Consider the following 288,358-nt stretch of genomic DNA (forward strand, 5'->3'; position numbering starts at 1 on the left):
GGTATAACTGGTATCTCGAGGCTTCGTTTGTTTTTCCTCCACTACGCGTTTAAGTAGCATCACGCCCTGCGGTGGCGACGCTCTACACCCCTTTCCTGTTTGACTGTACCAGTCTGCACAAATATTTTGCACATTCAGTAATGATGCCAGTATGGTTCTCGTGTGATTCTCAGCAGTCGCAGGTAATTCGTCGAACAGGAAACTGGTGGCAACCGCAGCAGCACAGTCATCACTCGCTACAGATCGTCTCTTATCAAAAGCTCAGTTAAAAGTTCTTCATTTGTAATCAGTGTGATTATTTATGTATTTAAAGCATGGTAATAGTTGCTACGAATTACGCAAACAGCATCCATATGTGCTTGGCACGAGGTGGACTCCATTTACAATGAAAGCTTTTAACTTTAAATTCTATAATTCATTTTCTGTGCTGAATGATCATTTTTGCATAATCATTTTTAGTGATACACAATCGACTGTGTTATGTTGTGCTTATATTATACAACATGGTATTATAATTTACGAAGTTAAATGGATCCGTCGGGCAAACGGCTTGTAGCACATTACAAATACTGATAATTTAAACTGAATCAAAAACGAGGGGCTTTCAAATCCACAGTAAGTACAAAGCCTGTACGAAGACACAGTATAGCCCAGTCAGCAGAAGTGGGAGAGAGGCCATGTGACTGCCTTTTTCATCTTCCTGCACAGAGGAATTTGTGAAACTAGTTGTCCTGTAATTTGCATCTGCTACGGGACAGACTCTTTTAGGCAGTCCGCCTGTCTTCTGTCGTAGTTGAGTATTGCCTAAAGGCAGAAGCCATAGGTCATCTGCCTCAACCTGTGCTGAACTTCACCTCCATTCCAGGACAGATGGCTTAGGCCTGCTGCTCTCTCTCTCTCTCTCTCTCTTTCTCTCTCTCTTTTCTACGTAGCTCGGCTACTCAGCAGACTGCCTTAGGCCGTCTGCCTCTGTCTGTCCATTAGTCCGCATTCGCCTCCGAAATTTCACTGCCCCTTTCCCTTATCTTACGTAGCTTCTGCCATCCACCCCTGTTCACCGTCAGATTAGCACTCGATATAAATGGAAATGGAAATGTCGTGTAGCTAGGGCCTCCCGTCGGGTAGACCGTTCGCCTGGTGCAGGTCTTTCGATTTGACGCCACTTCGGCGACCTGCGCGTCGATGGGGATGAAATGATGATGATTAGGACAACACAACACCCAGTCCCTGAGCGGAGAAAATTTCCGACCCAGCCGGGAATCGAACCCGGGCCCTTACGATTGACAGTCTGTCACGCTGACCACTCAGCTACCAGGGCGGACAGCACTCGATATAATTGCGTCACACCTCGAGAGTTCCACCGTAAAACGAACGACTGCTATGAACAAATACTTCCTTTAGTGCATTTATGCCTCTCATTCACCCCTGACATAGCCAGCACTTCTGTTCTTCCCACAACCATCTCAGCGTAGTTTCCGAAAAATTCCCGTAAGACTAGGCCAAAACAGTAAACTGTGTGTGCTACATTAGAGCACTTCCGCTTAAAGCAATAAACCCAGCGAATCTGTACGTGCACCATGATATTTTATAGAGCTCTGTGTTTCTCCATGAACTTTGTGACATCTTGCCGAGAATCTCGAAATTGCGCTTCGAATGTCATCCTCAGCACTTTTGAACAATTCTTCATTAGACTTCCAGCCACATGGCACCTGACCGCGGGGCCGCTACGGTCGCAGGTTCGAATCCTGCCTCGGGCATGGATGTGTGTGATGTTCTTAGGTTAGTTAGGTTTAAGTAGTTCTAAGTTCTAGGAGACTGATGACCTCATATGTTAAGTCCCATAGTGCTCAGAGCCATTTGAACCACATGGCACCTCATTATTTCCCGTAGAGAGTTGTCTGATGTGGTAAGGTCTGGGCTACGTGGTGGCCGTTTCAACGGGGCTGGAGATGTTGCTGGACCAAGCCCAACACGGCGACCTCGAAATTTTTCATCAAGAAACTCACGTATCTGTCTGCTGGAGCTCCGTCTGCTGTCACAACACATGCTCCCTGATCCCCTTGTTTTCCAGGTGAGGAATTCACCACGTTTTCGGCTTGTGTAAATGATATCTAATCATGTACATTTGTAAAAACAAGGTGGTTGATATCATCGCATAAAGAGGTTTCTTTCTAGCACTTTTGATGGGGATGTTTGCTACACACGGAGGTGCCAAAAGTCATGGGCTAGCGTTATGCATATATAGACATAGCGGGAATATAGCGTACACAATGTGTAAAAGGGCAGTGCATTGGCGGAGCCGTCATATCTACTCATAAATGGTAGTAGGAGCTAGACGCATCGGTCTGTACAAATCGAGTGAATGATTTGGTCACCCAGGTCGCCCGACATGAATGCCATTGAACATTTATGGGACATAATCGAGAGGTCAGTTCGTGTACAAAGTCCTGTATAGGAAACGCCTTCGACATTATGGACGCCTATTGAGTCAGCGTGGCTCAATATTTCTGGAGGGGACTTGCGAGGTCTTGTTGAGTCCATGCCGCGTCGAGTTGCTGCACTACGTCGGGCCAAAGCAAGTTCGATATGATATTAGGAGGTACCCCAAGGCTTTTGTGTCCTTCGTGTATATCACATAGTCAGAAGAAAATAAGGCTCTTGAGTGAGATAATGGATTTGTAAACTGTGCGAATGGAGCACAAAGGCTGTATCTCGGTCCTTCCACATCGGTGATGTCGTTCTTACATAATTCACTTACAAACGTCGGCCATTTTCAATTTTTTTAATATAGTCATGCATTGGTGATTTTTCTGGTAATAAATATGTAACCAATCGCTTCTTTTTTAGCTTTTTGATACGATGTATTCGTCCATATCCCTTGAAAAGACACTCTCACAATAATACAAACGAATCTCATCAAATACAAAAAGTCAAGCAATGTAGAAATTTATGAACTCTTGATGTTGCTTGATTTAATCCTCTCACATAACTATTTTTCACTCAACGGTAAATTTTACATGCAAAACAATGGTCTGGCGATGCGTAGCAGCCTTGCAGGCTTGCTTACTGACAGATTTATACATAACCTGGAACAAGAATTCTTCTTACCCCACCCTTTATTTACCGACGAAATTATATATTATTAAAGGTATTTGAGTGACAGAATAATACTTTTCAATAGTCCAAAAGAAGAACCAAATAGCCTAGCAGATGAAATGAATAAAATGTTCCCAAATATCAAATTCACAGCTGAATATCAGACCAATGAAGGAATTAATTTCCTTGACAGAACTATCTCCATTCAGAGTAACAAAAACACCTTCAAAATATACAGAAAACCCACAACCATTGATGTTGCCATTAACAGTACCTCATGCCACCTGAACCAACATAAAACCGCTTTCTTCAGGTCATCTGTAAACTGTATGCTCCGCACACCCATCAGTTCAGAAGATCCATGTAAAAATATGAACATACTTACATCTATACCCCAAAATAATGGTTACAACACCTCTTTAATGCACAGTCTAGTTGAAAAAATCCAACCACCGTCACCATTACAAGCTAAGAAAGCAATCCCAACATTTGTCTTCCATTCCTTTCAGTGAGATATTGCGCCAACTTGGTAGTCGTGTAATCTAACTGGCTGCCGGGACAGGGGATAAAGTGATTTTCCTCCTGACAGTGCGCCAAACCCAACATTTTCATTTATTAATGTTTGTTAAAGTATAATTCAGATTTCTGGGATAATAATAGGGGAAAAACAAGTTAGTCTCCACTAAGTTCACATTTTATTGTAATATTTATTTTTAATGACATTTCGATAACGAAATACAGACGAGTCGTTCGTGGGTCTTCTGCTTTCCGCCGAATGTACGCCCAGTGAAGTGGTTCGTGCTGCCCATTGCAGTTCCAGACGATGCGCCGTACTTGATAGGTCAAATGGATTCAGGTGCTCGCAAAAACTCGCGACTCGGCGCGCAAAGCAGAGAAGAATAGCACTAGGATGCGTATTTTGATGTGTGACCACAATTTCAACTATGTTTCACATCTACAAGAATAATGCTAATGAAATTTGTGGATGACTAGTTAGGTCACACGTGACTTTTGTACGCTTGTACAATTTCTGTGATTAGTTTAAGGCTCTTTCTCATGAAAATGTAATATAGAAAAATCCCATGGCATTCTGATAAGCCGGCCGCTGTGGCCGAGCTGCTCTAGGCGCTTGAGTCAGGAATCTCGCTGCTACTACGATCGCAGGTTCGAATTCCTCCCTCGGGCATGGATGTGTGTGATGTTCTCAGTTTAGTTAGGTTTATGTAGTTCTAAGGGACTGATGACCTCAGATGTTATGTCCCATAGTGCTTAGAGCCATTTGAACCATTTGAACCATCCTGATAAACTCTGGATTCTGATCTAGCCCTTAACCTACGATTTAAGTTCCAGCGGCCCGGTCCTAAAATGTATACATGATAGCCCGGCCTTTGAGCCATTCCACTATTCAGCGAATCAGTCCAACGTTCCAGTAATAGCACACAACTTATGAAATGTAAGTGGATTGGTTCAAATGGTTCAAATGGCTCTGAGCACTATGCGACTTAACATCTGAGGTCATCAGTCCCCTAAAACTTAGAACCACTTAAACCTAACTAACCTAAGGACATCACACACATCCATGCCCAAGGCAGGATTCGAACCTGCGACCGTTGTGGTCACGCGGTTCCAGACAGAAGCACCTAGAGCCGCTAGGCCACACCGGCCGGCTAAGTGGATTGAATTGTTTGTAAGACAGGCGTTCCTTGAATTTCATGCGAGGTTCATAGATAGTAACACCACGTTTCATTATGTACATTTCTTTAAATTTTTGATTCAGATACTAGGTCACAGGTCTTATTTTGTTCATTTTGTGTGTACTGGGAACCAGATCATTATTTGCAAAGTGCAAACATCTTTCAATTTACAGAGCTCTTTCTAGCGGCATCGTTTTTTTATATATATGTTTCTATATATTTTTCTATATCAGCCCTCTTCAAACAATTCAGCTGAACTCTTGGCCTTTTTCATCTGCGACATTATTATGGACAACGCAACAATATAAGAAAGTGTATTTTAACCCACAGGAAAGGAATTGTTATCGAGTCTTCTTCTTTTGTTAGGATTGATTCGTATTTGTCCTGCGTACTGTTTAGCCTCGCTTACAACATCCTCCCAGAACATGTTATCAAATATAGTTTTAAACACATATAGTTCTCTTTTGTTTACTCCTACTTCACTTAAGGTTCCCCTTACATGCCAACAGTCATTGTATAGTTCCAAAATATTGTCCAATTTCGTATTTCTTTCAAAATCCGGAGCTCTGGTAGTTGGTTGATCGTCAGCGGTTTCACCCTTCCTCAATAACTACTCGCCTGCATTTTTGTAGCACAGTAAGTACGATGTCACTGTTACCACTTTCGGTAGGAGAAGTATCGACATAATGCTCACTGTTCTTTTTGTAAACCCTCGTCGCCAGTTTTGTAAAGGCCTCGTCGCTAGTGCTGTGGAGGACGAGTTGCCACTGTCGTTACGGTAGGCGGAATTTGTTTAGTTCGTGAAGCGGCTTTTGGAGCAGCACACCGATAAGACATTTCTCCCTGCCACTGCTACACAGCTAGGCCCCAGGATCAGGGTACAGGATAGGAGAAGGAAGATTCCACAACACTCGAACAAACTGACTGCAATATTTCGCTTCTTATTCTACTTAAGGTTGATTGATTATATCAATACTTTTTGAATACACCAAAAATGTCACACAAACGAGTTAGAAAAGTTAGGTAAACTTCACGGTACATAGCAAATGCAGTTTACAACTGCCTGTTCAAAGAGCTCACTAAACGACGCCTCCTGTCTGTTATCCCTTGACGATGGTTTATAACTAAGTTGGCGGGAGATACTCTTCTATCTTCCGAGTCGGTTTCTGTCCGTTGTCTTCCGGTCATTGGCGGATTGCACTCGGCCGGCAACTGGCCGAAGCGAAGTCGCTATCTTCATCCTCAGCGTCGCCCGTGACGTTGGTGGAACTCGTGCAAGTTCAAAAAATGGTTCAAATGGCTCTGAGCACTATGGGACTAAACATCTGAGGTCATCAGAACTAGACTTAGAACTACTTAAACCTAACTAAACTAAGGACATCACACACATCCATGCCCGAGGCAGGATTCGAACCTGCGACCGTAGCAGCTGCGTGGTTCCAGACTGAAGCGCCTAGAACCGCTCGGCCACAGCCGCCGACCTCGTGCAAGTGACGAATCTCTATGACATTGGCACCAGCTCGCATCTTTGCGCCTGTGGTCCTTTTTTGCTGGCTCTAATCCATCAGTTTTAGAAGAGGAAGAATCTTAGTTGCTTCACATACCCGTCCCTTCGTGTAACACCACATTTCTAAGGCTCTTTTCACCTTTGTTCGTACTGCAGTTTGCACGTTTCACATACAAATAGTATTCTACTCGAAGCAGATTTTTTTTCCGAGTAGAAGTTTATCTGTCCATAAGAAAGCATTTTTACGAAATTCTTCCTCTGCAGTTTTCAGACATGGCTGACACAAAATACTGCGTAAGTGGTTTTGACTTCTTGGTATGTTAGCATCAAATGGTCTCTTTAAAAATATAGAAAAAGTGGGACACTGAAAACTGGAAATCTAAATTACGATTTGCCCTCCTTCTTACACAGAACTATACGCGGTATAACAAGTTAAACAGTTCTCATCAGAACGTTTATCGTCCGCAGCTCGTGGTCGTGCGGTAGCGTTCTCGCTTCACGCGCCGGGGTTCGATTCCCGGCGGGGTCAGGGATTTTCTCTGCCTCGTGATGACTGGGTGTTGTGTGATGTCCTTAGGTTAGTTAGGTTTAAGTAGTTCTACGTTCTAGGGGACTGATGACCATACATGTTAAGTCCCATAGTGCTCATAGCCGGAACGTTTATGTATTGAAAACATTTTGTGGGGATACGTGCCGGCCGGAGTGGCCGTGCGGTTCTAGGCGCTGCAGTCTGGAACCGGGCAGCCGCTACGGTCGCAGGTTCGAATCCTGCTTCGGGCATGGATGTGTGTGATGTCCTTAGGTTAGTTAGGTTTAATTAGTTCTAAGTTCTAGGCGACTGATGACCTCAGAAGTTAAGTCGCATAGTGCTCAGAGCCATTTGAACCATTTCCTTGGGGATACGTCCCTAATTATTACGAACATATAAGTCGATGTGCGAACGTGGCCAAGAATAACATATAAGTGAGTGTGATACAAAGAGATAAGTCCGCAGCTCGTGGTTTCGCAGTCGCATTCTCGCTTCCCGAGCACGGGGTCCGGGGTTCGATTCCCGGCGGGGTCAGGGATTTTTCACCTGCCTCAAGATATTTGGGTGTTTGTGCTGTCCTCATCCTTTCATCATCATTCATGAAAGTGGCGAGATTGGACTGATCAAAGGTTGGGAATTTGTACAGACGCTGATAACTGCGCAGTTGAGCGCCCCACAAACCAAACATCCTCCTCATCATCAAAGATATAATACGAATTTATCACGATTATGGCCTGTGCCTTGTGTGTGTTTGGAGGGGGGGGGGGGAGGGGGAGTGGTACATCAAAAGTCGCGACCGGCATACAGCGGGCTAGGCCCGTGTTTTTGCATTTCGCTTAGCATACGTACGACGGTCCACCATCGTGATAGTAATTTGGCTCGAATACTGGGCCAAGAATCTCATAGGTGGTTATTGGTTAAGGAGTTAATAGCGTAGTGAGCCTTGGCCAGTTGACTGGTAATCCATTCACAGTGTCACGGCAAGAAAAGAGGTCTCACGACTTCAGTGCTACTTCTGTGTACGAACGGGAACATTGTTTGGAGAAGCCAGAATTTCATTGTTTTGCTTTGCTCATCTTTAAGCTACATTTTATGTAGATCGTTTGTGCCTTAATGACTTGCTGATCGAAGCCAAATAAATTGGTGAAAGAGAGAGCTGTCACGAGATGGCGTACGGTTCGTCGCCCTGTGTGCCGTTAGGGAAGCCAGGAAAAGCCGCGGCGGCAGCAGAAGCGGGGGCGGCGGCGCTGGCCATCCGGCAGCGGCGCGTCCTTGGCGCTGTCCGTCGTATATAAAACGTAGCAGGCGGCGGCGGCGCGGAGTCCCGCTGCAACGCCTCACCTCGCCACGCCTCGCCATGGCAACGCCTGCGCTACCTGCTACTGCCGCCGCCGCCGCAGCCTACGTGCTTGCAGGTGAGATACCGCCTGCGTGCAGCCTGTGGCGATTCTGGCGTGTGACGCTGCAGCTGTAGTTACATTACTGCTAGCGTTTTCCAGCCGTCAGCTACCATTCAGTTGTGGTATTTGCCATATATTTTCACAGTGATACCAGCTGAGAGATCAGTTCTTCACTCGGAGACTTAACCTTCGACTTTGAGATAGACACTCTCCAGCCCTAGTGAACAGCAACGTGGTCGCCAATTAGCAACTCGTCGCAGGCATTTAATACGTGTGTCCGTGCTCTACGTGACGAAGCGCGCTTTCTCGCTGCGTAGCTCTTGCGTAATGCTGAGCACTCGATAGTGGATGCTGCTCCGTGCCAGTGTGTCAAGTGGTTTACAAATCGTGTGAGCTGTCGGTGGAGAAAGGACAACTGCCGCAAACGACTCGCAGTGCTGTAACACTGCAACTGGCCGCCGTCATTCCAGACTGCAGCGTTTAATTACAAGTTTTAGGCCTAATCGTGTTGTCTGTGTTTGAAAGTAAAGGCGGCAGCTTCGGTTTAATGTGCTGCTGTAGTCTTCTTCAGGAAAACTTTTTATTTGCCAATATTCGAATGAAGGGTATACCGATTGCTAGTTTCGCCCTGTTAAATGGCCATCTTCAGATCATATGACAGAAAGCAGTGTCTACAGCGACTACTGAAGCAAGAAACTTTGTGATAATCATGTTTACAGTTCCAAACTCAAAATACGTGTATATTGTAAATACGTAATGCTGTTAACACAATTGCCGGCCTTTGTGGCCGAGTGGTTGTAGGTTGTAGGCGCTGCAGTCTGGAACTGCGCGACCGCAACGGTCGCAGGTTCGAATCCTGCCTCGGGCATGGATGTGTGTGATGTCCTTAGGTTAGTTAGGTTTAAGTAGTTCTACGTTCTAGGGGACTGATGACCGCAAATGTTAAGTCCCATAGTGCTCAGAGCCATTTGAACCATTTGGGAAACACAATTTTGAGTTTGTAATTGTAAACATGATTGTGACAATGCGTCCTGCTTCAGTAGTCTATGTAGACACTGCTTTATATAACACGGTCTGAAGATGGTCATGTAAGTGACAAATATTGTAAGTGGAGTGCCATTCCTTGCGACCTTGGCAAAGAAAAAGTTTTCCTAAAGACGACTATATTTAAAGATCGTCTCCTACAACACTCACGATGTCAGATTAGCAGAATCGATTTAACGTCTCCAGCACCGAGCGTTGGAACAACAGTTCAGCTGGACGTGGGAAGGAAGCATCCATCCCGGCATTTGTCTGAATTAGGTTAGAGGAGCTACAGACATACCAACATCAGCATGGCTAGACGTGAACTTGAACCTCACTCAGCCTAATACAACAATGGCAAAATAAACATACAAAAGGGAAGTGCTTTGGATAATATCCGCTACTTTACGTAGATAGAAACAGGAAACTTGTAGTAAAGTTGTTTGTGTAACAAATCAACTCTAAGGGAAAAAAGACAGGTAAGTTGGCAAAGTTCTTACGTAAGAGCCCTTATTTGTGAGTCAAGAAGCAACATTATGTGAGGAATCCAGTAATTTACTACAACCCCATGCTGATCGCTCCCGTAGGGATCGCGAAGATGAGTTTAGACATTACAGTGCGCACAGATGCACTCAAACAACCAATCTCCCCACGCTCCACACGTGAATGGAATGGGAACAAGTCCTATCAAGTGGCACAATGGGGAGTACCCCCTCTGCCATGTACTTCAAACTGTTTTGCGGAATATTGTTGTAGATTTAGATGTAGAATTTCATAAGAACGTCTATCCTTTTCTTGTCGACGCTATTTTTTTTTTTAGAAAAAGAAAATCGCTGATTACAGACACACTAATGCAACATAATTATTATAACAGAATACGCTAGAAATTACTTATAATAGATGCTTAGAAGATGACTACTCCTCGTCACCATCAGACGTATCAAAAGTTCACAGTAATTGATCAGTGTGGCTCCCCTACAAGAATGAGGATGTGAAACTAAACACTGCATCTGACTGAACTACTGTGCGACCAGATACGTCGAAGGAAGAAACCAAAGTTTATAAACACGGCAGTGGTTCATGAAACGTGACTACAGTATGGACTACACACAAAGTTGTCATAACAATGATGGATTAGAAGGCTTTTCATATTTTTGGAGTACGGCTAAAGGCGTGGGATTGTCCCTACCTGCAGTTTATATGCGTGATCTGTGCCAAGGACTGGGCATGCGTAATTCATTAGTGTAAAGTATCCCTGACGCCAAAGATGCTTTCGAACACGCTTTCACATTTGAGTACTGTGACTGCTGGCTACGCGGGAGACGCTAAGAGGCGAACGAGATTTTCCATGTCTATGCCGCACGGGCACGATATACCGTACGTTTAGGTAAGCAATTTTCTGTGAATGAGGGGTAGTGTACAAATTGTAACGATTTAGAGGTTCAAATGGTTCAAATGGCTCTGAGCACTATGGGACTCAGCTGCTGAGGTCATTAGTCCCCTAGAACGTAGAACTAGTTAAACCTAACTAACCTAAGGACATCACAAACATCCATGCCCGAGGCAGGATTCGAACCTGCGACCGTAGCGGTCTTGCGGTTCCAGACTGCAGCGTCTTTAACCGCACGGCCACTTCGGCCGGCCGATTTAGAGGAAGAAGAATATTTAGATACGCATTACGAAGTGAAAGGAATGTTAAAGGACCATCCAAGCAGAAGTAAGAAGCTTGAGAAAGAAAGCGAAGAAAATACTGGTAGCATCACACCAGTCGAAAGAATGTTGGACGAAAAACCGTAGACAAATTTAGCACTGAACACTCGACCAATACAAACTATTTATGAGAAACGTATGTATAAATACACTTATAACCGAGTAATTTCGCTTCCCATTACGTTATCTACGCATATGTAAGAACTAGTGACAATATCCGATACGTTCATAGCACCCGTCGAAAGAATGTTGGACGAAAAACCGTAGACAAATTTAGCACTGAACACTCGACCAATACAAACTATTTATGAGAAACGTATGTATAAATACACTTATAACCGAGTAATTTCGCTTCCCATTACGTTATCTACGCATATGTAAGAACTAGTGACAATATCCGATACGTTCATAGCACCCGCCGAGGAGACTGTGTGTCTTGTAAATAAATTCCGTATCTCAGTTACTTCAGGAAGAATTACAATGCTTTATAATAACATCGCCAGTTCTGTTGCATCAGAAGTGCGGCGAAAAAGTAGCGGAGTCAGCTGCCTCAAATCCACGAGGCATTTAGCGTTTACTTGTCTCATGCCGCCACTGATCTCAACTCTCCCGTATTTTCTTTTCGTGTGTGTCGTCGCTTTGCAGTCAGAACTGCCAGAGAAATCGGCATCCTTTAATAGGAAAACTTTGGCCACCGTTGAATGTGAACCCTCAGAAATTTCAAAGATTCATTGATGGTTTGTTGCATTTACAAAAAAATTATTTCCCAATTTAGTGCTTTATCCTCCTTCGTAACTGAGTGGTCAGCACAGATGGCTGTCATGCGGATGATCCGAGTTCGATTCCCGGTATTGCCTAGTATTTTCCCTTGTTGGGGGGGACTGTTACAGAGTGCATTCGGCTCGTGATGTTAACTGAGGAGCTATTTCACGGAACAGTAGCGGCTTGACGGTCTGGGAAGTCTGCAAAACGACGTGTAGAGCTATGTGGTGACCACATGCCCCTCCACACAGCAGCTACATGATGCCGTAAGGCGCAGGAAGGCACGACTGGCAATAGACTTCACTAAAGCCGTCACGACCTGGCGAGCTGCTCGTTATTTATTGCTCTGCGTAATGGAAAATACATTCTAATTGTTGGTGTCATTCAAGTTTGTTACATTAGTGTGCAAATGCGCTACCTCCGTACGACATATCCTGTTCATGTAATTTACTGACCACACGTTCTGTTCTGGTGTTACAGTACATAAATTTTATTCTCTCTCACGTTAATTTAAATTTCTTTCTTTTAAGATTCATCAAACGTACATCGACTTAGTGGTCCAGAGGGTCTGGAACCACGCGACCGCTACGGTCGCAGGTTCGAATCCTGCCTCGGGCATGGATGTGTGCGGTGTCCTTAGGTTAGTTAGGTTTAAGTAGTTCTAAGTTCTAGGGGACTGATGACCTCAGAAGTTACGTCCCATAGCGCTCAGAGCCATTTGAACCGTTTTGGTCCAGAGGACAAGTACAATGAAATACATAAATGAGAATTTGTATAGCTTCAATTACGGCCGAGAATGGATTATGTCCTCAGATACGGCAGTGGTAGACCGAATATCTAGTATGGGACAGCCTTTAGTCGGCGACAGAAGCTTGTCGTTCGGCCGTGGTAACTAATGGACATTGTAAACAAGCTTTAAACACGAAGTATCTCTTATTTCCCGCAACTATTAATGTATCCTATATTGTCGAGGTACCTATTTCTTCCTGTAACTGCGATGTCTAATCCTTTCTGTCATTTGCCCTAGTGACATACCTGTCAAACATAGCATTTACAAAAAATGGAAAGAATATATCTACTAGATCCCATAGCAGCACTGAAATGAAATTACTGGTTTACTTAGAGCAAGAAAATGACATAAAAGAATACAGTTCCCTCAATTTGCATTCGTAAGTAAATGGATCTGAGTTTCCGAGGCTATGACCACGTTGTACGAAAAAATTACTCGTACTTGGTGTTGTTTCCTCCCACCAAAACAAGGAAAAATATCGTGTAGGCACATGCTACACGACGATGTTATTATTGCACTTGGCCCCCAGTGGCCGCTATCGGAAACACCCGCTGACTTTACGGTAAACAGTTACAGTGGTGGCTAAGAAAACCCTTCGCATTGTGAATGATTGTGCATATACTACCAAGTGGCTCAGCGTATTCTCGCGAAACATCACGATAAAAACTCCCAATACGCCGACCGAAGCGCCCACACTTCCAAATGCAGTAATATCGCCGTCCACTAATATACTAAAATGCTTTGCTTCTTCATTATTATTGTTTTCTGTTTTCAGTTCATACGAGCTGTGCACCTTGTCATTAACGCGTTTAAAATGTTGAAAAGTCTTCTTCCATCCACACAGGCGTGGACTTGTGTAATCATGATCTTTAAAACTATTCCGAGCGATGCCTCACCGTTTCGCGGGTTTTCACGTCACACTCATAAGCTGTCTCTGCTTTTGGAATAAACGTTGTACATTTATTCACACGCCTGCTCCCATAGAGGTCAAACGGTCTGAGGTCATGTTAGTGCGCAGATCATCCAACTGCTTCTTTCCCTCTTATGACACTGGGCTGTGCATGTCACTGTGACTAAAATATGGAGTCCCAGTACGCATGCCGGCCGGTGTGGCCGTGCGGTTCTAGGCGCTTCAGTTTGGAACCGCGTGACCGCTACGGTCGCAGGTTCGAATCCGGCCTCGGCCATGGATGTGTGTCATGTCCTTAGGTTAGTTAGGTTTATGTAGTTCTAAGTTCTAGGGGACTGATGACACAGATGTTAAGTCCCATAGTGCTCAGAGCCATTTTTTGAACCCAGTATGCATAAAACATACTATTCTTAGTTCAAGGGACACATGCTAAACGGCGTCTGTAAAAGTTAACTAGGTGATCAATTGTCATCAGCAACATCACATCAGTAACATCACGCTCCCCCCAAGGTTTCAAAAAAATTTCTACTATTTTTAGCTGTCGGAAAGGCGGTGTATTACAGCAGAGTACATGTGGGAAGTTAATTACAAAAGAAAGGCTATGATAAAACATCCCTTCGACGACAGGCTGGGGAAGAACACAAGTTAGTGTCGCACAATAACAGGGAAACAAAAGGTTCGCGGTCTTTTCAAAGACACCGTTCCAGATTTGTCTTTAAATTATTTAGGAAAACCACAGAAGAGCTAAAGCTGCTCTCCCGTACTCGGCCCTATTCTGTAAAATGCAAGTCCAGTGTTATAGACAATACGCCACCTCACAGATTAACTAATTAAAATACTGAATGATAGAACAAGCGATAAATAACAGTATTGTTTACATGATAGAAGAATTTCGTTGTCTGTTTGCGTGACGCAATACCGTGTTCTGTATAAAGGACGTCGACGGAGGAATGTACAGTTATTTGGAAGATTATTTCTACCTTCGAATCTACGTCTAATTCAGTAGATAAACATAGTAGTCTATGTTGCAGTCGTTGTTGTTGTTGTGGTCTTTCAGTCCAGAGACTGGTTTGATGCAGCTCTCCATGCTACTCTATCCTGTGCAAGCTTCTTCATCTCCCAGTAACTACTGCAGCCTACTTCCTTCTGAATCTGCTTAGTGTATTCATCTCTTGGTCTCCCTCTACGATTTTTACCCTCCACGCTGCCCTCCAATACTAAATTGGTGATCCCTTGATTCTCAGAACATGTCCTACCAACCGATCCCTTCTTCTAGTCACGTTGTGCCACAAGCTCCTCCCCAATTCAATTCAATACCTCCTCATTAGTTATGTGATCTACCCATCTAATCTTCAGCATTCTTCTGTAGCACCACATTTTGAAAGCTTCTATTCTCTTCTTGCCTAAACTATTTATCGTCCACGTTTCACTTCCATACATGGCTACACTCCATACAAATACTTTCAGAAACGACTTCCTGACATTTAAATCTATACTCGATGTTAACAAATTTTTCTTCTTGAGAAACACTTTCCTTGCCATTGCCATTCTACATTTTATATCCTCTCTACTTCAACCATCATCAGTTATTTTGCTACCCAAATAGCAAAACTCCTTTACTACTTTAAGTGTCTCATTTCCTAATCTAATTCCCTCAGCATCACCCGACTTAATTCGACTACATTCCATTATCCTCGTTTTGCTTTTGTTGATGTTCATCTTATACCCTCCCTTCAAGACACTGTCCATTCCGTTCAACTGCTCTTCCAAGTCTTTTGCTGTCTCTGATAGAATTACAATGTCATCGGCGAACCTCAAAGTTTTTACTTCTTCTCCATGTATTTTAATACCTACTCCGGATTTTTCTTTCGTTTCCTTTACTGCTTGCTCAATATACAGATTGAATAGTATCGGGGATAGGCTACAACCCTGTCTCACTCCCTTCCCAACCACTGCTTCCCTTTCATACCCCTCGACTCTTAAAACTGCCATCTGCTTTCTGTACAAATTGTAAATAGCCTTTCGCTCCCTGTATTTTACCCCTGCCACCTTCAGAATTTGAAGTCGTTTCTGAAAGTATTTGTGTGGAGTGTAGCCATGTATGGAAGTGAAACGTGGACGATAAATAGTTTAGACAAGAAGAGAATTGGCCTCTCAACAGATACGCCTCCGTTGCGGTTGCACCTACGGTACGGCTATCTGTATCGTTGAGGCACGCAAGCCTCCCCACCAACGGCAAGGTCCATGGTTCATGGGGGAAGTAAGTTCCAAAAATTTCGGCACCGAGATCTGTTGTTGTCTACACTCCAAAAACTGGTTTGATGCAGCTCTCCACGCTACTTCATCTTGTGCAAACGTCGTATCTGAATAACGGTTGCACCCTACGTCCTTCTGAATCTGCTTGCTGTATTCATCTCTTTGTCTCCCTGTATGTTTTTTACCCCCAGCATTTTTCTCCAATACTGAATTGGTGATCCCTTGATGTCTCATAATGTGTCCTATAAACCGATCCCTCCCTTGTAGTAGAGTTATGCCACACTTTTCTTTTCTTGCCAATTTTTATAAGTGCTTCCTCATTGGTTACATGATGTACCCATCCAATGTTCAGCATTCTTCTTTAGCGCCTCATTTCAAAAGCTTCGAGTTTCTTCTTGTCTGAAATGTGCATCATTCACATTTCACTTTCATACCAGGCTACACTCCAGACAAATCAAGGCTACACTCCAGACAAATACCTTCAGAAAGACTTCCTAACACTGAAATCAATGCCAACAAATGCCTCTTCTTCAGAAACGCCATTATTACCATTGCCAGTCTACATTTTAAATTCTCTTTACCTTTGACATCATCAGCTATTTTAGTTTCCAAATAGAAAAACTCATGTACTACTTTTGATGTCTCGTTTCCTAATCTTATTCTGTCAGTATCGTCTTCATTGCATACACTTGCTTTGCTTTTGTTGATGTTCATCTTTTATCCTTCTTTCAGGACGCTCTCCATTCCGTTCAACTACTCTTCCAAGTCATTTGCGATCTCTGACAGAATTACAATGTCAATGTCAACTTCAGAGTTTTTATTTCTTCTCCCTAGCTTTTAATTCGCTCTCCAATTTTTTTCTTTTGTTTCCTTTCCTGCTTGCTCAATGTACAGTTTGAATAACATCGGTGATAGGCTACAGCTATGATTCAAATGGCTCTGAGCACTTTGGGACTTAACTTCTGAGGTCATCAGTCCCCTAGAACTTAGGACTACTTAAACCTAACGAACCTAAGGACATCACACACATCCATGCCCGAGGCAGGATTCGAACCTGCGACCGTAGCTGCCGCGCGGCTACAGACTGTAGCGCCTAAAACCGCTCGGCCACTTCGGCCGGCTACAACTATGTCTCACTCGCTTCTCAATCAGTGCTTCCTTTTCATTTCCTTCGTCTCTCATAACTACCGTCTGCTTTCTGTACGAGGTTTATATAACCTTTTTCTCCCTGTAGTTTACCCCTGGTATCTTCAGTATTTCAAAGAGAGTATTCCAGTCGACACTGCGTAAAGCCTCCTCCAAATCTACAAAAGCTATAAAAGTAAGTTTGCGTTTACTTAACCTGTCTTCTAAGATAAGTCGTAGGGTCAGCATCTACGACACTCAGTTGAGAAAGTAAACCATCGCCTCAGTGCGCAGATGTGATAACGAACATCAACCAGATCTGTTTGCTATCTAAGCAGTGTCCGGCAGTAGTAGCCCATGAGCGATCTGGTAATTTTTTACACAATAAAACTGTCCGAACCATATAAAAGTTTTTTATTTGCTAATGGTGACTGGTTTCGACCACTGGTCTTCATCAGACCACTTACTCTAGGACGACAGTAACATGAATGTACTTAGAGGACTGTACACTGGAATCACAAAAATAAATATAGCACATCAGCAAACCCGTAAAAGAAAGATAGCTAAGGCTGCTGAACCTCGCGAGGAGCAGGCGCCACTATAAGAGGCATACACCCACTGCTGCATGACATGCAGTTTACATCGTTTAAATAGCGGAAGCTCCACCCACCGGATCCAGCCTTAAATCACTGTCAGCCACTGGGTGTAAAAAAAGTTAAATAAATGCTACCTCAAGATCACGGGGTCCCGGGTTCGATAAAACTTACAATTGAATAAGAATAAAGAAAATAAGCTATTAACTTGTAAGGATACGCATGTTGTCGTCTGTAGAGCCCTGTGTGTAACAACCATGAGGCAAAGATAATTAGCAGGGAAGTCACCAGTATCCGTGGTAATGTTCTGAAAATCGATATATTACGACTGATGCATCAATATTGACCTACACTCTTTGGCGCGCCAGCAACCAAGGTACCACCATCAAGTTGGATATGTTACTACTACCGGTCAGAAAAAGAAATGGTTATCATTCGTTGGAAATTATTCTAGTCACAATTGTCTTCAAAATTAACGTGGCCTTTAACTACTAAAATGTGTTGCGATGAAAGAATACTAAGATATAAAACGTTTGTGCCCGTATATAGGGAGAAGTGCATAAGATATGTCTGGTATAGATGGCGAGAAAATATCCATAACCATGGTGATTAGATTAGATTAGATTAGATTAGATTAGATTAATACTAGTTCCATGGATCATGAATACGATATTTCGTAATGATGTGGAACGAGTCAAATTTTCCAATATATGACATAATTAGGTTAATTTAACAACATACTTAAGTTGATATAACAACTTTATTTTTTTGTGTTTTTTATTTTTATTTATTTTTTTATTTTTTTAAATATTTTTTTCTTAATTTATATCTAAAAATTCCTCTATGGAGTAGAAGGAGTTGTCACTCAGAAATTCTTTTAATTTCTTCTTAAATACTTGTTGGTCATCTGTCAGACTTTTGATACTATTTGGTAAGTGACCAAAGACTTTAGTGCCAGTATAATTCACCCCTTTCTGTGCCAAAGTTAGATTTAATCTTGAATAGTGAAGATCGTCCTTTCTCCTAGTATTGTAGTTATGCACACTGCTATTACTTTTGAATTGGGTTTGGTTGTTAATAACAAATTTCATAAGACAGTATATATACTGAGAAGCTACTGTGAATATCCCTAGATCCTTAAATAAATGTCTGCAGGATGATCTTGGGTGGACTCCAGCTATTATTCTGATTACACACTTCTGTGCAATAAATACTTTATTCCTCAGTGATGAATTACCCCAAAATATGATGCCATATGAAAGCAATGAGTGAAAATAGGCGTAGTAAGCTAATTTACTAAGATGTTTATCACCAAAATTTGCAATGACCCTTATTGCATAAGTAGCTGAACTCAAACGTTTCAGCAGATCATCAATGTGTTTCTTCCAATTTAATCTCTCATCAATGGACATACCTAAAAATTTGGAATATTCTACCTTAGCTATATGCTTCTGATTAAGGTCTATATTTATTAATGGCGTCATACCATTCACTGTACGGAACTGTATGTACTGTGTCTTATCAAAATTCAGTGAGAGTCCGTTTACAAGGAACCACTTAGTAATTTTCTGAAAGACAGTATTGACAATTTCATCAGTTAATTCTTGTTTCTCAGGTGTGATTACTATACTTGTATCATCAGCAAAGAGAACTAACTTTGCCTCTTCATGAATATAGAATGGCAAGTCATTAATATATATTAAGAACAACAAAGGACCCAAGACTGACCCTTGTGGAACCCCATTCTTGATAGTTCCCCAGTTTCAGGAATGTGCTGATCTTTGCATTTTACGAGAACTACTTATTTCAACTTTCTGCACTCTTCCAGTTAGGTACGAATTAAACCATTTGTGCACTGTCCCACTCATGCCACAATACTTGAGCTTGTCTAGCAGAATTTCATGATTTACACAATCAAAAGCCTTTGAGAGATCACAAAAAATCCCAATGGGAGGTGTTCGGTTATTCAGATCATTCAAAATTTGACTGGTGAAAGCATATATGGCATTTTCTGTTGAAAAACCTTTCTGGAAACCAAACTGACATTTTGTTAGTACTTCATTTTTGCAGATATGTGAAGCTACTCTTGAATACATTACTTTCTCAAAAATTTTGGATAAAGCTGTTAGAAGGGAGATTGGACGGTAATTGTTGACATCAGATCTATCCCCCTTTTTATGCAGAGGTATAACAATAGCATATTTCAGTCTATCAGGAAAATGCCCTGTTCCAGAGAGCTATTACACAGGTGGCTGAGAATCTTACTTATCTGTTGAGAACAAGCTTTTAGTATTTTGCTGGAAATGCCATCAATTCCATGTGAGTTTTTGCTTTTAAGCAAGTTTATTATTTTCCTAATTTCAGAGGAGAAGTGGGTGAGATTTCAATTGTATCAAATTGCATAGGTATGGCCTCTTCCATTAACAGCCTAGCATCTTCTAATGAACACCTGGATCCTACTATATCCACAACATTTAGAAAATGATTATTAAAAATATTTTCAACTTCTGACTTTTTGTTTGTAAAGTTTTCATCCAATTTGATGGTAATACTGTCTTCCTCTGCTCTTGGTTGACCTGTTTCTCTTTTAATAATATTCCAAATTGTTTTAATTTTATTATCAGAGTTGCTGATTTCAGACATGATACACATACTCCTGGATTTTTTGATAACTTTCCTTAATATAACACAGTAGTTTTTATAATTTTTGATAGTTTCTGGGTCACTACTCTTTCTTGCTGTCAGATACATTTCCCTTTTCCGGTTACAAGATATTTTTGTACCCTTAGTAAGCCATGGTTTGTTACAAGGTTTCTTACGAGTGTATTTAACTATTTTCTTGGGGAAGCAGTTTTCAAATGCATTTACAAAAATGTCATGAAATAAATTATATTTTTAATTGGCATCAGGTTCACGGTACACCTCATCCCAGTCTAACTGCTGTAGGCTTTCCCTGAAATTTGCAATTGTTAAATCGTTGACTGAACGTACTACTTTGGAGGACTGTTTAGTATTGCTGAATGGAGCTATGTCATATATTGTAACTAGCTGTGCACCATGATCAGAAAGACCATTCTCAACAGGCTGAGCATTTATCTGGTTAAACTTATCTTGGTCTATAAAGAAGTTATCTATCAGTGAGCTGCTATCCTTTACCACCCAAGTAGGAAAATCAATAACGGGTGTCAAATTGAAAGAACCGAGTAATACTTCAAGGTCATTTTTCCTATTACCCTCTTTCAGAGAATCTACATTGAAGTCCCCAAAAATAATAATTTGCTTCCCCCTGTCTGACAGATAGCACAACAAGGAGTCCAAATTTTTCAGAAATAGATGAAAATTTCCTGATGGGGACCTATATACAGTTACAATTATAGATGTGCCTTTATTTAATTTAAGCTCACAGGCACATGCTTCTATATGTTTCTCTACACAAAACTTTTTTGTTTCTATACTTTTTGCACAATGATAACTTTTGACATATATGGCAACTCCTCCTTTCTCCATATTTTCTCTCATTACATGTGCAGAGAGCTTATAACCACTTACATTTACCTTATCCATATCAGTAACAATGTGATGCTCAGACAGGCATAGTATATCTATTTCATTCTCAGCTTCTAAATCTTCTAAACAAACCAGAAGCTCATCTACTTTATTCTTTAAACTCCCAATATTTTGATGAAATATACTTACATTATTTTTAATTATACTTTTATGAGAACCTTTCCTTATTCTAACATTTGCAGAGTTTCTCATTGTGCTTAGGCCTAGTTCCTATACCAGTGGTCACATGGTGTTCAGAGAGGCAGATTATGTCAACTGGGTTGGGTGACTTTAATTCCATTGATGATCGTATGAAGATCGATGTGTTTCTATTCTTAAAATTGTATGCTACATGAGGTCCGAGGCATTGCAGTTTACAGTTGTGTTTAAAACACTAGAAACATTAAAAAAACCTCAATGGAACAATACAAAAATAGATTGAAATAAATCTTTGACAACAACATTAAATGCCACAAGGGCGCTGAAACGTACGTGAGATAACGATGATTAGGGAAATGAGTCACCAGTACTCTGGTAACAACAAAGTACTAGAACAGTAGTCGAAACCGGTCACCAGTAAATAAATAAACATATTTATGCGGTTGAGACCGTTTTATTATATAAAAAATTTTAACATAACCGCTGACTATCCAGTATAAACAAGCCGAAATGTTTCAAAAAAATCTTAGACCCGGTAATTGAGATCAGGCATTGCCTGCATAGCAGCACGGGAAATTGTCATAGTTTCTGTGTCTCAGTAAACATTATAAAATGATTCTGATCAAGAAACAGCAGGTTGGAATTAAATTTCTTTGATGATACGGCTGTGTTGGTTCGTTTTCTTTGTTTCCAAATAATAACTGGCCGCAGCAAGCCGCAGACATTTAGCCACAGAGCAACGTGCGGAAGGTGAGAGAACAGACTAGGAGGAAGGGGAGAATCAAATTTTCTCGTCCACGTAAGTCCAAAAATTGTTTGGCATAAAATATCGGCAGGTAGCTAGCTATCAGGAACGGCAGTGCATGACACACGGATCGCTGGCAATGGCCGCTACTGGCAGGCTGACTGCTCACGTCCCCGCGCGGGCCGCGCCCACGGTCAAGGTCGACGGACAAACCCACTCCCAGCAGCGCAGAGATCCGCGCTTCGTCGTACTTCCAGCTCACTACGGTGCGTCGAGGTAAAACCTAGCTTCATTACTACTGAGGTACTATTACGTAAATCAAACATTTGAATCTTCTAATGACGATGTCATAAACTTATATGGGGAAAACGACGATAATATGAACGTTGAAGACGTTTATTTCATTAACCTCGTTGCATGAATCCAGGTAAGCTACGAATGGCGAGGGGCATAGACACCGTAGCATATGGAGGTTTGGGTCGGACTTGGAAGCGTGTACGGATAGCCGAATGGTTAAGGTGACCATTGGCAAATATCTTCGAGTCCCAGTCCGGCACAAATTTTCGTGTTCATCAATAGGTATGATTTCCATACCTAATACAGCTGCTGTCAAAAATATTGGCAACTGCTAAAAAACGCCGGCCGGAGTGGCCGAGCGGTTCTAGGCGCTACAGTTTGCAGCCGCGCGACCGCTACGGTCGCAGGTTCGAATCCTGCCTCGTGCATGGATGTTTGTGATGTCCATAGGTTAGTTAGGTTTAAGTAGTTCTAAGTTCTAGGGGACTGATGAACTCAGAAGTTAAGTCCCACAGTGCTCAGAGCCATTTGAACCATTTTTTTTTGTTGTTGCTAAAAAGCTTCGTAATTTGAATCTTCGTCTACTAAGAACATTGTCAGTGGTCCATGGGTGAAATGTTTCATCGGAAGAAATAAATTTTTGGAAGCCCTGGCGCCTCTAGCGTTTTACTCATTAGAATTTTTCACTTCTAATGGGTACAGAACACCTAGGTTGAGATCCTTCTTTCGGAAAACACGATTATTTATACGGTGTCTCTATAATTAAAGTCCCAATTTAGAAACGCTGAGGAGAAAGATCCTTGCTCATAATGACGACAAATTTGAATAGAATATTGTGGCGCAGGGTAAAACGTCGTGGAACAAAAAAACGTAGCAATAGACAGTGTTGTAAGCGTTTAATGTAAATTATGTCGGCTACAAATGACAGATGAATTATAATACCGCGGCTGCGATTTGATCTGCGTATTACACCATCCGTACTGTTCAGTGCATATGACTGCACAAGCTCGGCAGTCAACGGTTGTGACACCGTTAGTTAGGTAAGCAAATCCACAACGGCAAGTTCGTACATATCGGATGGAAAAAATCGGTGTTTACTTTCCTGAGGCCAAAAACCGCATATAAAGTACAATGACATCGGTTTTTAATTGACCTGGAGCCAAAAACCACATAAAAAGCGAAATGACATCGGTGACTAGTTGTCGCGAGAGTGGCACGAGACATGGTCAATATGGTGTCCACTGTTTTCTGCCTCAAGCTGATATCGAGAAACAGCGTGTTCCACAACAGATCTGAGCGTCGTACTGGTCACTCTCAGAATGCGTTGCGCAATGCGTGCCTTTAATTTACCTACGTTCGTAACTGCAGCGCGGAACATAACATCTTTCAGATGACTTCAGATACACAATCTGGATGGCCAGGTTGTAGGGAAATGACGACTGATAGTTCTAGCCTTTCCGAATTGTCTCTGCAAAAGTCGCTTCGCTGGCTGCGCAATGTGCGGAGGAGCGCCACCTACTCACACAATCCGCGCTGTTGAAGGATTGGAGTGTTGTTGGTGCGCAAAAGACTCTCGTAGCGTTTACCAGTGACAGAATAGGAAACAGGACCTGCAGGACTCATCTCCTCGAAAAAATACGGCACTACTATAAACGTTGCTGTCAACCAGCACCACACGGTCACCTCTACACAATCAAGTGGTACCAACTGATGTGCATGCAGATTTTCCGTTGCCCGTATTCTGCAATTGTGCGTATTGACATGTTCTTCGAGACGGAAATGGACTTCGTCTACCCACACAAAGCTCCATAGTCATTCATTATCCACTTCCATGCGAGCAACGAATTCCAGAGCTGGCAGGATAGCAGCAAGAAGCTCCCGTAAATGGGTGATTTTGTATGGATAGCAATGCGGGATGTTTCGTATGATTTTATGCATCGTGCATGCGGGCATGTTCAACGTTCGGGCGGTTCCCCGTGAACTACATGTTTGCACACCACCACTCGATCCCTCCTGCAATGCTGTGGCCACATCTCCGACAGAAGTCTGACCAACTGCTTTCCTCCCTCTGGCACATTACACTTCAAAAGAACTTGTCTTTTCGAAATTTGTAATCATTTTCTTCAGACCTTTAGCAGACATCGGATCAATGCCTTTTTTCGTACCCTTGAGTGTCTCGAACTTCTGCACAGCTACTGACACGAAGTTATCTTTCTAGTAAAAGAGCTTTACCACCACCGTGCGATCCTTCATGGAAACAGTCATGCTGGGCGTCGGACGCAAACTTTAGGAACGGCTATGTGCTAAGCGTCTTTTGGTGTGCATATTCTGACACTATTGGTTCCTCCTGTGTGAAGAATGGTTCAAACGGCTCTGAGCACTATGGGACTTAACATCCTTGGTCATCAGTCCCCTAGAACTTCGAACTTCTTAAACCTAACTAACCTAAGGACATCACACACATCCATGCCCGAGACAGGATTGGAACCTGCGACCGTAGCCGTCATGCGGTTCCAGACTGAAGCGCCTAGAACCGCACGGCCCCTGTGTGAAGAAGACGCTGTTCAAATATGACGTCGTTCTGAGCACTGGTTCTCTTACTACAGTGATATGAAACTGGAACGTTAATTATGGACACCCTGTACTTTTGTTTATATCGAGTATATATTTCGACGGAATTGAGTCAATCTCACTGCTTCGCCGCTATTATGGTGTGATGATTCACATGTAGCCGACGTTGCCTTAGCGACATTCCCTCACAATCACTGAGATCTTTAGGAAAGCCAGTCGTGACAAAAGAATTCCACCTTGATAGTAGATGTAAAATGAAGGCGACATACATCCTGACCTGAAGAATAATGTAATAATACCAATTTCCGGTGTCAATATTATCGAACTAACGGTTTAATAAGTCAGTGTTCAGAAATACTGACACGAATTATTTACAGTGCTATGGAAAAACTCTAGAAAAGGACCACGAGGAAGATAATTTTGAGAATTTGAGAAATGTAAGAACACACGAGGCAATAATGACTCTGCAACGTATCTCAGAAGATTAGTCAAGGCAAACATACGTTTGTACTATGTGAACAATTAGACTGCAGGGCTGTCCTACGTGGCTCGGCGCCATGGTGCCTATGAAATTTTCATGAGCAACTTTCTATTTCCACGATTTCTAATATGAAATCAAATTTCAGTACAAGCAGTTTTTTTGTACACTCAAGTCTGTATTCATTATTTTCCTAAAAAAAAAATATTAAGACCCCAATTCTGGGGAATTGCAAAGAGTCACTTTAATCCTCATAAAGTTTTGCTGCAAGCGATGAGTTCGTCTTTTATATATTGTTGTTTGTACCAATAGCTTCTTCCTGTGCAGTGCTTTTGGCGCTATCCAGTATAGCTCGAGAGCTTGTGAATCTACGTTCATTTCCGTGTCGTGTGTGTGATCGATTATTCTTAATACAATGTCCCTAAAAGCCAAAGAACATATAGTCCTAACAGTGATCGGAAGGAGCAATATTGTTTTCTTGAAACCAGTATTGTTTTTTCGTATTCACAGGAAAACCTGTGTTCTTAATGTGTGACATTCTGTGTGTGTGTGTGTGTGTGTGTGTGTGTGTGTTGCCAAATTATACAGTTTCGAACCCTTACAGGTTCATTTTCAAGCCTGGTCCACTGAGGCTGTAGCCACAGTGCCTGATCTTAATAATAGACGCTGAGTGGCAACACATGCTCTAAAAATGTTTGCAGGGTGAATGCCAAAATCCACACTTGCCTGCAAACAAGTCAAAATACAGTTGGTAACAGGAATGTGTGAATTGTGGCATTCACCCTGAAAACATTTATAGGGCATATGTTGTCACTCAGCGTTTATTTTTAAGATAAGGCACTGTGGCTGCAGCTTCACTGGTCCAGGCAAGAAAATGAGCCTGTAAGGGTTCGAAATTAGTTGCCTAATAAATACTGCAACTGTTGGCAGAACCATTAATAAACATTTTATGGAATAATGATTATGTTATATTCCAAAATAAAAAACGACCAACAGTCTGGAACTGCGCGACCGCTGCGGTCACAGGTTCGAATCCTGCCTCGGGCATGGATGTGTGTGATGTCCTTAGGTTAGTTAGGTTTAAGTAGTTCTAACTTCTAGGGGACTGATGACCTCAATGTTGAGTCCCATGGTGCTAAGAGCCATTTGAACCATTTTGAACCAACAGTCTTGTTACCACCCTTCTGTTCTGTTACAAGGGGTAGGATGAGAGTTGTTTCATGCTACCTGACATGATTGGGAAATAATGGTGACGTTGCAGAAAAACTAGCACGACATATATGTGTGCGTGGATCTCTCACTAATCTTCGATCTGCATCTTCTGGAGCTTTTTCTCTTTTTTTTTAACAGCACGGGCTTGGTTTTTTCATCCGCGTCTTGTAATTAGGCTCATAGTGCAGAGGGCTAATGACTTTTGTAATATTTTCACGATGAAGATTTGTTAAACGCTAAGCAAAAAACAAGCATGTGAACGGTAAGCAAAAAGAAGCATCTGGTGCCTCAAGCTTCATTACTGCGTTATTTGAGCAAAGACTGCCCCAATGCTGGAAGCAGCGGAGTCGCAGCCTTGCTGGGAAATACCGGACGCCGTCCAGGAAACACATACCGTATGCAGATCGGCGATAAGTGGTCAGCTGGCCGCGGCCGTGAATAATTAATTAGCTGCGTGTCTTTGAGCCACTCCACCGGCAGGCGGCAATGAGACGCGAATGTAGAAAGGCGAGTTTCATACAGAATGTCCGACCACCCAAGTGGTGGCGATAATCCAACCAAGGTTCGGCCACGAAGCACTCCGCTTTCTCTGGAGAAGTTTCATTTTCCTCTGGATGATTACACGGGTATCAGCGGCTCGCTCGAAAGGATACAACTATGCACTTCACTGACTGGCTTCAACGAACTCTGCGCTGTCATTCTTTTTTTCAGTGTCTTCTAGGGAGGTCCACAGTCGGTGTTAGCATTACTGACCACACTGGAGATATCTAGGGTGACATACCTCATTTGGTAATTAATCACTGCACATTTTAATTTTCAGGAGATTCTGCCCCTCAGCTCTCATATATTTGAAAAACGTCGTATTACCGTTATCAGGTAAAATACGTTATTTTCACAACCGGTTTCAGTCGTCTGACCATCATCAGTTCCCTGTATACCAAATAAAATAATATATTAGCAACATTAAAGGCCTAAGCCATCACTAATCTGTTAACTGATGTAACTGTTAACGACTAGCTGCATCATGTTATATTATGTACTCACATAAAAGTATTTACAGTAGCATATTAGGGGAAATATAAAATCGCTATCGTCTGGTGATAAATCTTGTGCAGAGTTGCCTGTTACCATATCGTAATATAAATTACGTCGTCAGTGTATGAAAACGGTGCTCGGTAGTGTACTCATTCATTTTGAAATTATAATCGGCGTTATCACGTTGAAAAGATTTATGCCACACAGAGGCGACTGGACAGCTGATAAAAATGTGTACTGGTGGAGGCAAAGAAGTCTCAATACATCGATAGTGACTAGAATCTTGCAATTACTAAGCTGTCTGTCGTCTGCTACGATAATTGCTTGCCACAGTCATAACAGGTGTACTGCAGATTGCATGTAATAGCAATTTGCGCGTGTTGCACTGACAGCTGTAGTGACAGAAAACAAAATGCAAAGAAGTAATAGGCCCTACTGTGTAATGTATAATGCTTCCATCGTACAGTAACTTTTATGGTACGGATCGTACAGATACATACAATGTATTCCTATCCGATTTGTCTAAATATATGTAGTACAACATATGTAATACGCTCAGTTTTATGGACAAACAGTTGTATCAGCACCTCAAGTAACACATTTTCATTGGACATTTTCTAGCTTATGAAATTGCTACTCTAAGTGTCGGGACATGGACGTAGAAACTACGATTCTAGCAAGCTTTTATAATTGTAGGGTGCATTTTATTCCTGTATTCACTGAATATGTTTCCTTTTAATATATGCTGATATTTATACAGAATTTTTATGTTACTGTTAGCGAAAATAAAATGGAACTAAAAGAAGTGTGCCAAGCGCTTGAATAAAATTACTCGTACGTTGAATTTTTAGAGCCAATTGTTTCATGCACGGAGATAGATTGACTATTAGGATTTCTGCGTATATTCAGTATCTGTGGATAGAAAATCTCGTCGCACTATTGTTTTATGTAGTATATACCTGGTTTCTGGAATTTCTCATTGTAAAACAGTTTTCATTAAGGTTCGTTATAAAATCTCACAGAGGTACATTTTATTCGTTATGAGAATGAAAGTTTCCAGCTCTATTGTGTTGATTACGACTACACGTGGCATCTAGCTCAATATTCAGTTCGTTTGGTTTACGTTTCTGTTTGTTCCTAGTTAATTGTTTCGAGAATAACATACCGAAGTACAGTTGTATGGTTGCGGAGGAGTTACTGCGTTTCCACAACACAAGTTAAGTATTCCGACATTATTGGTCGGTATATCACGTTGGAATTTACCCGCCTAATCGGAGTCTGTTTTATACACCCTCCTTATAGTACCTTACCTTAAGAAAATGTGATTCTTCTTCATACTGTGTTTCTGGTGTTCACATCAATTTGGAGACCATTACCGCTGAGCATAATCGGGTATTAGCTATTCTGCACCTATCTCTCGCTCCGCAGTCATCGAAATGAGCCCCTTACTAACGTTTATAATGAAAAGGAATTTTCTTTGGACACATTTATTGTTAAGATGACGAAAGAGCAAAGATATGTCATTAAACCACGAACTAATGAGTTAATGAGATATTTGGTCCTGCTTATTTCTAACAAACTTTTTTCGTAGGACGATGATGGAATGCTCAGTGCATCCAAAGTGCTACTAACAACACCATCTCAGATTCTCAGAAACGAAAGCTAACTCTCCATATTGAGGGCAGACACTTGTTACAAAGCATGCCTCCTCTGCACTACTACTGTGCGTAAAGTAGTGCAGACACTTGCTTCACCAATACCCTACACCCACTTAAACTCAACCAAGTTTAACTGTGTGCACTACACTTCCCGTTTGAAAATCACTTGATTGCTGGATCACTTAAGTCTTAATTGACAGCAGTTGGAAGCCTTCAAGGTGTCAGTGTTTTGTGTTTGACCACTACCACTATTAATAACTATACGTTGGTGCAGAAGTTCGTTCTGTTTCTGTTTTGCTTGTTGATATTTCGTTTGCTATGGGTTTATTTGTCGCTTGTCATTTTTTATTTGTAGTTCACTATCGCTGTTTCAGTTTACATGTTGTCATTTGGCATTTAGAGATAGTGAGTCGAGCTGTGGACTCTAGAAACTGGAGTGCCAAATGAAATAATCGGAACATTTACGACATATCCTTCTGTTTGAGTTCAATATAGAGGTGAAAGCAGTGGAGGCAGCCACAAACATTTACACAGTGTGTGGGGATAATGGACAGAGTACAGGAAAAAATGGTTTTCTCGTTCGTTTCGACGTTAGTGGTTCTCAACGTTCAGGAACACCTTTGGGGATCGATGAAGATCGTTTAAATGCATTAATCCATAATAGTCCACGTCAGAGTACTCGTCAAATGGCAAATATGAAGAAATATGATCATTTCATGCGACATTTGCACGCACTGGGGAGGGTTCAAAAATTGGTAGGTATCGCATTCACTAAGCGAAAAATCACAAAAATTGCTGGGTGGCTATATGTGTATCCCTACTTGCTCGTAATCAATTGGCTAGTAAACAGCACTGACCATTCGTATCCCGTATCGTTACTGGTGAAGAGAAATGGTGTCTTTAGTATAAGGAAAAAAAGGAAGGGTTGAGCCCAAACAAAAGAGCGACTCCCAGTACAAAGACCTAGGGGTATCCACAGAAGGTAACCGTATGCGTCTGGTGGAATAGCGACGGTGTGGTGTACTACTAATTGCTTCACCAAGGTGTAATCATCACTGCCGACATATGTTGTCAACAACTGAGACATCTCGCAGACGCATTCCAAAACCAACAACCTGGAGGACTGCATGACATGATGCTATTCCACGATAACACTCGCCCACAATCTGGCAGACCGACAAAGAAGAGATGTTGGGTTGGCAAGTCATTCTGCATCCAACTTTTTCATCCGATCTTGCGCCCTCAGATTTCTTCCTTTTTCGCTCTCTATCGAACGATCTTGAAGAAACTTTCTTTCCGGATGAAAATGCGCTCGGACCATGACTCGACGAGTTCTTCGCCTCAAAACCATTTGATTTCTACAGTCACGAAATCTGCTCCAGCGTTGACTGATTGTTGCAAAATAGTGAAGGAGAATATATTACTGATAACTTTAGTCTGTGTTATGCGTATCTGTTGTGTTTATTAAACTTATTGAGAAACCCTTCGAAATTGTGCACTAACCTGATAATAATACAACATTGTAGTTGCCGTTACATAATTATTGTTATGTTGTGCTGTTAACTAGCTTGTTTATCTGTTGCGAACTAAATAATGAAGAAATTTCTGGTCCATCGTAGGAATTGCCTGCAATTTGGAGAAGCAGTTTTCGTGAGATACTAAGCATACTCGTAAATGAGGCACATGTCTCAAATTTGTATCATAGACGCATGGTACAAAGAATAAATTATGTGTGTAGCGGGTGGACTATGTCAGGAAGCCGTTATTCGTACATTCATTTCACAAGCTGTAATCTTCACAACACTGCGCACGCATTAATGTTAGTACCTGAAAAAATGTAATTATTGGTAACTTACGCGGCCAGTAATAGTCTTATGAAATTGTGATAACAGTAATGACCTCTTTAAAATGATTAGTTTTGTTACGGAAACGTAACTGAACGCTTTCGTTTTAACCCCTCAGATGATTTTATTTTCCACTCAGGGGGTAATTAACCCCAGTTGGGAACCAATGGCCGTCCGTTGTGGCCGAGCGGTTCTAGGCGCTTCAGTCCGGAACCGCGCTGCTGCTACTGTCGCAGGTTTGAATCCTGCCTCGGGTATGGATGTGTGTGATGTCCTTAGGCTAGTTAGGTTTAAGTAGTTCTAAGTATAGGGGACTGATGACCTCAGATGTTAAGTCCCATAGTGTTCAGAGCCATTTTGGGAACAAATGGTGTAAGTGCATTGAGTAAGTGTTGGCGATGAGCGAGTGTAGGATTTGTGTTTGTTTCCTGAAGGAGAAATGGAGTGATCGGAAATGGGTGACAAAACATAACTCACTTCTGAGTAATACCACCATAGGTACCTCCGAGTCTGCCTCTCCGGAAAACACGTGGATCACCGTCAACAATACCGCATGCCGTTACTCCTTAAGACACTTAGGAGAAGTTTGGAATTTAATCTAGGTTGTCAGCAAGTAGTCTGGTGATTAGCTTTCCCGGCCATTTCAGCTGAAAATTTATTTTAACTACAGGATTCATTCTGGTTTCCTTGGGATAAGCATTGCCACACTAGCATGCACTAGTAACCACAATACAAAAATAGATGCGGTATGCAGCTGTATAACATTGCAGAAATTGAACACTAGAGCTGAGATCTTGTACAAGTATTTACTTTCCGACTCGCATCGCTATCCCTACCACCCTTTCTTCAGCCTTCCGAGAAACGGGGACTTGAAACACTACAGGAATTTTGCAGTTACGTTTATGGCTATTTTTATACCTATGTTTTTTTCCTGAGTTTCTTCTGGCGTATACAACGTTAAAATAACTTCCGGGAATTCAGGCCGGTAACACTTTTAGCGACCGTCGATATTTCGGCGGGAGAACACCCCGCCATTTTCAAGGCAGTTTGTCTTGGCTGAATTCCCGGAAGTTATTTGAAAATACCTTAAGGTTTTCCGTACCACTTCGCAGGCAGTCATTGGCTCGTGTGAAGTGGTTCCTGATCAACGCTTCCTCATGCGTGTCCGTTCCTGCAACAGGCAGATACTATTGCGATATGTGCCTGCACTGTGAACAAATATTTACTCTCTGTTAAGAGAAACTGCCGATTGGTCGTTGTTATGCTTCAGAAGTCCTTCAAGAACGATACCTACAGGATGCACAATCGCGTGTGCCGACGATCTACCGCGGCCGACCGTTGTGTCCGAGCGGTTCTAGGTGCTTCAGTCCGGAACCGCGCTGCTGCTACTGTCGCAGGTTCGAATCCTGCCTCGGGCATGGATGTGTGTGATATCTTTAGGGTAGTTGGGATTAAGTAGTTTTAAGTCTAGGGGACTGATGACCTCAGATGTTAAGTCCCATAGTGCTTAGAGCCGTATGAACCATTTGATCTACCGCGATACACCTATAGGTGAATCAGTATGACTGACGAATAACTTGGAAACGCTCGTCAAGCTCTTTATGAAGCCCTTAGAATGATCACTTACCACGCAGCTCTGATCAATTTTATGATACAGAACAGTAAAAAATCTACAGAGTTTTTACTTCAAGTAATTTCAGGAGAAAGAAAAACATCATCCTATTTATAGCAGCTGTGTAAGTGCCTTCTTTAAAATGAGAAGGAAGAAAAGTAAGATACGCTAGAGTTTAACGTCCATTGACGTCGGGGTCATTAGAGACGGAGCACAAGCTCGGAATAGAGAAGGAAACCACTCGTGCCCTTCCAAAGGCATTACACCTGCATTTGCCTTAAGTGATTTAGGGAAATGATGGAAAACCTAAATCTCGATGGCCAGACGGATTTCTAACCGGCATTCTCCAACTCCAACTCACTCGGTTTTTAAAGTAGAGTGTACCTTGTTTCCGCTACACGACACAAGAATCATCAACTAGTACAAATACTCTGATTCATACGATGAAAGAATCGATTAGGAAACGTGAAATGATTTTGACATTACTTTCCCCGTGTAAAAGAACTGGGTGTAAAGTACTCATCTTCAGAGAAAAACGGTTGACTGGTTTCTTTACATCCTTATTTTGAAAATGTCGTGAGTGATTGACGTCAGCAGATACGTGCATGCGCGGAAGAGGTGACTTTGCGTCTCCGTGTATGTGCACGTATATTTGTGTATGGGATGGCATGGTTTTCATGACGGTATTACCTCAGCTCTCACTGCCTGACAATTGGATAGCTACTGGCAAAGAAGTTAAGAATATTGGTGTCCCACACTGATTATTTGGAATTAGTGAAGCTGTTCACAACCTGCAGGTTGATTTCAACACCAAACAGTTTGACAAGGCATTTTCCTATTGAAATACCGAGCGAGAATGCGCTGTGATCAGCACATTGGACTCGCATTCGGAAGGATGACGGTTCAAACCTGCGCCCGGCCATCATGATTTGAGTTTTCCGAGATTTCTATAAATAGCTTCAGGTAAATTGCGGGTTAGTTCCAGTGAAAAGACACTGCCGAATTCCTTCCTCATCCGATGGGACCGATGACTTCTCTGCTTTGTTCTCTCCCTCGAAACAGTCAACCAATCTATTCAAGTGGTATGTCTTTGCCTTCCACCAACCTTCGAACTGACTTTCGCAGCGACTTACCTACAGCTTAACGTGCCTCTTAACCAGAGCGCAATTTATAATTTTTCCCGTAAACAAATCTTTACCGGAGATGAAAGAAGCTACAAGTGACACAAAATTACTCGTACCGAGGGAGAAATGAAGCTGGGATATTCTTCTTTGCAATCTGATGTTTATCCTCTTGAGATCATTTCACTAACACGTAACTGTTGTTTCCTCTGGAATGTCTGCTGTTAGTTCCTTGCTCTCTAAAATCAACTGTGATTTTTTGTTACGTCACATCCGTCTCTGTGCCTTATTGTAAGAATTTAAATTGTAGCCATATGCTTTTCGCTTTTTTAACACTTTTTGTTAGCTCACCTTATCTGTTTGTGTATTCGGTTCAAATTTTATAACTGATTTTAAACTATCGTCCCGATGAGTTAGAGACTTGAAGCTTTCAACATAGCTCAGAAATAGATAACAACGAAATATTATCTCGCTTTGTGTGGTCTCTGGCAGAGGGTACTTTGTGTACCACTGCTATTTCCCCCTTTCCTTGTTCCAGCCTCGAATGAATCGCACTCAGAACGAACCCTGGTAAATCTCCGTGTGAGCTCTACGCTCTCTAATTTTTATCTTAACGGTCGTTTCGCAAGGTAGATGTAGGAGGAAGCAAAATATTGAAGAGAAACTGAAATGAACGTGAGATTTACCACATGTGTCTGTTGCAATCTCATAAAGAAGTATGAAATCGACTGCAAAATTTACCACACGGGAGATTAAACAGCAGAAAGTAATTATTTAAATAAGAAACTTTTTAATATACTCGTTCTTATAAGTACTAAAAATTATAAAATAATATCTCCAAGTCCTATACTGATTTCTTACCCAGTCCTAAAAATTTGTGTTTGAGAATTTCCAACAGCTACGCCAATACTTGTAAAATTTAAAACGAAAAATGTGAGGTGCATGCAGTAAACAGCAATAACGGGTGTAGGGGGTAGCTGCCGCTGCGAGAAGTCACGTAGCAGTTCATATCATTTGCAGTGCAATAAAATTGCTAGCACGTCAGGTGAATTATTAACGCATCAGTTACCCGTTGAGAGCGTCCCACGCTTTTCGTTTTAAATTTTAAAAGTATTGTCACAGCTATTAAAAATTCGCAAGTACAATTGTCCAGGGCTATTCGTAAGGCATTAGGAATCTGCAAGGGGTAGGAGAAATTATCTTGTGGTTTTTAGTCCATTTTAAAGATGTTACATTAAAAAGATTTTATTTAAATAATTTTTAACCCTAAAACTATCTCAGTGGCCTGTAACAGATTAGTATAATTTAATAATTACACCAGATATTTGAAAATATGATTTTGAAGTGTTTCTTACACAACGCTAACATTTTTAAGTTCAATATTTAGTCACGGAGACTGATATCCGAAGAGAATCACAACTTAGTTTCGTGTTTGCAGGATTGATTATTGTACCCGCTAATCGTTATTTCTGTGGTTACATTTAAGTTACATACACTTTAAAAGTGAAATAGTCTTTCTATGCAGAAAATTATATGCTTCTGTTTACAAAACAGCTTTCACTACTTTATAAAACCTATCATATTCATTCTAACATCATTTCACCTGTTTATTACAACATTTTGGTTCTAAAGTGACATTAAACTTGAAATTTTCTTTCAGTTTTAACGAAATTCCCTCTTTTTGTTGCTTCTACAGTGGTTTTCTGCTTTCCCAATCGAAAACGTGCTCTGTCAGGTTCACGACACCCTACTTTCAGCCTATCGATTTTCGTTATTTGTGTCCTGTCTTATTCTTTATCTTGAATCTCAGTTTATTCCATTTCATGTTGCAGCAGCGATGCTACTGCCCCTGGTGTCGTCGTTACCGCAGCTGAGAGCAGACTCGCAAATCGTGTTCAGCGCAGACGATGACAGCATCGGCCCCAGGTAACCTCTCCTAGTACGTATAATACACATATCAAAAAAAGTTTTGATCACCTCGGTTCCGCGAGTTCCGGAACCTGTACAGAAAATTGGAATAGAGATCAACATAAACATTAGTTCCCACACATTGCATGTTGTACCACCATACAGCGAGACCTTCAGAGGTGGTGGTCCAGATCGCTGTACACACCGATACCTCCAATTTCCAGTAGTACGTCCTCTTGCATTGATGCATGCCTGTATTCGTCGTGGCATACTATCCACAAGTTTATCAAGGCAATGTTGGGCAAAATTGTCCCACTCTTCAACGGCGATTCGGCGCGGATCCCTCAGGGTGGTTGGTGAGTCACGTCGTCCATAAACAACCCTTTTCAGTCTATCCCAGGCATGTTCGATAGGGTTCATGTCTGGAGAACATGCTGCCCACTCTGGTCGAGCGATGTCTTTATCCTGAAGGAAGTCATTCACAAAATGTGCACGATGGGGGCGCGAAGCGAATTGTCGTCCATGAAGACGAATGCCTCTCCAAAATGCTGCCGTTATGGTTGCACTATCGGTCGGAGGATGACGTTCACGTATTTTACAGCCGTTACGGCGCCTTCCATGACCACCAGCGGCGTACGTCGGTCCCTTATAATGTCACCCTGAAATAGCAGGGAACCTGCACCTTGCTGCACTCGCTGGACAGTGTGTCTAAGGCGTTCAGACTGACCGGGTTGCCTCCAAACACGTCTCCGACTATTGTCTGGTTGAAGTCTTATGCGACACTCTCTGGTGAAGAGAACGTGATGCCATTCCCGAGCGGTCCATTCGGCATGTTGCTGGGCCCATCTGTACCACGCTGCATGGTGTCGCGATTGCAAAGATGTATCTCACCATGGACGTCGGGAGTGATGTTGCGCATCATGCAGCCTACTGCGCACAGTTTGAGTCGTAACACGACGTCCTGTGGCTGCACGAAAAGCATTATTCAACATGGTGGCGTTGCTGTCAGGGTTCCTCCGAGCCACAATCCGTAGGTAGCGGTCATCCACTAAAGTAGTAGCCCTTGGGCGGGCTGAGCGGGCCTTGTCATCGACAGTTCCTGTCTCTCTCTATCTCCTCCAACAACATTGCTTTAGTTGTCTCCGAGACTCCTGGACACTTCCCTCGTTGACAGCCCTTCCCGGCACATAGTAACAATGCGGACGTGATTGAACAGCGGTATTGACCGTCTAGGCATGGTTGAACTACAGACAACACGAGCCGTATACCTCGTTCCTGGTGGAATGACTGGAACTGATCGGCTATCAGACCCCCCTCCGTCTAATAGGCGCTACTCATGCATGGTTGTTTACGTCTTTGGGCGGGTTTAGTGACATTTCTGGACAGTCAAAGGGACCGTGTCTGTGATACAATATCCACAATCAACGTCTATCATCAGAAGTTCTTGGAACCGGAGTGATGCAAAACTTTCTTTGATGTATGTATTTTGATCAGTCTTGTGACTGGTTCGCTGCTTCGATGAGGCCCACGACGAATTCCTCTCTCGCGCCAACTTCATCTCAGAGTAGCACTTGCACCCTATAGCCCTAATAATTCTTTTTATGTCTTGAAATCTGTCTCCACCTACAGTTTTTACCCTCTACTGCTCCCTCTAGTACCATGGAAGTTATTTCCTGATGTCTTAACACATTTCTTATCATCGTATCCCACCTTATAGTCAGAAGTATGTTCCTTTCCTCTGTGGAGAAGCTCTTCTTTCTTTATCTTAACAGGCTGTCTAATTTTCAACAACCTTCTGTACTAGGGAAGACCAGATTTGGTCAGACTTATCGTGTTTAATAGGGTTTAGTTCAATTAAATGTTTATTATAGTATAACTTAGTACATATACTTGCAACTCAACATTACATTTAAGAGTGTAAAATTAGTGCATATAGGCTCAACTCGGGTGCATTAGCGTATCACGGGTATGGGCAGGCTCAAGCACTTATGGGAGCACAATTTCGCATGTCGTAGAACACAATAACGAGTGAACAAAACACACTACTAAAATTATCAAAATATTTTTATTCGCAGTAAACAGGCTTGCTTATGCCATTTGAGTAGTAGTAAAAATATTTGATGAACTTCCACCTGTTCTCATAACATTCGTCGCAAGCTTACCTTTTACATCTAAGGCGCTGGATCCATTCTTGATTTATTTTTGATTGGTTGCATCGTTTTAACCAGTAAATATAAAGGCAATTTTCAGCCTCTTCAACAGACTGCTATAGGTTAGAACAGAAATGAATGAATGGGACACTACTTTCTTTGTTAAGCTTAAGCGGTAACTTTCTGTAAGCTTGCTTTGTACATCCTTATATACTACATATATACGCTTTTATAATACAGGGGCCTGTACTTGGCATAAATAAGTTCCGAAACTGGAAAAAAAGAGGCGAGGCGCGTCTAGAGCGTACACGTTGGTACCCGAAAGATGGTGAACTATGACTGGCCAGGACAAAGTCAGTGTAAACCCTGATGGAGGTCCGTAGTGATTCTGACGTACAAATAGATCGTCGGAGCTGGGTACAGGGGTGAAAGACTAATCGAACCATCTAGTAGCTGGTTCCATCCGAAGTTTCCCTCAGGATAGCCGGTGTCGCGCGGGTCTCATCTGCTAAAGCGCTTTCACAATAAAATAAAATAATATCTTAAAGTGCACGGCTGTTGGTTAATTTTACTGACATTGACAATTACTTAACCAATCGATGTCCCCTGGCCGTGATCGACCAACAGAGATTGAATGGGATATTCCTTGAGAAGAGGGCCGCTTGCTAACAGACGCTTTGCAAATGTTATTTTGTAAGAGGACTTTGAGAGGAAGGAGGAGAAACAACATGATAGAAGAGATAAAGAGACGAGGAAATTACGCAGCCCTGAAGAGGATACCAGAAGACAGGAGAGCATGGAGAGCTACCAGATGAAAACCTGCATTTGGGCTGAACGTGAAGGATGACATCAGAAGTGTGGGCTATCAAGTTTTTCCTTGTTTTTGCTTTTAGAAATTTCTTACCCTTATCAGGTCTTGCGCTCAAAGAATGAATTCTTTCTGCTTGCATTTCATTAGGTTCAAATAGCTTTCATAGCAATTTCTGCCTTTTATTCTCTTGCCCCTTCACTTTTTTAGACTGCATTTCCAAGTACTGTTGTCTTAAAGTTTCTTTGACTGGAGTACCAGAATGGCAATGTAAGGTAGTGTGTAAAGGTGCCCCAATAGAACTGCGTAAACGTGTCCCGTCTCCATGTTTGAATTATCTTAAAATCTACAGCAGTAACTTTCAGGCTTTCACATCTCTTAAAGCAGAATAATCTCCTGTAAACTAACATTCATTCTAACACAAAGAAAAGACGAAGCACTACGAAGGAATTATCTGAATGGGATGGAAATCGAGAGATGTGATTTACACGCATAGACAAAAAATTGATTAAAATTTCAGAAAAATTGTAAAGAGCTTGACAAACTGAGCAAATTGATAATGCGTTGGCCCACTTGTGGTCCTTGTGCAAGCAGTTACTCGGCTTGTTGTCGACGGAGTTGCTGGATGTCCTCCTGGGGGATATCGTGCCAAATTCTGTCGAATTGGCGGATTAGATCGTCAGATCTCGAGATGTTTGCAGGGCCGTGCCCATAACGCTCCAAAAGTTCTTAATTGGAGACAAATCCGGCGACCTTGCTGGCCAAGTAAGGCGTTGGCAAGCACGAAGACTAAGCAGTAGAAACTCTCGCCGTGTGTTGCTAGGCGTTATCTTCGTGAAGTGTGAGTCCGGTAAGACGTGCCATGAACGGTGCGTAGAATATCGTCGACGTACCTCTGTGCTGTGAGGGTACCGCGGATGAAAAGCAAAGGGAACCTGCTACCAAAAGAATTCGCACCCAGACCATCTCTCCTCGTTGTAGGACCGAATGGCATGCGACAGTCAGGCAGGTATCGCACTGCTGTCTGGGGCGTCTTCAGACACGGCTTCAGCCTGGAAACGCATTGACTGGAGTAGAATCGTCTTAAGTTATAGTCTCGCTTCGAACTGAGCCCCGAAGATCAGCAAAGACGTGTCTGGAGACACTCCTGACAGCTACGGGATACCAATCTGACGGTCCCCTGCCATACGGTTCAACAATCGGGCGTGACGGTCTGGGAAGCCATTTCTTTTTCACTGGTTGTCATCGATGGCGTCTTTACAGCGCAGCCGAACGATATGCTACGCCCCGTTTTGTTGCCCTTCAGTGCAAGCGAACATGGGGTGACATTTCAGCAAGACAATGCCCTCCTGCACACAGTGAGAATTGCTTGTCTTCATGCTTGCCAAGCCCTACCTTGGCCAGCAAGGTCACCGGATCTGTCTGCAATTGTGAACGTTCGGATTATTATGGTTCAAGTGCCTCTGAGCACTATGGGACTTAATTTCTAAGGTCATCAGTCCCCTAGAACTTAAAACTACTTAAACCTAACTAACCTAAGGACATCATACATATCCATGCCCGACGCAGGATTCGAACCTGCGACCGTAGCGGTTCGGATTATTATGGGCAGGGCACTCCAATCATCTCGGTATTTTGAAGATCTAGTGGGCTGAATGGATTCGATGAACTTCGCCGTTTTCGGGATAATCGTTCACAGTTTCTGTATAAAATAATCTACTCTTTTTGAAAGTTGCTTATCTGAATGGATTTCGCCATTGACAGCCCATATCTTCGCTACGGCGATCCCTTGTGCTTGCCTGCACCGCCACCAGGCGGCATCCAACGTAGCCGTGGGCAGTGGTTATAATGTTTTGGCTCATCAGTGTGCATGAAATTTTTTTCCTACACGTTTACATATTAAGTTTGTTCTTTTCTCAATCGATTTGGTTATCTTTCCTATGAAATGACGGAAGTTTGCAGCGTAATCAGTAACAAAAACATTAGTATGTGGAAAGAATTTGCTTCCAAAGATTGTGATACGGGGTATGCAGCCTCTCACTTTAATACTCGACATACCTATTTCGTCAGCGTCTCTTTATAATGTAATTACACAAAATAGAAAGAACATGGTGGCGTAAGTGATTTCATTTAACAATAAATACAGACTGCTGCGAGCGACAAAATTATGAAGACAACAGATAATTCAAGTGCGTATAATGAGGTGAGGAATCAATAGTTTGGAATATTTCGGGAATTTGCTAAATAGTGAATGTTGTGAACGTTTTTGTAAATTCCTTGTTTCGGCATCGACAATAGCAACATTCTTTTCAAAATCAATACACCATCGTCTGTCATGTTTCTGAGGTGGATTATTTCATTGTTTTGGTACACTACATAAACGATGTAGTAAATGGTAGGATTACTGGTAGTATTGGTAACACTTGTAGGAAAGAAACGTGAATGAATGTGTAAGAGAGAAACATGGAGCTGATGGCTTCTCTTTATTATTTTCTTTGTTTGGTTGTCTATTTTGCACATAATTAGAACCACACATCATTCATTGTTAGTTCATTGTGTATTTTCTTTCCTTACGCAATATAAATTGCATTTTATAAATAATAGAAATTAGTTGATCGTTTAGCTTTTACGCTTTTATGTAACCAAAGCAATTACTTTTGATTCACGTACAGCTTACATGCACAAACGTCAAAACATATATATATAATTACTGTTGTTATTCGTACTCAATAGAACGTTCTTCAGGATGATCAAAAGCAAGACTTTCCTGTTATTACTGATAAATGCGAAAGTTGTTTATAAATAGCAGAAACAACTTTACGTAAGTTCGCCAAAGTATTGAAGGGATGTTTTTTTTTTTTTTTTTTTTTTTTTAGCTTTCTGTTTGAGGAAATTGCGTTTTCCGGCGCTGTATGATAAATCCGTATTTTCATACAACGTAGGCTTTCACGGCCGGCATCTTCTTCAGTTAAAACTTCCGGGCTGAGAGGGCGTGTTCAGTACCGCGGAAGATGCCTCATGCAGTTGGAGATGCAATATCAGGGAGGTCTGCTATACACGGACCATTGCCTCTCAGCCTGGAAGTTTTAACTGGAGAATCGGGTTTTATTTTCTTTACTACAACATCCCTCTGTTTAACATTACAAATAAACAATTTTCGAATACTCCCTTAATTAAAGATTGGCAGATTCACGTTTTAAGTGACAGACAGGAGGATAAAGATGTAGAGAGAAAATATTCCATAGGTTATCAAGCGCTTTATACATCCTCACTCAGGTTCTAGACGGTTCACAACTGCCGGTTTTTAGGATAATGTAGTAATACATTGATCACATCCGTAAGGAAAGTGATGCAGTTCCCCACAGTCGTTTAATGAACAAAGTAAGAGCATATGGACTATCAGACCAATTGTGTGATTGGATTGAAGAGTTCCTACATAACAGAACGCAGCATGTCATTCTCAATGGAGGAAAGTCTTCCAAAGTAAGAGTGATTTCAGGTGTGCCGCAGGGGAGTGTCTTAGGACCGTTGCTATTCACAATATACATTAATGACCTTGTGGATAACATCGGAAGTTCACTGAGGATTTTTGCGGATGATGCTGTGGTATATCGAGAGGTTGTAACAATGGAAAATTGTACTGAAATACAGGAGGATCTGCAGCGAATTGACGCATGGTGCAGGGAATGGCAATTGAATCTCAATGTAGACAAGTGTAATGTGCTGCGAGTACATAGTAAGAAAGATCCCTTATCATTTAGCTACAATATAGCGGGTCAGAAACTGGAAGCAGTTAATTCCATAAATTATCTGAGAGTAGGCATTAGGAGTGATTTAAAATGGAATGATCATATAAAGTTGATCGTCGGTAAAGCAGTTGCCAGACTGAGATACATTGGAAGAATCCTAGGGAAATGCAATCCGAAAACAAAGGAAGTTGGTTACAGTACACTTGTTCGCCCACTACTTGAATACTGCTCACCAGTGTGGGATCCGTACCAGATGGGGTTGATAGAAGAGATAGAGAAGATCCAACGGAGAGCAGCGCGCTTCGTTACAGGATCATTTAGTAATCGCGAAATCGTTACGGAGATGATAGATAAACTCCAGTGGAAGACTCTGCAGGAGAGACGCTCAGTAGATCGTTACGGGCTTTTGTTGAAGTTTCGAGAACATATCTTCACCGAGGAGTTTAGCAGTATATTGCTCCCTCCTACGTATATCTCGCGAACAGACCATGAGGATAAAATCAGAGAGATTAGAGCCCACACAGAGGCATACCGACAATCCTTCTTTCCACGGACGATACGAGACTGGAATAGAAGGGAGAACCGATAGACGTACTCAAGGTACCCTCCGCCACACACCGTCAGGTGGCTTGTGGAGTATGGATGTAGATGTAGATGTAGTAATGAGGTAACACCCAATGGATATGCAACACACCCAACATACAAGTAACACAGGCCCGACGTTAACTGACGGAAACTGCTGGGAAAATTACCATAATCGACGTTTACTTATATGGTAGTCTAAGGCAGCCTCAAGTAGTTTTGCGACTCTATTGATGACGCAGCAACTGGTCCGCAGGTTCCTGGCTGGGGGCACGTCAGCTAACGAGGTGGGTCGCAGCACGCGCTACCCAGGCGGCTGGGGCAGGCCCCTTTTCATCACGACAACGCCCAAGCCTGAGCAGCCGCGCCGCCAGACGCGGCCGCCCTACGTCGACTACGACGAGCTGTTCATCTTCGATCGGCCCTCCATGCCCATCGAGTACGTGCCGCGCACCACCAGCCCCGCCACCACCACCGACAGTGGCTCCACGCGCGAGAACTGCAACTGCCCCACCACCAACGAGTACAACCCCGTCTGTGGCACAGACCACGTTACCTACTCCAACCCGGGGCACGTCTACTGTGCCAAGTACTGTGGCAAGAGTAAGTCTGTCATTATACGGAAACATAGTTAAATTAACTGATTTAAGTGTCAGGAAGCCGTTTCTGAAAGTATTTGTGTGGAGTGTAGCCATGTATGGAAGTGAAACGCGAACGATAAATAGTTTAGACAAGAAGAGAATAGAAGCTTTCGAAATGTGGTGCTACAGAAGAATGCTGAAGATTAGATGGGTAGATCATATAAATAATGAGGAGTTATTGAACAGAATGGGAGAGAAGAGAAATTTGTGGCACAACTTGACTAGAAGAAGGGACCGGTTGGTAGGGCATATTCTGAGGCATCAAGGGATCACAAATTTAGTACTGGAGGGCAGCGTGGAGGGTAAAAATCGTAGAGGGAGACCAAGAGGTGAATACACTAAGCAGATTCAGAAGGATGTAGGTTGCAGTAGGTACTGGGAGATGAAGAATCTTGCACAGGATAGAGTAGCATGGAGAGCAGCATCATACCAGTCTCTGGACTGAAGACCACAACAACAACAATTTTCATTTACGTGTTAAGAATCGTCAGTCTTCTGAGCATTCTGACATGACGAATGACAAATTCCTCTGTGGTGCCAACCTCCATTCCGCAGTAACATTTTACCTAATACCCTCAATTATTTATTACATATATTTCAGTCTCTGTATTTTCTCTACAGTTTTACCATATATAGCTCCCTCAAGTACGATAGAGGTTATTCTTTAATGCATTAGCACGTGTCCTATCATCCTCTTCTTCTTCTTCTCAGTCTTTTCTACATGTTCCTCTGCTCATCGATTCTGCAGAGAACCTCCTCATCCATCATTAACCCATCCTATTTCGAATATCCTTTTATGGCACCAAAACCGAAACGCTTCGATTCTCTTCTTATTCAGGTTTCCACAATCATGATTCTCTACCATTCTCCAAAAGTTCCTTCTCAGATATTTGTTCCTGAAATTAAGGCCAATGTTTGATACTAGTTGTCTTCTTTCATCCTGGAATGCCTCTTTCCCAGAGCTGACGTGCTTTTCATCTCCTCCTTACTTCGCCTGTCATGCGTTACTTCCAGCTTAGCGGAATTTCTTCGTCTACTTCGTTGTCCTCAGTTTTGACACGGAATTAACTGCTAATCTCATTTGCGCTACTTCCATCCTCCTTCAGTTATTCTCAAATCATGTTCTGTATCCAGTGGAATGCTGATTCCATTCAACAGATCCTGTAACGCTTCTCCAATTTCACTGAGGATAGCAATGTTACCAGAAAACATCATCATTGACATTCTTCCACAACGAATTTAAAACTGCTGTTGCATTCCCTCTCTCGTCATCAGAAGTAAGTCCGTATGGCATCTCGGGTTGATAAGGCACATCGACACTGTAACCTTTAGGCTGTACAAAAAAATAAATAAATTAATAAATAAAATAATATAAAATACAAAATTAAAAAATTAAAAAATTTAAAAAAATAAAAAATTCGGATTCCCATGCCCGGTAATTTGGAGATTAGCCTCATCTGATGGGAAAAGATTGCCAACAAATCTGGTATCGTTATTTATTCCTCCTTATGGTCTGATGGTTTCAGTTCCTGTACAACTTCACTTTAGTGAATCTTACAGTCTCAGTGGAGAAACCGAGGGGTGGTTGTGAGATTTAGATCTGATGCTGTAGTGAGCTTCCTTTTCTGATTGACGTCCATAGTGATTAAATGTCTGGTGCTTACTGATTGCATTCAGTTTTGATGGTTTCTTGTTGACAGCTGGACATATGTTCGAAATTCTCGGTCATGCCATGATGGCGAAAAAGATGGAACGGGATGATTTCTTCAAATGTAAAGATCGAGCAGCAGCCATCATTGTTATAAGAAGCAAGTGAACTGGTGAAGAGAATAATTGCTCCACGATTATTAAGAAGTTGCGCACAGAGAGATGCCACTACCACCCTTTGCAGGTTGCTGGAGTTGAGTATCGATGAGCTAGCAGTAGCTGATACCATTTAGGCCTTCTGACAGTCAGAACCCCCCCCCCCCCCATCCATTTCTTCAGATACTTAAGGTTAGCACAACAGACTGATAGGAAAACGACCCTCATAAATGTACAATGAATGCCAAGCTTGCAAAATTACTGAACAGCAATACTTTCACGGACTCCCTGGCTATCCATTTAATGGAAAAGTCCAGTCATTAAAAGACTCACACACACTGACTTACACTGATATTACAGGAATAACTGAATTGACTACACTGTGAGTGGCGGTAGTAGGTAGGCATACAAAGGAGTTAGTAAGAGGCACTGCAATGAAGAATGTCGAAGCACATGCACAAGATTCACTGAGGTGAAATGCACTCGCGAATAACCAAACAGTGTGTAGATAATTATTACTCCAATGAATAAGTCGAATATCACAGAGGGGACCCTAATATCTAATGATACCTGATTGGAAATCATCCTGTCCACTCTTGGTTCAATTCAACCATCGATGCGAAGCAGCATTTACACAGTAAGCATCCCGAAACCACATTCATGTCTCGCATCCAACAGAGAAGTCTCGCCCTAGAGATCACAGGAGTGTCTTACACCAGCGTCTGCAGAAGGCTAGAAAAATTTCCATCTCTTGTCTCCTGGCGTTCTCATGAAAAAAAAATTGACATACACAAATACTACTTTCGGCCAGTTTAAGCCAACACAAACGAAAAGAAACGCCTTTCAAAGGTTTTAAACGAATACTGGACTTGTTTGGTGCCAAGGTGTCATGTGATAATGTGGGCAGTGCTTTCTCTCACAGAGATTCTCTGTCCAACATACCCCACACAAATGACTGTGCACTCCTCCCACAGTGTCACAAAGCCACTCTGCCCAGCATATACCACCCCAGATGACTGCACAGCCATCCCACAGTGTCACAAGGCCACTCTGACCAGCATATACCACCCCAGATGACTGCACAGCCCTCCCACAGTGTCACAAAGCCACTCTGTCCAGCACATACCACCCCAGATGACTGCACAGCCCTCCCACAGTGTCACAAAGCCACTCTGTCCAGCACATACCACCCCAGATGACTGCACAGCCCTCCCACAGTGTCACAAAGCCACCCTGCCCAGCATATACCATACCAGATGACTGCACAGCCATCCCACAGTGTCACAAAGCCACTCTGCCCAGCATATACCACCCCAGATGACTGCACAGCCATCCCATAGTGTCACAAGGCCACTCTGCCCAGCATATACCACCCCAGATGACTGCACAGCCCTCCCACAGTGTCACAAAGCCACTCTGTCCAGCACATACCACCCCAGATGACTGCACAGCCCTCCCACAGTGTCACAAAGCCACCCTGCCCAGCATATACCATACCAGGTGACTGCACAGCCCTCCCACAGTGTCACAAAGCCACTCTGTCCAGCACATACCACCCCAGATGACTGCACAGCCATCCCACAGTGTCACAAAGCCACCCTGCCCAGTATATACCATACCAGATGACTGCACAGCCCTCCCACAGTGTCACAAAGCCACTCTGCCCAGCATATACCACCCCAGATGACTGCACAGTCCTAACACAGTGTCACAAAGCCACTCTATCCAGCACATACCATCCCAGATTACTGCACAGCCCTCCCAAAGTGTCACAAAGCCACTCTGTCCAGCACATACCACCCCAGATGACTGCACAGCCCTCCCACAGTGTCACAAAGCCTCTCTGTCCAGCACATACCAACCCAGATGACTGCACAGCCCTCCCACAGTGTCACAAAGCCACTATGTCCAGCACATACCACCCCAGATGACTGCACAGCCCTCCCACAGTGTCACAAAGCCACTCTGTCCAGCATATACCATCCCAGATGGCTGCACAGCCCTCCCACAGTGTCACAAAGCCACTCTGTCCAGCACATACCACCCCAGATGACTTCACAGCTCTCCCACAGTGTCACAAAGCCACTCTGCCCAGCATATACCATACCAGATGACTGCACAGCCATCCCACAGTGTCACAAAGCCACCCTGCCCCACGTATACCACCCCAGATGACTGCACAGCCCTCCCACAGTGTCACAAAGCCACTCTGTCCAGGACATACCACCCCAGATGACTGCACAGCCCTCCCACAGTATCACAAAGCCACTCTGTCCAGCACATACCACCCCAGATGACTGCACAGCCCTCCCACAGTGTCACAAAGCCACCCTGCCCAGCATATACCATCCCAGATGACTGCACAGCCCTCCCACAGTGTCACAAAGCCACTCTGTCGAGCACATACCACCCCAGATGACTTCACAGCCCTCCCACAGTGTCACAAAGCCTCTCTGTCCAGCACATACCAACCCAGATGACTGCTCAGCCCTCCCACAGTGTCACAAAGCCACCCTGCCCAGCATATACCATACCAGATGGCTGCACAGTCAGCCCTCCCACAGTGTCACAAAGCCACTCTGTCCAGCACATACCACCCCAGATGACTGCACAGCCCTCCCACAGTGTCACAAAGCCACTCCGTCCAGCACATACCACACCAGATGACTGCACAGCCCTCCCACAGTATCACAAAGCCACTCTGTCCAGCATATACCATTCCAGATGGCTGCACAGCCCTCCCACAGTGTCACAAAGCCACTCTGTCCACCACATACCACCCCAGATGACTGCACAGCCCTCCCACAGTGTCACAAAGCCACTCTGTCCAGCACATACCACCCCAGATGACTGCATAGCCCTCCCACAGTGCCACAAAGCCACTCTGTCCAGCACGTACCGCCCCTGATGACTGCACAGCTCTCCCACAGTGTCACAAAGCCACTCTGTCCAGCATATACCATCCCAGATGACTGCACAACCGTCCCACAGTGTCACAAAGCCACTCTGTCCAGCACATACCACCCCAGATGACTGCACATTCCCTCCCACAGTATCACAAAGCCACTCAGTCCAGCATATACCATCCCAGATGGCTGCACAGCCCTCCCACAGTGTCACAAAGCCACTCTGTCCAGCACATACCACCACAGATGACTGCACAGCCCTCCCACAGTGTCACAAAGTCACTCTGTCCAGAATATACCATCCCAGATGACTGCACAGCCCGGCCACAGAGTCACAAAGCCACTCAGTCCAGCATATACCATCCCAGATGACTGCACATCCCTCCCACAGAGTCACAAAGCCACTCTGTCTAGCATATACCATCTCAGATGGTTGCACAGCCCTCCCACAGAGTCACAAAGCCACTCTGCTATGCATATACCATCCCAAATGACTGTCCAGCTCTCCCACAGAGCCTGAAAGCAGCCTAAAAGTGCCGAGATGTCAGCTGCATTGTCGTTTAAGATACATATTCAATGTTTGTTGGGGGAAAACAAATCTATGCTAAGAGCACTCGGCCCAGAGGAACTAAACTTTAACTGATTAGGCTGGAAACACACAAGGCGGGAATATTGTCACTTTACTAAAATCCAAACCACTCATGTTGACATAGGAAGAGATGCATCTAACTCTGCATGAAGGCTTGGGATCAAGGCGCCAGTTATTTTTCAGATCGTAGTTATCTATGATATTACTTTAAACATTTCATATTTCCCTGTGCCACCTTGTACTAACGATAGTAGGTATAGACAGACCCAAAGTCCCTTAACTATCCTCTCAATATAACACTTTCATATGATACCTTGCAGCTATTGTGAATGGTTTACTCAGTAATTTTTTTGCGTGTTATAGTTTCTTGGAATTAAGGCTTACTACATGACAACAAAAAATTTTGCTTATGATTGGCTATACACCTACTATAGCTCGGATAGTCTACACACACTGTTTAATGCTAATATATCACAGAGGAACAGCAGAATGTTTTGATGTCTTATTTTATGTTATGCCACTCACAAAAACAGCAAAACGGAATTAACTTATACCAGCTGTTTATTACTAGTAGCCGGCCGAAGTGGCCAAGCGGTTCTAGGCGCTACAGTCTGGAACCGCGCGACCGCTACGGTCGCACGTTCGAATACTGCCTCGGGCATGGATGTGTGTGATGTCCTTAGGTTGGTTAGGTTTAAGTAGTTCTATGTTCTAGGGGACTGGTGACCTGAGAAGTTAAGTCCCATAGTGCTCAGAGCCATTTGAACCATTTATTACTAGCTAGGGTGGAAAAATAATATTACAGCATGGATACAATTACATAAATTGCTCACATTTAGCTCTGAACCAAGACTATTCGGCAACTCGATGTACCTCCAAGCACAGATCACTTGTATGACATAGACATCATGAAATATTATTCATGTTTATGAATAGGTCACAACGGAAATTAGAAAACCGTCACTGAAGGCTTAATGAAGCATTTTGGTTCACGCAAACTGGCAAGATGCTTGATTATAACTACTTATGATGTCAAATAATCCGATTTCTGTTGTTTTTATGGAGTGAAAGAGATGGTATACCACAAGGGTTGACTTTATCTTTATTATACGTTTAACTGTGTGGAGTCTTCTTTCTTTTCGTACTGAACTGTCAAACCTTTCTCAACCATTTGTCCATCAAAGTGGCGTCTAGCTTTCATATGTCATATGTTCTTTGTATACTGCATGAGTTTATAAACTGTAGATACTAATTCTTTATCGATACACCTTGTCTGGATGTTAATGCTGCTGAGAAGTCAGCCATTCTTCTGGCGGAGCTTATTCAACTGATATACTTTGCAGACATGTGCCTAATTTCATGCAATGATGAGTAACAGATTACGTTTGGAGGGAAACTCGACTACTAGATACATCCTTACATCTACCTAGAATTCGAGCTAAATTTTCATGAAATTAACTCACTAAAAAGCGTGTCATTGCAACAATTGTTACACAATACCTCTTTTATTGATATCCTTTCCAATTACTAACATTTAACTTTGCATTAAAGTAGTAGGAAGACATATTATAGAACTAAAAGTCAAAATAATATCGCGAAAGACTTAAAGGGCTTATCGCTAACGTTCAAAGGATTCATCTACTTGGTTACATACGTATTCAATTTACCAGAGCGCGTTAAATACATTGAGATAAAAACAGTGGCGTTTATGAGTGAATAAAAAAAATCATTTTTGGTCAACTCTTTCTACTCTGTATAATAGTATATTCACAAGGATGTATAAATCATGTTATTGGTTGTAAGTCAATTTTCTGTAACGTGCTTATACAAAGTATGTGTCATTAACTTCTTTCCACATCCCAGAGATTCATCTCGTAGGGATTTATAGGAAATGATTCATGTAAAGTAATGGAATTCAACGATAGCAGATGATTAATGCAGCATATTATTAGTTATTACATTTTTTCTGTTGTATTACATTTAATTTGACAAATATTTCTTTGAAAACATTCCAAAAAGCTGAAAGTTTCCTTCTCTTTACAGATGTTGGGATATACCATGTAGGTATCTGCATGATGACGACTACAGAGCCACAAAGGGTTGTCCTCACGTAGCCACACATCAGATGGTGACCACACTCCTGTCATCACCACAAGTCATAATCTCCATATTATTCCAAGGAACGCTTCCAGCATCTCATCATTATTTATTTAAATATTACAATGCCAAAGATTAATTTATTACGTGTGTCTGAGAGAGAGCTTTAAATACTGCACTGTGTAGTAGACTGACATTTTGATATGTGTTCAAAAGAAAGTAAAGAAATCCATGATGTTTTGCTGTTGTGTAAATAATATATTTATTGTGTCGATGTAACTATATTTAACAAATAATTAATAATAAAAAGATGGATCACAAAATGGGGATATCGGTGAAATGATTGCTAGAATGTACAATAGCTTAACTGGTGACATTCCCTGTCTGTAAGAAAAGTCTGCTATCATGAATTGTGCGCAAACCACGTGGATTTAAAATAACGTCTATGGAAATTCACAGCATGTGAATAACTTTCCGTCAAACAGCTAACACAAGTGGAACACATTTATTTATTTCAGTGTGACAGTTCTTACAAAGAAATGCATAATAGGAAGTACTTGACAATGGAATCCTTAACACAGATCTCTGGACGTCTTTCCAAAATTAGATTCGGTTAGCAAGTAGCAGAAATATTCTGGTGGCTTTCAAAATACAGGAAGGAAAACTGAATCTTAGAACTTGAAGTACATAACTCTCAGGAGTAAAAACGATTTGAAAAGGTCAGAGTATATGGACTCATAAGATGAAAATGATGAATACGAATTTACAAATGAAGTGTCACACAAAACACTATACATAAAATATTCCTTTAAAGCACTTTCATAAATTACTTTTTACTAACTTCCTAATAGTTGCACTTGGCTCACAGATATACAAGAAGATAAATATTTTATGAAAGGCGGTGTATCGATTATATTTTAGTGCAGATTACAAATCACAGGTGTAACTACTTCAAATGAATAAAATGAAAGGCTCTGTTGACTTCTGAAAAAAAAAAACAGAGATGGAGATTGTGCTCTGAAATAAGTTTAAGTAAATGAAAATAACAACAGTCATTTGATGGGCTGTTATTTATAGAGTATACACATGCAATATATTTCCTCCAGGGAGGTGCAGATATCACACATTTTTGGTTAACTTGGAATCATATTCCGTTTCACTAAGAATTTTATGAAAAGTAGCCACATCATGTGTTGAATATGTACTGTGGAACAAACAACTTAGTCGAAGTACGTCTTTTTATATACAGGGTGAAAAAATGATATTTTCCTGGTAAATATTTCATGCATCTTAAGACAGGCTACCCAGCTTACATCTTCCCCACACAGGACAGATGGTAGAATTTGGGCTGCCTATCTTAAGGTGAATGAAAAATTTGTGAGAACAATTTCATTCTGCCAACCCTGTATCTAAGAAGACGTATTTCGACTATATTGCCTGCTCAACAATACAGTACAGTATTTCTTGCACCTTAAGACATGCTACTCGGCTTACATCTTCCTCACATGGGTCAAATAATAGAAACTGTGCTGTCTATCTTAAGGTGCATGAAATATTTTCAGGGTCAGTTTTATTTTGCCCATCCTGTACCTTCCCCACTCTTAGAAACTCTGCATTTACTCCAATGAGCAGAGTAGACTACAACGAATTTCTAGGTATCTTCTGCTTTGTTCTCTGTGTGGTACTTGCATTTATGTAAACCAGTCTTCATGACCATCACTCAAAAGCTGGAAGTATCTCTGCATAAAATTTTCATATTCTTGTATATATATATATATATATATATATATATATATATATATATATATATATATGTGTGTGTGTGTGTGTGTGTGTGTGTGTGTGGTATGCCTTTGCATTCCTCACACATCAAGGTGACAAACAGCATCTCTCAAAATAGCTGAATCCAAACTCAGAAGAAAAAAACTGAAGATAAAAGGCTTCAAAAACTAGTGTAACTATGCTTTTCTAGCAGTTGAACCTCAATGTATCTAAATATACTCTGTAAATTGTCCTCTTCAAACATTTTCAGCAGATGCAGTTACATTTGAAGAACTAAAAATCATCAAATAATTTCTTATTTAGAAAATTACATAAACATATAACAGACAAGTCCACCCCAAATATCGCAAATCTCATATTATGCAACATTTTGCATATTAACATGTTAAAAACCGCTGTACAGGAATTACATAATACAAAAATTGAAGACATGTGGGCACTAGTTTTACTGAGATCTTTCAACATTTTTGACTGAATGCGTCGGTGATAACACATATCAGTTTATAAATTCAAAACTACAAAATGCAGTTACCAAAGAAATGGAGAAACGAGGAGGTGCCACATTTTTCAGGAATAGTCATAAACTGAAGAACATGGACATTAAAAAATGTTGGTAGGAGTAGCAAACAAAGTAGGTATTGTGTTGGCAGAAGAGCCAACACCGTATTACTAGAGGAGGCCGAAATGCACGCGTTTTAGCTCACGCAGGCTGGCGTGAGGAGGGAAGGACTATACTGACGTGAGGTCAGGAACATGACAAGGAATTAGAATTCAGAAAGCGGACGTAGCTAGTTTGATACTCAACTTTAATCCATTAATGATGAACGTCGCTCTTGACGGTACATGATTCAGAATGTTATCTGTTAGTAACTGAATATGGCGCCTTGCTAGGTCGTAGCAAATGACGTAGCTGAAGGCTATGCTAAACTGTCGTCTCAGCAAATGAGAGCGTATGTAGACAGTGTACCATCGCTAGCAAAGTCGGCTGTACAACTGGGGCGAGTGCTAGGGAGTCTCTCTAGACAATACCTGCCGTGTAGCGGCGCTTGGTCTGCAATCACTGATAGTGGCGACACGCGTGTTCGACGTATACTAACGGACCGCGGCCGATTTAAAGGCTACCACCTAGCAAGTGTGGTGTCTGGCGGTAACACCACCAGTAGGATCAGATTCTAAATCCTTACAACTATAAGTACATACCTAGCATCTGCAAATAATTTTAATCATACACCACCTTGAAAATTTGTTGGCCTATTTAACAGCGAAAAACGTAAATCTGCATCTTTCTCCCTCGCATATTTCGTTAGTTTATATCTGCCCTTTTACTAAGAAAGGATGACACAAAAAGAGGGTAGTGGTTATACATTATTTTCATCATGGCAGCGACAACAGCAACCGTTACGAAATTGTCTCGAATGAAAAACAGCCCACAGTTGCACTGAATTATGTTTCTTTTAAACCTTGACCATGGTTTCTGCTATAATAATACAGCCTTCTTCAGAAGTCATTCACACTAATGAATGAAAAATGTCTTAGCCCAGCGGCTGTGTCAAGACCAATAAAACAACTTCAACAGACCTAAGCATGTTTCGAACATAACTAAAATTACATGTGGCACCGTATGTATTTTAGTTATGTTCGAAACAGTCTTTCAGTGCTTTTTCAAATTCTTCAGGCAGCATCATATTTCCCTGCTCATTCTCAATCTTCATCTACGTCCTCTTCCATTTCCATAATATTGCCCTCAAGTACATCTCCCGTGACAGATCCTCTATATACTCCTTCCACCTTTCTGCTTTCCCTTCATTTCTGATCTCTTGATATTCATACAAGTGGTTCTCTTTCCTTCAAAGGTCTCTTTAACTTTTCTGTAGGCAGCATCTATCTTACCCCTAGTGATACATGCTTCTGTATCATTTGTCCTCCAGGCATTCCTGCTTAGCTATTTTGCACTTCCTTTTGATCTCATTTTGTAGACGCTTGTATTCCCTTTCAGCGGCTTCATTTACGGCATTATTATATTTTCTCCTTTCATCGATTAAATTCAATATCTCTTGTGTTACCCAAGGATTTCTACTAGCTGTTGTCTTTTTACCTACATGATTCTCTGCTGCCTTCACTACTGCATCTCTCAAAACTATCCATTCTTCTGCTGTATTCCTTTTCCCTGTTCTTGTCAGTCCTTTCTTAATGCTCCCTCTGAAATTCTCTGTAACCTCGGTTCATAATCAATACATTGTGGTCAGAGTCCACATCTGCCACTTGAAATACCTTACAGCTTAAAACCTGGTTCCGAAATCTCTGTCTTACCATTATATAATCAATCTGAAACCTTCCGGTGTCCCTAGGTCTCTTCCATGTATAGTCTTGTTTCATGATTCTTAAACCAAGTGTTAGTTAGGATTAAATTAAGCCCTATGCAAAATTCTACCAGGCGGCTTCCTCTTTCATTCCTTTGCCACAGTACATATTCATCTACTACTTTTCCTTCTTTTCCAGGCCGCGCAGGGTAATGTGTGTGTGTGTGTGTGTGTGTGTGTGTGTGTGTGTGTGTGTGTTTGTTCCCCTTAGAGCAAGTTTAAGTTAGATTAAGTAGTGTTTAAGTCTAGTGACAGATTACTTGAGCAGTTTGGTCCCATAGGAACTTATCACGAATTTCCTTCTCTTCCTTTTCCTACTATCGAATTCCAGTCTCCCACGTCTCGTCTCCCTTAACTATCTGAACAATTTCTTTTATCCCCATGACTATTAAATTTTCGTCTCCCTTAACTATCTGATAATTTCTTTTATCTCATCATGTATTTCCTCAGTTTCCCCCGCTCATCTGCGGAGCTAGTTGCCATATAAACTCGTATTACTGTGGCGCGTGTGGGCTTTGTGTCTATCTTGGCTATAATAACGCGTTCACTAGGATGTTCATAGTAGCTTATCCGCGTTTCTATTTTTTTATTCGTTATTAAACCTACTCAAACATTACCCCTATTTGATTTTGTTCCTCCTGCCACAAATTCCACTATTTATAACTTTAACCTATCCAGTTCCCTTTTTAAATTTTCTACCCTACTTGTCCGATTAAGGGATATGACATTCCACGCTCCGATCCGTAGAATGTCAGATTTGTTTCACCCGATAACGACATCCTATGGAATATTTTACGCAAGAGTATGCCTTCATCATTTAACAAATAGTAGACCTGCATGGAATCGGGAAAAAATTATGGCTGTAGTTTCCCTTGTTTTTAGCCATTCGCTGTACCAGTACAGCTAGGCCGTTTTGGTTTATGCTACAAGGCAAGATCAGTCAATCATCCAGATTGTTGCCCTTGCAACTACTGAAAAGGCTGCTGCCCCTCTTCAGGAACCACACGTTTGTGTGGTCTCTCAATCGATACTCCTCCGTTGTGGTTGCACCTGGGGGTCTGCTTATTTGCCTTTAAGGGAGGATAATCTCACTTTTAATTTTGCTAAGACTAGATTTTGTTTCGATTAGCGGTGCACATAAAACACAGTACGTACGGTCACTTAAAACATTTTTAAATAAAATAAATGTCGTGTGGCTAGGGCCTCCCGTCGAGTAGACCGCTCGCCGGGTGCAAGTCATTCGATGTGACGCCACTTTGACAACTTGCTCGTCAATGGGGATGAAATAATAATGATTAGGGCAATACAACACCCACTCCTTGAGCGGAGAAAATCTCAGACCCAGCCAGGAATCGAACCCGGGCCCTTAGGATTTACATTCTGTCGCATTGACCACTCAGCTACCGGGGGCGGACATTTTTAAATTAGCGTCGCAGTAAAACTTCGCCGGCTGCAGTGGCCGAGCGGTTCTAGGCGCCTCTATCTGGAACCGCGTGACTGCTACGGTTGCAGGTTCGAATCCTGCCTCGGCATGGATGTGTAAACACCGTCTGTGTCTTTGTAAAAATTTCGGCAGAATTTATCTCTGGCTTCAGCCAGCTTTCTGTACCTATAACGATTTCAGCTTCGGTGCTTTCTATCAGCGCTTGAAGTTCCGGTACTTTACCAACGCAGCTTCGACAGTTTACAATTACAATACCGATTGCTGCTTGGTCCCCGCATGTCCTGACTTTGCCCCGCACCCTTTGAGGCTGTTGCCCTTTCTGTACTTGCCCGAGGCCATCTAACCTAAAAAACCGCGCAGTCCACGTCACACAACCACTGCTACCCGTGTAGCCGCTTGCTGCGTGTAGTGGACTCCTGACCTATCCAGCGGAACCCGAAACCCCACCACCCTATGGCGCGAGTCGAGGAATCTGCAGCCCACACGGTCGCAGAACCGTCTCAGCCTCTGATTCAGACCCTCCACTCGGCTCTGTACCAAAGGTCCGCAGTCAGTCCTGTCGACGATGCTACAGGTGGTGAGCTCTGCTTTCATCCCGCTAGCGAGACTGGCAGTCTTCACCAAATCAGATAGCCGCCGGAAGCCAGACAGGATTTCCTCCGATCCATAGCGACACACATCATTGGTACCGACATGAGCGACCACCTGCAGATGGATGCAACCTGTACCCTTCATGGCATCCGGAAGGACCCTTTCCACATCTGGAATGACTCCCCCGGTATACACACGGAGTGCGCATTGGTTTTCTTCCCCTCTCTTGCTGCCATATCCCTAAGGGGCCCCATTACGTGCCTGACGTTGGAGCTCCCACCTACCAGTAAGCCCACCCTCTGCGACCGCCCGGATCTTGCAGACTGAGGCGCAACCTCTGGAGCAGGACAAGCAGCCATGTCTGGCCGAAGATCAGTATCAGCCTGAGACAGAGCCTGAAACCGGTTCGTCAGACAAACTGGAGAGGCCTTCCGTTCAGCCCTCCAGAATGTCTTTCGCCCCCTGCCACACCTTGAGACGACCTCCCACTCTACCACAGGTGAGGAATCAGCCTCAATGTGGGCCATATCCTGGGCAGCCACAGTCGTAGTCCGATCGGGGGATGCGTGGGACGAGCTGGCCGTCCCCGACAAACCCCCATCCGGACCCCCACAGTGATGCCCATTGGCAACAGCCTCAAGCTGTGTGACCGAAGCCAACACTGCCTGAAGCTGGGAGCGAAAGGATGCCAACTCAGCCTGCATCCGAACACAGCAGTTGCAGTCCCTATCCATGCTAAAAACTGTTGTGCAAAGAACGTCTGAACTAATCTACAGAGAGCACAAACAAATCGACACAAAATTTAAACGGTTATTAAAATACAAGATTGACTAGTAAATGCAGTAATGCTGCTACTTGCGCACTGCTGACACACTGCTCGACGGCGGAAGGAGACTACGCGATTTTACACTATTCAGCTATTAAAACGCGATGCTACAACTCTCAAATACTATAATACACCCGAAATTTATGAATTAAACAATGCAAGTACCAAATACACGCAAAGAAATTAAGAATTAAACTTGAAACGTCCCCTTTTGAACAATTATACACGAGACTGTGCTTAACCTGACACACAATACTTTGTTAGCGCAACGCAATCTGACTTTCAAAATTCCCTACAAAAGAATGGCCCTGACTAACATTAAACTATACCTTTCACAAATCACTTACCTCACAAAAATCTTCGCTGCTCAAGCTACTGCAATACAGCAAGCGCCACTACTGCCAGCTAAATAAAAGATTCAAACTACTAAAGGCACTAACTACTGATAGGGATAGTTAGCAAATGAAAGATATTAATAGAGAACAAACAATGTATTTACCTTAATATCATCACAAGTCATAATATATATATCAGTTCATGACAAATTGCAAAGTTCCGCCATCTCTCTCCCCACATCCACCACTGCTGGCGGCTCACCTCCAACTGCGCAACGCTACACGCTGTTCACAGCCAGCTGCCTAACACTACAATGGCGAGTATTACAACAATGCAAAGCAGCCACAGACTGCCCACAGCACAGCCTAGAGGTGGCGTTATTAATAAAAAACCTAAACAGCCTACTTACATAGAGAAAACATAAACAGCCTACTTACATAGCCCCCATGCTCCCCACAAAAAATTTTTACAAATGGTGTTGGGCACTGGCCAATACAGATTTGACAAAAATTTTTCACAATTACAGTAACAAAGATATAAAATGCACACACTTATTAATATTATGTTGGTCAAAAGATCAAAATTTCTCACAGTCCATAAAGACAGTCCACATTGTTCATCACAGTAAAAATGCAGAGCTTTTCTCAAAGTCCAAGCAGTAAAAGAAAATGCACATAGAAGTAGTGGATTTCCATGCAGTCTTGAAGAAGTAGTGTTGACCTTCCAACGGAAAGACAGTGCTGACTCTCGACATGCTGACAGGTAATGGGCCACAACAGAGCAAACCCACTGCAGAGTCAGTCGAAGTTTTGATGAAAATTGGTAGGTAGGTCACAGAGCAGACCCACTGTAGTCCTGGTAGAGATTACGGTATTGGTGGGCCACCAGAGGTGCAGACCCACTGCAGTCCTTGTAGAAATAATGGCATGGTGGGTCATCATAGATGCAGACCCACTGTAGTCCTTGTAGAGATAATGGTACTGGTGGGTCATCAAAGATGCAGACCCACTGTAGTCCTTGGAGAGATAGCCAGCAGCCATCTGTTGTGACTGTGCAGGTGCACAATCACCGTTGAAGAGTCTTGCGGATAATATAGCAAGTCCATAAACCACCACTTGTGCACTCACAAAGTTTTTGAAATTGTCCTTAGAACCAGCAATGCTGTTATCCAGTCCCTTGCTGAATCATTAACACACGTGCAAACACTAACAGTCCCAACTTCTCACATATTGTCCATATACTATGACCAACTGAAACGTATGCAGTGAAATGTAACTTACAAGTTACTTAATTTGATGAACTGGTGACAATTACAATTTTATAAATTTACAACATGAAAATACAATTACAAAGGTACAAAATACATCATTAAAAACATAATAATACAGATAACATTTGTAGTAATATGGGCTTTACAAAAGAATCTAAATAACATATACATCAGTGTTACAGGAATTATGACATAAGTACATACATAAAGGATCACAATAACTTTTGAAACATCAACTTCACACATGAGCATTAAAACAAAACAGAATAAATAATGTCTAAACATCTTTACAAAGTAAATAACACATTATTAATGTCAATTGTATTTGAGGATAACAGTATTCCTCATCATAGTGAATGTAACTTAGTATTAGAAGAGAAAAAAGTTCTATGAAACAGTACACAGAGACAGGAAGAAAACAAATACACAAGGGTACACAAACATATAGTGGGATAACACAAAAGGGAAAGGACAGGGTTTGTTTTACTGCAGTATTTTGCATGGAGATCTCCCTTTGTTCATCATTATTCCCAAAAGTACTATCTAAGCCTGCTTTCTGTACTTTTCTCGTATAGCCTCTCAGTGCATTTCTTCAAATTCATTGCAACTCATTCTCTTATAGGCTACCCCCTCTTAAGCTAACTTAAATCTACTGAGCTCAGATATATATACCAAGGGACGAGGCAATGCAGCAGCACATAACAAATTACACAAACAGCAATTACAAAAAAATGGAAATTGGCAAAGCAAGCTGCAGTAAATCTAAATTACCAAGCAATTGCAAGATTACAACTAATACAAGGCACTGTGCAGGAAACAATAAAAATAAATCAGTAGTAAAACTGGCTTAACAGAGTAATACAAAATGAAAATCAGGGCTTAACAGAGTAATACAAAGTGAAATTTAGTAGCACTATGCCTGGCAAACAGCAGCAGCAAATGCAGTAACTTATACCTAAACATTACAAAGCTCAAGCAGAAAAAATAGTACACTAAAGATAACAATGCAGATAAGGGAAATGTATAATCACATCTTAATGTCTAAGTAATTAAAGTGGTGCACCACAACAACTTATTGTAAAAGAAATATTACCATGTACTTGAAAAGAATATCATGTATGCAGTTACTAGTCCCTTCTTATTGTTCTTTCCATTCCAAGTGCTCCTTTTTTGAAGAATGTGGATCACAAAATTATTATTTAATAGATCTGTTGACAGAAAGTGTTCACATTAGCAAATGCATTTTATTTTATAAAAGCAATGCTGCAACACAGCTGGAAAACAGATGTCAAATGAAATAAGCAATTACGCAAACCAAAGCATAAAAATATCATTCAATAGTCATGTGGCATTTCGTAAGTCAGTAGCTCTCAACTCTCGTAGAAAGACGCTTGTCATTATTAGGTTTGCAGATGTAAGAATATTTCTTGTCATTTTATTAGGCATTTCAGTAAATATCAGAAAGTACGATATGTTTCCAAGTAATCAGCGTGTCGGATTTGCGATGCTTTCTCTAAAGGAATGACAATGGCCAGGATAATGGCCTCCTTTTTTTTTTCTTCCTGTGCTCTGAAAGGCACGCGCCAATGGCCCTCTCTCCAGGCGTCCGACACAGCTGGGTGCCCACGACGCATTACGTGCAGGTGGTCACTTAACTTTCTTACGGAAATATTTACGACAGCAGTTTCCACTACAGTGACAGTCTCACATAAAAATATTTCACAGGTCAAGAATTAGCGTTGCAAATCTGTAGAAAGAAAATCCTATAAATATAAGTGTCCAAATAAAATATTCGTCAGCATTGTGATACAGTCACGAATTTACGCACATTTCATAAGTCTTAAAGTACGATTCTTGGTTTCCAACATACTTCTTATTCCTCATATACGGTAGCATCATCTTATTGATCATAAACATATCTCAACAGCATAGTACACATCGTCGTCGTAATAATAACATCATAACACTTCAGTCAAATCTCAAAAACGTCGTAGCTTTCTGCAATAATTTCAAAACCTAAAAAAAATTCTCTGCTCATTTCAATAGTGTCATCTACCTCAAACGTACTTTAAAATCATGCTCCCTTACCAAATACATCATTCAAAGCTCTCATAGTATCACAATGATTCCGAAAAAAAAATATGAACAGTTTACAAAGTACAGACAAAATACAGTGTCATAAGTGTGAAGTTACCCAACTGTGTATTGCGTAAACATGTGTCACTGATGTAGTAAAATAAATGTTTGTCTCTCTCAGTTAAATGATCAGATAGCTGTGTAATTTGTGTGTTAGAGAAATATGGTACCGATGTGTAAAGTTGTATAAGCAAATACCATATTAGCTAGGGTTCCTTGTGGTTGCCACACACATGGTACACAAAGTAGGCGTGTACCCCCTGAGGATTAATGTAATTATACCCTCAGGTGTTACAGATTACAGCAATGGAATGAAATGTATCACGGAAAACTTTCTTTGTGATTAAAAAAATATTTAAAAATAAGTGTTTTAAGTATAAGATTAATCACTCAAATGCGTGTACTGTAGCGCTAAACTGTGCATCTTGTCGCAACATAATCTCTGTGGAGTGTCGTAGTTATCGTCCTCCGAAAGCTAAGTTCTGCAGAAGTCAATGTACTTACCTCATAATACACAAAAGTGAAATGCTTTGCGTATAAATGTCTTAGTTATTACGCTTATTGCCGTGATGAAGAAAGTACTGTACTGTAACGTAATGTTGTGCCACGAAAAAGGCTGTCTCATTGTTGCTATACCACAAAAGTTACTACTAAAACATGTTTTTCTTTCCAGAAGAATTCAGAAAACTGTGCAGATATAAAACAGATACACCGAAAAAGCAACATTGTAAATTGTCACTCATTAGTAGCGTCGTGATAAAATTATGTAGCTGTCACATAAACTAACCTCTGTGTCATCTGGTATCTCTCAGAAAGCACTTTAAATTCAGAATGTATTTTCAAATAAACCAAAATGTTGCATTAAAATCTCATTAGCAGTACTGGTAAATGTTCTAAGTATGTGAGCCTTATAGTCGTTACGTAATCGTGCAACAAACAAGCAAGAATGTACACACACAATAACACTGTGACGTCTGTTTACTATAACAATGCATTCGTCATTTCTGTTTAAATAAGTTCTCTTGGTTCTTGATTGGATATTTCACTTCAAACATTGTTACATGTTAACAGATTCTAAATCTGACAAAGCATACTAGAAATGTGAAGTGAAAAGTTTTATGGCAAAGACAAAGTTAAAAAGCAAATTATCTTTCAATAAACGGTTTTGCATGTGAAATGTGGTGTAAACCTTTACTCTTCCTAGTGCATAGAGTTTCAACTTCAACGCAATTATCATGTTGTATACATCGGTAAAGCATGCTAAAATTTTTCTCAAGGCTAGCGTCTTATGTTATTTTTCTCGGAGCCAGCGGGCGCACGCGGCTGCCTGCTGTGCGAGTCATTGTCTGTCTCTGTGTTGGAGCGCGCCGTTATTGGGATTAGGAAACCTAACTTCTACAAATTCACCGTGACGAGAGGGCCCAGCTCTGTTTGAATCCCGCCAGTTCTGATGCAATTCAGGTCTGTCGTTACGATCACATCGTCTGTCGTCATGTCGGTAGTTCCTGTAGTTTCATTCTTGTCGGTTAAGTGGTGGAGAATTTCTCCTTGAATCGTAACTGCGCGCTGGACCGTTGCGTCTAGAGTTATTCTGTCTCCCTTGATAGTATTTATTTTGGTTCCCATATTGTCTGTTTCTCTTATTGTCTCTGTGATAGTCATTACCATGGAGAGGTGATCTTTCCCTGTAGTTATTACTACTCTGCCAATGGTTGTCATAGAGGTGGTGTCTGTTTTGGTCACGATTTGTGTTGTGAGAATAGCCTTGTCGTGTCCAGTTATTATTTCTGTCATCGCGGAATTGTGACCTGTAATTGTTGTGCTCCTGTTTTCGCGTTCCGCGATTGTCAGTGTCAATTTCTAGTTCTTGTAAAAGTCCCTGAAAAGCTTCAATGTCGTCTTTGCAACGTCCTGCCAAAATAATATGTCGTAAATGTTCAGGTAATTTGATTAAGCAAATGCGGATGAGTTCTGAGGGGCTGTATGGGTTTGACAGGTACTGATTCTTGTGCAACATGTCTTCAAAATATTTCACAAGACTGGAGAATTCAGATTGTTCGAAATGTTTCATCATTATGATGCCATGTTTTACGCGGTCTTGTGTGGCTTGAGACCAATATGCTGAGAGGAAGGCATGGTAAAATTCTCCTTCACTGTGGCAATCGTGAATTACCGATCGCATTCTTACAGCTGGTTCATTCTCTAAGTAGCCACACATAAATTCTAATCTGTGTTCCAACGACCAGTTGGGAGGAAAACAATGAGAGAATTGATGGAGCCATGCTTGTGGATGAATGTCGTTGGCAGAATTCTTAAACGTTTTGAATTTACGTGTAGTAATGAACAGCTTATAGTCAAAATCATCGTGTCGGCGAGTAGCATCTCGGTCATAGTTACGTCGTGTCGGCGGTTCCATCTCAAAATTCGGTTTACCTTGCCAATTTCTTTCATAATTACCGAAATGCCCTGTGTTATTATTTTGTGGCTTTTGCGTATTTCTAAGTTCCTCTTCCCGTGTTGGAGCGCGAGTGTCTTCTGAAATACGTAATTCTTGTATTACCTGTGTCAGCTGATCTTGTACTTCCCGGATTTCTCTTTGGTGTTGCGTATCAATTTGATTCAGATTTTGTTTCAGTTTCCTAATTTGTTCGCTCTGTTCTGTGTCATTAAAGACTACCGGTTTTGCGTCATTCAGATTATCATCTACCTTCGTAGATAAATTATTTAGCTGATCCGAAAGTTCAACTACTTTCTCTGATAATGAACACATTTCCTCAGTGTGTTTTTCTGAACCAAGTTTCAGAGTGTCCATTTGTGTTGAAATCGAATCTACTGTGTCCTTTAAGTTTTCTTGACTTTTTGCAAGTTGCGTAACCGAATCGGTAGATGCAACTGCGTCAATTTTAGCTTGCAAGGTGTTGTGATTTTCATGAACAATAGTTTGCAGTTCTTTTATGGCTGCTTCGTGATTCTGCAATGCATTTTCATGCCGCGAAAAAATAGGTTGGAAATGCTCACAAATTTGTGTTTTTACGTCATTACAGACTTTTTGACATTTCGATTCAATGTGATGTAACTCAGCAGTTAAATCCTCACGTGTTCGTTCAAGAGTTTGCTCCAATGAGTCTAACTTTTTAAGATTTTGTTCCACTGTGTCTAACTGTTGCTGTGTTTGTCTCTGGTATTGTTCCATTGTGTCTAACTTTTGAAGCTTTTGCTGTGTCTGTCCCATTTGTTGTATTAATTGTAATAACAATGCATTGGTGTCTGAAACATGTTCCTCAGTGCTTTTCGGCAGTGAATTTACACCGGAAACATTCACATTTTGACAAGCAGAAAATGTGTCTTGACTTATTCGAGAAAACGGTGAGGATCCAAAACCTGAATCTACAGTATTTGCGAGATCGTGTCGTGTCATTTCGGCTTCCTGAGGCGAGCTATTGCCGACCGGTCGATCGATAATGCTTCCCTCTTCACTAATTGTTTCACTGTCCACGCCATTGTTTGACGCCCGCTCCATTTCCCTGTGCACAGTTACCAAATTACTACTTTGAACATTAGTAAATTCATTACTCGGCGGCGCTGATAAGCTACGCTCGTCATCACTATTATTTCTCAGTTTAGTTTGGAGCCTAGTGTTACGTTTTTCACACGCCATTATTGTCACAGTATTTCACACGACAACACAGAAAAACACAATTTGAAGATCAAAAATAAGAGAACACATTAACATAGCACTGAAAATAATATCTAGTTAATTGCAAGCGCAGCTGCGAAATACTTGGTGCAAATCTACATGCATGCCACAACTGTTTTACTATACAACAATGAAAGACTGCAACTACAAAGGAAATTCTCTCTACAATTACGCGCTAGCAATAAACAAAAGCTACACTAAATACACAAACTACAAGAAAAAAATCAGAAGATTCCAGTGAGGTATCCTAGGCTAAGGGTCGACATATGAAACGTCCCCTTTTGAACAATTATACACGAGACTGTGCTTAACCTGACACACAATACTTTGTTAGCGCAACGCAATCTGACTTTCAAAATTCCCTACAAAAGAATGGCCCTGACTAACATTAAACTATACCTTTCACAAATCACTTACCTCACAAAAATCTTCGCTGCTCAAGCTACTGCAATACAGCAAGCGCCACTACTGCCAGCTAAATAAAAGATTCAAACTACTAAAGGCACTAACTACTGATAGGGATAGTTAGCAAATGAAAGATATTAATAGAGAACAAACAATGTATTTACCTTAATATCATCACAAGTCATAATATATATATCAGTTCATGACAAATTGCAAAGTTCCGCCATCTCTCTCCCCACATCCACCACTGCTGGCGGCTCACCTCCAACTGCGCAACGCTACACGCTGTTCACAGCCAGCTGCCTAACACTACAATGGCGAGTATTACAACAATGCAAAGCAGCCACAGACTGCCCACAGCACAGCCTAGAGGTGGCGTTATTAATAAAAAACCTAAACAGCCTACTTACATAGAGAAAACATAAACAGCCTACTTACAAACTATGTAACAAATAAATGAGCTAGGAGTATTCTGTTCTACAAGATTATGGAATGGGAGGCAAACTTTTGCAAGCAACTAAAGGTCTTTACATGGATAGTCAGGCAGCAGTTAGAGTTGACAGTAAATTGAGTTCATGGTTTAGAGTAGTTTCAGGGGTAAGACAAGGCTGGAACCTGTCTCCACTGTTGTTCATATTATTTATGGATCATACGTTGAAAACAATAGACTGGCTGGGTGAGATTAAGATATGTGAACACAAAATAAGCAGTCTTGCATATGCGGATGACTTAGTTGTGATGGCAGATTCGATTGAAAGTTTGCAAAGTAATATTTCAGAGCTAGATCAGAAATGTAAGGACTATGGTATGAAGATTAGCATCTCCAAAACGAAAGTAATGTCGGTGGGAAAGAAATACACTCCTGGAAATGGAAAAAAGAACACATTGACACCGGTGTGTCAAACCCACCATACTTGCTCCGGACACTGCGAGAGGGCTGTACAAGCAATGATCACACGCACGGCACAGCGGACACACCAGGAACCGCGGTGTTGGCCGTCGAATGGCGCTAGCTGCGCAGCATTTGTGCACCGCCGCCGTCAGTGTCAGCCAGTTTGCCGTGGCATACGGAGCTCCATCGCAGTCTTTAACACTGCTAGCATGCCGCGACAGCGTGGACGTGAACCGTATGTGCAGTTGACGGACTTTGAGCGAGGGCGTATAGTGGGCATGCGGGAGGCCGGGTGGACGTACCGCCGAATTGCTCAACACGTGGGGCGTGAGGTCTCCACAGTACATCGATGTTGTCGCCAGTGGTCGGCGGAAGGTGCGCGTGCCCGTCGACCTGGGACCGGACCGCAGCGACGCACGGATGCACGCCAAGACCGTAGGATCCTACGCAGTGCGGTAGGGGACCGCACCGCCACTTCCCAGCAAATTAGGGACACTGTTGCTCCTGGGGTATCGGCGAGGACCATTCGCAACCGTCTCCATGAAGCTGGGCTACGGTCCCGCACACCGTTAGGCCGTCTTACGCTCACGCCCCAACATCGTGCAGCCCGCCTCCAGTGGTGTCGCGACAGGCGTGAATGGAGGGACGAATGGAGACGTGTCGTCTTCAGCGATGAGAGTCGCTTCTGCCTTGGTGCCAATGATGGTCGTATGCGTGTTTGGCGCCGTGCAGGTGAGCGCCACAATCAGGACTGCATACGACCGAGGCACACAGGGCCAACACCCGGCATCATGGTGTGGGGAGCGGTCTCCTACACTGGCCGTACACCACTGGTGATCGTCGAGGGGACACTGAATAGTGCACGGTACGTCCAAACCGTCATCGAACCCATCGTTCTACCATTCCTAGACTGGCAAGGGAACTTGCTGTTCCAACAGGACAATGCACGTCCGCATGTATCCCGTGCCACCCAACGTGCTCTAGAAGGTGTAAGTCAACTACCCTGGCCAGCAAGATCTCCGGATCTGTCCCCCATTGAGCATGTTTGGGACTGGATGAAGCGTCGTCTCACGCGGTCTGCACGTCCAGCACGAACGCTGGTCCAACTGAGGCGCCAGGTGGAAATGGCATGGCAAGCCGTTCCACAGGACTACATCCAGCATCTCTACGATCGTCTCCATGGGAGAATAGCAGCCTGCATTGCTGCGAAAGGTGGATATACACTGTACTAGTGCCGACATTGTGCATGCTCTGTTGCCTGTGTCTATGTGCCTGTGGTTCTGTCAGTGTGATCATGTGATGTATCTGACCCCAGGAATGTGTCAATAAAGTTTCCCCTTCCTGGGACAATGAATTCACGGTGTTCTTATTTCAATTTCCAGGAGTGTATAAACGGATTGAGTGCCGAATAGGAGGAACAAAGTTAAAAAAAAAAAATGGCTCTGAGCACTATGGGACTCAACTGCTGTGGTCATAAGTCCCCTAGAACTTAGAACTACTTAAACCTAACTAACCTAAGGACAGCACACAACACCCAGCCATCACGAGGTAGAGAAAATCCCTGACCACGCCGGGACTCGAACCCGGGAACCCGGACTTGGGAAGCGGAACAAAGTTAGAACAGGTGGACAGTTCCAAGTACTTAGGATGCATATTCTCACAGGATGGCAACATAGTGAAAGAACTGGAAGCGAGGTGTAGCAAAGCTAATGCAGTGAGCGCTCAGCTACGATCTACTCTCTTCTGCAAGAAGGATGTCAGTACCAAGACTAAGTTATCTGTGCACCGTACACTCTTTCGACCAACTTTGTTGTATGGGAGCGAAAGCTGGGTGGATTCAGGTTACCTTATCAACAAGGTTGAGGTTACGGATATGAAAGTAGCTAGGATGATTGCAGGTACTAGTAGATGGGAACAATGGCAGGAGGGTGTCCACAATGAGGAAATCAAAGAAAAACTTCGAATGAACTCTATAGATGTAGCAGTCAGGGCAAACAGGCTTAGATGGTGGGGTCATGTTACACGCATGGGAGAAGCAAGGTTACCCAAGAGACTCATGGATTCAGCAGTAGAGGGTAGGAGGAGTCGGGGCAGACCGAGGAGAAGGTACCTGGATTCGGTTAAGAATGATTTTGAAGTAATAGGTTTAACATCAGAAGAGGCACCAATGTTAGCACTGAATAGGGGATCATGGAGGAACTGTATAAGGGGGGCTATGCTCCAGACTGAACGCTGAAAGGCATAATCAGTCTTAAATGATGATGATGATGAGGAGGATGAGTATACGACTTTCTGCTGGCAGCTGCTTATTCAACGGCGGCAGGGAGCACACTCAAGTGTATTTTGAGAGAAAGCAGTTTTAAGGTAACGACCCACTGAAGGAAGTTTCATGAAAACGAATCATTCTTCTTAGGATTTGTTATAATTAAATATCGATAACATTTCGGCAATTGAAGCTTTTAGAGCACTGTAATGTGAGATCCAAGAAAACCTATGCTGGATCATCAGAATAGCAGAAGTTGCTGAAACGCCACGACATGGAACCCAGGTGTGGATTGGTAGGGAGTTTGGATCCCGCTGTAGCCCAAATTTTTTTTCGCACCTTCGCTTGGAAGAGTTTTGGGGGGTTTCCTATGAAGTTAACAGAGTTAATTTTACTTAAATACAGGGCTATTACAAATGATTGAAGCGATTTCATAAATTCACTGTAGCTCCATTCATTGACATATGGTCACGACACACTACAGATACGTAGAAAAACTCATAAAGTTTTGTTCGGCTGAAGCCGCACTTCAGGTTTCAGCCGCCAGAGCGCTCGAGAGCGCAGTGAGACAAAATGGCGACAGGAGCCGAGAAAGCGTATGTCGTGCTTGAAATGCACTCACATCAGTCAGTCATAACAGTGCAACGACACTTCAGGACGAAGTTCAACAAAGATCCACCAACTGCTAACTCCATTCGGCGATGGTATGCGCAGTTTAAAGCTTCTGGAGGCCTCTGTAAGGGGAAATCAACGGGTCGGCCTGCAGTGAGCGAAGAAACGGTTGAACGCGTGCGGGCAAGTTTCACGCGTAGCCCGCGGAAGTCGACGAATAAAGCGAGCAGGGAGCTAAACGTACCACAGCCGACGGTTTGGAAAATCTTATGGAAAAGGCTAAAGCAGAAGCCTTACCGTTTACAATTGCTACAAGCCCTGACACCCGATGACAAAGTCAAACGCTTTGAATTTTCGGCGCGGTTGCAAGAGCTCGTGGAAGAGGATGCGTTCAGTACGAAACTTGTTTTCAGTGATGAAGCAACATTTTTTCTTAATGGTGAAGTGAACAGACGCAATGTGCGAATCTGGGCGGTAGAGAATCCTCACGCATTCGTGCAGCAAATTCGCAATTCACCAAAAGTTGTGTTTTTTGCAATCTCACGGTTTAAAGTTTACGGCCCCTTTTTCTTCTGCGAAAAAATCGTTACAGGACACGTGTATCTGGACATGCTGGAAAATTGGCTCATGCCACAACTGGAGACCGACAGCGCCGACTTCATCTTTCAACAGGATGGTGCTCCACCGCACTTCCATCATGAAGTTCGGCATTTCTTAAACAGGAGATTGGAAAACCGATGCATCGGTCGTGGTGGAGATCATGATCAGCAATTCATGTCATGGCCTCCACGCTCTCCCGACTTAACCCCATGCGATTTCTTTCTGTGGGGTTATGTGAGAGATTCAGTGTTTAAACCTCCTCTACCAAGAAACGTGCCAGAACTGCGAGCTCGCATCAACGATGCTTTCGAACTCATTCATGGGGACACGCTGCGCCGAGTGTGGGAGGAACTTGATTATCGGCTTGATGTCTGCCGAATCACTAATGGGGCACATATCGAACATTTGTGAATGCCTAAAAAAACTTTTTGAGTTTTTGTATGTGTGTGCAAAGCATTGTGAAAATATCTCAAATAATAAAGTTATTGTAGAGCTTGAAATCGCTTCAATCATTTGTAATAACCCTGTATAAGTGCGCTTTCTGTTAGGGGTAAGTCTGTCAGATCTGGTGAACCTTATTAAAGTGATGCTCTTCCTGAGTGGTCATGTTTCTTTCACTCTTGTCTTATTACACGTGCCGGGATGCTGAAGTTTTTATTTATGTATACCACACACAGAACAACACGACTAACATATTTTCAAGAAAGGTTGGTTGGTTGGTTGGTTTGGGGAAGGAGACCAGACAGCGTGGTCATCGGTCTCATCGGGTTAGGGAATGATTGGGAAGGAAGTCGGCCGTGCTCTTTCAGAGGAACCATCCCGGCATTTGCCTGGAGTGATTTAGGGAAATCACGGAAAACCTAAATCAGGATAGCCGGACGCGGGATTGAACCGTCGTCCTCCCGAATGCGAGTCCAGTGTCTAACCACTGCGCCACCCCGCTCGGTTCCAAGAAAGGAAATGTGCGTTTCAATAGAGCTAACGTATAAACTCTACGCGCGTCAATTTTCGTGAACAATCGTTATGAATTGCGAGCCAAATAAAGCCAGCATCTACCGCTGGATAGCGCTTTTACTATGTGTTCGCGTTTGATGCACTGCCCCGCTCTTGGTTTCATATTCATGGTCACATTTCACACGCTGCTCTTTCAAGAGTCTATACTTGGTACACGTGTTTCCTGTCTGGGAAGGCCAACGTGCAGGTTTAAAACTAACAATACACACAACATTTTTCACTCTTTACAATATCAATTACATCCCTGTGAACCCACGGGTTTAAGCTTACGGTTTTCACTAATCTTATTACTTTCATATTTAAATATTTATTCACATTAGTTTTTAAATAGTGTTTATACATCTTACTCACATGTCAGCTTTCCACATAGTGATTGGGGCTTTTCGAGCATAGCGCGTCATTTTGTTTGTATGAGGTTACAGGTCATTCACACATTTCATTATTTAACGATAAGACAACAAACCTAACGCTTGTTTATTTAATTGATACGCCCCTCCGTCAAATGCAGAACCTTCGTTTTAGCATTCGGATAAACGTGCTCATAAAGATTGTGTTTGTGCTTCAGAGAGTCATGTAATGTTTTGGATTCGAAATTTACGTCCTCACTAAGTCATTAATAACTATTCAAACTTAACTAACGGACGAAACATCACCTCACACTGGGCTAAATTAAAATTGTGTTCATAAACACAAAGTTTTCCACACATATGCACGCAAAATATTCCTTCAAATGAGAAATTCTAGTTTCTGTGCTAGTCATTCCACCAAGCTACACTTATTAAAGGTTTTCGAAGCGATCTACTTCGTGTGAGTTCTGCCACTTACATACTAATATATACATAAAATCATAATTTCAAATTACTCAAAAAAACCTCTTCCAATAATTTGAAATTACAGTTCCAGTTTGGTCTTAGGCCAGAGATATTACCTTCTCTTTAAGCTACGTAACAAATCTACTTCATAGAATAACATTTTGGCATTATAGGCCAGTTCTATCAGTAAATTCATCACACATTTTGCCAGTAAAATGTTCTTATAAATCACATCATTCAGCAAAATTGAATACAGACATCAGCATTCCTTAGGCAAACATTAAAAAAGAAATTATAATAGGTAGTATTTATCCTTTCCTTATGTCCCGTCTGAAAAATATTAATAAATATTACACGACAGCAAAAAAGAAACATATTGGGTCTTGGTAAATGACTCATCTCAAGTCATACGGATACTGATTCGCCAACAAACAGCAGTTCAGTTTGAGAAGGAAGCTTAGAGAGGCTATAGAAATAGCCAAGCGACCGGACAACATGAATAGAGAAAACGCGTTCTGAGTTTCAGCGCAGTAGCTGCCAGCAGTTACAGCTTTGCGGAAGGACAGCTGTCGCAAAGCAACAGGCTCGCGGTGGGCCACAGCGGTGGAGGGTAAGCAGAGGGCTGAAGCGCTCTAGTCGATACTGGGCAGTTAGCAAACAACGCTACGCTCCAGTCGCCGCTCAGTTTCCTATTCGCCGATTTCCACCAGTGGCAAGCGATAAAGGAAACTCCAATCCAAAACGCCTACTTCCGCCAATGACAACACGCAATGCAAAGACCAATAAAAGAACACGTGATACACTTCCTCCTCACCCTCATATCCAATGACAGCACTCCGCCAAATAAGTAATCAAACTAGTGCTCATTCAGCAGTTAGCAATACACCCGAGGAAGGCGTTTTGCAATAGTCGCCGAAACGTCGAAATTTTATAGTTGACAATGCGGCCTCAAACCAAAAGAATTGTATTGACCGTTTTACACGTATCTTTTTTTTGTTTAGATCGTGGTGACAGTAATGTCCTTTGATGTTTAACGATCTCCCACAGAGTACTGCTGGGTTTTACATAGTCTTTTCTCATATACCCTTTTTCGTAGCGTTGCTTAGTTTGTAAGCCCAATTAGTGTGTCTCTTACCTTATCTTGGAGCGACGATTTTTCTTGCGGCAGTTGACGCAGAGGCTGTAGCCATTCATTCTTCTGTTAAACATTAGTTCAGCAGGTGTATATGGTGTGTTGTATGTGGGTATATTATTTACTATCTCTTCGAAGGCCTCGATGTAGGTTATCCATTTAGAACGATGCGAACTAGCATAAGTACATGTAAATTTGTTAAGATCCCTTAGAATCCTTATTGTGGAATTACTTTCTGGAAGCAATTTTGAGATAGGAATGTGGTCCTTTTGAAAATTTCTCCCCGTTTGACCTGTGAAATTTGTAACATTTTCTGTAAGTTTCGTCAGGTTTTCTTATCATTGGTCGATAGTGCTGTGAGAACCTTCGCATTACGGCAAATGTCGTTGCTGACTTCAATGCATATAACATTTTTTGTGAACACATCATGAAATACAACTAGATATTGTCACGTACAAGAAGGTGTAAGTAGCTGAATGACGAACACTAACTTCGCATAACGAAGGTTTATACAGCACTTCCGCATACAAGAGCGTGGAGCGAACTGCCTCCCGCCAGAACACATGCAGTATATATACAGCTACAGAACATTCCAGTACAATGATTCTTGACATTTATGGGTACTTCTAGAATGTACTCAAACCGAATACAGAAAATAAAATCCTACAATCAATGTGACTTTTCAACTCACGACCGTCTGTGCAACAGTTTTGTGTCATAACCACTACACCACACCTTTATTCAGCTTGTTCTGCGACATTGCTCCCTCCATAAGCGAACAGCGTCTCGGTGTTACGGCCACCTAGTTCGGGAAAGAGTCATCGGTCCTGCTTACTCCGATGACTGATGCTCGCTCTGGCGGTGATCTTCTTAGAACTTCTTTTGCCGCTACACTCTTCGTCACCTTTGCGCTTGTTGCCTGTCTCTGGAGCTTCGAATTTACCCTGGGTTGCAGGATCTTTATAGGGCTTCATTCGAAGGACGTGGACCGTATCTCTGATCTTTCGTCGTCTTGTGTCGGGGTCGAAATCTTCAACTTCATAAGTAACATCAGACAAGTGTCTTACAACCTTATAAGGTCCAAAGTAACGCCTGAGGAGCTTCTCAGAGAGACCAACCTTCCGAACAGGAGTGAAGATCCAGACGAGGTCACCAGGCTCGTAGACAACAGGGCGTTGGCTGGCGTCATACCTTCGGCATCGTTTTCTTGAGCCTGCAGCGTGCGGAGTCGAGCTAACTGCCGAGCTTCCTCAGCTCTGGTTAACACCTGGCCGATGTAGTCGTCATCCACGTCATTAGGATGTTACGGAAGCAGTGATCGTAGTAGCCACCACACGCCCATGCACCTGGAAAAATGGCGTAAATCCTGTGGTGTCTCGTTTGGCGGTGTTGCAGGCAAACGTCACGAAAGTTGCTCTGTTCAACGTTGACAAACATTGATAGCGTGTCGGCCAAGATCTTATTAAGGCGTTCAGTAAACTCTGTAGTTTGCGGATGGTAGGCAGTCGTCATGTGATGAGTAATGTTGCACCGACGGTTTATCTCTGTCACAAGATTTGATTGAAAAACTTTCCCTCGATCTGTAATTAAGGACCTTGGGGCATCGTGTTTTCCACGATGAATTTGGCTACCTCGGATGCTTTGGCGGTTTCCACGGCTTTTGTAATGGCATAGCGTGTCAGATAATCGGTGCAAACAACAATCCATCTATTGCCACTAGCAGACGTTGGAGATCATCCGAGGAGGTCAATCCCAACACGCTGGAAAGGTTTTTTGGCTGGTGGAATTGGTATGAGTCGTCCAGGTGGTTTCTGACGAACTGCCTTTCTCCTCTGGAACTCTCGACAGTGCGACACATAGTAACGGACACTCCTAAAAAAACCTTGCCAGAAAAATCTCTTGCGGATTCTATCGTATGTCTTAATAAACCCTAAGTGTCCGGCCTCAGATGTGTCATGGAATTTCTGTAGAACATGTAAGCGCATGTGTTTAGGAATCACTGGTAGCCATCTCTTTCCAAACGAATCAAAGTTTTTCTTGCAAAGCAATCCATTAACTACCTTAATTTGTCCTTTCACATCCTCTGACCGATTTAAGGCAAGCATAATTTGAGATATCTTACCGTCCTTCTTCCGCTCAGCAGAGAGATCCTGGAGCGCTGCGAGACAGTCACTATCTTCATCAAAGTCTTGATGGTCTTGCAGAGGGTTTCTTGAGAGACAATCGGCATCTTGGTGTTTTCTTCCTCTTTTGTACGCTATGGTAATGTCATACTCTTGAAGATGTAGTGCCCACCTGGGGAGTCATCCTGTTGGATTCTTAAGACCTGTCAACCAACAAAGTGAATGATGGTCTGTAACAACTGTGAATGGCCTTACATAGAGATACTGTCGAAATTTGGACATGGTCCAGATCACAGCAAGACATTCTCTTTCTATAATCGAGTAGTTTCTCTTGGCTTTTGTAAGTTACCTAGAAACATAGGCTATAACCTTCACTTTTCCATCCGAAATTTGCACCAGAACAGCACCGATCCTGTACCCACTGGCATCTGTGTGTAGTTCTGTAGGTGTTCTCTCATCAAACTGACCAAGTACAGGAACAGTCGTCAGAGCTTTTCGCAGCACATCGAAAGAATCTTGTTGAGCACCACTCCAGATAAATTTAACATCAGCTTTTAACAACTCTTGGAATGGCCTGTCTTTGATACAAAAGTCTTTGATAAAACGACGGTAACAAGAACATAATCCGAGGAAGCTTCTCACATCTCTAATACTTTTAGGAATAGGAAATTCCGTTATAGCTGTCACCTTTTCTGGGTCTGGCCGCACACCTTCGTTTGACACAAGGTGTCCAAGTATTTTGATTTCTTTTGCTCCGAAGAGACACTTTCTTGGATTAAGTTTCAGACCACCTTGTTAGAGACACTTAAGAACGGCCCTCAGTCTTTTTATGTGTTCATCGAATGTCTCTGAGAACACTATAATGTCATCTAAATAACAAAGACACATCGTCCACTTCAGGTGCCTTAGAACATTATCCATCATCCGTTCAAGCTTCATCTACTTCGATTTGCCGGTATCCCAAGTACAAGTCCATGGTTGAGAAACACTTAGCCCCCTTCAGACATCTAGTGTATCGCCAATTCATAGAAGAGAGTAAACGTCCTTTTTAGTTATCTTACTAAGCTTCCAGTAATCAACACAAAAGCGCCAACTACCATCCTTCTTCCTGACGAGGACCACTGGTGACGACCATGGGCTCTGCGAAGGCTGAATGATGTCATTCTTCATCATTTTCTCTACCTCGTCGCGAATTATTCGACGTTCCGTTGCTGACACGCGGTACGCTCTCTGGCTTATTGGCTTATTGGTTGATCGTCTTCAATTCTAATCCGGTGTTTCACCGTCGATTTGCCTAATTTGCTCTTCACCTGTGGATTGAAGTAGTGAGAGAACTCTTGAAGAATGGAACGTAGCTTCTTCTGTTGCTCTTTAGTGAGATTTGGTGATAGTCGAGGTAGACGATCTTGTCTCGTAGTGGTAGCGCTAATTTCGCTCATAGACTCTATAACGCTCAGCTGTTCTGCAATTAACGGCTCAGCGTTTCCTACGCACATGCGTCTTGGAAGGATCTGCGGTTCACGGCGACAGTTAACTATCCACAATTCACCGAATCAGTTCTTAAACGAGACGACAGAGGCTGGGATGACCAAGTTATTCCCCAGTAATATGCTTCTCTTACATTACACTACAAGATCCTTGGGTTGATGCATGACATGACATATGACAGTTACCTTTCTAGCGCTGACCGCAGGTATGATCACTTCATCCAGCACACACTGTCTCCACAGTGCATCTTCCTGTCCACAATATCTCATCTCGATTAGCATAATTTTCGAGCGACCACAATCTATAATTGCCTTAGAAGCTTTCAAAAAGTCCCATCCGAGAATGACGTCATGATTACACTCTTGTAAGACGATGAATTCTAAGGGCTGTGTATGGCCACTTATACCCACACGAATGGTACATCTTCCTGTAAGTCTTACATATTTCCTATTAGCTTCAGCGAAGATGTTTTGCTGTCGACGAATACGGTTTTCTGCAACTGGCGACGGCACTTCTCCGAAATGACTGAATATGAAGCTTGAGCTTGGGCTGGTCGGCCATCCATGAGGATACGACGTAGTTTCCTATCATTTTTGTAGTGATCGACGGCGGAGGATTTTTCTCTTCGGCAGCCTCACCTCCAAGGAAGGTCGCACGTTTTAGTTTTCCGGGTTGCGGCGGCTAGGTGATCGGTTGGAGCTACTAAACGGCGATGGAGGCCTTGTTCGGCGTGTTGGGGAGCGCCCTCTCCAGCGGCCCAGCTTGCAGCGATGGCGACCTACGACGTCCTACATCCACATCTTCTCGTTCATCGTCGTCGTCCTGGAGTTGGCGGCGGCTAAGATCGGTCTGCTGTCTTCTGGCGCGGGCGTCATAAAATATCCGCCGCCTTTCTCGACAATAGCGCACCACGTGTCCCGGTCGTCCGCAGTGGGAACATACTGGTTGGTTATCCTGGGTCCTCCAGACGTCAGTCTTCCTTGGTGCCCAAACAGGTCCCTCATGCGGCAGTGTAGGAACGTAACTCCGCACGGGTCTCGAATTTTTCGCCGTTTCAAAAGGAAATGAAGGACGATAAATTGGATTTAATGTGTGTTCCACTTGCTCCCTTATGACCCCTTGAAGCGTCTTGGTTTTTTGCTCACCGTGCAATCTAAGTGCCTTCTGAACTTCGTCTCTCGCTGTCTGACGAAGAACACTTGTGAAATCAATTTCTTCCTCCATCACGGACATCGATACGACGTTTGGAAGCCGTTCAAACTTCTTTCATATTGCCTCGATGTACTGGCACCATTTTATGAAGTCATCTGAGGTTGAAACCTCCTTCAGGAGTAGGGCTTGATACATGTCCTCAGCAACACCATTCATGAGATGTGCAACCTTATCTTCCTCCTTCATTCTAGGATCCACTATTTTAAACAGCTCCAAGACGTCTTGAATGTAGGATGCTTTAGTTTCTCCTGGATGCTGGGCCCTGCACTTTAACTTCAGCCTTGCGATTCTGTCGTTGTGTGTCACCGGAATACTTGCGCAGTTCCGCCTGGAATACTTCCGAGGTTGCGAACTTCTCTTTGTTCCCATATCACTGCTTGGCAGTGCCCTCCAAGTAGAAAAATACGCTTGACAAACACACGGTGTCATCCCATTTGTTAAATTTGGATATACGCTCATATACCTTCAGCCACTTGTTTGGATTTTAGCTATCGTCACCAGAGAACCCGGAAGGATATCTCATGTGGTGGCACACAGTTGCTGTCATCGTAACGTCCTCTTCTTCTTCTTCTGTCTCCGGTAGATTGCGATCTGTTGAATATGGCTCGAACTCGGGTTTCTCGCCACGTAAACGGCGGCTCTGTCGTGGCCTGATAGAAGCCACTGTGTCGTCGGTAATGTGCGCTATCACAAGTGCTAATACCCAGCGTCTCCACCAGAATAATGTCACGTAGAAGAAAGTGCAAGTAGCTGAGTGACTAACACTAGCATCACTAACGAAGGTTTATTCAGCTCTTGCACATACAAGGGCGCAGAGCGAACTGCCTTCGGCCAGAACACGTACAGTATATATACAGCTACAGAACATTCCAGTACAATGATTCTTGACTTTTCTGGATATTTCGAGAATGTACTCGAACCGAATATAGAAATTAAAATTCTACAACCCAACTGAATTTTGAACTTACAACCCTCCGTGCAACGGTCCAGTAACACAACCACTGCCCCACGGCTCTACTCGGCTTCTTCTGAGACAATATTTTGTACCACCGCATTCAACTGAGACTGGACCCACGATATCGGCACAGACTAATTCTCTGGGTTTGGTTGGTATGATTGGATGTAACTCAATGTCACTACACCTCCTTGCTGGCTTAGCTTTCTGACAAATCAAACAATTTTTTATTGGTTGTGTACGTGTCTATGCATGTTTAAAATGTAATAATACCACTTCAGTTTCCTTAGGCATTTATATATTTCACAGTGGCCCCACAAATAATGAGTGTGCTATACTAAAGCATGTTTACAAGAATCAGGAATAAACACACACACACCAGTTGTTTTGCTTAGGTTTCCTTGAATTAAAATAATGATTCATCATAAATTTTGTAGTGCGCTTTTACGTTTCCAGGAGGGTTCCGAACAAACTGTGTTTTTGCAGTGTGCTATCTGTCATCTAGATCTTGTAGTAGTGCTTTGTCTTAGCACATGTCTAAATACTGACCTTAGTGTGTGCCTTCCATTCACAAGATTCTATGATCTGTAATCTATTCTTAAATGTCATTTAAATCTCAGTCCTTGGTGTAATCAAGGGAGTGTATCCCATACGATTTTGTCCTTTCTTCGCATGTGTACAGTTTCAAATGAGTATTCTTGGAGCGTAGCAGTCCACATAGTAATTCTTGCATTTAGTAATTTGCATGTCAGTAGGAAACTTAGAGCCTCGTGGTCAGAGTACACACGTATATGCTTACCATAAATGTAATAGTTAAACATTTTAAAGGCCCATAGGGCAGCCAAGCTTCTACTTCAGAGGATGAATGTGAATGTTCACACTCTGAAAGTGTTCTACTACCAAAATTAACTATATTGATCTCTTGGTTTGAGTCTGTTGTGTTTGCTTGGAACAGACAACCTCCAAGGCCGTGTAATGAAGCATTAACTGCTATACAAATATCTAAATTCATATTTGGATGGTATAAAATATTTCAATTTAATAAGACATGCTTTATACATCTACACATCTACATCTACATCTATACTCCGCGAGCCACCTTACGGTGTGTGGCGGAGGGTACTTATTGTACCACTATCTGATCCCCCCTTCCCTGTTCCATTCACGAATTGTGCGTGGGAAGAACGACTGCTTGTAAGTCTCCGTATTTGCTCTAATTTCTCGGATCTTTTCGTTGTGATCATTACGCGAGATATATGTGGGCGGTAGTAATATGTTGCCCATCTCTTCCCGGAATGTGCTCTCTCGTAATTTCGATAATAAACCTCTCCGTATTGCGTAACGCCTTTCTTGAAGTGTCCGCCACTGGAGCTTGTTCAGCATCTCCGTAACGCTCTCGCGCTGACTAAATGTCCCCATGACGAATCGCGCTGCTTTTCGCTGGATCATGTCTATCTCTTCTATTAATCCAACCTGGTAAGGGTCCCATACTGATGAGCAATACTCAAGAATCGGACGAACAAGCGTTTTGTAAGCTACTTCTTTCGTCGATGAGTCACATTTTCTTAGAATTCTTCCTATGAATCTCAACCTGGCGCCTGCTTTTCCCACTATTTGTTTTATGTGATCATTCCACTTCAGATCGCTCCGGATAGTAACTCCTAAGTATTTTACGGTCGTTACCGCTTCCAATGATTTACCACCTATGGCATAATCGTACTGGAATGGATTTCTGCCCCTATGTATGCGCATTATATTACATTTATCTACGTTTAGGGAAAGCTGCCAGCTGTCGCACCATGCATTAATCCTCTGCAGGTCCTCCTGGAGTACGTACGAGTCTTCTGATGTTGCTACTTTCTTGTAGACAACCGTGTCATCTGCAAATAGCCTCACGGAGCTACCGATGTTGTCAACTAAGTCATTTATGTATATTGTAAACAATAAAGGTCCTATCACGCTTCCCTGCGGTACTCCCGAAATTACCTCTACATCTGCAGATTTTGAACCGTTAAGAATGACATGTTGTGTTCTTTCTTCTAGGAAATCCTGAATCCAATCACAAACCTGGTCCGATATTCCGTAAGCTCGTATTTTTTTCACTAAACGTAAGTGCGGAACCGTATCAAATGCCTTCCTGAAGTCCAGGAATACGGCATCAATCTGCTCGCCAGTGTCTACGGCACTGTGAATTTCTTGGGCAAATAGGGCGAGCTGAGTTTCACATGATCTCTGTTTGCGGAATCCATGTTGGTTATGATGAAGGAGATTTGTATTATCTAAGAACGTCATAATACGAGAACACAAAACATGTTCCATTATTCTACAACAGATTGACGTAAGCGACATAGGCCTATAATTATTCGCATCTGATTTATGACCCTTCTTGAAAATGGGAACGACCTGCGCTTTCTTCCAGTCGCTAGGTACTTTACGTTCTTCCAGCGATCTACGATAAATTGCTGATAGAAAGGGGGCAAGTTCTTTAGCATAATCACTGTAGAATCTTAAGGGTATCTCGTCTGGTCCGGATGCTTTTCCGCTACTAAGTGATAGCAGTTGTTTTTCAATTCCGATATCGTTTATTTCAATATTTTCCATTTTGGCGTCCGTGCGACGGCTGAAGTCAGGGACCGTGTTACGATTTTCCGCAGTGAAACAGTTTCGGAACACTGAATTCAGTATATCTGCCTTTCTTCGGTCGTCCTCTGTTTCGGTGCCATCGTGGTCAACGAGTGACTGAATAGGGGATTTAGATCCGCTTACCGATTTTACATATGACCAAAACTTTTTAGGGTTCTTGTTTAGATTGTTTGCCAATGTTTTATGTTCGAATTCGTTGAATGCTTCTCTCATTGCTCTCTTTACGCTCTTTTTCGCTTCGTTCAGCTTTTCCTTATCAGCTATGATTCGACTACTCTTAAACCTATGATGAAGCTTTCTTTGTTTCCGTAGTACCTTTCGTACATGATTGTTATACCACGGTGGATCTTTCCCCTCGCTTTGGACCTTAGTCGGTACGAACTTATCTAAGGCGTACTGGACGATGTTTCTGAATTTTTTCCATTTTTGTTCCACATCCTCTTCCTCAGAAATGAACGTTTGATGGTGGTCACCCAGATATTCTGCGATTTGTGCCCTATCACTCTTGTTAAGCAAATATATTTTCCTTCCTTTCTTGGCATTTCTTATTACACTTGTAGTCATTGATGCAACCACTGACTTATGATCACTGATACCCTCTTCTACATTCACGGAGTCGAAAAGTTCCGGTCTATTTGTTGCTATGAGGTCTAAAACGTTAGCTTCACGAGTTGGTTCTCTAACTATCTGCTCGAAGTAATTCTCGGACAAGGCAGTCAGGATAATGTCACAAGAGTCTCTGTCCCTGGCTCCAGTTCTGATTGTGTGACTATCCCATTCTACACCTGGTAGATTGAAGTCTCCCACTATTACAATAGTATGATCACGAAACTTCTTCACGACGTTCTGCAGGTTCTCTCTGAGGCGCTCAACTACTACGGTTGCTGATGCAGGTGGTCTATAGAAGCATCCGACTATCATACCTGACCCACCTTTGATACTTAACTTAACCCAGATTATTTCACATTCGCATTCGCTAATAACTTCACTGGATATTATTGAATTCTTTACTGCTATAAATACTCCTCCACCATTGGCGTTTATCCTATCCTTGCGGTATGTATTCCATTCTGTGTCTAGGATTTCGTTACTGTTCACTTCCGGTTTTAACCAACTTTCCGTTCCTAATACTATATGCGCACTATTTCCTTCAATAAGAGATACTAATTCAGGAACCTTGCCCTGGATACTCCTGCAGTTTACCAATATTACGTTAACTTTTCCTGTTTTTGGTCTCTGAGGACGGACGTTCTTTATCAACGACGATAATGTCCTCTCTGGTAAGCCGTCAGGTATTTTATCGTTTCGCCCAAAATCTTTTTTCCAGGCGTCCGTCCAACACCAGATGGCTTTCTTTTTCAGTAATTTCAAAAGTGACGTACTGTTTAGTAACTCTTTAGAAATGAAACGACAGAAAAATGAAGTTAATCCGGAAAATGCTTTTAATTTGTAGGATGAAGAAAGTTTACTATAGGATCCAACATACTGAGATCAGGTTTGATGCTTGCTGACGAAGTAATATGCCCTACAACTTTTATATGTTCTCTATCAAATGTGCTTTTTGTAAGTTAGCTGTAGCACTGGTTTTAAAAAATCTATTGTAAAATTGGTCAACTAGTTCAAGACGTTCTTACCATGTTTCAGAAGCAATAAGAATGCCATCAACATATGCTGTTGCTTTATCTAAAAGATCAGAACTAGTACAGTTTCAAGTGCTGCAATGAAAATTCCTGCACTTACAATTAAACCGAAAGGTGGTACATAAGACTGGTAACTCCTTCCAGAGTGAACAAAAGCAGTGTATTTTTTTTCACGCTTCATAAAGTTCCTCCAGCCAATAAGAACACCTGAGGTCTAGGCTAGTGAGCTATTTTACACCATAGAATATTTGCAATTATTCTAAGTTCTCCGACTGAGTACGAACTGGTACAATAATTTTGTTAATCGCTCTTGCGTCTAAAATGAGTCTTACGTTGCTTTACTTCCTGGAAGCAGTAGGCTAAAGTGTGGAGATAAAGACGGTTCTATAACCTTCCACATAATTTTCTTAATTTCATGATCTCTCCCTTCGTCCCCGGAATGGGGTATGATTTCCCGCAGTATGTTTCATGTGGCTTGACATTCATTTGATAGATAAACGTATTAATTACGCCTTGTTTTTTGTCAAACGTGTGTAAATGTTTTATCAGCACAACATTCAATTCGTGTTGTTGTGTTTCACTTAAATACGTGGATTCTGTGATCTTAGTATTAATGTGTTCATCATTGTTTACACTACTCTAATTTTGAGTCGTAGTATATTCACATGGCGCACTTTTGTGTTTTAGAAACCGTACCTTTAACTTTGGACAAAACTTACCTTGTCTGTCTGGGGTGCACAATAAATCAACTTTTGTCTACTCTCGTGCATCAAAATGAATTTTCCTTTGGAAAAGTCGGACAATGTGTACCATTCTCTAAAACGGTCAATGCCGAGGAGGCATTCCACAGCGAGACCTCTTATTACTAGGCACTGGCACAATATAGCTCCATTTTCTATTATTATTTCGACCTGTGTCTGCCATTTCACTAATATAGCTTTTGCACCAACAGCACCTGAGGCTCTGCATCCTTGTACTGGGAGTATAGGGTTTTTTGTGGCTCCTATTATTCGTTTGAAAAATGTTTGTGAGACACTATTTGCCGTCGCGCCCCTGTCGACAAGTATAGTGACTGGTATTTTGTCTACGGTTCCTTTTATTTTAGCTTGTACTGCCATTGGCCACACGATGCCTCTGAGGGCAGGGGCGCACGAAAGATAATTTACAGAAATACCTAAACTCCAGATATCAATCATAATTCAACAAGGACACGGAGCTACCAGAATCCAACACCGCGCACAAGATTTCTTGTCGTAGGCGGGCACAGATAAAATGGAGGGCAGATCCTGAGGAAGCTTGAACACACGCGTACGATGGCGCACGCCTCCGACGGAAACAATCGCCCTCACCCTTCGTCACCTGACATCATTTGCCGGGTCTAGGAGCTCTCTTTATCAGAGCCTCGCGCACTGGACTCGCATCCTGATTTAGGTTTTCCGTGATTTCCCTAAATCACTCCAGGCAAATGCCGGGATGGTTCCTCTGAAAGGGCACGACCGACTTCCTTCCCCATCCTTTCCTATTCCGATGAGACCGATGACCACGCTGTCTGGTCTCCTTCCCCAAACCAACCAACCAACCAGACCCTCGCGCAGCAAGTGATCGCGGGGGCCGCACCGAAAACTACCTTTCACAGAAAATGTGTTGGACGCTTGAGGAGACCTATTAATTCTCGAGCTGGGCGGAGGTGTCTCCAAGTGCTCCCCACGCCTCCGCTCCTCGTCGGCAAATGACAAAGGGTTCAATGGAATTAATGTTTGCAATTCTCGAAAGCTAGTGGGGTCGGAAGGAAAGGCCAAGCGCAACCTATCCTTGGGATGCATGTCATCCAAAATGTTTGATACAGTATTGAGTTCCGAAACCGTTGTGCAATAGGCAAGGTGGCTTGGCGCACTCACTCGACGTACTGGCTCAGCAGTTCAATGACGCCAGCAGCTGCCGGTACTGTCTGCGTTCAAACTTGCTACACATCCGTGGCGAGAACTTGCTATCGACAATCGGTTCCCTTAGTTGGCCTATTGAGCCCTCCCGTTTCAGGACCTCAGATATAAAATCACTCGGAGTAGCTTTCGCCAAGGGGTAAAGTAATGATAGTATCACATGGTGAGGCGACCCCAGGGCATCTGCACGAAATTCAAATTGCACCAACATCCACAAAAACTACTGGACACGGCCCAAGGTATCTAGCGAAAGCTCTGAAATACCACTGATTAGGAACGTAATTGGGTTGAGTAGTGTAGCGAAATGATTAGCCGGAGGGCTACCTAAACCTTTGGTCCCGGATGCCTCATCAAACAATTGATTCGTGAAGGTAGCTGGTGGAAGTGCTCCTGCTTCCTGACTTTCCAAGCTTAAGGACGCTTCCTTACTGTAAATCCCTCGCTTGATCGATCAACTGCACCATCCTGGAAACTTCAGGTTGGCTAAGTTGCAAAAAGGTTCTGCCCTCAAACGATTCCCGATATGTGTTACATGGACCTGAATGCTACCAACTTGCCTAACACTAGGCGGAATGTCCTGCAGAAAAGACAGGTTCCTCTGTACATCATCCAACGCCGCGGAAATATTATGGAGAGAAACACCTACCTAACCAATGTCACTCGCCGAAATGCAAAGCGGTGGGCTCAACGCCGTGCGCGACCTAGCCGCCAGCTCTGGAACACTACCCTCGGTGGTAAGCACCCGAATTCTAAGTTCATACTGCAAGTGCTCCTTATTCAGATGCCCAATTCCCCCACCCTGCTAACAAGTGAATAAATTAATGTAAGGGATGTAAGGCGAAAGGTTAGGGCCCATGCACCAACTTGTGTCATTTCCTGTTACTACCTTATTGACATAAATACCTCTATAACAGGTAGCCATTTGGCAAATACAATTTCACTTCTTTACAGCACGGACTGGGTAAGATATCAGATCACAATAATAGGGCAATAAAAACAGGTAGGCTGTGATAAATAAGAGTTTCAGCTAACACAAACTATGAAACAGCTCTCAGATTAATTAAAAGGGAACTGGCAGACCTTCAGTAATAACAGCGCTGATTAAGTAAAATTACCCAATAGAAAATAGGCAGGTCTTCAACGATAACAGCTTCAGTGAAGTAAGATTACCGGATAGATAGCAGGCAGGCCTCCAATGATAACAGCTTCATTTAAGTAAAATTAGAGAACAGAAAACAGGTAGGCCTTCAATGAGAAATTAACAGTTAAAACCACAAAACTCAAAGCTTGACTGAAGTTCACGAACCAAGGCTGAAGCTTGATAGTTCCAGAGGGGCCCAGAATTCAGTACAGCGAAACTGGCTTCAACTTCCTCATCAGTGTGCCACGTCCCTGGACTGGCTGGCCAGGATACGCACGAGATGAAACTCTGAGTCAGCCACGGATTCAAATCGGCCCACAGACATGCCCAGCAACCATTCGCCGGACACCGTGCACAAGACGCTTGCCCGAGTGCTCTCCATATCCGCCCGGCGGACCTCCCACACAGTCCTGCTCGTTCCGTTACTACTTGTAACGTCGGAAATGCATATCCTCCTATTTCCATCTATTGTACTATTATTTTTTTTCCTTGTTTTGTTACCTCAAGATATGACATTTCTGTCTCTTTATATATTGTAATTGTTTTACTGTTTGTATATATATATTTATACACTCATATCGATGTATAATTGGTTTGTTTCGTAAATATTATTTGTATTTTTACGCTGGGTCTTGCCTAGGGAAAACTGCTATCGAACGATTACATCGATGGGTCGTGTGAAGAATCAAAGTGTGTAGGATCTTTGGTAGTGTTAACTCTGCCGCGTGGAGCGAGGGCAGAGAGAGTCTGGCTGGAGTAGCGAGTGGAGCAGGTGTGTTGTGTGACGCTCCCGCGAGTTGCCGCGCTTTCGGGGTTTGGCAGCATGTAATTGCGCTCGACTCGCGATGATAGTTTCTGACATGGTGTCGCGAACGGGAAGCATTAGCTGGCGCACATCAAGAGCCCGTTTCGCCTGGTGACCGTGTCGAGAAGAAGGCGCGCCAACATCCAGCTTCTGCAACAGCGACGGCCGACAATGAGTGACTGTCGCCACCTCCTCGATCGACGGCTTCAAACCTTCAATCAACCAACAAGGAAGACTAAAAGCACGTAAAGTTTCAGAACTGTATGGCAGACCTCAGCTTTTCAAATTGTTCCATTTGCCTCGCAAAATTACAGCAACTTAGCATGAACCTTTGTTGCTCATTGTCCCAATTGCATTGCCAAGCAGGGTCCCTTCCTTTTCCGAAATGAGCCCGAGGGTCGTTGAAATTCAAACGCCAGCATCATTCGATTTCACTGCTTTAATTTCAGAGTTCAGCTGGCTACAATATTTAGATTGCACAAGCACAAATTAAGAGTGCGAGTTTTGTTACCGTATTTTAGTTACCTGTGACTGCAGCTCAGCTTGGTACGTACTAAATTTTACTATTGTTAATTGTTCAGAATCATTTAATTCAAGTTCAAAGTTAATTCTCTTATTTCTAAATTGCGTAGATTCAAGTAGCTTTTGAAATGATTGTTGAGGTAGTCCAAGACTAACCTTATTTTACTGAATGTCGATGTGCTTCAGAAAGAAAGCTCACTATTAACTTCAGTCACTAAATTAACTTTCGATTTTCCGGTTTCATTAATTCTTCTGCTAAATTAAGTGTAGCGAAATTTATTACTTCTGACAAACTTTCAGTTTTCTCGCTACACGTGTCAACCTTCAGTTGCCACGCTTCTAGTGCTAATTATATGTGTAATAACCTTTCTTTTTCAGTTACTATAGTAATTGTCCTTAGGACTGGCGACCGTAATTTCCCCCAAATCTCAAATATCTAATTACCGCTAGTTAATTGTTAACGTAACGGCCGCACATTTACTTTCTTCATTAACTTAACCCCTTTTCAAAATTAATTTCCACCAGTTTCATTTGCATTTTTTCCTTTCATTTAGATGTAACCCTTTCCTCCCTCTTTACCGACAGATTAACTTCGGTGACGATTGCTTTTCCCAAATTTCCATTAGGTACACGCGGTTTAATTTTTCACTGTCATTAAGGTCGATAAGTGAGGGGGAGTTTACACGTGGCGACCTGGTGACAGGGCAATCTTCAAATTTTAGGTTGTTCTGGACACGAATTTTGCATTGTACAAATCTCGTAACAAAGTACTGGTTATGTACAGGCCGTTACGTCAGCGAGAATAAGTAGTGGGAGTAATCCTAATTATATTTGAGATTTGGCATTTATATTGAAAATTATTAAAATGAGTGAAGGCAACAATTACCAAAATTTGGTAGACTTGGATACGGAACAATCGGTCGAACAGTGGGAAACGCGCACCGCGGTACCCATTGTTCAGGGGCAGGCGGCGAACATGAAAGACGCGACCGCCGAAACGCAACAAAGAGTAGAAATGGAATTCCAAACTTTAGAAAATGTTTCGGAATCGGAAGTGAAAATCAAATCTGAATCCCTTGATGACGAATACGGGGGAAAAATTAAAGAGGAAGCCGCTGCGGAAGTAAAACCGGTAGTTTCCGGGAATTTAACTGATTTATTGAATGTTTTGATTAACGAAATCAAGAGTCAATCGGCCAAGCAAGAAGATCAGGCTGCCAAGCAAGAAGCTCAGTCTGAAAAATTTGAACGGATGCTAGACAATCAGAACAAAGCTATTAACGTTGTTATCAACAATGTTGGAGTTGTTAACACAAAAGTTGATAAAATCAAAGAAGATATTGTTGTAATTAATACCGAAATCGGTAATCTTAAACAGGAAATGATAGGCGTTCAGGCGGAAATTGCGAGCATAAATACTCGTTTTAATTCTGAAATTAGCAGAATCGAGAAAAGTGTAGGAGAATCAGTTGCTCCGATCATCGAGAATAAGGTGACGGAACAAATTCAATTAGTGAAAAAAGAGGATCAAAAGAAGGTGGAAACTTTAAAGGCTTTAGTATCCGAAGTAGATACCAAAGTGACGAAGCAGGCTAATACCTGCGAAGAGAAAGAAAGGGAAGTAGAAACGCTTGCGACAACCACTTGTCAAGTAATTACGAGAGTGTCGGAATTAGAAAAGAAGCTTGACGAAAAACAGAGCTATGTGCCAATCTATGCACATAGTTCGGAATTGTTGACGAAAGAGGAGCGGTTCGACCCCTTGAAAAAAGGCGGTATACACGCGACGGATTTCATTAAGAATTGTGAAAGAGTTTTACCCAGATCATGAACTAATGAGAGAAAAATTAATGCGATTATTGATGTGTTGGCTGGTGATGCCAAGCGTTGGGGCTTAAACCTCAACATTACGAACCTGACTTTTGACGAATTTAAAAATTTGTTTCTGGCTGAATACTGGTCAGAGCAAAAACAGCAAAGTGTCTGGTGCGAATTTGTCGTATCGAGGCCTTTCGATGCGAATTCGTGCGGTTCGATGAAGGAGTTTTGTGAGGGCTGGATCCGCAAGTTGGAATATTTGCGTGACCGCCGCTCGGAATCCGAAATAGTCTGGGAACTCTACAAGAAGCTTCCAGATGATACAAAACGATACGTAGGAAGCAATTACAGGACAGTCAATGATTTCCTGGAAAGAGTGGAGGACGAGGACAATTGGCGCAATAATCGCGACAGTGGTAGAGGCCGTGGTAACAACAATGGGTACCACAACTACGATAACCATGGGAATAATGCATACCGCAACCATGGCAGCAATAACAATAATGGTTCGGACCGTAATAACAATCGGTACAATGCAAATAACAACAGGAATAACGGAAACCAGTATCATACTAGCGTGATACGGGCTTCGCGCAATAGTAATAACGTCAGAGGGTGTGATAAGCCGCCTCAGCAGCATCCGGAGAGCGTATCTGCTGGGACGAGACAGGGAAACCATTAGCCGCGCCGGTGAGGGGCCGACCGGCCGTGGAGAAATTTTGGCGGCCCAATAACAGGAGAAAACCCAGGTGTCGTCGATATGAAAATTCCGTGTGGAATAATCAACGGCGGGAGAGTGTGCCAGTTATAGGAGAAAGGAGTGCGCCCACAAATAGTAGATCAGCTGTAGACACGGCAGTAGAAAATACATTCACTGTCAGTGAGAACAATTTAAGTAGTGTTCCGGAAATCGATTATAAAGTGGCAGCTGTAATACCCACAGCGGAACTGGAGATTGAGTTTAAGAATGATTCGCAAGTGTTGAAAGAAGATCAGATGACGGATAAAACGTCCGTCATCGAGCGAGGGGATGCAGAGAGGGATGAGGTCTGGTTAAGGCAGTTCGGTCGCTTATACGACGAACTAAGAGATCATAGGGGCCTGTACGGGAGAAGTGTTTATGGGGAGCGCGGGCAGGATTTGCCGCGTCTCGTCCCGCAGGAAGATAGTGATTGTGAAGTGATAGAAAGTTCTGGCCCTAACCGGCAGACTTTACTAGAAATAGTTGATGTTAAGGGGGAGCACGAGCAAGATGCGTCGTGTTTCGTCCCGCAAAAGTTGGATGTTGAAGTAGTAACGGAAAGTTCTGGCCCTAACCGGCAGACCTTACCGAAAGTTTCAGTGGTAGAAGTAGCCGACCCATCCGACGCAAACCTCCAGTTTAAACATTGCGAAAGTATTAAGGAGTAAGATTGCGAAAATTTTAGTGATAGCCGGACACGATTGGTAGAAAAGCACATAGATTACAGCGTGTATGAGGTTAGAGCTGACATTATACAGTCAGACGATAGCAGTGTGGGTTGCGCAGATCTAGAGGAAGTAATTGCAGATACTACTGGGCACATTCCTCCAGGTAGATTGGCAAATGAGATCAATCTGACTAAAGAGGAATCAATGAAGGTGACAATTAGTGAATTGATAGCAATGCAACACTCACTAGTTGACGAGTTACAGGAAAAGGTTTCGGTATTGGAGGCGAAGCGACAGACTAAGCCTCAGGACAAACGTGTTGAAATTAAAACTGTATGTGAACAGAGGCTGAAAAAGCCGCCAGATAAGCCGAATTTAGGATCAAAGCCGGGTGGTTTTTTCTGGAATGACCTGGATATAGACGAAGATTTACTGTGGGAAAATAATGAAACAGTCGAGGACAAGTGTAGACAGATAGTAGTGTCTGTTAATATGCACGACCTACAACTAAACGTGTTGATTGACACCGGTGCAGAATTGAGTGCTGTATCTGGGAAAATATTTGAGTTACTGAAAGACAGACCTGGCATCGTAGTTATGCCAGTAACAGGAGTGAAAATTATCGGTGTTACTGGGAAGGCCAGTAAACCGGTCACAAAACAGATTTTTGTCAACTTCGAGATATGTGGGGCACGATTTGAACAAGAGTTTGTCGTCGTGCCAGACTTAACTACGAAAGTAATTATCGGGTTAGATTGGCTATTAAAGTACCGTGCAGTGGTTAACTGCGAAAGCAAAACTTTGACATGTATGTCACTAGATAAAACAATGGTAGTTGGTTTTGACGAGGCAGGAGACGGTGTGCATAGGCAATACCAGCCTATACACATTGTTAACTGGCCGGATGACATTGACGTAGGAATGAGTTTGAACTGCCGTAACATGAGGAATCTCGGCATTGACAATAATGTAGAAAGTGAATTGGAAAGTATTGTAGACGGTGTGTCAAATGTAACACACGAACAAAGACGAGGCCGACTGTGCCGTACCTATTGCCATCACAACCATAGGGCATGGGGCAAATATGTAGCAGTATTTGAGAGAATTATGAACACCTTGAGACATGAATCGACGGGATTTTCTCCAGAGGAAATCCTGTTGGATGACAGAAGTAAAAGTTTAGTGGAAGAGATAATCAAATTCCCTCCACGGATTGACATTAGTATTGGTGTGAAAAAAGATCGTTTGCGAGAAGTAATGAAGCTTAAAGCCGATGCTCGCATACGTCGTCATGACGCTAAAGCGCGTTTTCCTAAGTTTGCGATCGGAGACTTAGTACTTGTAAAAGCTCATGAGAAATCGAGCGAGATAGACAATGAAATCTCTAAATTTAAGTTTGTTTGTAATGGACCATATAAAGTCATTGGTATACCTCACACAAATGCTTATTGCTTAGAGTATCCAAGCTCTGGAAAGCTATTAGGTATACGAAACATTGTAGACCTGAAATTGTACCAACCAAGGATTGATTAGTACCACAGATAGGGTAATTTGTACAGTATGTAGATATAGAGTGTAAGATTTAAGGATGTGCCATGTGGCGATGCTTTTGCCTGACCTAGAGGTCATTAAAGAAGTTGTAATTAATAAGTAATTTATGTTGATTAAATGATTTAAGAGTTACTGAATATTAATCAATTTAAAAATCCAAGCTGCTAGTTTAAGTTTTCAGCTGAGTCACAGTAGATTAAGCAATGTAAATATGATTTTGTAACTAGCTGTAAGATTCCATGAATATGTATTTTACTAGTCATTGCCGATGTACTTAGACGCTGTTTTAAGTTTCAGGCTTGTACATGTGTGATGATGGACAGTGTTGAGTTATCCACTGTGATAGTGTTAATGGACTCCTTGAGATTACTCGGGAGTGAGTTTTTCCGAAAGAATTCAGTGAAACGGACGTTCTGGAAATGGCGTTACACAGGCGAGTGAGATCAAGCGTGCCGCACAGGCGGGCGCAACAATACTGGCGAGGCGGTGCCGCTGTCGGCTCTTGTGCCGCTGTCGGCATTCTTTGTACTTGCGAGTACGGAAGGCGGAATTGTTTTTCTTCCCGGACAGATGATGTGAAAGAATTCTGCTGTCAATACTTATGTTTTTTTCGATCTACTGAATATTATTTTCTTGTTTAGCATTAAGTGGACTCTCATGCCAAGCGTATTAATTACGAAAAGGTTATATAAAATGTGTATTCTATGTAATTAATAATTAATTTGCGTATTTTGATCTACCTGTTTTTATGACCATGTACTCTGATTAATTTTGCAAACAGTATTCCATTTCATGACAGTGTTACGGATTTTGACGATTTTGGAATAGCTAAACCATTTTCTATATCTTCTATGAATTTTAATATGTTGTCAACCTCTTTTATTTTGTGCAAGATGACAGAGTGGAATAAGATTAGGAGTGTCTCCACTCAATTATTATGGTCTAAAAATTGATTTATGATTAATTAGACGAATGCTAAATTTTGTTGATGTTTTGAGCATATGCATTTCCGCTGTTTCTTTTTTGGGACATTTTCTGAGTCTGTTTACGTTACACGAACATCCTCAGACAATGTGGGGCACGTGTAACGCCGGAAATGCATATCCTCCTATTTCCATCTATTGTACTATTATTTTTTTTCCTTGTTTTGTTACCTCAAGATATGACATTTCTGTCTCTTTATATATTGTAATTGTTTTACTGTTTGTATATATATATTTATGCACTCATGTCGATGTATAATTGGTTTGTTTCGTAAATATTATTTGTATTTTTACGCTGGGTCTTGCCTAGGGAAAACTGCTATCGAACGATTACATCGATGGGTCGTGTGAAGAATCAAAGTGTGTAGGATCTTTGGTAGTGTTAACACTGCCGCGTGGAGCGAGGGCAGAGAGAGTCTGGCTGGAGTAGCGAGTGGAGCAGGTGTGTTGTGTGACGCTCCCGCGAGTTGCCGCGCTTTCGGGGTTTGGCAGCATGTAATTGCGCTCGACTCGCGATGATAGTTTCTGACATGGTGTCGCGAACGGGAAGCATTAGCTGGCGCACATCAAGAGCCCGTTTCGCCTGGTGACCGTGTCGAGAAGAAGGCGCGCCAACATCCAGCTTCTGCAACAGCGACGGCCGACAATGAGTGACTGTCGCCACCTCCTCGATCGACGGCTTCAAACCTTCAATCAACCAACAAGGAAGACTAAAAGCACGTAAAGTTTCAGAACTGTATGGCAGACCTCAGCTTTTCAAATTGTTCCATTTGCCTCGCAAAATTACAGCAACTTAGCATGAACCTTTGTTGCTCATTGTCCCAATTGCATTGCCAAGCAGGGTCCCTTCCTTTTCCGAAATGAGCCCGAGGGTCGTTGAAATTCAAACGCCAGCATCATTCGATTTCACTGCTTTAATTTCAGAGTTCAGCTGGCTACAATATTTAGATTGCACAAGCATAAATTAAGAGTGCGAGTTTTGTTACCGTATTTTAGTTACCTGTGACTGCAGCTCAGCTTGGTACGTACTAAATTTTACTATTGTTAATTGTTCAGAATCATTTAATTCAAGTTCAAAGTTAATTCTCTTATTTCTAAATTGCGTAGATTCAAGTAGCTTTTGAAATGATTGTTGAGGTAGTCCAAGACTAACCTTATTTTACTGAATGTCGATGTGCTTCAGAAAGAAAGCTCACTATTAACTTCAGTCACTAAATTAACTTTCGATTTTCCGGTTTCATTAATTCTTCTGCTAAATTAAGTGTAGCGAAATTTATTACTTCTGACAAACTTTCAGTTTTCACGCTACACGTGTCAACCTTCAGTTGCCACGCTTCTAGTGCTAATTATATGGTCCGCCCCCCCACCATCTGCCCTTGGCTAGGGTGTGTCATCTTTGTGCCAACATTTTAGTACAGTGTTTACAGTGAGTGTTCAGTGTTGTGTGTCTTTTCCGAAGTGTAGCGAATGGACATCATATTGTCGCTGGATGTGATTTTTATATCTCTTGCGAACAGAAACCAGACTGTCGCCATGTTGTTTTAATTGTCTGTCTACTATGTTACCTGTCTGCTTCCTGTGTATTTTATTAGCTTTGCCAACCTTTTGCTTTATGTTTTAACTTTCCACAATTTTCCGCCGTTTTACAATTTAAGTCACTGTTTTATCGCCTGCTTTTATTGTTTCTTATCTTCTTACGTTTTACAAAGTCTGTCGGCTGGAGAGCAGTGTAATTAGCTGCTGCCAGCCCTTCGGGGGGAACCGAAATTCAATAAAGGAAAAAAAAAAAAAAGGCCCAGCCTGCCAGTATAACCTTGCGTCCGTCTCAGGACATATCGCCTCGCCTTAGACAGCGTATTTACAAAAAAATGGTTCAAATGGCTCTGAGCACTATGGGACTTAACATCTGCAGTCATCAGTCCCCTAGAACTTAAAACTACTTAAACCTAACTAACCTAAGGATATCACACACATCCATGCCCGAGGCAGGATTCGAACCTGCGACCGTAGCAGTCGCGCGGTTCCGGACTGAGCGCCTAGAACCGCTCGGCCACCGCGGCCGGCAGCGTATTTACTTTCGTGTTTTGTTTACGTGTGGAAGTGGTTGTCTAGTTAGGTTTTCTTGGCTCTGTTGTTTCGTTATTGTTGTCGTAAGGTCCTTCGTTGGGCATGTCCATCTTCTTCCGTTGTGTTGTTGTTTGCGGTCCGCGCCGCGGATCCCACTGCGTTTTCCGTCACTTCAACCCCGCGTCTGTTCCGGTCGCCGTTACAACACTTAAAATGGGTCAGCCACTGCCACAGATCGTGTTAACGTGAGGAGTGTTTGCATTTCTTAAAATATTGGCACATTCTGCCAATCTACAATAATGCAGAATTTGTCATCTGTGAATAATTAGACGTCTTGATCGATATGAGTTTGGAGTTTTGTGGTAAAGTCTTATTGAACCAAACTGCTAAGATCATCGGTCCCTAAGCTTACGCACTACTTAATCTAACTTAAACTATCTTACGCTAAGGACAACAACACACACACCCATGCTCGAGGGAGGACTCGAATCTCCGACGGCGGCAGCCGTGCAGACCGTGACAAGACGTCCAAGACCGCGCGGATTATCGACGTGAGACCCGCTATAAAGAGTGTGGTAAAAGGTACTTTCTTAACCATAATTATATTAGCACGTCTTCCCAATATATTAAGGAGGGCATTGGAAGAATCAATGTTTATACACCTCCGTGCGAGCTGTCATTAGTCTAGTATTACTTTAATGGTATCTAAGTATGAGATATATAAGAAGGGGAAGAATATTGGTTGATTCATGAATGAACTCACCTTCTTGGAACCTTATGACTAGGTTTTCGTTAGATAATATACCTATAGCTCAGAACGTCTGCTTCTTGGCAAAGCTTGTGACCATTCACGGCGCTCTTATTTTTAAATTCATCAATAAATCTTGGAAAGTTACTTGCAGAAGTCTTCAAATGATTCAAGATGAGTTCGAAACGTTTTACTTTAAGAAAACGCTAAACACAGCAGTAAACATGGTTAACGTATCACAAAAGGAAATAATAGTTATGAAGTAAGTTTGTCTGTGCATCTATGAGAAGACGGGCTAGTAGCAGCATCGAGAAGGTATTTCCAATGTAAGAGATAAAATTCATCAATGGGTCATTCTAAGAGTAATATACTATCTGACCGTACGTATCTGGACACCTCTACGTAAAGCGGAATAGAGCACTAGACGTCACAAGAGACGGACACGCCAGTACAAAAGGAGACGCGGAGTATTGTGTTGTCAGTAGAGAAACAGTAACATCAGAGTGGATCGCTCAAGAGAGCTCACCGACTTTGAACGTGGACTAGTCATTGGATACCACCTAAGTGACACACCCGTCAGGGACATTTCAACTCCTCTACAGCTGTCCAAGTCGATTGTTAGTGAAGTGATTGTGAAATGGATACGCAAATGAACAACTACAGTTAAAACAAGACCAGGCAGGCATCTTGTGTTGATGGACAGGAACCGTCAAGATTTGCGGAGGAATTGCATAATGTCGGTAGACGAAATCACTTGTTAGTTCCAAATTGCTACATTCAAGTTAACACGATGGCTGTACGTATGGACTTAAAAAATGCGGTGCAATGATCGAGCGGCGCCTCATAAGACATGTATCTCTGTAGTCAATGCTAAGCGGCGCTTGAGGTAGAGTAAAAAGCGACGCCAATGGACAGTGGATGACTGGAAACGAGTGATTTTGAGGACGAACCACGCTATACGCTGTGGCAAGCCGATGGCAGGGTTTGGGTTCGATGAGTGACTTGAGAACATTACCTGCCAATAGCGTAGCGCCAACCGTACAATACGGAGGAGGTGGGGTTACAGTACAGACATGTATTTCGTTGTTACGGTCTGGTCCCCTTGCAGCGATTAAGAAAACGCTAAATGCGGAAGGATATGAATACATTTTACAACATTGTGAACAGCTTGGGAACTAGCCATTACCCGGATTAAGGAGAAGATAGAAATATCCCAGAGTGTACTGACTTCGAGGGCAGAGGGAGGAACCTCCGAAATGCCGCCGGCAAACCTCCCTGGGAGCGGACCTATGAGGGAACACCCAGACGCTGGGCGACAAGCCGGGCATCGAACCCCGGCGCGGACGATCGAGAGAGCACCCGCGGTCCGGACGGCGGAGAGAGCGCCCGAGGCACGGGGAGGGTGAATCTGATATATACTTCTTGCCTGCCGTCCCCTGGCAGTATATCAGCACACCCGATGATGGTAACAAGGTCGAGTGCCGAAATATTGTGTCCTTTGTACACTCACACCAGGCTGTTCACCCGAGATTTATTTCGTCGTTTTACAACATTGTTTTCTGCGTAAGGTAGAGTGACAGTTCAGAGGCGATAATTTCTTGTGACAGTGTGACAATGCATCCTCCCATTAAGCAGCAACTGTGCGGACAATAACATGTCTAAAATGGACTGGGCAGGCCAGAGTCCCGGCCTGAATCTAAACGTACACCAAGAAAGTCGACCACAATCTGGACCCCAGCGTCCAACAACACTACCTCCTCTGGATCCGGCTCTTGAGAAAGAATGGGCAGCCATTCCTCCATATGCATTCAGACACTTCATTGAAAGTGTCCCCAGCACCCAGCAGAGTTAGAGCGTCAAAACGGCGAAAGGTGGATAAAATCCATATAAACGTCCGCCAGTAGATATCGTCCTACTGTTGATCAGATAGTGTATTTTCCATTTCGGTCTTCCCTTGAAACTGGTATCTCACTAAAATTTCGCCACGTCTTCGTGTTTCAAGTGCCACGAGCTTTGCCATTTAAAGCAGAAGGTGATTACAGAAAGAAGGAGTGTCATTGTGGTAAATTGGCTGACATGTTATAATCGTAAGAGAAGTAACGTACAAAGGACACTCCGAAAAATTTTGAGACTTAACTTTTCTATATACTGTCTCTGAAGTTCTAGGCGTCACTGCAGCCATTCAGATTATTTGGTAAAGACTCAGCTGCAGAGGTCTTTTCAGAGGTTCTTTAAGTTACATTGTATTAACGGAAATGTTAAATTACAATTATTTTTGCATTTGGTCGCAAAATTCCACACGAGGCCTTTTCTGCTCAGGGATTAATAGGTATAGTCCTCAACGAACGACTACAGGTGCTTATAACCGAAGGTTATTGTGCAGCATCTATGAAATCGCTACGGTTGCAATTTCAACGGTGTACTCACCTTGTCGATGGCTGCTGTGAGGAGTCGAAGTAGCGGTCAGCTTTCGACTACTCTGCAGTCTGAATTCATGAAACTAGCGTTTAATATTCGTTTCGAAGATGAAGAGTAACCAAAATAAATCGTAAAACATGCTAAACACTGATTTTAATTCAGTACTACATTAAAAGCTTAAAAAAACAATCGTGCGGAAATGCTTCAGTCTCAGCTCCATGGCTGCATAAATCTGTCAAGCTTGGCGGCAGAAATGAAGGTCTCGCAGCCAATACAGTGCGACGAGTAAGTTGATACTTGTACGACTTACTTAGCAATGACTGCTTCTACCGACAGCCTTTCTTGGTACTGACACAGTCATAGAAACCCACGATGATTCAAAAACTTTGCTGATGACCCTTGTATAAATATCATGACTAGATACCTGCTTTGATACTTCCGGAAACGTAGCCTTATTACAAGAGGATGTTAATTACATTAAACCACCACAATAGTGAATAATTTTTAGGATGTTTCCACTCATACTCGGTGTCAACGGGGGCTAAGAAGAGCAGGGAAATCCGCCAATGAGCACAGACGCACCGGAGCGCCCGGTTGGTCATCCGGCCACCGGCACCGCGACCTTGTCGGGAACTGCCGCCGCCGCAGCCCACAGCTCACTATAAAACCTGTCGGTCGCAGACGCTGCACTCACAGAGAGGATCGCCATGGCAACGCAAGTGTCTGTCACCGCCGCCGCCGCCGTCATAGTGCTCGTAGGTGAGTTTTGTGCTGTGTTGTTACAGTTATCGTTAACTGAAGAGTTGCCGTTAATCGAAAAATTAAAAATTCGCACCTGGTTTTTGGGCTCGTCAATGAAGTACGTAAGAACGACGAGAAAATTTTCAAGTTCGAGAAACGTTTGTTTGGTTGGACACCATTACCATCTGCATTAATCACTCAGCGTGTTCGCAGTGGCGTGTGAAGATCCGGCGTGCACCGGTAGCAATTGTTGTTCGTGTTTTTGTTGGTTCTCTTTGTGATAAAAACGACTGCGAAAATAAATCATCCCGCTGCGATAAAACGATGATACAGAGTAGATTTTTGTGCGAAAGGAGACATTCGCATGAAAATTCATCAGGTTCTGCATGACGTTTATGAACTTATGGCAATTATTAAAGGGAAAGAGCAACAATAAAATTTATGGAACGACTGTGCTTAGTGAGGAGAGAAGTGGAAGGCTCAGAATTGTAAGAACCAATATTAATCGTGCGAATAGAAAAGCTGTGGAAAATTGTAACTTCACAAATAATCTTCCGAAAAATATCCATCGGTGTCACGGGTAACGTTATGCAGAGGAACCGAATTATCGGAGACTACGTGCAGATCCAAATATTACTGACTTTGTTGCCCAGGCGTCCCTGCAGTTTGTTGGAACTATTTTATAACTTCGTCTTGCACCCCATATCTCGCATACAGATGAAGGAGTCCTAAATACTTCTCTGTGCAGTGAAAACAGTTTTCCACAAAAGAATTATCAAGCTATCGTTTGTAAAAGTACTACTCCTTGATTTCGATAAAAATTGATACAATCAGTTATGTATACTTAAAAAAAATTAGCTAACCGAGACAGTGAACTAGATAGGATGTTACGTATTTTTTACGTTCCTGAAAATATGAATACTTATGTTCGAGTCGGGTAAGTTCGGTAACGTTTTCTCTTCGCGTCTAAAGTTGGAAAATACGTTAGCTAAAAATGTTTTCATAAGCCCCTACGTTTATTTAACTACGTACTGTGGATGATAGACTAGCAGACGTCCCACACATATTCCCATGTTGACCCAACATCATCGTCAGTTGCGACAGCAGTGCGCACGGAATCATCGAAATTGGACAGTGGATGAATGGAAACATGTTTTCTGATTGGATGAAACACTTTTCTCACTACACTAGGTCATTGGCCGTGTCCGGATATGGCGTCATCAAGGGCACACATGTACGACCCCAAAGATGATGACCGCTGGGGCAGTATAAAGAAATGGCGGACATTCACTTGGGGTTCCACGGGAAATGTGGTAGTAATCAGATGTACCATGACATCGTGGACTACATGAACATTATTGCGGACCACCTGCATTCCTTCATGCTTGATGTCCTTACCAAATGTCCATCTCACAAGAACAGAATCATGCTTCGCTCGTCTGAAGAGCATGATAGTGACACGTAAAGCAGACAACCTTGTATGTACAGCAGCCACAACTATGAATAGTCATTTTGGGTATTAATAAACTTCTTCAGCTGTATTCTCTGCTTTATTATTAGACCACAACCGGTTTCATGGCACTAAAAGCCACATCTTCAGGTGAATATATAACTAAAACATTCAAGCTAGAAAGCACAGATCTTTGTATCAAACATTCGTTGTCCATCAGAGCAAAACACCGCTAAAAGGCGGTATGTCACAGAATAAAATAGCCGGATTCCAATACGGTGCACGGGTCCGCTTCTCCGGTCTATAAACAATCGCTATCAGCGGTCGTGGCCGTGTGCTGTGTCACACTAATGCTGCGGCCGCGTCCCCTGTTAGCGAATTTGTAGAGGATGCGAGAAAAAAAAGAAAAAGAAACACCCAATCAGTTGCCAATAGATATACTGGAACCTTTGACCTACGTTTTCAAAGATTTAAAATTGGCTTCTTCAGAAGATGTAATGAACCTAGTTGCATCAAATTCTGATGAAGTACATTGAATAAAGCCAATCAGAACGTGATGTAACAAGGTCCATTACACTTTCTGAAGAAGAAAATTTAAAAATTGTCGAAACCTAGACCAAGACTTCCGGGAAACCTTTATTTTCAACAAGCTGGCTGATTTTTTTCAACCTCTCGAAGTTTGCTGACGTACAGCTGACGTATCAGCCTTGTTTAAGATTTTGAAATATTTGTGCGAGTTTGGAGTCCAATAGACTTATTGTTCAATAGTGTTCTTGCTACTGCTCTCTGCCTAACATGGTAGACATGTCTATATTGACACAAAAATAGGTAAACATGACCCGAGAAGTTGTGTGTCACTAATTTTGCGAAGCTTTAACGTCTGAGGGAACTGCTATTCTCATGACTACTGTTACAGGGAAGAATCATTGGGTGTCAGTTTTCTGGAAACCATCCCGCACTCTCCTGGAAATAAAACAAAACAGCCGATGGACAGTAATGGTCAGCGTCTATACAGGTGCAGCAAGCAGTAGGCAACGTGTGACCCATCCCGCCGGACAGGTTTTCCCAGGACTCTCCGGCCGCGATAAGCACTTACGTAATTTTTATAAGGCTCGGACACTCGACAGTCCAGTTTTTTGGTGAACATCTAAGCTCAGTGCCTTTCATTTCTTCTTCCTCCCACAAAAGGTCAGCAGTGGTTAAACACAATTAATTTTGGATATTACCTTCAGATTGTTCACGCGAGTATAAAAATTTCAAAAAATTAAAAGCGAGGGAAGAAACTGAGAATAATATATTGTCTTGTCGTAGAAGAAAGTATGCTAATAAAAGCTTAGATTAGCAACGCCGTTTTTCAGGGACATGGGTATACTTTGACCGTGAGATACAACCACATAAACTGTGTATATGAAGGCAAATCACGATAAGGGAAATTCTACTTCGTCTTAAGGCAAAATACAGGAGCTCTTAGTCTGTGTCTTATATGAAGAAAACAACTGTAAGCTACATTTTGTAAAAGTAGCTTACAGAGTCAAGAGACATCCGGTACGGCCGGCCGGTGTGGCCGAGTGGTCCTAGGTGCTTCAGTCCGGAACCGGGCGACTGCTACGGTCTCAGGTTCGAATCCCGCCTCAGGCATGAATGTCTGTGATGTCCTTAGGTAAGTTAGGTTTAAGTAGTTATAAGTTCTAGGGGACTGATGACCTCAGATGTTAAGTCCCATAGTGCTCAGAGCCATTTGAACCATTTGAACATCCGGTACACGCAGACGTGTTAGGGCATAGTCGCTTTCAGAACAACTTAAAACATAGCGAGTCGTCGCAGTGGTTAGCATACTGAACTTGCATTCGGGAGAACGACAATTCAAACCCGCGTCCAGCCGTCCCGATTAAGGTTTTCCGTGATTTCCTTAAATCGCTTCAGGCAAATACCGGACTGGTTCCTTTGAAAGGGGACTGCCGACTTCCTACCCCATCCTTTCTTAATCTCATGGGACCGATATCTCGCTGTTTGGTCCCCTCCCCAAAGTCAGTCATTCATTAAAATAAAATGTACCAGTGGTTTTCAGAGGCCACCAATGACTTGGGTATCTGTTGTGTATAAGCCTTATAAGATAACCTGCACATCTTTCGTGTGAATATTTTGTGCCATCTAAAATGGATACCACACCAAGGCTGACATGTCGGCAGTAACAACATAGCATCCAGTAGTCAAAAATAAAATAGAAAGTGTAGAGAGAAAGCGCTACCTGCTCTGGTTATTAAAAAGAAAAGAACTCGTTAACTGATGGACGACGAAGAATGTCAGAGGCAGAAACAACTGGAAAGATTGACATTGCCTTCGATCCTCGGTGGTGGTGTTTGTGGCATTGTCTAATTTGCTGCATCACGTACAGACACGGTCCAGCCACTTTAATGTGACTACTCACAGAAGACAGGTGGCGACACAAACAGTGGAGGGTGCATACAGGGTGTCAGGGGGACGCGGAAAACAATGCAGTCGTTGTCGTAATGTAGAAATTCAGCGAGTTATCTGACATCCAAAGGAGCATGATCTTTCGGCCTAAGAGTGGAAGCATTTCCGGAAACGGTGAAGTTTGTAAACAGTTCGCTTGCCGCCGTGGTTAAAGTATGCCGGGAATGGCAAAATGGCGCTATCCAAAACCGGCGCCGAGGCAACTGAGACGCACAACAGGCCGTAGTTGACAGGGTTCAACGACGGCTGCAGAGATGTCTAAGGGCTTAAAGACTAGAAGTGCAGCTATCGAGCAAGTGACCGCCCAGATGAACAGTGGGGCTACCAACAGTGTCTCCTCAACAACCGTTCAGCGAACGTTGCTGCGTATGGGCCTTCGCTGCAGGGGTTTGGTTCATGCATCCATGCTGATTGCTGTTAATCGACAACGAAGTTCAGAATTTGCACGCCAGTAGCGCAATTGGACGTCCACTGAGTTGCGACAGGCAACCTTTTTAGGTGAAAGATGGCGTTGGCGTGTACGGCTTGGAATTCCTGAAAGTGAAAACCCTACAACAATCGTCAGAAAGGTCCAGGCCGGAGTAGGAAGCATTATAGCATTCTCTGGGTGATCTCGTGATTCTGGATGGCACAATGGATCAACACAAGTACACAGATGAGCCGAAACATTACGACCACCTGTTTAATAGCGTGTTGTTCCATTTTTCAGACAAATAGAGATTATGCTTGGCATGGATACTACAAGTCCTTGACAGGATTCCAGAAGTACATGGCACCACATGTCTATGCACAGGTAAACCAATTCCCGCAGTTTATGGGATGGTGGTTAACGGGAACACAGTTGGAGCCCGATATGTGTTTCAGTGGGTACAGATCAGGTACTGGCAGTTTATGGGATAGTGGTTAACAGGCACACAGCTGGAGCCCGATATGTGCTTCAGTGGGTACAGATCAGGTACCCGGAACTTATGGGGTAGTGGTTAATGGGTGCGCAGCTGGAGCCCAGTATGTGTTTCAGTGGATACAGATCAGGTACTCGCAGTTGATGGGATAGTGGCTAACGGGCACACAGCTGGAGCCCGATATGTGTTTCTGTGGGTACAGATCAGGCAGTTTTGCTGGCTAAGAAATCAGTGTGAGTTCACTGTAATGCTCCCCAAACCAATGTAGCACGATTCTGAGATTGCAACACGGACAGTTATCCTGCTGAAAGATGTCATCAGCGTAGGGGGAGACTTCAGGCATGAAGAGATGCAGATGGTCCGCAATAATGTTCACATAGTTCACTGCTGCATCTTTGGCACGCTGCATGTTTCGTGCAGCCATTCGCCTGGATGACGGCATGTAAGGACCAGATCAACGAACTGGTGCAACAAGTAATGCGATTCATTCGAGAGGCGATACGTTTCTATTGATCCACTGTGAGAACTCAGTGATCCTGTGTCCACTACAGTCATAACTGACGATGTCGTTGGGTCAACACAGGAACACATGGGGGTCGTGTGATATGGAGCTCCATGTTCAACAACATTGCATTCTATCGTCAGATTTGCCACAGATCGCTGCCTATCCAGGATTCCATAGCGGGAGATCCTCCGACCTCTGCGTTTTGTAATGAGACGTGGTCGTCCAATACCATACGGGTCACTCGTTGTTTCAACATCGTTCAACCACTTTCCACAGATGCTCATGACAGTAGTACGCCAACAGGCGACCAGCTTCGCCATTTCAGAGACTCTCGTTTCCAGCCGCAGGGCCATAACAATGTTCCAGTTGTCACGACCGCTTATATAAATGGATTTCCGCATTTCCGGCACGCATCCTCACTATAATGACTGCCCATTCGTCTCTCTTCCACTTACATTCTTTCCTTCCTGCGTCACGTGCCCCTATCACCATCAGGAGGCATTAAACCTCGCGGTGGACAGTGGTCATAAAGTTTGCTCATCAGCATATGTATATATCCAACTGTTTGGGGACGATGCCCACCCGTACGTGCAGTTTATTTCTCCTTGGCATGATGGTATCTACCACCAGGACACTGCAACGTGTCACACAGTTCGCAGTATACGTGTGTGGTGCTAAGAGCACCAGGGTGAGTTTACCGTACTCTCCTGGCCACCACCCTCTTCGGATCTAAACCCAGTCGAGAAGGTCGGAATGGTTCCACGACCCTGTCGTAAAAGGATTTTTTTTTCCGCAAGCCTCTGCAGTAATGTACAAGGGACCTATGGAATAGTTTGTTTTTGCTTTCTAACCATCAAGATTTCGGAATCTACCTAGAGACATTGGCTGGCGACGTCTGTTTCGCTTCGGCAAAATGAGTGACTGACAAATTAATGAATCAAATGGCCGTAGGCCGAAGGATCTGAAACAGACGCCATCAGGCCGTATATCATCTCTGTTGTACTGTCTCTGTTGCGTAATTACTGAAACAGATAACAAAGTATTATTCGCTTTCCACACTACAGTAATCAGTCACACATTCTGTCATTGCTCTCAAATATCAATTCCTATACAATGGAGTGTGCACTAAACTGATTTTGCTGATAAACTGAAACGGTACATAGCATCTAGAAATCAGATCAGGCATTCTCCCACCCGAACGGTAGTCTACCTGAATACGAAGTTCAAGCTGTAGTTTATGTCCACATTTGGAAAATAATTTATATAAATTTTCTTTATTAATTCTGAAATAATTGCAATTGAGTGTGGTTCTTACTGCAGGATTCTAATTAGAGCGCGTTAAAATTACTTTTACTCCCATAAAACTTACTTAAAGCCGGACTACGACTAAATTGATTGCAGTTATACAAACTTCTGTGAAAAAATGCAGGAATCCTGCACCGCCGTTGTAGGCAAGATCCTAGTGGAGGTGGTTTGCCGCTGCCTTCCTCCGACCTGTTACGATGCGTCAAGTGTATACCTGTGTCGTGTGGATATCCGTGCTGAGTGCTTAACGTCCCCGTCCGACGGACGGATCACCGTCAACAGTATCACATGCGCTCACTTTATGAGACACTGCTGAGTGGTTTGGAAAAAATGGTTCAAATGGTTCTGAACACTATGGGAGTTAACATCTGAGGTCATCAGTCCCCTAGACTTAGAACTACTTAAACCTAAGCAACCTAAGGACATCACACACATCCATGCCCGAGGCAGGATTCAAACCTGCGACAGTAGCAACAGCACGGTTCCAGACTGAGCGCCTAGAACCGCTAGACCACCGCGGCCGGCTTTGTTGATGATTACTTCCAGACAAACAGAGCACTTGAAGCTAGTTTCTGACGTCGGTGATCAGCGTCATGGCGACAAGAAGTCATGACGTTTGCAAGACAGCATCTCCTGGGGCGCTGGATACAGCCATAGGAGTGGCCGAACCGAATGTGGCCGAGCATGTGCCGATAACGACTAACTGACGGTCACCCATTGTGTGTACAACCAAACTTGTTTGACCTAATGTAGCTGTTGATGTGCCTTACATCAGACCTAACTGGGAAGCACTCCACACTGGAATATCATCCCTGGCATTCTGCAAAATATTCTCTGTGCATGTTCTAACATCTGATTGATCTAACTGACACGTTTAGTTTCATCTCGTCAGTACAATGTTTTGTGGGGTCAAGGGAAGAGAATACAAATTCACCAATAATTTTTCTTTTGGGTATAAGAAGTGCAACATTCTACAACGAGTCCATTTGGTTTCTCTACCTCATCTCTTCATCATACCCCTCCCACAACTCCAGCACCATGGATGACATTAGTGATCGAAATAAGTTGCATAAGAGAGGAACCACCTCCATGTTCGCCAGTCATAATTTGTAAAATCCATAGACACCTAAATCAGGTGTCGCATTAGACTTTCAACTCTGCTTTTCCTCTCTACAGGTCTAGTTCTCTGAACACTGAAGCATCTTAAAAACTGACGATCTCAGTGACAACCAAAATAGCCAGCCGCTGTGGCCGAGCGGTTCTAGGCGCTTCAGTCCAGAACCGTGCTGCTGCTACGGTTGCAGGTTAGAATCCTTCCTCGGGCATGGATAAGTGTGATGTCCTTAGGTTGGTTAGGTTTCAGTAGTTCTAAGTCTAGGGGACTGATGACCTCAGCAGTCCCATAGTGCTCAGAGCCATTTGAACAACCAAAATCCTCCATTTATCGGTTCCCTATAGGATGTTCCGTGTGAAAACAATGAAACAATTCTGTCTTGGATGGCTTCAACAGACCTAGTTAAAACAGGTAACTGCAACAATTAAATGTTCGCCAGACAGTGACGGTGAGGTTTTATCATACAATTTCGCCCTGGACAGTGGTACAGACCGGATGGCCTCAAGCTGGAAAAGGCTATCACCAAAGGTGACTGCAATAGCCAGAGCCTCTCTTCCTCTAGACACAATAAACAGGTCGCAGTCAGGTCCGTGTTAATAAAGGCTTTGGTAATGCGTTGTATAGAGTGTGTCTTAAGTTTTCTCTTGCTTTACGACTCGAATTGGTTCGGTGACTCACTATTAGCTTGGAATCAGTTTCTGGCTGTGTGTTGACAGGCAAAGTGTTCGTAATATTTGTTCACTATTGACAAATTTGCCGGGACTGAAGTTGTGAGTGTTCGCAGCACAGCTGTTTCTGAGTCACTTAGTTAACCTGCTAGTGAAGCATCGACTTTGATAGTAAAGTAGAGCATTTGGCTGTTTATTAGCACTGTAGTGGCACATAGTGCAAGAATTAACTTCCCTATTCAGCACAATATCTGTACCTGAAGTATCTGGCAAACATTTCATATATCGATCTTGAATGATTCCAGTGGTACCGTAATACACCCCTGGCGTTTGGTCAGTAACAGAACGGAAAAGAAGCTCACTTGCTTCCTTCCCCGTACAATCGGGAAGTATTTCATGAACGTTTTGGGTCATGAGCTACCAGTGATCATATTTAGGCTTTTGTGGGAGATAATACGAACTAATTGTGCAACATACAGTTGTTTGACTAGAAATTCGTTATGAGTATTGCACGTACAAATTAAATATACAGTGTATGCAACATAAAACGTACGCAAGTGATGACAGCCACCGGATTTAGTAAATGCAAATAGTCCACAAATACCAAACTGGATGAGCTGATCTTCAATTGAGCTGTGTCTCAGAATTATGCTGAAGCTTATGTTGTTGTGTAACTTCCTGTGCAATTGGTCTGTTTCAGGTCTACTTGTGCCCCAGATTTTCGCATTGCCACAGTTCGAAAGAGAACCTGAATTTCCACCAGATGCAGGTGAAGACGACATTGAACCATGGTAATTTTCTCTGATTATTTTTTCTTAAGACTTGCTAAGCAGGTGCGAAGTGCCGCGATTCGGCTAGAAGGCGCTCCAGTTCGTGTCCGCGTATTATACAAAGCGAGGGACTCGGCGTGGTTACCTGGAATATTTTTAATGAGTAAACTGACTGCAATTCGTTTGGACCATTCTTGACATCGAGAGCCGTAATATATATTACTCAATGTTGCTGCAATAACAAGACTAATATTGTTAAACTGTAATAGCCTCATCAAATATTTCATGAACCAGTGCATGCTGTATAGTTGAAGTGTACTTTTTTACGAGGTACAGGGTCCGGCAAGGAATTGTTACGCTTTCCACAACATTTTAACACATATTTTAAAATAAATTTCAAGTTTTATATTTCTCGAAGATTACAAATACATTGCCATTTAATAAACATAAAGCACAAATACGAAACATTGCAATTCAAGTGCAATGGCATCAATGTTGCGGCCGTTCTTGTCCAGGCATTGTTGCAGGTGAGAGGAAAAATTGTCCATACACCGTTCAAGCAGAGCAAGAGTTAATTAGGGGAATTCCTCGAATTTTTTGAGTAATGACTTCTGAAAGAGCTTCAAAAGCCCGTGCTTTTTCAATGCAAACCCTAGTTGACAGTCACAGTGCGTCCATTTTTTCGAAAATAGTAGGCTCCAGTGATGCCAAATCGGGCTAATCTACACCACACAGTTACTTTCTCACTTATTAGAGGCCTCTCCTAGAATTCCCGTGAATTATTTTCCGACCAGCACCGGTCATTTAGTTTGTTCACAGCACCCGATTAATGAAAATGAGTCTCAAAACTCATTATCAGAATACTGTCAATTTTCAAGGTTACCAGCATCCTTTCTGCAGACATATGCTGCCGTAAATAGTCATTTTGCTTCAGTTGTTGAATCACCATGACTTTAAAACGATGACAGTGTAGGCAAAAACTGCAAAATGCGGCGAACTGACCCGTCTGAAAAGTGCGAAGAGCGAGTATGTCCTACCACTGAACGCCAAAGGCTGGCCTCCACACCTTGTCGAACTTTCGCGATCTTTTCTACTGTTCTAACTGTCCGATCACCTCCCCGAGCCGTTCCAGGTCTCAACGTTCCTCTCTTTCTTAAGTTGTAGAGCAACTTTCTTACTCTTGGGCGAGATGGGAGAGCACCATGTCGACCAATATTGAACTACTTACATGATCTTCGCTGCTTTTGCACTACCGAATGATCAGTTGCAATGAAGGTGTCGGAAAAACAAAGATGCGTTGTGAAACTGGCCAAGGCTCCGTGGATACCGAAACGGCAACTAAAAAAACGTAAAACTAATTGTAGAAAGATCAGACGTCAGATTGAGTTCCATTCAAAGAATTCTGCGAAAATAAAATTGTTCATCAATCTGATTTACGTAGGAGATAGGATTAACAAAAGGAGACAGAGCGGATTCAAAGAAAAGCAGCGCTTTTCGTCATGGGTTCAGTTAGTAAGCAGGATGACCTCTTGAGATGTTCATCCAACTTCAGTGGCAAACGCAACAATAGAGGCGTTGTATGGCACGGAGACTTTCACCGTTAAAAAATCGAGAACGAACATTCTGTAGCGAAACAAGTAACATACACTATGTGATCAAAAGTATCCGGACACCCCCAAAAACAAAATTTTTCAGATTAGGTGCATTGAGCTGCCACCTACTGCCAGGTACTCCATATCAGCGACCTCAGTAGTAATTACATATCGTGAGAGAGCAGAATGGGTCGTCCGCAGAACTAACGGACTTCGAGCGTGCTCAGGTGCTTGGGTGTCACTTGTGCCATAGGCCTTACGCGATATTTCCACACTCCTAAACATCCCTAGGTCCATTGTTTCCGATGTGATAGTGAAGTGGAAACGTGAAAGGACACTTACAGGACAAAAAGGTACAGGCCGACCTCGTCTGTTGACTGATAGAGACCACCCACACTTGAAGTTGGTCGTAACGTGTAGTAGGTCCACGTCTATCCAGACCATCACATAGGAATTTCAAAAAGCATCAGGATCTACTGCAAGTACTATGACAGCTCGGCTGGAGGCGAGAAAACTTCGATTTCATGGTCGAGCTGCTGCTCGTAAGTTACACATCACACCGGTAAATGCCAAACGATGCCTCGCTTGGTGTAACGAGAGTAAACATTGGACGATTGAACAGTGGAAAAACGTTGTGTGGAGGGACGAATCACGGTACACAATGTGGCGATCCGATGGTAGGGTGTGGTATGGCGAATGGCCGGTGATCGTCATCTGCCAGTTTGTGTAGTGGCAACAGTAAAATTCGGAGGCATTGGTGCTATCGTGTGGTCGTGTTTTTCATATACCCCCTGTTGTTTTGCGTGGTACTATCACAGCACAGGCCTACACTGATGTTTTAAGCACCTTCTTGCTTCCTATTGTTGAAGAGCAATTTGGGGATGGCGATTGCATCTTTCAACACGATCGAGCACCTGTTCATAATGCACGGCCTGTGGCGGAGTGGTTACACGAAAATCATATCCCTGTAAAGAACTGGCCTGCAGAGTCCTGACCCGAACCATATAGAAAACCTTTGGGATGCTTTGGAACGCCAACTTCATGCCAGACCTCACCGCCCGACGTCGATACCTCTTCTCAGTGCAGCACTCCATGAAGAATGGGCTGCCATTCCCCAAGAAACCTTCCAGCACCTGACTGAAAGTATTCCTGCGTGAATGGAAGCTGTGATCAAGGCTAAGGGTGGGCCAACACTATACTGAACTCCAGCATTACCGTTGGAGGGCACCATCAAATTGTAAGTCATTATTTTCAGCCAGGATACTTTTGATCACATAGTGTATTGCAGAAAGGCTTTGGCAGGAATTTAGCCACTGTACATGATTGCTGACAGCGGTGGTCATGAGTACTTACAGTCGTAAGAAGACTGGGCTCTTGACGCTCACATGGCGCCACCGAGAGGGAAGACGTTGGATTCGGCGTGTGGATCTGGCTCGTCGTACTGCATCTGCAGCAGGAATTTGAGCTGCAGTTGGCACCATAGTACACAACGATCAGTTACAAATCATTTACTTCAAGGACAGCTCCGAGCCAGACACTCTGTAGCGTTCATTACACTGACCCCAATTCACTGCCATTTGGAACTTCTATGGTGTCAAGCAAGAACTCATTAGAGAGCAGGATGAGGTCTGTTGTATTTCCAGATAAAAGCTGTTTCTGCTTCGGTGCCGGCTGAGTGCCTGCAACCAATCTGTTTGCCTGCCAGACATACTGGACCTATACCCGGAGTTACGGTCTGGGGTGCGATTTCGTATGACTGCAGGACTGCAACATTATATGTCAGTCTGTTGACCCGACCTGTTGTGTTGCCATTCATTAACAGCATTCCACGAGATGTTTTCCATCAGGATAACGCTCGCCACATACCGCTGTTGTAACTCTACTCAATCTCAATATGTTGACTTGGCCTACTGGACCACTGGATATGTCTCCAATCGAACAACTCCAGTGTCATCCATGAAAAGCATTAACCGTGCCTGTAATGGCCGACTAAGTGCTACACGCAAGGAACTCCAGCCCAAAAAGTGACGCCAGGCACCTGTACAACTCAATGCATCCACGCTTGCATTTTTGCTTTCTACATTCTGGCGGTTACACCAGTTACTAATGTACCTGAATTTCACATTTTCAGTGGCGTATCTCGTCCTTACATTAACCTATGATCTTGCAATAATAATTACTTATATATGTTACCTAGACAAATATATTCCCGAAATTTAATTACTCTACATTAATTAATTTTTGGTGCTGCGATTTTTTTCATCGGTGTATGCTAATTCTGATGTGATAAAATAATTTCTAAAATGTCTACTTGCCCTGTCAAAAATTACATGAAATGCATATTCTAAAATTAAAAAAAAAATAATTACTAGCATTTAAAAAAACGGCTGGGGTGTCCCTTGTGCCAGAATACAAGAAGTGTACAAGACGAATTTAGTCATATAACTCCTTTGCAGACCAGACAAGAAAGTACGGGGCAAATATCGAATATGGGAATTTATGTGCTGGTGTCGCTGGCGCTTGAATGGTACACTTAACGCCACGTCCTCAGAAAATAAAAACTCCGCCGAAACTCGACGGAGAGTGGAGAGGGTGTTCGTTCGTGCAATTCGAAAAGTCGCAACGACAGAACAAGAAACTCCACATTCGTTGTACTTTCACTCGGAAGTTTCTTGTCAGATCTACAAAAGCGTTATTTCACAGAATTTGTTTCATCAAATCGCTTCCATTTTAAGATTTTTTTTTTTACTTATGCACCCGCGTTAACTCTCCCTAACCGTTCAGTGAATGGCAGATGATACTTTGTAGCAGTGTTTTCTTTCTCCTTCTTCCTTAGATTCACAACACGAGAGTAAAACAATAATGTTGTCTGTACCCCACCTGACACTCACTGACAACTCTCGGTTGTTCGTAATAGCCCCAGCACCGAAATCTGGGATCAAACTGGTTTTGGAGCGTGCCTCATGCACTGACTCTTTAAACTGAACAGTAGTGTGATCGAAGAATAATCCAACTGAATAACGACTTTAAATTGTTTTTGTGTAATTTATCGATGACTTTAAGCCCAATAATATCACGTAAGCTGCACAACCGAAAGAAATAGGGGAATGTCGGGTAACATCGGACAAGAGCCGCAGTAGCGACAGCGTCTGTCGCGTCGCTGCTGTGTATAGTATATAGGAATAAGACCAATGACGCAGTTCTGAATCAAAACAGCAGTGTTTTTCGCACTGGCAACAAATACCTGTTCCTAGTGAGTTTCTCGTTACACTAAATGAAGACAAGACTTTAATGCTTTGCAAGCTGGCAATATTTTATTGTATCTTTAGATACGCTACTGATGTTACTCTCTATATTGCAGACTATGAGAACGTCTGTCCCAAATAATAACAATGGGAATGTCTACCTATCATAACGGTACGTTCGGGTTGTTTAGGACACGGGAATTTCAGGTTGTACCAGACAAAACGGAGAGCAACAAAACTTAAGTTTTACAGGGTTTTATGTAAAAGGTGAAGAAGATTGCATAAAACACTATCAGGGATTGCGGGTAGAAAGTAATGATAAAACTGATCTAACGAAAACAGACCAGGCCAAAGGACAAGATGACGAAATATACCAAGGAGATAAAATTATATTCGAGGAGATGAAAGAAGCGTTAAAGCTGCCGAGGAATAGAAAAACAGCAGGAGCTGATAACACGAATACAGAACTTATTAAACATGGAGGTTTAATGTTGGAACCGAGACTGCTACATTTAATAAATGAATATTGGAAACTGAAGACGACACCCGACTCTTGGAGAGTGATGGAAGTAATATCACTCTGTAAAAAGGGAATTGGAAATGCCTGTCAAAACTACAGAGGAATACGTCTGCTGAACACTGGCTGTAAACTATATGGACGAACAATTAATAACAGACTGGAAATAATAGCTGATGCCCTCTTACAGGAGGAAAAAGATGGTTTTAGAATAGGACGACCCTGCCATTGCAGCATTAAAATAGCTCGGTACCTAACTGAAAAGAGACGAAAACGTAATATGGAGATTCATATTGCATTTGCAGAGTATAAAGAAGTCTTCGACAGAGTGAACTGGTATATGCTATGGAATGCAATGGAAAGACGAGGTTATCCTAGACATTTAACGCAAATGATTAACAGCTTGTATTTAAATAGCGAAATTATAATTAATATAGGCAAAGAGGGAACAGAGCCAATAGTAATTAACAGGAGTGCGACAAGGTCGCAGTCTCTCGCCCACTTAATTTAATGTATATATGGTTCAAATGGTTCTGAGCACTATGGGATTCAACTTCTGAGGTCATTAGTCCCCTAGAACTTAGAACTAGTTAAACCAAACTAACCTAAGTACATCACAAACATCCATGCCCGAGGCCGGATTCGAACCTGCGACCGTAGCGGTCTTGCGGTTCCAGACTGCAGCGTCTTTAACCGCACGGCCACGTCGGCCGGCAATGTATATACTGACTACATTGTTAGACAATGGAAACAAGATGTTAACTCAGGAATTAACTTAATTCCTAAAAATACATATTTGAATACTCTTTGATGTTGACCAAATAATTTTAGAAAAGAAGGACGATGATTTACAATTTGCTCTACAACGCTTGGGCTCAGTAGGTAAACTCTATAACTTGAAAACAGCAGAAAGTAGAACCAAAGTTATGGCTTTTAAAGGAAAATGCCAAGTACGCTATAAAATAATGCTAAATGGAAAATCAGTTGAACAGGTAACTCAGTTTCAGCTTTGAGGATGTGGTGTAAGTTATGAATATGATAATGACATCTCCAATAAATTAAAATCAAAGACGTAAAGCTTTGTACGAAAACAGATAGATGGCTATGAAACCCATTTTAGGAAACAATAAGTTCTTTTCCCAGAAAATTAACTTAGATGGGCAGCTTATTCCTTTGAGTAAATTTGAGTACAAATATTCACAGCAACTGAAAATAAAGTATCCGTTCAATAAGACGGAAATGAAAGTGAGTAAACAGTTTCACTACGATTTGATGGAAAGCCATGAAGACATAAGATAAAAAACCGCTTAAGATACGATTTTGCAGTGGGTATTAGGTTCCAGATTACAGTGTAATGTCTGGAAAGACCCTTCAAAAAGTTAAGCAACCAAAACCCGAAGGGTGGAAAAAATACTAAAAAAAGAACAACGAACGTATATTCTCATGACACTGAGTTTACTTTAAGTAGAAGTATGTTCCAATACATCCCTCAGAAAATATTATAATTCGGAGAAAGCTTACTTGTTCCATACTGCCCGACCATCCCTAGTAGTGTTAGTCGTCTTGTCTCGTGTTTTAAAGCTTGTACACATTATCACTGTTGGACTGAAACAGCGAACTGTTACCAGGTTCCCGATGAGAGGCTGGCCTGGGAATGACGTACATCCTGACAGGTGGCAGCCTGACGACTGGCCCCCTCCCTTCTTCCCGCACACGACCAGCCGGCGCCAGCGTTTCTTCACGACCACGACCAGCCGGCCGCCGCGCCGCCAGCAGCAGACCAAACGCCCAGAGCTGGACTGGTCACCCCCACCTCCTCAGGATTTGGACTGGCGTCCCAGACCTCCTCAGGGTCCTCGGCGAACCCTGAGGCCTCCCACGTCTACCGTTGGTGTCAGGCGTACCACGAGCCGTCCGACCACGAGCCGTCCAATCACGAGCCGTCCAATCACGAGCCGTCCAATCACAAGCCGTCCAACCACGCCCATCGCTGGCACCACACCCCAGGACTGCAACTGCCCGTCCACCAACGAGTTCAATCCCGTCTGCGGCACCGATGGCGTGTCATACCCCAACCCCGGCCGTCTCCGCTGTGCCAAAGACTGCGGAAAACGTAAGTCAGACTCTCTGTACACGAAAAGTACAATACATTATCATTAGTCTCCTCCTGAGGGATATCGTGCCAAATTCTGTCCAATTGACACCTTAGGGCGTCAAAATTCCGGGTTGGTTGGAGGGCTCTGCTCATAATGCTGCAGGCGTTCTCAGTTTGGAGACCCATAGTTCTTGCTTGCCAAGGTACGGATTGGAAAGCACTTCGAATTGAGCCCCAATCACCAGCAAAGGCGTTTTTATGCGTCCTCTGAATTTGGCGTCATTCAGGTAATTCTTTCAGGCTGTTGTAGTGTTATGCAGTTTTATTTTGAGACCAGTTATTTGTAATCCCCGGTAGGTTCTCTTACTGAGCAGCCAGAAAGGCCAAATTTTTGTATTTTCTGAAATGTGAAGATGTTACTTGTTTCCTCAGTGGAACCGCAACCATCTGGCTGCGTGGTAGACTATACTGTTTTATTTTTGTCGAAAATGAAAAGAATTCTCGTGTACAGTTGAACAACCATTCTTAAAGAATACTGTAACACATGTTATTCTTTTTTGTAGCTTAATTAGTTTTCTATAATATCTATGTTTACAGCCTGACAAAAACAGCGAACTATCAAGAACACTTGTTGGATGTCAATTTCATTTCGTACACATACACACAATCGGCTGGTATGCAAGTAAATAGAGTTTCAGTTGTCTGTCACAAAAAGAAATGCCACCAAAGTGCATTAGTGTAGTCTATATCCTCTCACTGAAGCGAGAAGCCATGTGCCAGAGGACTGGCCTATGCAAAGATGAGTAAGCAGGAACTCATCCCATCTTCATGGCTGAAAGTAGGTACTCTATGGCCACATAGTGGGCTTTACTACATGCAGCTTATTATCAGTCACTTCCAGCCAGTCATTTTCCCATCGGCGCATGACTTTGGAGCTCAACAGGAGTGATAGCATTCAGGGGGGATAGCACAATAAAATACTGAGGATTGCTACACATCTCCTTGGCTCCTACATTCACCCTTTTCGTTACCAGCAATACCTATATGTCCAGGTACCCAGTGGAAAGATACCTCCTTCCTCAGCCGTTGTAGTTGAAGGAGGGCGTCTTGGATACTAAACTACTACTTTATCTGCTGGGTACAAGCGTTGTATAGAGTGAAGGCCACTCAGAAAATCGGAGGAAACAAGCAATTTAGCACTTGAAACCCACCTCGTCTCTCCTCTAGTGCCTGCAAGATGGCATACGGTTCCACATAAAAGACAGTAGACTCTCAAGGCAGTCGGATCTTGAGGACATGATAAGAGAAAACCGCAGAGCAACCAATGGAATCCCACCGTTTCGACACATCCATAAAGAAGTCATACAATTGTGGTGCTCAGTTAGAATGGCAAAAAATAAAGTATTAAAGGATATGCAGGACTGCAATCTCTTCTGTGCTGCACTTGATCCACAATAACTCTGGGCCTCTGCAGTAAACGGGGTGGCAGACAGTTAATACCCTGGATGTGGGATTGTGCTTGCTCCACACCAAGTGACACCAGTATATGCCGCATGCCCATCCCAAATGGCCTGTTTGTCCATGGATGATTGGAGAAAAGGCTTTCCAGAGTGGACAAGCAACAGAATGGTATACAGGTGAAGTTGGAGCTGTGAGGCATTTACATGCCTGTCATACCATGAGGACCTCCCACCAGATGGCGACTGGAGATTCCCCAGCCTCAGCACAGGACTGTGTAAGACTGGGTATGGGTCTGGTCCTGTAAGCACCTGCGGCCAGCCTAATCCCCTCATGGGTGTCAATTATCTTCAGGTAAGAAGGCCCCGACAACCTTTACACTGTCCATCCATAGCCTACCCGTGAATGCACAAAAGCCCTATAAAACTGTAGCAGACACTTCCTATCTGGTCCCCAAGGCATTTGGGAAAGACACTTTATGATATTCAGTACCTTCTGGGCTCTGGCTTTCAGGTCTCTCAGGTGTGGTAGCCATGATAGTTTGGAGCCAAAAATGAGGTCCAGAAACCTCTCTGAGTCTCGAAAATGTAGAATGGCGTCCCTCACATACAAGACATGTAAATTAAAAATATGATGAGAACGATTAAAAGGAACACACCCCCACTTATCCGCGGAAAACTGAAAACCCGTCTTTGCAGCCCACTTCTCTAATCTCCATACTGCAAGTTGTAACTGAGCAGTCGCCGTTGCAACACTGGAAGAGGTACAGAAAACACCAAAATCGTCCAGAAATGAGGAGCGCTTAACAGGACTCCATAGGTAGATGCGATACTGTTTGTGGCTATGGCAAAGAGGGTGACACCTAAAACACTGCCCTGAGATGCACATTCTCCAGCTCAAATCGATCTGACGGTGTCTCACCAACTAGGGATCCAAAAAGCACTTAGACAGGAAAGACCATCTAAAGATGGGGAGGTGGCCACGAAAGAACCTCTGATGCAGTTGCACGAGAGCACTGTGTGTCTAAGTAGTATCATATGCCTTACCAATATCAAAAAAATGGTGAAATAGTGACTGCCTGCTGAACAGTTCTCTGGAGCAGTGTCAGGTTGTCAACAGTGGACCAAACTCTCTGGGCTCCATACTAAGAGCGCCTAAGGAGTTGCCCAGTCTCTAACAATGACAAAAGGTGATGGTTAACCATTGCTCCAATCTCTTTCCTGCACAGCTCACTAAGGCAATACTCTGGTAACTACTGGGACACGTGTGGTACTTTCGTGATTTGAGAAGAGGTATCAAAATTGTCTATCCATGAGTTCAGGAAGTGACCTGTCTGCCATATCAAATTCAAACATTCGAAGACACTGCTGGCAAATGTCAAAGCATTCACTACCAGATTTAGTACTGATTGGTTGCAATACCACGAGTCTCAAACAGTGCCAGTTCTAGCTCCAACTTGGAGGAAGGGTTTTTGTAAGACTCACAGTTGTTGGATCTGAAGTCCAATTTGCCTGTCTCTTAAGTCACATGGTAGCAGTGAAGAGCCAGATCCTATCTGGCATTGGCAATAGCTTTTACAAAATGCTCTGCCTCCATCTGAGTGATGTCTCTAGGTGTTTCAGGACTGCTGCTATTGGTAAACGATTGTGTTTACCAGAAATCCTCACGATCGGTTCCCTTACTTTTGTATAACGAGTGGAACAGTTTATGGAGTCCAGGAAAGCTTGCCACGACCTTTTATTGCTCTCCTTAATTATGCGTCGAGCTTTGGCTCTTGCAGTCCAAAGTTCTGTGAGGTTCTCTGCTGTTAGGCGGTGCTTAATCTATCGTAGAGCTGCATGCCTGTACCGGATTGCTGAGTAGCACTCACTAGTCCACCAAGGTATAGGCTGCCTCTTAAGATGAGCTGAGGAATTTGTAATGGATAAGTCAGCAGCATGATGAATCACTCGTGTAATATGGTACGCCCATTCCTGGATACTGTTGCGGTGTTCAAATACAGCCAGCTAGTTGAATGGCGTCCAGTTAGTCCTGCTGACCTTTGGTTTTGGTGGCTGCTCTTCAAGTAATGCTCCATACAGTAGGTGAATGTGGAGTGGGTAGTTGTCACTAGAATGAAGATCGTAAATGGCTTCCACTTAACAGAGTCTATAAGGTAAAGTAGAAAGAGAGTTTTATGGCAGAGAAAGACCCAGTAGCAGCACAGAAATTGGTGGGAGTACTGTGATGAGGGTACACAGCTCGTAAGATGTCATAAGGCTCTCCAAAACCAGACCCTGAGAGCACGTAGAGGTCGAGCCCTACAAAACATGATGGACAATGAATCTCCCATTAGGAGAAATGCTCAGGGGAGTTGTTCCATAAGATCTTGAGGAGGTAGAAACAATGAACAAACAGTGATGCTCCAACACACATGAATTTCAGCAGCAACTGATTGCAGGACAGTAACTGGGAGGAGAACAGAGAAGAGGTGTGCATTAGTGAAGATAACAACGACACCTATCTTTGCCCTCTCCCCAGTCAGATCATCCTTGTACTATAGTGTGCAGCCTCGCACTACAGGGGCGTCAGATGCTTTAAAAAAGTTCCCTGCAAACTCAAGAAAGGGGGCGTTCCTATGCTAGAGTTTCAGTTCCTCCACATGTGTCCTGAGCCCATTAATGTTCCACTGTAGGATGGGAGCCATCTATCACTGGGGTAGTACTTTCATCATGACTTTCTGCTGGGGAGGGAAACCCACAATGAGTGGAGGCTTTGTCTTGGGATGTGATGATTGCCCTAGTCCAAAATCAACATCCATTACCTCTGAAGAAGTTTTGGGAGAGTCATGAGACAGGATGACGTCGACATTGTTGGACGGTGTACTTCCCACTTGAGTGGGTGATTACTCGCCTTCGTCTCCGATTTTTTTTGTGTGAGAGGGTTTTGGAGCGACAACCACGGAAATGGTATGGTAGCTCTGGACCGTGGACAAGACGATCTTTGGAAGGGCAGGAAGTTCCTCGATGTTAGCAACCACAGCCTTTTCTCAACTTATGGAGTAGAGGCAGGCTTTGAAGTAACTGCAGCAGCACAAGTTCATTGACAAATGCAGGTACTAATGTTGGCCTCCAATTTTCTGGACTGGCTGTCTGAGAATGAGAGCAGAAGAGGCACTGAACATGGGCAGTTGCATGGGCTGTGTATATCTTTTTGGATTCACCATATGAAATGTCCTTTGTTGTTTCTATCTCCTGGATCTTCTGTTCTTCAAGGAAGAACTACGCCAAACAGGGTAATACCCAGAGTAATTGACACACTTTGGAGAAGAGGAACGACGAACTCCGTGTGGTTGGCTTTACCACATTTGCCACAAGTGGCCTCTGCCTTAGAACCAAGAGTAGTGTGGCCAAAGGGATGGCATTTAAAACAACGAATTTGGTTCAGGAAATATGGTCAAACGCTGAGGCTTAGGAAATCTGCCTTGACATGCTCTGGAAGTTCGATTGTGTTAAATGCAAAGATAGAAGAGTCTAATTTGACACCCATTTCATAATGTTTTGCACATCGACAGTGCTATCGTGGGAACACTCAGCTTTCAGTTCTTCTTGGTGAATGTTTTCTAGATCCATAAAAGTCACAACACCTTTGCTGTAGTTCAAGGCAATATGCAGTTCAGTTTCAATTGCATACTCCCCGAGGCACTGAGCTTTCTGAATGTTTTTAACTTGTTGGAAACTAGACGTTTCAGCAACAGGGGCCCACAGTGCAAGCGCATAACAGACTTTTAGGTCCTAGCAGTGTCCTCTAAACCCACATGTATGTAAAGTGGAGAACCTTTATCGAAATGCCGCGCGGGTAGCCGCGTTGTCTTAGGTGCCATGCCACGGTTAGCGCTGCTCCCCTCGTCGGAGGTTCGAGTCCTCTCTCGGCATCGGTGTGTGTGTTTTTCTTAGCGTAAGCTAGTTTAAGCTAGATTAAGTAGTGTATAAGCCTAGGGACCGATGACCTCCCAATTTGTTTATCGTAACTGTGCTCTTCTCTTTTAATTTTTATAAATACACACTGACTGGCTGTTGGTAGCTGATGCAGTGGTAAGCGCTCACGGTGGCATAGGACTGGCGGCGCTTTCGAGTCCCCAGCTCAGGAATCCATCCAGGAGTCACTAAGCCTATTCCCAGCAAACGGTTTCTGAGCCCCTGAGGGCTCTTTGTAGGATATACAAGGGGCGAAAACACTGTCAGATGTCGAAAGAATACGGAGATGCTGCATTTGGCCGGTTGGTCGAATCATGCAGTATCCAGATTTGTGAGGCATTGGACCACATGGAAATGTGAAGGCAGGTGTACTCGTCATCGGAGTAACAGTCGACCATGCCTGACACCAAATGGGAAGGTATTGTGCGCCAAATGCACAGTAACCCCTTCACATCTGCTCCGGCCAACCGAGAACAACTAATGGGCTCCCTGCAACATTCTGTCTCATCCCACGTCATAGGTCGGAGTCTAGCAGTAGCCGTACTAGGGCATTAATGTTCAATTCTTAGGCTGCCGTCAACACCAAACCACAAACGGCTGTGTTTGTAGCGGTGCAGTGGTAGGAAAGCATGGACTGCTGATGTGTTCAGCAACGAATCACGGATTTGTAAAAATCTCGATGACCGCCGTCGGCCATTATGGCGGCGAATGGGAAGAAATTCCACTCTTCCAATGTTTGGGAGAGGTATAGCGCTGTTACAAGTGGTGCCATTGCTTGGGGTTGGCTGGTAGAGAATGAGCGAATTCTGATGGCACAACGGAACGACACAAACAATCTGCGTTCTATTGAAACAGTAATCTGGTGACATTTTCCAAAAGGACAGTACTCGTCCACATGTAGCGCATCTCTCTATGAATTATCTGCGAGATGTTGAGGTACCCCTACAATCAGTTAGATCCCCTGACCTGTCCCCAGTACAACATGTGGCCTCGACCTGTTCAGACGTCTGACCGTCCCAGTGTCAGTGTCCAGCATACCAAGGACCATTGACAACAGCTGTGGGCCAGCTTGCGCCAGGAAAGGATACAACTGTTTTACGACACCCTTACCATTCTAATCAGTGCATGAATCCAGGACAACGGGGGTGCAACGTCATACTGATAAATGGTCTCTTACTGTCAAGTTCTTTGTAAATTTGTCTCGATTTCTTAATCAATGAAATAACACCAACCACTCTGTCAATTGTAGAAGTTTCATTTCGTTTCATTCGCCCATTCTGGGTGCGTCACCTTTTTGTCAGGCAGTGTAGACTGTTTACTAAGTTAACTGCGAAATGCTTGCAGAGAATACTGGGCGGAATTCTGATAGAAGAAATTTCGGACAAGTTGTTTCAACAAGATAATGCACTTTTTCTGCAACATCAAAGACCAAAAATGGGAAGAAAGACCGAGATATAATGCCGCATCAACTACGAAATCGTTAAGAGATGGATAAAAGAAAATAAAATAAGAAAGTATTAAACTCATAAGTAAAACTTGACAACATGAGATTGTGTATGCAGTGGCAAACTATGGAAAGTTACTGAATAACATGGCATATCAAATCACTGCGCTTTTCGATATTTTAAAATTCAGAGGATTCTAATAAGTCAGAATTGACAGAAGCAGTAACGTACCGAAAAACACAAAAGGGTATTCGTTATTAGAGACATTTACAAGTCGACTCCCATACAAACGGTTGATATACGAGAACAAATTAAAGGTAACTTCACTGATATGGTCATTTAATTAGACTATGACTTACATCTCATGGACAAAATGGAACTCAAAATATCATATACATGCGTTATCTCGCAGTTCAGTCATTTTATCGTCCTCTTGTCGATAATAAGTACATAACAAAGAGAGCAGAAAATATATCTTGTTAATTACATGTTACTTGCAAATTCTTCTTTAAGGAAAAAGCAGATAGAACTACTTTTTCCCTGGACTGAAGTGTTGGTACCTTAATACCATGATTAAATGTTATGTTTTGTGATACTTTAGAAAAGAGCTGATCCAAAGGACGAAATTGCTTATTCAATTTATTGCGATGTAAAAGCAGCCTTGTGACGATTTCCAGTAATCAGACATTAAGGTTTTTTTTATGTTCATCCTAAAATTTCAGAAGTTCTGCTTGATGTAGGGTAGGAAGAACCAGAGACTCACTTCAATCGACGGTTCCGTTTTTCCAGTTCAGTGTCAGGCAGAGGTGTTTCCATATTCAGGCTATCACCAACAACACCTCATTTTTCTTCGCTTTTACGTTCCACGCAGTTTCCCCCTTCAGTGTTGTTGAAGGCTAGCATGCAAATTGCTATAAGACTCTAAGTAATGTCTTTGTGTGTGCAGGTGTGTCTGTGTATCACATAGGCAACTGCGTGACGACATCGACAAGCCCACCGAGCAGAGTCGTCTCCGGCCTTCCACCGTGACGCCGGCAGCGACGCTCTACTTGCGGACCGAAATTTTTAATTACTCGCTATGAAGACTTTGTGGCACCAAAGATGACACTGTTACGTTTTTTAACCCAAGTGTGAACTGGCACTTCCATTATGTATTTATACTTCTTCTTCGTAAACATCACCCAAAATGTAATAAAACTTCCATATTTAATTATACGACTTGTGTTACTAGTCAGCAACAGCTTCCTACAAAGGGAAAAGGACTCTTGAAGACAGTAATAATAATATTAGCCTTAAATGACGTGTCTCTGACGAGAGAGGTTACTGTGGTGGAGAATATAACAGGAAAGTCTATGGAAAAATGATTATATCGATTACTCAAGTAGCATCTGGTCTGTGACAACACGCACCGTATACTCATTCTTAAGTGATACACTCTGCTAATGTTGTGCACACGCACACACTCACACACACACACACACACACACACACACACACACACACATTCCTGCACACACATCTCACGCTATAAGCATACACAAGCACACATACAACACAGTCTCAAACGTCAGAACATAACTAAGTCAAAAGCTTTCTTACAGTCTATGAATGTCACTCATTGCTCTTGTCTATGTTTTTCTCTTATTTATTCCGCAGTTTATCTAGGTAGCTACTTATAAAAATATTTTTATTTGTGGTTCTTAAATAAATTTTAGTACTGTAGTTAATGTGTAAACTGTATTATGTCAGTTGTCCGTTTGAGTGAGTGTGCGCTGCAGTAATTAACCAAATATTAAATATATTTGACGAGTGTAGTTTTGGTGGCAAAGAAACCAAGCTACTGACAGGACGTCAGTGCATAATTAGTTTCTTATATTCCATACGCTCAACAAATAACTTTTTACCTAAAATAACTCTTAACGAAGAGCCTTGCCCTTCAGTTATCACAGATAACACAATTCATCTACATCCAGCGTGCACCTCCTTAGTTCATAAAACGCAAGTCAATGGCGATTGTACTGTGTCATCGTTTTACTGCGTGCATACAAATGCGATTTTAATGAACTCGAACAGGAAAGATTTTAATGGGCATCCTGTTTGAATGTGTAGTAAACAGTTTACTGTGGTGTATGTACCGCTTAAAAATAATGTGGAAGTAATATAAAGATCAAAGTTTGAGCTGACAAAAATATTAATGCAATCAATCGAATACACAATTGACGGTCGTTAGAAAAAGCAGTTATTAACTGGAAGAGTGGAGTTCCATTATTATCCAAATGGAAGAAAGAACGAAGACAAATTGAGAACTCCTGATCCAAAATGATATGTAAATTTACTTTGCATTATGACGTCCACCTTTTAACAGGGATAATTTATTTTCCTTTTTAAATATGGGTTTTGCCGGCCGGGGTGGCCGAGCGGTTTAAGGCGCTACAGTCTGGAACCCCGCAACCGCTTCGCTTAGTTAGGTTTAAGTAGTTCTGAGTTCTAGGAGACTGATGACCTCGGAAGTTAAGTACCATAGTGCTCAGAGCCATTTTTGAAATATAGGTTTTCAGATAACAAATTCAAGACGATGCGAACTAAGATTTGGTTTTGTACCATGAACAGATGTTGTGTACGTCTAAAAGAGCTGGAGACACCGGGAGACATAAGATAAATTATATAATCATAAGACAGAGATTTATAAACCAGATTTTAAACTGCAAAACGTTTTCTGAGGAAGAGGAGGACTCCGACCAGGATTCATTAGTTATGAATCGCAGATTAAAACGGAAAAAAATGAAGCGTGGTAGGTGTGTGTAGTGTGTATTGAACCGGGGACCTAGAAACGACGGAGAGGCTTCGTCCTGCCATAGCCCTCACTGGTTCACAACCCCACAGCAGGACAGCAGTCCACCCACCCCACCGCCGTTATTGTGCGGTTCAAAGGGAGTATGTTGTAGTAATGCAGAAATGAAAATGCTTGCGTACGACAGACAAGCTTGGAAAGTGCATCAAAGCAGTCTTTAGACTGAAGGCTGCAACAACAATAATTATTTTTAAGACTTGAAAGAAAGGTTAAAATACACTCTAAAACACAAAAAAACAACGCACCACGAAGGAATCATACGAATGGGACAGGATTCGACAAGTTTGGTGTACATGTACAGACAAACAAATGATTTCAATTTCAGGAAAATTCGACGATTTATTTAGGAGAAAGAGCTTGACAAATCGAGCACGTCACTAACGCGTTGGTCCACCTCTGTCCCTTATGCTAGTGGTTATTCCGTTTGGCGTTGATTCACAGAGTTCTTCGATGTCCTCTAAATTCTGTGTAACTGGCTGGTTAGATCGTCAAAATACCGAGATGGTTGGACGGCCCTTCCCGTAATACTCTGAATGTTCTCAATTGCGGAGAGGTAGGGTTTGGCAAGCACGAAGACAAGCCACGTGCGGCGGGCGTTATCTTACTGAAATGCAAGCCCAGGATGGCCTAGTACGAAAGGCAACAGAACGGGGAGTAGAAAATCGTCCACATACGATTGTGGTGTAAGGGTGCCGCAGATGACAATCAGAGGCGTTCTGCTATGAAATGAAATGGCATCCCTGGCTATCCCTGTATGTCGGGCCACATGGCGGAAGACTGTCACATAGGTATCCCATTGCTGTCCGGGGCGTCTCCAGAAACGTCATCGTCTTGGAATCTTATTGACTGGAACGGAGTTGTCTTTAGTGACGAGTCCCGCTTCGAAATGAGCCCGAATGACCAGTGAAGACATGTATACAGATCCCGCAGGCCGGGATAGGATACCAGCCTGACGTCATTGGTCTGGTTTTAATCATTGGTATGGTTTTAACAACCGATTGGTCACGTGACTAATTTTTGGTTCAATTGGTTTTTTCGGTCGAATGAAACAATTGAATGAGGTCCTGCGGTCACGTCCCTTCATGAACTTTTTACTCACTGTTAAGAGGAAAACTAATGGATACAACATTTTTTAATTGATTGTTGACTTAATCACTTGATTTTTAAGCAGATACTTCCCTTTCTGGAAATATTTCTTTTAGCAAAAATATTCATCACAATTTGTTAATTTTCTTCAAATTTCTTTAATTACTATTGATTCAGAGCATACATCATCCTTGCAGATAACTGTATACCGAATATCGCGTTGAGTTTATCTTGAGGAAAACGTTTTATGTATTTACATGAATTTACCCATTCTCACACTACTGAGCATTTCGGATTTTGATCTAGACACCAAGTTCACTGTTACGTAAACGCTCTACCCATAGACATATGGAAAAAAACTGAGCTAAAAACTACTTAATGGCACAAAATGAATAGCAAATTAGGAACGACAAGATCAGTGGCGACGGCGATAACAGAGTGCTTTCAACAAAACAATCGATTGTTTCCGCTCAGAATTGATTATGACGGGAATCGGGCTGCTCTTTGTTTTGCTCCCAGACGTCCAGCAGAATGAGAATGTGGTTACAGACTGTTTACAGTGTAGGCTAGACGTAAGATTAACTGTGAAATCCAAGTATCAACGTGTGAATGTGATCAGCACTGTTTCAAACATGTGAAATACTATACATCATACTTTCCTGAAGGAATGGTGTGGAATGTTACCAGGTTCTTGTACATGTGTGCGATTTGTACATACGTAGCCGGTGACTTAATTTTGTGTTTAATACCGTGTTTACCCTCCACACAAATAAATGGCTGAATAAGAGTTTAAGGTCTGTTATTTTTAAAATGATTTTTAAGCTATGGAGATCATCACACCTTTTCAGGAAAATGGAATGAAAACTGTCGATAAAATTTGGCAATGTTTTTTTTTTCTTATTAAGTGAACTTCTACAGTCAACATTAAACACCCACGATGGTCCAGCTTAATTAGTTATGGGTTAGTTGCATCTGGCCCAAGTTAATGCCCAATAATATATTAATCGGTTGTTAATTATAAAAACGAAGTATTATTCCATCCAGATTATAATTAAATGAACTTGTATTATGCCCATTTTAACTTCGCCTTAGCCCATCAGTTGTCTTCACTTAGGGAATCCTCTATGGGTGCGTACCACTGCTTTAGTTCACTCGGAAGAATGAATCAATAGCTCAGTCAACTAACATACTAAAAAGTGGTTACAGTTGAAAGAACGAATCTGTGTTCAACGACAGCAAAAACTACATCCTGATTTCACTTGAAAAGAAAGGACTCATAATTCACTCGATACGCAAAACTAATATGGATTCTAACGACTGTTTTTACTAGGTTGCTCTAGCAGATTGGTTTCACTCGAAAGAAATAAATGAATAATACTCCAACTAATATGTAAAACTACAACCGAATGAGTCGATTGTTCTGTAACAACCAATTTAATCGACTATTTTCACTCGGTTTTTCCCGTCACTGCTGCCTTCGACGTATTTCTTCACCAGTAGTAGACGACTGGCAAAAAGAAACGAAAGCATTTTTGTGCACTAAGGTCCCTACAAAATTACTTTAAACTAACTTTTTCATGGTTGACACCTTCAGTTGTTTACAGTTTCTACTAAATAAGGTGACCACATTTCTGGGTGTCAATGCTGGGACCAGTTTTATAACTGCTCACTTCTCGGAATGCAACAAGGCACTGTAATTGTTGTACATTATTAAAGCTCGCCAAGAACTGAATAGTAGGCACTAAATGATAATATAACAAACAAATCTAAAACATAGGCACATTAATAATTAATTGTATAACTATAATTCACTTTAACTGCAATGCATTCTCAAGTAGGCCGTGTGAAAGCATTTCATAGTACGGCGTGTCAAGGTATGTTCGGTAGAGATATGATATTGAAATAAAGTGTAGATACTATTCTTTAACACAGAATACGCACCAAAATATCCAAATAGCTCACCAACTTTGAAAAACATCATTTTCCTATTGTCGTTGCGGTCTACACATTCCAGCTCAAATCTTCCTCTCTTACAACCTTCTGACTACTACTACAACAATGCGTAAGTGCGGAAGACGCGGGAAGTCAAAGCTACTCCCCAACTTATCGACTGACCACAGGGATTTTGCAAAAACACGTCATGGTAGCCATACCAAACTATCGGTATTGGGGGCCACCTGCCTTCAATGATACATTTTTACAATACTAAAAATATAAAAGGTTATACCCTGAAACCTTAGGTGACAAAGAATTTGATTTGATTTCTAAAAACTAGATCGTTTAGGCGTCCCAGCAAAACACGATGGGTACGAGGAGACTGGGCTCAAAAAATTGGAACAGGTCCGGTCAAATCTTGATGTCTGGTCACTTCATATTAAAATTTTAGGTAAATTGTTGGAGGGGCGTAAAAACTGCGTTCCTTCAAATTCACTTACAATGAACAGCTGAATTTCTTCGTATGAAACTGCTTGACCTTTAAAGTTAGCTGCAGTAAATGTTTTGATTAACAAAGGTAAGTTTGCTAAGAGCAACTGTTGGATGCAATGTGTTATTTATTTTATTGCTGTGTCAGCTGGTATATTTTGTATAATTTACGTTGTTATAAAGAGAAACAGTGCTACTGTACCGGTGTATTCAACATTCCTGCCCTACAACGTGCTTCTGCTGTTACCTATGATTTACTATTGCGACCAGATAGAGTGGTTTATTAACGATCTGTAGCGTCTATCAGTGGATTGTCGTCCTGTCTACGATCTTAAATACTCAGGTTGTGCGGCAAGCACACTGCCTGTGTCACAGAGCCATTTTTCCGTGATCCAGTTGTAGTGTACACTTCAGACCTTTTATTAAAACTTAGAACGGATTTGTTTTACGTCGCAAATACTGAACGCAGATTTAATGGCAACTTTGCGTTGCTACTCCGCTACGATCCAGCTTAATAGACTGGTGACCTTAATATGTTTACTGGACCTGTGTTGGCAAGTTGTAAGTTCTTCCTCCTTGCAATGTTATTGTACTTGAAGCTTAGGTGCGACCCGTCGATTGGGTTGGAGTTGTATATGCATCTGGCATGTGGTATTTAAATTCGGCTGCACAAGCCACAAGAAAAATACAGGGTGTATCAAAAAGAATCATCCGATTTGGCACGTCTATATTCCTGAAACTAATAAAAATATACAACGAATTTTGTTTTTTGATGAATGGGAAAATCAAAAAGTTTTCTTTCATACCTTTTCATAGGCGTATGACCCCCTTGAGATGCACGGATGTCAGTGCGGTATTCAAACTGTTCCCACACTGCGGCGAGCATGTCTTGAGTAACAGCTTCCATAGCTGCTGTTACGCGATGTCTCAGTTCATGCATTGATGTTGGTAACGGAGGCACATAAACAGAGACTTTTATAAACCCCCACAAGAAATAATCACATACAGGCAGTTCCGGTGACCTTGGAGGCCAGTAATGAAAGGCTGAACCATTTGGTCCGATGCGACCGGTCAATCGTTCAGTAATCCTGTGATTTAAATATTCCCGCACTTCCAGATGACAGTGTGGTGCTGCCCCGTCCTGCTGGTAAATCGAGTAGTTCAAATCAGTCTCCAACTGAGGGAAAAGAAAGTCATCAAGCATGTCGAGAAATGTGCTTCCTATAATAATGTTCTCGCCAAAGAAAAATATGGACCATACATCTTTTCCTGTGAAACTGCACAAAACACATTAACTTTTGGAGAGTCCCTCTTGTAGAACATCATATGGTTGTTCCGTATCCCATATTCTCACATTTCCAATTAAATGTTATGTTGACTCGTCACTAAGCGCTAAGCGTGGAAGAAAACTGTCATCCTCCATCTTGCCAAGAACAAGATTACAGGACTCCACACGTTGTTGTTTGCTACCTTCACGAAGAACTTGTAGTAACTGAATTTTGTACGATTTCATGTGTAAACATCGACGCAACACACGCCACACGGACAGCGGGGACAGGCTGAGCTGTCGAGCTGCACGGCGGATGGATTTCTGAGTACTCCTAGTGAAACTAAGGCAGGCGCTTTAGGCATCTGTGTCAGACGGTAGAGGATGGACCGACGATTTGCCTTTACACAAACAACCTGTTTCTCGGACTTGTTCATGGCATCGTCTAATGCTCTATGCTGTAGGAGGATCCACAGCTTATCTAGTTCGAAAGTTACGCTGAACAATTATTACTGACCCGCACTGCGCAAAACGTAGAACACAAAACGCTTGCGGTTGTTCCGATACCGTTTTTACTAGAACTGAAGTTGGCGCACACTGCTGCTACCTAGGGGGAACTATGTAAAATTCGAGACTTTGCTCTTGCCAACAGTAGGTTATTCACGCACATGTCTCAAATAACATAATAGTTGTTGTTGTTGTTGTTGTGGTCTTCAGTCCTGAGACTGGTTTGAGGCAGCTCTCCATGCTGCTCTATCCTGTGCAAGCTTCATCTCCCAGTACCTACTGCAGCCTACATGCTTCTGAATCTGCTTAGTGTATTCATCTCTTGGTCTCCCTCTACGATTTTTACCCTCCACGCTGCCCTTCAATACTAAACTGGTGATCCCTTGATGCCTCAGAACATGTCCTACCAACCGATCCCTTCTTCTAGTCAAGTTGTGCCACAAACTCCTCCCCAGTTCTATTCAATACCTCCTCATTAGTTATGTGATCTACCCATCTAATTTTCAGCATTCTCCTGTAGCACCACATTTCGAAAGCTTCTATTCTCTTCTTGTCTAAACTATTTATCGTCCATGTTTCACTTCCATACATGGCTGCACTCCATACAAATACTTTCAGAAACGACTTCCTGACACTTAAATCAATACTCGATGTTAAAAAATTTTTCTTCTTCAGAAACGCTTTCCTTGCCATTGCCAGTCTACATTTTATATCCTCTCTACTTCGATCATCATCAGTTACTTTGCTCCACTAATAGCAAAACTCCTTTACTACTTTAAGTGTCTCATTTCCTAATCTAATTACCTCAGCATCACCTGACTTAATTCGACTACATTCCATTATCCTCGTTTTGCTTTAGTTGATGTTCATCTTATAACCTCCTATCAGGACACTGTCCATTTCGTTCAACTGCTCCTCCAAGTCCTTTGCTGTCTCTGACAGAATTACAATGTCATCGCCGAACTTCAAAGATTTTATTTCTTCTCCATGGATTTTAATGCCTACTCCGAACTTTCTTTTGTTTCCTTTACTGCTTGCTCAAGATACAGATTGAATAGCATCGGGGAGAGGCTACAACCCTGTCTCACTCCCTTCCCAACAACTGCTTCCCTTTCATGTCCCTCGACTCTTATAACTGCCATCTGCTTTCTGTGCAGATTTTCTTTCTGTACAAATTCTTTTTGATACACCATGTATAATACCCCATCGCAAGATGACTCGGGTCAATGGAAAAAAAAACACAAGAAATTTTGGGACGGGTATCTGGACATTCAACTTGGATAAAAAAAATTCAAATCATGACGTGAACCTCATTGGTATCTATGGTTCGCTGAACCATGGAAAAATTGTCACAGAACTTACGAACTTAACACTGACGGGAGAGGTCACTTCGTGATGTAACGTTAACATATCTAGGGGAGTTAATAGGCCGCCCAGAACAGCTACGAGGTGAGGTGAGTTTGGTGTATGGATGAACGCTAGCAGGCCCAGAGCTCAGAGAGCGCCGTGGCCAGGGACAGGGCAATTTATTTCCGGTCAGCCAGGTGTAGAGAGACAAAGAGCGCGTTGCCGGAAATGCGTAAATCCCAGAGCTGGGAATCTGGACGGCTCTTGATTTCATAGCCGTTATGTTGATTATGCTCCAGAAAATGGCAGAGTATCAGATCTATTAAAGATGGCCAAGTGACATCTCTTTGAGTTTCGACAATATCTCACACCATATATTACTGCAAATCTGAATACGTTTTCGATCTCAGAAAAATGAGACGCAACTAGTGACGCGCAATCTGAGGCATAATAAAATGTCAATATCTTTAAAACCACAGAAGTTAATATCTCACTGTGAATAAACATTTTTATAATTACCCTCTGAATTGACAACTTTTAAGTGCTTCGTGTGATTTCAAGATGCGATGTCTCAGATTATAGAACTGCACTATAGCTATCATCCCTGAAAGCTACGTATCTTTATCTATTTTATTTCTTGATTTACAGCGTCTTATACATATTATTCATTATGCAAATGTTTGTCAGAACATCGTATTTTCCACATTTACACAGCACACAAATGCTGCATGAATACCTTATATTTTGTCATACTCGTGTTTTTGTTTAATGAATAGTTCACTACTTTGTCAGTAACTTTATCTAAATGTTGACTGAATGGGCTATTAAAAAGGTGTGATAATTTAAAAGTGGTCAGTCGCATGTGTTAGCTGACGCCACCTCTGCAAAAGAATGCCAAAAGACACTTCTGACAGCCAGGCCTAAGTAGTTGTTTAAATTATATTTGACAACAATTCTTGTCATTTAATGGGAGCACACCTGTGCAAGAATGCTGACTTATTTATTTATGAACCAGTTATTATATTTATTGTAAATGATCTGAATGTAATCGAATGGTGATAACTACCTTTTATTTAAATATTGCTATACTATATTAGTTTAGAAAGTGGTCGTGTGAATCAAATCACATCTGTTGAGCTTGAGAACGATGTGTTTTTGTGGGGATGGCCCTCAGCCAAGCCGGCCGGAGTGACCGAGCGGTTCTAGGCGCTTCAGTATGGAACCGCGCGACCGCTACAGTCGCAGGTTTGAATCCTGCCTCAGGCATGGATGTGTGTCCTGTCCTTAGGTCAGTTAGGTTTAAGTAGTTCTAAGTTCTAGGGGACTGATGGCCTCATGAGTTAAGTCCCATAGTGCTCAGAGCCATTTGAACCCTCAGCCAACGAGAGTTGGACAGTGACAGAACATTCAAATGGCTCTAAGCACTATGGGACTTAACATCTGAGGTCATCAGTCCCCTAGACTTAGAACTACTTACACCTAGCTAACCTAAGGACAGGACACACATCCATGCCCGAGGCAGGATTCGAACCTGTGACCGCAGCAGCAGCGCGGTTCCAGACTGAAGTGCCTAGAACCGCTCGGTCACAGCGGCCGGCTGGCGGAACATTCCTGGAGTCAAGTGAAGACTGGGCCTTCCCTATGATGAGCTCAAGGGAGCGATTCTGCGTATTTGGTGGTGTGTTCTGGAAGAAGGAATACATGTCTATAGTAACGTGCGCCATTCGTTCATGTGAATGATTGTTTCTGGGAGATAAACGGCCGCTACTACTGAAGGGACTTTATACTTCGAGAGGTCTGAATGTGCTCCAGATTAGGACTCTTAACTACTTCCGCTTGATTTATATAACTGAGAATAAACAGCGTATGAGTTGCTATTCTATGTATCGCGTGTGTTAACTTGTGAACCATCATGTTGAATTCTGAACTGATTTGAGCTAGAGAATCTCTTGTGTATTGTGATCACGAACTGAACTTAGTTCTCGTGTATATTTTACGGCTATTTAGTTCGGGTATTTTGCTACCATTCTCGTAAAGCTCTCGACGTAACTTTACTGCATTTGATAAGCATAATTTCTGTCCGTATTTAAACTGAATATCGTAGGACCACTTCCCCTTTATTTGAGATGTACTTTCTTGAATAAACATTATTCAACATAAATCTCTGTCGCCTAAACCAATCAGGACGATAGAATAGATCTCTTTTACTAAATTAATCATTTATGTTTCATTTTGTGTGTCTGTATAATTCATTAATTCGCAATTCTAGGCAATGTACTGACTATTTGACCGTAGGATCACAGCTACAGGTTCTTATTTGCAGCGAACGAGCTGCGGAACATGAAAGCAGACGTGCGCAGCTCGACCCTGTGATGGAGCAATCCGATCTTGCTCGCAATGGCAGAACTCGTTTTGCAGAAGACTTTATTTATGACCAGTTTATAATGCAGATGAATTTGGGATTTTATAACGCGTGTTCCAGAGCAAAACTTTGGCATCATAGTTTGACATTTCAGCTAAAAGATTATTAAACATCCACTGCTTTGATTTTTGTTAGTGTGTCTGGTCAACTTAAGTTTCCCTTTATCATATTAGAGGAATGAAAAGGGCACTGAAAATGATTAATCATGCTTCATTGTTGGTCATTGGCAGAGGACAAATAAGTGGATGGTAGACACTATTTTTATTAGAAAACTGATTTACAGAGAATTTCTTCTCCTAGTCCGAAATTTTGCCAAAAAAGTAGTTTGCCAGGAAATCAACTTCCTTAGTAACAGTTTGCTGGGAGACGCAGAACTCTCGAGAGAAATCGAAGGGAATCAGATACATGTCACCTCATATACAAGGGTCGTTCATAAAATAATGCCTCCTATTTTTATTCATGTAAACAACAGCACAGCTAAACAGAGCAATGTTTCAGCTACAGACTGTCATTTTCCCATAATCACCACCATTTTTTATGCACTTTTGCCATCGATGAACCAGACACATATGCCGCACTTGTAAAAATCAGAACCAGCTGAGACTAACCACTTCCTTAGAGCTTTGACAACAGAGTCCCGAAAATTTTCTCCACATTGTTCGTTTTTCAGAAGCCCAAAGTGACCGAAGTCTGAAGGCGCTAAATCGGGACTGTACGGTGGATGTGGTAAGACAATCCAGCCAATTTTGCAATTAATTGTGTTGTCAAAAAACTGGTGGGGCCTGTCGTTGTCATGTTACAGGTGAAAGTTGGTCCTCTTCTCTGGCCTTACATTGAAAATTAGGGCTTTCAGCTTAGGCAGTGTCCTCTTTTAGCGTGCTGAATTGAAAGTTTCTCTAGGGTCCAGGACACCCAAAAGAACCGAACCCTGGCTATCCCAAAAGACTGTGCACATCGCTTTGCAATCAGACGGCTGTGTCTTCAGTTTTTTCTCTGATCGAGAATCCGCATGTCGCCATTCCATGGCCTGTCTTTTGGATTCTGGTTCGTAGTGGTGACACCATGGCTCATCTCTGGCGACAATGCTGTTCAGAAAATTGTCATCTTCTCTTAAACTTCATATTCGTCCAGCAGACGCTGAAAAATTTCAATTTCTTTTTTTTTTTTTTTTGGTAAGCAGGACCCAACTCGCACAGACTGTGCTGTAACCAAGAAGTTCCAACATTATTTCTAAGGCATTACAGCCAACATTAAGCTTTGCACACAATTTTCTGGCCGCTATCCGCCGATCAGTACGGACGAGTTGATCAAGACTCTCTTCATTGCGAGGGATGACAGCTGTTGCAAGGCAGACCTGGCTCTGGCTTGTCGTGCACAACCTTTTCACCACTTTAAAAACGCCGTACCCATCGCCTCACATTGCTCATGTCTACTGCGTCGCCTACATACACCCCTAGCAAGCGTCGATGGAATTCAATCGGCGCAGTTTCTTCAGCAGTGAGGAATTCAATCACACATCGCGTTCATATCAGCCTACATTTTGGAACACTCCTCTGCTGGCGCCAACCAACGCAGGACAACGGAACCAACTGCAAATGAAGGAGGAAGGTTCAAGCATCAGCACTACACCAACGACATCTGGCGCAAACATCCAAAGTCACCACAAAAATATAAGAGGCATTACTTTCGAAACCACTCTCGTAGCTTCTTCATTTCACAGTCCAAATAAACCACTTTGTGCTGTTTTAAAGAGGTGGAATCATTTTTAGGAAACCGACAACCACTTTAGGATAGTGAAATACTTTATAGTTGCTGCTTTCTTTCGCTGCGCTGATTTTACGTAACCTACATCTTAGATCTGCGTCATTAACTATTGAAATTGAATGCTGAATTTCCCAACGAGGCCTAAAAATACTGTCAGTTCGTTTTGAGACCAAAGTAATTCTGTCACGTAAGCTACTGACAAGAAGAAGGGACAGGATGTAAGGCCGTATGCAGGCATCAGAGAATGACTTCCATTGACTTGAGGGAGCTGTAGAGGGTAAAAACTGCAGAGAAAGACACAGATTGGAATACATGCAGCAGATAATTGAGGACGTACGTTGCAAGTGCTACTCTGAAACGAAGAGGTTGGCACAGGAGAGAAATTCGTGGCGCGCCGCATCAAACCAGTCAGAAGCCTTACTAGTGCCGTTTTACTCCAAGCAGACTACGTAATATTTACATGCACGGCGGCGGCATATTATTTTAGTCTATGTTGACTATAACGGCGATGTATTCACATTTGAATATACGCTGACGCGCCAAAGAAACTGGTATAGGCATACGTATATAACACAAGTGTCTGGCGCAGCTGTTAGATCGGTTACTGCTGCTACAATGGCAGGTTATCAAGATTTAAGTGAGTTTGAACGTGGTGTTATAATCGACCTACGAGCGATGGGACACAGCATTTCCAAGCAGCGATGAAGTGCAGATTTTCCATTACAACCATTTCACGAGTTTACCGTGAATATCAGGAATCCAGTAAAACAACATCAAATCTTCAACGTCCCTGCGGCAGGAAAAAGATCCTGCAAGAACAAGACCCACGACGACTGAAAATAATCCTTCAACGTGACAGAAGTGCAACCCTTCCGCAAATTACTACAGATTTCAACGCTGCGCCATCAACAAGTGTCAATTCATCAATGTGGGCTTTCGGAGCTGAACGTCCACTGGTGTACCCTTGATGACTGCACGACGCATAGCTTTACGCCTCGCCTGGGCCCGTCAACACCGACATAGGACTGTTGGTTACTGAAAACATGTTGCCTGGTCGAAAAGATCTCGTTTCAGATTGTATCGAGTGGACGGACGTGTAAAGGTATGGAGACAACCTCATGAATCCAGGGACCTTGCATGTCATAAGGGACTGTTCATGCTGATGGAAGCTCTGTAATGGAGTGGGGCGTGTGCAGGTGGAGTGACATGGGACCCCAGATTCGTTTAGATACGACTCTGACAGGTGACACGTACGTAAGTATCCTCTATGATCACCTGCATCCATTCATGCCCATTGTGCATTCTGACGGGCTTGGGCAATTCCAGCAGGACACACGCCAGAATTGCTACCGAGTGGCTTCAGGAACACTCTTCCGAGTTTAAACATTTCCGCAGGCCACCAAACTCCCCAGACATGAACATTATTGAGCATATCTTGGATGCCTTGCAAAGTGCTGTTCAGGAGACATCTCCACCCCCCCCCCCCTCCCCTCCGTACTCTTACGGATTTATGAACAGCTGTACAGGATTCATGGTGTCAGTTCCCACCAGCATTGCTTCAGATGTTAGTCGAGTCGATGTCACGTCGTGTTGCGGCACTTCTGCGTGCTCGCGGGGGTCCGACACGATATTAGGCAGGTGTGCCAGTTTCTTTGGCTCTTCAGTGTATTATACTTAAAATGTGAGTCATGTTTCATTTCCACGATCATTCCGATGAGGTCGCTTGTAAACGGCCTGGCAGGCTGAAACCACATGGTTATATTTGTAAGAGTAATAAAGAAGACCTTTGCAATCGATATATTTTCATTAATTAAATGCACAAGAACTACTGCAATTTACTTGAATTTTGACGGGTAGTTAAGAAGCCCAACGTGTCAAGTGAAATACAGTTTACTGGTAATCAGAGTTTACTGGTCTGTAGCGGTGGCTACTGCTTCTTCAGCACCGTAACTAAACGCAGATGCCCACTGTAATACGAATCTAACTCAAATCATAAAATGTTCATTTCGGTATTTGTCACAGTTTGAGCTCTGCTTTGACAAACTTATTTTACTAAGATTGTAACAGAGTCTTTGTAACGAGCGTTGTAAAATTTGACTACTCAGAATCCCGGATTTATACACATCGATCCCTGATTACTGTCATTTTGTCCAGTGTTTTGCATTTTTTTTTTTCTGTTGCTTTCTCTACTGCTTCTGCGACATAGAAATTAAGTAACAGTGGTGGCAACTGCATCACTGGTTTCCACCAATTTCAGCTCAATCTTGTCTTCTATTTACATTGAACGTTGATTACTGCCACAGCCACACTTGTACATCTTTTCAGTATCTTTCTTTTGAATTTTGAACATATTATTCTACCAGACATTGTACAAGGCTTAGTTTAGGCTTTCAACTCTGTATTTCTGTATTCTTTCTTTCATTTCTTAACGAAAAATTAAAATGCCGTCCCTGATACATTTGTCTATTCTAAAATCAAACAAATATCCGTTCCTAACTTCTTTTATTTATCGTTCAGCTTTTCTGTGTATTTGTCTAGAAAATAATTTGTAAGCGTGATATTTTGAACGAACACTTTCAAGGTAACCTACTTCTTTATATGTTTAATAATAATACTTTTTTATGATTTGCTCGTAGGGCTTCAGTTTCATTTATTTTGGTGACCAGACCAAGCACCTCTCAAGGTCCCATAAATCCCAGCGGTTTTAGTTATTTCGAGCAGTTAGTCCACGAACCCACGCGAATTGTAAATGGTTGCGAAAACACACTTGACCTCATAGCAACAGACAATCCAGAGCTAATAGAGAGCATCATGACTGATACAGGGATTAATGATCACAAGGTCGTTGTAGCTAGGCTCAATACCGTTTCTTCCAAATCCACCAGAAACAAACGCAAAATAATTTTATTTGAAAAAGCGGATAAAGTGTCACTAGAAGCCTTCCTAAGAGACAATCTCCATTCCTTCCGAACTGACTATGCAAATGTAGACGAGATGTGGCTTAAATTCAAAGATATAGTAGCAACAGCAATTGAGAGATTCATACCTCATAAATTGGTGAGAGATGGAACTGATCCCCCATGGAACACAAAACAGGTCTGAACGCTGTTGGAAAGGCAACGGAAAAAGCATGCGAAGTTCAGAAGAACTCGAAATCCCGAAGATTGGATAAAATTTACAGACGCGCGAAACTTGGCACGGACTTCAATGCGAGATGCTTTAGTAGGTTCCACATCGAAACATTGTCTCGAAATTAGGTAGAAAATCCGAAGAAATTCTGGTCGTATGCAAAGTACACAAGCAGCAAGACGCAGTCAATACCTTCGCTGCGCAGTGCCGATGGTACTGTTACCGACGACTGTGCCGCTAAAGCGGAGTTATTGAACGCAGTTTTCCGAAATTCCTTCACCAGGGAAGACGAATGGAATATTCCAGAATTTGAAACACGAACAGCTGCTAGCATGAGTTTCTTAGAAGTAGATACCTTAGGGATTGCGAAGCAACTCAAATCGCTTGATATGGGCGAGTCTTCAGGTCCAGATTGTATACCGATTAGGTTCCTTTCAGATTACGCTGATACAATAGCTCCCCACTTAGCAATCATATACAACCGCTCGCTCACCGATAGATCTGTACCTACAGATTGGAAAATTGCGCAGGTCGCATCAGTGTTTAAGAATGGTAGTAGGAGTAATCCATCGAACTACAGACCTATATCATTGACGTCGGTTTGCAGTAGGGTTTTGGAGCATATACTGTATTCAAACATTAGGAATCACCTCGAAAGGAACGATCTATTGATACGTAATCAGCATGGTTTCAGAAAACATCGTTCTTGTGCAACGCAGCTAGCTGTTTATTCGCACGAAGTAATGGCCGCTATCGACAGGGGATCTCAAGTTGATTCCGTATTTCTAGATTTCCGGAAAGCTTTTGACACCGTTTCTCATAAGCGACTTCTAATCAAGCTGCGAGCCTATGGGGTATCGTCTAAGTTGTGCGACTGGATTCGTGATTTCCTGTCAGGAAGGTCGCAGTTCGTAGTAATAGACGGCAAATCATCGAGTAAAACTGAAGTGATATCAGGTTTTCCCTAGGGAAGCGTCCCGGGACCTCTGCTGTTCCTGATCTATATAAATGACCTGGGTGACAATCTGAGCAGTTCTCTTAGTTTGTTCGCAGATTATGCTGTAATTTACCGGCTAGTAAGGTCATCAGAAGAACAGTATCAGTCGCAAAGCGATTTAGAAAAGATTGCTGTATGGTGTGCCAGGTGGCAGTTGACGCTAAATAACGAAAAGTGTGAGGTGATCCACATGAGTTCCAAAAGAAATCCGTTGGAATTCGATTACTCGATAAATAGTACAATTCTCAAGGCTATCAATTCAACTAAGTACCTGGGTATTAAAATTACGAACAACTTCAGTTGGAAAGACCACATAGATAATATTGTGGGGAAGGCGAGCCAAAGGTTGCGTTTCATTGGCAGGACACTTAGAAGATGCATCAAGTCCACAAAAGGACAGCTTACACTACACTCGTTCGTCCTCTGTTAGAATATTGCTGCGCGGTGTGAGATCCTTACCAGGTGGGATTGACCGAGGACATCGAAAGGGTGCAAAAATGGGCAACTTTCTCTTCCGAATTCGAAAATATTTTGTTGAGCCCAACCTACATAGGTAGGAATGATCATCAAAATAAAATAAGAGAACTCAGAGCTCGAACAGAAAGGTTTAGGTGTTCGTTTTTCCCGCGCGCTGTTCGGGAGTGGAATGGTAGAGTGATAGTATGATTGTGATTCGATGAACCCTCTGCCACGCACTTAAATGTGAATTGCGGAGTGATCATGTAGATGTAGATGTACTTTTTCTGAAATTATCCTATCGATTCGTGCTTATTTCTACCATCCATGTGCCGGTCTAAATTGGCCTTGTTATTGGATTACCTATTTCTTCCACATATTCTCCTCTCTGCTGCATTTCGGGTCACTCCTCACCTCCTGTATTGATCCTCCACGTACTCCTGCCATCTATATGTCTTCCTCCTGCCATTTTTAATAGAAATCTCCTATAAGCACCTCGTAAGTTGATACTTATGTTTCCAGTTTAATTTAAACAGTATTTAACACTCTTTTTCACAGAATCAATTTTAATGTGCCATACACAGCGTGGTCCAGGGGTGGAGTCTTTGATTCATAGTCAAAACGTCTGCGGTCCCGGGTTCGATCCCCGCCACTGCCTAAATCTTGATAAGTAATCAGCATTGGCGGCCGAAGACTTCCGGCATAAGAAGTCAGTCTCATTCTGCCAACAGCCTTGTCAAAGAGGGCGCAGGAGCGGATAGAGGATCAGGGCACTCTCTTGTCTTAGGGGTGGGAAATTGCCCCTAAAGGCGGAAGAATCAGCAATGATCAACGACATGGGGATGCAGAAGGCAATGGAAACCACTGCATTAAAGACACGTAACGTGTATCCACAGGACATGTGGCCTGTAATTGAAGAAGTATCATGATGATCTCTCCATAGGCAAAAGATTCCGGAATAGTCCCCCATTCTGATCTCCGGGAGGGGACTGCCATGGGGGAGGTTACCATGAGAAAAAGATTCAATTATCAACGAAAGGATAACGTTCTGCGAGTCGGGGCGTGGAATGTCAGAAGCTTGAACGTGGTAGGGAAACTAGAAAATCTGAAAAGGGAAATGCAAAGGCTCAATCTGGATATAGTAGGGGTCAGTGAAGTGAAGTGGAAGGAAGACAAGGATTTCTGGTCAGATGAGTATCGGATAATATCAACAGCAGCAGAAAATGGTATAACAGGTGTAGGATTCGTTATGAATAGTAAGGTAGGGCAGAGGGTGTGTTACTGTGAACAGTTCAGTGACCGGGTTGTTCTAATCAGAATCGACAGCAGACCAACACCGACAACGATAGTTCAGGTATACATGCCGACGTCGCAAGCTGAAGATGAAGAGATAGAGAAAATGTATGAGGATATTGAAAGGGTAATGCAGTATGTAAAGGGGGACGAAAATCTAATAGTCATGGGCGACTGGAATGCAGTTGTAGGGGAAGGAGTAGAAGAAAAGGTTACAGGAGAATATGGGCTTGGGACAAGGAATGAAAGAGGAGAAAGACTAATTGAGTTCTGTAACAAGTTTCAGCTAGTAATAGCAAATACCCTGTTCAAGAATCACAAGAGGAGGAGGTACACTTGGAAAAGGCCGGGAGATACGGGAAGATTTCAGTTAGATTACATCATGGTCACACAGAGATTCCGAAATCAGATACTGGATCGTAAGGCGTACCCAGGAGCAGATATAGACTCAGATCACAATATAGTAGTGATGAAGAGTAGACTGAAGTTCAAGACATTAGTCAGAAAGAATCAATGCGCAAAGAAGTGGGATACGGAAGTACTAAGGAATGACGAGATACGTTTGAAGTTCTCTAACGGTATAGATACAGCAATAAGGAATAGCGCAGTAGGCAGTACAGTTGAAGAGGAATGGACATCTCTAAAAAGGGCCATCACGGAAGTTGGGAAGGAAAACATAGGTACAAAAAAGGTAGCTGCGAAGAAACCATGGGTAACAGAAGAAATACTTCTGTTGATTGATGAAAGGAGGAAGTACAAACATGTTCCGGGAAAATCAGGAATACAGAAATACAAGTCGCTGAGGAATGAAATAAACAGGAAGTGCAGGGAAGCTAAGACGAAATAACTGCAGGAAAAACGTGAAGGCATCGAAAAAGATATGATTGTCGGAAGGACAGACTCAGCATACAGGAAAGTCAAAACAACCTTTGGTGACATTAAAAGCAACGGTGGTAACATTAAGAGTGCAACGGAAATTCCACTGTTAAATGCAGAGGAGAGAGCAGATAGGTGGAAAGAATACATTGAAAGCCTCTATGAGGGTGAAGATTTGTCTGATGTGATAGAAGAAGAAACAGGAGTCGATTTAGAAGAGATAGGAGATCCAGTATTAGAATCGGAATTTAAAAGAGCTTTGGAGGACTTACGGTCAAATAAAGCAGAAGGGATAGATAACATTCCATCAGAATTTCTAAAATCATTGGGGGAAGTGGCAACAAAACGACTATTGACGTTGGTGTGTAGAATATATGAGTCTGGGGACATACCATCTGACTTTCGGAAAAGCATCATCCACACAATTCCGAAGACGGCAAGAGCTGACAAGTGCGAGAATTATCGCACAATCAGCTTAACAGCTCATGCATCGAAGCTGCTTACAAGAATAATATACAGAAGAATGGAAAAGAAAATTGAGAATGCGCTAGGTGACGATTAGTTTGGCTTTACGAAAAGCAAAGGGACGAGAGAGGCAATTCTGACGTTACGGGTAATAATGGAAGCAAGACTAAAGAAAAATCAGGACACTTTCATAGGATTTGTCGACCTGGAAAAAGAGATCGACAATATAAAATGGTGCAAGCTGTTCGAGATTCTGAAAAAAGTAGGGGTAAGCTATAGGGAGAGACGGGTCATGTACAATATGTACAACAACCAAGAGGGAATAATAAGAGTGGACAATCAAGAACGAAGTGCTCGTATTAAGAAGGGTGTAAGACAACGCTGTAGTTTTCGCCCCTACTCTTCAATCTGTACATCGAGGAAGCAATGATGGAAATGAAAGAAAGGTTCAGGAGTGGAATTAAAATACAAGGTGAAAGGATATCAATGATACGATTCGCTGATGACATTGGTATCCTGAGTGAAAGTGAAGAAGAATTAAATGATCTGCTGAACGGAATGAACAGTCTAATGAGTACACAGTATGGTTTGAGAGTAAATTGGAGAAGGACGAAGGTAATGAGAAGTAGTAGAAATGAGAACAGCGAGAAACTTAACATCAGGATTGATGGTCACGAAGTCAATGAAGTTAAGGAATTCTGCTACCTAGGCAGTAAAATAACCAATGACGGACGGAGCAAGGAGGACATCAAAAGCAGACTCGCTATGGCAAAAAAGGCATTTCTTGCCAAGAGAAGTCTACTAATATCAAATACCGGCCTTAATTTGAGGAAGAAATTTCTGAGGATGTACGTCTGGAGTACAGCATTGTATGGTAGTGAAACATGGACTGTGGGAAAATCGGAACAGAAGAGAATCGAAGCATTTGAGATGTGGTGCTATAGACGAATATTGAAAATTAGGTGGACTTATAAGGTAAGGAATGAGAAGGTTCTACGCAGAATCGGAGAGGAAAGGAATATGTGGAAAACACTGATAAGGAGAAGGGACAGGATGATAGGACATCTGCTAAGACATGAGGGAATGACTTCCATGGTACTAGAGGGAGCTGTAGAGGGCAAAAACTGTAGAGGAAGACAGAGATTGGAATACGTCAAGCAAATAATTGAGGACGTAGGTTGCAAGTGCTACTCTGAGATGAAGAGGTTAGCACAGGAAAGGAATTCGTGGCGGGCCGCATCAAACCAGTCAGTAGACTGATAAAAAAAAAAAAAAAAAAAAAAAAAAAAAAAAAAAAAAAAAAAACCACAGCGATTATGGATTTGGTACTTCACGCATAATTTCAAACATTTACGAAACTTTTTCTCACTGTCAACCGCCGCAAAATGATGAAAGGAAAAAATTTATCACTTACTACATTTTCGCTGTTCGTGTAGTAAAACTGACGCATCAAGCATGACGATTTCTTTACTACTAACTCTATTCACAACACATTTTGCAGACATTATTGACATATACCATTGAATTTAGCAGCAAAATTATATCATTATAAGACACATAGTTCAGGAAACATCACGTCACAAACACAGAGATGAGTGAAAACCTGCCGCATCATACAAGATGTTTAAATTTATTCCTGCGTTGCTACTAACTCAATTCACCACACATTTTGCAGACAATAGAGAATTATATCACTGGATGTACGTCCAGAATTATTCACTGTACAGCACATAATTCGGAAGGTACGGCATCATAAATACTGAGTTGGGTGAAAATGACATTCGCTAGAGATACGGTTGAAGTGTGTGTACAAATACGTGTGAAATATTTTAAACAAAAATCTTACTGCCTCTCGCGTTCAAGTGCTCTTCCATCTGAGCTACCCAAGCACCCACCCTCACTGCACCAATTCCGCCAGTACCTCGTCTCCTACCTTCCAAACTTCATGGAATCTCTCCTGAAGACCTTACAGAGCTAGCACTTCTGGAAGAAAGGATATTGCGGAGACAGGGCTTAGCGACAGCCTAGAGGTGTTTCCAGAATGAAATTTTCGCTCTGCAGCGGAGTGTATGCTGATATGAAACTTCCTGGCAGATTAAAACTGTGTGTCGGACCGAGACTCGAACTCGGGACCTTTGCGTTTCGCGGGCACATACATGCGAAATATATTTGACATGTGCTTACTCAGGAAAAGCGACGGGTAAGCTTAACATAAAGACCTGGAACGGTTTCAACCAAATTTGGAACACGTGTTGGTTAGGATCTGCAAGGAAATACTGTGCGGATAAGAATCACCAGCGTCTGTTGGTGTGAGCGTGATAACGTGGGGATAGAAAGGGAGAGACGGACATGGGCAGACAGCGAGGGGAAAGAGGAGATGGACACGGATAGGAAAGGGAGGGGATGGACAGAGAGCACGGGGAGCAGGAGTTGAGGGAGAGGAGAAGATGGACAGAGAATGAGAAAAGGAGGAGATGATCATGGAGAGGAGGAAGAAGGAAGTGGACAGTCGGAGGAGGAGAGGGATATGGACAGAGAGGAACTGAAGAATGAGATGAACAGCAAGAAGGGGAAGACTGCAATAAATACATATCCGAGCAGCGCCGGCTACTCAGCTGGTTAAAGACACAGGAAAGTGGGAGCAACAAGGAAAGAAGACAGATATAGTACAATTATTTTTATTTTACTTGAATCATTAACTTTACGCCATTTTAATGCTGTGGTGAGTAAGGCCCACAAGAAAGATGTTCAGAGGCACTCTAATAGTCAGATGAAAGAAGTAATAGTAGTCTTTACCATTACGACCTGATGACAAATTTGGTTTTGATATTGTGTTATATACCGCCATACTGCTTTTTCACAGGGACGGTAACCCAGCAATCAGTGCAGAAGGGCCTAAGCTGAATTTGAAAATTAAGAGATGGTGGAAGACCGAAGCTTTAAATAGAATCCTGAGGTATGCCTGCATAACTCAGTCGATAAGAGGAATACCAACGAAAGGGAAGGCTCTAGATAGTGATTCACGTTAGTTGGTTCCAGTTTCCCTATTTTTATCAGCAGGCAGGTATGTAATACAGTAAATTACTACTAACAACAGTAACAAATTCATCCTTCTACGGATTCTAAATGTAGTCTAATTGGAAATAAGAAATCTAAATTGTGTAAAACGGTGAGAAATCGGTTTTGGACGACTGGAATGCGGTAGTAAGGGACAAAATTAAAGGTAGAATTACCAACAAAGGCTGAGGTACAAAAACCAGAGATAAGAGAGACATCCTAACTTCTACAAAAGATTTTAGTTGTAGCAGACATCGTCATCCAGAATCAAAAGCGAAAGAAATGCACTAGAAGAGAAAAATACTGACAACAAAGTAATAGCAGCTACATTGCACCTCCTTAGACTATGATTTAGGGCTGGAAGAAATTAAAGAGAAAAGGTCGCATACGGAAGTGAACGCAAATGCAAATTATCTGACACAGTAACACTGGCGCAAGTAAAATCAGAGACAAGGGCAGTGGAGGGCGTTTGAGATGTAATTATAACGGAAATAATTACGACTCAGTTGACCGCCAAAGTTGCAGCGAAAGCTGCAGTTTTTAATGAAAAAAAGTATAAGAACGTAAAGGCTGAAACGGAAAGTCAACCATATTGATAACTTGGAAACGATATTAACGTGAGGTGCTTTCTTCCTTCATTTTTCTGCTCAGTCCGAAGACTGATTGGCAGTAGTCTGGCTGATGGCATATCTTCAGGGTTGACATATTTCTGCCCTCTTCTGCGTTTCTGTGCAGGAGTACCAACCGATATCTTTTATAAATTTACCTACACTGGTGTCAAAAATTAAAGCAACAAAGCACTGTTTCCCAGTCCTGTACCTAATTCACGATATAATCATAGAAATTGTCAACAGATATCCGTACGATCGTGTTCTGCATGAAAGATAACTTTCTGGTCAACGAACAACCATGCCAGTTACGACGTCAGGACAGCTATCAAACGGGCTAGTATTTGCCGAGTAGTCCAAATCCATAATCATGCGTGAAGTTTGTTCCAAGTCAGTAAGTGCTCTCATTCTCAAATACTGCATGACTTAAGTATGACTGTTGGCGCGTTGTGGGCTACGTTGCTTTTTCACTTTCGCCCCTACCCCGTTGACAGAGAGTTGGTTCTTACCCCAACAGCAAATATTTCCAGACAGTAAGTGATACGTGTACTGAGTTTGGTTGAAATCAGTCGAGTGAGTTAGGAAATATGAAACGTACGTGCATACAAATATACATACCTCCATTTTTATAATATGTACGGATTTCCAATCCTGCCCTCAACTGCGCTTTTATACTAACTTTTAATTACTTTGAAATTAGTTTAAACTGCCCATGTTTATCTGACCATTGAGGTTTTTCAAAAGAGAGTATATTTATTAATTTTCCCTTTATTCAATGAGCCATGAAGCTTTCTTTAATTTTATAAGTTTCTTTTGTAAAATATGCCATCCCTTATGAAATTGAATCCAAGAAAAGTGCCATGAAGGAGATACTTTACAGTAGTTAGTAGTACTCTTCTAGATAGAGGTGTTGTTTGTGATATGGTATGACGAAATCTAACAATCGCCTTGGTGCAGCTGTTCATAGGAAATAAAAAGAACTATAAAATCTTTATATTCACTTCCTGAAAATCATGCTGTTGCAGTTAAGTCTAGATATTAAGCTACTGGTACCTTAATAACAACTTTATTTTGAAAACTTAGGATAACCGAAATAATGACAGAAAACGATCATAAGTTTTCTGTGGGTAATTAATTTGTTTGCAAATGTAGAGGTCAAGAAGAGACTATTTTTAGTAGCATACACGTCCCACTGTTACTCTTTGTGTGTCTGCAATGGAGAATTTTCCACTGCCTTTTCCTTTTATTCCACCGTGAAGTGAAGAGTGTGCCCTAAAGCTCTATTCTCTAGCCCTAACTTTCGAGAAGGTGTGTGACGGAATGAGCGTAACTCCTTTTAAAATAATTCAGCAGTCGCCTTAGCCCACGATTTTTGTACAGAGTCTTAGCAGGTAGCAATGACCGATGCACAAGAAATTTTCCACATGTATCGTTGGTAGTCACGCTACTGCGGTGTATGTTTTTGTGTCTTACGAAGCACTGCCCTGTTTCATCAGTGCCACTAGGTCATTCGTGATGTTGCTTTTACGCAAGCAGCTCGTGTTTTAGTCTGATGATGTCACAGGAGGATGTCCTTCGAATGTGATGCTTCCTGCTTCTATGCTGATCTGAACCGAGCTGAACTGCACTACTGGTCGAAAACCTCCACGTTATAACTCGCCGAAACCTTTTCACTGCGTTCCCTTCATCTTTCAAATTTCTGTTGCCACGCAGTACGTAACGTTAACACCGTCGTACGAGGCGTGTTTTTTAAGTAAGTACCGTTTTGAAATTTAAAAAAGACGTGCTAAGATATCTCAATAATTTTATTTTTACATGAAAGCCTGTACCTTACTCTACGCACTGACGACATTACAGTCTGATTCTTCCTTGTTTACGTTGTGTGCTGAGTGTTTAAGATGTCTCAGATAATCGTGAGCCCCGCCGACTGTGAAGTACGGGCTGTTATAAGATTTCTTAGTTCCAAAGGCCTAAAAGCGATCGATATTCATCGTGAGATCTGTGCAGTTTACGGAGAAAACATTATGAGTGATGGCATGGTAAGAAAGTGGGTGAGAGCATTTAAAGATGGCCGCACAAATGTCCTTGCGGGATGACTTTCCTAATGTTTCTCGGAGTGTTTTGTATGGCATTCTGACCGAGCACTTGAATTACCGAAAATTGTGCGCACGTTGGGTACCGAAAATGTTGACGGATGTGCACAAAACCAAATGTTTACACAGTGCATTGACTTTCCTTGAGCGGTACCACAACGACGGTGATGATTTTTTAAGCCAAATTGTTACGGGCGATGAAACATGGGTGGCCTACATCACATAAGAATCAAACCAACAGTCCATGGAAGTTGAGCAAGGGCATCGTTTTGCTGCAAGACATGCCCGTCCGCATGTGGCGAATCAGACCAAAGATCTCATCACATCTTTTAGATGGGAAACTCTAGACCATCCTCCGTACAGCCCCGATCTTGCACCCAGTGACTACCATCTGTTCCTGCACTTGAAGAAACACCTGGGCGGTCAGCGTCTTCAAGACGATGACGAAGTCAAAACAGTGGTGATGCAATGTTAACAAGTCAGGCGGCAGACTCCTATGAGGAGGGTATTAAAAACTGGTACAACGTTATGACAAGTGCCTCAATATTGACGGAAATTATGTAGAAAAGTAGATTAAGGTACAGGCTTTCATGTAAAAGTAAAATTATTGAGATTTCTTAGCACGTATTTTTTTAATTTCAAAACGGTACTTACTTAAAATTGCGCCTCGTATATCGGGTTAAAACTTGTGTCTTTTCTTTTCATGCATCGAATATTTCAACTCGTCTGCTTTCCCAATTGTAGCTACTCTTTATCTGCACAAGAGGCAAACAGTATAATGCATTCAGGTCGTTCAGATTGTTGTTATACAGATTTACTACACTTCTGAGGTACGTAAACACGGTCCTTACTGTACCCCAAAGGGAAAAAAAAACCACAAGATGTTAGATCAAACGACTTCGAAGGCCACGAAAACATAGACACATCACCCTCACCCCTACGCCCAACCCATCGATGCGGACGTTGGTCGTAGAGACGATCATCGATGCTCCAAAGAGCGGGTACCCCGTCTTGTTGGGAGACGAAGTTATCGGAACAAAAAGTCCGTTATGGAAACAGGCACAACTTCAACATATTAGGGTAGGAGGTATCCGTCAGTCTTCACACAGACTTCGTCTGTGACACAGTACAGAAAACATTAATCTTCGGGGACTCTCGTTCATGCACCACAATTTCGTAAGGATTTTCAGTGACCCATACTCTCACATTGTGGGAGTCCACATCTACATAACTAGAAGATTGGTTCGTCACTGAATATCAGGTTGGAGGCAAAATGTTCATCTACAAATGCTTCCTGAATTGTGACGCAGCCGCCGGTCATACACTTCAAATTTTAATTGTTCCACGAGCTGCAGACGGGAGCGTTTGAAATGTAACCACCCCCGCGAAATCTTTGCTGCGATAATTCCAAGTTCGTAGTTTGCAACGACCGCTGATTTTTGGACTCCGTAAGAAAATTTCCCTCCCCTAGCATCTCGCACACGTGGTCGGTTGGTACTTCTCATTTTATTGAGACAACTAGTGTCCCGAAATTGTCGATACCAACGCACAGTGCTCTGTTTACAAGGCGGTTTCTTTCCACAATTCCTTTTGAATGCACTCGGCACGGTTTCAACAGGTAAACATTTCGCGGCTTCCAACACACTAATCCTTTTCTTGCTTTGTCATCTGCACTCGTATCGCCAACTAGTGGGGACAATGCAAACTCTGCGAGTTTATGGATCTATTCATGCGTCAATCACATTTGTACACGTAATACTTTGAAAAATATAGAACTCTGAAAACGAATGACTCATTTATAATAGCCCTGTATATGGGACAAGGTACAATAAGACTAAGCAAGCAGCTAGTAGTATGCAGGATCATTTCATACAGGTGGCGACGCTAACTATGGTGTTAGGCGTGATATTTTAGTGTGTCTACACCAGCAGTGGAAGGAAACGTATTGTTGCAAATCTGCTCAACTTCATTTAGAATTCACAATATAAATTATGTTATTCTGTCATTTGTAGGTGAGTTTTGGTATTTAAAACCTTACGTTTTTTGAGTGAGTTATCTGAAAATAAGATGTTTTGACTCACATCACAGTAAAATACAGTTAATACGTAACAAAATAACACTAGCCAGAGCTCTTTGTTTTAATAATCTTGGCATCAAAAGGTGATTCTCTGAAGGGCTACCTGGGAAGCTGAAAGTATAACTGCACAAATAACGAAGCTGATCCAAACGTGGTGGCCAAAGTATCCTACAGTAACGGAGATATCCTTAGACCGAATGCAGTCGAGTTTTCAGGAAAACAAAGAATTCGAATACCACTAGAGGTACTGTAGGTATTCCAACGACTTTTCTACTTCTTCTAATCAAGGTAACGGCAGAAATGTTTAAACGGTAAGGAGACTCACCAACAAATTATATATAATTTCCTCCGCCCCATTCAAAATTACTTCGAAGAAAACTAAAAGGTTTAAACCGAAGGTATAGGACACAAAATTGAAAAGAAGGGCAGAAAGAAAGTACAGGAAAAGTCGGAAAAACGTGGTAGCAGTATTAGCTAGTGGAGAAGACGTTACAATTTGAACATATTGACTCAAAACCTTGTACAAGTTCGGCCTAATACATCGCAGATAGCGATGATGATAATGATGATGACGAGGAGAAGAAGGAGGATGAATCCGTCATTTGCTCTGGATGTTTGAACACATATTCTGAGGACTGAGTGCAGTCTCGTGTACTTTATGTCTCTAGAATTCTCTGTTTATGAAAGCAGTTGTCCGTTTATTTAAGAGATGTTAGTGCATAATCTTCAGCTCCTAGTAGGCTAACTGCGCTTACTTGGCTTTTTTCTTTTTGCTTTATTTCTTTCAAAGTAATTTATTAGAAAATGACAATATTTCCCGATGTTGTTTACTAATAAATAAATGTATTTTTATGAAGACTCACCAAAAGTGCTGTACGTGCATATTCTTACTCTTAAGGGCGAGTGTTGTACCTAGAGGACAGAGTACCTAGGAACACATGACGTTTCTTGGTTGGTCTTTGAATGTTGTGAATGGTTTTAGAATTACGTGAAGGAATGCGCACTGCAGACCGCCGTAAGCAATTTCCGCCATTTTATACAGTTTTAGTTGTTGATAGGTATGAGATGGTGTTTTGTTCAGCATTTGTAAATATTTGGAGATTTATACATTTAAGTGCTGTATAATGTATTCATCCTATTTTGAATGTATTGTTAAGTCTTCAGTTACACATTTTTACAGCATGGAAAAAAATCTATACATTTTTTAAACCATTTTTACAGGCATAACGTGTACATGGTTAAGCCATACTTCGTCGGTCATACACCATTCTGTACGTTGAAACCAAAGATCTTTTACTAGGACCATGTAATATTTGCAAACCGAGTTTTCTTATGTTTTAAGAATTTTTCCTGTTTTGTAAATGGAAATTTGTATTAGTTTACAATAGCTTCAGTCTCAAAACGTGTTTCACTTGTAACTGGTTTTTGATAATACTTATGCTCAATTTTATGTAACTTATTGGTAACTGGAGTGTAGCCGAGTGATAATGCAACAGATAGATTACTAGATACAGTATCGACAAGATTTTGTCGTTCGCAGCGCTTTTAAATTTCAGTAGAATATTGGCTGTGTTGTACCCTGCTACATGTTTTCATATTTGGAAAAACTTTAACTTTACTGAGTAATTTTTGTAATTTTATAAAAAGGTGTAGCACAACCGCTTCTAGTTCCGCCAATATGCCGTGATTGGAGCTCTTGCACTGACTCGCTAGACCGCATGTTATGCATTACTAAACACGATAAGTAAATCGCCTTGTTTCGATAGTCGGCTCTTTTGGATTTTACACATATTTATTTCCTCCTCTCCTTTGTATCTTACAGTTTCATACACCTGAAGATGGGATTTTAAAACCCCGTAACCATTATGTAATTGCTGAATGTGAAGTACGGGACCATTCTTATTTTTTTTTTAAAAAAATTCAGACCTTTCACTTTGTGGGAAAACTATGGTAGTGACTGAATTCGTCATCCAAGATCGCAACATCAAGTTAGTGATTGCATAACAGATGTGGTTTCAGTTAAAAGACACTAACGTCATTATTTAAAAGGATGGCGTCTGTGTTTCTGAAAGAGAATTACTGCTTGGCACTGTCTGACAATTGAATGTTAGTAAAAAGGGTTACCTCGTGTTTTATTCTTGTCACTTTTTATGTCTCTGTTAATGGACGAAATTCGCATGGCAAGCCTGTAGTTAACTGGATTAGGGACGGTTGTTTTGTTGACCTCTGTTCATTGGCAAAAAAGGTAATGAAATAACACGTTAAAGCTTGTGGTGAACACACTTAATTTGTAATCACAGGGAAGCAAATACAATAAGTATACCTATAAATTGTGTACTAACTGGTTAACATCAAGGACAAGTTTTGTTTCACAGTAAATCTCTCACTCCCTACCAGAGTATGAGCTAGGATGGCACATTGTAAGAGATAATATAGCACATGACGGTGTTTGATTTCGACATTAAATTAGTTCGTTAAAGGATTAATTAATTACTCATATGGTTTACCAACAATAATGTTATTATTTTCTTAGTTTTATAATGTTCGTAAACAACTGAATTGTATCTTCATTATTCATCTTGAACCACGTTTCGTACATTATTCTCATTATTAACAAGTCATTGTCCATAAACGAAGTAGTTGCTTATACAGTATTGCTACATTTTTGAAATGAGCTCTCAGTGCACACAGGTCAGTTAGCACAGGAAAATATCTGATTATTATGAGGAAATCCAATAGTCAATGCACATACGATTTGTCCTGTTTAATAAACAGAGATCAGCACTCCAAAATCTTTTAAGTTTAGTCTCTAAATATTACGGCTAACATTGTCTGTTCAACAGTTTCCTCCCGCATCCGAGTGCAGTGCTGTAGCCGGATTCAGTTTCGACTTTGGCCACTAGATGACTCAAGCGTCCACATCTGCATCTCACAGGTCCACATCTGCATCTTACAGCACTGTCAACTATGTTTCACGCACAAGTTTCTCGGGTCCATAGCCGAGAACATGCAATAAAATTTAGAAAAGAATAACACTGAGACACAATCTTGCTTATATTTCCCACATACTATGTCATTACTGAATTTACTAGTTTGATGAAATTCTGAGCTTCCTGGCAGATTAAGCGAAAACCTGTCTTAGAAAGCAGCTGAAAAAAGTCTTAATTTTGTCATACTATAGTTTAACACTGTGAATGTGTGTGAGATAGAGAATTATAATAATTAACAGGCTGTCAATTTTTAATTGTGAATTCTTTCTAGACTGTTATTTGAAATTTTTATATCACTGTCGTCTTAAATTTTTATTAAACTCTCAAGTGATAGCGATACTCGCAAATTTTAAGTACACTAGTCTGTATAAATGTGGCAATTAATTAAAGAGGGTCACCACAGTTCTGGCATCCTCAGTGGGTGTTCCTTTTATTGCTTTATATATACGAACATATTTTTATGTAGGTTAGGAATATGCTACAACAGTATTGTCGCTGTTTAAATTACATATATAAATCATCTTTTTTTTACGTTATGTGTGTCCTGTGGCTGCTAAAAGAAATCAGCCACAAGTCTGAATTAATACACAATGCCATTTGCAACACTGGGATGTTACGGCAACGTGTTTGGAATACAACCTCTGAACCACATATTCCAACCAGATTGTGGCGTATGTCCCTTTTCTTGCGTTTACCATTGCTGCATTTGACTGGTTCTGAGATGTACTTGATTTTTATTTGCTCAGTGAACATATTTTTGCAGCTGTTTTTATTATTAGAATGACCTGTGGACAACGGTAAAAAAAATTGTGAGGCTTTGGTATGGAGAATTATTTGGTGTGGTTTGTTATTCATAGACTGTGTTGCGTATTTTAGCTGCGTTTACTTACGTTTTCTCCAGTTCATTGGTGTCCTGAATCTTATTATGTTGCCGTGTGTTAGACATATATTTAATTACACAATTTACGTTTGAGGTGCGCTCTTGACTGTCGCTTGTTTCACAATTGTGTGTTGTCACTTTTCACTGCTCTTAAATGTTCTGAGTGTCTTACTCTGAAATTTCTAACAGTCCCTCTAGGTTTTCAGGTTAACTGGATTTATGTATGGTGGTGTCGTACATTTTTAATATCTTCCGCTGTGCATTGTTTGTTCTGTAGCCACATGTATTCCTTGATTTCTCATAATGTTTCGTATTCTGTTTGTTACTTTGTTGTCAAATTTCAGAGTGGCCTCTTTTCCTCTTTTTTGTGGTTACTTCTTCTGTAGTCTCTATTGTATGATCATTACTGGTGTGCAATCTTGCAATATTGTTGTGTGTGTTTTGTATCGGCTTTTTTATTTCTTCCTCAATTTTTCTACTGTATTTTATAACCATACTTTGTGAAAAAGTGTCTGATTATGTTTAATTATTGTGTTTAGTTATTTTTAGCCACTTTAACTGTTTGTGCTTCTATCCATCTAGTGTGCTTTCTTTATTCTCTATCGTGTGATCCTTACTGGTGTGTTGTGCTGTAATATTGTGGTGCGTGTTTTGTGTTAGTTTTTCTTACTTTTTCGTTTAATTTTTCTACTCTATTTTACAACCATTTTTTCTGAAAATGTGTCTGATTATGTTTAATTATTGTGTGCAGTGGTCTTTATCGTTTTAATTTCGTTCAGTCCGTGCAGGAGGTATCTGAGGCTGGTCTCTTTCTTTGCTGTTGAATTATTAGATATGCTGAGCATTTTTTTCTGCAAGCACAGAAAGAGAGCTTAAAATTCCGTTGCGGGATTGAGGGGTAGGAGGGGTGGGGGGTGGAGCAGAGGCGAGGACGAAAACATGGAAACACCAAAAACACAACACATTAATACGGTATAGAGAAATCGTTGACATTCAGAACTGCTTCCAATTGTCTCGGAATGCGTAAATATTCACCCTGTGTAGGTTCCCAGATAATGTTATACCATTCTTCCTGCAAAACAGTAGCAAGTCCAGGTAACGGCGATGGAGGTGGATAGCGAACTCTCACCCTTCCCTCGAAAGTAGACAACAAACACTAAATACAACTGAGATCTCGTGACTGTTGTGGCCATGGGAGATGCGACAGTTCATCCTAGAGCTCAACAAACCAGTCCTGGATGTTGCGAGCTGAGTGAACAAGAGCCCTGTCATTTCGGAACATAGCACTGTCATTGGGGAACAAAAGCTGTGCCATGAAATGAACCTGATGAGCAAAACTAGTCACGTAACCCTTGTCAGTAATGCGGCCTTGGAGAGTAGCAATGGGGTCCATGGAATACCACGACAAGGCTGCCGAAATCATCACCAAACCCCGTGATGTGTCGCTCTTGGGACGTAAATTCTGTCATAAGTTGGCAACAGCGTGAGACAAGACTCATGCGACTAAATGACATTCTTTGCCATAGCTCCATAGTCCAGGTTTAATAGCTTAGGCATCACGTTTTCCTGTCGCTGGTTTTTGCATCACTTATGTGTGGTTTCGGAATTCCACCTCCCTTCGCAATTGCTAGCTTATACAACTTCCTTCGTGTTGTTTTGTTGCCGACAGGTTCGCGTGTGCTACATCCATTTCTGCAGTGACTTCTGCAGCTGCCGTCGTGACAGTCCTCTACCATGACAATCCGTCGTGACCCCTGAGCACACCCTTTCGTCCGTGTTGTGACGTAGCGGATGATACTTTTCGGCTTTCACAACATGCGACACAAATCTTTGAGACGATGTCTCTTGAAACACCAAACACTTCGGCTGCCCTGGTTACGGAAGCACCCACCATACGACAACCACCCATTTTCCGACCCTCGACTTCACGTAGCTCCGACCTACCTTAATGCACTCACAACTAAGTAGAACACTGTCCTGACCACGACTGACCCTTGCAGCGTGTTGAAGACACTGCGCAGATGCTGCTCGCGGTCAAATACGACAGCACAACCTGCAGACTTGGCTACCGTCTGCCTCTATGTTCAAGCATGCATTTCTCGCGGTGTTTACATAATTTTTCCAACTCCTGTTTAAGCACGAAAGTACCAAAAACTTGCAAAGTAATGAGTAATGTCTCCCCTCCTTCATCATCGTCAGTCAGCTGATATTCACTGCTGGACAACCATCTCCTCCAAGCTTGTCCCTGCATTACAGTCTTCAGTTACACGCATCGTTGTTGCTGTTGAATGTTTCTAGTGCCATATATCCACTTACTATTAGGTCATTGTTCCGGTCTTATTTCTTAGAATCCAGAAAAGTACTTCCCTGGACCTTCTCTGGAATTCGCCAGACTGTCTCATCCACCTCTGTTTCATTTTTGTTACGTTCATAATTAGCTCTTTCACTCCATTTTGTTCGCTGATCCATCTAGCTTTCATTTCTAATCCAGAGATTCCCAATATGCTTCGCAACATTTGTTCTTGAGCAACGTTCAGATTTTGTCTAGTTACAACTTTATGGCTTACTCCCATAAAGCTAAAATCATAACACACTGAAAATTTTTCGTTCCAGATACTTTCCAAACTTAGTTTCGCAATTCGTATCTAGTTCGCAAAAGCTGTTCCATTCCATTTCCCGTCTTTTTGACTTCAGTTCTTGATTTGTCCAACCTTAGTGTCCGAAGATGGTGTACAATTCTTTAAGAGGTATCAAATTATCTTCGCAACTACTGAAAACGCGTATTTCATTTAGCATATACGTTTCGTTTTATTCATTTGAAACATCGTCAATGGTAGCATCCTGTCAGATTTCGGCTTATAACTGTAAGCGTCCTTTGCAAGAACATTTTACAGGTACTCTTACGTTTGTTACAGATATGTTTGTGGCGTACCGGCCGGAGTGGTCGAGCGGTTCTAGGAGCCGCAGTCTGGAACCGCGCGACCGCTACGGTCGCAGGTTCGAATCCTGCCTCGGGCATGGATGTGTGTGATGTCCTTAGGTTAGTTAGGTTTAAGTAGTTCTAAGTTCTAAGGGACTGATGACATCAGAAGTTAAGTCCCATAGTGTTCAGAGCCATTTGAACCAGTTGTTTGTGGCGTAATTTCACACTTTGTTGCACCACTACGCATTTCTTGACTTAAACCGTGACAAAACATTGCTCTCTAACGTTTATTGACGTTATTGGGGTTAAAGTTCTGTCGGCAAGAGCCAGGAGAACGAAGTAAGTGCTAGATGTGCAATATTTTGTCGACTTTTACGTCAAGACATGTGGTGCAGCAAGGCAATGGAAAGTTAGGAAAAAAAACTGAAGTGTCAAACGCAGGAATATCAGGAAAATGTGCTTCCAGATTTAAGTTGAAATGAGACAAAATACTGCCATCAGTGATGATTTAAATGAATGATAAGTAACGCGTACTGCAAAATAAATAAGCACATTTTAATAGTTGCAATGATGGATTTGAAACATGTTAAGTAATCTAGGAAGAAGTCTTTCGAGACAGACAGAGTCCTGGGAATATCTATTTTCCTACCTCCTAAGAAGATAAAGGAGGTGCTACACGTTGCTAAGGTCAGTCTCGGCCTAAGGATCCGTGGGATTTACAACATCCCTTGCGAGTGCGGTAGCGAATGCATTGACTAGCCCATCCGCAACGTTTCCGCTTACTGTGCAGAACATCAACAACATATTAAAAATCGACAACTGGAGAGATGTGCAGTTGCTGAGCACAGCCCCGTAGATAAACACAAAATACCCTCTGACGAAAGAAAAGTTCTGTCCTATGCTGCTACATACTGGGATTCTGTAATTAAAGAGGCTGTAGAAACAAGAATGTGTGAGAAAATCTTCAACTGTGACAGCGGATATAATCTTAACGCTGCATGGAAGTGTGCTCTCGACGCAGAGAAGAGCCAAAGATATTCGTCGCAATGTTTACACTACGGCAGGGTGGTGCCGCCCCCAGCGCAGGCGTTGACAACATCTGCGACAGCTTGACGTAATTGCCGACCAATCAGAAGCCGTCTTTGAGCTATATCAGGCCACCACTGCAGCCGTAATATAACTAATTTTCACCTGCGAATGTGCTCTGTTGAAGTGTTTTATTGGATGTTGAATTAATCTGCAACAGAGGCAGACAGCTCAGTATCGCCAGAAAAATAAAAATAGCTTAGGTATATTCAAACAACACATTTCACAAACTATCTTATCATTTTCATAGATCGAAAAATTTTCCGGAACGCTGCTGGACTCGTATTCGGGCGGACGACGGTTCAAATCCGCGTGCGGCTATCCAGATTTAGGTTTTCCGTGATTTCAATAAATCGCTCCAGGCAAATCCCGGGATAGTTTCCTTGAAAGAGCACAGTTGATTCCCTTCCCCATCCTTGCAACATTCCGAGCTTGTGCTGTTTCTTATGACCTCATTGTCGACGAGATGTTAAACGCAAAAGCCCTTTGAAGGCTGCTGAGAATATCTTAATGACACGTAATCTTCTTACAGGATTCCCCTTTCAGTTCTGAATTTCTCACTCTCAGGATGTAATCTAATGTAAGTTGCATCGTTCATATATTTTCTCGTCACTGTACTAACATAGGTTAAATCTGCTACTAACGGACTGTTGGTGCCCATTTTGTTGTAACTTTTGATAAAATGGTAATTCAGTTGTCCATTCATTAACATTGTTAAATTAAGGGAAAAATAATCTTCTGCTTTCCAAGTCACCTGCTTAGCATATTGTTCCGTGCTCGAATTAATGTATTCTGTGATTTTCATAGGCACGGAAACAGTGCAGAAACGCGAATATCTGAGCTCTATTCTGGCTGCAGGATTCTGCAACTTGTAACATATTCTCAAATATTTTTACTGCAATGTAAATACCGTAAAGTTTCTTCCTCTAATTGTTGGTCACACTGGTGAATGATCCTAGCAGTTATCACTCTAAACCTGTCACATCACTTTCATAAGATGTTTCCCAATCCTAAGGCTACTTGTGTCTCTCTTCGTACGTCTCCAGCGCCTTAATTCAGTGTTTGTTTCCATATCGATACTCTACTTCCACGGACACAAAGAGCGATTATAAACACTCTCGTTCGGATGTAATGACTTTTCTCACCTACATCTGTAAAATGCAACTGCAAATACAGTTACCTGCTTTTACGTTGGTTGGAATGCTTTGCGCACACACAATGATTCACAAATAGTGCAACATCATAACTCCATCTTATCTTGGCACGATCCATTACATTTCTTCTAAATAAATCTTCATTTTGACAGGGCATAGATAACGGTCAAAGATACAATGCAGAGCGATGTACGATGTATATCACTTTTATAAAGTATAAAGTGTTGCAAACATACACTGTGGGAACAAAAGTCGTGAGTTCGCTATATGCATACATACAGATGGCTGTAGTATGGCGTACACGAGATATAAAAGGGCAGTGCATTGGCGGAGGTGTCATTTGTACTCAGGTCATTATGTGAAAACATTTCCGACGTGATTATGGCCGCAAGACGGGAATTAACAGATTTTGAACACGGAATGGTGGTTACAGTTAGACACATGGAACATTCCATTTCGGATTCCGAAAAACACAGTGTCAAGAGTGCGCCGAGAATACCAGATTTTAGGCATTAACTTTCACCACAACAACGCCGTGTCCGACGGCCTTCACTTAACGACCGAGAGCAGCGGCGTTTCCGTAGAGATGTCAGTGCTAACAGAAAAGCAACACTGCATGATATAACCGCAGAAATCAATGTAGGACGTGCGACGAATATATCCGTTAGGATAGTGCGGCGAAATTAGACCTTAATGGGCTATGGCCGCAGATGACAGACACGAGTTGCTTTGCTAACAGCACATCGGCTGCAGCACCACTCCTGGAGTCGTGACCATATCGGTTGGACCCTAGACGACTGCAAAGCCGTGGCCTGGTCAGATGAGTCCTGATTTCGGTTGGTAAAAGCTGATAATACGGTTCGGGTATGGCGCAGACCCCTCGAATTCATAGACCCAAGTTCTCAACAAGCTACTGTGCAACCCTGTGGCGGCTGTGTAATGGTTTGGGCTATGTTTACATGGAGCAGACTGCGTCCTCTGTTCCGGCTGAGCCATTCATTGACTGTAAAAGGTTGTGTTCGGATACTTGGAGACCATTTGTAGCTATCCATGAACTTCGTGTTCCCAAACAACAATGGAATTTTTGTGAATGACTGTGCGCCAAGTCAGCGGGCCACAATTGTTCGCAATTGGTTTGAGCAACATTCTGGACAGTTAAAGCCAATGATTTGACCACCCATATCACCCGACATGAATCGCATCGAACATTTGTGGGACATATCGGCAGATCAATTTGTGCATCGCAATTATGGACGGCTCTAGAGGCAGTGTGGGTCAGTATTTCTGCAGGGGCTTGCAACGACCTGAGTCCATGCCACGTCGAGCTGTTGTATTACGGCAGGCAAATGGAGGTCTGACATGATATTAGGAGGTACCCCTTGACTTTTGTCATCTCAGTGCAGTAAGAGTGAAAGGAAGCAGGCACATGAAATTATTCACTGATTATCGCACCTCTCTCCGCCTGTTCCTGCAGATCTTTTAGTTTGTTTTTCATGTGCCTGAAGTTTTGAGAGAGGAGATATAAGTAATCGGCAAAATCAATGTCTTCTAGTTGGTCTGTGATGTTGCAGCTTATTCCCCTTCTTTGTCTTCATTTGCCTTTCTCATCAATCCGTCCAAAACATTTAAGAAGATAGACGGAGTGAAAACACATCCCAGTTTTACCCCTTTCTTCATGCTAATATGTGATAACAGTTTCCCTGCATGCATTACTGTGGAGGAGTATCCGTTACACATTTACCCATTATTTTGATGGTCTGACCAGGTATGCCGTAAATTGGCATGTTTTTCCACATGCTTCTTCTTGTCACTGAATGAAACGCCTTTTCAGATTCTATGAATACAGTATATAGACTAGCCATATATTCCATGTGCTATTCAAGGATGATCCACAAAGTTTTAATATGACCTACGCAGTATCAGTTCGTACTAATGTCACCGTTACCCCAAGGTTTCTTCTTAGGATGGTATGTGGCAGCACTTCGTTAGGCATAGACAGCAACGCGAACCATCTCCAGTTACTGCAACTTGTCAAGTCTCCCTTCTTTGGATGTTATACTTTTCTAGTTCGTCTTTCCCGCTCCAGGTCTTCTCGAACAGAGAATATAAGTTTACTGTCTTTAACAGTTCTTCTGTCAGCAGTTCCGATGGAATAATGTCTGGCCAAGGGCCATTACCACATCCAATTTGCCTTAGGAGTACTCTGATCTCCTCTCTGCCAAATGGTTCAAATGGCTCTGAGCACCATGGGACTTAACAGCTGAGGTCATCAGTCCCCTAGAACTTAGAACTACTTAAACCTAACTAACCAAAGGACATCACACACATCCATGCCCAAGGAAGGATTCGAACCTGCGACCGCAGCAGTCGCGCTGTTCCAGACTGAAGCGCCTAGAACCGCTCGGCCAATCCGGCTGGTTTCTCTGCCAGGTACTGCACTTTTGAGTCTTGCAGGTATCTCATATTCATCCACATTCTCATCTTCGACTACATTTTCCAGCTCTTCTACCACCTGCTGTTCTTACTCTATCTCTACCTCTCTATTCAACGCCATTTTTCCAATTTTTCAAACTCATTTGCGAGTTGGGTTCCCGCTTGTTGTCTTGTGGTCTGATAAAACTCCTTCACGTCTTCTTTTCTTGTGGCCCTTTCAGCTTGTGTTGCAAAAGTCTGTCCATTTTCTTCGGCTTCAACCTACGTCTACATCTGTATTTTTTCTTGTTCAGTTACTGTACGATGGGTGTGCTCGGACAAGGGTAGATAATGAATGTGACGGAAAACTGTCGCTACCACTCTGAATGAAGCAGAATTTCTGTAATTTTGGCATCGTGGTCATTATCCGAGACAATGTTGGAGGAAGCAATAAGACCGTTAGCTTCATCCATAGCCAACCATTTTATGGAGAAATTTTAAAACATCGCTTTGGACACAGCTCTACATAAGTTAAGCTGCTTTTACCAGTACGTTGAAGACACTTTTATCGCCGGCCGGAGTGGCCGAGCGGTTAAAGGCGCTGCAGTCTGGAACCGCACGACCGCTACGGTCGCAGGTTCGAATCCTGCCTCGGGAATGGATGTGTGTGATGTCCTTAGGTTAGTTAGGTTTAAGTAGTTCTAAGTTCTAGGGGACTTACGACCACAGCATAGTGCTCAGAGCCATTTGAACCATTTGAACACTTTTATCATCTGCCCCACAGACTTTGAAAACTGGCAGGTTTCTTGGGATACCTGAACAGTATTGACAACGACATTAGGTTTACTATGGAAGTAGAGATATATGTTGCATTGACATTCCTTGACGTCCTCTTTCACTGGAAAACCAATAGACACTTCAGCCACAATGTGTACATGAAACCTACACACATGGATCGTCATTTGCAAGCACTTAGCAACCACCTTCCAGCAGAAAAACGTGGCGTTCTGAACATCCTCTTCCACCGTGCTAAAGTCATCTCGTACGCTAAAAATCTGCCACTCGAAATATGCCACATCGACCAAACAGTACGCATTGTGGGGCAACGCTGGACGGAATACGAGAGGTGCTTATGTCTACGCTATCCTGAGAAATTAACCTTGACAGAACAAGCCTTAGAAAATCGACGTAAAATTCTGTTCGACGTAACATCTACCATTAAGAAGACGAAGTAATTTCGGGACAGCATCATAAAAGAAGCGGTGGAAATAAAAATATTCCATAGGACCAAACTGAGGAGCAAATCCCCAAGGTAAGGGATCGTATCAGTAGATGAAATTACATCATAAAAGTAATAACAGATAAAATATTTATGAACCCATAACACCATCAACAAAGACAGCGGTCTGCAGCTCAGCATAGCCTGGGATTCGCCCATGGCGAGGCTGAAATATTACCGCAATTGGCAAGGAAGAGCGCACCAGCGGCGTAGTAGCCAGCAGCACGGCCATATAGTGGCGAGACCACGGCGACAGGGCAGTCACTTAACACTTGATAACGGCATAGGAGAGCTCAGACGAAAGCTCGTGGGATTTCAACCACCTAATGTGGCTGGAAGCCCAAGAAGGTTTTCTTAACGCTCCGATGCTGGCGCTGTATGGCACAGATCCACTAGGTAGTGTTTCTGTGCCTATGTCTCAACGCCTGCGGTGTTATTTACCCCCTCTCGTCTATCCCCCTGACTCGGGCATTCACAACAGGCAATAGTGTGTTTACTTCCACAAGAACAACACCTTTGCTACAGAGGATCGACGGATCGCACAGATGCCACGCCAGCATCCCCGTAAGTATTCTTGGTCCATTGAATTTTCCTCAATGTAATGTCTCTTCGTGCTTTACATTCAAGCGTTCTGTATGTGAAGTGGAATTTATTATTGTGCACTTACATAATAGAAACTGGTACTGGATCTCTTCGATCCAGCACCAGCATTTACGTTCTCGTCTTCCTTGTTCCTTTACAGTGGTCTCAACTACTCTTTTTCTTTTTATTTTGTTTTGCAGCTATAGAATGTTAACATTGTTTACAGGACTGTTGTTTGTCTGAACATGGGTTCAAATGATATTCGGGGTACACACAATCCAGAAGTTACAGATTTTCAACAAACTTTGTTTGATGACAGAGATGACGAGGGCGAACATACTGCACACAGGGCTCCTATTCTCGATCTGGGAGACGAAGAGATAGATACTGAAGCCTCAGAAAGCATAGAAGTTCAGTTGAAGAGGATGGCGATGTGTATCGTTGTTACATGAAGGGAGGAAAATAAATAATCGAATCATTCGATTGGAAAAAAGTTAAAGGCGCTGCAGTCTGGAACCGCAAGACCGCTACGGTCGCAGGTTCGAATCCTGCCTCGGGCATGGATGTTTGTGATGTCCTTAGGTTAGTTAGGTTTAACTAGTTCTAAGCTCTAGGGGACTAATGACCTCAGCAGTTGAGTCCCATAGTGCTCAGAGCCATTTGATTGGAAAAAAGACACCATACACAAATCGCAGGAAAACCCAAAAACACAACATTCTCCGCATAAGGCTTCCTGGTGTCATTAGGAAAGCAAAAAATATTGAAGGAATTTCAAAAAAATGGGAATGTTTATTTGACCAGGAAATGATGGAAATGATTGTAAAGTACACGAACCAGTACATTGAAATTACCCGAAGCAATTGCCAGCGAGAACGAAACGCTCGCCCAACGGACATAGTCGAGATAATAAAAGCCTTCATAGGACTTCTATACATAGCTGGAATGCACAAGGCGGGAAGGAAAAGTCTTCAAAATTTGTGAGATAACACAAGGGGTTCGTAATCGAGATATTTCAGTTGACCATGAGTGAGTACAGGTTTCGTTTTCTGTTGCAAGCTCTGCGATTTGATGATAGGCAGTCACGTAGTGAACGTAGAGTAGTGGACCACCTGGCGCCAATTCGAGAATTATTTCAAAAGTTTGTGAAGAACTGCCAATCTTGTTACATTGTACGCCCAAACGTCACCACTGACGAGGAACCTGAGGCCTTCAGAGGACGTTGCTCTTTTATCCAATACAAACCGTCGAAGCCGGCAAAATCTGGTATAAAAATATTTGCTACAGTCGATTCCAAACTGTTTTACACATCCAACATGGAGGTCTATGCTGGCAGACAGCCAGATGCCATTTTTCAAATGGTTCAAATGGCTCTGAGTACTATTGGACTTAACATCGGAGGTCATCAGTCCCCTAGAGCTTAGAACTACTTAAACCAAACTAACTTAAGGACATCACACACATCCATGCCCGAGACAGGATTCGAACCTGCGACCGTAGCGGTCGCGCGGTTCCAGACTAAAGCGCCCAGAACCGCTCGGCCATACAGGCCGGCTGGCCCTTTTCAGTTTAGTAATAAAAGCAGAGACGTGATTGAACGTTTGGTGGACCCTGTGGCTAATTCAGAACGCAATGTCTCTGTTGACAACTGGTTCAGTGATGCAAATCTGCTCCGTGATTTGTCAGTGAAGCACTGGCTGTCATATGTTGGAACAATGAAAATAAATAAATAAATAAATGGTAGATAACGAAAGAAATGAAGGATGTGAAAATCAGGACTGCAAATTCTAGCATATTTGCTTACAAAAAAGAAGGTACGATCGTTTCTTACGTCCCACAAAATAAAAATAACAAAATAGTGTTTTATTTATCTCAAGTATGCATTATGACGCTGAAATTGACGAAAACACAGGAGATAATAGAAAACCTATTATGATAACTTATTATAAGACACACAAAATTGTAGCTGACGTGGTTGACAAATTGTGCTCTGCCTACAACGATCAGAGGAGTACACGACGATGGCCCATGGTCGTGTTTTATTCGATGCTGAATGTTGCTGGTATAAATTCCCAGATAATTTATATGGGAAATGGCAATTAAAGTCTCCGCCGACGGCTGTTTCTTCGTGAGCTAGAATGGGAACTCTTGGAAGGTCAGTTGGTAAAACGAAGCTTGCTTTCGAATCTACCTCGGACTCTTACTATGCGCATTATTGAAATTCTGCTGCAAAATCGCCGACCTTTAGGACTTGTTGGTGAGAGAGCCGACAAGGCCGACACCAATCAAGGAAGAAGGAAGCGTTGCAAACCCTGCCTCACAGCTAGCACAAGTCAACTCACGAAATACTCGTGTAAATCGTGCGGACAATATCTGTGTCTTCAACACTGTGATTTTGTTTGCCACGAAGGATGTGCATTGGGTGCTCCTCGAGAAGAAATATGAAAACGTCTCTCATTTCTTACATTTTTAGTTGTAAGTTGCTTTTCTGGACTTTGTACGTCGTACATACCATGTAAAACATTTCCTGAACATTATATTTTCCCAAGCATAGTTCCTTATTTCTATGTCGTATGTTTATGAAATAATTCTCTAACAAAAATTATGAGAAATATATATAGTACTTGACACGATCCTGGAGCTCATCTATACGAGATATTTTTAAAGTATTGATAATTTGAGTGAATGGAGATCACAGCATCCGTGTGAGTTTAGGGACGCCAGCATCGGAGTGTTAAGTCATTTGACTCGTTTTGTAACATGGTCTTTCTGAGCGGCAAGACAACTTTCTTGTAATGTCTCCCACTGTAGTTTATTAGACACTTCTGCGACACTCTCACGCTGCCTGAACATAGCTGTAAAGAATCAGGCAGTTTTTCTTTGATCATTTTTTCATGTTTTTCGTTCGTCCTTCTGGATTAGGATTCTCGTTTGACGATGTATTCTCATTAATTGGTTGAATGAGGGTTTCATAGAGAGATCTCTTCCGTTTTATTCAATCTTCCAGGAGATCTGAATGTGACATCTGCCTTACCCACGAATAGATTTTCGTAGTTATCTGGCCTTAAATCACTGCAGACAGAAACTCGTAAATTCTTGAAGGTTTGTACTTGTAGAAATGTAATGGGCAGTCTCCATAAAATTTGATTTTTGATCGTCAGGACGCCCAGCTGCGGGGATAAGGGCAAACACTTGTCGTCATCTACCTATCTCTACATCCATACTCTGGAAACCACTGTAAAGAGCATGGCAGCTGGTACGTCCGATTGTATCAGTTTTGTGCCTCCGTTTCCATTCACTTATGGAGCCTGGATAGGATAACTGTTCAGCACTTTTGTGCGCGTTGTAATTAACCTAATCTTGTCCTTGTAATCCCTACAGAAGCGATATGTAGGAGGGTGTGATATTTCCCTGAGTTATCATATAAAGCCGTTTCTTGAAACTTTCACAGTAGTCCTTCTCGGGATATTTTGCGTATCTCTTCAAGCATTTGCAGTTCAGGTCCTCCAGTACATCCGCTACGCTCTCACAAGGCTCAAACAAACCTGTGACGATTTTTGCTGTTCTTGGCACCGTGCACAATCCGTCTATTAAGCATGTAAGCAACTTGTAGGTCAAAGGTCAAATTTGATCCAGAACGTCAATTGCAATAATTATGGTTTTCCCCTTTGGTTTATTGTACCCATACGTAACGACAGAAGCGATTCAGTTATTGTCGCAAACGACACAAGTACCTGCTGATTCAGATGCGAAGTCTATATTTACCAATGGGTCGTTAAAACCTAACCTCTCTTTCCATATGTTTCTGTACTTTCCATTGTATCGACTTCGGCGTTAAAGGACACGATCAATCCCACAACCTCCCTTTCTCTGATGCATAAAATCAAGGAGGCTCAAGCAAGTTCTCTCAGTCTGCCGACAGAGGAAGCCATAAAACAAGAAACTGCACCTCCGCATAATGAGCATACAGTCATCAAAGAGAGATGCTAGGAATGTGTGTTGCACAAAACTGTAGGATATCGGGCAATGAAACATAAACGTTAGTAATTACATGTATGGAGACGTTGCAAATGAGCGTACACAACATGAAAAAATATTTAACTTCGATTGACGGACTGAGGATAACAACTGTTTACCGGCTACTACACTCATGCTCATAAATTAAGGATAATTGCAGAATGTGGTGCCATACAACATGGCACTACACGAAACTGGCGCTGATAGCACAGGCACATAGGGAACACACACGACACACATCTGTAAGTCCAAGGCATTGGTGACAAGTTACGAAAACCGTCCAGAAACACATGTGCTACAAAACGCAACTGTTTTCTGCGCATGTACCTCGACAAAAAAATGGGATATGATCACCATGCACACGTACACAGGCCGCACAACGGGTCGGCATACTCTGGATCAGGTGATCGAGCAGCTGTTGTTGTACAGCCTCCCAATGTTCACCAGTGCCAGTCGGAACTCCTGAAGTGTCCTAGGGGGTTTGAAGACGTGCAGCGATACATCGACCGAGAGCATCCCAGACATGCCCTTTTGGGTTTAGGTCTGGAGAACAGGCAGGTCACTCCATTCGCCTGGTATTTTGTGTTTCATGGTACTCCTCCACGATGGCAGCTCGGTGGGGCCGTGCGTTATCATCCATCAGGAGGAAGGTGGGACCCACAGCACCCCTGAAAAGGCGGACATACTGGTGCAAAATGACGTCCTGATACACTTGACCAGTTACAGTTCCTCTGTCAAAGACATGCAGGGGTGTACTTGCACCAATCATAATCCCACCACACACCATCAAACCAAGACCTCCAAACAGGTCCCTTTCAAGGACATTAAGGGGTTGGTATCTGGTTCCTGGTTCATGCCACTCGTCCGTGAATATAACCTGGAACCACTGTTCCAATGTCCATGTACTGTGTTCTTGACATCAGGCTTTACGGGCTATCCTGTGACCAGGAGTCAGTGGAATGCACCTTGCAGGTCTCCGGGCGAATAAAGCATGTCTGATCAGTCATCTGTAGACCGTGTGTGTGGAGGCAACTGTTCCAGTGGCTGCGGTAAGGTCCCGAGCAAGGCTACCTGCAGTACTCCGTGGCCGTCTGCGGGCACTGATGGTGAGATATCGGTCTTCTTGTGGTATTGTACCTTGTGGACGTCCCGTACTGTAGCGCCTGGACACGTTTCCTGTCTGCTGGAATCGTAGCCATATCTTGAGATCACACTTTGAGGCTCACGGAGGGCCCGTGCTACGACCTTCTGTGTTTGACCAGCCTTCAGTCGCCCTAATATTTACCCCTCATAACGTCATCAATACGTGTTGTTTGAGCCATTTTCAACACATAGTGATCATTAGCACGCCTGAGAACGTCTGCACAGTTACTCGCTGTACCGTACTCTGGCATGCACCAACACACCTCTGCGTATGTGGACTGCTGTCAGCGCCACCGGGCGACGACCGCAGGTCAAATGCTCCGCATTGTCATACCCCGAGGTGATTTAAACCCGCAAACCGCCGACCAGAGTGTTGCTTCACGATGTATCAACATTATCCTTAATTTATGAGCGTGAGTGTATTACAGGAAGATTATCAGAGGACGCTTTGCCTGGAATACACTAGTCACATGTTATATGGGATAACAAGTTCTTGTATGCTGCGAGACAAGGCTTAAGAGAAGGTCAAGGACTACCGCCTTCCGGGACTGGCCGATGGCGCCTTACAGGCACTGGCGAGCAGCAGGTGCGGCGGATCTCGTGATGATCAGGCCGGGAAGAGCCGCGCCGCTGCCAGCAGCTCAATGTCGACCGAGTGGCAGTGGCAGTTACTCGCAACGATTCACCCAAGGCTTCTGTCTCCGAGTGTTCTCCAATACTCAATCTAAATAGAACATTCTCCCAAAGTGTTTCCCTTCGGTTGCTCTTCTATTTTAATCTGTCACTCTAAATGGCTTGACCCTTGTGCTATTTCCTTCCAGTGGTACATGGCTTTAGAAACTCGTAGCTAGAATGAAGTCCTCTTTGTGCCACTTCGTTCATATGCCAAACAAATTTTCCCATAAACGCGTTACGAATCGAATTTCCATGTTTGGCAGCAATATGCTTCTCGTCATATGTGCGTTCCTTCTAAGACTACCACTTTTCCATAGGACTTCGTTTTCCAGGGACGTCTTTGATATAGTTGGTATTGTCGTTCTTCAGGGTCGGACATTTTCTAAGTCCAAGCGACTAGCCTAGGACTAACGAGATTATGCCGTGCCATCTGCAGACAGACTGATGGACGGAAGTTTGAATTTCTGTAGTGGGCTGAACCCTACACATTATCTAAAAAAAGTATACACCTTCCACCCAAAAATCTCCGAGACTGATTTTATTCCTGGCGTGTAAGCGATGTCAGTGCAGTAACTACTGTGGTAACTATTAGTTTGGTGCAAAATTTCGTAGACTTTGTGGTTCACTGTTGCTATTTGAGTTTACTTATTGTCATTTTGTCATTTGGAGATAGCGAGTCGAGCTGTGGACGCTAGAAACGAGAGTGCAAAATGGAATAAACAGAACTTTTCAGACGTATTCTTCTGTTTGAATTCAGTAGAGCAGCAGAGGCAGCCAGAAACATTTGCGCCGTGTATGGAGATAATACCATTAGACAGAGCACCGCTAGAAAACGGTTTACTCGTTCTAAGCAGGATCGTTTCGACGTTTGTCCACGTTCACGGAGACATTTGGGCTTCGATGAAGACAGTTTAAACATATTGATCCACAATAATCAACGGTGTACTCGAGAACTGGCAAATGTGATGAAATATGATCATTCTACCATCGTGCTACATTTGCAAGCCACGGGGGAGGTTCAAAAATCGGCTGTATTGGTACCGCATGCTCTAAGCTAAAATCACGAACATCAGCGTGTGGCCATACATGCTTCTCTGTTTGGTCGTCTCTTTGTCTCGTGGCAAACACCGATCATTCCTATTCTGTATCGTTGCTGCTGACGAGAAATGATGTCTTCATTCTAACATAAGGAAAATAAAGGATATGTTGAGCCCAAATAAGGCAGAAACTCCCCGTACAAAAACCTACGTGCATCCACAACAGATAATTTTCTACATCTGGTGGAAAAGTGACGGTGTGGTGTGCTACGAAGTGCTTCTACGAGGTGTAACCATTGCTGCTGACATTTATTATCAACAACCGAGATGTCTTGCTGACGCAACCCAAGATGGCTCGGTTCAAATGGTTCTTAGAACTACGCGACTTAACTTCTGAGGTCATCAGTCGCCTATAACTTAGAACTAATTAAACCTAACTAACCTAAGGACATCACACACATCCATGCCCGAGGCAGGATCTGAACCTGCGACCGTAGCGGTCACGCGGTTCCAGGCTGAAGCGCCTAGAACCGCACGGCCACACCTGCCGGCCGCAATCCAAGAACAACGCCCAGTGAAACTGGATGAAGTGATGCTAATCCACGATAACGCTCGCCCGCATTCTGCTAGACTGACAAAAATCACTATACGGGAGTTGGAAAGTCATTCCGTGCTCATCTTATTCACTTCATATTGCACCTTTTCCGTTCTCTGTCGAACAACCTTCAAGGAACTTCCTTCCCGGATGAAAATGCGCTTAGAACATGCTTTGACGAGTTCTTCAGCTCAAAACCACGTGATTTCTACAGTCGCGGAACCAAAAAGTTAACCAAGCGTTGACAGACTCTTGTAAATAATGATGATGAACTCCCTTACTCCATGACAGAGCGTACGGGACGATGCGGGAGACCTGCATCGCCTTACTAGGCAAGTTCCTAGCGGAAGTGATTTGCCATTGCCTTCCTCTGACCGTAATGGGGATGAATGATGATGATGAAGACGACACAACACCCAGTCATCGCGTTTCAGGTGAAAATCCCTGACCCCGCCGGGAACCGAACCCGGGACCCTGTGCTCGGGAAGCGAGAACGCTACCGCGAGACCACGAGCTGCGGACTGTAAATAATGAAGGCGAATATATTATTACAACCAAAGTCTCTTTTATGTGTATCTGTTGCGTTTGTTAAACTTATGGACAAACGCTACGAATTTTGCACCAGTCTAATAACAACTGAAAACAATTCCAAAAGCCAGTTGTGAACAGGCAGTGTTAAGTAGTGGGCGTGTAACCATAGCGTCATTGTTGTTGTGTCATGTATAGCAATGGAAGAAGTCTAAAATAGGTGTTCATGACATTCTTCACGAAGTTTTGAAGAACAGGAAAGTGTGTTCAAAGTTGTCGAACACGCCCTGACTTCCCAATAAAGTTGACGCGTGGACGCCTGCTACAACTTCACTGATATGCGCTGCGTGGTATGCGTGGACAGTTATTTTCTGGGAAAAATCAGTACCGATGATACGAATTGGTGTTATCAATAGGAAACTACTGCAAACCGACAGAGTGCAGAAATTCACATGAAGCTTAACGCTTTGACGACATAACCAACATTGAAGCCAATAAGGCGCGCGATTTGAACAACATCTCAAATAAGGACGTACCTGACAGTTTCACCTGGTTGTATGAACGTTCTGTGCGTTGTATTCGGGAGGGGAGGAGGGGGGGAGATTCTACACAGAATACCTGAAACATTAACTTTTCTCCTTTTTTTAGTAATTTAATCTCGAAACTTCTCGGATAGACGGGGTATGGAATAACATCACAGGCATGTATATCAAATCACTTTACTTCTACATTTACCACTACATACACGAATTTCTGTCTCAGAAGTACAAAATTACTACATCTTAAATTTGGAAGTGTAGGTATTAAATATTACTGTAGCTGAAATTATGATAACTGTTTCCCTGGATACTGTGTTATCATCTCAAGTAGTTAATCTCACTGAACATCACTACCAAATTATTTGAATCCTTAAATCTTTATTATTCCATGACGCAGATCACTGAATCTCTGAAGTCAGGGAAATGTTATTTCCTGGGCTTTGTGGTCAATAAGATTGAACAAACACTTTGTTTGTCACTGCCAGCCCAGTGTGGCAAACGTACCTCTTAATCATCAAATAAACCGCACTGCGTCAGCTGAGTAGGAATCCCCATGTAACTTTGCGTCCCCTGCGGTTAGACATGGAAGGAGTTAAGTCTTAGTAATTGAGAGGGAAAAGTATCAGAAAACTTGCTGCAAACGCTCCACTAGTACCCACATATATCGCAGGGAACTACCTTTAAGTACCTAAACAAGCTTACTCTCATTATTACTTGATATATGAAAGCAAAATCGATGCAGTTTGACTTCTTTTCTATACGAACTTGTATATCACATTTGACTGTACCGCTGTGCTCGTCATTGTTCACGGTAACCAGCCAATCCATTTACTATGAAGGAAAGTCAAACCATATTGTTTTGGACCACCTAATAAGGGGCAAGCCTTGAAAAGGCATTAATCAAAGCCTAAAATCGCAGTTTTTCATTTAGTTTCGTTCAAGTCTTCACAACATCAAGTCTGTGGTTTCAAATTTACTACTCAAATAATACTGATGTTCTGGTAGCAACTTCAAATTGTAGCTACTGGCTTACTATTCTCCCAGTAATGTACCTGATAAGCGTTGGACTCAGAGTTGGAAAACTACTGTAGGCTTCCGTAGATTACCATAAGTAAGCATAGAGCTCGGTAGTTTTTCTAGTAGCTTTAGTCAGTCATGGTCGTACGTGCATTACTTACATGTCGGGTGTGTTGCATACGTGTAGGGCGTTACCTCATAACAATCACTTTCTTTTCGTAAGCGATCAGTGACTTACTAGATTCCCCTAAAAACTGGGAGCAGCGTTTGTCTAGAAACTGAATGAGAATATATAAGGAGTTGGGTAACCCGCGAAAAACATTTTTGTTCTTCATAGTCATCCTTCTGTCTGTTACATAAGAAACAAAAAGTTGTTATACCGTAGCTAAATTGAAACTTTCAGTATTTAATTCAGGTTTTATTCGAAGCTTGTTGACTTGTTATGTGAAACAGAGGGCTGTTGTAATAAAAGTAAAGAAAACAATAGGCTAGAAATCGCAATTTCCTCAACAAAAACGGAAAATAAAGAGAACTGCAAGACAAAAATTTATCAGACATCGTTTAGACACTTCGTCGAACGTACGTAACACGAGTTTCTGTTATTCGTGGAGAACTTTCGTATTTGTCAGTAATAATTGCCTTTGATCATATTGAAGAACGTTTTATTGAGTAGAAAATAACAATAATAATTATATTTTTTTTGCCTGCCCTTGTAAACTGTACTTGCTTCTTGCCTGTCCATGTAAACTTTATATGCTTGAAAAATAATTGCTTCAGATACATAAAAAGGCAGAAGTTACGCGATAAACGAATGTTCATTACTTAAAATGCAATTTATATTCTGTAAGGATAAAAAATATGCAGTGTACTAAACCGGGCAAAACAAACAAAGAAACAAAGATAGGGAAGTCGTCGACTCCCATTTTCTCTCTCACACAATCATTTATATTTCTTTCCCTACTAATTCTACCAATACTACTGGAAATTCTGCCAACACTACTGGAAATTCTATCACTTAGCAGGTAATTTATGTATTGTAGCAAAACTATAGTCTCGCATTCGGGAGGACGACAGTTCAAACCCCCGTTCGGCAATTCTGACTTAGATTTTTCGTGATTTCCCTAAATCGGTTCAGGGAAATTCCTGGATGAATCCTTTGACAGGGCACGGCCGATTTCCTTCCCCACCTTTCCCTAATTCGAATTTCTGCTCCGTCCCTAATAACCTTGTTGTCGACGGAATGTTAAACACTAATCTCCTCCTCTCTCCTCAAAACTACTGGACTGTAATTTGGGTAGAGCGCAAGTCTGATTGGACTAGGTCACCAGTACGAAAGCATCTTACATTTCTTATATAGTTAGCAGACTCTAAAGAAGCCATTTTAATTAAAAGGAAACAACTTTACAATAGTTACTTTATAAGGTCTCGAAAAATTCATAAATCCTTCAGATTTACATGGTATTCAATAACACTCATGAATGACAAAAAAAGAAAAAAATCACAGGTGTAAAGCTTCATATCGATTCTCAGCTGGCACACGATTATCGGGAGCTCTGATGAAGTGACCGCCTCAAATGGAGTCCCTGATGGTCACTTCTCCCCTCCTTTGACTCCCTGCTACGTCCTCGGTTCGCGACCAGAGACATGTGCTGGAGACATGTCCACTTGTGCTCTGCCTGTCCCCGATGTCAGTTCGTAATGGTTTCAGGGTGCCTTCCTCCTCCTCTTAACCAAACAAAATGGGGGTTGGGAGTCGGTTGAAGTTGGGTTCGGATAGTGTATGGAGTGTGTGTGGTTATAGGGGCAGTGGGATGTGTTGATAAAGGCGCGATAGCATACCGGGATTAGTAATTAGTAGGAACTGTTGGAATGTGTAGTGTATATGGTGGTGATTAAAGTAGGAGGTGAGTGATGGGAACGTGATGAGGAGACAGAACATCCATGTGGGGAACGGTAAACAAATGAAGAAAGCAAGGCTGGTTGGATGACGCTCGAAGTACACTCGAATTTATGTTATTGGAGTAGCCTAACCGCTTGGCATTCTTTCACGTCACCTATCGTGGTCAGATAAACCATTTAGTGTTGCATTCGCATCTCATTGACAGTAGGTGTTTGTGCTTAATAAGAAATTGTTTGTCGATTTTACACTGTGAACTCCAATTCTTAAAGTGGAACTTAAATGTGTGAAATAACCCAAAGCTGGATATAATCAAATCTACGTCTAGTACATCACTATTAACACACATAAACCGATTATTAAGGCCAGCTACATTTGCCTAGTTTTGTGAATACTCACAAAAACAAAAGTAAAGATTTACACTGAAGTAGCGCAAGTCATAGGATAGCGATATTGCGGGCTTTCAAAAATATAATATGAAATGATGGTGATGGGGGCCTCAACTACGCACCCTCCGACTCAGAGTTGCAATATTAAAAGTTTTGGCTGGTTTCGTTGTGTAAGGGGTGGGATACGTAGTTGCCGCATTACAGGCCAAATACTGCTGAGTCTACCATATGAGATAAGAGTACACACTTGAATCGAATGCTCGAAGGTTTCTATCACTCGGCAGTTGGGAATTATGTATGTAACATATAAATTTATAAATGAAAGATTGCAATTACATAAAATCTGCAGGTACTATCTTAACGACTTTAAATGATGAGCACGATAGTAGAAGTACTTTTGAGAATGTGGTATATTTCTGCCAAGCACTTATCGGTGTCGATGGTCCAGCAATTAAATAAAATATAAGTTGAATAACAGGGAAACAATAAATTCCTACTTCACGTAACTACTTATGAACAACAACATTGCTCGCGGGATATTCACTACCAAACGTGTAATACGCCTTCACTGTAGAGACCACGGAAATCTCACAAGTTCACAAGTCGGCATTCCGAAGTATTTCTATATCTCGCAAACCGCTCCACTCTCCAAGCCTCTCTCTCGACCGTGCCTCCGCCGCGCCGTCGCGTCCCGCCTTCGTGTCCTGTGCTGTGCCATCCACAACTCCCCGTGTCCTGTGCGACTGCTCCTCGCGCCGTACTCTCCTCAACTACCCCCGTGTCCTCTCTCGAAGCGATCCTCCACCCCCATTTCCCTACAGTCTCACCATTAACGACCGCTGTGATTGGCTAGAGCGCTCCCTCCATGTCTCCAAACGAATGTACACCCACAAATATATTTAAGCACATACGAAATATTGAATTTACGGTTAAATACTTGAAATTAAACAAATATTCCTACGACTGGACCATAAACACGCTCTAACACACATTATTAAATACATAAACAAATTAAATAAACATATATCAAAGGAATAGCAACAAAAGGTAGGCCAGTAGCCTAATGTCTCTGTGCTTTCTAAAACACAGTAATTATTTAATCAAATGTATTGAAAATCTGATTACACCACCCGAATCGTCGTGCAAATAATGGTAATGTACATGTTTCTTTTTGAGGTATCATGATTCATCTGGCCACTATTAATTTCTATACGAACTGTGAAATGTCTGCTGTTATTGGTTTCACAAAGTCTGCCATCTTTGGCACTCCCGGTATAGAAAACTCCTTCATCGGCACAAAGCACCGTCCTCGTCACAGCGGAATTCCCAGCCACGCGGCTGGACCATGCGTTGGAGCTACCCCGCTCGTCCGGCTAATGATCACCACCACGTGTTAGCTGCCGGGCCCCGACTGGCCGAGCGGTCACACCACCTTAGAATATTTTCAAAAAATGGTTCAAATGGCTCTGAGCACTATGGGACTTAACTTCTGAGGTCATCAGTCCCCTAGAACGTAGAACTACTTAAACCTAACTAATCTAAGGACATCACACACATCCATGCCTGAGGCAGGATTCGAACCTGCGACCGTAGCGGTCGCGCGGTTCCAGACTGAAGCGCCTAGAACCGCTCGGCCACAGAATATTTTCAGGGTGCCACAATTCGCCCGTTACCTCACAATATGCACAGATACTGACGGAAGTAGCATCGCGTGCACAATATAGAAAAGGCAGTGCATTGGCGGAGCTGTCATTTGTACTCAGGCGATTCATGTGAAAGTGTTTCCGATGTGATTATGGCCGCATGGCGGAAACTAACAGACTTTGAATGGGGAATAGTACGCCAGACGTACGGGACATTCCATTTCGGAAATCGTTAGGGAATCTATTACTCCGAGATCCACAGTGTCAAGAGTGTGCTGAGAATACCAAATTTCAGATATTACCTCTCACCATGGACAGCGCAGTGGCCGATGGCCTTCACTTAACGACCGAGAGCAGCCGCTTTTGCATAGAGTTTATAGGGAAGCACCCTATTCACGCTGTATAAAATTCACATCAGTCTTTCCCTTGTGTGCCAGCCTAGTCCGCTGTAACCAGCTCTGACGTCATAAATGTTGCGCAGTACTTTAAAAAGCAAGTAAATAACCTGAAACGGTTCTAACATGTCAGGAGTAATACTAAATCAATATGTGTTGAATATCAGTTCATTAACTTTAACCATTTTCGAAATTTGGACGTTTTTCTGTAAAAATCATTGGTGCAACAGAAAAGAGCTAGAGACTTAAAAATTTATATTTAGATTCCTTTTTCATAATAATTTAATAGAAACAGTACTTTGGATCTCACAAATTAAAAATGTTGTTGAAATTCATGATTTTCTGGTTTTTGTCTTAAAAATTAAGGAAGCAAGATAGATTAAGTAGGCGAATAAATAAGGCTAGGATGTTTAAATTTAAGTAGAATGGAGATCCACTATAATCATAAAGATGTGAGAAGTTGCAACTGAATAACTATGTAACTATAGCGATAGCGTATCTCCAAAGGGCAAGTTCAGAGCTCGTCTACTGCGTGTAGTGTAATTAAATTAATTCTCTCGCCCAAAATAATTGACTTAGCCACGTCAGACTTTTATTATGATTACTTACCTGTGTGCTGAATGCACATTTAAATTGAGAGCTTCATCGGCCATCAGCAAAGGAAACAATGATTTATTCAATAACTTAATGTGGTGCATTACTAGCCCAACGGCTAGTCGGGAGTGCCGATTTGATCAGGCGTTCCCTTAGCCGTCCGCACCGCGGCTTTATACAGGGCTATTACAAATGATTGAAGCGATTTCATAAATTCACTGTAGTTCCATTCATTGACATACGGTCACGACACACTACAGATACGTAGAAAAACTCATAAAGTTTTGTTTGGCTGAAGCCGCACTCCGGGTTTCTGCCACCAGAGCGCTCGAGAGCGCAGTGAGACAAAATGGCGACAGGAGCCGAGAAAGCGTATGTCGTGCTTGAAATGCAACGACACTTCAGGACGAAGTTCAACAAAGATCCACCAACTGCTAACTCCATTCGGCGATGGTATGCGCAGTTTAAAGCTTCTGGATGCCTCTGTAAGGGGAAATCAACGGGTCGGCCTGCAGTGAGCGAAGAAACGGTTGAACGCGTGCGGGCAAGTTTCACGCATAGTGATGTGAAAGATTCAGTGTTTAAACCTCCTCTACCAAGAAACGTGTCAGAACTGCGAACTCGCATCAACAATGCTTTCGAACTCATTGATGGGGACACGCTGCGCCGAGTGTGGGAGGAACTTGATTACCGGCTTGATGTCTGCCGAATCACTAAAGGGGCACATATCGAACATTTGTGAATGCCTAAAAAAACTTTTTGAGTTTTTGTATGTGTGTGCAAAGCATTGTGAAAATATCTCAAATAATAAAGTTATTGTACAGCTGTGAAATCGCTTCAATCATTTGTAATACCCCTGTATGTAAGAACGCTGCGCGAGGAAGCAAGGCCCCAGTTCTCTCCAGACGCTGAATAGCACACCACCTGTGTCGGGAGTCGCGTCGCGTCGGTATCATTGCTATAAACAGCCTCGGATGCCGTATTAAGTTAATCAAGATACGCGTAACCATGAAATCATTTTCGAGTGAAGTGTTAATTCTCGGATGACTTTAATGATATATCTTCAGTTTGCGTATGTCGTATTTTCACGTGCCGTCGCGGGACAAACATTCTACCATTATTTAGCGTGGCGTTTGATGAACATTATCATCAAATTATGGCGAGCATTCACTTAAACCTTTAATTTGAACAGTTATAGTTGCATCAGCGCATTAGACTCTAAACTGCTCTGGTAGTTGGATTGGGTGGATTCTTTTTTTTCATCTGTGACTTTCAGAATATAGCGAACGTTTTTTCACGATCGTTTTTGATTATGAATCCCAGACAATCTCCTAATTCCTCAGAGCTATAAGCTGTAGCTATAAGTGTATTTCTCAGATGAAGTGGGCACTAGGAATTCTAATTACAGGCTTCACGTTTTGCTAATCACTTTCTGGTTGCCAATATTGTGGTTAGAGAGCCAGTGTTGAGAACGGCAAAAGACAGCATAAATAATAGGAACATTTATGTAACAATTAATTCCACCCGCCGCCCCACATATGGTAAAACGGCAGGGAAATGCATTCTTTTCTACATTACATTACAAACCAAACATTAAATAACAGCAACCTAAATGTCCACCAGCCGCCCCACAAGTTGTCAGCGCTAACAGATAGGCAACACTGCGTGAAATAATCGCAGAAATCAATGTGGGAGGTATGACGAAAGTATCCATTAGCACAGTGCAGGAAAATATGGTGTTAATGGGCTATGGAAGCAAACGACAGACGCTAGTGCCTTTGCTATTAGTACATCGACAAAGTTCCGATTTCAGTTGGTAAGAGCTGATGGTAGGGTTTGAGTGTGTCGCAAATCCCACGAAGCCATGGACGCACGTTGTCAAAAAGGTACTGTGCAAGCTGGTGGTGGCTCCATAATAGTGGGGGTTGTGTTTACATGGAACGGACTAGATCCTTCTGATATTTGGCTATTCGGAGACTATCTGCAGCCATTCATGGACTTCATACTCCCAAAAGATGTAACTTTGATGGGTGACATTGCGCGTCGGGCCACAATCGTTCGCGATTGGTTTGAAAATCATTGCCGGCCGGTGTGGCCGTACGGTTCTAGGAGCTTCAGTTTGGAACCGCGCGACCACTACGGTCGCAGGTTCCAATCCTGCCTCGGGCATGGATCTTGTGATATCCTTAGGTTAGTTAGGTTTAAGTAGTTCTAAGTTCTAGGGGACTGATGATCAAGATGTTGAGTCTCATAGTGCTCAGAGCCATTTGAACCATTTTCAGAATCATTCTGGACCGTTCTAGTGAATGATTTCGCCACCCAGATCACCCGGAAGGAATCCAGTCAAACACCTATTGGATATCATCAAAAGGTCAATTTGTGTACAAAACACCATACCGGAAACACTTTCGTGCTTATGGACGGCTGTAGAGGCAGTGTGGTTCAAATGGCTCTGAGCACTATGGGACTTAACATCTGTGGTCATCAGTACCCTAGAACTTAGAACTACTTAAACCTAACTAACCTAAGGACATCACACACATCCATGCCCGAGGCAGGATTCGAACCTGCGACCGTAGCAGTCGAGCAAAGGCAGTATGGCTCACTGTTTCCGCAGGGGACTTCCAACGACTTGTTGAGTCCATGTCACGTCGACTTGCTGCACTACACCTGGCTAAAGGAAGTCCGACACGACATCAGGAGGTATCCCTTGACTTTTGTCATCTCGGTGTATTTGGAGGGAACAAAAGAACTCGAGTGGATATCCGATCAACACTGGCATTGAAGATGATGGGGCGGATTTACGTTTTGTTAAAGATATAAGATGAACATCAACAAAAGCAAAACGAAGATAATGGAATGTAGTCGAATTAAATCGGGTGATGCTGAGGGAATTAGATTAGGAAATGAGACACTTAAAGTAGTAAATGAGTTTTGCTATTTCGGGAGCAAAATAACTGATGATGGTCGAAGTAGAGAGGACATAAAATGTAGACTGGCATTGTCAACGAAAGCGTTTCTGAAGAAGAGGAATTTGTTAACATAAAGTATAGATTTAAGTGTCAGGAAGTCGTTTCTGAAGGTATTTGAATGGACTGTAGCCATGTATGGAAGTGAAACATGGACGATAAATAGTTTAGACAAGAAGAGAAGAGAAGCTTTCGAAATGTGGTGCTACAGAAGAATGCTGAAGATTAGATGGGTAGATCACATAACTAATGAGGAGGTATTGAATAGAATTAGGGGAAGAGAAATTTGTGGCACACCTTGACTAGAGGAAGGTATCGGTTGGTAGGACATGTTCTGAAGCATCAAGGGATCACCAATTTAGTATTGGAGGGCAGCGTGGAGGGTAAAAATTGTAGAGGGAGACCAAGAGATGAATACACTAAACAGATTCAGAAGGATGTAGGTTGCAGTGGGTACTGGGAGGTGAAGAAGCTTGCACAGGATAGAGTAGCATGGAGAGCTGCATCAAACCAGTCTCTGGACTGAAGACCACAACAACAAACAACAGGTGTGTTGTACAGTGGAGTGCTGCCATCCATTGTTCTGTCAGTTAGTAGTTTCAATCAATTGTAGAGATTACTGTCAGATGTTTAATTGGTGATGTTTCCGTGTTAATTGTCGCTCGAGCATTAGTGCAAGATATTTTAGTGTAGACTGCACTGCAAAATGTAAAAACGAAAGTAACTTTTGCATAATGGGTCACTGGCAAGTAATATAGTTCGATGAAACTTAGACCATACATCGATGTGACTGCTACAGTTTAGTAAGCAAGGCAACAAAGAAGTCGACGAACAAAACATGAAAGTTTTATTCAAAAATCAATAAATACACTGACGTCACCGCGTCTCATGATGGTCCCCTGGACGTTACAAACGGCGGGACGTAGTGCTTAACAGCGTGTGTGATCACCATGAATAGTAATCTATGTTCTACAACTTGCTCCTATGCTGGCCACAAGTTTGGTAAGTTCCTATGGTAGGGCGTTCTATTCTTCCACCACCGTGGTTAACAGCTGCTGGAGGGTTGTTGGCGCATGTGAACGTACTGCAATGTGCCACAATGTGCACCACGCAAGCTCGATAGCATTCCAGTTGGGGGAGCAGGCGGGCTAGTCGATTCGCAGAATATCCTCTCGTTTCAAGAGCTATTCCACCTGCGTTGTTCGATGTGGTCGTGCACTGTCAGCCATAGAAATGTAATCGGGGCGGTATGCACCTCAGAAAAGAAGCACATGGGAAGGAGCACAGCGTTACACTACGGTTGACCGGCCAGTTAACGTGTTCAAAGATTTGGAAATCAGTACGCCCATGAACATTTTCTCCTATCAACCCAAAATTAGTATTACCACAACTTCCCTATCTCAAAGATATGTCTTATGACTTGTTTACGATATAATTTTTGTTTTCATAAAAAATGCTAATGTCTCAATACTGTCTTAAACTCGCGCTCTTCTGTCGTAGGCGTCTTAGTAAACGGATGTAATAAAATGTTGGGTCTTAAATATGTAAATTACGGAACTTCCTGGCAGATTAAAACTGTGTGCCCGACCGAGACTCGAACTCGGGACCTTTGCCTTTCGCGGGCAAGTGCTCTACCAGGAGAGCTTCTGTAAAGTTTGGAAGGTAGGAGACGAGATACTGGCAGAAGTAAAGCTGTGAGTACCGGGCGTGAGTCGTGCTTCGGTAGAGATGATATTTGCAAAATACTGTTCCGCATCAGGTGCGAGGGTAAATGAAAATAAAAGTAAATTTCTAAATATAAAGCGGCTTGCTAGCTTACGCATTGAGTGGGCGAACCATGTTAATGAACACAAAGCCCTTGGAATGGCATTGACAACGTCCCTTTTAAAAATGATAGCAATAAATTGGCGGGAGGTGGCAAGAAAAATCAAGGGAGCTTTGATTCAAAACTGTCAACGTAGCATAGACCAGTTCCAGAGAATACTGTTTATCAACACGTATATTTTATCCAAGGCCTACTACATAGCACAGGTTCTCCCCATTCCATCAATGGTGGCGAAGACGATCATGTCCACCTTAGCAAAGTTCTTGTGGAAAGGGGAATTGTTTCGAGTGCCGGCGAAGACAGCAGTTTTGGATCCAAGCAATGGAGGAATGGGTCTAACCGACATCAAGTCTAAAGCGATGGAATTGTATGTCAAACGAACATGGAGCATAATGTGTAATGATCCAGGGTGCATTACAGCAAAACTATACGATATTGTGAGGCCAGAAAGTGTAGAGCCGCCGATAAATATACAAAAAATAAGTTTTAAGCTGAAACACATTAGGGAGTATTATCTTGAACTAAGTTATCTCAGCAAAAAGATTTTAAACTCCAAAAACGTTACAGCAAAGGCGATTTTAGCTGAAAGGCGGAAACATGAAAGGAAAAATAACATAGAAACCAAATATGCTGGAATAGCATGGAATGTGGTCTGGAAAAACATCAGTAGTGATGTTCTTTCGTCTGACGTGAGAACAGCGTGGTACAAGGTAGTCAATAACATCATCAGCACTAATGAGCGCCTCTTTGCCGTCGGTTTAAGTGACACAAACCTCTGCAGCAAATGCAACCTCGTTGATAGTGTGCCTCATCGTTACACTTGTGGAGATCGGATTATCAACTGGAGGTGGACCAGGGAGAAAATTGCTCAAATAACAAGAACTTCAGCAAACAATGTACCGACTAACATTTTCTTCAGACCAGAGGAAAGTTACTACCCTCAGGCAAGAAATAACGCAGTGATTTGGTTAATGGGCAAATATACAAGTTATGTTTTTAACAATATTGGGAGCAATGAACATATTGAATACAAGATGTATATGGAAAATGAATTCGAGAAAATACTCAAATATCAGAATCACAATAAGAAATATGGTAACATGCTCCGAATTGTCTTCAACCGAATGGGTATAGGTTAGGAACTGGATTCCTAGTAGAGAGGGAATGGCCTGGGCCACGTTCCCGACCCTAACCTCACCTGCAAGTCACACATGAAAAATAAATCAGCAGTACAGCAGATACAAGAATATGGCGAGAAACATTTGGTGTCTGATATAAAGGAAGATCTTGAAATCCCTATAGATGCGTTTAGAAGGCTGGAACTGACAAAAATAACAAGGCAGTGAAATATTTTGCGATGTCGCTGTTCGGGACTTCTCTTCTGTCCATGTAATTTACCCTGGAAGGAACACATATCAAGGATTTACTGAATGATTAATTTGGGTCTGGGAAATGATGATGAGGAACCGGCTGCAGAAGAAGAAAATGTGCGAGCTGAACTGCCACCAGTTGAAGGTGACAGTGAAGGTGCTAAATTGTGCTACTACTAAAGACTCATTTTTTGGATGCTGTAATTTATGACTGCAAGTATCTGTCACCTTATTTATGTCATTTCATTGTAACCATTTTTGTTACTGTTCATGTGAATAAAAAAAAAAAAAAAAAAAAAGTGGTAGAGCGCTTGCCCGCGAAAGGCAAAGGTCCCGAGTTCGAGTCTCGGTCGGGCACACAGTTTTAATCTGCCAGGAAGTTTCATATCAGCGCACACACCGCTGCAGAGTGAAAATCTCATTATGTAAATTACGACTGGCTGAATTACAATAACATGTAGATTTACTGTATATATTTATATTATTTAATTTACTCATTGTCCACATACCATAATTTTTAATGTTTTTCAGCAAATTTCATTTAATTACATGATAACGAAGTCCGATCCGATTTATAAGACTCATTTTATTGAGAAGTTCATTCTGATGCACAAAACTGATTAATCGTCTTTCCACGGTCACCCGTCATCGTATTAATTATAGGTCTACAACACAAGCTTTCCGATTTTCATCATTCATCTCATCATTATGCTCGCCATTTTCTCTTCTGATTTCTGTATCCGCTGCAAAAAACACTATTAATTTACTAAATGGAATGAGCGATTATACTCCCCACGCCGCAGAATCAAAACGACCATGTTCGCAATGTTCCTGGGTGCATTACGTGATCCCCCCCTCGGGTCACGCACAGCGCCACATGTGGCCAAGCCTGCTGCTTAAAATTAAAAGTAAACAGAACACCCGCGAGATGGAGACCATACGAAATTCTACAGCGCCATTTTTCATGTCAAGAATTTTATGCGATTGATAAGTATTTTAATAATCAAATAACTTTGTTTCATATTCTCATTTTACAAAAAGAAAATAGGGGTTGCAATAGAACTGTATGTACTTCACAGTGACCATACCCTTAAATTTTCTCAGAATGAGCACTTTTCCTCCCATCTGACCATTTCACAGCAGTTGTTTTGCTGTTAGTTTTAGCTTTCTGAAAACCTTTGAATTTCTTGACTTGAGTAAGGTTTCTTCAATCTGTATTTCTTCTAATTCCATTGTCCACTTTTCATTCTTATAGATTATTATTTTATGGAATGACTGTAGGCTTAATTTTTAGACGATAATTTGAATTTTAACATGGCAAATGAAATTGCATTTAAAGCCACCTAATGGCCACATATTGTTGACTAGGGTAGGCTGCAACATTAACCAGCACTAGTATATAGCACAAGTGTACATGTGAAGTGTCAACACACAGCGTCACGAGATTTTTAATGTGGTACGTTTTCGTTTTGTTCTATAGACGTATTACAATAATGTTTGTAGAAATATTACATCTCATTTCTTCTGTTTACCTGACAGATCCGATGGTGGTACTGACCGAAACGCGTTAAGGTGTATAATTTTAAAAAATAAAAGCAGAAATAGCGGTGAAAATAGACAGTTATACGGTATTGGGTAAAGACAGAAAATTATGCGAAATTCTGTTTCCACTGCAATGAACAAACTATCTCAAACAGGTTTAAAAACTTGGTGGACGTCTTATTTAGGTACTTCCGTTTCCAGGATCGAGTTTGTAATCGTAGTAAACGTTGTGAAGTTGACTGTAAATACATAAACTTGGACGTCAAGTTGAATATGGAAAATAACATGTTATAATTGTTTCACTATGGTTTAATGAACAACCTACCGGTAGGGTCACTAGAGTGTTCTGCGAGGAAAACTAGTGACATGGAGTAATGCTGTATGTATGAGGCTGTAAAACGATATTCCACCATAAGAAACAAAAAATCTAGGCACAAAACATCCTTAGAACCCACTACTGATTTTTGCCGTATGTACCTAAAGTATATCCAGCTATCTGAAAAGGAAGGACGTCGAGGATGACATCATTAGATATGGTGTTCAAGCTGTACCATCACTATCGATCCAGTAACTAAAGGTCGCTAAGAAATTATTTCTTCATTATTTTACTGAACCACCGCATTTTTCCAGTATCCGAGGATCTGGCGAAATGTACCGCACAGTCGTATTCCTGGGCAGGCTAGTGTGATTACCACGAAACTAGAATTAAGGAATTGTTGCTCATGCAGTAGTGTACCCACAATCCTTCATCCCACGTACTATCCACGAATGGGACAGCAAATGCAAAATAGTACTATTTCACTATGCATCGTCGACCACACACCAGACGGCGGTTTGCGACTTAGAAGATCTACATCTATACTCTATCAACCACCTTGTGGTGTGCGCCGGAGGGTACTTCGTGTGCCACTGTGACTTGTCCCTTACCTGTTCCAGTCGCAAATAGTTCACGTGAAGAACGATTGTGGGTAAGCCTCCGTTGGGCGGGAATCCCTCTAATTTTAATTTCATGGCTTTTTACCAAGATATACTTAGGAATAAGCAACATACTCATGGGAAAAAAATCACATCTAGGAATTGTGCGACATAAACGAAAAGTACAAGTATTTCTATATGTGAACGATGAAGTCTATTAAGATTTCGTGCTAGTCGCATAAGAGAGGTGCCAGTAGCACCACTAGAGGATACAAAACAAGTTTGCTTCAAATATATTTTGTAACGGTCGTGAGATTTAGTTATCTTTGGGGTCAAACGAGGTGGGTTGCAGTTAGTCAAGAACGCCTTTAAGACGGCAAAGAAGTCTGCATTTGCCAGCACCTCACTTTGTTTGAACGAGGTCGTGTAAAAGGGCTACGAGAAGCTGGATTTTATTTTATTTTATTTATTTATTTTTTTTTTTGCAATATTGTAGAAACACTTGGAAGGAATGTAACCACTGTACATGAGTCCTGTAAGTACTGTACACGACAATGTACGGTCGCAAAAAGACCGGACTCCGGAAGTCCATGTGGCACTTCCAAGGGGGAAGAGCATCGTGTTCGACATATGGCTCTGGCGTATCACATTGCATCTGCAGCATCAACATGAGCAGCAGTTGGCACCGCAGTGACACAAATAACTGTTACAAATCGGTTACTTCAAGGACAGCTCCGAGTAAGACGCCCTGTAGCGTGCATTCCAACGACCCCAAACCAACGCCACTTGCAACATCAGTGGCGTCAAGCGAGAGCTCATTGGAGGGCAGGATCGAGGTCTGATGTGTTTTGTGATAAAAGCTGGTTCTGCCTCCTCGGTGCTAGTGATGGCCGTGTGTTGGTTAGGAGGCCAGTGGAGTGCCTGCGATCAACCTATCTGCGTGCTATACGTTTGACTGCCATTCACCCTGACTGCAAATTTGTGCAGCAGTCTGTTGATTCGGCCTGTTATGCTGCCATTCATGAACAGCTTTCCGGGGGGTGTTTTTCAACAGGATAACGCTTGCTCGTATAACGCTGTTCTATTCCAACATGCTCTACATTTTGTCGGCAGTCTACAGCCATTACATGTTATACAATTGCGATACTAAACTATTTAGAATGTAAAACATGTGATCATACATGGCCAGAAAAAAATGTGGGGCATACAACGAACGTACTGACCCTACGACGTATCTTAGAAGCTAGATTAAGGAAAGGCAAACCTACGTTTCTAGCATTTGTAGACTTAGAGAAAGCTTTTGACAATGTTGACTGGGATTCTTTCAAATTCTGAAGGTGGCAGGGGTAAAATACAGGGAGCGAAAGGCTATTTACAATTTGTACAGAAACCAGATGGCAGTTATAAGAGTCGAGGGACATGAAAGGGAAGCAGTGGTTGGGAAGGGAGTGAGACAGGGTTGTAGCCTCTCCCCGATGTTATTCAGTCTGTATATTGAGCAAGCAGTGAAGGAAACTAAAGACAACTTCGGAGTAGGTATTAAAATGCATGGAGAAGAAATAAAAACTTTGAGGTTCGCCGATGACATTGTAATTCTGTCAGAGACAGCAAAGGTCTTCGAAGAGCAGTTGAACGGAATGGACAGTGTCTTGAAAGGAGGATATAAGATGAACATCAACAAAAGCAAAACGAGGACAATGGAATGTAGTCGAATGAAGTCGGATGATGCTGAGGGAATTAGATTAGGAAATGAGACACTTAAAGTAGTAAAGGAGTTTTGCTATTTGGTGAGCAAAGTAACTGATGATGGTCGAAGTAGAAAGGATATAAAATGTAGACTGGCAATGGCAAGGAAAGCGTTTGTGAAGAAGAGAAATTTGTTAACATCGAGTATAGATTTAAGTGTCGGGAAGTCGTTTCTGAAAGTATTTGTATGGAGTGTAGCCATGTATGGAAGTGAAACATGGACGATAAATAGTTTAGACAAGAAGAGAAGAGAAGCTTTCGAAATGTGGTGCTACAGAAGAATGCTGAAGATTAGATGGGTAGATCACATAACTAATGAGGAGGTATTGAATAGAATCGGGGAGAAGAGGAGTTTGTGGCACAACTTGACGAGAAGAAGGGATCGGTTGGTAGGACATGTCCTGAGGCATCAAGGGAGGGCAGCGTGGAGGGGAAAAATCGTAGTGGGAGACCAAGTGATGAATACACTAAGCAGATTCAGAGGGATGTAGGTTGCAGTAGGTACTGGGTGATGAAGAAGCTTGCATAGGATAGAGTAGCATGGAGAGTTGCATCAAACCAGTCTCAGGACTGAAGACAACAACAACAACAACAACGAACGTATTTGTTAGGACAGTGAGGCTAGATTTGTCGTTAATGGGCTATGGCAGCAGACGGCCGACGCGAATGCCTCTGCTAACAGCACAACATCGCCAGCAGCGCCTCTTCTGGGCTCGTGGCCATACCAGTTGGACCCTAGACAATAGAAAACCGTTGCTAGGTCAGATGAGTCGCGATTTCAGTTGGTACGAGCTGGTGGTAGGGTTCGAGTGTGGCGCAGACACCCCGAGCCATTGATCCAAGCGGTCAACCAGGCATTATGGAAGCTGGTGGTGGCTGGTGTGGGCTGTGTTACATGGACTAGACTGAGTCCTCTGATCCATCTGACACCATCATAGACTGGAACTGTTAGTGTTCGTCTACTTGCAGACCAATTTCAGCATTTCATTGACTTCATGTTCCCATACAACGATTGAATTTTTATAGATGACAATGCGCCATGTCATCGGGGAAAAACTGTTCCAGCGAATGATCTGGGCACCAAGATCATCCAACAAGAATCCCACCGAACATTTATGGGACATAATCGAGAGGCTAGTTCGTGCACAAAATGCTACACCCCAACATTTTCGCCATTATGGACGGCTGTGGAGGCAGCATGGCTCAATATTTCTGCCAACGACTCATTGAGTCTATACTACATCGAGTTGCTTGCGCTACGCCGGGCAAAAGGAAGTCCGACACGATATTAGGAGGTATCCCATGACTTTTGTCACCTCATTATAAAGACATAGACTCGACACGCCAAATAATACTGTCTACTAGTAGACGTCAGGATACTTCTGGTCAGGTAGTGTCTGTGACAGGTTGGATGTGTGTGTGTTAGGATATGAGTCGGTACCAGGTAAGGAAAGAGTGGCTCAGAGCTATCATTTGGAATACGCTGAAAATGTTATATATTTGGCTTGGAAGGAAATGTAGATTTCAGGGATGGAATCACGGTCAGTGAAGAGAAATGACGTAGCGTGTTTGAAGATGCAGAGATGGTGGGATGTGCTGATAGAAATGCGGCAGAAGCTGATGGTTGTCAAGGATTACAGATGTAGACGTGAGTAGTTCGTAAGGATGAAGAGACACGCTGAGTGTCGTAGTGAGAGTCGTTTCGTGAAACTAAAATAAATGGAACTGTATCGCAGAACTTTCCCACTGCCATTTTCACTTGTAAAGGATTAACAGTAATGGTAGCAGAGTCATTCTGCGCTCACCGACAGCAAAAAGCGCAGGAAATCTGCGGTGTCGCCTACACGCGGGAGCGCCTCTGGACGGGTCACCTGGCGGCAAACGCTGGTGGCGACCTTGGCGGTAGTGTTGCCTATAAAAGCCGCTGATGCAGCCGCGCCACACGTCTCCAGGACATCGCGATGCAACAGGCAGCGGCCGCCGGCCTTCTCGCAGGTCAGTTCACAAATATATACTGTCACTTGTCAAGTCCGGGTTTAAGGGACATATACAGTGTGATTAGATGCACAGTTCTGCACAAATGCAATGTTTCTACTGACAATCTATCAAACTTTGCTATGAGAATGTGATCGCATCTATTGTGGATTGTTTCGGCACCTTAGTAACTGGAAAAATAACGTATATGATTCTTGAGGTACATATTCGCAAATAATCCTGTCAATGGTAGTAGTCTACGACTTATTGAACTTTCCTAAACTAATATCGGTTTGCCGCTGGTCTGGAGCCGAAGTAGAAATTTTGTAGTTGAGTGGAAACAGGCCCAGAGGTCTTCATCCGTTGCCAGTTAACTATTTGGTCAGCCTGTTGATACTGAGTGTGTACTTAGGCGGTGTGGACCAAAACAAGAACAAAAGTCCAGTAAACATTGCCTCTAAAATGCATATCTTAAGAGCTATGAGTACTTTTTATCTTCGCTGCAGTGAAACACATCTCTTCCAGTGAAAAAGTGCTCATAGCTTTTAGTCCTTTATAGTCCAAATTTCCTGGGTTTATTTTCTCGTTTTGATGCATACTAGCAAACTCCTCCCAGAATATGGAAAGGAAAGAGCTTGCAGCAGAAGAAATGTGTTTCACAGTGTCAAAGAGAACAAGTGCTCATAGCTCTTAGGCAATCCATTTTAGAGTCCATGTTCAATATATTTTTTTGCTTGGTTCGGCGGATGCTGCGTGTCTCCAAAGTTTGCATATGTATTTTTGAAACACCCTGCATAGCTCAATTCTTCAAGTGATCATCATTTCCACAAAAAGAGAAACGGTAACACACTTCGTTTTTAATAGTACATTTTTTTTTAGTTCACGTAATGCATTTCGGATTCTGTATATGTTCAGGTAGTACAAAATATATAAAAAACGTATAAGTGCTTAGGCTTCTCCAGCGAATGTGAGTTTGAAGGAAATTTCTTTGGCATTAGGATACATCATTCTGCAAAGCTCAATATGAATCATAAAAGAAAACAAAAGAATCATATTTGACTTTTAGCGGTAGTTTCTTCGTCCGGGAGAGGACTCCAGCAAATTGATCAAAAAATGGTTGAAATGGCTCTGAGCACTATGGGACTTAACTTCTTAGGTCATCAGCCCCCTAGAACTTAGAACTACTTAAACCTAGCTAACCTAAGGACATCACACACATCCGTGCCCGAGGCAGGATCCGAACCTGCGACAGTAGCGGTCGCGCGGTTCCAGACTGAAGCGCCTAGAACCGCTCGGCCACCTAGTCTGGCCAAACTGATCGAATGATCGTTTTCTGTTTTACGCTTTACAGAGTAAAGTGCTCTAAGGCCCAAAAGATTTCAATTCATGTAACTATATAAGCTCCTTAAGTGACTTATCTAGCAAACAGATGCGCATAACAATAGTGTGTACTACGTATAGCTCATATGCATAAAATTAGACGCTACAGACGACCGGTGTGGCCGTGCGGTTCTAGGCGCTTCAGTCTGGAATCGCGTGACCGCTACGGTCGCAGGTTCGAATCCTGCCTCGGGCATCGATGTTTGTGATGTCCTTAGGTTAGTTAGGTTTAAGTAGTTCTGAGTTCTAGGGGACTGATGACCACAGATGTTAAGTCCCATAGTGCTCAGAGCCATTTGAACCATTTAGACGCTACAATGCTTCACAGAAGGCGACAGTTCTCCACACGTAATAAATACAGATAGTAGCAACACAGTATTTCTCAGTTCAGTATTTGGTCAGATGGAAAAAAGTGACATATGTGACTAATAGCTACACATCTTACATAATCGTCGATGTTCTACAGATCCCAGTTAACGTACTGAAAATATCTATTCTTCGTACTTCAAATAACTTTTCACGTAGAAAGTAGAGAAACGTAAAACACATTGAACTGCTCTTCACAATCCGTACGTATTGCTAACGGTACCCCACTTGAAAATGCAAAATCGTCTTAATCAAATTTGCGTTGTATAAATCCATCAACTGACACATGTAGCGAAAAACGTTACGCATCTGAGGCCATTAACGTCGGACGTAGTACTAAATAAGTACAGGGAGCCAATAGACGTTGGACGGTTTTTATCGTATTACCTCAACCGTTCATAACTACAGTGCCAAGTTAACTTAGCTCTGTTCGTTGCATTTTTCTAGAGATGCTCTTGCCACATACGGAGTCACATTATGACAGCAATAAAACTTAAATCACTATAGTCGGATATGAAGATATCTTCAGAACCTCGCATATCATTCGACATCTTACACGAGTTGTATCCAGTCGTTCATACTCAACACAAGAAACTAACACAATACCTGAAAACTCCCCTAAAAACAATGCCTTGATTTCGTAAGAAGACTGCAAATATGATTTGTCAAAGCGCTATCTTCTACGTCCTTCGAGAACTGTGAACGTACGTGTCCGTGGAAACTTCGGGTCTCCCAACTATTGGCTATCCTCTGTGATATGAAAATCACGTAATTTCGCAGAACGAAACTCTTTGGATATTAATTTTCAGATGTAAATCTTTGCACAGGACCTTTTTCGAAATACTTTCACTACCGTTCTATCAACTCAGCTGAGATAGTGGCAGTTATTTATACTGAACTCATAAAACGAGCAGAGCAACAATTTCTTTGTTAAATCAAGACACGAAAATAGAGTCTTAGCATTCAATGTTTCAACGTGTAAGGAGAATATGATCCCCGTTAACAAATATGTCGTATTTCAAAGAAAGTTATTTAAACTGTAAATTAGTATGACAGACAAGTTTATCGTTTGTGGGATGCGTTTTGGTATCTAATTTTCCAAGGAAGCTACTGATGGCATTGACTTGCTACTTGATATGATATAATGACAGCTGAAGATTTCATAATCAAATTTTCAACAACTGATACAAGCAATATTTAAAAAGATCATGCTAATATTGGCCATTTCATTACCGTTACACGGATATTCGCTTACTATCCGCTTTTACCTGCATATGACGTCATCTGAAAATATAATTCCTACCAACATGCAGAAGAGTTCACGTGCGCCTCGATTTCCGAGGAAAGGATGAGATCACCTCTTTGATCAGAGAGACTAGTTGCCAGTTACTCGATGATTTGCCTATAAACAGCTCCAGCCCCTTTCGCCCACCTGACTTCAGCACTCCGTGAAACCAGCCTTAGTAGTTATATCTCGTAAGTACCAAATTCGGCACGATAAAATGATACTCTCATGAGATATCAGTAAGTAGAAATGTATGGAAATGCGTGTATTCTTCATTTCCCATATGTTCATAGGCAACAAAACCGAGAAACCTGTTTATTAAAAAGAGTATACATGGGATTGTATGTGTTGGTGACATGTAACATGTATTGTAGGCATCGTACGCAAACGGCAGACGTTTAGTAAAAGAGAGTAATTCTACATTACTCTTACCTGAATTTATTTTATGTACGAAATTTGATATCAGGCGATTATTTTAAAAACAATTCTCAGAACTTCTGTAATAATAATTTTCTGAGAAATATAGCACTGCCGCAGACTTCTGAATCTCTTTCGGCTGAAGTAAAGGATTATTTTAAATTATTGGACTGTTTCAAAAGGCTATATTTTCATCTACACCGGACATAAACACACAGTCTATATGAAATAGAAAAATCTAAAGTTGTCACACGAACCTTGACATGCGTCCCACTTATAATACAATGTACATCCAGGACATACTTCCATTCTCGACAAATTCTCTCCTTTACGTTTAATGTGTAGTTCTCAGTGACTGTCATAATTTATTTACGTCGGTGTCATTGGAGTAATGTAAATGTTGACAAAACGCAAAGAAAACGTCCTCGGAGTGCTGTCGGGAGAGAGGTTGCAATATTGGAAGTATTGCCCACGGGCAACGGCGACCAAGTCGATGTTATAGCTAGTGAATAAGGTATTGCAGCCAGTATGGTTAGGTATCCATCTTGACAAATAAACTCCTGTTCTCCTTATTTCATCCTGAGTTGCGACACTCGTCAATGCCCTGATATCTCAAGATACACGTGTTCTATTATTGGTCGATAGAAGAGGAAAAAGGTGTCCAACACACACACGCAAGAGAATATTTCCTTTTCATCCCGTTACATTCGACCGCCACAATAAAAACTATGCTGTGGATCAATGACACGTATTTGCGAAGCTAAGATGTTATGGCATTAATGAAATGCCTGTTATACCAATGGGGTCCTACTTTTATAACTGAAAACATATCAAGATAATTACAAGCCGAACCACAAAAAGTTCACAGAAGAAAACATAAAATGTCGAACCGCACTGGGCCCATTCCTGGTTCTAGCACACAACAATGACCTTCTAATGACTTTAATGGAATGTTCAAAAGCATTAGCGTTTGCTGATGACAGAAGAATAATAATCAAGAGCACAAACTCAGTTCATATCAGGTTCAGTCTTGATGACTGGTGATCAGGACTGCAGATAGACCGCAATAAAAGAATTAGGTATTAATCTCGCAGAGCTCAAATTATTCAATTTTTAACACATAATATAAACCTTCTGGTTCAGGAAATGGATGTTAATGATACCATACTAAATGAAACTCTGTGAAAACTACCTAGATTAACTAGTTAAAAAGAAGTCAACAAACATAAATGTCATAAATTTAAAATAATCTATCATCGTGTTGCTTGAAGATCAGGGAGCTGAGTTATATAACACACTGTCACTTGGTAGCGAAACAAGCCGGGATAATTTTACTTTTCCTCTTGTTTTGCCATCTGCCTCCTTAGAATTAATTTATTTTTTACTTTTAGCTAATTACCATTAACATATGTGAATATAACCTGCATTTTCTAGAAAAAAGAAAAAGAAAAAAAAGATAGGTTGGCCCTCAGTTTTAAAGAATATAACACCAGACCTAGTTTGTGATTAGTTTTATGTATGAAATTGATTTTCTAATTTATTTTGACTATGCCTAGTTAGTATCTTTTGTTATAGGGCGAAATCTGTAATTGTTTCGTAACTTAAATTCTATTGTTGACATATAAACATTTGGAAGACGAATCTTAAAGTATATATTTGGCTCCATTCGGAAATCCAGCCCTTAATTAATTCCAAAGTAATTAATAGTTTTGTTAAAAGTAACTACATACGTTAATTTCACGATTTAAAAAATTATTCGCCCAAACTCTTGTAACAGAAGAAACAAAAAAGACGAAATTTTTCGATGTATTCAGTTAATTTAAAGAGTTAAGTTTTAATTGTAATTTCTGTAAATTTAACTGCGAACAATGTTTAAGTTCAGTACCTATTATTGTGAGCATATATATGGGCCCAGTTTTTGGTCACGAGGCAGTCAGTCCATTGCTGAGTTTCAGACGAGTAATCTGTGTTGGTTAGAACGACAACAATGGATCAACTTAACAATTTAATAAGTGTTACACAATTAGGCCGTGTGTTAAAACAGTGACAGTGTCTGCTCCACACCTACCTTTCTATTTTCAAGAACTGTGAACTTTTTGACTAGGCTTTTACTGCTCGTAGATGTTCAACAGTAAACTATTGTAGCAGTATGTGGATTTTCGTCTGATAACTATTAATGAGGCTTATGGGAAGTTAGAACAATAGTACACTGGCCATATACAACTGTTTAACATTGGGAGTTTGTGAAAAGTGAAAGTAAAAGACTGTGAATCGCAGCTGTGCATCTGTCGGCTACATAATTTACAGTAGACAGTACTGCACGTCCACCCCTTATTTTTTTTCAGCCAGTATGTCGACACAGAGGACAATAAACGAAGAAACAAAGTAGGCAAACAGTACAACTTCATATTAGCTTCTGGAATATTTTTGTAGAGTAGTGAAGATAAAGCAAAGCAACTGTTTCGTCGGTAATGGAAATGAGCGTTTGGCGTCATTGGGCGGGAGGCTCCTTGCGGGGCAAGTCTGGCCGTCTTGGTGCAGGTCTTATTACATTGGACGCCACATTGAACGACCTGCGCGCCGGATGGGGATGAAATGAAGACAGCACAACACCCAGTCCTGGGCGGAGAAAATCCCCTACCCAGCCGGGAATACAACCCGGACTCGTAGGTCGGCAATCCGTCACGCTGGCCAGTGAGCTATCGGGGCGGACTGTTTCGTCTGTGAAAGTAAGACACAAAAAGAAAGTGCAATGTAAATAGCCACACACTCACCAGAGGCTTCTTCAATCGTATTAAGCATTCCATTTAATAGTTAACTGTATTTGCTGCTAATAATAAAAGAACACTGTTTCAGTTGAATTGTGATTTAGAAAACTGTAATACAAGATACCTTGGCTACTTTCGGAACTGGGTTCTATACTCTGGTGTGAAGGTCATCATCTGCCCCAAATCAAAGGACTAAGAAAAACCTGTTAATTCAACCTGTTAATTCAAAAGAAAGTAATACGTTCTTTAGTAGACACTTCTTCTTCAATCTACCGCGTTATCTGCGTTCAACAACAGACTTTTCCCATTGGATGCGTCGCAAGTGGCAGTTCTCTTCATAAACCTGGTTTTCTTACACTGTGCACGCAACTAGTCTCCCGTTCTAAATGTTATTGTACTCACCTAAATTGACTACATTTAATATAACTGTGAAATAAGTGGATTTTCTGTTAGATTTTCTGTGTTTAGTTTTGCGTCTGTAAACAGGAATACTTTGTAGCACTTTAGTTGTTTACGACGAAGACCTGTTTACAACGGAATAGATGCACTTCTCCTCTGTTATTATTGTAGCAGCACCCTCAGAGTGTCACAGTTAATGTTTCCAGAATAGTGTCTTCCTCAGGTCTCCATTGCCTTCACGTAAGAGGAATATGACAAGCTTGCAACATTACTGATATACTGTACATTAGGCTGCAAACTGCTCAGTATCATGCTACTGAAATTAGAATTGACCTTTATTACGTCTTCGACAAAATTGTCGTATTTGTCTTCAGGTATTGTGCACCGTTACTACAATCATACATATTCATATTAATACAAAAGTTGTAATTTAGAGCAGTTGCAGAGAGATCTGTGGTTCTTTCTTGTGATAACATTTTCTTTGCTTTATTTTTCTTAGTAGATGCTCTCGAATGAATAAAGTCGGGACGTATGTTGGGTGATATCCTGGTCTGTACGCCTCACTACTGGAAAGCTATTGACCTACTGATGGACGTCCACACTACTCTGGAAAATAACGAAGCGAAGCTAAACAGAATATATTATCGTATCATGTAGAATAATAAAACAAATTAAATTGAAACGTACGGCACGGTATTACGTATTTGCTTTGTGCACCCTCTCTGTTCTTCATTTAATCACAAAATTATTTCATAATGATAAGTATATTCGTCTGTGGCGGTCAATATCAATTTCGCAGTGACACTATGTTGTTAAAAAGCTGTCATTGTTCCATCCATTTATGTCACGCATAATTTAGAACCAGTGTATCTTGTTGATAATCTCATTGTTACATATTTTAATAGATTTTTCATTTTACACACCACTATGTTTACGCAGTAGAATCAGCGTAATATAAACACCAATGAGTTCATTAACCATCATGCGACAGAATCTACACACAATATAATAACAATTGCATAGATATCACAATTTACAGTGTAATATGCATAAAACTTCTTTCCATTCTAATTCGTCGTGTGTGCTTTCGAGCTGCTGAGTTGGACGTAGCGAAACTTATTCGAACACAGACAACGTTAAAGAATAATCTCAAAAAATCTCAATGTAGCCAATGCATTTGTTCAAGAATTTGGAGTACTCTTCATATCCATTTCTTTTCCGAGACGGTTGCGGGACTCGGCTGTTCGATACAGGATGTCAAATCAAGCACCTTTCAGCCGTCTGGATTCCAAATTTATTTAATTTGGCTACCAGTTTCGGCGATTTACTACGCCATCTTCAGGCCCCTAACCGACGTGTCGGAAGATTCTGCCTCGGTTCTGGTGAAAACAGGAGCCAGCAATACTGGTATTAGCAGATGTTTGCTTGCTATAGCTATCACTTCAACCATCGTCTGCCGACTTAGTCATGGGAGGTATGGTGTTACAAACCTTTCGGTATTCTACCTTTTTGTACCCCTAATGACGCTGTTTATAGTATTAACGGTAACAAGACTAACGTACAGTTACGGTGTAAAATTTACGATATTTTCGATTTGGACTCTTTCGTAATTCACTTACTTCCTTCACTTTTTTAATATATACTTTCTATTGACCCACATCGGTGGAGATTCTCCTTCATAATGAGACCTGCATGTGACACTGAGTAATTAACTGATTTCAAAAATGTACCCGATGCATGCGAAAATATGAAAACTGTAACAGAGGACAAACGGTATTCCTAAAAAAAGAATAAGAACCTACAGACTATTGAGGATGTTAGGTAGGTATGTTTTCAAAGATGGAGAGTCTGCATAGGATACGAGAGAGCGGTACTGCGTAAAACTAGTCGAAAGACTAATGCCCTAAAAGGAGACGTCCACTAAAAGTAGCAAATTAAGAGACCTGCATCCTGTTTCAATGAGTGACGGGCGGAATACGTCTCGCGTGACGTGGCGAACACGGGCACCGCTTCGTCACGGTCAAGGCTGCGTGGGGGAAGTGAAGGCGGGCAATCCCAGCAGCAGATTCTTCTCACGTCACTTGCTCTCATACGTCACTCATGCAGTGTATCTCGTCACCGTTAAATAGACCTCACAGGTCCTTATTTTTGTCGTTTTCAGTTCAGAAACCAACACCGAAGACACTAGGCAGGTGAAATAAGGTAGAGTTTCCGTCATGCACACTACTCCAAGTAGCGCTGACAGTTGTAGTTTTTCTCATTTACAGATGAAGCCAAGCAATGATTTAGGCACTTTTTATATGATCATTAAATATGCATTACTGCAACTAATGCATTGTTAGCGACATTCCCAATACTGAAATGGATTCGCAGTTACGATTGTGTACAACGATCAACTGTATAATGGAACGACGACAACGAGAATTTGTGCCGAACCTGGACTCGAATATCCCGTTTAATTCGAGTGGTCGCCTTACCATTAGGCTAACCGAGCACCGCTGAGATCTTGACCCAAACTTGCACACGTCGCCAGCCACGAGTCACCAAACTGTACTCTTATGTCCGTTACGTACACTCCTGGAAATTGAAATAAGAACACCGTGAATTCATTGTCCCAGGAAGGGGAAACTTTATTGACACATTCCTGGGGTCAGATACATCACATGATCACACTGACAGAACCACAGGCACGTAGACACCGGCAACAGAGCATGCACAATGTCGGCACTAGTACAGTGTATATCCACCTTTCACAGCAATGCAGGCTGCTATTCTCCCATGGAGACGATCGTAGAGATGCTGGATGTAGTCCTGTGGAACGGCTTGCCATGCCATTTCCACCTGGCGCCTCAGTTGGACCAGCGTTCGTGCTGGACGTGCAGACCGCGTGAGACGACGCTTCATCCAGTCCCAAACATGCTCAATGGGGGACAGATCCGGGGATCTTGCTGGCCAGGGTAGTTGACTTACACCTTCTAGAGCACGTTGGGTGGCACGGGATACATGCGGACGTGCATTGTCCTGTTGGAACAGCAAGTTCCCTTGCCGGTCTAGGAATGGTAGAACGATGGGTTCGATGACGGTTTGGATGTACCGTGCACTATTCAGTGTCCCCTCGACGATCACCAGTGGTGTACGGCCAGTGTAGGAGATCGCTCCCCACACCATGATGCCGGGTGTTGGCCCTGTGTGCCTCGGTCGTATGCGGTCCTGATTGTGGCGCTCACCTGCACGGCGCCAAACACGCATACGACCATCATTGGCACCAAGGCAGAAGCGACTCTCATCGCTGAAGACGACACGTCTCCATTCGTCCCTCCATTCACGCCTGTCGCGACACCACTGGAGGCGGGCTGCACGATGTTGGCGCGTGAGCGGAAGACGGCCTAACGGTGTGCGGGACCGTAGCCCAGCTGCATGGAGACGGCTGCGAATGGTCCTCGCCGATACCCCAGGAGCAACAGTGTCCCTACTTTGCTGGGAAGTGGCGGTGCGGTCCCCTACGGCACTGCGTAGGATCCTACGGTCTTGGCGTGCATCCGTGCGTCGCTGCGGTCCGGTCCCAGGTCGACGGGCACGTGCACCTTCCGCCGACCACTGGCGACAACATCGATGTACTGTGGAGACCTCACGCCCCACGTGTTGAGCAATTCGGCGGTACGTCCACCCGGCCTCCCGCATGCCCACTATAAGCCCTCGCTCAAAGTCCGTCAACTGCACATACGGTTCACGTCCACGCTGTCGCGGCATGCTACCAGTGTTAAAGACTGCGATGGAGCTCCGTATGCCACGGCAAACTGGCTGACACTGACGGCGGCGGTGCACAAATGCTGCGCAGCTAGCGCCATTCGACGGCCAACACCGCGGTTCCTGGTGTGTCCGCTGTGCCGTGCGTGTGATCATTGCTTGTACAGCCCTCTCGCAGTGTCCGGAGCAAGTATGGTGGGTCTGACACACCGGTGTCAATGTGTTCTTTTTTCCATTTCCAGGAGTGTATATTCCCGTACAGGAGAGAAATTTTTTTTCGAAGGCCTCTTCCTCGATGACGGTGAAGGAACACTGCATCGCACTTCTGAGCAACACAGGCACTGCAATATCGTAATCCAAATTCTAATGCGATGGTTATACTTTTGATATCCGACCGAGTGAAAGCGTCAGAAACTACACTATTGCCCATTAAAATTGCTACACCAAGAAGAAATGAAGATGATAAACGGGTATTCATTGGACAAATATACTAGAACTGACATGTTATTACATTTTCACGCAATTTGGGTGCATAGATCCTGAGAAATCAGTACCCAGAACAACCACCTCTGGCCGTAATAACAGCCTTGATACGCCTGGGCATTGAGTCAAACACAGCTAGGATAGCCTGTACAGGTACAGATGCCCATGCAGCTTCAACACGATACCACCGTTCATCAAGAGTAGTGACCGACGTATTGTGACGAGCCAGTTGCCCGGCCACCATTGACCAGACGTTTTCCATTGGTGAGAGATCTGGATAATGTGCTGGCCAGGGCAGCAGTCGCACATTTTCTGTATCCACAAAGGCAACACGCGGTCGTGCATTATCCTGCCGAAATGTAGGTTTTCCCAGGGATCGAATGAAAGGTAGAGCCAGGGTCGTAACACATCTGAAATGCAACGTCCACTGTTCAAAGTGCCGTCAAAGCGAACAAGAGGTGACCGAGACGTGTAAGCAATGGCACCCCATATCATCACGCCAGGTAATACGCCAGTATGGCGATGACGAATACACGCTTCCAATGTGAGTTCACCACGCTGACGCCAAACACGGATGCGACCATCATGATGCTGTAAACAGAACCTGGATTCATCCGAAAAAATGACGTTTCGCCATTCGTGCTCCCAGGTCCGTCGTTGAGTACACCATCATAGGCTCTCCTGTCTGTGACGCAGCGTCAGGGGTAATCGTAGCCATGGTCTCCGAGCTGATAGTCCCTGCTGCTGCAAACGTCGTCGAACTGTTCGTGCAGATGGTTGTTGTCTTGCAAACTTCCCCATCTGTTAACTCAGGGATCGAGACGTGGCTGCACGATCCGTTACAGCCATGCGGATAAGATGCCTGTCATCTCGACTGCTAGTGATACGAGGCCGTTGGGATCCAGCACAGCGTTCCGGAATACCCTCCTGAACCCACCGATTCAATACTCTGCCAACAGTCATTGGATCTCGACCAACGCGAGGAGCAATGACGCAATACGATAAACCGCAATCGCGATAGACTACAATCCGACCCTTATCAAAGTCGGAAACGTGATGGTACGCATTTCTCCTCCTTACACGAGGCATCAAAGCGACGTTTCACCAGACAACGCCGGTCAACTGCAGTTTGTGTATGAGAAATCGGTTGGAAACTTTCCTCATGTCAGCACGTTGTAGGTGTCGCCACCGGCGCCAACCTTGTGTGAATGCTCTGAAAAGCTAACGATTTTCATATCACAGCATCTTCTTCCTGTTGGTTAAATTTCACTTCTGTAGCACGTCATCTTCGTGGTGTAGCAATTTTAGTGACCAGTAGTGTATTCGCAGTTTGAATATGTACAACCATCAGCTGTATAATGGAACGACGAGAACGAAAATTTGTGCCGAACCTGGACTCGAATATCCTGCTTAAATCGAGCGGTCACCTTACCATTAGGCTAACCGAGCACGACTGAGATCCTGAGCCAGACTTGCACATGTCGCCAGCCACGTGTCGCAAATTGTACTCGTATGTCCATTATGTACGTATGTATGTATGTATGTATGTATGTATGTACAGGCGAGAAATTTTTTTTGAAGGTCGCTTCCACGGTGACGGTGAAGGAACATCGTCCTTCTGAACAACACAGGCTCTGCAATATCGCAATCCCAATACTAATGCGATGGTTATCTTTTTAACATTCGACCAAGTGAAAGTGTCAGAAACAACTCAGTTTACAATTCTTTCTGGGAATACTCCTTGCAAGCGCCAATACTATATGCTCTTCAGGAAATTCACTCGCTCTTCTAGACTGTAACTTAGTTCACCACCTCTGCAGGACTGCAAGACAAAATAACGTTATGGCGCAATCATTTATTCTTCTGACGAGTCCTCCAAAACATGTGTGAAATGTTATGTATATTTACAACAAATGACATCTCATTTTACACACCACGTACGGTTTTTACATACAATAAACATTTACGCCTTATGACGTTCACTAAACTAGAAAAGATATCTACATTTACATCGATACTCCGCAATCCACCTTACGCGGCATGGCGGAGGGAACCCTGTACTGCTACTAGTTATTTCCGTTCCTGTTCCACTCGCAAACAGAAAGAAGGAAGAACGACAGTCTATATGCCTCCGTATGATCCCTAATTTCTCGTGTCTTATCTGTGTGATCCTTACGCTCAATGTAAGTTGGAGGTAACAGATCATCCTGCAGTCAGTTTCAAATACAGATTCCCTAAATTTCCTCAATAGTGTTCCCCGAAAAGAAAGTCGCCTTCTATCCAGAGATTCCTATTTGAGTTTCCGAAGCATTTAGGTAACACTTGTGTGTTGTTTAAAACTGCCAGTAACAAATCTAGCAGCCCGCCTCTGAACTGCTTCGGTGTCTTCCTTTAACCCGACCTGGTACCGATGCCAAAAACTCTAGCAACACTCAAGAATAAGTCGCACTAGCGTCCTATATGCGGTTTCCTTTGCAGATGAACCACACTCTCCTAGAAATCTCCCAATAAACCGAAGTCGACCACTCGCCTTTCCTACCACAATCCTCACATGCTCTTTCCATTTCACATCGCTTTGAAACATCATCCTAGGTATTTAAACGACGTGACTGTGTCAAATAGGACACTACTAATGCTGTATCAGAACATTACGCGTTCGTTTTTCCTACTCATCTGCCTTAACTTGGAGTTAACTGTCATTCACCACACAAACTAGAAATTTTTTCTAAGTCATCTTGTATCCTCCTACAACTCAACTTCGACACCTCGTACATCACAGCATCGTGAGCAAACACCCGCAGATAGCTGCCCGTCCTGTCCGCTAAATCATTTATGTATACAGAGAACAACAGCGGTCCTATCACACTTTTCTGCAACACTCCTGACGATACCCTTGTCACTGAAGAACACTCGCCGTCGAGGACAACGTACTGATTTTTATAACTTAAGAAGTCTTCGAGTCACGCACATATCTGAGAACCTAATCCTTGGGTGAAAGAAGAAATATTGAATCTTAATTGATGAAAGGAGAAAACATAAAAAAGCAGCAAATGAAGCAGGCAACAAGAAATACGAACGTCTCAAAAATGAGTTCGACAGGAAGTACAAACTGGCTGAGCAGGCATGTTTAGAGTACAAACGTAAGGATGTAGAGGCTTATCTCACTAGGGGTAAGATAGATACTGCCTACAGGAAAATTAAAGAGACCTTTGGAGAAAAGAGTTCCACTTGTATGAATATCAAGAGCTCAGATGGCAACCCAGTTCTAAGCTAAGAAGGGAAAGCAGAAAGGTGGAAGGAGTGTATAGAGGGTCTATACAAGGGCGATGTACTTGAGGACAATATTATGGAAATGGAAGAGGATGTAGATGAAGATGAAATGGGAGATATGATTCTGCGTGAAGAGTTCGACAGAGCACTGAAAGACCTGAGTCGAAACAAGGCCCCAGGAGTAGACAACATTCCATTAGAACTACTGACGGCCTTGGGAGAGCCTGTCCTGACAAAACTCTACCATCTGGTGAGCAGGATATATGAGACAGGCGAAATACCCTCAGACTTCAAGAAGAATATGATAATCCCAATCCCAAAGAAAGCAGGTGTTGACAGATGTGAAAATTACCGAACTATCAGTTTAATAAGTCACGGCTGCAAAATACTAACGCGAATTCTTTACAGACGAATGCAAATGCTAGTAGAAGCCGACCTTGGGGAAGATCAGTTTGGATTCCGTAGAAATATTGGAACACGTGAGGCAATACTGACCCTACGGCTTATCTTAGAAGAAAGATTAAGGAAAGGCAAACCTACGTTTCTAGCATTTGTAGACTTAGACAAAGCTTTTGACAATGTTGACTGGAATACTCTCTTTCAAATTCTGAAGGTGGCAGGGGTAAAATACAGGGAGCGAAAGGCTATTTACAATTTGTATAAATCCAACTGTCAGTTATAAGAGTTGAGGGGCATGAAAGGGAAGCAGTGGTTGGGAAGGGAGTGAGACAGGGTTGTAGCCTCTCCCCGATGTTATACAATCTGTATATTGAACAAGCTATAAAGGAAACAAAAGAAAAATTCGGAGTAGGTATTAAAATCTATGGAGAAGAAATACAAACTTTGAGGTTCGCCGATGACATTGTAATTCTGTCAGAGACAGCAAAGGACTTGGAAGAGCAGTTGAACGGAATGGACAGTGTCTTGAAAGGAGGATATAAGAAGAACGTCAACGAAAGCAAAACGAGGATAATGGAATGTAGTCGAGTTAACTGCTGAGGGAATTAGATTAAGGGATGAGATACTTAGAGTAGTAAAGGAGTTTTGCTATTTGGGGAGCAAAATAACTGGTGATGGTCGAAGTAGAGAGGATATAAAATATAGAATGGCAATGGCAAGGAAAGCGTTTCTGAAGAAGAGAAATTTGTTAACATCGAGTATAGATGTAAGTGTCAGGAAGTCGTTTCTGAGAGTATTTTTATGGATTGTAGCCATGTATGGAAGCGAAACATGGACGATAAATAGTTCGGACAAGAAGAGATTAGAAGCTCTCGAAATGTAGTGCTACAGAAGAATGCTGAAGATTAGATGGGTAGATCACATAACTAATGAGGAGGTATTGAATGGAATTGGGGAGAAGAGAAGTTTGTAGCACAACTTGACTAGAAGAAGGGATCTGTTGGTAGGACATGTTCTGAGGCATCATGGGATCACCGATTTAGTATTGGAGGGCAGCGTGGAGGGTAAAAATCGTAGAGGGAGGCCAAGAGATGAATACACTAAGCAGATTCAGAAGGATTTATGCTGCAGTACTTACTGGGAAATGAAGCAGCTTGCACAGGATAGAGTAGCATGGAGAGCTGCATCAAACCAGTCTCAGGACTGAAGACCACAACAACAACAGCATTCCATATGCTCGTACCTTCTTTAACAGTCTGCAATGGGGTGTCGTGTCAAACGCTTTCCTGAAATCTAGAAATAAGAAATCCGTCCATTCATAGTTAGCAGTAATCATGTGAAAAAGGGCAAGCTGAGTTTAGCACTAGCATATCGAGATAATGTCAATTTATTATGCAGAATATATTTGCAAATGTTTATTGTTGAGAGCCTTGTTGTAGCAAATTACGTAACATTAACATTCAGCAAGCTTATAATGTTGACAATTTATCGTATTTTTTATTTGAGACCGAACTTAAATACCGATTTTCAGCTCATATAACACATGAAAATTTCTGTGCTAAGGTTTTGAAAGAGGGCCTCTGTCATAATGGAGACTTTTTTGTCTGGAAATTTTGCAAGGCTTTCAGTAAGAAATCTCTAAATATTTGAGCGGTTCATTAGTTTTGTACCCAGTCCAAACCACAAAATTTGACCTGCAAAACTAACACACACCTATGCCTCATTTCACCTCTACTGTCTACATCTACATCTACATCTACATCTACATGATTACTCTGCAATTCACATTTAAGTGTTGGCAGAGGGTTCATCGAACCACAATCATAGTATCTCCCTACCATTCCACACCCGAACAGCGCGCGGGAAAAACGAACACCTAAACCTTTCTGTTCGAGCTCTGAGATCTCTTATTTTATTTTGATGATCATTCCTACCTATGTAGGTTGGGCTCGACAAAATATTTTCGCATTCGGAAGAGAAAGTTGATGACTGAAATTTCGTAAATACACTCCTGGAAATTGAAATAAGAACACCGTGAATTCATTGTCCCAGGAAGGGGAAACTTTATTGACACATTCCTGGGGTCAGATACATCACATGATCACACTGACAGAACCACAGGCACATAAAAACAGGCAACAGAGCATGCACAATGTCGGCACCAGTACAGTGTATATCCACCTTTCGCAGCAATGCAGGCTGCTATTCTCCCATGGAGACGATCGCAGAGATGCTGGATGTAGTCCTGTGGAACGGTTAGCTATGCCATTTCCACCTAGCGCCTCAGTTGGACCAGCGTTCGTGCTGGACGTGCAGACCGCGTGAGACGACGCTTCATCCAGTCCCAAACATGCTCAATGGGGGACAGATCCGGAGATCTTGCTGGCCAGGGTAGTTGACTTACACCTTCTAGAGCACGTTGGGTGGCACGGGATACATGCGGACGCGCATTGTCCTGTTGGAACAGCAAGTTCCCTTGCCGGTCTAGGAATGGTAGAACGATGGGTTCGATGACGGTTTGGATGTACCGTGCACTATTCAGTGTCCCCTCGACGATCACCAGTGGTGTACGGCCAGTGTAGGAGATCGCTCCCCACACCATGATGCCGGGTGTTGGCCCTGTGTGCCTCGGTCGTATGCAGTCCTGATTGTGGCGCTCACCTGCACGGCGCCAAACACGCATACGACCATCATTGGCACCAAGGCAGAAGCGACTCCCATCGCTGAAGACGACACGTCTCCATTCGTCCCTCCATTCACGCCTGTCGCGACACCACTGGAGGCGGGCTGCACGATGTTGGGGCGTGAGCGGAAGACGGCCTAACGGTGTGCGAGACCGTAGCCCAGCTTCATGGAGACGGTTGCGAATGGTCCTCGCCGATACCCCAGGAGCAACAGTGTCCCTAATTTGCTGGGAAGTGGCGGTGCGGTCCCCTACGGCACTGCGTAGGATCCTACGGTCTTGGCGTGCATCCGTGCGTCGCTGCGGTCCGGTCCCAGGTCGACGGGCACGTGCACCTTCCGCCGACCACTGGCGACAACATCGATGTACTGTGGAGACCTCACGCCCCACGTGTTGAGCAATTCGGCGGTACGTCCACCCGGCCTCCTGCATGCCCACTATACGCCCTCGCTCAAAGTCCGTCAACTGCACATACGGTTCACGTCCACGCTGTCGTGGCATGCTACCAGTGTTAAAGACTGCGATGGAGCTCCGTATGCCACGGCAAACTGGCTGACACTGACGGCGGCGGTGCACAAATGCTGCGCAGCTAGCGCCATTCGACGGCTAACACGCGGTTCCTGGTGTGTCCGCTGTGCCGTGCGTGTGATCATTGCTTGTACAGCCCTCTTGCAGTGTCCGGAGCAAGTATGGTGGGTCTGACACACCGGTGTCAATGTGTTCTTTTTTCCATTTCCAGGAGTGTAGATCTCGCCGCGACGAAAAACGTCGCGTATCAACTCGCGTATCATATCTGCCACTCTCTCTCCCCTATTGCGTGATAACACAAACCGAGCTGCCCTTTTTTGCACCCTTTCGATGTCCTCCGTCAATCCCACCTGGTAAGGATCCCACACCGCGCAGCAATATTCTAACAGAGGACGAACGAGTGTAGTGTAAGCCGTCTCTTTAGTGGACCTGTTGCATCTTCTAAGTGTCCTGCCAATGAAACGCAACCTTTGGCTCGCCTTCCCCACAATATTATCTATGTGGTCTTTCCAACTGAAGTTGTTCGTAATTTTTACACCCAGGTATTTAGTTGAATTGACAGCCTTGAGAATTGTACTATTTATCGAGTAATCGAATTCCAACGGACTTCTTTTGGAACTCATGTGGATCACCTCACACTTATCGTTATTTAGCGTCAACTGCCACCTGCCACACCATACAGCAATCTTTTCTAAATCGCTTTGCAACTGATACTGGTCTTCGGATGACCTTACTAGATGGTAAATTACAGCATCATCTGCGAACAACCTAAGATTGTCACCCAGGTCATTTATATAGATCAGGAACAGCAGAGGTCCCAGGACGCTTCCCTGGGGAACACCTGATATCACTTCAGTTTTACTCGATGATTTGCCCTCCATTACTACGAACTGCGACCTTCCTGACAGCAAATGACGAAGCCAGTCGCACAACTGAGACGATACCCCATAGGCCCGCAGCTTGATTAGAAGTCGCTTGTGAGGAACGGTGTCAAAAGCTTTCCGGAAATCTAGAAATACGGAATCAACTTGAGATCCCCAGTCGGTAGTGGCCATTACTTCGTGCGAATAAAAAGCTAGCTACGTTGCACAAGAACGATGTTTCCTGAAACCATGCTGATTACGTATCAATATATCGTTCCCCTCGAGGTGATTCCTAATGTTTGAATACAATATATGCTCCAAAACCCTACTGCAAACCGACGTCAATGATATAGGTCTGTAGTTCGATGGATTACTCCTACTACCCTTCTTAAACACTGGTGCGACCTGCGCAATTTTCCAATCTGTAGGTACAGATCTATCGGTGAGCGAGCGGTTGTATATGATTGCTAAGTAGGGAGCTATTGTATCAGCGTAATCTGAAAGGAACCTAATCGGTATACAATCTGGACCTGAAGACTTGCCCATATCAAGCGATTTGAGTTGCTTCGCAACCCCTAAGGTATCTACTTCTAAGAAACTGATGCTAGCAGCTGTTCGTGTTTCAAATTCTGGAATATTCCATTCGTCTTCCCTGGTGAAGGAATTTCGGAAAACTGCGTTCAATAACTCCGCTTTAGCGGCACAATCGTCGATAACAGTACCATCGGCACTGCGCAGCGAAGGTATTGACTGCGTCTTGCCGCTTGTGTACTTTACATACGACCAGAATTTCTTCGGATTTTCTACCAAATTTCGAGACAATGTTTCGTTGTGGAACCTATTAAAGGCATCTCGCATTGAAGTCCGAACCAAATTTCGGGCGTCTGTTATTTTTAGCCAATCTTCGGGATTTCGCGTTCTTCTGAACTTCGCATGCTTTTTCCGTTGCCTCTGCAACAGCGTTCGGACCTGTTTTGTGTACCATGGGGGATCAGTTCCATCTCTTACCAATTTATGTGCTATGAATCTCTGAATTGCTGTTGCTACTATATTTTTGAATTTGAGCCACATCTCGTCTACATTTGCATAGTCAGTTCGGAAGGAATGGAGATTCTCTCTTAAGAAAGCTTCTAGTGACACTTTATCCGCTTTTTTAAATAAAATTATTTTGCGTTTGTTTCTGGTGGATTTGGAAGAGACGGTATTGAGCCTAGCTACAACGACCTTGTGAACGCTAATACCTGTATCAGTCATGATGCTTTCTATTAGCTCTGGATTGTTTGTGGCTAAGAAGTCAAGTGTGTTTTCGCAACCATTTACAATTCGCGTGGGTTCGTGGACCAACTGCTCGAAATAATTTTCGGAAAAAGCGTTTAGGACAATCTCGGAAGATGTTTTCTGCCTACCACCGGTTTTGAACAAGTATTTTTGCCAACATATCGAGGGAAGGTTGAAGTCCCCACCAACTATAACCGTATGAGTGGGGTATTTATTTGTTACGAGACTCAAATTTTCTCTGAACTGTTCACCAACTATATCATCGGAGTCTGGGGGTCGGTAGAAGGAGCCAATTATTAACTTAGTTCGGCTGTTAAGTATAACCTCCACCCATACCAACTCGCATGGAGTTTCTATTTCGACTTCACTACAAGATAAACCACTACTGACACGTAGAGCAGCGCATTCCTGTTTATCCTGAACACTGTCTGTATAACCTGATATCACTGCAGTGACGACTTGTCTTCATATCACTGTATGTTTCTTCTAAACGAATGAGTTGGTCGCAGGAGTACACACATCACATTCTTGTGGAATAGTTAGTTAAACAATCTCTGTTGAATAGGATCGTGTTCAGTTCTACAGAACTGCTTTAACTTGATTAGTATCTACAAAAAGCTACGCAATATGTGTTTGAGGAAACAGACAGTGATCTTTTCAGGTAAATTACTAATGAGAGGTGCATTTCTGGCGCCTGAGAAATATGACTTAAAGAACTGAAGTCAAGACGTTTATCGTATTCATTAGGTTAATGGAAATTACAAGAAAAATCGATAAAAAGATCTTGATTGTGACAAATAAAAGACTCCTTTATCAATGTCTGTGACTCAAAGAAACCAGCAGGTATGTTATGCTGTGTTAATCTAATTTCTTACAGGCCTTTTGAACACAAATTAACATTTTACTACTAATATGTGTAAGTTTATAAAACACTTTCTGTTATGTAAGTTTTGAACTTGGTACCTAAACTATTAATGATTGATTTGCTAATGGCAGTTCTTATACAACACTTACCTTGGCGCTTTCTGAAGATGTTTATACAAACTAAATTTCACTTAACTACAGTTTAAGACAGGATGAAAGTAGGCGAGCACAGTACTCATTGTATAAAATATGACTATGAGCTCCCCTTCACCTCTCCTACCTGCTCCTCTTGCTCTTCAGCTCTCTCCCCTCTCCCAGCAACCTCCTCCTCCACCCCACCATCCCTCTCTACTCCCCCTCCCCTCTCACATTCCTCCCAATCGAATCACCTTCCCCTCTTCTCCCCACCCCTCCTCTCTCCAGAGCCACACCCTTTTCTTGGAAATAGGCTAATGAGTGAGCGTCTAACTCGAGACACATATTTAGCTTCCCCAATAGCAGCTCAGTATTGTCAAATCACTTTTCTTAGTCCCTTCTTAAGCCACACCACTTTTCTGGAAACATGTCAGACTGATTCTAAGCCAATGCACATATTTAGCTCTCACAAAAAAATTCAGTATTTTACTGCCACATCAGTTCACCAAGTCATATTTTACAGCTCCTTCTTAAACCACACCTCTTTCATGGAAACATTCTATTACAGAGCTTTTCAACTAGTTGTGTTAAGCATATTTAGCTCTCCCAATAACATTTCAGTATTTTACTGCCAAAAGAATGATATAGCACTCTCAATTTTCAATCCTTCTTAGCCACACCGCTTTCTTTGAAACAGCCCACTTAGAGAGCTTCTAAGCCAATTGTGTCACATATATTTAGGTCTCCCAGTAACACGTCAGTATTTTATTGCCCTTAAAATGAAACAGACAGTCAGAAAGCTTCCTGCAGTAAGGACAGAAGAGGGAACATGCCTTCGTTCCCATACGGTGGTGATGACAATTGCGTAATTGTCCACTTTGCAAACTGAAACTGACACATATATACATTGCTTGTCTGTCTGCTACGTAGGTTCAAACATGCCTGATAACCATACATCCCTAGAAAACGATGAGACTTGTAGCTCGTAACAAAGTATGGAAGTTTTTCGTAAAATTTTCAAAACACATCAATTGCATCTGCTACATTTGAATAATCCATTTACAACCACTGTGATAGATTTTCATCATCATAATACATCTATAACATCTAGGCTACAATTACTTTTTGTAACTGTTCTGTTTACACCTCTGGGGTGTGAATGTGAACAGGTCTTAAAAGTTTCATTTGTATCTGTGTTGTACCGTGAATCTGAAAATGAAAATGGTGTACTTAAGTAAATCTATCTGATAAAAACAGCTACCAAATCCATCTGAAACTGTATTGCAATTAACTTTTACCAAAAATAATTAAAAAACGTCAATGAACACGGCTACAATGTGTGAAGTCACAGTATGTGACTTGCAATTCCAACACACGGAACTAAATGAATAAAAATTCTACTTAAAATTACAGACCGAACTTAGAATGAATAACTATGTAAATTACTTCTTTGAAAATATCTTGCAAATCTGTGTACGCAAAGTGGGTAAACTACTGTAAATGATGAACACATGAACGTAACTCTGCACTGTAAGATCTCTGAACTGAACTTCACTTGAACTGACACTGATGATAATTTTAAAATGGAGTGGTTAGCTGTGAGTAATGTTACTGTGTTCTGACTACGCTGACGTGACAAAAGTGCTGGACTAGCGATACAAAAAATATAGATGTCGGCGGTATTGCCAGTACTAGGCATAAAAGGACAGTGCGTTGGCGGAGATGTCATTTGCACTCAGGCAATTCATATGAAAAGGTTTCCGACGTGATTAAGGCCGCATGACGGGAATTAATAGACTTTTAACGGGGATTGATAGTTGGAGCTAGACTCAAGGGAACTTTCCATTTCGGAAATCGATAGGAGGTTCAGTTTTCCGAGACCCACAGCGTCAAGAGTGTGCCGAGAATGTCAAACTTCAGGCATTACCTCTCACCGCAGACAACGCAATCCCCGACGATCTTCACTTAACGACTCAGGGCAGCAGCGATTGCGTAGAGATGTCAGTACAGCAGACAGGTAACAGTGCGTGAAACAACCGCAGAAACCAATGTGGTATGTACGACGAACTTATCTGTTAGGACAGAGCGGGCAAATTTGCCTTTATGGGCTATGGTCGAAGCTAGTGCTTTGGCTAAAAGTACGACATTCATGAGACATATTCAGTTCATGCACAAAATCTTGCATCTGCGAATGTTTCACAATTATGGACGTCCATGAGGTAGTATGGCTCAATATGTCTGCAGAGGACTTCCAACGACTTTTTGAGTCCATGCCGACGAGATGCTACACTATGTCAGGCCAAAGAATGTCCGACGCTTTGTTATGAGGTATGCTGTGACTTTTGTCACCTCATTGTCATTTTAAAGTGGCCGTAAGAAGTTTTCTGACTTACCTTCTGGCAGTGGAAACTCGGTACTACTCGAATGTCGTGGACGTTAAAATACAATGTAGCAGCAAACCAGCTAAAGAAAATAAAACCTTGTCAGTTGCAGTACAAGGAAAAGCAACTATGTTAAGCACATCATGATTTATGTTTTGAGAAATTATGTCCGGCTAAGTGCAGTGTGGCTACACGTGAGGAGACGGTGGATGAAATTAAACTTTATGAGTAACTGAAAAAAGACTAGCATTAAAAAACTGAAATGTGAATTATGATGCTCATTCTTTAACAATTACCACTGTCTTCAGAAAATTCACTTCTTAAAGAAATAGACTTTGCTGACACGGTAAAGCATTGGAGAAATCATGACTCTGAGTGGAAACTATTTGAGGAGGTAACGTTGCATAATCGCGTCTGAACGTTGCTGACATGGTAAAGTAGTGGAGAAACCATGACTCTGAGTGGAAGCTATGTGAGGAGATAAGCTTGCCTAATCGCGTCTGGACTAACTGACTCACATCAATAATGAAAAACCATGCTAAAAAAAGTTCTTTCTCAACTTCATCATAATTTACGTGCGAGCAGTAACAACATTACCTGGATATCTTCACACTTTTCAAATCAATCTTTACACAATCACATCTCCAAATACAACATCCTCTGCTTTTGCGTCTCTGTGTGTTCTGTTACTTATTTTCAGACTGCTCTTTCAATTACTTCTCACTGATTGCTACACACGCAACAGCAGTGCTAATGACTACCAAAGATCACACTGCTTGTGCACAGAACCTCCGTGACGTAACGTACCAACTGTTGAAAATTTCTGTTTGAAAAATATTCATTGTACAGATATGAAGTATGTCACATAGAATAAAAAGAGACCTCACATCACGGTCACTGAATACCAAAAATACAATTTTCACAATAGATCCACATCCTGGGTGTTACGTTTTCAGGGTGGGAGCCGTGACAAATTTCTCGTCCAGTAGTGATGACAACTGCACAATTCAAGAAGGCAATGTCTGTATTTTACAGTGTCTGTAGGCTATAGTTCGATGCAATGTTTCTTTGGACATGCATGCATGCCTAAAGAACCGACACTGCTAAACACTGACAGACGTATTAAATTATGAAATGCATCCGCTTATTGCAAATACGATTGTATATCTGTCACACGATTTACTAGTAACATATGAAAATTTGCGCCAGACCGGTACTCGGACCCGGATATCCCACTTTATGCGAGTGGCCGCTTTAGCAACCTCGGCCATCCAGGCACGCCTGCAGGATCGAGCCAAACTTCCATATGTTCTGGTGTCTACGTCCGATAGTGCTCACATGCAAATGTATGATTCCAGCACAGGGAGAAAGTTTGTTTTGCTCGTCAGACTGCGTTGCTCAGGCATGAAATACAGGGGGGCAGTGTCTGTATTTTACAGTGTCTGTATAGCTCGATGCAATATTCCTTCCGACATAGTATAGCTGTTCAGTGCTACGCACGTCGAAGCAGGCACGCCGACATGCAGCTCAGCTGACAGGTGTTGGTCAGACACACACATGAAGACATTCCTGTATTCATCTTCTGTGATTAGTTTGTATTACCGGCTCTAGATCTCTGCGTACATCTTCACAAGCCCAGGAGCTTGTATATGCAAAATCAAACAGAATGATATCACCTTTTCAATGTGTGAATAGCACTTTCTCTGGTTGTTTTCCTACTAATAGGAAGTTTTTCATATTCTGCAATTCAATCTTTTACTTCATTTTCTGCAACCATTTTAAACTTCAAGCAATAAGCGAAGCTTTACGAATTCCGTCTCTAACAAATATTATGTCATTATCATGTTCATTTAGATGCTAGCAAGAGAAGTTATCACTCTACCAATTAATTTGGGTTATTGCAGTGGCAATAGCCGATATGTGCTAACGGTTCGTTGGAAGCTTGGCTCAGATGGCTCTGAGCACTATGGGGCTTAACATCTGAGGTCATCAGTCCCCTAGATTTAGAACTACTTAAGCCTAACTAGCCTAAAGACATGACACCCATCCATGCCCGAGGCAGGATTCGAACCTGCGACCGTAGTAGCAGCGCGGTTCCGGACTGAAGCGCCTAGAATCGTTCGGCCACAACGGCCGGCGTTGGAGGCTTCTTCCAATCTTTAACGTCAATTTAAATTTCGTTCTCACCATGTCTGTAAATTCCAATACCAATATGTATTTCTTCATCTCTCAGTGATGATCCTACACCTATTTCAGGCTGAGAAGTAGTGGCATACATGCAGCCTCTGTTGGAATTTGCTGGTCTGCAGGAGAGATAGTTTTGTCTATAAGCATTGGTAGCCCTCAACATCCTTTTTTGCGTTGATAGCTTCATATGGACATTTCACAGGGCAGTAGGGGTCTAAATATATGTGTATAGGCGTCGCAAACAGGTGCTAAAATAACAATGTAGTTGGCTGAACTTCACGTTTTAAAATTAGCATTTTGCAAGAAAAAAGATTTGAAGGTATAACCGCTTCCACAGCTAATCCAATAACATATTATTGTTATGATATATTTGAAAGTGTCTGTGAGCAAAATGTTAAACAGTTCATTTACCGGTACTTAGTACAGACTACAGTATTGCACTATTCCAGATAAATCCTGATGAATTTTGAGAGCAAAATGTTAAACAGTTCATTTACCAGTACTTAGTACAGACTACAGTATTGTACTGTTCCAGATAAATCGTGATGAATTTTGATGATAGTGTTGTCTGCGTTGTGGCGAGAGTCCACATGTTATCGCAAATAATGTTCAAGGAACAATGGGTATAAAAATGGAACTTTAATCGCCTGATGTTTTTTGGAATTTTTCCAACAAGGCTTCATTTTCCAAACAACAACTGTAGATGCCACTGAGTTCTGCTTCATATAGAAGTTTATCCCACTTTCACAAACACAGAGTGTGTAGCATGTATGTGACAGAACCTGATGGCTTCATAACAAGTACATCAATATATTGTCTACAGCGTCCTCATGAAAAATTAGAAGTACGTTAATAATCTATTCACCAAACACAGATTTTCAGTAACTAAAAATACTACTGTATATCATTTATTATTTATAATATTGCACACATTATTGGTTGCACCAGTGGTCAGCGCTCTGTCTCAAAATCTATTCAAGATAATCAAACTCTCATCATCACCTCCATCTTTAGTGAGGCTTAGTACTGTTAAAGAAAAGAAAAAAACTGAGATAATGTATTTAAAAAGACCATATTAGTTCGATTGATAATAAAAACAAAACCGTGAATACTTAAATTTTAATAGAAAAGATGTACTATGAAGTTAAATCACTTTCCTCATATCTTAATTGAGATCTATTAATGTTAAAGATAAGAACAAAATGTGAGATACTGTACTTAAGACCATATTCTGAAGCCCCTAAATGAGAACACCCTTAATGTGATTGACAACACGCTGTTAGGAAAGACCTCGATAAGAGGTTAGGCAAAGGTAAACATTTCGTTTAATAAAGTGGGTGTATTTGCCGCACCTGTTATATGTAGAAAACCCCAACGTAATAGGTGCTAGGTAGGCATGATTTTTTTATTTGACATAAGGCAGTACGATTCTCGCAAGAGTGTGACTGGCATTTTCCTACAGAAATCCAGTTTAATCCCTTTATGACCACCGAATGAAACCTTATTACATCAATTTTATGCAGTCAAATGGCTGTAATACATATGAAAGAAATAAAAAGTGATCAAAACGCATTGTTCAGCTACAACAAAATCTTAATATAATGTTTCCGTTCATGGGCTGTATTTTGAAAATCAGAAAAGTGTTGTTTCAACTTACCAGATACGTAATTTAAAGGAGATACAGCTGGGTGAATATATTAGTTCACTAAAAAGACGTGTGCTGCACAAAAGTAAACTGTTGCGACCCTACCACAGCCACACAACGAAGACATCACAGCTATCTCTAACATAAGCTAAAATATCGAAACATCGATTGTAAGAAATGAAGATCGATGCTTTAGTTTTTATTCATGGAGGAATATTGTACATCCATAGTATTACTAGAATTACAGATCAATTGCAAGCAAATAACAATTGATGTAACTCAGTTACCAAAGTAATAACATTATAAATTGTTGACGATAATAGATCAAAACAAAACTCAAAATATCTTAATTTCCAAAACTAAACAATGCAGACATTAGTAGAAATTGTAAAAATGTATGTGGACGCTAAATTAAAGTCCAAAATGGGGACGTGTCCACATAAATGTGGATTTATGGTAATCCTGTACATATGCACATATTGAATGCTTACTGGAACCAAGTGTTAGTGACGAAATCGATACACATAAACCATACAGTATTGCTTTCTGCATGTATTGTTGCTACAGTGAAGAGTTTTCAGAATTTCAGCTTTACCAAATTGCTAACTGTACAGAATGGTTTAGCAGATAGCTGTATCTGATAGTTGAGTGCTTAAAAAATTACTTATTCTGAACCAAGCTTTTGAATATTAGTTTTGATGAGGAAAATGCGTTTTGAACAGCAGGAATTTATTACATATGCAAGGAACGATTCAAGAAAATTCATTTATTAAATACAGGGATCATTGCCATTTTACTGGCAGATTCCTAGAGGCTGCCCATGCAAGCTATAGTTTAAATTATATACCTAATATTACAGTGGCAGTAGGATTTCACAGTTGAATTATGATGCTCATTTCATAATTATGAAACCTTGCAAACAGTTGCAAGAAACTGAAAACATATCGTGGCCATCTTTCTGTGATTGCAACAAACATTGAAAATTATGAAACATTTACTAGAACTATCGCAGTGAAAATAAATGCGATATAAAATATATTTTTGTACATTATTTAAATTTTGTGCCGAGCTCACTTGAAAGTTTGTTTCATATTAAGTGCTTGAGGAACTGAAAATAACAAGAAAGTATTTCGCCGACGGAGAACAAATTTATCTCATTAATGATAAAGTCATGTTTCCATACAAGTGTGTATTTGGTGAATCCATTTTCTTGGGTGAACAAATGACATCAATTGAAGCCTTCAAAAGCTTTCCGATTAGTAAAACAACCATCAAAGAATATGAATATAAATAGCATGCAAGGTGTGGTATTTATTTAAATGCACGGCATTAGAAAATTACTCCAACTTATATTTGAAAACTGAAGTAGCGCTATTGACCGATGTCTTTCCAGATTTCTGTGTAATGTGTCTCAAAATGTACGAGCTGTACCCAGCCAATTGAGAGACTTCGCCTGGTTTAGTGTGCTTTGCTGAAAACTACTAACGTAAGCTTGAAACTTGTCATGGACACAGAACAATTACAGTTAGTTGGGCTTAGCTTCAGAGCACAGACGTACTGTTGCAAACAATAGTTACATTGGTGACGATAATGACAATAATAATAAATCTAATATTATAATCGCGATGTCAATAATAGTCTCTACAGATGGGCAATGGTGTAATACCTACCACTCTCTGATTTTGCATGGCTATGACTATCTGTAGACAGTTTCATAGTAATGAGCATACAAGATGATTCAGACATAGGTCATATTTTAGAATTACATCTTGAGTATCCGTAATATAGCCATGAACTTCATTCCGATATACCGTTATGCTGAGAGAAATTAGTACCACCGCCATCAACAAGCCAGGAATTCCAAACAAGCTGATTTCCACATGATACGATAGAAAAATTAAGTCACCACAAAAACTGAAAGTAGTGCCTGAATAATAATCTTGTTCGAAGTGAAGTTCACTAGATAGCACCATTTCCTCAAGCTCCCTCGATGAGGCCGTATGTCGATATCAATACTCAGCAACGTATGAGTGTAAAAAAGTAATTAGAAAATAATTTTCTTTGAAATTACTAAAAACAGTATTTTTGGCAAAATTGTGCTGAGTGTACGAAAAATGACTGATGTGAAGCTAGTAACAAGCACAGTGTTGTTTTTAAGGAGAAATTGCTGATATTGAATCGAGTAAATTGAAGACTGGTTCTGATAAACTAATATCTGTGGGAAGGGCTGATTAAGATACTTCTAAGACGGTTCTTGTATATTACCCTTATGCTATACGTTAAAGAAATTTGAGGCAGCAGATGTTAAATCTGTTACACTGCGACAGATTGCTGCATATATCACGCAACTACCTCAAATATTCTTGATGATATTACAAGGGGAGAGCATAGGTGTTCTGACACTTCATGTTATCCCAATAATATTTATAAAATCCCATGTGCTAGTAAAAAGAATGTGGGTTTCATGAAATATGAGTTATAAGGGGCACTAGTATAAAATTCAAAAGAATGAGAACAAAAATTTACTCTTGAAACTGAAACACAATGCGTAATACTTACAACGAAATTTGTGAAGCGCTCATCGGATATGGAACTAAGTATTGATGATTACAGAGAATGTGTATTCCCGAATGACAGTGATAACTCGACCGTTCAGTATGAAATTCGATTCAACCTCATTACAGTTTCCGATGTAAAGCAATGTAAATTAGCGTTAGCAAAGAAAATATGGTAAACGATTCCATGCTGGATTATAAAGTGAGCACTGTTGCAGGGGTCATTTTCGGGAAGGCAAATCAACAGCTGAGTGCACAACAGAAGATGACTTAAAATTGATTTAGTAGTAAAACTTGCTGAGTGTGAATTGCAGCCTGCATGTTATAGGCCTAAAAAGATGTGAATTGAAAATGTAACCTGTGTGTTGTAGACGTCCGGTTTTTGATTTAATATAGCAATTTAATGTTCCATAATATACTGACGGAAAATATAGGAACACCAATGTTCAAATGTGTGTGAAATCTTATGGGACCTAACCGCTAAGGTCATCAGTCCCTAAGCTTGCACACTACTTAACCTAAATTATCCTAAGGACAAACACACACACCCATGCCCGAGGGAGGACTCGAACCTCCGCCGAGACCAGCCTCACAGTCCATGACGGCAGCGCCCAGACCGCTCGGCTAATCCCGCGCGGCACTAGGAACACCAATAAATAATTAATTTAGAGTAATGAAATTTTGGGGATACATTTGTCTGGGTAACATATTTAACAGATTAACACTGCAAAATCACAGGTTAATATTAAGTGCGAGGTAAGCCACTACAAATGTGAAATGCTAGTACATTAACAACCGGTGTAACCGCCAGAGTGTTGAATGCAAACGTGAAACCATGCATGCATTGTGTTTGCCGGAAGTCAGTTTATGCGATGCCTGTTGTAGTTGGTCAGTCAAAAATCGACGGTTAATGTGTTTGTGGATGACACTGGAGTTGTCGTCCGATGATGCCCCATATATGCTCAACTGGAGACAGATCTTATAATCTAGCAAGAAAAGTAAACATGTCGACGTTCTGTTGTGCACTCAGCTGTTGATTTGCCTTCCCGAAAATGACCCCTGCAACAGCGTATTGGGCTACAACAGCGGTATGTGGCTGAGCGTTATCCTGATGGAAAACACCCCCTGGAATGTTGTTCATGAACGGCAGCACAACAGTTTGGGTCAACAGACTGACCTACAAATTTGCAGTCGGTGTGCGTAGGATAACCACGAGAGTACTCCTGCAGTCATACGAAGTCGCACCCCAGACCATAACTCCAGGCATGGGTCAAGTCCGTATAGGCGGAAGACAGGCTGGGTACAGGCCCTCGCCTGGCCTCCTAACCAACACACGCCCATCAGTGAATCCGCTGCAGAACCAGCTTCCACCAGAAAACACAACAGACCTCATATTGCGCCCCAGTGAGCTCTCGTTCGACACCACTGACGTCGCAAATGGCGATCGTTTGGAGTCAGTGGAATACACGCTACAGGACGTCTGGCTCGGAGCTGTCCTTGAAGCAACAGATTTGTAACAGTTCGTTGTGTCACTGTAGTGCCAACTGCTTCTCAGAATGTTCCAAATGCAGTATGATGCGCCATAGCCATACTCCGAACACGATCGTCTTCCATCTCGGTAGTGCTATGTAGCCCTCTAGAGCTCGGTCTTCTTGCGACTGTACATTCTCGTGATCACCGCTACCAACAGTCATTTATAGTGGTTACATTCCTGCCAAGTCTTTCTGCAATATCACAGAAGAAACATTCAGCTTCTCATAGGCCTAGTACCGAGCTCGCTGAAACTCAGTGGGGTGTTCATCATTACGTCTTTGTCACCTTAAAGACGTTCTTGAATAACATCAGCTCACCACGTCCAATCTCAAAGGCAACTAACGATCACCATCGTTACAGCGTGTATTTAAAGCAAACCTGATTTGCTTCGCTCATAGTGGCACTACTAGAGCCACTCTAATGCGAGTGGCGCGAAATGTGAATAGACATCATCTTTCAGATGTATAAACATGCCTACTAACTTTCGTTTAAGTCGCACAGCTCCTTCTTCGTGTTGCAATTTTTTTCTGTCAGTGTTTATTAGGGACTACATGTCTCAGTGCTTTTACTGTGTCTATCATATCTGAACCTGCAGGGCAGACTGAATATTCCATCTCCTTCATACATGTGTAAGACTGCATAGATTATATCACATGACAGCTTCCCAACAATGGCTCACGCTCAGTTTGTAAGACACTGCATTTGTAACGACTTAGCTATGTGCAAACAAGCGAAGTGTATGTCTGTTCCGCCCTCCATGAAATGCAATCACGCAATTGTCAACACCACTGGATGAGAATGATGAAGCCCTCTGATTTGGCCTGTTCCAAATAAAGGTGTGTGGCTTAGGAAGGAGATGAAAAATGTGATTGGACATTAAAATACTGCGATTGAGAAAGGTAACTGCGTGTATTGGCTTGGAAGTTCTTTGATTGGCCTAATTCCAATATAGGGGCGTGGCTTAAAAAGGAGTTGAGAAATGTGATTGAGCTGTAAAACACTAAGCTGTTTATTGGGGGAACTGAATAAAAGTACTGGCTTTAGACGACTCTCAGTCAGGGGCGTGGGGGGGGGGGGGGGCTGTTATGGCATAGGAATAGGGGAAGGGAAGGGGAGGGGAGAGTGGAAACAGGCACTTCTTAGAAATGTGGGGAGGTGGCGAAGGATGGAGAAGGGAAGGAGGGGGGGGGAGGGGGGGAAGGCGAGAGGATGGGATTTCAAGGTCGTATACTGTACTACACATGTAAGTGATTGAATCTTATCCAAAACAATTTTCTTTACAGTAATGTCTACAGAAAACAAATGAAATGCGTCTTGCACTCCGTTTTCCCATTCAGACAACAATTTTTACGTATTCTTCTGAACTGACGGCGTACTCCTCTTCCTTTAAGTGCCAGCTAGTGTAGGTGAAATCAGGAATTGGTAACAGGCCATCTGGCTTCAGTTTTCTTCCAACACCAGGTCTCAGTGTCAACGCATTCGGCCGAAAAAAGTTTGCTGTATAATTTCGTGAACTCATTTACCCTACAATTCTTCTTTTTCGAGGCAATGGTTCGAACATTCCTTCGTGTTTCATGAGTGAAAGATTACATAAAAAGCTGGAAAATTCCGACGTGCAGTTTATTTCCACGACTGTTCCAAAGATTAAAGGAATTGGTGCAAGTGATATCACAACAAAACTACCAAGTTAGTAATAATTTTGTTCAGATCAGTGGCCGTGTGCTGGTCTTTCGATTGGATGCCAATTTGATGACTTTTGTGACCCTAATCTAACCCAATTATCCAACGGGGGAAAGGGGATCGACAGTTTAATATGGAATCCGAACCACGTGACATTCCTGGCGATTTCTCACATTGTGGAGAGGTGAAGGTCAGAATAAAGGGAGACTGAATATTTCCATGGCTCGACCGGAATTCGATCCAGACCACCTTTCGGGTTCCAGGCTTCACGAATAGATCATCAGACTCGACTTAATAATGTTGCATGGCCCAATGGCCTGGCGCAAATCTTTCACTTGGACACTATTTCTGCGACTTCTGTGTGTGTTACCCAGCGGCACTCACAAGGGGAGGCCGCCAATTGTGAAATTCAGATTCGATTCATACTGCGCATAATAAAAGCTCATGGCCAGAGGTGTAATGTGGCAAAGCACCAAGATGCACTTCTCAGCCGTTGTCGAGAAAATCGACAGTTAAAAGAAACCGTTACGGTGATATACTCTCTACGATTAATAATTTTCTACAGCGTCGTGGCGCAGCGGTAAGCGCTCGGGTTCGTAATTCGAAGGTCGCCGGATCGACAATCAGTTGCAACAATTATGCATATAATAAGTTGTTGAAAGTCGTTTGTCGTGGAAAAACTGGCGACTTCAAACATCATTATGTTTTCCGCAAACAAAGTTGTATTTCACAAATGTTATTAATTGTCTTCATAATGTTAACCATGTATAGTTAAAGGAAGACGTAGAAACGATATTCCTAAACGAATAAGTATAGCGTAAGTCAAACGTTCGAATTAGAGAGCCCACGAACACAAATTTGCTGTAGCAGGTATGAAATATAAACTCCGTTACTCGCTCGTTACACTTGAAGGACAGATGTTGAATGGGCCGAAACGAGCCGCCGTATAACAGCGTAGTTGCCTGCTAACCTCGAAAGAAGGTAGATGCGGCCCCTAGTGCAACTTATAACATCGTCAAAAATCAGTGCGGATGTGAGAGCTTTGGTACACCCTGTTAAACAAACGAAAAAATGGAGGCGGTACAATTGGAGAGCGACCGGGTATTTCACGGCTACGGTTTCTTTTAACTGTCGATTTTCTCGACAACGGTTGAGAAGTGCATCTTGGTGCTTTGCCACATTACACCTCTGGCCATGAGCTTTTATTATGCGCAGTATGAATCGAATCTGAATTTCACAATTGGCGGCCTCCCCTTGTCAGTGTTCTAAGGCGGTCACCCATCCAAGTTCTAACTAGGCCCAACGTTGCTAACTTCCGTTAACTGGCGATGGCAGTTGTATCCAAGATGCCAACGTCCTTAAGAACCAATTTGAATAACCTGTACGGACCTATGATTTGTAAAACTTAGTGCCGGTCCCAGTGGATAGAAACAATTCAATCTGCACTAGAGCAATTGAACGTGCAGCGGCTGTGCTTGCGGAAAGTAATACAGTAACAGAAGTTACGTCCTAAAGATTCACAGGACGTGCAAGGTTTAACTCCTGCTGACCTAAAAATCGAATCACGTTGACCCGATATTTGCCGGAGCTCATTAGGTTGATCTTCCCTTTCCTATCTATGAACTTTCCTCAGATGAAGCCGGTTTCAAAAGAGGCGGAATGCTCAATAATCGCATTAGTCATTTTTGGGTCGATGAGACTCCGCACGTTGTAGGTGGGAAGGGTCATCGACACAGAATTGAAGTGAACTTGTGAACAATCATAGTTAGAGATTGGTTAATACTCTCGTATCCAATTCTTGCTTCGTGCCTTTGTGCATACTGTGTTTCCGAGAGATATACGACTAATTGCCACGTTGTTGGTGATATTCCACTTGACCTTCGCGCACGTACTTGATTCCAAAACGATGGAATCACAGATCACCATTAGTGCCGACAGCTAACATCATCTGACCACACCTGGTATCTACTTATAGGAATCTGAAAAGCGTTGCATATAAGACACTTATTGAGACTGTAAAGGATCTCCTGCCAAGCTTACGCTAAGCCTGTGACATCGTTACAATAACACCTCAGTTTTTTCAATAAATTCTTAACTTCTTTGTAGAATGACATCATGCCTGCGTAGAATCTGACGCCACACCATCAGTACACCAAAGACAAATTTGAAATTTTCTGCTGCGACTCATTCGTTTGCGCATCGATTTTCCCTGCCCTAAATTGATACACTTACGCTACTCAATCTTTCCTGGCAGTTTATGTTATTACGGAAACACCGAGTATTATTACAAACATACCATAATTGAAATTGTCTATTCTGTAAACATCAATGACATGCGACTCCGCGGCCGTGTCACACATTGGTTACGAGCGAGGCAACATGTGTACTACAGCCCATCCTTCGCCTTGTGTGTTCAAGTGTGAAATTAATGCGATACCTGTTTCAGCGGCGCTGTTACTGCCTCTGGTGTCACCATACCCGCAGCTGGGCAGAGAATCAGATACCACATCGGACACAGACGATGACGATATCGGCCCCAGGTAAGTTCATGCTAGTCTTCAGATTGAGTGCTGACATGGTGTTCCTAATCTTATTGCAGAATGAGACCAGAATCAACTTTCTATAGCTTCCTTCTATCTGGAAGTGAAAACACGAGTCTGCATTTCTGTAATTTTATTATGTATTTGTCCGGCTAAAATGGAGATACACAGAACTGGTATACATATGAATGGATTGGCAGCCTGAAATGAGTGAAAACATCAGTTTAACATAGAGTCTACCGCCCAGTTAAAATTACGTAAATTGACTGAAATGATGAAAGCAGGCAGATGTTGGATGCCAAGTACATTATGTACAAGAATCTGTTACAAGAAAGGTGAGAGAGGATGATACAATGAGAGAGGATGATACACTGTAGTACCCAAAGAGGGCGAGCTTACCATTACATCGTCTCAGGTCTGGAAAGAGATTGCAAACTTGGTATCATCTGTCTGTCGTGTTGGTAATTTCTCCAGTTACCTTTACTAGAAAAGGCTGGTCCTTGGAAAAAATAACATAGACAAAAACTGTCGCCATATTTCTATTGACGTCACAGAGATTTAAGTGACAGCTGTATCCAATTTCAAAGCCCAAAAAGAACAACAGCTTAACCAATCAGCGAACTTCTTTGGTGCTAAAATTTCATTCACACTTTTGTCTATGTAACTTCCCCATATCAAACGTGAACTTCACTCCGTCGAAAGTAAAATTCCGCCACTCTTTGCCAGCTTCTAGCTTTCTCCGGTGACTCTTTCCTCACCAACTATATTTCAACAGTAGGTACAGCACCACATCAAAGTCAGTTTAGTTCCAAGGATTTCGCCGGCACTCTTATGACAGAGATAAATTCACAACTGATATCCATTCACTAATTATGGTTTTGATGGTATGTACCTATATGACGTAATTAGATTGTTCTTCCATACTCTGTTTCATTTAACAATTGATACAGCAATAAATATAGTTCACTAACAAAAAGTAATAAACAGGACTGAACGTTCTAAGTTCTTGGGTGTCTATATTGATGAAAACTTAAATTAGAAAAGCCATACAATAAGCTTGCAAAGTCCGCCTCCGGTAGCTGAGTCGTCAGCCCGACAAAATCTCAATGCTTAGGGCCCGGGTTAGATTTCCGCCTGGGTCGGAGATTTTCTTCGCTCAGGGACTGGTTGTTGTATTGTCCTCAACATCATCATTTCATCCCCATCGAGGAGCAAGTCGCCGAAGTGGCGTCATATCGAAAGACTTGCACCCGGCGAACGGTCTAGACGACGGGAGGCCCTAGTCACACGACATTTATTTGACTTGCAAACTTGAGGTTCAGCTACTTTTATCATAAGAATAAATAGCAACCTTGGGTACATAGAAATCAATAAGCCAAGTTTAACATATGTTTCATTCATTAATGTCCTATGTGATAATATTTTGGTGTAACTCCTCACTTAGTCAAAAAGTATTCATTACAGAAAAGAAAGTAATTATAATTGTATGTAAAGTTCACACTGTTGAAACAACTGGGAGCGTTAGACGCAGGCTCTAAGTACTTTTATTCACTCATGAAATTTGTGGTAAACAGTCTACTGCACATGCGACTCAATGTTTTCCCGTCGTATTTCTAACTTGCAAAATACTCGGGTGTTAGCCTGGGTCACGTCATAAGTTCTTCATGATATTTCGATAGAAAGACTCGATGCCATCTTCAGCTTTTTTTTATGACTGCTGTTCTGCTCTGTTCGGAGTTCTACATACGTTGGCTGTTAGCTCCTCCACTACTTTATTGCTGTCAATATTCGAATCGTGGCCGCTGTGATTGGTAGCAATGGTGTGGGTGGCGACGCCCAGCTGTGAACTGCCGTCTCCAGTTTCTCTCTTATTGTCATCGAGTGTGGACCTCATTGTATAGGAACGCTTTGCTATCTGGTCAGTGTAGGTTCCATCCCTGATTGGTTGTAGGCTGCTGTATATGTTAATCAGACCATTTGAACCCCAATTTCAGTGCCTTCTCTAATCACACAAACGCAGAAGGAGAATGATTGGCTATTTACTAGGTGTTCAGCAACTAATGCAACTCATTTTTTTCTGAGAACAGGTTGGTTTTATTCATGATTCCAATACACCATATTATTATCCACTGTTTTGGCTACATAAACCTATTTTTCGAGATAATCTTCGTTAATGCAACGGCCTTACACCACCTCACTGAAAGGACCCGCATGGTACCATACCGCTGATCGACGTCAAAGCCGAAGTCACGCTGCATCAGTAACCTCCCATTGCCCACGTACTGCTGCCCGCGCAGTACATCCTTCATTGGGCCAACCAGATGAAGGTCGGAAGGTGCGAGATTCGGGCTGTAGGGCGGATGAGGAAGAGTAGTAAAATGACGCTTTGTTAGTTTCTCTCTGGATGCGCCGACTTATGTGAGGCATTGCGTTGGCATGGAGGAAGAGAAGTTCGTTTGTATTGTTTTGGCGACGAATACGCTGAAGTCGTTTCTTCAATTTCGTGAGGATAGCACATTACACTCAGATCGGACTTGTTTGCGCGACCTTGTTGCGAAGATGACAGACGCTTCGCCTGAAGACTCATCGTGATCTGGTTCATTGCCAGGTCTCCATAGACATTCTGCAAGCGCCTACAAATATCTGTGATGCTCTGGTTTTCCGCCAAAGGAAATTTAATGACTGCTCTCTGCTTGGAACGCATCTCAATCACCGACGCCATTTTGAAGGCCATGTATAGCGCCGCCACCTGTCGGTACGTCATGAAACTTTATGGGCTGAAGCGGGAATACTCCAGGATGTCCCACAACAAATTTCGCATTTTTTTCAACCGAAACTGGTCCAGAAAAACAATATGTTGCATTATTTATTGAATGCTCTTCGTATTTTGGTTTTGTTGTAAACTATGCTATGGCCAGTTTTTATACTATGGTGGGCCACTGGTGATTTGGTGGTCTGGTGTGATTCAGTGCGGCGTCTATGTACAGTACATCGCACGCCTCTTCTAACGCGTTCACAGAGTTCGCAACATATACCATGTCACACTGGGATTGTACTTGGTATCTGTGAATTGTGAACGCCGTGTTCATTGTTTACTGAACCTAACAGTGTTGAGCTCTTAGGGAATGGGCGAAACACACATTTGAGATTGTGAAACTCCAAGATTTTGCTGACATTTCTGGAAGTAATGCCGGCAAAGGGATGCACGCTACTGATTTGTGCTCTTCTTTTTCTTCCTGCTGTTTCCTAGGTAGAACCCGCCTAAACGAAGCCCTATCTGCTTTCCGAGACTAATAGAGATATTCACGAATACAATATTAGAAGGAAAAAAATTGTCTGTACTTCCCTCTAGCGCACAATTAACTTTGGCATAAAAAGAAACACAATACTCAGCTATAAAACTCTTTGACAATTTGCCACTGAAATGCAGTGTCTGAAGCAACAGTAGTGTTCGACATTAAGATTAAAGCTGTTTCTCCTTAGCAACTCATTCTATTTGATGTGGAAAACTTCAGTTTGACAAAAGATAAGCAAGACAATATATAAACAGGGGATGAACGAAAATATGGAACCATCACAAACACAGTACATTACCATGCCTAATAAGTGTACGAAAACCGTAGTGTTCAAAGCATCTTCCAGACGTCTCGGAATGGATAAATACGCCTCCTCTATGGTTTCCAGGTAATCTCATACCATTCTTCCTGCAAAATAGCGGCAAGTGCAGGTAACGATGATGGAAGTGGATAGCGATGACACACCCTTTTCTTCAAACTAGACCACAAGGATCAACACTATTGAAATATGGCGACTGTCGTGCCCAAGGGAGATGCGATAATTCGTCCTCGTCTCCACAAAGTCAGTTTTGGACGACGCGAGCCGTGTGAACATCAGCCCAGTCGTCTTGATCACTACATCACCATTAGGAAACTAAAATTATGTCACGGGATGGACTTGATGAGACAAAATGGTCACCTAATCCTTGGTGGACATGCCGCCTTGCAGAGTAACCGTGAGGCCTAATCCCCGCCTGTTTCACTCTTGGGACTTTAATTTAATCATTACTTGAAACAGTGTGAAGCAAGACTTATCCGACCAAATTAGATTCTTCCGCTGCTCTACATTCCAGGTTTTATAGCTTGGTACCACGTTTTCCTGTTACGGGCACTTGCATGACTGATGTGCAGTTTTGGAATTCCAGCTCTTCAGCAATTCCCAGCTCTCTCCAGGTTGTTCTGGTACTGACAGGGTTCTTGAGTGCGACGTTCAGTTGTGCAGCGAGTTTTCCAGCTTTCGTCCTATTTTTCGTCAAAATCCTTCACGATTGCTATTCAGCCATTTTCGGCTGCGTGGTGATTATGCTTTCCCCGCATGTGGTATAAATCATCGATAGGGTGCCTCTTGAAACACCAAACACTTCGGCTCCCTTGGATACGGAATCACCCACCAAACGAGCACCGGCAACTTGCCCACGTTCATCTTCACTTATCTCCGACATAATCCGCTTCCAAGTACGCAGAACACTGTTATGACCGCAACTGATGCAACGTATTGAGTACATTGCAGAACTGCCGTTCGTGGTCAAATAGGTACCTGTAGGCATCGGTTGCATCTACATTTATATTAATGCATTGATTTCCTGTGTTATTTCCATAGTTTTGTCCAACCGTCCGACCGCTGTACCGTGATGTGGAACATTTTAAAGAAAGATTGGTGACTCTACTCTTTGTCTCTCTCTCTCTCTCTCTCTCTCTTATATATAAATTAGGGGAGTCACATAAGATGTAACACCCGTTTTATTTTCTGAACGGTTCTAGATATTGAAATGAGGTTTTCAACAATTGCTATTACGCTGAGGGAGCACGTAATGTTTTGTTTGGATAATGCTGTGACCTGTGGTATCAACTGAGATATTGAAACAACTATGCTTCCTTTCTTTTATGAACCTTATATCCTTTTCATAACTGCGTTCAACAGCTCTTGAAAAGACGGTTACAGTGATATAGCGCTTGTTAGTATTGGCGTTGAAACCTTTCGTAAGAGATTCCGGGAAATGCATTAACATTGAAAACCAATGCGGCCAAAGTCGGCTATTGCACCAAGCAGATTCCTCATCTCAGGCTCCATAGTTATATGCAGCAAGACAGACTTACTCTAGTAACAAAGGAATGCCCCATCGAACCCTCCTCAGTTTTAATGGTAAGATGGGCCAGTCGATAGCCCGTCAAAAATTGAACACAAGTCAAGCATGAAAACAGAAAGAAGATGTAATGAACTGTGAAAAAAAGAAACAAAAGAGAAACTGTGAACCATCCAAGCTCAAGATTCGCAACATCGAGCGAGCTGGAAGAGCAGTGTTGGACTGCGAAGGGGAAGATCTGTAAGCGAATCTCCATCGTATCTCTCTTTTTTCTCGCAAAATTATGAGCTGTCCTTCCGGTCACTGGCTACGTGTTCACTCCATTCAAATTTGTGTCTGTGTCGTGGTGTAAAGCCCGTTTGCAACAGCTAGGGTTAAGGAAGGTAGCTCCAGACGTACACTATGTGATCAAAAGGATCTGGACACCTGGCAGAAAATTACTTACAAGTTCTAGGCGCCCTCCACCAGCAATGCTGGAATTCAATATAGTGTTGGCTCACCCTTAGTCTTGATGAAGGCTTCCACTGTCGCAGGCATACGTTCAATCAGGTGCTGGAAGGTTTCTTGGGGAATAGCAGCCCATTCATCACGGAGTGCTGCTCTAGGGAGAGGTATCGATGTCGGCCAGTGAGGCCTTGCACGAAGTCAGCGTTCAAAACATCCCACATATGTTCTATAGGATTCAGGTCAGGAGTGTGTGCAGGCCAGGCAATTACAACGATGTTATTGTCACGTAACCACTTCGCTAAAGGCCGTGAATTATGAACATGTGCTCTATTATGAACCTGATGCCATGGAACGTGTGTAGTTTGTAATGTACTATTGTGAAATATTGCAGTGGACAGTAAAATACGTTTGCAATGCCAACCTTTTTCGTCTTTTTTCTTGTGCTATATCTTTATGGCTGTATGTGCGTTCATCCCTCTCAGTACATGTATTGTTTGCATATGAAATAAGCTTCCATTGTCCGCCCTGGTAGCTGAGTGGTCAGCGTGACAGACTGTCAATACTAAGGGCCCGGGTTCGATTCCCGGCTGGGTCGGAGATTTTCTCCGCTCAGGGACTGGGTGTTGTGTTGTCATAATCATCGTCATTTCATCCCCATCGACGCGCAGGTCGCCGAAGTGGCGTCAAATCGAAAGACCTGCACCAGGCGAACGGTCTACCCGACGGGAGGCCCTAGCCACGCGACATTTCCATTTTTTTACCTTTCATTTGCATATTTCAAATTTTTTCGGTTCATCACCATTTTTGAAGCAAAAAATATTTGCCATGACTTGTGCAACGATCCTCGTGTTTCTCGAATTCTTTGCCGGAGGGGTTCTTCCTAAAAATTAACAAGCATTATGTCATTTTACTTGTCTTTTCAAGTGCTTTCGGGTGCCGTTGGAAAGGTGTATCATCCTATTTGAAAGAATCATGTTTGCTTCAATATCTCCGTCGATACAAAAATTGTTACATACCAAAGTATGTAGTCTAAACCGTACTACCATTTGCCGAACACCTCGTTTCGATATCTGGAACCTTTAATGAAATAAATGAGCTTTTAAATCTTACGTGACTGACTATATATATATATATATATATATATATATATATATATATATATATATATATATATATAGAGAGAGAGAGAGAGAGAGAGAGAGAGAGAGAGAGAGAGAGAGAGAGAGAGAGAGAGTGAGATGGCAATATTTTGTTAAACTGAAACGTTCCACCAACTGCGACATAATCGCGTACACAAACAGTGATCCAATACTGTCGAATGTCTTTTTCCAGTCTCTGATCACAATATCAATTCTTTAGAGGATGATCGGTTTCAGTCCGTAATGACCATCCTCAGATCTAAAATATATAAATATATACATCTAGTGAGCAGTGCGTCTTTCAACATAAAACAGCAATATGTATCACAATATACTGTCATACAACCAGGGAAATGTACAGGTAAAATATGGTATAACGTACCTTTCTTACACCATGTCCTAAAGTGATAGGGCCATAATGGGATCGTCAAAACATATAAATATAATCAGCACAGCATCGTCACATAGATCTAAAATAAGGTGTAGAATAGGCCACATCGTCCACATTGCGAGTATTGCAACTGGCTATTGAAGTACAGTAGCAACCAGAAACCTGTTTGCCTACATCCTCCCTAGATGTCGCTTCTGTGGGCTTACTTAGACGTAGTCATCATTTACGCAAAAAACGTAATCTGATGCACGTAGCAGACTTATTAAAATTGATAACTATCATAGGAAACAATTGTGATACGTTAAGAGATGAATGCAGTTACCCACATAAAATTAAATAAAGGTTTCTGGTTGCTACAGTACTTCAGTAGCCAGTTGCAATAATCACTCTGTGGACGATGTGCCCTATTCTACACCTTATTTTAGATCTATGTGACGATGCTGTGCTGATTATATTTATATGTTTTGACGATGCCATTATGGCCTTATCACTTTAGGACATGGTGTAAAAAAGGTACGTTATACCATATTTTATCTGTACATTTCCCTGGTTGTACGACAGTATATTGTGATACATATTGCTGTTTTATGTTGAAAGACACACTGCTCACTAGATGTCTATATTTATATATTTTAGATCTGAGGATGGTCATTAAGGACTGAAACCGGTCATCGTCTAAAGAATTGATATTGTGATCAGAGACTGGAATAAAAAACATCTGAAATGTTCCACACCACAATGTTTGTCGGGAATATGATCTATAGGACGTAGACATGACTAACTAATTAGCAATTTGCCTCCAGACACATGTTCGGAGGCGGCTGGCGAGGAAACGAGCTGTGGCGCGACAGGTGGCACCCCAGGGAGTGGGGGCGTCCACCGTTCTTCCGCCCCTCACGTTGGCCGCCGCGTCCGCCTCCGCCGCTGCCGCCGCCCCCGCCACTAGACGCGGATAGCCCCTTCGTACCTTTCGACGATGCTGAGCCCTCCAGCAGCCCTTCCACCACAACGACGACGACCGCTGGTGGGACGACGCGCCGAGGGTGTGACTGCCCAGTCACCAGCGAGTTCAACCCAGTCTGTGGCACCGACTTGGTTTCCTACCCCAACCCGGGTCGCCTGCACTGCGCCAGAGACTGCGGAAAGCGTAAGTCTGCCACCACCACTTCTAGACCCACATTCTCTCCACAAAATGAATTAATAATACGTGAGACTTCATTTAGGCAGCCCTTACCACTCCATCCTCTGTCGATGCATTCTGACCTTATGCCCTAGGCTTATGGTAATGTTACAATAGTGCTAACAGAGTGATGCCATATTATTTAGGTACTGCGAGAAGACAAGGTCTTTTAACGGTAGGTAAGCTGAATATCAGCGCTACACCCGCGTTTTATTCTCTGTAGATAGAAAGTAGCAGAACATTGTGTCGAAACTAGTTATTACATAAAAGTCGACGGCGTCAAGAGTTTTTCATCTATTTCATCTTTTACGGGATCCGTTGTTAAGAAGTGGCGGAAATTAGTCCAGAAAAGGACTAAATGAAGCGGAATAGTGACTTCAACCAGTATAATTCTGTGAATCCAGAATCTATTTTGTTCAGCTCTGAAGAGAACGCGAAGACGTCTTTCTTCGACGATTCTGGATCTCTGAGGGGGCTGTGTGTTTGATCAGTTAGAGGTATTAACCTCTTTGCACCCAGTTAAAGTCTTGAGCTATTTGCACCTGATACTCCATGCATCGTGAACGGATCCACTGGTTTAAAGGCAATGGTCAGTGAGACTGTCTCAGTTTGTTAACTGATTCGGAGAGGACCGAACTACGCAAGCTACCTAATGATGTTTGGCGGAAGGTACTTTTTGTACCACTATCTGAGCCCTCCAACCCTGTTCCATTCGCGAATAGCGTATGGGAATAATGATTGTCGGTAATCCTTTGTACTGGCTCTAATTTCTTGAATTTTCTCCTGATGGTCATTACGCGAGAGGTATGTGGGGGGAGGAGGGGGGGAGAGTAATATGTTGTCCGACTCTTCCCGGAAAGTGCTCTCTCTAAATTTCAATAATAAATCTCTCCGTGATGCACAACGCCTCTCTTGCAGCGTCTGCCAATAGAGTTTGTTGAGCATCTCCGTAACGCCCTCGTGCCGACTAAACCATCCCGTGACGAAACGTGCCGTTCTTTGTTGGATCTTATCTCCTCTATCACTCCTGTCTTGTAGGGATTCCAGACAGATGAACAATACTCAAGAAGTGGTCGAACAAATGCCTTATAAGCCACTTCCTCAGTGCATGAGTAACATTTCCTTAAGATTCTTCCTATGGATCTGAGTCTGGCATCTCATTTTCCCACTATTTGTTTTATGTGGTCTCCCTTAATAGTTATTCCTAGATATTTTTTGAGATACTGTTTTCAGCGGTTTGTCATCAATAGCGTAGCTGTACAGTAGTGGATGCGCAATATGTCACATTGATTTACGTTCAAGGTCAGCTGCCAGAGACTGCAACATTCATCAGTTCTGTGGAGGCCATTATACAAATCGTTACTATCTTCTTGGTGTTGCTACTTTGTTACTGACAGCTGCATAATCTGCGAACAGCCTTAGAGAGCATCCGACGCTTTCTATTAGATCATTTACACATATTGCAAACAGTAACGGCCCTATCAGACTTCCTTGGGGTACTCCGGAAACTACCTTTACAGCTGTTTGAGAGTGACGTGTTGAGTTCTGTCTGCATGAACAGTCGCAAATGTGTTCAGATATTCGATAGCTTGTATTTTTCCCACTAAATGAGAGTGCGGGACGGTGTCAAATGCCTTGCTGAAGTCAAGGAACACGACATCAACCTGGGCGCTATTGTCTACGGCGCTATGGATCTCATGAAGGAACAGAGCGAGCTGAATTTCGCAGGATTTCTGCTTGCGAAATCAGTGTTGATTATTATAGAGGAGATTTTTCTTCTCCAAGAACGTCGTAATTCTACAACAGATTGACGTCAACGATACTGGTCTATAACTGTGTGCATCTGGTTCAGAACCGTTCTTAAAAACGGGAATAACATGCGCTTTCTTCCAGTCGCAAGGCACCCTTCGTTGCTCAAGCGATATACGATAGATTACTGCTGGAACAGGTGCAAGTTCTTTTGCCTAATCTTTGTAGAATCTTATAGATATCTCATCTGGTACTGGCCGGAGGAGAAAGAATTTCTACTGTTGAACGCCCGGAAAACAAGAGATCATTTTCAGATAGGTGTTTTTACTTGACAGAATACTATTACGAGTACGATCACACTTATTTAACCGCCAAACCACTGTACTGTTCTACATATTTATTGTGACGGTAAGTGGGAGCACCAGTGCGAGGTTGAGAGGCGTGCACAACAACTACATTCCAAGGAAAGCAGTTTCTTATTAAATACAGAAATGTACGTATTTAGAACAAAACACATTCAAGGAAGGAAACCGTAGTTTTCCTTAAAATTTTATTACCATAATGCATGATGACTCCAACGGACAGTCATTAAAAAAAACACAAGAGAGCTCCACTTACGTCGGTGGTGAAAGAATTTACAAAAATTTAAATTCTCTGGGACTGCAGCGTTTAAATATCCTGTGAGGACATTGGATGTACAATAAGCCAAAACGCTGCTGTATTCAAAGACTTTTTATTAACATATTATTTTCTGGCGCTATAAGCTTATTTCGGCACCATGGCCATTGTCAAGCTGTCTGCAAGAACATGGAGTTGTTAGTGCATACATGTATGTCTGTTTATAACCAATAGCAATTTTGCATATATCTGTTGCAGTAGTTACCTATATAACACATTGTTAACGCCGTCGGTGTGTGATATACTGCTGCGTATCGTAGAAGTAGCGCAGACGAAATTTTTATTCTCTAGATAATAATGTCTCAGCAGTGGAGTTTGTTGATAAGCAATATTCGCTAATACCTATTTGACATATTCCGTAAATTTGACAGCTTCAATTGACAGCATAGTCAACGATGTTATGTGGTTACATAGTTGGCTTATTCGTCTATGGAGCTGTGTGCGGTATTAGTAAATTCTGTCTGATGTTCGCTGGTGTTGTCTTTGCCTGTAAATTTGTTTTACTCGTTATCGTTTACTACAATTCCAATAAAGCTGTCAATATAATTTATTAAAATTATAGAATATGATAACAGACAAAACAAATTACCTTCTTACGCTTCGATGTACTTCATAGTTCATGGCCGATGAAGAGCATAAGCATCCAGATTTTATGAAGTTACATTTAAAATTACATTATAATGAATTTTACTCACCATAAAACTCTGTAACTGAAGAATTAACAATATATTTCAAATAGCTTTATTATATTGTACAGCACTTAAATACTTATTACTCATAATATTTACAAACGCTGCGCAAAACAGAACCTCACGTCTCACAGCTACAAAAACAGTAGAGAATGGCGGAAATTGCTTATAGTGGTTTCTAGTGCACATTCCTTCATATGATGCTAAAATCGATCACTAGATTGAAACACTCAGCGGGAAAATCTTACATTCTTACGTACATTACCCTCTAGGCACAACGCTCTACCTTCCCAGTATTTGTGTCACCAAAAACCATATGAAGGTTCACCTGGAGATGATGAGTAGGAAACTCTTAGAAACGTTGCGAAACGGCGACACCACGACTGAGTTGGAAACTCGTCGAAACGTTGTGACAAGATGACACAACGACTTCAGGTGAACCTGAAGACGATCCCTGGGAAACTCGTAGGAACGTTGCGACAATACGGCACTACAACTGAGTGGGAAAATGGTCGAAAAACTGCGAAAAGACGACACCACGATTTCAGGCGAAACTGAAGACAATAAATAGGAAAATCTTCGAAACGTTGAAACAAGACGACGTCAAAACTTCAGGGGAAACTGATCATGACGAGCAGAAAACCCATCTAAATGTTGTGACAGTTCAGTGCTACTACTTAAGGCGAACCTGAAGATGACGACAAGGAAACTCGTAGAAACACTGCGACAAGAAGATGCCTAAATTTGAGGCGAACCTGAAGATGAGGCGGAGGAAACTCATCGAAACGTTGCGACAAAATGACGCCACTACTTCAGGCGTAGCGGAAGGTAAGGAGTAGGAAACTCGTCGAAATGTTGCGACGGGACGATGCCACGACTTCAGGGGAATCTGAATATGACGTGTAGAAAATTAATTGAAACGTTGCGAAGAGGTGACGCCACGAACGGGCTGATAACCAGAGAAGATTTGATCGCTTAAATTTGTCGAGAAAACCTGCATTCCCACGTAGTGTCACAATTACTCGCATTATGTGATGGCTGTTGCCGATGCAAATTATTGGTAAGTAGGAGATTACAGAGATGACTGAAAGGTTTTGTTTGTTTTCAGGTGTGGAGATCTACCACATGGGTAACTGCGTGACGACGTCCACAGCACAGCCGAGAGGCGCCAGCGGGTAGCCGTACGTACCATGCGTCGTAGGCGCTGCGGAGGCGCCAAGTCGCGCAGCGCGACCCACACCAGAGGCTGCAAGACCTGGTCGCAGCAAAAATTTGCCTGCTCTGTATTTATAATAGAAAATACAATGTAATAATTCACTGTGTGCTTCTTATTTGCACCCTACAAAAAAAATCTTCCTTTTCATTTGTATTTAAATTTCTTTAAACATGATTTATAACTAATCTTAGCAAACAATGGAATGTTGAAAGGTGCAAAGAATCTACGAGGGTTATGTAAGCGAAACGAACTTAAAGGCAATATTACAGAAAGGAAAGGGGAAGTGAATGAAGTTGAAATGGGTGATATGACACTTATACATGTCTTTGACAGGCCAGTGAAAGACCTAAGTCGAAATAAGACTCTTGCAGTAGACGACATTCCATCAGAATTACGAAGATCCTTGGGAGAATACGCAATAACAAAACTGTTGCATCTGATATGCAAGGTATATGAGATCGGCGAAATGCAGCCAGACTTCAAGATGAATGCAGTAATTCTTCTTCAAAGAATACAGGTGCTGACAGGTGCGATTATTACCGAACCGTCAGTTTAATAAGTCATAGATGAAGAATATTGATATGAATTATTTGCAGAAGAATGGAAAAAGCTGGTAGGAGCCGATCTCATGTAAGAGCAGTTCAGATTCTGGAGAACATAGGAACTCGCGAGCCAATATTGACCCTATGACTAACCCCAGAAGTCAATGCAGGCTTGCAGATCGGTTTTTGCATTATTGCTGATATTTTTCATGGACATTAGGCCGTAGTCCAAAGCATAGTTCTCTGTCTAACGTTTCGTCTTCCTTGGCTAGATATATGATCAAGGGTTTTAACGGCTCAGATAGCGGTTGCAGACTCAAACAATCTCTGCAAGCAGAGAATTATGCCTTGCACTACGCCCTAGTGCCCATAAAACAAATAACTGCAACAACTTAGTAGGTAAGTTGTAAAGTATGTATGAAGAACTGCAAACGGATCCTAGCCAAGACTCGACATACGTTACTTACCAAGAATAATGGAGATGTAGCCCTTGTGCGCAATTTCTGGGTAAGCCACCTCACAAGGACAACTATAAATTTAAAAATAACAGGGTCGCCACCAGCCCAAGCCCGTCCTAACAATTAAGAAAAGACCGAAGTGGAAATTATCAGTTTAATTAAATTAAGAATTTAATAATAAGAATGCAGTTTTTATTTTAAACAAACTAATAAGATGAACAGCGTTGTATGTCGTATATCAACGAGCTTAATTAATGTGATAATTCTTCATTTTGAGACAGTACACCGTTCATTTTTACTTTTTTCCCATTTTTGTTCATCACAAGGAAGCAGATTAACTTCAAAAATCAGGGAATAGAGAATTAATTTGAAAACTGGCATCAATGAGAAAGATAAAGGACGCTGAGTTTATCTTTTATGTAGCACATTTATTTCATTACTGAATTTGATCCGCATCCTATGAATACACGTGAATGGTGCCTGAATAAAAAAGTTTAGCTAAATAATTCGCAAAAAATTTGTAAAATCGCGCAATTAAAAAGGAAAAACACGCAAAAAGGAAGTGTAACAGAATAATTCAATCATTCCATTTACAATCCCACGCCGATCATCGCCGATTTTAACAAAATAATTATGCCACATTCCAAAAATACATAACTACACACGCTTCAGTTAAGCTGAAGTACTTAAATATGCCATGAATTTAACATAGGGAAGTTCTAATTCGACCTACTTCCTATCAGCAGAAACCCTCTCTAGGAGCTACGAACTGTACTCACCAACCGCTAGCTGCAGAGTGTCGTTTCATCACCGAACTTCGCCTAACTACCGGTGCAACGGAAGCTACCAGAGGAGTAGGCTTCCGCCACCAACCTTACAGACAAACCAACCTCAGAGTAAAAGGGGTAAACCTCTCTGTCCAGGTACTGGGATCCTAAGTTGGTCATCCTGTGCTACCCTCCAAACGAGAAGCAAACATCACCGGCTCCTAGCAGACGACAACCAACTCAGCGTTCCCCACAATAGAAACCCGAAACCACTCGTAAAAACACTCATTCAGTCACATTGACGCACACATAGGGTAGGGTGAAGGGAAATACGTAATAAATACAGGACATGATTTCCTATGGAACACAAAGAAATCAAACATAACATCATTTAATAAGCATTTCTTTGATTGCTCAGTCTTTCTGGAAGAGTTAATAAATTAAAACGCAATAAGGCGGTGGACAGAATAGGATGCACAGAATCCAGTGAGACGAGCGTCTATGAAACGACTCCACAGAGACGTTTCAGTCAAAGAAAGACCAATATGTGATTACACACTAACGGAAAAAAGATCGCGACGCCAAAGGAGTTGTGCGACATAAACTAAATTTTGTAGGCGTGTTTCTACATATGAAAGATGTTGTCGATTCAGTTTTCGCGCCAGTCGCGAAAGAATAGCGCTAGTCGCAACACTATGAGGATGCAAATCAGGTTTGCTCTAAATACACGCAGTAACGATCATGAACGTTAGTTACATTTGAGATTGGACGTGGTGAGTTGATGTTAGTCAAGAATGACGTTAAGCCATAAAGACTCCATTATCAACACCTCACTGAGTTTGAACAAAGTCGTGTAATAGGGCTACGAGAAGCTGGATGTTCCTTCCGCGATACTGTAGAAAGACTTGGCAGGAATGTTGCCACTGTGTATGACTGCTGGCAGCGTTGGTCACGGGAATGTACGGTCGCAAGAAGATCGAGCTTTGGACGGCCACGATGCACTATCGAGAGGGAAGACCAACTAGCTATTACAACAGCACCGAGTCAGACGCCCTGTAACCTGTATTCCACTGACTCCAAACCACCGCCATTTGCCACTTCAGCGGTGGCAAACGAGAGCTCATCGGAGGGTCGGTATGCAAGCTGGTTCTCTCTCGGTGCCAGTGATAATCGTGTATTGGTTAGAAGTAGGCCAGTTGAGGGCCTGGAACCAACCAGTCTGCGTGCTAGACACACTAAAATACACCTGTAGTTATGGTCTGGGATGCGATTTCACGTGACATCAGGAGTACTCTCGTGGTTATCCCACGCTTTCTGACTGCAAATCTGTACGTCAGTCTGGTTTTACGACCTGTTGTGCTGCCTTTCATGAAAGCACTCGTGAGGTGTTTTCCAACAGGATAACTCTCGCCCACATACCACTGTTGTAACTCAACGTGCTCTACAGAGCGTCGACATATTGTCTTGGCTTGCCTGTGTCTGGAGTTAAGGGAAGGGGTACGATTTCATATGACTGCAGGAACACTCTCGTGGTTATTCTACGCCCCATGACGGCAAAATTGTACGCCAGTCTGTTTACTCGACCTGTTGTGCTGCTGTCCATAATCAGCATTACAGGGGGCGTCTTCCATCGGAATAACGCTCACCCACATACCGATGTTACAACCCAAGATAACGTCGAGATGTTGACTTTTCCTACTAGTTTATCAGATTTGCCTCCAGTCGAGAGCATATGGGACATCATCGGACAAGAGCTCTTGCGTCATCCTCAAACATCATTAATCGTCCTTGTATTGACCGACCAAGTGCAACAAGCATGAATAGCCATCCCACAAAGTGAAATCCGGCACCTGTACAACACAATGCGTGCATGGTTTCACGCTTGTATTCAATATTCTTGCGGTTACACGGGTTATAAATGTACCACCATTTCACATTTGCAATAGCTTATCTCGCGCTTATATTAACCTGTGAGCCTGCAATGTTTATCACTTAAATATCTTACCTAGAGAAACGAATTCCAGAAATTTAATTACTGTAGATACTGCGACTTTTTCCGCCAGTGTAGTATTCGTAGAGACTAAGCTTTTGACTATGTTAACGTGTATACACTCTTTGAAATTCTGAAGGTAGCAAGGATACAATATAGGGAGCAGAATGTTGTCTACAATTTGTATGGAAACCTGACTATAGATGATCAGAAGTCCACTATGTTATTCAATCTATGCATTGTGCAGTAGCAAAAGAAACCAAGGAAAAATTCTGAGAGGACCTAAAAACTTTCAGACATAAGAAATGGAACTTTGAGGCTTGCAGACGATATTGTAATTCTGTAAGAGACGGTAAACGACTCGGTAGAACAGTTGAACGCAATGGTCAGTGTCTTGAAAAGAATTCATAAGATTAATACCGACAAAAGCAAAGCAAGGTAATGGAGAGCAGTCGAATTAAGTCAGGCGATACTGAGGGAGCTGGACTAGGAAATGATACACTAAAAGCCGTAGATTTCTGCTGTTTGGGAAACAAAATAGCTGATGATGGTTGAAGAAGAGAGAATATAAAATGCAGACTCGCAGTAACAAGAAATGCATTTCTGAAAAAGAAAATTTTCTTAACATCGTCCATATCTTAAACATCGCTGCGGTTCGGCAACTGTATAAACCTGAAGAGGTTGAAAAAAATCAGCCAAACAGTTGCAAACCAAAGGTTTATTTAGCACTTGACCTAGGTTTAGATACTTCTAAAAATATCTTCGTCATAAGGAGTGGGTATATCACGTGGTGGAGAAATACATTAGCTGAACTCGAATGGCTCTTGTCATATATGTTTTGTTTTTATGTCAGTTTGATATATGGCAAGAGCCGCTCGGCTGCAAAAAAATTTTCAGATGAGTGTGAAATCTTATTGGATTTAACTGCTAAGGTCATCAGTCCCTAAGCTAAATTATCCTAAGGACAAACACACACACTCATGCCCGAGGGAGGACTTGAACCTCCGTCGGTACCAGCCGCACAGTCCATGAGGCTCAGCTGCAGCTAACGTATTTTATCACAACGTACTGTAACAAGGCCCGCTCCTTCTGAAGAAGATGTTTTTAGAAATATCGAAATCTAGGTCAAGGGCTGAATAAACCTTTGGTTTGCAACTGGTAGGCTGATTTTTTCAACCTTTTTTTTTCCTCCACACGCGTTACAGTAAGCCATCTTCAAAAGATTTAATCCGAAATTATACAACTTTTGTGTGATATTGCAAGCCATCGGTTACTTTAATCATAAATATATGTCTGAGTGATGCTAAATGTTATTATCTTTACATGAAGAAAATCGGAACTATACCCTTAATTTTTATGTACGAATTACGGAATTTATTCGTGACACTAGCTGATAGATCTTACATAAAAATGACAGACACAAATCATAAAAGGAATAGTCTTTGAGTGACAATGTAAACATTGCTATAGAAATTCTACCCTGAATTAATCTAAACCCAATCTGACTTTGTTTACATGAATCCACTGTGAGGCCCAACTCTGTTCAAATGGAGTCAACTACGACCGCGTATACCACAAGCTATGGTTCACTTGAGAACAGGAAGCTTTGAATATCATTTAACAACCCTATGACGGTGCAGCAATACTTTACCCTTTCATCTTGATCCAGGCGGCAGCAAAAAACGGCGCACGTGGGTGAGGAGTGGTGCGCTGCGGCAGCTGTAATGTTCTGACGCATTCACGAAAATTTGCAAATTGCGCAGTCTGGCGTTCTGATTATTAGAACGCTGGAATCTTCCCTATCAGAGCTCTGAAATCCCGGAATATTTAGTGTGAGGTGCACCCGTTCGCTGGTCTGGCCAAGGTAATTTGATCACAAGCACGACGGTGCGTGTTGGAATTGTCAAACGTCAGACGGCCGACTGGGGAAGAATAAGATCACCCTTGTGACACGCGATTTGTCCGAGATGATACGTCCTTCCATTCTCAGTACAGCTGACTCTCAGTAAACATGCTCTTAGTCCACCGCAGGACACAGACCACAAGTCTCACGCACCTGGGCAAGATCTGAAGTCCGCCACCAGAGGAGGACCAGAAGACGAAGAAACAAAGAATTACAACCATTTTCCACCAGGCCTCGGTACAGGAGCCGAATTACATTCATGCTCATAAATTAAGGATAACTGCAGAATGTGGTGCCACACAACGTGGCACTTCTCAAAACTGGCGCTAATGTCATAGGCACGTAGGGAACACGCATGACACAGATCTGTAAGTCCACGGTATTGGTGATAAGTTGAGAAAACCGTCCCGAAACACATGTGCTACAAAACGCCACTGTTTCCTGCGCATGTACCCCAACGTCAATATTGGATATGATCATCATGCACACGTACACATGCCGCACAACGGGTTGGAATATTCTGGGTCTGGTAGCTGAGCAGCTGCCGGGGTATAGCCTCCCATTCTTGCACCAGTGCCTGTCGGAGCTTCTGAAGTGTCTTAGGGGTTTGTAGACGTGTAGCGATACGTCGACCGAGAGCATCCCAGGCGTGCTCGATGGGATTTAGGTCTGGAGAACAGGCAGGCCACTCCATTCACCTGATATCTTCTGTTTCAAGGTACTACTTCACGATGGCAGCAGGGTGGGGCCCTGTATTATCATCCATCAGGAGGAAGGTAGGACCCAATGCACCCCTGAAAAGGCGTACATACTGGTGCAAAATGACGCCCCGATACACCTGAGTTGTTACAGTTACTCTGTCAAAGGCATGCAAGGGTGTACGTGCACCAATCATAATCTCACCCCACACCTTCAAACCACGACTTCCATACAGGTCCCTTTCAAGGACATTAAGGGGTTTGTATCTGGTTCCTGGTTCACACCAGATGAAAACCCGGCGAGAATAACTGTTCAGACTATACCTGGACTCGTCCGTGAACACAACCTTGGACCACTGTTCCAATGACCATGTAATGTGTTCTTGACACCAGGCTTTACGGGGTCTCCTGTGACCAGGGGTCAGTGGAATGCACCATGCAGGTCTCCAGGTGAATAAACCATGTCTGTTCAGTCGTCTGTAGACTGTGTGTCTGAAGACAACTGTTCCAGTGGCTACGGTACTGATGGTGAGATATCGGTCTTCTTGTGGTGTTGTACACTGTGGACGTCCCGTACTGTAGCGCATGGACACGTTTCCTGTCTGCTGGAATCGTTGCCATAATCTTGAGATCACACTTTGTGGCACACGGAGGGCCCGTTCTACGACCTGCTGTGTTTGACCAGCCTCCAGTCCCCCTAGTATTCTACCCTTCATAATATCATCAGTACGTATGCTTTGAGCCATTTTCAACACACAGACACTTTCAGCACGTCTGAAAACGTCTGCACACTTACTCACTGCACCGTACTCTGAAATGCACTAACACACCTCTGCGTATGTGGACTGCTGCCAGCGCCACCGTGCGACGATCGCAGGTCAAATGCACCGCACGGTCATACCCCGAGGTGATTTAAACCTGCAAACCGCCCACCAGATGGTTGTTTCACCATGTAATTATCATTAATTTATGAGCATGAGTGTAGCAAAAACTAAACCGCTCCCACATTGCACAAACCACTCAAACTATCCTCTAGTCATTGAATCTCCCCTCTTGACTATTTTGTTGGCCTGGTAGCCAATGTAGACACAGCAAGGGGTTTCCCACGCTGGGGGAGCAAGCCTCCACTTTGCATATCCTGAGAGAAGCCAATCAGCTGTTCCAAATTTATCTTGTCTGAAAAAACAAGATTTTAGACTAGGGATGCGTCGTTCTCACGGTAAGCATAGCCAAGCTTTGACAAAAAAAGACATCCAACTAGACAGGACCACAGTACGTCATTTATGGAGAGATCTAATCTCTCCAGGCTGACCATTTTCAATTTCTGAAAGAAGAATTTTAAGCTTATAGACATTCGTGCCCATGAAATAAATACTTTGCCGCTCACTAAAAGAACCTGGCCACTTCCTGGCGTGCACCAGCCGCTCTGTCGGTATCGTGCCAGCTTCTAACATGAGAATGCACGGAGCTTTGTGACCTTCCCACCGTGTGCACAAAGGCTCATTTTACAGCACTCTCTCTTAAATGGTTTCCTCCACCCACTTTCCGCCAACTGGCCTCCTTTGCGACAGACAACCACTTGGCCCAGGTAAAATATTTTGCGAGACCTTCTGGCTGACCTTAAGTGGAAGGAGGTGAATGCTTCGGCCACTGAGTGCTGCTTCGCAGAATCACCCACACAGCCAGGTCACTCCACTAAGCATTTATGGCCCCCATTCATCTCTCTCCCAGTTCTCCATCGTCTTCACTACAGCCCCTCACATACAAGTTTCACACGAGAGAGATTAGAAGTCACTGTTTGGCTCCTCTTAGGATATTCAATGTGGTGGCTTGCTCCCCCTGTGTGGGAAACCCTGTGCTGTGTCTGGATTGGCTATCAGGTCTGCATATTACACATGCAGCTATAAGAACATTCTGCCCACAATTTCCCCATGTAAAAAAGTCATAAATCAGACATACCAAATGTATTACTGGGGAACACGGAAATCATGACCGAAAATGTGAACTTTAATCTGACTGACAAGTAGAGCGTGGTGTGTCACTTCTCAGAACATGTAAATTGACATGTAATTTTTTCTAATCTACATATTCACACATAAAAACAAGATTTTGTCAATCCAGATTAAATTCACTGGAGATACCTTTGTGTAAAAGGCGAAACCCGTCTGGAGCAAATAAAAATACACTGCAGAAAGATATTTCTCTGGATTGTAGCCTTATATGGAAGTGAAACATGGATGGTAAAGAGAATAGAAGACAAGAATAGAAGTTTTTGAAATGTTGTGCGGTACATTAATGATGAAGATCAGATGGGTAGATCGAATAACAAATGAGGAGGTACTGGAACGAAATTGAGAAAGAAATTTATGTTACATATTGCCTAAATTAAAGGATCGGTTGACAGAACACGTTCTTAGGCGTCGAAGAGTCATTAATTTGGTAGAGGGAAGTGTGGAGGGTAACTGTTGAAGATGTGGCCGAAACTTGCCTAGCTTAAGCAGGTTGAAATCTAACTAGTTGTAGCAGTTGTTCAGGGATGGAGAGGCTTGTACATGAAAACCAAGCGTTGAGAGCTGCATCGAACTAATTTTCGGAGTGAAAACTACAAGAACAACAACATCTAACTAATTGTACGATCTTGTTCGCTACTAGATCGGCGAGGGGATCAGCTGTTTGTCTGAGTAATTTGCGTAGTTTTCGAAGATGGGCTTTTTTCGCTCGAACCACGATAGGACAGAAAGTCGTAAGAAGAAATTTGGAAGTTTGAAATTAAAACTCAGAGAACGAGAGTTTTAAGAAGAGTACATCAATATGTCATTTCTTCTGCCATATATCCTATGAAATCTCTGATGGAAAAATCGGAAAAATTCGAGATCATATGTTGTCTCAGCGATAGTGTTTCGACCCGATCACTACTCACGAATGGGAATGGAAAGGCAGGCAATTGTACTGATATCCGAAGAATTTTTCTCCAGAAATTGTAAACTCGCCTTCCGAGTGCATAAATGTAAGTACAGATGTTCAGCGTATTTTAGATTACTGTCATTTCATCATCGTTATAAGTGAGCACTGAACATAAAGTTGTATAATGTCTTAAGAAGACGTCGGAGAACACGGGAGGGCTCAGAATTATGAAAACTGGAGCCAGAATATTGCCCCTTCCTCTCAAATTTCAGACGTCGATTTTACCACACCCTCAAGCGACCACACGTCCCTATTGGCCCGGTACAGTTCCCATTTTTTGGAGTCCGGTCCCCTCTGTCCCCACTGGATTCCGCCGGTGAGTCCTAAATGTTCCGACTTTCAGAAATCAAATAAAATTATCGGTCATGTGGGGTATCAACAAATATATTTTTATATTTCTGGCGTTGTTAAAAGTATCTGTGGTTTATTTCAATATCGCATCCCTAATCTAAGACGGCATGTCGCGCCGCATTATGAAATGCTTTTACACAGCCTGCTTGATGATATGTTCGAGATAGAGACTTCAGTAATACTTGCGCTGAATTTGGTATTACTGTGCTGGATTTGCTTAGCGGTAACCCCGATGCTTTCGTATGTATTTCGCTGGCGTGACTATTGTAAGATGTACATTACAACTAATAGGTTATTATTTCACTTTATTTAGACTGTAACCAACTCCGTAATGCCCAAACGACACTGCATTCTCAAATCGGAACTTCAGGGTGGTAACTTAAGTTTCATAATTGAATGTGATAAACAATCTAATATAAATCTGTTTTTAATCGAATTAAATTTAAACAAACAGACTCTCACACATTATTATTTATTTATTTTTAAAACTTCAAATTTAATGATAATTACTTGTACCAAGGAAGTGTTAATGTGCAGCAATTTGTCACACTTCAGCAAACAGAGAAATGGCAACCTAGAATAAAAAACTGTCATTCATAAGTGTTAGTTACAAATGTTCCAGCACTTCACATTTAAACACATATCTTCTAAAAATATTTCTAAGATTGTGGAATTTCCATAATATCTTCCCGGTACAAATGCAGCAGTTGAACGTGTCTTTTCTTTGATGATTAAGAGATGGACGTCTGAGAAAACTCAAACGTAAGTGGAGAAAACATAATTGATGGTGAAAGCTAATCTGCAATACAGCTGTTTCGAATTTTATGACTTTTTAAGGAAAGCAAACATCTACGGAATCAAACTGATTCGTCACAGAAGTATGGGGGCATGAACAATGAGTGCTGAACGGTGTGTGTAGTTACCTAAGCTAATACTATTTTCTAACTTTTAAGATTTACGAGTATTATTATTATGCGGCAACTATGAGTGTGCCTATGTTTTACAATTATGTTTGTTATATTATCATTCGGCCGCTTTTCATTTCGTTGCAAGCTTTAATGATGTATAACAATTACAGAGCATTGTTGCATTCCGAGCAATGAGCGGTATAAAATCAGGGCAATTTCCAAGAATGATTGTCTCTCGAAGTCTTGGGGTCCAAACGATACTTATCGAACGTACGATCCTAAATCGATCACGCGACTCTGGTGGCGGGAGTTATCATTACTTATTTGTGATCGTCATTTTTATGTGTTTTCCGTCGTTCCCTTCGTTGCTACAAGTTACACACCTCCGCGAATTAAAGGCAAAAAGGGAATTGTCCCCGTATCGTACACATCACATGGACTTTCACATGACGACAACACCGACAACGTGTAAGGTAAGTCGTCTCCTTTATAATTACAAGTATTTTCGTTACGCTCTGCTTTCGTCGTTGCTGTAGTGACTACCATAAACATACTCATATCGCCTGCCACCAGAGTCGCGTGATCGTTTAGGATCGCACGTTCGATATGTATCGTTTGGACGCCGCGACTTCGAGAGACAATCATTCTTGGAAATTACCAAAATTAGTCCCAGCTTCGATTCCCACTTTACTCAAGATGGACTCTCGCAGTCCGTGGAACAGTGGAGAGATTTGAAGATCAACATCTTTTTGGTGCTCTCTGTGATGATTTGGAGATGACGTCCAAATTCTGACAATACCAGTTTTTCATGGCTCTAAAAGAGAATTATGCTTGAATCTGTATCTGCTGTAGCTAATTCAATAAACACTGTCGATGGGGCAGACGTAATAGAATTTAATGGACAATACTGCATTTAATCTACATTAATTATAAATACTGTCTAGCAAACAGGAGTAGCACTTATGCTTAACTTAAATGCAGATAAATTAATTTACTTGCAGTAATCGTACAGCCACACTTTTTTTGACTTGCAATCGGGACTGTACCGAGGCCATGGCGAGATGTGCGCCTGCCAAGGGTGCAGGCACACGGGCTTAAACACTGACCAGTTTAAAAAAAAAAAAAATGAGGAAAACGACTTACGAATCAACTGGCAGAGGCACGCAAATTCTCCTGCTCCACCGACGAGAAGAAGCGTCGGCCCGAGATTATAAACGCACGCTGTTGTCCAAGGAGCACAGAAAGGAATAGCTACTACCGAACATGCGTCACTTGGGTTGTGTGTCAACAAAGCTGTTTTTGCTGCTCCTTCCGCTACAGTATTGTATTATATTGGTGCATAAATTCGTAGAGTTTTTCCATGAATTTAATAAACACAACAGAGACACATGACGGAGACTTCAGTGATCAATAATACAGGGTGTTCCTCATACACAAATAAAGAAAAGATGTTATGTGGACATGTGTCCGGAAACGCTAAATTTCCATGTTAGAGCTCATTTTAGTTTCGTCAGTATGTACTGTACTTCCTCGATTCACCGCCAGTTGGCCCAATTGAAGGAAGGTAATGTTGACTTCTGTGCTTGTGTTGAAATGCGACTCATTGCTCTACAGTACTAGCATCAAGCACATCAGTACGTAGCATCAATCACGAACGTGGTTTTGCAGTCAGTGCAATGTTTATAAATGCGGAGTTGGCAGATGCCCATTTATGTACGGATTAGCACAGGGCAATGGCCTTGGCGCGGTACGTTTGTATCGAGACAATTTTCCAGAACGAAGGTGTCCCGACAGGAAGACGTTCGAAGCAATTGTTCGACGTCTTAGGGAGCGCGGAACATTCCAGCCTATGACTCGCGACTGGGGAAGACCTAGAACGACGAGGACACCTGCAATGGACGAGGGAATTCTTCGTGCAGTTGACGATAACCGTAATGTCAGCGTCAGAGAAGTTGTTGCTGTACAAGGTAACGTTGACCACATCACTGTATGGAGAGTGCTACGGGAGAACCAGTTGTTTCCGTACCATGTACAGCGTGTGCAGGCACATATCAGCAGCTGATTGGCCTCCACAGGTACACTTCTGCGAATGGTTCAGCCAACAATGTGTCAATCCTCATTTCAGTGCAAATGTTCTCTTTAGGGATGAGGCTTCATTCCAACGTGATCAAATTGTAAATCTTCACAATCAACATGTGTGGGCAAAAAATGGCTCTGAGCACTATGGGACTTAACATCCGAGGTCATCAGTCCCCTAGAACTTAGAACTACTTAAACCTAACTAACCTAAGGACATCAGACACATCCATGCCCGCGGCAGGATTCGAACCTGCGACCGTAGCGGTCGAGCGGTTCCAGACTGAAGCGCCTACAACCGCTCGGCCACACCGGCCGCCCATGTGTGGGCAGACGAGAATCCGCACGCAATTGTGCAATCACGTCATCAACACAGATTTTCTGTGAACATTTGGGCAGGCATTGTTGGTGATGTCTTGATTGGGCCCCATGTTCTTCCACCTATGCTCAATGGAGCACGTTATCATGATTTCATACGGGATACTCTACCTGTGCTCCTAGAACATGTGCCTTTACTAGTACGACACAACATGTGGTTCATGTACGATGGAGCTCCTGCACATTTCAGTCGAAGTGTTCGTACGCTTCTCAACAACAGATTCGGTGACCGATGAATTGGTAGAGCGGTCCAATTCCATGGCCTCCACGCTCTCCTGACCTCAACGCTCTTGACTTTCATTTATGGGGGCGTTTGGAAGCTCTTGTCTACCCAACCCCGGTACCAAATGTAGAGACTCTTCGTGCTCGTATTGTGGACGGCTGTGATACAATACGTCATTCTCCAGGGCTGCATCAGCGCATCAGGGATTCCATGCGACGGAGGGTGGATGCATATATCCTCGCTAACGGAGGACATTTGAACATTTCCTGTAACAAAGTGTTTGAAGTCACGCTGGTACGTTCCGTTGCTGTGTGTTTCCATTCCATGATTAATGTGGTTTGAGGAGAAGTAATAAAATGAGCTCTAACATGGAAACTAAGCGTTTCTGGACACGTGTCCACATAACATTTTTTTTTTCTTTGTGTGTGAGGAATGTTTCCTGAAACTTTGGCCGTACCTTTTTGTAGCACCCTGTATATTCTCCATCACTATATAAATGTCTGCCACGCTGGGGTAACTTTTCGGTGACTGTAGAAATCACGTGGTTTTGAAGAGTTGAACTCGTCGAGCCATGTTCGGAGAGTACTTTTATTCGGAAAGGAAATTCCTTGAATATTGTTCGACAGAGAGCGGAAAAGGTGAAAATCTGAGAGCGCAGCGTTACGTTAATTAGGTGTATGCTGGATGATTTCCTAACCCAACTCCTGTACAGTATTTTTTTTTTTTTTTTGTCACTCAAGCAGAATGCTGGCGAGTATTAGTGTGAAGTAGCATCACTTCACGCAGCCTTCCTGAGCGTCTTTCTTGGACTGCGCCTGCAAGACGTCTCAGTTGTTGACAATTAATGTCACGAATGATGGTTACACCTCTGGTAAGCAATTCGTAATACACCAAAACGTCGCTGTTCCGCCAGATGCAAAACATTATTTTTAGTGGATGCGCACAGGTCTTTGTAAGAGGAGTCGCTGCTTTGTTTGGGCTTTCCTTTCCTTATGTTCGCATAAAGACACCATTTCTCGTCACCAATAACGATACCGGGTGTTGTGGCGTAACAAGCTAGCTACGCCACACTGAGAAGGGAGCCGAAAGGCACGCGTACACACACGCCGACTGGCGTCAAGTCTGGAACAGGATAAGTAGTGAATTCTAATAAGAAAAGTATGCAGCTCCTCAAATACTTAACTTTATTCCATGTTGTGGTACATCGCTGTTGATAATACAAATAAGACTCTCTTCAGATACGGTTAATGGCGCCTTGCTAGGTCGTAGCCATGGACTTAGCTGAAGGCTATTCTAACTGTCTCTCGGCAAATGAGAGAAAGGCTTCGTCAGTGTAGTCGCTAGCAAAGTCGTCGTACAACTGGGGCGAGTGCTATCCCGTATCTCGAGACCTGCCTTGTGGTGGCGCTCGGTCTGCGATCACACAGTGGCGACACGCGGGTCCGACATGTACTAAATGGACCGCGGCCGATTTAAGCTACCACCTAGCTAGTGTGGTGTCTGGCGGTGACACCACACCGGGTGTGAACTATCGGTTTTGTTTACGACTCAACTTATGACGAGCAAGCAGAGATGCACATATGGCCACCCAATGATTTTTTGATTTCGGCTTAGCTTTAAGTACCCGTACACTCGATTTTTGAAACTTCCCCATTGCATGTAAATGTCGTATGACGTAACAACGACAAAAATTCATCACATTTGCCAGCTCTAGAGTGCACTGATGTGGATCATTGTGTACTAATGCGTTCAAAACAATCCTTCCTGAACGTAGAGACCCACCAATACCAAAACGATTCTTCTTAAAACGAGAAAACCATTTTCTTGTAGCGCATTGTCCAATGGCATTATCTCCATACTTGGCACAAATGTTTCTGTCTTTGCTGCTATTACCCCTCTACGGAACTTAAACAGAAGAATATGATGGAAATGTTCCATTTTCTGCACTTAGCACTCGATTTTCTAGCGTCCGCAGCTCCACCCACTATCCCAAATGACAAAATGACAACATGAAACCTCAGATGGAAACAGTGAACTACAAATAAAAAACGACAATCGATAAACAGACCCATAGCAACTGGAATACCAACATGCAAGACAAAAACTCTACGAACTTATGCACCAACATAATGGGATCTCCAAGGTTAGTCACCGGGTCTAGAAGCAAATAATACGCTGTTTAACAGAAAGATTCCTATTTTTGCCCATTTCCGCCTACTAGGAATGCAGTGAAACTGTTTAAGCCAGACTGCTTCAAAATATTTAATGTAATAATAAGTGAATGGGAAACAGGTTTTACGTATAACACAACATTTCACCTCACTTTAATTTCCTGGAAAGAGTTAAATGGGAGCTCAGTATCTTAGTCTGAATTATGTGCAACAGATTTTAGTACCAAATATAACAGAGACATCGATACAGCTGAGCTAGTTATGATATAGCTGATCAAGAACACTGACACAGATTCCCATTTGAATATTTTGATTTTTTCTTTGAAATATGGGATATGCGATGCTTATCGAAACATTGAAATAGCTTTGAGGATATTTATATCAATTTCAGTGCAGTTTCAGCAACTTAAATATCGAGTATAGGTGAAGCAGACTGTCAAATTCAATCTCGTCGAAACAGTACGACACAGCTCCTAAATTTGACTTCAGTGACATTATCAACGATTTTGATGCGCTCAAAACAAGCAGCTAGAAAGTCAAATAATAATAACACAATTCTTGGAAAGAAATGTGTTCCCAACACTTAATTGTAGGTCTTTCGCTTTCATTTCCTATTAATGATTCATGCACTATTAATAATTTAATAGGGGCAAATAAGATCTGTTCTTTATTATACATCATGATAAAATCAATTGACCGTAGCTGATGCAAAACAATAAGACATAGATTTTGTTGTAATTTAAATTGTTTTAGAAAGCTTGTACTATTTGTAATTTATTTACTTCAAAGGATGAAATATTTAATTTGCTATGTGTAATATTTTTAGTCTACATAGCTCATTTATGTAATATTTTTCAGTAACGGTCATTTGCATCAAACCTACGTTACAGAAAAATTGCAGAAAGGTAGTTTATCTGGAAAAGGCTTGCAATAGTGAATAAAAATGAAAATCTCATTTCTCAATGTTGGCATTTGCCGTATGTTTCAGTCAGTTGAATTGGAACAGTGAAAGAGGCAAAAATAATATCAGAAAACCCCAACAGTTATGCAAAGATGTAAATAGCTGGTTAATGCTATGAGAAAAGTACTCGCATGAAAATACAACCTAGAAAACAAACGAAGGAACCGCGGAACTAACTAAACGTTGCGTACATCGTATAATAACACATCGGCTACTTTAACTTGAATAATGTCTGCTGAGAAAACAACGAAAATGAAATTACGCCGCAGATAACGAATACTATATCATTCTTTGAGAAAGTTACTTTCCAGCTTACCATGAAAGTGAATAGATGTTCGTCACAAACAAATATTCAAGTACTAAACTCCGCAAGCAAGGAAAACCAAAATAAAAATATGTAGAATGCCAATACATCGTGACGGAAAACTCGAAGAATATTCACTTTAAAATCCCTCAGTTTCCAACTTCGCCTGTTTCCCAAGTGTAATACCCCACACAGAGTCCCATAAAGCTGTGATTACGTATTTTTGCTTTAGTCAGCTCTTCTCGTAATCTTAAGAAACATCTGAACCGATGATCTAATCTCGATTCCAGCGTCTCAAGTGTTGCGCGTAGCAGCGTTTGTGGCACTCAGCTGTGTGTAAACGCTGTGGTCGGCAGTGCCATCTGAGAGCCGATTGTATCAACTACGGCTACATGTCGCCTGCAGTTGGTAATGAAGACAGCCGCAGGAGCGCGCTGGCGGTATTACATACGCGAAACTTGCGTCTACGTCAGTTAACGTTCAGACAACTACCTATCATCTCCTCTAGACGCGATTTACTGCAAGTTTTTACGTACCTTCAGTTTCTGCCCTGTACTTCAATGCTTTTTGCTTAATGACCATCACTTTGTGCCAAACCAGTAACTGCTGTGTCCATTCCATGTTTTTCAATAGCTAACTTAATTTGTAAGCAGTATCGCTGCTGCCCCATCCTCGTCGTATGAGGGAGTAAATTAATAACAACGAAAAAAAGTATAATAGCTGGTCACAAAATACTTTGGCGTTATCGTCTTTCTGTTTATTTGGCTTTCTAGTTGTTTCTCTCATTGTGCTTGACCCGTTCGGCCCTGTACGCCCAGAGGGTCGGAGTAGCTTCACTAGTTACATTATCAACACCTTGTTCTTAGCACTTCTTTGTATAAAATTAGTATTTTTGCCTAAAAATGTTCACAGACGCATTTCAATTTTTTGACTGAAACTGTATTCAGAAAATGTGAATGTCAATTGTGACATCTTGAATTACATTTTTGCACTTCGATGGTGAATTTAGGAATAAGTGATATACAATAAAAATCAACAAACTCTAGCTATGTTAGTAATTTATAGTATTATTATAGTAATGTTAGTATTACAGACACATGTTATTGACCAAAAGATTAATATGAAATACCTTTTAAACAGAACATTCGAGAGGACGACGGCTCAAATACCCCCCCGACCAGTCACGTTTAGGTTTTCGGTGATTTCCCTAAGTTAGATTTAAAAAAATGCCGAGTGGTTTCGTTTGAATAGGGTCAGGCCGATTTGCTTTCCAATCCTTCCTGAATCAGACTTTATGCTCCGTCTCTAAAGACCTCGATATCGACGGGACGTTGAGCTATATTCCTTCCTTCATTTTAAGTAGAATCATCTGTGGAACGTATCTTTTATGAGGCGAGTACAAACAAAAGCTGCCATGATGTCTTACACTATATATATACTACACAGTGACTCTGCATTATGATTGCACGATACGGAACAGCTCTGTATGTCAACCTAAATTGTTGAGCTGATGACGGTAGCGTTAGTACACAGTTGGTGAAGTGATCATTGTTAATTAATCGTCTATTAGTGACACCCTTTATTTGTCAGAGAGGATGTAGGCATGAGAGTTGTTCACTGCAGTCTTGGGTTATTGTAGTCTTCATACGCCAACGAGAAGGTGGAGACCAAGAGCCCTGTCAGACCATCGTTAAAACGATTCAGGAAAAAAGGATTAGTCTTTCGCAAAGATCCCGACTGATTTGCTATCTCATACTGTGTACGAAATCAAATGACTTTACGACGTGGGAGGGACGTTAAACTCTAACCTTCCAACTTTCGCCTGCTGTTTGTGCAAGCCTCAAATAGACGGGCATTTTAGCGCCGTCTTCCTGACAGACGTCCCAATATATCACTACTATTTCTATGTGTAGTCTCAAAGCTACGTGCATCTCCAGAAATAGCTTATATGAAAAGAAATTCTTCCTTGAGCCCTATCGCACTGTCCGCATGTGTCCCTATTCCTCAAAGAGTCATCCATCACGCTGTGGTCATAAGCAAAGTCGCCAAAGAATACCTGAAAACCATCCTAAAATATAACTTCTCATCACCTTCTGTCATCCCTTTAGCCGTCATTTGTAACACTATGTACTGCCTCACCTCTATGCGCCATAATTCTCAACTTACAATATTGTCGCAGAAGAAGATCTTGTCTCGTAGTGGTAACGCTAATTTCGCCCACTGACTCGGCATTGGAGGTTTCCATGACGCTTAGCTGTTCGGCAATTAACGGCTCATCGTTTGCTACGCACAAGCGTCTTGGAAGGAATTGCGGTTCTCGGCGACAATTAACTGTCCACAATTAACCGAATCCGTTCTTAAACGAGACGACAGAGGCTGGGATGACCAAGTTATTCTTCAGGGGTATGCTTCTCTTACATTCCACTACAAAATCCATGGGTTGATACAGTTACCTTTCTAGCGCTGACTGCAGGAATGACCACATCATCCAGCACACATAGTCTCCACACACTCGGATGCACATCTTCCTGTCCACATTACCTCATCTCGTCTAGTATAATCTTCGAGCGACCACAATCTGTAATTGCCTAAAAAACTTTCAAAAAGTCCCATCCTTGAATGACGTCATGACTACACGCTTGTAAGACGATGAATTCTAAGGGCTTTGTATGTCCACATATACCCACACGAATCATACATCTTCCTGTAGGTTTTACATATTTCCCATTTTGCTGTCGACGAATCGATTTTCTGCAACTGGCGAAATGACTGAATATGATGCTCCAGATTCCACAAGAGCTTGGGTTTGTTGGCCGTCCATGAGGATATCGGCGTAGTTTTCTATCATTTCTATTGTGATGGACGGCGGAGGATTTTTCTCTTCGGCGGCCACACCTCCAAGGAAGGTCGCACCCTTTAGTTTTCCAGGTTGCGGCGGCTAGATGATCTGCTGGAGCTTCTAAACTGCGATGGAGACCTTGATCGGCTTGTTGGTGAGCGTCCTCTCCAGCGGCTAGCTTGCGGCGATGGTGACCTACGTCGTCCTGCACCCACATCTTCTTGTTCAGCTTCGTCGTCCCGGAGTTGGCGTCGGCTAAGATCGGTCTGCTGTCTTCTGGAGCGGTCATCATCAAAAATCCTCCGCCTTTCTATACAATAGTGCATCACATGTCCCAGTCGTCCACAGTGGAAACATACTGGTTGGTTATCCTGGGTCCTCCAGACATCAGTCTTCCTTCTTGCCCAGACAGGTTCCTCACGTGGCATTGTAGGAACGTAACTGCGCCTGGGTCTCGACTTTTTCACCGTTTTAAAGGGAAATGAAGGACGAGAGATTGGGTTCAATGTCTGTTCCACTTCCTCCCTTATGACCTCTTGAAGCGTCTCGGTTTTTTGCTCGCCGTGCTATCCAAGTGCCGTCTGAACTTCCTCTCTCACTATCTGACGAAGGACACTTATGAAATCAGTCACTTCCCCCATCACAGACATCGATACGACGTTTGGAAGCCGTTCAAACTTCTTGCGTGTGATTCTTTTTTGATGCATTGTCTCGATATTCTGGCACCATTTTATGAAGTCGTCTACTGTCGAAACCTCCTTCAGGAGTAGGGCTTGATACATGTCCTCAGCAACAACCTTTATGAGATGTGCAACCTTATCTTCCTACTTCATTCTAGGATCCACTATTTTAAACAACTCCAAGACGTCTTGAATGTAGGATGCTGTAGTTTCTTCTGGACGCTGTGGCCTGCACTTTAGTTTAACTTCAACCTTGCACTTCTGTCGTTGTGTGTCGCCGAAATACTTGCGCAGTTCCGCCTGGAATACTTCCGAGCTTGTGAACTTCTACTCTTTGTTCTTATACCATTGCTTGGCAGTGCCCTCCAAGTGGAAAATCCGTTAGTCGAACACACGGTGTAATCCCATTTGTTAAATTTGGCTATGCGCTCATATACCTTCAGCCACTTGTTTGGATCTTGGCCATCGTCACCAGAGAACCCGGAAGGATGTCTCATGTGGTGGCATACAGTTGCTGTCATCGTAACGTCCTCTTCTTTTTCTGTCTCCATTAGATTGCGATCTTTTGAATATGTTTCGAACTCGGGTTTCTCGCCACGTAAACGGCGGCTCTGTCGTGGCCTGATGGGAGCCACTGTGTCGTCGATAATGTGAGCTATCACAACTCCAATACCCAGCGCCTCCCCCAGAATAATGTCACGTAGAAGAAGGTGTAATTAGATGAATGACGAACACTAACTTAACTTAAAGAAGGTTTATTCAGCACTTGCACATAAAGAGCACAGAGCGAAATGCCTTCGGCCAGATCACATACAGTATATATGCAGCTACAGAACATTCCAGTACAATCACCATCATCATCAGTGTTCTGCAAAAAGGCAGGTTTTCGCATGGTAGTTCTCCAGGCTGTCCGGTCTTCTGCCATCCTCTTCAGGTCTGCATAATTTCCTCTTCCCTTTATGTCGTCTATCATCTTATATCTCCTACTTCCTCTCAGTCTTTTCCCACAAACCAATCCTTTCAAAGCGTCTGCTAGCAAGCACTCCCTTCTCAATGAAGGTCCCAAACAGTTCTTTTTCTTTCCTCTTACAACCTTCAGCAGACATCTTCTCTCACCAACCCTTTCCAATACTCTTTCATTACTGACTCTTTCTATCCAGCTTATTCTCTCCATTCTCCTCCACATCCACATCTCAAATGCTTCTAACCTTTTTTCATCCTCTCGTCTCAGCGTCCATGTTTCTGCCCCATATAGTGCCACACTCCAGACAAAACATTTGCCAAGCCTTTTCCTTTGTCCTTTACCTGATTTGCCACATAAGAGTCTCCTCTTTCTGTTGAATGCTTCCTTCGCTATGACAGTTCGAGCTTTCACCACCTGGTGACATCTCAAAGTCTTCAATTATTGTGCTTCCAAGATATTTAAATGCACTTACTTGGCTAATGGTAGATTGTCCTATTTTAATATTGGACAGCCTGCGTCTTGTACTGATGACCATACTCTTTGTTTTTGCTGTGTTTATTTGCATCCCATATTCCACACAAGCTTCATTCAGATCTTTCAGCATGTTATTCACTGTCCGCTCACTTTCTGCCACTAATACCATGTCATCAGCAAATCATATACATTGTGTTATCTTTCCACTAATACATATTCCTCTTTTCCCATCTAAGCTTTTCGTAATAATCTCTTCAAGGTATATGTTAAACAACAGCGGGAAAAGGCAACAACCTTGTCTAACACCTCGTCCAACGCGGCTTCATTTCCAATCCTTATCATTACTTTCTGATCTAAATATAGATTCTGTATCAGTCGTCTCTCTTTCCAATCTACTCCTTTCCTCTTCAAAATATCCATCAGCTTGTTCCACTGAACTCTGTCAAAAGCCTTTTCTAAATCTATAAAAACAGCAAAGATTTCTCTACCTTTTTCCATATATCTTTCCCTTATAGTTCTTAACAGGCCAATAGCATCTCTTGTTCCTTTTCCTCTTCTAAATCCGAACTGCTCCTCTGCAATCCCTCTATCCAGCTTCTCATAAAGCCTTCTGTTCAACACTCACAGCAAGACTTTAGCTGCATGAGAAATTAGCTGATGGTCCGGTGCTCTTCACATTTTTTAGTGTTTCTCTTTTTCTCTATTGGTATCATAACTGTTGCAAGGAAGTCCTCAGGCCATTCCGCTTTGTCATATATCTCGTTATAGAGGTAGACTACTTCTTTTCTTGCCTTGTTTCTCAGACTCTTCAACAGTTCTGCTGGCAAATCATCAGTTCCACATGCCTTCCTATCCTTCATCTCCTTCAGCGCCTTTTCTACTTCTGCTTTCAAGCCGGCCGCGGTGGTCTCGCGGTTCTAGGAGCGCAGTCCGGAACCGCGCGACTGCGACTGCCTCGGGCATGGATGTGTGTGATGTCCTTAGGTTAGTTAGGTTTAAGTAGTTCTAAGTTCTAGGGGACTGATGACCACAGCTGTTAAGTCCCATAGTGCTCAGAGCCATTTGAACCATTTTTTTCTGCTTCCAGGATGGTAAATCCCTTTCCATCTTCCGGCACATATTGCTCCTCTTCAACCTTAATTTCACTTTGCATTTCATCCCCCTTATACAGACATTCAGTATATTCTTGCCATCTGTTCAAAACCTTCTGTGGGTCTTCTACTAGATAACAATCCGCCCTTTCTGTTTCCATGTTATTCCTCTTTCTTTTACGTTCAAAAACTATCTCACTAGCCAGTCTATACATCATTTCATACTTTCCCTATTTCTCCATTTTCTCTATTTTGTCGCATTTCTGTTTCATCCATTTTTCGCTTGCTTCTTCAGTTTCTCTTCTTAATTCATTATTCAGTTTCCTGTACCTCTTTTTGCCTTCTTCAGTTTCTACACTTTTCCACTTTCTCCGCTCTCCCATCTTTTTCAACATGTTTTCTGTTGTCCATTATTTCCTGGTGCCTTGGGATACTCTAATTACTAGTACTTCTTTGGCAGAGTCCATGAGTCCTTCCCTCATTTTTATCCATTTCTCATTAACCTCTTTGCCATTTTTCCATAAATCTGTTCTCCAAACCTGATGCCTTTCCTACCTCTTTGAGTCTTTCTATGTTTAGTCTTTCCTTTGCTTTACCTCTCCAGACTTTTTTCAACTTCACTTCACTATTTCCCATTACTAGGTTGTGGTCTGAATTTGTATCCGCTCCTGGATAAGCTTTAGCATTCTTCAAACAGTTCCTACACCTTTTTTGTATCAGGATGTAGTCCGCCTAATATATTTCCCTATTCAAATTTGATATCCATGTGTAACGTCTCCTTTTGTGGTGTTCAAATAATGTGTTACCCACTGCTAATGAATTTTCTTTACAGGAATTAATTAGTCATTCACCTCTCTCATTTCTTATTCCTATTCCAAATTTTCCTATTGCATCTTCATCTCTTCCTTCACCCACCACTGCATTCTAGTCCCCCATGATGATAACGCAGGCATTTCTATTTTCTTTCTCGATGAGTTCTTGTATTTTCTCATAATATTCTTCCACTTCCTCATCTCTAAGTTGGCTAGTTGGCATATATACCTGTATTAATACCAAATCTTTTGAACTACCCTTCAGTCGTAACATCATCAGTCTTCCATCAATATATTGTACCTTCATTACCTTATTTTTCAACTTTTGCCCTATCAATATTCCTACTCCGTTTTCACCAGTCTTGATTTCCCCTGAGTAAAAGAGCTTATAATCTCCACATTCTATCTCCTCATTCTCTCCCCACCTCATTTCACACAAACTGAGGTCATCTAATCTGTTCCTTTTGATCTCCTGTTTTGCATTCTCTAGCTTTCCTGCTTGCGGTAGTGTCCTCACATTCCATGTTCCAATCCTTATCTTTCCTCCCTTCACTGTCCCTTTCTTCCTTTCAAATACGTATACTCTCAATGTGTTCCCCTCCCGGAGATCGGAATGAGGGGAAGTTTTAACTCCGGAATCTTTCACATGGAGAGACATACCATGTACTGCTTGGGAATGTAGTGTGGTAGTTTCCCGTTACTTTCCACATGGTCAGTAGGATGCCCAGCCTAAAGTCAGTCGCTCACCATGAGTCAGACGCTGTCTGTAGCCGCCCCTCTGGGGTTCAGTCGCTACTTGTACTCTTCTTGTACCCAAAGAGAAAAGGTGCCTCTTCCGCCAGCTCCGCCGTACCGAAGTCCATCTTCTCCGCCTTCGCTGCTGTTGAGGTCTTCACCGTATCCCTGGCAAGGGGCCCTCACGAGGTACTATCACCCGGGCGAGGTGAACCAAGGTTTTTTAACGAGGTGTTACTCCTCCCCCTCCTCCTTTGACAACCGGGCTGATACTTAACATTTGTGGATACTTCTAGAATGTACTCAAACCGAATATAGAAATTAAAATTGTACAGTCCAGGTGAGTTTTGAACTCACGACCCTCCATGCAACAGGTTTTTTTTCTTTCTTTTTTTTTTAAAAAAATCTCATTTTGTCCGTTTTCGTTCGTTGCATCTGCTCGTAGCGGACGTCGCAAGACACCCATTTCAGTTCGTCGTTGATCCATTAACTCATTTTTTTGTTACAGAGGGCAGCTAACCCTCTGACCGAACGCGCTGAGTTACAGTGCCGGCAATTTTAGTATTATAACCATTACACCACGGTGCTACGCAGCTTCTACTGCGGCATTAGACGTTGGGTGTCGATCCCAGTACCTCTTCAAGAGGTCATAAGGGAGGAAGTGGAACTGACATTGAAACCAATCTCTCGTCCTTCCCTTTAAAATGGTGAAAAAGTTGAGACCCAGGCGGAGTTACGTTCCTACAATGCCTTATGAGGAACCTGTTTGGGCACCAAGGAAGATTGACGCCTGGAGCACCCAGGATAACCAACCAGTATGTTTCCACTGCGGACGACAGGGACATGTGGTGCGCTATTGTCGAGAAACTAAGGCTGATATTTGATGACGCCCGCGCCAGAAGACTTGCAGGACCGATGACTCGTTCCCGGACTAGGACGACGTAACACCGAGACGCTGTTCTCTCACAGAGTGAGCAATGTCGCAGAAGAGGCTGAGTAGCACCGTGGTGTAGTGGTTATGATACTAAACTGGAAGGTCGTGAGTTCAGAAATCATCTGGACCGTACAATTTTAATTTCTGCATTCGATTCGAGTGCATTCTAGAAGTATCCACAAATGTCAGGAATCATTGTACTGGAATGTTCTGTAGCTGTATATAAACTGTATGTGTTATGGCCGGAGGCAATTCGCTCCGCGCTCTTGTATGTGCAGGTGCTGAATAAACCTTCGTTAAGCGAAGTTAAGTGTTCGTCATTCATCTAATTACACCTTCTTCTACGTGACATTATTCTCGACCCTCCATGCAAAAGTTTAATATCATAACCACTACACCACGGTGTTACCTAGCTTCTTCTGCGACAATATCGTCACTGACGTCATACCTGTAATCACTCCCACAACAACGTCATCATGTGGCAGCATCGTATCGTCTTCCTCTTAGGAGACTCAGCCTCTATTCCCTATCACATCCATCCTGCTACTCCACCGTTGGTGTAATAATATCACAAAGACATAGGTTCTTGAACTAATCAGAAATGGTCATAAAGCAACCAATTCCACACCAACAAATCTGACCCCTCACTATCTCCAATATTCTTCTAGACTACTCAAAGTTTACCATTACAACAACCAGGACGACTACTGGGAACGCATTCAACTAATCAGGAGATAGGTTGCCCCTTCACAAAAACCTGAAAGTGAATACTATACATAAAACCTTGTAAAAAGCAACTGTTACACACATACCTAACCGTTCCATCTCCTGAAGTTCCTGTTCCTCTCACAAGCTCATGAAATACAAAAACTCAGTGGATCTGCTGCATCTTTCTCCGCGCCCATCTCCAGGACTCACTAACACGCCGCCGGTAATCACTGAGTACGCCAGTAATTTACTGAATCGAAACATCGAAACAGTTTATGTGAATGTAGGTGGATTTTTTACTAATGTAATAAACTGGAAGGCTGTCCACCGATTTAGACTGAAATTACAAACGATTTTTTCCGACTGTTCAACATAAGTCTTTCCATTAAGCTACCGCAGTCATCTAATCTTACAACAATGTTAACCGAGCATGTCCTACTACCACCTGTTCAGGCTAGACACAAAAGCTGCTTGTGCGTGGACAGATGGTAATCAAACAGTAGGTTACTTGTTATCAGTGTGTCGCAAACTTAATACAGAGAGAGATGCCCTAAGGAAGGGTATTACAGAAAAGGGAGGGAGCTGCCCGGTCGATAAATCAATTTTAGTTAAGCTATACATGAATTTCAAAAATTTTACAATTGAATAAGATTTCCTAAGCTATAAATAATTACGTTATTGTACGTTAAAAATTGTTCTACCTGAAAACCTTACATGGATCATACAAAAGTATACTGTAGTGAATATAATTATTAGTGTATTTTTCGTCATATTCTACCTGACGTCCTTACATCGGTCATACAGAAGTTTCCTATTGTTAATACTGTTCGTCCATACTATTTAACTAGAGATCGACAAGTTTGCACTTTCTTTTACCTCTTTCCTGCAATCATTTTCCATGCTGCTGCCACTTTTGTGCTTTTGTGCCCCCCCCCCCCCTCCCCCTCCCCCCCCGTGTATCTATCGACTTCTTCGTATTTATCCTCTCAAGTTTCATATTTTTCTTATCAGATGTCCTTTTTTACTTCTTTATTCATTCTAACATGCAAGACTCATCATATTTGTCCCGTGTTCTCAACCAATTATTATAGAACATTTTTTTAGGTTCACTTTTTCTTCAAACCTTTGGGTACACCAATATGGGTGCTGCTTCTTTACTTCCTCTTGCTGCCCCAATGTTTCAAATGTTGCTTCATGTATGCATTTTTTATTTTCTTGGTACATATGCTTCCCCTTTTCTTCTTCCAAGTGACAACCGTAACTATAAAGAAATTGTACAGACTGTGGTTTCAATCCATCTAAGTTGCATTTCATAGTATCCACTGTCCTCGTGGGAATATTTGTCTCTTTAATTCGTCTTTGTCTCTTGGACGTTACTATCATTCTTTGCACCTAACATGAAGTGATCTGCACCACATTCTGCACCTGTATAGACTCTAGAATGATTTGTTCCAGTGTTCAAATTTTTATTTTGAATAATGTTGTCTATTACTGACCTGATACTTCTTAAAGGACTCTCGCATGCATACTTGTGGATCTGTTTGTGAGGAAAGAAACCATTTAAATTCTTCAAGGACAATATCTCACATGTAGCCACCAATCTTTCTTCATTGTCGTTTACAGTGTCATCTCAATGTATTTCCACTGCTCCACTATCAGTAACCAACATTATTTTTCCATTACAATCTCCCATTAAAATAATTTCTTTGTGGGCACTTATGCTCTCTAGCACTCTTTTTAATTTTTCATAAAACTTGACTTTGCTGTCAGCATCATTTTTAAGTGCATAAGCCTCGACAGTTATCAGTTTGCGGCGATATGTTGAGATTTCTGCGGTCATTATCCTCTCGTCAGTTTCCTCCCATCATTTAACATCTCTTATCTGCTTCTTATGGACAGCTGTTGAAATTCCTCTCTTGGCCATTTTATCCATATTAACGCCACTGTAAAAATAAATGTGATCTGCTGTATTTTCATTTCCCTTCCCCTTGACCTTTGTCTGACTGAGGACGCACTCATCTACCATTAGCCTCGTTAGTTCTTGGAATATTTCTCTTTCCCATGTAGTTACAAAGAGTCCTATTCCGTAGCGTTTTTCGTCTCCTTGGTGATTCAGACCCGTTATTTTTCCGAGGCTTTGACTAATATCTATAGCCGAGGAATATTTTTTTACAGCTACTGGGGAGTTGTTCCAATTTCTCTATCCCCACCACGGAGGACCGCACAGTATTTAAGGTTGCGTTTCCCTACTGCGACCGCCTTCCCAGGACTTCGAGCTCTGGTCGTCCATCAAATAAAACAAAGGAAAAACCAGAACTGGATGTAGGAAAGATGACCTTATGAGACACTCTTCGTCTGGTTCCTTCGCAGTTGCCTGGCCGGCTTGGAAGACCGTACTAGCAGCTACGCCGCCGCCAGTATACCCTCCACTTCATTGAAACACGCAATCCTACACGGACAGTTCTACAGTAAGGCGATGTCTCTTGACAGACAACGTTAAATCTGTACATTCAGTAAACTGTGAAGGAAACCAAGGAGAAATCTAAAGAGATAAAGTTCAGGAAGAAGAAAGAAAAGCTTTGAGGTTTGCTGATGACATTGCAATTGTGTCAGGGATTGCATAGTTTCTGGAACACAAGGTCAGTGGAATGGGAAGTGTCTTGACAAAAATATATAAGATGAACATCAACGAAAGTAAAGCAAGATTAGTGGAATGATGTGGAATTAAAGCAGTTGATGCCCAAGGAATTGCATTAGGAAATCAGGCACTGAAAATAGTAGATGAGTGTTGTTATTTTGGCAGCAGAATAACTGAATATGGAGGAAGCAGTGAGAATGTGAAATATAGACTTGTTATATTAAACATGTAACATAAATTTAATTGTTAGGACGTCTATTCTGAAGGTATTTGGCTAGAGTGCCGTGTACCAAAGTGAGACGTCGACCATAAGCAGTTCGGACAAGATGAGAATAACAGAAGCTTATAAAATGTGGCCCTGCAGAATATTAGATGGGCAAGTCGAGCAACTAATGAGGAGATACTGATCTCAATCGACAAAAAAAAAAAAATTTATAACACAATTTGATTAAAAGAAGGGGTCAGTCAATAGGACACATACTGAAGCATGGTGGAATTGTCACTTGGTAAAGTAGGGAAGTTTGGGTGACGGCGGAGCGGTGGGTAAAAATTGTGAGGGTGAAAAAGGAAGGTTCCGGTGATGTAGTCTGAAGCAGTTATTTGCAAATGAAGAGGCTTGCACAGAAGAATGGTGTGGTGTACAGAGCTGCCTCAAATCAGTCTGTCGACGGTAACCTTTTATCTCTCTATCTGTGTAATGTAGTATGTTGTATTGCTTCAAATGATGAAACTAAATGGTTCAAATGGCTCTAAGCACTATGAGACTTAATATCTGAGGTCATCAGTCCCCTAGACTCAGAGCTACTTAAACCTAACTAACCTAAAGACATCACACACATCCATGCTCGAAGTAGGATTCGAACCTGCCACCGTAGCAGCAGCGCGGTTCCGAACTGAAACGCCTAGAACCGCTTGACCACAGAGAATGATGAAACTCATTTCCTAAAAAACCAAGAGTAAATTCTTCTTCTTTTGGTAATTAAGACAGCTTTGATGCTGTTTCCATACTTCTCTAATAAGTTCATTGATGGAGAAGATAAATCTTACATGCTCAGGAGGTTGTTGGTGGAGTATAAACAGGGGGGCTTGAGAACGTACGTGCTAAGGAAGTTGTTGGAGGAGTACGAAAAGTGGTGTCTGAAAATTAATTTTGAGAAGAAAGACTATGTATGTTGCGGAGAAGAGGAAAATAACGTGGACATTGACAGACATTTTATTAAAGTATGTGAAATGTTTAAATACCTTGGTAGTGTCCTATCATGTGATGGAAGATGTGACAGAGATATGTAACAACGGATCAGGTAGGAAAGGGTGATTATCCAAAAATTAAAACCTGTATGGTCCTCAAAAATGAGTTTAAAGGTAAAATTTATGTGTACAAATTCGTCGTTGAACTAAAAACAGGCTATGGGAGTGAGTGCTGGGAACTCTCAGAAAAAAATAAAAAGGTCTGTTAAGAGAAGAAAGAATACTGTACAACGAAATAAAGTGGGAGATCTATGTTGTTAACCAACAACCCTTGAGAACATATACACGTAGGAAAGGCAAAATTAGAATCTTGTAACTGTATCAGCATTTTACAGGATGAATGCAAACTGACAAGGCAATTTTTTAAAAAGTAATATGATATCTAGGATGCAGGAGTGTTTTACTATCACAGACGGCGAACATTTTATTGTGAAAACTTCCCAGTTCCTTATGATTTATGAATGGTTTAGCTTGAATGGAGACTTTTTCAGCATTTGCAGTAATGTACGCCGGTAAGGTGTCCAGTTAGACTGTAATGTCCTTTATGTTACGATTCAGCTCTCAGTCCCTTCTATCTAATTGTTTGATGCAATTTATTCGAACATGCTGCTTATTAATGTTGCACTGAAGAACAGTGATGAAAGTTTGCGGAAAAATATTAAGATTTCTCAGTTGAATCATAACAACTGACTGTCTTTAAATTTCTGCATTGAAAGTAGACAAATATCTCCGAATAATTTGTTTACTACATTGGATTCATGTAATGTATTAACTCTCTTGAGGAACACATTTCACTTTGCATAAGTGGCTACGCCTTCAATATAAAAAATTACACAAGTAGAAATCTACCATCAGTGTCCCTCTAAGGAGCTCTCATTGTTACTTTCAATCGTAAACGATGCTCTGAATGATAAATTACCTTATAAACAAGGTCTAACATCAATTTTTTTTATAATTTCCCTCGTGTGTTAATGATGCAAGTTAACTGAGCCCTCTGATCTACATTCGGATCTAATGAACTAATTTCTGCCATTAAGGAACCACTCTTCTGCACAGACTTCTCGCAACTAGATTCGCACTCTACCAAAACTACAGCTTAATAATTTCGGTGTCGTACATAAACGACGTGGTAAATGGTAGGATTACTGGTAGTATTGGTAGCACTGCTAAGAAAATTTGTTTTTTTTGTTTGTTTGTTTTGCGTGTAATTAGAACCGCACATCATTCAGTGTTAGTCCATTGTGTATTTTCTATCGTTACAAAGTATAAATTCTATTTTATAAGTTACAAAAATTAGCTTCTCACGTAAATTCTTCACTTTTATGTAACTAAAGTAATTACTTGTGATGCAAGTACTGTTTACATGCACAAACAGAAAAACGTCTGTATTTATTGTTGTTATATCATACTCAGTAGAACGTTCTTCATCATAATCAAAGGCAAGAGTTTCCTGTTATCATTCATAACTGGAAAAGTTGTGTCACAATAACAGAAACATATTTTACATAAGCTCACAAAATATTGAAGCAATGTTATGTTCTTGTTTTTCGCGTTTTTTTATTTTTTTTATTCAGGAAACTGCGTTTTCTAGCGCCATACGACAGATGTATTTTTTATTGTTACTATAACATTCCTCTGTTTCACATTTCAAATCAACAAGTTTGCTATAAATACTGTTTATTTTTAAGTAACAGACTTCTGTAGGTTTAAGTGACCCTTCATATATCCTCGCTTAGTTTCTAGATGGTTCACCGTTTCCGGTTTCTAGGGGAATCTAGTAGGAGACTGACTCCATACGTAGACAAAGAGATCGAATGAGGTAACGCCTAGTAGGTATGCAACACACCTTACATACATGTAACGCGACTGCAATCGAAAATGACCAAATATATCAGGAAAATTACAGTCGTCTACTCTTACTTACAATGGTCTACGGTAGCCTACGGTAGTTTTAAAATTCTACTCGTAACTGACTCCTCATTAAAACAGGAGTATGCTCCTTGCAATATGTAACAAGAATTCGTCCTAGAGCGAGCCCTTATTTATTTATTTAGCGTATGGCAAGTACAAAAGACGTTTATAGAGAAATAAGCTGCTACAATAACTTTATAACTTTGGCACTAAAAACAAGACATACAGAATTAAATATAGTTATGTCATGAACAGCATATATATAATTACAAATTAACATTTAGGTTTTTAATATATTGAACTGCACTTCGAGTCGCATCCAGGAAGACCGTTGTTTGACCTGAGTAGGCTGTCAGAGGGCACTCTGCAATGATGTGCCGGATCGTCTGCTTTTCAGCGCCCCAGTCGCACTTTGGGGATGGTGCTCTTCCCCATTTGTGTAGAGAGTCCGCACATCGACCGTGGCCCGTCCTGATCCTGTTGAGGATGGTCCAGGTTTTACGTGGTAAGACAAAGCCTGGAGGTCTGTTCGACGGTTTCAGTAAGGTGTTTACCTGTGGTGGTGCTGATTCTTCCCATTCCACTTTCCAGCGTTCTTCAAGACTGAAACCATTTTCCTCCAGATCTTTGCCCCTTATAAGAGGTGGATGTCTAGAGCGCAATCTATCTCTGTCAATGCCATTGCTCAAAGCGTGAATCGGAACTTGCGGGTTGTATTTTTTTAAATTCTCTGAGAAGCGCATGTTCTCTTCGTAAGTGAGGTGGCGGTATGTGGCTCAGTACAGGTAGCCAGTGAATGGGGGTTGATTTTATTGTACCTGAAATAATCCTCATAGTTTGGTTCAGTACTGTGTCCACCATCTTGGTGTGAGCGCTCTTTAGCCAAACAGGGGAACAGTACTCTGCCGCAGGGTAGACAAGTCCCAAAGCAGAGCATCGCAAGGTAGAGGCGGAGGAGCCCTAGCTGGCACCACATAGTTTCTGAATGATATTGTTCCTAGTACGGATTTTTGCAGCAGTGTTGATGAGGTGTTGTTTGCAGCTCAGGGTTCTATCTAATGTCACTCCCAGGTATTTTGGATTTTTATTATAAGGCAGAATATTGTTATCAAAATATATCTTAAGGCGTCTGTTAGCCAATTTATTCTTCAGGTGGAAACACATAGCGTCAGTTTTAGTTGGACTAGGTTGTAGTCTCCATTCACGAAAGTACGTTCCCTGCAAGGACAAGTCGCTTGTCAGGACAGCCTCAGTATGCTCCATATCTCGATGTTGTGTAGCTAAGGCCCAGTCATCTGCATATCCAAACTTTTCAGATTTAGTATTAGGCATATCGGCTATATACATGCTGAAAAGTAGCGGTGCCACGACTGATCCTTGGGGCAAGCCATTATTGAGCTTCATTGTTTTGCTCCTATAATTTCCAAGTATCACCTGGAATGGTCTGTTTCAGAGCATCTCGTTGGTAAGGTTAGCCATTTTCAAACATGGCACGATGCGGAGTAGTTTGTAAATCAGGCCTTGCCTCCATACAGTATCATAAGCCACTGTCAGGTCTATAAGTACCACGGATGTTTTCTCTTGTCTTTGGAAGCCTGCCTCGATGTAGGAAGTTAGTGAGAGGACTTGATGTGTGCAGCTCCTGTTTGGTCGGAAGCCTGCTTGTTCCACAGGGATACACTTTAGGATATCTGGACTTATTCTGTTACATATAAGTCGCTCCAGTAGTTTGTAGATCATGCTAAAAAGGGCAATTGGGCGGTAGCTGTTTGGTTGGTCATTCGGTTTACCTGGTTTCAGTATCGCTATGATTTTTGCTTTCTTAAGGATATTTGGTATTCTTCCAGTTTCCATCATGCTGGAGAAGAACTGTGCAAGCCATAATTTTGCAAATTTACCGCAGTGAATCAGACACTCTGGATGAATTCCATCAAAACCTGGGGCTTTCCGTGGCTTGATGTCTCTCAGAGCCAGTGTTATCTCTTCGATTGAAAAGGGCTGCGAGTGTAGTGAATTGTTTCCTACTAAAGATTTCAACTTTTTAAGTTCCTTTTTAAGTTTTATGGTATGGTCTCGATGCCCTGGAGCTCTAGAGGTTTTACTGATGTGCGCCGCAACTGTGTTTGGAGAAATAGAGCTGGTTGGTCGTTGGTTCCTGCTACTGCCACCAAGCTTCCGAAGTAGCGACCACGCCTTTCTGCTTGATTTTATGAAGTCCATTTCCTCAACAGTCTCTATCCATTTAGTGCACCTGGCAGCTTCCAGACTGTGCAATAAGTCATCTGCAATCTCCCTATCCCCATGCTCTGGGAACTGTTTATAGAGGCCTTGTCCACCCACTATGCTTAACCAGCGCGAGACGGCCGACGCGGAACTGCTCACTGCCCCGCCTGATCAGCCCCAGGGTTAACAGGCATCGGCGGCGCGACGCGATGATCACTTAGCAGCCACAGCTCTCGGAATCCTGCGGCGGCAGTGGCAGCGGAGCGTGGAATCAGTTTTATTTCTGATGGCTGACGCTTCGGTTGATGCAATGGCACAGTTATTTCTCGAAGGAATTGACAGCGTCGAGACGTCGCGTTCCGGAGTTTCCCGCAATTGACAGTTGACACTGGGCGGGGTCAAGCGGCGCGCGAGACGCCCAGACATGCCTGTTGGGTCAACTACTTGTTGACACCGGCGCGGCGGCAGGGCCCCCTCCACAGGCGGCCCCACACCACCACGACCACCCTCCTCGCGTGTCACCTGCGCTTCCGTGGCGATGCATTACGATAATGTCTCAACGAGGACAAGCTGTCATACAGCGAATATTTACTCACCGCGCTACCTGTTTCAGAGGGATAGATTTAGTCATCAGTTTGGAAGTATACCGTCTTGATCCTCTCACAGGTCCCTTACTAACACTACCTGTAAAATTACTATACCCATAATAATCTAGACAGTTTCCGTAAAATCAAATTACTTAAGTTACAGTGAGCACACCATCGTGATTAATAGTGAGGCCCATAGTGGTTTAAACTGACAAGGGGACCCTCCATAGTGTAAATCACTGATTTTGATGCGCTTCAAATATGTTGTAGAGGCACTTACCGTGAGTACCTGGCTATCCGCTTTTTTAGCGACGGACCTCTTGGTTTTTGAGAAAATCGATTGTGAAGTCCATTGCGTGCTTTGTATATCCGTAACATGAGAGATACTTTGAGTAAGTCAGCGTAGCGCAGCGGTACAGGTTTATGGCTGGGGGAGGGACTGTGTTCGAATCCTGCTCATGTACTTTTTTTTTCAAAATCGGCCGAATTTTTCAATTTTATTTCAGAGAATGTCAACAAGCAGCGTAAGGTGTGCGAAATTATAAAGTCGTATTCAGTTATTAATTTTTCAAATATTCATTCCATTTGTGGTTCGTAGTTGGAGTTCCAAATGTTCGTGCAACGGTCGCTTCTTGTATTAACTGAAATCGATCTCCGCCCATTATCGCCCCCTCTCCCGTGAATACCGTTAGCTGTAACGGGAACCCCAGCTCCTAGGCCAACGAGGATGCGAGTTGCATTCCTTTACGTTCGCATCTGACTACAGCGTCAGTTGCTCGCAAAGCGTCTCTAGTGCCGTGTGTTAGAAAAATTCTGTGAAATGGAAGAACAAAGTGTTACTGCAGTAGTGCAGTTAGAAGAAGATCCATAATTAGAGGAGTTGAACGAAGAATGAAAAGGCGAAATCACGAATTCCATTAAATACGCCGAAAATCTACTCGGCGATTGGAATCTCGTAACGAATACACCGCCTAGTGTGATATCTGCCTATTCCGTTGCAATTGGCGATGAGATATGTGTCGCAATACAGGATCTCTTGGCCGAAAGATAGATCATTATTGATGATGAATTGATAGATTTCAACGAAGAAGATGAATTGGGAGAATATGATGAGAACCAAACGGGATGAATATTTGAAAAAATTAATAACTGAATACATCTTTATATCTTCGCACACCTTACACTGTTTGTTGATATTCTTTTAAAATAAAACTGAAAAATTGGTTCGCTTTTGAAAAAAAAAAATTACACGAGTAGGATTCGAACACGGTACCTCCAACACGGTTGCCATAAACCTCCACCGCTGCGCTACGCTGACATACTCGAAGTTGTTCTAAAGTTCTAAAGATATAGAAAGCTCGCAATGAACTTCAAAATCGATTTTCTCAAAAACCAACTCCCGTCGCTAAAAAACCGGATAGTCAGGTGCTCAGGGTAAGTGCCTCTACAACGTATTTGAAGGGCATCAAAATCCGTGATTTACAGTATGGAGGGTCCCCTTGTGAGACAAATATACAGGTATAATAAAACATGCAAACTGCTTCATTAACTTTAGGCGCAAAAGTTCCGCAACGAATTCATGTACGACTCAACTCTGCAGCAATTACCCCTGCTAACCTGCCAGAACAAATTCTTTGTTGCTGATTGACAAACAAATTTACATTGTCACATAATTCAATGGTAAATGTTTGATATTGAAATATAACTTGGATACCTTTCCGAAATGGACGAAGAGCACCTGCATCAGCCGAGATCTTCATAGGGGAGGAACACAGAAAATTGTATCAGACTCCAAGTACCTAGGGGTCCTAATACAAAAACTGCAAAATATTTCACAAAATTTGAAACAGAGAAAGAAATGTAAACAATAACGGCAGTCCGTGAAATAGAATACATTAGATCCTTCAGCCTAGAGACAGCAATGACAGTGTTCAGAGCCAAAATCTTCCCAGTACTGACGTACGGTAACAAATTTATCGGACCACATCTTACAGTGAAAAACCTAAAGACACTAAAACAGTAAAGGCGACCTATATAAAGAAAGCAACAGGAGTGACCAAAACAACATGATCCAGGTTGTATACTGGTGGCGAGGGAACTATCCCTCGTCGAAGACCTACGGACAAACCTGATGCTACCTAACACCAGCGCTTCGGAAATTATACTAAAAATATTGAAGCAAAAAAGGGAAGAGGTACCTCCAGAATTTTACAGCACAGGCGCCATGATTGACTGAACATGGACAAAGGAATACTTCGAAATGAGACATGTGATCACCAGAACAGCAGTCTATGGTTTTCATTACCTTATTTGCAACAACAAGCGATACCATGAACCAAACACAATATGTGAGTGTAAACTGTATCATCAGATATGTAAACGTTACCATATAGGACTCTGTACCAAAAAGAGACGCTCAATAAGCAACCATACAAATCACAACATGTAAAATTTCTAATTTCGTCTACTGTTATCATTCTACTTTGAAACTGTATGGCTATGTGGATGCAGTAAACTTATTATATCAAGATAAGTAAAAATATTTCCAACACATATGAAAATTTTTGGATCGTCCTCATTCAGTTGTTGTTCCTGATACTTTAGTCGTCGAAGGAATGATTGCTTGCTGCAAAATATTCAATGGATTTTAACGTGTTACCTTACTACCATAAATGAAATACTTCAGGCTCTCTCTTTAAATGTTCCCAAAATTTTATTCTTTCCAACAACATTCAGACATGCTAACATCGACAGTTTCACAAAAGTTCCTCCTTTTCAAAACAATTCCTGACGTAAGCATCTTGTCTGCACTGAGTCCAGACTTGAACTGATTTGAAAAAAATTCCGTATGGCGAGAGCTCCCAATGATGTGAGTGGTTTACATCATTTCAATTATTTTTACATAATTTTGTTTCATTCGTAATCATTCCAGTTATTTGATCCATACAGTCAACTTTTTGTTACGATCACGTAAATAAAATTAAACATGTAAGTAATAATTTTGACGTAGGTGATGCTAATACCAGTTTTGTTCCAAGCATTTTCCGAAAATATTAGAATTTTAATTACATTATGTCATTAACAGTGACCAGCTGTGTTTATTTCTATTATCAATAATAATGCTAGTGATAATGTTATGCTTTCTAATTTTTCCAAAATATTTCTCTTTAAACTTCACTTAAAATATGTAATAGAGAGCGCCGGCCGTGGTGGCCGTGCGGTTCTAAGCACTTCAGTCTGGAACCGCGTGACCGCTACGGTCGCAGGTTCGAATCCTGCCTGGGGCATGGATGTGTGTGATGTCCTTAGGTTAGTTAGGTTTAAGTAGTTCTAAGTTATAGGGGACTGATGACCTTAGATGTTAAGTCCCATAGTGCTCAGAGCCATTTGAACTATTTTTGTAATAGAGAGCCAGTTTTTATATGACATAAAACTCTAAAAACGGACTACTGGAACACATCAGGTTATGAAAAGCGTAATTGTTAATATATCAAATTTCAAAAGTCGTAGAAAATATATGTTTTGGATTTAATACTATTTTGAAAGTTCGAGAAAATTGAAATAACACACATTACAAACGGAAGTACTAATAGTTTGTGAACGAATAGTAGTACGAAATGTGAATAAAACGTGAAATTCTTGATGTTGGCGCTCCGCAGATTGTATTTGTTAAAATACATACTGCTGTACACCAAGAGCTGCATGTAAAATATTTAACAGACAGACCGGTATTCAGGCAGAGCGCCCATCATCAGTGGCGTGTGTTGTGCACGTCCATATCGAATCGTCAATTAGAGAATCTATAGGATGTCAGAACTGATGTGGCCCTATGCAGTACACAGGTCGTGGTGCGTACGTGGTACGGATGTGAAATGCTAAACGGCCACGCTTCTTGGTCACGCTGGACACAGCAGAGGCCCAGCTTTTCGATAATACGATACAAAACGGTAAGTGTCAGAGTATTATTATTTCTCTCTAAACTCTCTCTTTACGTACGGACTCTAAATCAAAATAAATGCAGACCATGTCCAACTTCACTATACTCTCTCTGCTGCAATATACAGGGTTATTCATATGTACTTCAACGGATCCAGCTGAGACTGTGCGAAAAATAACACAAACAGCGTCTCTATAAGTAGCAATTCATAATATGCGCTACAGAGTAGTTGCACAGGCGGCAGGCATGTCAGAACGTCCAGACATTCATCCGCTCCGTAATGTGACGCCCAATTAGTTCGCGCCTGAAGAAAGGCAACACAGTAAACAGATTTTTAAACTGGGCTACTGTCGCCCCCCCCCCCCCCCCCAAAGCAATGCGTATCAGCGACTTCAATGACTTGTATGCATGCATATATTTATATTTCCCGTGTCACAAGCGGTGCCAACATTGAGCATCTATAACACTGGTCAACAATATTTTTTTCCATTGCTATCAGAAATTTAAGGGTGCTGATTTCAGATCTAAGGTTGATATTTCTCTGAGAGCTACAGTTTTCTTTTTACAATAGCCAAATGCCAATACTTCTCGTTTTTATCGTTAAACCATAACGTAGGATGGTAAATGTTTGAGTTACGTCTCTTGAACTTATCTGAGTGATACAAATTAAAGTAAATTAAATAGAAACACAATCTAAATCTATTCAGTGACAGAAATTGAAAATATTCCATCATTATGAAGACTACAGTTAGATAAAAGTGACTCATAATTAACACATTCTATTGAGGCAGAAATTTTCGTTTCAAGCCCTTCCGCCTGTGGTCTACTTCAAGGAGATGTCGCTTCATATTCCAGCATTAGTCTCGTCATATGTTTGTCCCATCTCCCTTCATAGCGGTCTTCCATAGTCTCGATGTCATGACGGAATCGCTCGCCTTAGTCGTCACTGATGCCTTCTGAGTCGTCAGGGAAGTTATCATGATGACTATACAGCAAACATAGTTCAGCACACATATTACATCCGAGAACATAAAATGCTGATAACATATCAACTATGACACTTTCGTAGTTAGCAGCTTTTTTACTACCAACAAAGTTTTCCGTTACGGCTACGAATGACACCCCTGCAGCCCTTCCCTTGAAGTTCATTTTGTGACAATTTCCTTACCACGTACAAGTGTCTAAACCTGCGGTCCATTAAACACACCCGCCTTGATCTTCTCAAGGAAAAAGCAGGAAGAGCACTGACTATATGTTGGAGACATTCACCGTATCTATCTAATGCTTTAATAAACTGTTTATTCAAACCCTGTCTGATATGGAGTGGGGGGGGGGGGAATTACTTTTTCTCGACTGACAACTGGATCTTTGACAACATTTGATATACCGGCTTGGAGAGTTTCGCGTATGGGCCGTACCTTCTGGTTTCAGTACCTGTCTCGGATGTCCGTCATGCAACGAAAGCAGCGATTCTTTGTAAATCCCGTCTGTTGACCTAGCAGCAAATTAACCGTTTTTCATCCACGCATACGAGGGATGTTCAAAAAGTATGGTGACTTTTCAAATTGCGCGGGCAACGTACATTCGACTATAGATCTATTTTTTTGTTATGTTGGTACACATGTCCCGAACGAATGTTCACAGTTTCAAGTGTTAGATTTGTTTTAGTGTGCTCGGCGATTTTCGATTACTATAAAAAATGGAGCAAAAAGTTTGCACCGAAGATTGTGTGAAAAATGGAATCAAGTGCTCTAAAGCACCACAGTGGCATACGATGAGTTTGCTCTAAGTAAAAAAAAAAAAAATGTTTACAAGTGGTACAAGCTCTTTCAACATGGCTGAGAAGATGCCAATGACGAACCTCGTTGTGGACGCCCCAGCACATCAAGAACAGATGATAACGTCGAAGCTGTGAAGAAAATTGTGAAAATCGTCGAATTGGCGTAAGAGAAGTCGCTGAGGACGTTGGCATACCGGTCGGCTCGTGTCATGCATTTTTTTTTTTCAGATGTTTTGGGTATGAGGCGTGTGTCAGCGAAGTTTGTTCCAAAACTTCTCAATTTTGATCAGAAGAATCGTCGCACAAGCGTCGCTCAGAAGCTGTTAAATGACGTCAATGATGATCCTGATTTGCTCAAAAGGGCTATAACTGGTGACTAAACATGGGTTTATGACGTCGAAACCAGAGTCCAAACGTCCCTATGGAAGCATCCCGGAGAGGCAAGAACGAAAAAAGCACGAAAAGTTCGATCAAATGTCAAAGTTTAGCTGACTGTTTTTTTTCCAATTATCGTGGCGTAGTGCATCACGGATTTTTGCCTCAACGTCGTACGGTCAATAAGGAGTATTACCTTGATGTTATGCGCCGTTTGCGAGAAGCAATAAGCAAAAAACATCCGGATTTATGGAAAAACAATCCATGGCTTTTGCATCACGAAATGCGCCTGCTCATTCATCTTTGCTTGGGAGAGATTTTTGAAATTGATATATTCAGTTCTCTCACATACAGACGATTTTTATAATAGAAAACTTACAGTTGGAGGTTGTTTGATTTTGTCAGTGCCAGTGCTGCTCTTTTCGCTTAGTTACTTTTAAGCAGTGATTGTTCTGCAAATAAAAGTGTTTTCAGTGTGTACAAGCAGTGCCATGTTATGCTGATGCTGGCCGCAATTCTCACAATCGCAACGCTAAACGACCTGAAGTAGTATTTCATGCCCGCGATGCAAGTTTGCAAAAGGTTTGGCCGTCTTAAGGCTGCAGAACAGACGTTGAGAGTGTTGCAAATCCTAGAATATTTTCTCGTCACTGGAAAGAAACTGATTATGTTAGAAGCTTGCGGTCAGAAATGCTAATTTTACCTCGGAACCGAATACTTAACAGTGACGCATTTCCATCATGCAATTTTCCTCATAGTAATAGCGCCATTAATAGCACAACAGAGGGAAAGTTCCAACAAACTTGGGATTCGTAGAAGACTCACAGGAAATTTAGAAAAGCTTTCACAAGAGTGCTCATAAATGTACATTTACGGATGACGTTGTCTGTAATGATTCAATCATGTCAGTTTAAAAATTTTCGTAGCAGCATTACAGAGGAGAAATGCTCATGTGAAAACCATATACATGAAGCTAAGAGCAAGTAATAAATAACTTCGAATTCAGTTGTCATTAACGAAACGACGTTTGCACGATGAAGAAAGCGATGTAAATGGACTTGTGTCTCGTAAAATTAAACGAATACTAGACAAAATATTTTCACTTAATCAAAAAATGGCTCTGAGCACTATGGGACTTAACTGCTGTGGTCATCAGTCCCCTAGAACTCAGAACTACTTAAACCTAACTAACCTAAGGACATCACACGCATACATGCCCGATGTAGGATTCGAACCTTTGACCTTATCGGTCGCGCGGTTCCAGACTGTAGCGCCTAGAACCGCTTGGCAACTCCGGTCGGCCTCATCTAATCAAATCAGAACTTTGCTTCAAGGGTCAAAACGGGTTTTATGGGTTGAAGAAGACATCTTGAGGTCGGTTGCTTTGCGAGTCGTTTGAGAGAAAAAAAATTGGATATCGACTACCTGCCCTGTCAATCTTGCGTTCTCAGATAAACCGCTCTTCTAGTTGTCACTCAGGAAGCATTTTAGTTGGATTAGCTAATTCAAATGCTTTCCACAAATATTGCACTTCCATATTTGTTGTATGAAAAAGAAACTGACCACCTACTAACTGCAGTTTTTTTAAACTTCTGATGAATACAAAATTAAAATCAGCGTCATATAGATGTTGTTTACTCTTTAAAACATATTTCAGAGTCAGCTTAGAAAATTGCATGCTCGTTTGGAACCTTTACCTTTGACATTAAACTACAAGAAAAGACTATCTTTACGATTTCTGTCTCTCTCTCGCTCTTTTCATGTTTCGATTCTACAGATATTAGTTTTTTTTTTTTCAAATTAGCAGCGACTGCTTAAAAGCTCGACAACTTACAGAATGTAGCAATAGTATTCTAATAGTAGCATAGTGGCAATTTACATTTCATTATTGCAGTAGTAACTAAGACATGAAACAAATACATCGCGCCGTGTGGTGTAGCCGCGCGGTCTCAGGCGCCTTGCAACGGTTCGCGCGGCTATCCCCGTCGGAGGTTCGAGTCCTCCCTCGGGCATGGGTGTGTGTGTGTTGTCCCTAGCGTAAGTAGTTTAAGTAGTGTGTAAGCCTAGGGACCGATGACTCAGCAGTTTGGCCCCATAGGAACTTACCACAAATTTACAAAAAATACGTTGCATAAATGCTTGGCCCACATGCTTAAGCACTGTTCACGAGGCAGACGTCACAGCGGCTTGTAACGCTGCGCGTACGTCACGAAAATAGGTCCAAATGGCTCTGAGCACTATGGGACTTAACATCTGAGGTCGTCAGTCCCCTAGAACTTAGAACTACTTAAACCTATCCAACCTAAGGACATCACACACATCCATGCCCGAGGCAGGATTGGAACCTGCCACCGTAGCGGTCGCGCGGTTCCTGACTGTAGCGCCTATAACCGCTCAGCCACCCCGGCCGGCACGAAAATAGGCCAGAGCTCGTCCCCTCGCTCAACTCGGCAGACAAACTATGTTTCTACGCTGTTAACTAATAATTAGGTGTGTACGTACGAACGATAATTGCATCTTCTACTGGAATCCGCTATTATGGAGTCTTACTTTTGTTACTCCTACAATGATCGGTGGTACATAGGCCTACTTATAATTTCTTAAGTTTTTACTGGGCTACAACAAAATTAAAATCATGCGGAAATGATTATCAGTTGCACTAGGCACCAGTTCTTGTATGAAATGAAAACTGTTAATCAGTGAGACTAAATACTATAAATAAGCCGTTCTACAACTTACGTCGAGTGTTAATATTAAATTAAATTTTGTTGTAGTGCTTTTAATCACCAAGACTTCATAATAGCAGATTCCAGTGGAAGATGCAATTCTCGTTAGTACGTACACGCCCAGCTGCGGGTTAACAGGTTTAGAAACTCATTTTGTCTGCTGAGCTGAACGAGTGAGCGAGTTCAGGACCACCTTCGTGACGTACGCGGCGTGGCATGTCTTTCTCGTGGGCCTCGGGCATATAATAGCAGCACAGAACAGTTACTGGCCAACGGACCTTGTTTGGACCGACACGCCAATATGAAGGCAAACAAAGTGATATCTAAGGGTGACTCACCAATTAACTACGGCAACAACTATACTGTTTTTTCTGCCAGAACCTCGAAAGAAAACTACTCGTCAGAAACTGAAAGGGTTTGAAAAACATAGAACTGAGGTATAAAGATTGTTAAGTAACAGCGTCATAAGTGTGATGTCAACGCCTACATATATATATTCCCAAATTACATCACCAATAGCAACAAAAAGTGAATCACAAAAGAATGTGGTCACGAACACTTCCTTAAAATTCCATAAATTTATCGAAATGCCCACCGTCTACTGCAGTACACGTCTGCAATCGCTGGTACAACGACTTTCGAAAGAGATTCATTCGATATCAGTGCACATGATACAACAATGTGGTTTTAAATCTTGTCGGGTCGTCGAAAACTGTGATAGACTTCATCGTTGAGTTTACCCAGAGAAAAATAACCACTGGCGTCAAATCCGGCGAACGTGCAGGCCACCTGACGATACAAGTTCTCTCCAGCGACCAGGAGGGAGATTGGTGTGCGCTATCCAGCCACAGGCGAGTAATGAACCGGGCTCCCATCGGGGTGGTGTTACCACATTCATCTGCATATTTCAAGTTGTAGTTCGCCTAGCAGAGCTGGTAGCACTTCGCTACGGTACTGCTCTTAACTTTTACCCCTTAAGGTTTCTTCAATAATGTGAGGACGACCAGACGTTCCAATTGCACTGCCTCTGACGTTCAGTCTGCCTCAGCCATTGCAGATTCGCAACGAACCAATAATGCATGCAGCTTTCTATGATTTCTAAAGGTAGCTTCACTAGTAAAGATAATTCTTTGAAGACAGAACCTATTGCCTTGATGTTGCTTCAGATCCGAACGACAGAATTCCGTGAGTCTTCTGCAATTCAGCTGGTTAACCCGCCGGTGAAGTACCACATTAGAGGGATGGAAGCTGTTTGTGTTCAAAATCTGAACAATGCTGGGCTGACCTATTCCAGAGGCACTCACAGTTTCTCTGTAGCTAACATATGGATTATGAGCAACCGTTACCAGTACATCTGTTTCGTTTACTCCACACGCAGCAAACTTGTTGCTTACCCTCCGCGTAGTATCTCAATGGGCTACCACTGACAATTCTATGCTCATTCACTGACTTTTTATTCTCATTGGACACTGTTCGGATACGTTTGTGCGTTCTACTCAAATGTTGTCTTCGCGCTCCTTCAGGATTCTCCGCTAAGAAGTTGCTATAATAGTTTATCTTGGTTTGTGAATGGCGCGTTTCTTTTCAAACTATATAACATTCGACACTCGTGTTCGACACAAACAAAATGAGAGCTCAATCACCCTGACCATTAACTGCACGGCAGACAAGCGCAAATATTTTGTGATGATGAAAGGCTGTGTCTTATGCAGATACCTTTCAAGATATTTAAACATAAAAAGGAAACGCCTAGATAACTATGTGATGCTGGAGTAAAGCCCAGTTAAAATGTAAGTCAGTTACGGTAAAATGAAAAAGTATTCCCATAACTTCATAGCAACAGTAGGTCATCAGTGATAGTTTTTTTAATCTATCACAACAGACTTGTCTTCTAAACATCGAAGCTCACAAAATATCTTTTTTTGCTTAAAAGAAACTGCAGTTAAATTTCTTCGTTCACCAGTTTTCCTGAATATAAAAAAGAGCATTCATTAAAATAAAGTACGTAAATACACTATGTGATCAACAGTACCCGGACACCTCGCTGAAAATGACTTACTAGTTCGTGGCGCTCTCCATCGGTAATGCTGGAATTCAATATGGTGTTGGCCCACCCTTAACCATGATGACAGCTTCCACTTTCACAGGCATACGTTCAATCAGGTGCTGGAAGGTTTCTTGGGGAATGGCAGTCCGTTCTTCACGGAGTGCTGCACGGAGGAGAGGTATCGATATCGGTCGGTAAGGCCTGGAACGAAGTCGGCGTTCCAAGACATCCCAAACTGTGTTATAGGATTCAGGTCAGGACTCTGTGTAGGCCAGTCCATTACAGGGACGTTATTGTCGTGTAATCACTCCGCCACAGGTCGTGCATTATGAACAGGTGCTCGATCATGTTGGAAGATGCAATCGCCATCCCCACATTGCTCTTCAACAGTGGGAAGCAAGAAGGTGCTTAAAACATCAATGTAGGCCTATGCTGTGCTAGCGCCACGCAAAACAACAAGGGGTGCGAGCCCTCCCCCCTCCCTCATGAAAAACACGACCACACCACAACATCACCGACCGCCTCCGAATTTTACTGTTGGCACTACGCACGTTTGCAGATGACGTTCACCAGGAATTCGCCATACCTAAATCCCACCATCGGATCGCCACATTGTGTTCCGTGATTCGTCTTTCTAAACAACATTTTTCCGCTGTTCAATCGTCAAATGCTTATGCTCCTTACACCAAGCGAGGCGTCGTTTGGCGTTCACCGGCATGAAATGGAAATTTGTGGTAAGTTCTATGTGACCAAACTGCTGATGTCATCGGTCCCTAGGCTTACACACTACTTAATCTAACTTAAACTTACGCAAAGGACAACACACACACACACACACACACACACACACACACACACACACACACACTCACTCACTCACTCACACACACACACATACAAACACATGCCCATGGGAGGACTCGAACCACCGACGGGGGCAGCCGCGCGATTACTGGTGTGATGTGTGGCTTATCCGATCGACCATGAAATCCAAGTTGTTTCACCTCTCGCATGTCTGTCGTAGTACTTGCAGTGTACCCTAATGCAGTTTGTAATTCCTGTGTGATGGTCTGAATAGATGACTGCTTATTACACATTGCGACCCTCTTCAACTATCGGCGGTCTTTGTCAGTCAACAGACGAGATCGGCCTCTACGCTTTTGTGCTATACTTGTCCCTTCACGTTTCCACTCCACTTTCACATCGGAAACAGTGGACCTATGGACGTTTAGGAGTGCTGAGGTAGCTGATATGGAGTATCTGGCAGTAGGTGGCAGCACAATGCACGTAATATGAAAGACATATGTTTTTGAGGTTGTCCGGATACTTTTGATCACATAGTGTACATATCTCACATACAAAATATAAACAAATTCAATTCCTAAAAATGGTATAGGAGGATGTCAGTGCCAAACAATACGCTCAAAGGAGCATTTACCTACATCAGACAAAAATAGTGGGACCACCACTATGAACGAACGAAACCAAAAGCCGATGAACACACCGATTATATGAATACAGTTCCAGAATGTAAATGATTATAATAAAATAGTAATCTCTTCCATCCTATTCGGCGGCGTGACAAGACAGCAAAACATTAGCGGGCCGCGTAGGATTTGCCGCTGGGTCTGCCCCCTATTTTAAGTAACGTTCTAACGAATGGGGTCCGAGTTTTAAAGTTTTGTGTATTATCCAACATTTTCCCCCAGATTTTTGGGAAATAGTTTTAATGTGTTAACAGGGTGAATGGATCACCCAAGTTTCCCTCCTGCAGCGTAAGTGACAACATACCTATAGTGGGCATGTAGCAGACAGTCCTTTCCGAGGATGTGTCAAAGCTTTGCTGCTGTCATCCAAACCAGCGGTGGCGAGAAACTCGGCACGCAGGCGGCCCTTTGGCGCGTGGGCCACCCTCTCTCGTCTCAGTGCGCGTTTCCCCTACCACCACGCTATGCTATCAGCGGGAACAGCGGTGGAACTGCAGACGCACCGCTTAGATGGCTTAACAGTCGCATACTGAGCACAGACCGGCTTGCATGCGTCTCGGTTTCATATTTTGGCATATTAGGAAATTCGAAGAAATTAAGCTATGAATCGTGAAGAGCGGTATTGGCTTGGTTCAAATGGCTCTGAGCACTATGGGACTTAACATCTGTGGTCATCAGTCCCATAGAACTCAGAACTACTTAAAATTAACTAACCTAAGGACATCACACACATCCATGCCCGAGGCAGGATTCGAACCTGCGACCGTAGCGGTCGCTCGGTTCCAGACTGTAGCGCATAGAACCGCACGGCCACTCCGGCCGGCTAGAGCGGTATTACACAATCACTAACTGTTGGTACAAGCGCGTACAACTACAAAAATGAAAAAATTAAAATGAAGTTGAGTTTGCAACAGTATTACATCACTAACATTGTGTGAATCAATTAGTTCCACGTAAAATTCTTACAACATTTCAGCTTAGATACATAAAAAGATGCAAAAACAAATAGTCTTTATAGCATGTCCTTAGGGATGGAATAAATGACCATAACCGCATGTGAAAGAAAAAAAAATATTATATAGCACTTCTCTAGTGACAGTGGTATAGCTACAATTCTCAACGAAATATATCAGAAAAAAATTTTCATCATTAATTTTTTTTTGTTCAGTGAAGACGTAATAAAATTAATATCTGATATAAACCGTCGGCATACTGGCAGGCGCAGGCAGTTTATCAGATTGTCGTCATGTGACTGGATTATTTTAATTATTGAAAAATATCGTTCACCCACACACAAGTTGATCCAAACATAGATATCACTTTTGCAGTCTCATTATGGAGATGTGAAAACTCTTCCTGAGAAAAATCTTCGTAGAACTCCTGGACAGTTTTAATGTAATAGATTTTGTCTTTTTATTGGAAATTACATCACAGATCGATTAGTTCAATCTGAAAATGAATAGGGGCCCTTTCAATTGATACGGCAAATGGTCTTGAAAACTTTTTAAAAACGGTTGCGAGGTTGACGTGACCTGAAAAGGATTTGAAAACTGTTCCTGCATTTCTTCCAGCATCAAATTGAATTGTTCAAAATTCGCATTTCCTTTAACACCAGAGATCTAATGGAAATGGACGAAGTTCTTTCTCAGAAGTTGCCCCTTCCACAGCGCGACCTTCATTTTAAATGCATCTTCCCTTCCCAATGAATGAGGTACTAATTGCTTCTCATCTCGTAAGGTCTTATTGAGGGTACTCAAGTGTGCAGTCAAGTCAATGAAAAATGCGAAATCTGCAGGCCATTCGTGATTTCCTTTTTTCGTTATAAATCGAACAATAGCAGA

General features: G+C 42.3%; 2 protein-coding genes across 2 annotated transcripts; both read left to right on the top strand.

Annotated features, from left to right (window-relative positions):
- Positions 1-8,141: 8,141 nt before the first annotated feature.
- On the top strand, positions 8,142-123,809 carry LOC126455080 (mucin-2-like). The gene is made up of 7 exons (XM_050091148.1): positions 8,142-8,241; positions 35,506-35,599; positions 43,127-43,473; positions 99,224-99,301; positions 108,403-108,493; positions 115,455-115,939; positions 123,727-123,809. Exons 1-7 carry the CDS (start codon positions 8,184-8,186, stop codon positions 123,807-123,809), a joined length of 1,236 nt encoding a protein of 411 aa, XP_049947105.1. The 5' UTR covers positions 8,142-8,183.
- A 67,689-nt stretch (positions 123,810-191,498) lies between these two features.
- LOC126458762 (uncharacterized) lies at positions 191,499-239,728 on the top strand. The gene is made up of 4 exons (XM_050095817.1): positions 191,499-191,633; positions 226,905-226,998; positions 234,919-235,262; positions 239,520-239,728. The coding sequence occupies exons 1-4, from the start codon at positions 191,600-191,602 to the stop codon at positions 239,588-239,590; spliced, it is 543 nt and encodes a 180-aa protein (XP_049951774.1). The 5' UTR covers positions 191,499-191,599; the 3' UTR covers positions 239,591-239,728.
- Positions 239,729-288,358: the final 48,630 nt, after the last annotated feature.

The sequence above is a fragment of the Schistocerca serialis genome, chromosome 1 (assembly GCF_023864345.2).
Source record: "Schistocerca serialis cubense isolate TAMUIC-IGC-003099 chromosome 1, iqSchSeri2.2, whole genome shotgun sequence".
Lineage (NCBI taxonomy): Eukaryota > Metazoa > Arthropoda > Insecta > Orthoptera > Acrididae > Schistocerca > Schistocerca serialis.

Excerpts from the sequence above, each read along its gene's own strand:
- LOC126458762 (XM_050095817.1), top strand. The coding sequence starts at position 191,600 with ATGCAACAGGCAGCGGCCGCCGGCCTTCTCGCAG. Across the intron at positions 226,999-234,918 it reads GATGACGATATCGGCCCCAG|ACACATGTTCGGAGGCGGCT; the intron begins GTAAGTTCATGC and ends ATTTGCCTCCAG. Across the intron at positions 235,263-239,519 it reads CGCCAGAGACTGCGGAAAGC|GTGTGGAGATCTACCACATG; the intron begins GTAAGTCTGCCA and ends GTTTGTTTTCAG.
- LOC126455080 (XM_050091148.1), top strand. The coding sequence starts at position 8,184 with ATGGCAACGCCTGCGCTACCTGCTACTGCCGCCGCCGCCGCAGCCTAC. Across the intron at positions 35,600-43,126 it reads GATGACAGCATCGGCCCCAG|GTTCCTGGCTGGGGGCACGT; the intron begins GTAACCTCTCCT and ends ACTGGTCCGCAG. Across the intron at positions 108,494-115,454 it reads GAAGACGACATTGAACCATG|GTTCCCGATGAGAGGCTGGC; the intron begins GTAATTTTCTCT and ends AACTGTTACCAG.